The sequence below is a fragment of the Delphinapterus leucas genome, chromosome 6, assembly GCF_059928025.1.
Source record: "Delphinapterus leucas isolate spDelLeu-1000000601 "Yukka" chromosome 6, BTC_Dleu_Yukka2, whole genome shotgun sequence".
Taxonomy (NCBI): Eukaryota; Metazoa; Chordata; class Mammalia; order Artiodactyla; family Monodontidae; genus Delphinapterus; species Delphinapterus leucas.
The window spans coordinates 41,756,452-42,044,809 of record NC_143134.1 but is presented as its reverse complement, the minus strand read 5'-3'; the positions used below and the strand labels follow the sequence as shown (position 1 = coordinate 42,044,809).

General features: G+C 41.1%; 1 protein-coding gene across 2 annotated transcripts; it reads left to right on the top strand.

Moving 5' to 3' along the window:
* Positions 1-86,616: 86,616 nt before the first annotated feature.
* Positions 86,617-252,618, top strand: NTRK2 (neurotrophic receptor tyrosine kinase 2). 2 transcript variants are annotated; one of them, XM_030759451.2, is made up of 12 exons: positions 86,617-87,182; positions 116,642-116,716; positions 116,831-116,902; positions 128,859-128,927; positions 131,640-131,794; positions 148,054-148,190; positions 148,707-148,839; positions 151,280-151,585; positions 178,460-178,495; positions 181,520-181,620; positions 192,056-192,155; positions 247,239-252,618. In XM_030759451.2, exons 1-12 carry the CDS (start codon positions 86,971-86,973, stop codon positions 247,274-247,276), a joined length of 1,434 nt encoding a protein of 477 aa, XP_030615311.1. In that variant the 5' UTR covers positions 86,617-86,970; the 3' UTR covers positions 247,277-252,618. The 2 variants fall into 2 exon arrangements, with proteins under 2 accessions (XP_030615311.1, XP_022414586.2); XM_022558878.2 differs by lacking the exon at positions 247,239-252,618 and having other exon boundaries at positions 192,056-194,364.
* The last annotated feature ends 35,740 nt before the right edge of the window (positions 252,619-288,358 follow it).

Below are 288,358 nucleotides of genomic sequence, written 5' to 3'. Positions count from 1 at the left end.
TCCTCAGCCAAGGAGAAAAGGGTCATTCATTCACAAGTAGTCACAGCCCTGTTGTTAGGACAATGAACTCTCCTCATACTGGGCTAGATGGTGTTGAATCTGAGAACAATTATGCTCCCCTTGTTGAGCTGAGTGAGGATATCAGGTACAGCCTTTACTGGTGGGGAGACTGCACTGAAAGTCAGCATCCACTACTTTTGTCCTCACCCCATAGCCTGAGGTCACAGATGTCCTCTCCAGATTGAGTGACAGAGCAGAGAAAGACCCCATCAACACGCAGTTTGCAAGATGATAGCAAGAAGAAATGAGGAGAGGCATAGAATCCCAAGGAAGTGGGACGCTAGACTTGGGGGTACTTGGAAAAGGGGACTTCACAGAAGAATGTGGGGCTGGCACAAGTCAGGAAAGAAGGTGCCAGCATTGGGCATGTTCCTTTAGAAGGTCTCAGGCTACCAGACCTTCCCCTGAGGGATCCAAAATAATGGTAAATTCAATAAAGCTTCAGTGTCTGTTTTCCTACACTGAGATCCATTAGACTCCTTAGTAAAGAACCCCATACACTTGCACATGATTGGTCAAGATCAGGCGGGTGAGGCTAAGGCCAGGGACAGCAGTGGCAGCCCAGTTTTCTTTAGAGGGTTCTGGCTGGACAGGTTTAGAAACGGAACATTCTCAGGCCAGGAGGAGCAGAGCAAGACTGAATTCCCCAATTATCACCCTGTCTTGGTAAGGCATATCCTTTGAGACTGCAAAGGAGTGGCCCTGTCATTCTCTAGCTACTACCATTTCACTGAAAATGCTGCAAAACACTGAGCACAATGCCATGCATGGCCAGGAGGCCATGCTCCAAATTGGTTAAGTGCACTGACTCTGAATTAAGATGGCCTTGGTGTGGAGCCTGGTTCTGCTACTCAGTCGCTGTGAGACTGTGGGCAATTAACCCAACTACCCATGACTCAGTTTCCTCACTTACTGAGTGGTACTAATCGTGCTATTTCCTCATCGAGTTCTTGGAAGGATTGAGACAATGCATGCAAAGTACTTGGCCCAGAACTTGGCGGTATTAGATTCCTATGGCTGCTGTAACAAACACCCGCAAACTTAATGGCTTAAAACAACACAAAGTTAGTGTCTTACAATTCTGGAGGTCAGAAGTCTGAACTGGGTCTCACTGATCTAAAATCAAGGTATCAGCAGGGCTGCATTCCTTCTGGAGACAGAGGGAGAATCCATTCCCCTGCCTTTTCCAGCTTCTTAAAGCAGGCTTCATTCCTTGGTTTGTGGTCCCTCCCTCTATCCTCAGAGCTAGTAATGCAGTATCTTCAGATCTATCTATGATTCTGATGCTCCTGCCTCCATCTTTCACTCTTTTGATTACATTGGGCCCACCCACAGAATCCTGGAGAATCTCTCGATCTCAGGATCCTAATTTAATCAAATCTGCGAAGTCTCTTTTGCTATGTAAGGTAATATGGTCACAGGTTCTGGAGATCATGACTTTTGAGGGACCATTATTGTGTGGCCAGCACATTGGCTTAAGTTGAAAGCGTCATATATATTGGCCACTCCTGTTTTTCTTATACCTCAAATGAATGTAAAAATAATAAATGGAGGTAGGAGTGCTTTCTCCTTTGATCTGAACACCGCTGGGCTCTGGTGCCTTGAGGATGACAACCCACCACAGGGGCCGTGGAAATGGCAGCAAGTGCTGTGTTGTCGGGGCTTGTCTCTAGCAGAGGTGTCTCTGGTGTTCCCAAGGGTTGTGTTACTACCCACGGAGGAGGCAGAAGTAGTTTCTGGTAGAAACTGTGATACCTAGCAGGCATGCGAAAGATGGCAATGCTAGACAGAAGCACTGATTCCCAGCAGGACCAGCCACGGTGTCTGGTGGGAGGCAGCTTGATGACAGACTCCAGAAGCAATGGCCAAGTGTGGTGCCCTTGCTTTCCCATAGCTTTACAGACTTTTATTGTCTCAGAGTAAGAGAAGAAGGAAATAATTGCTATGTAGTGAATGCCCAGACTCCTTGCCAAGCACAGGATTATCCTCACTGGTCATGCCAAAAATAATGGGAAAGGCTTTGTAGAGGCTGGAACTCCTGCAGTAGCAGGTAGGGGCAAGAGCAGATTAGAAATGCAGATTCTTACTCTTAATATGTGTATTGAGCATATTTTATTTTGATGCTTTGACATCTTGGGGCTTGCTGACACTGGAAGAGACTGTCCCTCCTGGGATTATCGAATTCCCAGAGACAGCAAACAACTCACTGGAAAAGTGCCTTTCATATGCCAAGTAGCCAATTTGAAGCCCATCCCCCAAGCACCTCCTTCATCAGGTTCTCACAGGGCTGTCACCCTCAGGCAACTAGCTCCCTGCCCTAATCATTCCTAATCATACCAGACAACTTGGGATGGACTCTCCATACCAGAGCTCACTGAAATTTTTCAGATTAGCTAACCTAAATCTGCTTACCCTGCCTCTCCCTTTCCTTTCCATGGAAAGCACAATAAAGTCTCTTGCCCACCATCTCCTCTCCCTCCTGACTGATCCTGGTGCTTCTCCATGTGGCCCTGCATGGCATGGCCTGCAAGCTCTCTTTTCAATGGCAGTTGTCTCCTAATATTTTGGCCTCCTCATACCTGAATAATGAGAAAACCTACAGTTTGAAACAATATATGCCCATATTTAATTCCGGACTGGTGTGGCCAAGGAAACCCCAGTTATATAAGTCTAGCTCTTAGCCCAGTGCCAAGCACCTTAGAGGAGCTCTGGAAATGCCTGACCTCATTGCTCCTTTCTCTCCCTTTCCTTGACTGTGACCTCATTGACTTGCTCTAGATGCTCTGATCTTTCCCAGCAGCCTCATTCTTTATACCTTTTGGGTTATGCTGGCTTCATTCCTCTTCCCAGAGAGCTGTCTAAGCACTCCTCTCCCCTTGCTGTCCCACTTTGAGAGGCTGAGGATGAGGTCACAGTGTGGCTGGTGCATCAGCATTTGCATTGCTTAAGCAGTCAGAGCCTGAGCTAGCACTCTTTCCATCCACCTATGAGCAGCGATCTGTCAGTACGCTGGTCCTGGAAACAGCATGCTCCTCCTCTTGAACTCGGTCCAAACATTGCGCACATGAAACTTTAGAGGCCAGTTGCAGCTCCTTCATTTGGGGCAGCTCTGCAGGTGATCATCCAATTTTCTTATTTTGTTCATCTATTCCTACCCCACCTCCCCATTCTGCTCAGTCTAGAACTTACCTCTTGGGTTTATCACTCCTCATTAGAACCTTCTCCAGAAAAGGTGCAGTGAGTTGTCTGAGTTTCCCCTGAAAGCTGAGCCTGAGAATGGTAGTTAATTTGGGAGTGATTTCTAGAAGCCAAGGTGTGGGAGTGAGGAGTGAGATGGAGAAGGAGGAAAAGCCAACAGAGAATGTGAAATCAACTTGGTCACCACTGTGGGCAACGAGGCTCAGTCCCCTGTGGGCCTCTGGGGAACTGTGTACAATGCACCTTGGAATTGTCCTTCTGAATGTCAGGAGCCTGGGACACTTATCCACCAACTCCTGTGACCCATTGGCAGAGGGTTTCCGAGGGGGGTGTTAATTCCTCCCTACTTCTGGGGTGAGCCTGAGCCTAGGCTTAGTGGTCCTCCAGGGCTTAGGAGAAAGGCCGGAGGCAGAAAAGCAGGGAGGCCCTTGAGATGAGACTCAAGATGCAAAGCTGGCAACACGCATAGAGCTGTCCACCTTAGGTGTTCTAAAATCAAGAGGGCTTATAAAAGGTGTCCCACAGAGGGTGGAAGTTAAACCAGTCAGCATTAGCTTTAGAAAAGGAAAAAGAAAAAAAAGAAACTGTAGACAGAGACAATGAATATCTTAGCAGCAACCAGGGTGGACAGATGATGGAGACTCCTACCCATAATACTTTGGCACAGGGTAAGATCTTAGATTTTTAGACGACTTTCAGGAAGGGGGAAGGAAAACTAAAGAAGGACTAAGGGTAAGTTTCCTGCCAGCCTGGTGAAGAGGGGGCTTGAGGCTGACAATTTCGCTGACATATAAAACAAGGAGTTTTTGGACTTAGGTGCATACCCACTACACAAACATTTATTGAGTGTTTACTATGTGGCAGGCATCATGCTTGAACTGAGAATATAAAAATGATGAAGACATGCCCCTTTGCTTCAAAGGTGCACACATCCAGTCAAAGGGGCAGACGTATAAGATGAGGAAGCTTCAAATATACATGTAATATAAATGTATAATAATAGGTATCTATTGGTATTATGGAGCCTAAGAACAGGGGTGGAGGGGTGAGTGAAGAGAAGGGTTCTTGAAAGAGAGGATGTTCAAATTGAGCCTGAAAAGATGAGTAGAAGTTATCTATCTGGAGGATGGATGGGAGAGGTGGGAAGCTGTATAGGCAGTGAGAAGAGCATGAGGAGAGAGTCAGAGGGGTGTGTATTAATTTTCTATTGCTGCATAACAAATTGCCACAAATTTAGTAGCTTAAACTGACCCATATATTTATTATCTCACAGTTTCTGTGGGTCAGGACTCCAGGCACCACTTAGCTGGATTCTCTGCTTCAGGTTGTCACCCTGCTGCAAAAAACAATCATGCAACTTTCATGGTTCAATGGTGAGACTATAGGTAAACAAAACAAAACAAAACAAAAAAACCCTGTAATATATAATCTCTGCAGCCCATTTTGATAAAATACTGGTTAATTTACTCCTTTCCTGGCCTCTGCCCCCCACCAGAAACTGTGGTTCAATATCACTTTTTGTGTTTTGGAAGGAGGTAAACTTTAACTGAAATGCATGACTCTGATCTTGGAGACTGCATTCTCATTAATTTCTCCTTTTCATGAGTTTTAAAATGTTTCCATCTGAGAAGTAATCATATGAACATGATGTTGACGCTTTCCCAAGAAATGGCCAATACCAACAATAGCTCAGGAAGGCAGATTTTGACACAGCTGAATTTGACGATTTGCATGTCTTGAGAAATTGTTGGAATTTTCTGCTGAGGCATTGGAACCAAGAGGGCACAGCTTCATGGATTTACCTGAAATTTATTTATAGCCTGTCCAACATACTGATTCCAAAGGGACTCAACATCCTCATAGGTTTTTATCTTCTCAGCATCTATCATTGAACCTGTCCCCAAGCTAGCTCTGGAATCCAGGGCTCCCAATAAGATTCAATGTGATGTTGTAATCTTAGGCCCGATTATCCTAATATTGGATTTACACAGTGTTTAGGAGGAGAGTGTTGGGGTCACGACTTTTCTGGAGCTGTCTACTTTGGAATTGCCCAGAAGACTCTGTGCATTCTTCAGCCCTAGAAGTTGCTGTGCTTTCCTGTGTTGAAAGTTGCATTCTGAAAGAAGACCTTTAATCACATGCTCCAGCTCCTCTATTGTAATTGCTCTAAACAAGTTTTTTATTGGAATTTTGCTAGGAAATTATCCATTTTATCTAACTTTTCAAACTCATTGCCATCAATTTTCACAGAATATTCTCTTATGATTATTTTGGTCTTTTCTGTATCTGTGATTATGTCTCATTTCTCAACCCTAATTTTAAATAATTTTTCTCTTTTTCCCTAATCAGGTTGAGAAAGGTTTACCTTTTTTATTGGTCTTTTCAGAAAATGAGATTTTGTTTTTATTTCTCTTTTCTCTTTACTTTCGTATTTTCTATCTCTTTTTCTTTCTACATCCAGCTAATTGTATTGCTTTTTAAAAAAAATTTATTAAGATGAATGCTAAGTATCTTTAATTTTAGTCTCTGAAACTATTTAAGGCTATAATCTTTTTCTAAGAACAGCTTTTGCTGCATCCCCAAAATCTTTGTTCTAAGGTAGTCTCATTTTAATGGCTTCCTAGATAACTTTAAATGTCAGTTTTAATTCATCTTTGATACAAGGATTGGATACAAGTGTTTCTCAATTTACAATAGTTGAAATTATTATTATTATTATCAAGCTTACAGTTGTGCATGTGACCTCAACAACTCTTACCTTTTAAAATTTATGAAGATTTTCTTTATGGCCAAGTATTTGATTTATTTTGGGCATACAAATAAGCATATTTTTTCTATTCAGGGATGTGAGTTCTTATATATGTGCTAATTACTCTATATACTCACTTATTTTTTGCTTTCAAGGTGTGCCCTGAAAAGGTACATTAAAGTACCCTACTATTTGCTTTTCTGATAGTTTTTGACATATAATTAGCAACAACGTTGTATTCAGTCTGAAAAACTTCAAACAAATAAATTATATAAGCAAGGCCATGAATTTATTGTAATCCAAGATGCCTGGCAGAAGCAAATGTAAATCTCTGGGCTACCATAGCTTCAAAGCGGGTCTCAAAGAATTCACATATATAAATTCAAGGGACTTGAGTTCAAGGAAACAAAACATCATAAATAAAAGCAGGAACCAAGATTATTAGACACAACAGAAAAAGTAAGTGTATTTAATATTTATTCACAAATACTTATTGTGTCCACTAAGTGTCGGGTACTATTTTAGGTACTGGAGATATAATAATGAAAAAACCAAAATATATCTCTGCTTTTAATCATATACATTCAAGTTAAATGTCTCAACTATATAGTCTTTGAAGGTAAGAGGTGCTGTAGAGGAAGATAAAGCAGGGAGTGGGTATAAGGAAGATGACATTTAAATAAAAACTTGAAGGAAGTGAGGAGGTAAGGCATGCATATTTCTTGTAGTCAAGTGAAAACATTCTACAGAGAGATCAGTCAGAGCAAAAATTTGGATATGGGGATATACTTGGAATAGAAGGGAGTCAGGATGGCTGAGGTAGAGTCAAGTGGGAGAAGTAAAATATAAGGTCAGAGCGAATGAAAAGAAATTTAAAAAAGAGAAAGAAATATTATGGAAAAAGAGACTATTAAGATCAGTAAAGAGATATAAAATGAGCCAATTGAAACTTCTAAGACTGGAAAAAAATTCACAGTTAATATGTAAGAGGCATTGGCTGGTTTAAACATCAAATAAGACACAGCTGAAGAGAAAATAAGTGAACAGAAATAGAGCTGAAGGAATTCTATAGAATGCAGCAAAAAAAAAGACAAAGGAATGGAAAACATGAAACAGGTCTAGGCTATGTTTAAAGAGAATTCAAGAAGGAGAGAAGAGAGGGAATAAGATAGATTTAACATTCAAAAGCAAAAAGGCATACTCAGTACTTTGAGAATTGAAAGCACCAATTCTCAGTTTCAGGAAGCCCAATAAATCTGAATTCAGTTAAATAGAGAAAAATCCATATCTAGAACCAACAGAAAGGACACCAGAAACAAGTAAAAAAATCAAAGAAGACAATGAAAAGAAAAGAAAACTCAGCTACAAAAGAATGACAATTCAACTTACAGCTGACTTCCATAAACAGAAGTCATAGACTATAAAATAATATTTGTGAGTGCTGAATCTATATCTAGTGATATTCTATTCTCTATATTCTATATCTAATGAAACTGTTTTTCAAAGTTAAGGAAAGCTAGTTTCAGATAAACAAAAATTGTGTTTCTACCCACAGATGTCTGTCTGTAAAGAAAATTTGGAAATGTCTATTTTAGGGAAAATGAAAATGATCCCAGATAGAAGATCTGAGATGCAGGAAGGAAGGAAAAACATATAAACTGGTAAATATAAAAGTCAATATAAACACATATTGATTGGGTAACACTCATGATGATTTGTGGATTAAAATAATAGAACATAAACACTGGTTAAGAGTGGCATATAAGTCAATTGTAAAGGTGATTAAAGTTAAGATATTCTGGAGTTCTTGGATTCTTTGTGACAAAGGTGAACATAGTGATCAGTTTTGGATTTTTTAGGTTAAATTTTCATGTTAAAATTTTAGGGAAATCACCTCCCCTCAAAAAAGAAAGAAAAAAAATCTTTTATAATTTTCAAATTACTAGAGGGAAAAATTGAAATGAGATAAAAATGGAGTCAATATAAAAAGGGTCAAGACAGAAAACAGAGAAAAAAAGAGAAAAATGAGAATAGGCAGTACAAAACCAAATGATAGAAATAAATCCAAATACTAGTAATCCAGTTAATGTCAATGGAAAATCAATCTGATAAAAGACAAAGATTATCAGATTGAATTAAATATCTTTATGCTATTAATAAAAACATAAAATTAGGGACAAAGAATGTTGAAAATAAAAAGATGGAAAAAACATGTACCAAGTAGGTAGCAATGATAAAAGCTGGCATAATTATATTAATAAAACAATATTTAGCAGAATAAAATGAGTCACTACATAAATATAAAAGATTCAATGCACAGGAGATTTAAAATTCAAAACTTGTATACTTTTAGTAAAATAGCCACAACACATCTAAAGCGAAAGCTGGTAAAATTACAAGGAGTAAAACACAAATTCACCATCATGGTGGGTGATTTTCACTCACCAATGTTAGGAATAAAATGGATCTTTTAAAAGTGAATAAACACATAGAATGTTTGAATAGTACAATTAAACTTGATCAGATTTTATAATTAACTCCAAAACACACATTTTTAAATGCACATATGAATAATCTGTGAAAAACAATCACCTAATAGACCACAAAACACATCTTAACAAATTTCAAAAGACTGACAACATATAGAGCATGCTATCTGACCACAAAATAAATGTTTTTGTTATCTGTTTATACACAAAAAAGATGGGTAGGAAAACTCATAAGTGTGGAACTTAAAAAAAATTACTAATTAACCCATGAGTGAAAAATGAATCATAATATAAGTAAGAATGTATATGGAACAAAGCATTGGTAAAAACACTGAAGCTTATAAGATGCAACTAAACTAGGATATGGAGGTCAATTTAAAGCCATATATTTGCATTTAAGAAAAAACAGCTAAAAATTAATGAGGTAAGCATCAGCTTAAGAAATTAGGACAAGAATAATAGAATAAACCCAAAGACAGTAGAAATATAAATTGAAAACACAGACAGACAGGCAGAATCAAGAAGGCCAAAACAGGATTTTTTGTAAATACTAATAAGATTCACAAAACTTCAGCAAGAGTAACAAGAAAGAAAGGAATAAGCTGAATAAACAAAATATGAAAAAAAAGACATTACAGATGTGTCAGAGATTAAAAAAATAATGAGAAACTATTATGAGCCAATTTTATGACAAAAGAAGTTAAAAAGTTAGGTGAAGTGAACAAATTCTTAAAAATATATATGTAACTTATTGCAAAAGATTCAAGAAGGAATGGAAAATGGGCATAGTCCTATAACTATTAACTGATATTTAATAAATCTTCACTTTAAAGAAAGCAGCATGCCTAGATGATTATACAGGGAAGTTCTCCCTAACCCTCAAGGAATGGAAAATTTCAATCTTACGTGAACTTTTCCAAAGAATGTAGAAATGAGAGCACTCCTTGACTCATTTAAAGAGTCTAGCATAATTTTGATCCCACATCAGAAAAGGAATTAAAAGGAAGGAAAAGCACAGGCTATTCTCACTCCTGAATACAGAAACTGAAATTCTTTTGCAAAATACTAGCAAACTGAATTCAACGTACATAAAAACACAGTATCTCATGACCAAGTGTAGTCTATGATAGGCATGAAAGTTTGATTTAATGTTAAAAATTTATTAATGTAATTCACTACATTAATAGCAGAAAGGGCAAAACTATTTGATCATCTCTGTGGATGTAGAAAAAAACACTTGATAAAATTTAACATCCATTCATGATAGAAACCTTTAGCAAGCTAAAGAATGAAACTTTTCTACCTCATAATAGGTAACTACAAAAAGCTTTCAACAAATGTCATACTCAACGGTGAGGAAGGGAAGAAGAAAGGGTGTAAGCAATTGTTACTTTTTTCTCTAATGTGCTCTATAACCTAGCCAGAGTATTATGGCAATATAAAGAAATTAATGTATAATAAATAGAAAGGAAGGAAAAAACTGTAGGATTGCCTATACCTTGTGACCAAAAATAAGCCAAAATTAAGTGTACTCCAAAATCTATTGGAATGAGCAATGTAATCTGATTGGTTTTTCTTCTGTGTTTACTTATGGCTTTAAACCGTAGAGCAGCGTTTCTTAACCTTGACACCATGGACATTGTAAGCTGGATAATTCTTTGTTGTGCATAATTCTCTGTCTTGTGCGTTGTAGGATGTTTAGTGGCATTCCTGGCTTTTACCCACTAGATGTCTGTAATACCCCCAGCCCCAGTTGTGAGAACCATAAATGTATCCAGACATTGCCAAATGTCCCCCAACAAATTGCCCCCCAATTGGGAACCACTTCCCTAGAGAAACATCCACTATGACATCCAAGTAGACCCTGTCTCTATAGACATTTTATTCACGGGATGTCATCAGTTATCACCTGCCTATATCTCTCACACTCAATGAAACACAGCGTTGTTTAAGCCATCTATCCAAATAAAATTTTCTTGCAGCTATTTTCTGTTTATTTCTCAAGTTTATGCTCTTGAAGGCTGCCACTGAGCCCTCTACCTATGATTGTGAAAGCCGAGGCAAATGAGTTTCTGTTATGGGAAAGCTTGTGCCTACAACTTCCGGCTGTGGCTAATTTATTCTTGGCACCCTTTAGCGTGCCTGACTCATAAGAAGGATGCCACAAGAGGAGATTCATGGGTGAGCCTAATCTTTTTAACCCAGAAAGGCTGTGATTTACGACTTCTCCCTTGTCACCAGGAGAAACAGTTAACAATTAGACTCTCAGAACCCTTTGAACAAAGAAGGTGAGTGGAGGCTTCAGATCCTTCAGGTGGCAGGGAAGGTGCATGGTGTGGCAATCTGGGGCCGTTGGAAGTTAGGAAATGCACCTGCGGTGGAGAGGACTGGTGGGATGTGCGCCCTATGTTGGAGACAGGTTTAGTGCAGGTCATAAATATTGGGAATCCCATGTAAGATGATGTCATGCAGGGAGGGCCAGACCACCGTCACCCCAGTTCCCAGGGAGCTTGGTATATGATCCTCAATAGCTATATAAGAAAACAACTGCAAACACCGGTTTATTCACATCTACCACGTGCCAAACCTTTGAAGAAGTGACTGTTTCCCTATTTCAATTAGGACTCTTGTTTTAAGCAACAGAAGACTCAAATGGTTTAAACCGTAAGAGAATTTGTTGTCTCTCGTCGCTGTAAAGTTCTGAGGTGGGGTAGCTGCCTCGTCCTCAGGCTGGTAGCCAAGTGTCCCACATTGGTTGGTTCCTGGGGCCACATGCTTCCTCATGCATAGCTTTTCTTTCCTCCATTTGCAAAACAAATGTCCACTTAGGACACCAGTTTGTTCTGAATCAGTCCCTGTGATGAGGGTGATGCCTTGCTCTGACCTGCCTGGGCCCATTTCTGAACCAGTCGCTGTGATGGAGCTGGGGGTGGAGATAACCCCTCGCAGCCCTCACGTCTTCTCCACAGAGTGTGGGCTAGATGCTGGCAAGTGGACTGGGATGCCCACCACCCCACAGACTGGGTTGAAGGGACTGTTGCACATGGAGGTCTGGTCATTTAAGGTTGATTAAAAGAACTATCACACTGCAGAGCAAAGCCCTCCTCAGACTTCTGTAGCCCTCAGCAGGGGTCTGTGGTGGGGTTTGAGGCAGGGGTTGGAAGAGCCCAGCCTGGGGAGGCAGACCTCAAAAACTAATATAGTTGTAACCTCTGCCAGCTCTGGGCCTGTTTGTCCTCCCACTCTTTCCTCATCTTTCTATTGCTCTGCATCGCAAGAGGACAGATGTCCAGAGGCTGCCTTTCCCAGGCTCCGAGGTCACTTGTCTTCTAGCTGGGTTTGCCGATGGGAGGTACCAGCAGGAGATGGGAGGGTAGAAAAAAGGGAGAAGCCAACGTATCTCCCCCCACTGTGTGCCTCAGGCAGCATCCAGCAGCAGTGATGTCTCCTCTGAGTCCGTGGCTTTAAATCCCACTGTGTCGTTCTAGGCCTGCTGTGGGTCCAGAATCCTCTCAGCATCCCTGCCCCATGGGTCCTGGTACCACTTCAGCTGGTCCCTCCAGCCAAGGTGTGGCAACATCTCCCTGTGGTTCCCAATCTCTGGGTCGCACCACCATCTCCCTGTGGCTTCTCAGCTCTTCCATTCTCTTCCATCCCCTGTGTCACCAATACACTTTGCTTTAAAAACTTAAGAGAGTTTCCTCTTTTCCTGGTTGTTCCTAACCCAAGCCTTGAATTTTTTGCCAGCCTAATGTGGTCTGGGGAAGCAAGGATTACCAAATTCAGCTGAGACATCCAGGATGTTACTGACCCAACTTCTACACTTCAGTAAGCAGCTTCCTGTTCGAAATTAAAATACATCTCCTTTATTCTTTCCCTACCCCATCTTTGGCGTCAGGGGTTGAGGGGATGGTGTCCTTGGGGATGAAGTATTGAGATTGTCAGTAGCAATAGTGACAACTGATGAAACGTTTAGGTCTGATTTACAGGTAATGCTGGATTTGCATTAGTGTAGTAGGTTTAAAATAACATCCATGCATTAGATGATATTCAGATTTAATGGAAAATTAATGACTGCATTAAATCAGGTTTTATTGTTATGGAGGGTTTTAATTTGGCAGGACCATTTTCCTTTTGTGATCTAGGAAGTGCTCAGTTGAGGAAGGTGGGGCTTTCATTCTGCTTCTTGACCTATATCCATCCTGCGCTCACCCAGAAATGATTGTACCTTTTAAACAGGTTAAACTTTTTCTTTCCTTTAATTTTTTTTTTCCTCAGAAGGTGGTTTTCACTTATTAAACCCTTACAGATTCATTTAAAAGTAATAAAAATTAAACAAGTCATTGTTCTTCCTTGCTTTATGAAATGGAGTTTCCATTGTGGGTTCTTTGCTTTTTAAAGAGGAAATGCATCATTAAAGTCACTGCATTATTTATCAGAGAAGCTAATGAAATCATAACTGCAGTAACTGTAGGCATGCTGCCCAGCGCTGGTTTGAAACACTGCCTATAAAACTCCAGTTAATCACTGTGGGACCAATGCCTTTTATACTTCAGCTCGTGAAACCAAAATCATTGCAGTGTTTGTGTAAAGTCCTCAAAATTCTTAACTCTTATCAAGGTAAGAAAGTCACAGTTATGGGATGATGGTGAGATTGGGTCAGAATTTGCTAGCCAGAGGCAGGAGCAGAGTAGATTTTAATGGGACTTCACAAGATGTTGAAAAGACTGCCTGCCAGCTTGCTTGTCTCTTGTTGCAATGTTACCTGTTAATTTGTTGATCTTTCCCCCTGCCTAGGTTGGCTGTCATCACAGGGATAAAAGCACTAGCTGCAGAGAGAGAAGATACCACGGCAAACACACGGACCAGTCCACAATTTTACAAAGCGGGCAGCTGACGCTAAGGATGGAAGTGACTTGCTGAGAGCCAGGTGAAAAGCCGGGTCCTTTCTGCTTATCTCACCACCTCCCTCCTGGCGGGGTGGCCTGCCTTGGGACCAGGGGTTCAACATTCCGAGAAGGTCTGGGAGCCACAAGGCTAAAAGGAACCCAAAGAGGTGATCTTTCCTGGGCCCGCAGCGAGTTGACCTGACCTTCTCTGTCTTCCATGCCAACACCGCCCCCCCCGACCCACGCTGTCCTCCCATCCATGTCCCTGCATCTGTCCTTTCTTCTCTCCTTCACTCCTCAACTCACGCTGAGAAGCATGAGGCCTGGCAGATGGATTTTCCAGGCATGAGCACAAACCCAAGCATCTGGGAAGGCCCTTAGGCAAGCACTGGAGGTCCTCCAGCATCCCACACAGGCAGCTGGTGGCTGTGGCTGTGAAGTGGGCTGGGGTCTCAGTGCTCCCCATCTAGCATTAGGGCTGGCTTTCTAGAGGGGACAGAGACAAGGTCAGACCATTGACATTTCTTTATTCCATCTGACATGACCAGATATTTAGGCTAGAATGCACACAATTCTACATAGTCTTATAACCTCTGTTTGGTCCATTATTAGCTCTTTGCTTGACCTTTGGGGTTGCACACCCCAGAGCACCCCCGGCCTATTTCCCCACTTCATACTTTCCTGATGATGACATCCTATGGTCCTGAGGTGGACACCTGACCCTAGCCAGAACAAGGAGGGCCTTCCTAGGTCATTTGGACTTGGGACACATTTTAGGATCTGTCTCTCTCCAGGCTGTGAGTGAACTGTAGGTATAACATCTGGGAGCTCTTAGAGACCTTGTTTAGAGAGTCAACAAAAGAAAAAAAAAAAAGATCTGTGGAGGCAAATAGAGTTGAAAGATGGCCCGAGTGTGCTTGGTTCCCTTGGCTCCTGAGGCCCAGCTGCAAGCACCTGCCCTGAGTGCAGCCTGGGGGTATGACTTTCCCTAGATTCTGAACTGAGACCCAACGCATTTTCTCCTATGCTCTTGATCTAACTGAGTATCTGTCACTGCAACAACAAAGGGCCCTAAGTTTAAACTTCAGTTGATTGATTGATGGCTTCATTCATTCATGGGTGTAAATGCCCATTCAGGAATGTTTATAAGTACCTACTAAGTGGCACCTTTTATGGGCTCTCCCGTCCATATCTTGTTCACCTTACCCACCTTTCCATATTTGCCTCTTTACCGTATAGTTGTTTTTCATGTCAGATAGACAGGGAAAATGATTTTTAACAGCTATTTTAGGTTAGATGAGTTGTAAAGCAGACTTGGTGAGGGGGGTTCTGGAGTATGAGTTTCTGACAGGCCTTAAGAGGACTCAGCTGCAGCTTTGTGATCGAGTGATTAAGTAATCTGTCACCAAGCTTCGTGGTATATTTATAATTTTCCGGAAGCTACCAAAGAATGAGAAGACCTACTCCTTTTTCTCAAGATGCTTATAGTTAAGGAAGTGGGAAAGGGTCAAGATAAATGTGAGGGACTTGCAAATAAGGAGGAGAGATATACGTAAGGGGAAATGAATTGGACTGCTTGAGGAATGCTGGTCTGCTCTGGCTAAAGAAGATCAGTTTGCACTTTTACAGCACTTCTCATTCAGAGATCTCAAGGTGTATGACAAATACTTCTTACCATGGCTCACCATCCCTTGGGTACCAGAGGTTTGGAATAAGGAATAACCAGGGGCCAGAAAGGATGGGAAACATACTTAATAGATGTTCCAGGAGGAGTTAGGTAAGAGAGTATAATTACCTGTACTGGAATTGGGCTACAATACCAGAAGTGAATGAGCTATCAGACTTCTGATGCAAGGAGGTGATACGAACACTCTGTCAGCTCAAATATAAAGGAGTATGGAGGTTGGTTTCATTGTCCATTTCACCGCATATATTTCTTATACTATTATGCATGAAAGTGTTTTATTTTTGAATTTCTCAAAAATCACTATTTCCAAGCTAGATGTCTCCTGCCAAGCCTGCATCCGACCCATCTGTTCGATATCATCGGCTGACATCTTCCCACTTGCCCCAAACTCCTGACCTTTCCCTCTTGCGCTGCCCCGAGCCTGCATAAGTGATGAGTAAGGGAATCTGTCCCTGCCGGGACTTCAGAGAAGACGGACGATGAAGTATTCTTCTTTGCGTCCTTCCCCTTTCCCTCCTTCCCTCATTTCTGACTTAGACTTCTCATAACCTTTCCAGGTGCTGCCTCCTTCCACATCTTTCCCCATCTCCCTTCTCTTCCCAATTCAACCATCTCTGAAGACTTGGAGAAATTCAGGTTGATCAGAAAGGCCAGTTCCTATTGGATTGCACTCAGACCTGAGTCCTTTAAGCAAATCTAAGTGGACACAAACTTCACAATTCTCAAGTTCAGCAGTATATAATGGAGTCTTTTCTTGGTAATAAAATTTTAATTTCTGTTCTTGAGCTTCCATTTCTTCTGATACAGAAAAATGGATTCTCATTACTTGAAGGTAAACTGTCAACTTTTGTAATTTCTCAATCACTTCAGGTTAAAAAAATTAGCTACTTTGGGGATTCCCTCCCCTCCCTTTTTAAAAATAAACTTTATGGCTCCTCAGGTTGGTGTCAAGGTTTAGGAAGAGGACTGTTTACTCAAATGTCATTAGGTCACTCCCTGGCCTGTATCTGGTAAAGTTCTCTGCTGCCAGCCCCTGACCTGTACCTTGTGTTACCTGGTATTTAGAACTGGCCACTTCTGCCCAGTGGCCTGCTGAGCTGTTGCCTTGGGCTTATCACACCCTTGGTGGGTAGTTGCAAGGGAGAAGACTCCAGTTCTCACTCATACCACATTTTTAGTTTTCTTCTTTTATACCTGAACCCCTAGATTTTGAGCTTTATACTTAAGAATTAGATGCCTCTGATCTATTTTCTTTCTGACCCTCTAAACTCTCCTCCCACGCTCCCTGGGAAAAGGATAGTTATAGGTTTGTAGCCCAAGGGATGGATGATGGGAAAAGGGAAAAACCATCCTAGTTAATGTCTCAATGTATCATCTCTCCAAACAAGCCAAATTCTTTGACTGGATATATTTTGAGTGCAAGGTAAAAAATGAAGAACTTATTAGAAATCATTTGCATTAGTCAAAGCTTTTAAAAAGGCATAGTATAGGGGCTTCCCTGGTGGCGCAGTGGTTGAGAGTCCGCCTGCCGATGCAGGGGACATGGGTTTGTGCCCTGGTCTGGGAAGATCCCACATGCCGTGGAGCAGCTAGGCCCATGAGCCATGGCCGCTGAGTCTGCGCGTCCGGAGCCTGTGCTCTGCAACGGGAGAGGCCACAACAGTAAGAGGCCCGCGTACTGCAAAAAAAAAAAAAAAAAAAAAAGGCATAATATAGAACTTCTTATTTTCTTATAAGAACCAGTAGGATGTGTGTGTAGGGGTATAAGTAGGATCAGCTGAAGTTACCAGTGTGTTCCGACGAGAGAGGCTACGCTCGGAAATCAAGGTTTCCCTAGTTACAAGCAGAAAATCCCGTTTCATCAATTATCAGCCCATTATCACAGGTGAAATGCTAGACCAAGGTGACAAAATCGACAATATATAACATAACATCAGATTTGGTGATGGTGTATTTCAAGCAGAGGTCCCGAGGTCACCCACACTAAGAAGAAATATGTCATATCCACCCTCATGATATGACATTTTATTAGGTAGAAACATATGAGATTGTTTTTGCCAACCGGGAAAGGAGAAAAAATACCCCTCCGGTGCTAACACTTATAGCTATCTGCATGCTTATAACCCTCAGCCCCTTGCCAGAGACACTGGAGATGCCAACTCCTATTGCTACTCAGGTGGCCCATTTGCACTTGATTCTTGCTCCTAGAAAACTTTGACATATTTTCTTTTGAATTTCAGCATTTTTAAGATTTAACAGCTTAAAATCTTATGTTGGCTGAAACATCTCTGTCTTGCACAATTATCATTTTTTTTAGCTTTGCAACCCACATAATCAGAACAAAACTTACACTGCTTACCACCAAGATAGAGGGGGTAGACTATGTTTAAGGACAAAGGGAATGTCAATACCAGATAACTGAGTTGTGGAGGAGGGTCAGGGAGGAGGGGTCATGGTCAAATCAGAGGAAGTTAGGTGGTGCCTACTAAAGAACTCTTAAATTATCTGGGAGTGAGCTCAGACATGAAATCATTTCTGAGACCTTTTTTTTTTTTTTTCATAAACTGCATACCTAGTAGTAAATTGCTTTTGGAAGCTGTATTAGTGTGTCTGGTAACCAAAGCAGTAAAGGCCCACTGATTAACTATACTTTCATCTTAGCATCCAACTCACGTATGAATGCAGCACGTTCTAAAGTAGTTCTGCTAAATACTTGCTCTGCCAGATGTTAAAATACTAGTAATAACAAAATCCTCATTTACAGGTCACAGAAGCTAACCCTGGACGACTTAAATAAGAAAAGAAGGGTGAATTGAAGGACTGCATGAATTCACAGTCATGATGGGAATACTGACGAGCAGGTAGAGAAAACGATCAGGAGCTAAGGGAGGAGTAGGTGGCCAGAATCCCAATCAAAATCATGCCAACCGGTTCAGCCTGGTGGGGACAACACTGCCGCCACCTGCAGGCGCAACACTTTCCTTGCCTCACCAATGGCTCTGAACTTTGAACCTTGTGCCTCTCAGAGCCACCAGAATGAGTCATTACTGCTCCTGCTTCTCTGTCGCTTACTCCGAGTCAGAGTCCCAGGGGAAGCAGCCAGCTGGCCCTGGTTTCCTCAAAGTAAGGCAGGGTGAGAGTGTTTGCCTTTTCACCTTCTGTAGTGAGAGACGGGCCTTGCCTCCCAGTAAGATTCACACAGTTGGGAATTCCCGAAACATAGGAAGGTGCTTCAGATGCCTGGCAGCCAAAAAAATGATAAATGATAACAGGATGTTACATAGGAAAAGGCTCCATATCCAATTAATTTTGAGAAATGCCAGGTTTAACAGATTTCTTTACTATAGGGCCTTTAATGTGATTGCATGCATGGTGAATCTCCAAGAGAGATTATAGGACACCCTTCCTCTTTATCATCCTATGTGAGTGTTCCATGGAATACATTTCATGAATCACTACTTTAAAGCAACAGGCAACAAGACTTTTTTTTTTTGTTTTCACACTTAACTTTAGCAAACCAGTCTCTTTATCAACACATGTTGTATTGCTAAGCATGCAAATTAGAACTGCAGTTTTGGAAACTTTCAGTCTGTACTGCTGCCTCACAGTTGGTTTGTTTCACAAGGAAAGTAGCATTACTACGTTAGCAGTACCCACCAGAGCTATCCCCTCTTGAGGGGTGCGGGCTTGAGTTTAGTCTTAGAGGTTTATCACTGCCACAGGCTGTTCCTTAGCGATGCATCTCCATTTGTTCTTGGCACATTTTCTGACTTGCCTGAAGCAGTTAATGCGGTTTTAGAAAATGTCTAAGAGAGTAGCTTATGTCTGAGAGACCCTGGCCCTGCATACAGCAGAGGTGGAAGCTGCCAAGATTCGAATTCTCTGATAACTCAAAACAAATGTCCTCCTTGTTTTTATAAATACAACAGTGTAAGAACACATAATTCAACAACCAAACAATGAATGACCTTTAAGCCATGCTCAGCATAGGAAATTGCTCCTATCTGTATTCATAGATGATGTCTAAACTTTAGGTCAGAGTCATATTTTATTTGAAGATTGGTAAATTGGAGATCATAGCTTCGCATGCAAATCCAGGCCTTAGCTCCCTAGGCAGTACATGTAAATATGCGTTATGTGCTTGACCTAAATCAGCACTAAAAGTCAATTTTTTAAAAAATTCCATCATTTAAGTTTCTTTTTTCAAACCACTTTCTCCGTATCGTTCAACTTTTGTAAAATACAAAGCTAACACTATGAGTTAGAGCCACTTATTCAAAAAATATGTATTTGGGGTCTGTGATGTGAAAGACCTTATGCTAGGTGTAGGGGATAAAATAGTAAATAAGACATGTTTCATGCCTGTTAGAGCTTACACTTAAACTGTGAATTTGTTTGTTCATTTAGAAGAATTTCTTAAGTTTTACTATAATCCAGGCACTGAGCTAGGAGCTCAGGATAAAAGAGTGAACAAGAAAATAAAAGTTTCTATTCTTGGGAACATAGATGTAGTCAGGGAGACTGACATGAAGTCACACATTGCATAATTATTTATAGACTCATGCTTGCAGTCAGAGGCACAAAGGATAAGACCACAAGCGATGAGGATATGATGGAACACATTCTCTGAGGAAGGACTTATGAGCTGTGCTCTGAGCAGGAATAAACGTGATGGAGACACGTATGGGGCATGTGCAAGTCAAAATTAGTGTTTTGCAGCAGAAGAGACTTTTGCTGGTATCAGGAGAAGAGTGGCCTAAAGTGGGAGAAGTGGGCAAGGCCTTGGAGACCAGGAGATAATTTTGGTCTTCATGCTAAGTGCAATGGATGGGCACAGAGGAGGTTTCATCAGGGAAGTGACACAATCAAATATGCAGTTTCGAAAGACCACTTTGGCCCTACATGTTGAGTGGTGTGTAGGGGCAATAATGGAGGCCGAAATACCAGTTGGGATTTTATTCCACTAATCGAAGTGGGAAATAATGGTCGGTTGGACTAAAGTAGGGGTGGAAGAGATGATGGTAAGAGATGTATAGATAAAAGAGATATAAAGAAATCTGACACAGTAGGACTTCATGCTTAATTGGATGCAAGAGGTATTTAGGAGAAAGCCAAGTAGATTGCCAAAGGCAATGTGGTGGACCAAATGTTGTAAGAGACTATGGAGGCCCCTGGCTAGTCACTGGGTGTCAGCAAAGGCATATACAAAGAAGCTCATGACCTCAAGTTGTACGTGGCTTATTTGAATAGATATAAATACTGAAAAGTCAGCTCACAGTCAAGGCCGTATACACCAGGCATCAAGTGAGTGATGCATGCACTGTGGGTTGCAGGTGTTCACAGGTCACTTGTAGATAGAGCTAGCCAGAGAAAACGTCATCAGCAGATGACACCAGCTGGACTTGGGCAAAGAAAGGGAGAGGAGCAGTCCCGGTGGAGAGAACACATGGGAGAAGGTGAGGAGGAAGTAAGGATAGATGTCACGTGCATAGGGAGTACCAAATAGACCAGTTGTATCAAAATAGGAGATTTGGAGGAAAAGTGATAAGTTTTGAAGAGTAGGTGGGAGACACTGATGGGGCTTCAGAATTTCTATAAAAAATTCACAAACATTGTTTTACCTGGATCATCATGAGTAGGCTCTAAATCTGGTGCAATAGGAAAAGCTCAAGTTCTAGGTCTTCTCTGATTTTCTCTACAATGGAATCCTTTTTTCTCTCGGCTTTATTGAGATGTAATTGACATATAGCACTGCGTAAGTTTAAGGTGTAAAATGTGTCGATTTGATGCACTTACTTATTGAGAAACGACTACCACCATAGCGTTAGCCGATACTCCCATCTCTTCACATACCGTTTCTTTCTTGTGGTGAGAACATTTAAGATCTATTTTCTTAGCAACTTTCAAATACATAATACAGTATTATTAACTATAGTCACGATGCTGTACATTAGATCTCAGAACTTATTCGTTTTATAACTGTCAGTTTGTACCCTTTGACCAACGTCTCCTCATTTACCCCACCTCCCAACCCTGGCAACCACCATTCTACTTTCCGTTTCTATATGTTTTGTTTTAGATTCCACATGTAAGTGATATCATGCAGCATTTGTCTTTCTCTGACTTATTGCACTTAGCATTATGCCTTCAAGGCCCATCCATGTCACAAGTGGCAGGATTTCTTTCTTTCTCAGGGCTGAATAGTATTTCACTGATGTGTACCACATCTTCTTTATCCGTTCATCTGCTGACAGACACTTGGGTTGTTTCCGTATCTTGGTTATTATGAATAATGCTGCAGTGAACGTGGTAATGCAGATATCTCTTCAAGATCTTGTTTTCATTTCCTTTGGATACATACCAAGAAGTGGGATTGCTGGATCCTCTGGTAGTTCTATTTTTAATTTTTTGAGGAACTTTTATGCTGTTTTCCATAATGGCTGTACAAATTTACATGCACAAGGGTTCCCTTTTCTTCACATCCTCACCAACACTTGTTATTTCTTGTCTTTTTGATCCTAGCCAGCCTAACAAGTGTGAGATGATATCTCAATATGGTTTTGATTTTCATTTCCCTGATGTCCCTGATAATTAGTGATGTTGAATACATTTTCATGTACCTGTTGGCCATTTGTATATCATCTTTGGAAAAATATCTATTTAGGTTCTTTGCCCATTTTTAAATTAGATTATTTAATGTTTTGCTATTGAGTTGTGATTCCTTATATGTTTTAAAAATTAATCCCTTACCAGGTATATGATTTGCAAATATTTTCTCCCATTCTGTAGGTTGCCTTTTCATTTTGTTGATCATTTCTTTTGCTGTGCAGAAGGTTTTTAGTTTGATGTAGTCCTACTTGTTGATTTTTGCTTTTGTGGCTTGTGCTTTTGGTGTCAAATCCAAAAAAACCATTGCCAAAGTCTATGTCAAGGAGCTTTTCCCCTGTTTTCTTCTAGGAGTTTCATGGTTTCAGTTATGTTTAAGTTTTTAATCAATTTCCAGGTAATTTTTTGAGTGATGTAAGATAGGGGTCCAGTTTTATTCTTCTGATGTGAATCCAGTTTTTCCAACACCATTTATTGAGGAGACTATGATTTTCCCATTGAGTACTCTTGGCTCCCTTGTCACATATGCAAGGGCTTATTTCTGGGCTCTCAGTTCTGTTCCATGGGTCTATGTGTCTTATTATTATGCCAGTGCCATGCTCTTTTGATTACTATAGCTGTGCTGTTGAATTCAGTTTGCATATCTTTTGTTGAGGATTTTTGCATCTATATTCATCAGCGATATTAGTCAGTAGTTTCTTTAACCTTGTAGTGTCCTTATCTGGTTTTGGTATTGGGGTTATGCTGGCCTTGTAAAATGAATTTGGGAGTATTCCCCTTTTCAATTTTTTGGAAGAGTTTGAGAAGGATTGCTGTTAATTATTCTTTAAATGTTTGGTAGTATTCACCAGTAAAACAACCGTCTGGTCCTGAGCTTTTTTGTTGTTGAGAGGTTTTGGATTACTGATCCAGTTTCCTTACTTGTTATTGGTCTGTTCAGATTTTCTGTTTCTTCCTGATTCAGTCTTGGTTGGTTGTGTATTTCTAGGGCTTTATATATTTCTCCTATGTTATCCAATTTAGCATATAACTGGTTCATATTAGTTTCTTATGATCCTTTGTATTTCTGTGGTATCAGTTGTAATGCTTCCTCTTTCATTTCTGATTTTATTTATTTAAGTACTCTTTTTTCTTGGTTAGTCTAGCTAAAGTTTTGTCAATTTTGATTATCTTAAAAAAAACCAGGTCTTAGTTTTGTTTGAAATATCACACCCTCAGAGAAGTCGTCCTTGTCATCCATCCTCAAGCAGGCTTTCCTTGTTATTGTTCATCATATGTTCCTGTGTATTTCCCTCACACTGTTAAGCACAACCTGCAAATGTTCCAAATGTTCGCTTGTTTAGTATCCGCCTTGTCCACTAGAATGCAAACTCCAGGACTGGAGGGTTTTGTGTGACGCCCTTTGTATCCTTGACACTTAAAGCAGTGTCCACTTGGGGCTCAGTACACACTGGGATGAAAAGGAGGTAATGAGTATGATAAAATAGCAGGAGTAGGGAATTTAGTCCAGAAATGAGGGCAGATCCTGATACATTTACTGAGGGAAAATATGGCTCATTTTGGGTTTGCCAGGCAATTCCTGAGCTCTGCTCAAAAACAAGCACATGGAAAACAATATCCAAGTCTTTTCATAGCCTCTGAAAATTTGAAAACCCTTGTTAAGGCTCCTCTTGGAATAAAGTTATGAAAATATTTGGGATGTTCAAAGTGTAAATATTCACAGTGTTTAAAATACTTTTCTCTTTTTTTTGGGATAAATTTATTTATTTACTTATTTATTTTTGGCTGCGTTGGGTCTTCATTGTTGCACACAGGCTGTCTCTAGTTGTGGCGAGTGGGGCCTACTCTTTGTTGCAGTGCACGGGCTTCTCATTCTGGTGGCTTCTCTTGTTGCGGAACACGGGCTCTAGGCATGCAGGTTTCAGTAGTTGCAGCATGCAGGCTCAGTAGTTGTAGCTTGCAGGCTCTGGAGCACCGAGCTCAGTAGTTGCGACTCATGGGCTTAGTTACTCCACATGCATGTGGGATCTTCCCGGACCAGGGCTCAAACCCCTGTCCCCTGCATTGGCAGGCAGATTCTTAACCACTGAACCATCAGGGAAGCCCCTAAAATACTTTTCTAATTAACCATTTTATGAGATGTCTTTACTTTCATGCTCAACTTTTCCACTTATCTTTTAATGCCTTAAATAACTCTTCCATTCAACTTTCCTCTGAAAGCATTGCTAGTTAATACTGACTCTAAAATTGGGTTTTCCTAAACATTGTGAGTATGAGGAGATTACATCCTGGTCCACAGGGCTCAAGAGGGAACATGGGGTTCCTTCCACCCATGGTTGCAGCTTCCTATTCTTCCAGGATAGAAACTTCCTGGTGACTCTGTTCCTGGGCACGGCTTATCTCTTGGGCTCTGGGGTCTACTGTGCTGGAGACAGGGTGAGTTCTACTCTCAAGATTGAATGTTACCCCACCTCTAAAGTAATCCTGCTATGCATGGGAGTATTGTCTGAGCCTCAGAATATCTAGTGAGTTCTGGATACAGACTCTTGCTGGGGAGTAGACCCTAAAGACCCCAGCAGCTTGTTTATTACAGCTCACAGACAGTGAAGCCAAACTGTCTGGGTTTGAATCTCAGCTTTTCTACTTGCTCGCAGGGTGACTTAGCAAATTACTCAACCCCTCTGTGCCTTGATTTCCTCACTAAAAAAGGAGGTTGATGATTATTATACCTACTTCAGGGAGATGTGCTGTGAGGATGAAATGAGATAATATACATAAATCCCTTAGAAAAGTGTCTGGCACACAGTAAATGCTTAATTAATGTTACCAATTATAGTTGTAGGCTGAGTATACGGGCATCTTTGTTCCTACACAGCTCTTTTAACTAAGCCTGTTTCATCCATTAATACCCATGTTTTTATAAACAGCATTCAGATTATAACCTGTCCCTGTTGGTCTGCCCACTTGTCTCTCACCTGAACAGGTTGTTTACCCTACTTTCATTTGGGTTACACACCCTGCTATAGACTGACAACTTTGCTTGACTCGCTTTCTTGCCCCTGACCTTGAAAGGTCTTCCTGGGATACGACTTTTTATATCACAGCTTACCTGCCCTCCACACTCACTGCCCTTCCACACACTCCCTCATCCTCTGGGGCCACCAGGACATGAGACCTTCCCTGATTAGTGAGGAGTGATGATGTAGGACCCTGGTCCTTTGCCCTACGAGCGAGCTTTTCATCAATTCCTAAATCTTTAGTACTGAGCTGAAATAAAATGAGTGGCACTACGTGTCATGGTGGGAAATGACATGGCCTTACCCTGAAGAGGACACCTAGCCATCCAGGTGGTTATCCAGAGGAGGAAAGGGGACTAGGTTTGTTTTTCAACATGGCCCCTTATGGTCTTAGCTTCCTTCTCTCTCTCTGTATCTCCATCTGCCTCACCTTTGACAGTGTTTTGGGGGGTGGCCTTGTCTGAGGCTGACCCATTGGATTCTACACCAAATTGGAATCAGAGACTGGTGTGGATTCTTTGCCCTTGGTTGAGCATATCGCAAATGGCCTCATATTCATGGGAGCGATGTTGCCATAATCCAGAAAGTAATCAGGAATTTCCTGGTGCACTGTCAAGGAATTTGTCTGGTCTTCTCCCCGAAAGTTATTCAGTCCTTTGCTGTTGAGATGGTTTTCACTGTTTTTCAATTTTCTGTCAGCATACTCATTCTGTTCTGTGTTTCCATTTAAAACTTCACATTTTTCCAGAAGAATAATGCTCGACCCATCATTTTGGTTGTCAGTGACTGGGAAGCATTGCTGGTGATTAACACAGCTGAAGCTCCCGCAAAATTTTTCATGCGGCATTTACTGCACGTTGGGGTTTACAGAACAGTGGGCTGCTCTTTAACAAACGTGATACACTGTGCTGTGGACTCACCATGAATCAAGGATTGCTGAGGCTTCTGAGTTTTCTCCGAAATGTCACTGCTTCATCTATGCTGGTGGTAAGAATGTATGAGGATAAGGAGAGGAGTTTCATCCACCTCAGGCTGCACACAACATATTGAGATGATAAATTCCTGGTTAATTTTCTTACCCTGGCTCTGTGAAAACTCTTAGCTCGAACCTGCTGCAGTTCTCTTAAAAATTCCCTGGCAGTCCTGGAAGCCAGGAAAGATTTATTTTCAAGCTAGAATTTTGGTATCTGAATTGTTGAGTCCCTTATTGAATTATAATAACACATTGTTTAAATTAAATTTCCTTTGAAAATAAAATAAGCGTTTAAATGAAGGGGAAAATACTATGTCATAGTAGGCAAAGTTTGAGAGACTGAAAACCCTATTTAAGAAAAAATTCTAAAGGCTTTGTGAAACCCTCCTCCCACTGGTCAACCTGCTCACACCATGGCTTTCATCTGAGAGCATTTCGCTACTCTCCACCAGAGCTAAGGCTAGGAGAGATGTATTTTTATAAAGCCAAGCCAGGCCTCATATAAGGGTCCTACAGGACTGTAATGAGGCCATTTAGACATGTTAGAGTTCAGTGTTTAACTTGATAACCAGAGGGTGTCAGTTTCCCTACTTTAAAAATGCCATATTTTGGGGGAAGAAGACCTGTATAGACATTTCTCCAAAGAAGACATACGGATGACCAACAGGCACATGAAAAGATGCTCAATATCACTAATTATCAGAGAAATGCAAATCAAAACTACAATGAGGTACCACCTCACATGACTCTGAATGGCCACCATCAAAAAAAAATGTTTACAAATAATAAATGCTGGAGAGGGTGTGGAGAAAATGGAACCCTCCTACACTGTTGGTGGGAATGTAAATTGGTGCAGCCACTATGGAAAACAGCATGGAGGTTCCCCAAAAATCCAAAAATGGAGTTGCTATACGATCCTGCAATCCCACTGCTGGGCATATATCTGGAGAGAACCATAATTCGAAAAGATACATGCACCCTAATGTTCATTGCAGCAATATTTATAATATCCAAGACATGGAAACAACCTGAGGGTCCATTGACAAATGAATGGATAAAGAAGACGTCATATATGTATATGTACATATATATGTGTTATATAACATATACACTTACACACAGTGGAATACCACCCAGTCATAAGAAAGAATAAAATAATGCCATTTGCAGCAACATGGATGGACCTAGAGATTATCATACTAAGTGAAGTAAGAAAGAGAAAGGCAAATACCTTATGATATCATTTATCTGTGGAATCTAAAATATGACACAAATGAACCTATCTACAAAACAGAAACAGATTTGCAGACATAAAGAACAGACCTGTGGTTGCTGGAGGGTGGGGTGGTAGGGGACGAGTGAATTGGGAGTTTGGGATTAGCAGATGCAAACTAGTATATATATAGGATGGATAAACAATAAAATCCTACTGTATAGCACAGGGAACTATATTCAATATACTGTGATAAACCATAATGGAAAAGAATATGAAAAAGAACGTATATATGTGTAGAACTGAATCACAGTAGAAATTAACACAACATTGTAAATCAACTATACTTCAGTAAAATAAATGTTAAAAAATGCCATTTTTGGCTGCATACATTAAGCATATTACCGTCCGGGTGAGAATCTGTAGCAGTTAGCTGTAGCCCATCAAATGGTGGACAAAACAGATTGCAATTCAAGCAGCGGTGGTTATAAGTACACACTGTTAGCTAAATTCCTTCCTCCCTATTCCCTCTTTTGTTTTTCCCTCCCTGTTACTCTCCCTCCCTCCCTTCCTTTCATACTTCCATGTTAGACATATTCCTCAGGATGGGAGGGGTTGGTAACCTTGCAAGTAGATTTGGGGAGTAAAAGAAAAAAAAAACACTTTCTATTACTCTCTGAATACTCCTGACACCAAATGTGTGGGTTTTTCTACACCAAGTAACTCTCTAGTTCTCTGTGGATTCTGATTGGGTGTCCTACATTTTAACTCAATTCTGACACTAACTGCCCACAGTTAGTGCAGACCCTACAAGACTGCCCCCACTCCAGATGCCAATGGCAAGTCCCAGGCTGTCACTTGTACTTTTGACCAACCAGTTCGAAAGCGGGGGTTCCCACGACCCTCCCCTCAGGTACAATAATTTGCTAGAACTGCTCACAAAACTCAGGGGAACCTTTATTTAACTGTATCATAGTGGATGTTTCGAAGGATACAGGAGAACATCCAGATGAAACAGTACATAGGGCAATTTATGGGGAAGGGACACAGAGCTTCCATACCCTCTCAGCACCTCCATGTGTTCGCCAACCCGGAAGCTCTCTGAACCCTATAGTTTAGAGATTTTTTAATGGAGGCATCATCACATAAGCACAATTGATTATTAACTCAATCTCCAGCCCTTCTCCCCGCCCAAAAGGATGTGAAGGGTGTGGCCAAAAGTTCCAAGCTTCTGATCATGCCCGGTCTCTCTGGTGATCAGCCCCTATACAGGAGCCACCAAGAGTCACCTCACTAGTACAAAAGATGGTCCTATCACCCAGGAAATTACATGGGCTCTGTGTCAAAAACCAGGGTCAAAGACTAACTATTAGAACAAAAGATGCTCCTAGTACCCCTGTCACTCAGGAAGGTACAAGAGATTTGGGAGCTCTGTTTGTGGAACTGGGGGCAGAGACCAAGTGTATATATTTCTTATTATGTCACAGGGAGTCTGAGGGCTAAACTTTATTTTAATGATTCTCTTTGCCCCAAGTAGTCCAAGGCAGGGCAATAGACATGTGTCACAGTCACCCTTGAAGTTTGGGTCAGTCCAAGGCTTGACTGATTCATGCCCTGCAGTGGCCACTTGAGCCTGTGGCTCATGCCAAGACCAGGAGCTCTGAGACTAGGTTCAGAGAGAGAGGTGAAACTCCCCGATTGAGTCCTCCAGCTGTGTGACTCCCCATGGCTCAGCCTTGTTTCTGTTAGTGAGGCCCTGCTGCCAGGAAGCCTGCACAGCTGAACGGAAGAGTTGCCACAAAATTCGTCTTTATTATCGCTTTCCCTGTAGTGTAGATATTTGGAGTTTACTGAGTGATCACATCAGATTTTACAGTTTACATGCGTGCCAGCTGTCCTGGATGATCTTTCTAGTATAAAACATTCAACAAAATGCCTGTGTGGGAAATGCTGCCCTGGAGCTTTGGATGGCAAAGAGATGAGGTTGGAAATGAAGTATACCCACAAGAAGCTTCTAATGTAGTGCAGGGGTAAAATATACCTCTAAGACCAAGGGGAAAATGGTGTGTACTTTAAGAGAAGCAAAGAGAAAAGGGAGTAAGATATAAAAGTAGAGAGCAAGGAAAAATTGATTTCATTTGGAAGAGCCAGGGGAAACTTCCTTTAAAATGTGGTGATATAGGGAGGGTGGGAAAGAGACGCAAGAGGGAGGAGATATGGGGATATATATATATATATATATATATATAGCTGATTCACTTTGTTATAAAGCAGAAAATAACACACAATTGTAAAGCAATTATACTCCAATAAAGATGTTAACCCCCCCCAAAAAAAATGTGGTGATTAAATCTGGTCTAGCAGACTAGGTAGAATTTGAACACATATAAGTGGGCTGTACATGGGATTATAAGTTAAGGGGGGCATTCCCAGGCACACAGAGGAAAGGATGGGAGCAACTGTCTGGCTTGACTGCAGTGGTGGTGCAGAGATGAAAACTTGGTTGGAGAGGTCATTTGGGGAGAGAGGATGGGAGTGAGAGGATGGGAGCAACTGTCTGGCTTGACTGCAGTGGTGGTGCAGAGATGAAAACTTGGTTGGAGAGGTCATTTGGGGAGAGATCGTTACCTAGTAGGTGCTCACTGCCCAATGCGCATAGGAGCTAACACTATGGCACTGGCTTTTGAGAAAAGAAAGAGCTTTATTGCAAGGTCAACTGGTCAACTGGAGAGAGGAAGCAAGGCTCTCAAATCTGTCCCCCTGATCCAGGGTTTCAGGCAAACTTTAAGAGGTTAGGGGAATTTTAAACTTGGAAGATGATTGGCTAGTCTTGAATCAGTCCACAGAAGCTACTTGTGCTGCTGGAAACCGGATTCTCCTTATTGAAGGACATCTCGCCTCATAAAGGGCTCTGGTGGCAAAATTTCTGTTCTTTGAATTCCATAGACTGAAATTCTTGGTTCTGGGGTCATGCTAGAGATGTGGGTTCCCGTCTTGCACAGCTCAGTCTCTGTAAAATAACTCCAGGTTAAATTAATCAACTACCTGTTTCAGGAAAGCAAAACCAGGTTAGGCTGGTCAATGTTTTGCACACTGTTTTAAGATGCTGCTGGACTTTGGCTGTAAGTGAAGGAGTTGAAGCAACATGAGTGCCAGGATAATAACTTGGGTAAATTTCAGGCAGGCTGGAGAAGTGGATTCGGCTTGAGTTGGCTGGGTTTGTGTTCTTCAACAAACTTTTCATCTCCATCTTGTGAGGAACCTAAAATGCCCCCTCAGGTAGTGTCTTGCTGTAGCCATCTTCTTCTTATATTCAGCCAGACTCCTTTCCTTGCCCAGGACAAACACTTTGCATCTTGTTCTGTAACTGCCATGTTCACCATTGTATTTCTGTCACCTGCCAGGCACTTTGAGGAGTAAGAGGTATAAACTATTAGGTATAAAATAAACTCATGTACCAGGATATATTGAACAACATGGGGAATGTAGCCAGAATTTTATAATAACTCTAAATGGAATATAACCTTTAAAAATTGTGAATCACTATATTGTACACCTATAACTTATATGATATTGTACATCAACTTACTTCAATTAAAAAAAACTACTTTACTTTGGGGTTTTAACATTTTCTCCATATCTGTTAAACATGAAATGATCACAAATTTCAGGAAAGCCAGCGGACTTGGATAAACAAAAAGCACTAAGGCAATTTCAAAATGGTAACCATCGTTATTGCTCTTTGGGAGGGCACATGGAGGAAATTTGTTCTGGAGTTTGTCTCACTGAATTTTATTTTGTTTATTTTATTTATTTCTTATTTTGGGTGTGTGTCTGTCTGTACTTTTAGGCAACAGCTCTCCTGTAAGACAAGATAGCAGCAGACTGTTTATTGTAGATCTCAGCTTAAGGCACAGATGTTTTGGCTCAGTTAATAATAAACCAAACCTATTTTTAATTTTAGTTCACCAAGTAATAGGAAAATATAGCAATTTTTTGAATGTGCTCTTGGGGAGAGAGAGAGACTGAGAGACAGAGAGAGAGAGACTCACTAGATAATGGATGGTTCTGGTTAGGTCCTAGGCCAGCTTTAAGACATTGCCAGGAAAATGTCCTTGTTTCCCTTTCCATCATCACGCCCTGTCGGGGCTTTCACCATTTCCTCTCTCATTCCCTTGATTCCTTTCCCTGGTGTGGACCCTGCCTGAGTCTGGGATGTGTTTTTCTGTTGGAGTCAACATCTTTGCCTTGGATGTCAGGCCTCAGGGTGAGCGGTGCCCCACACCTCCTCCTGCCTGGCTAGCCTGCTGGAGCCCTGAGAACTTTGAGTGCAGCATTATTCCAACCTTCAGGTCAAGAGATTTCTACCTTCCAAAGTGAAAATCACTTGCTCTGATTCCTAGAAATGCACAGTAACAGACACCCTGTGCTAGGAATGGGCCTGTGAGCAGGTGACATGCCACCCGGACCCCAGGCCCAACAAGAGCAGCGCCTCTGCTGGCACATGTGTCTGAGTGGGTAGGAGGGGGGACAGCCCAGGGCAGGGGCTTGGGGGCAGCAGCGTGTTTCTGCCCCCAGTAGGCTAGTGGACCCTTACCTACTGCTGATGGGCCACGTAAAGCCCTTTGAACCAGGTAACCACATGCACTGCCTCAAGTCTGGCTCCTGATTATTATATATGCTTGCCTAGATGTGACTCAGAGAATGATGGTGATGATGATAAAACCCCCCAAATACTCAGTACTTAAGTGACAGGGATTGTGCTGAAAATTTATAAACATCGTCTCTCTTAATTCCTACAACAATTCTATCAGAGAGGGACTTCTGTTATTCTCATTTTATGTTAGAGAACTAAGGTGCAGAGAAGTTAAGTAACTCATCCAACATCATACAGTTAGAAAGAGTTGGGGCTAGGTTTCAAACCAGTTTGGTCTCAGTTTTGAGCCACTCTTAATCAACTCTGCTAAGTTAAGTTAAACCAAAGAAATCTAATGTCCAGGTGCTGAGGGTTGGTAGTATGGGCACGTATTTGTGTTGTGTGTGTACGTGTGCATGCCTGTGTCTTTGTGTTCATGTCTATGTATAGATCTATATGTGTATTGCTTGTATATGCAAGTGTGTCTTTGCCTGTGTGTGCATGTTTATGTGTGCTGTGTGCCTGCATACATACATGCATTTGTGTGCAGTCTGTACATGTGTTTATTTGTCAACATATGGGTTTTTGTGTGTACATATGTATGAATGTGTACGCATGAGCGCATATGTGTGTGATTTTATAGCCCAGCAAAAATGCAGCTGAGAAAGAACCTTGCTAAAAACGAAAGCTTGTTGTTTAAGTCATGTACACCCATTTTCTATAGCAAATGGCTGTAGGACATGCTAAATCATAGTCCGTCTTGATTAAATGGTTTGGGGTCCCAGAGCAGAGCCAGAGGGCGTGAGGTGTGCTGTGTAGGGGCCGTGTCCTCTCCAGCAGCCCATGACTCCCCACTTCTGATAGTTCTGAATCTGGGGTGCTTTGGCTATATTTTTTCTAGGTTGGGCTAATTTTCTTATTTGGGGACATTGAGCATTTCTTGAGTAAATTCAAGCGAGTTATTTGGATTCTTCCCTTCTATCCTTCAATCAAATGCACCCTTTTCCAGGACAGTCCTTATAAACACAGACAGGCCTTGAGAGGTGATTATAAAGCAATGTGAGGCCATCATAGGATGGGGGCCTCATAATTCCACCGTGGGTTTAAGAAATGTCAAGTGACAGAAACCTGGGAATACTCTTCTTAAGCCAGTAGAATGCAATTATAACATGACTCACATATGAACGCATGGGTTCATATGTGTCCTCACGTGCATGTGTACGGATCATGGGTTCTTCAACATTTCGGCAGAATGTTTAAAGTCAAGACACTGTGCTGGGTGCTGGGGCCTACACACCAGTTAGGAAACACTTGGTGGCAGGTTACAAAATATCAGTTGGGTACCAAGATTGGGGAGCCGTGGGAGCAGTGGGCCTGCACAAGGGTGAGTATTTTATCACTGGCGTGGTTTAGAATTGCTGGTGCATAGTGATGATGAAAAGCAGATGGACTTTCAGTTGGTTTTATTACTGTTTTTAAATTTTCTGTGGACTACACACTCCCCTACAGCCTGAGTCTGGGACAGATTGGCCCTACTGCTCCCTCTACTTGGTACACTACTGCAAAACACCGCCTAAACAATGAGGTAATTTCATCTTCTCATGAAATAAAGTCTGGTGTCAGATGGTTTCAGTGTTGCTTTGGCAATTAAATAATATCAACAAAAATTCAGGATCTTTCATTCCTCTCAACATCCTGGCAACATCATCAGGCTTGCTTCTCAGGACGCAAGAGGCCATTAGGTAGAGATAAGACAATGTCTGGCCCGAGAAGAGGTGTGCTTCCTCCCAATTTCTCTTAAAACAAGGAGGACAATTTTCCAGGGGGCCACTCCAGAGAACTTTCCCTGAGGTCCCATTGGCCAGGGTTGGGTCACACAAACATGAACTAGTTCATGGGTTGACAAACTACTACAGACCATAGGTCACATCTAGCCAGCCACCTGTTTTGGTTCAGTGTCCATAAATAAAGTGTTATTGGAATACAAGCATGCTCAATTAATTATGCATTGACTAAGGCTGCTTTCACTGTACCGTGGCTGATGCCACTCTGTAGAGAATACTTACTATTTACTGAAAATGTTTACTATCTGGCCCTTTATAGAAAGAGTTTGCTGACCTCTGAACTAGCTGAATAGATGGCTGGGGGCACCTGGCACTTTCAGCCTCTCTGATGGGCTGCTTAGAGAGGTTTAGGTGACTTGGCTAAGGCCACTCAACAAGTGTCATAGACTCTGAGGGAAGATCTATTTGTTTTGTCAATTTAATAACATGATAGCCAGGTATTTTACCAGCAAAAGTGAGTTTATTTGGGAATAGCAGAGGAACTGCAATTTGAGACGCGCAAACTATGGTGGATCAGAGGCAAATCCAGAGAACCACGAAGGAGAACTTGCTTTTATAAGGAAAAGGGGGGAGTTGGGAAGGGCTGTGATAACCAAAGGATCCATTGGAGGAAGCCTGGCCTCCAAAGTATAAAGACTTCTCATTGGTTGGGCTGCTACAGTCTCTGATTGGCTGGGCTGTCCTGAGGCAGAGAGTTTTCTTCTTCCTGTTGGATAGTAAGGTAAGGGCACCTTGTTGTCAGAGATGTAGGCGTTTGTCTCTTCCTGTTTGGAGTAATTGACAGATGCATAGTGGGGTGTGAGAGCCCCCCCTACAGGCCTGTCCTGACTGATTTTAGCTGAAGTTACTTTAATTTCACAACTTTCTTACTCCTTCCTGTGTTGTCCAGTAGCTGAACCTTGAGCAATGAGGTGGAATTGTTCTATGGAACAGCATGAGCAAACCACAGAGTTTGGAAGTCACAGGTGAAGGCAAAGAGTATGAAAATGGTGCAGCTGGAAAAAGATACTGCAGGAGATTAGGCTAGAGCCAGATTGTGGAGGGCCTTGAATGCTGAACTAAAAAAAACTTTATTCTGTTGAAATGGAAGGCTTTTTTGAGGAAGAGATGAGCTGTTCTGAGATTGTAACTCTGATGAAGATGTGACATATCAGCTAAATGTCTGATGACACGGTTTCAATAGAGGTTAGCCCATTCATCTAATACCAACATTATAAAGGGATCCCACCAATCTTGGTATAAAGCTCGGAGAGGTACAATGTCATGAAATGGGCTTCAAGGTGTGTTTTGCTTGGCTTCACTGAGTTTTTTTTTAAAGGAAGTAGACCATTAAAAATTAGAATATTACATGTAAATAATATGCCTTCTAGCTTCTCTCAAATAGATAGGAACATCTGGCAACAGATTTCACATTTCCACATGACAGAAATCGGCTGGTGTTGAGTTGGGGCTGATGTTTGCAGATTCAATAGTTATTACCACTGCTTATCATTCTCTTGACATGCAGGTCACGAATGAATTGTGGTAAAAGTTTACAAGTAACTTCTGGGAAGATGGCGGAAGAGTAGGACGCGGTGATCACCTTCCTTCCCACGGATACACCAGAAATACATCTACACGTGGAACAACTCCTACAGAACACCTACTGAACGCTGGCAGAAGACCTCAGACCTCCCAAAAGGCAAGAAACCCCCCCACGTACCTGGGTAGGGCAAAAGAAAAAAGAATAAACACAGACAAAAGGATAGGGATGGGACCTGCACCAGTGGGAGGAAGCTGTGAAGGAGGAAAGGTTTCCACACACTAGGAAGCCCCTTCGCGGGCGGAGACTGTGGGTGGCGAAGGGGGAAAGCTTCAGAGCCGCGGAGGAGAGCACAGCAACAGGGGTGTGGAGGGCAAAGCGGAGAGATTTCCGCATAGAGGATCGGTGCCGTCAGCACTCACCAGCCCGAGAGGCTTGTCTGCTCACCCGCCGGGGCAGGCGGGGCTGGGAGCTGAGGCTCGGGCTTCCGTTGGAGCGCAGGGAGAGGACTGGGGTTGGCGGCGTGAACACAGCCTGCAGGGCGTTAGTGCGCCACGGCTAGCCGGGAGGGAGTCCGGGGAAAAGTCTGCACCTGCCGAAGAGGCAAGGGACTTCTTCTTCCCTCTTTGTTTCCTGGTGCGCGAGGAGAGGGGATTAAGAGCGCTGCTTAAAGGAGCTCCAGAGACGGGAGCGAGCCGCGGCTAAAATCGCGGACCCCAGAGACAGGCATGAGATGCTAAGCCTGCTGCTGCCGCCACCAAGAAGCCTGTGTGCGAGCACAGGTCACTATCCACACCCCACTTCCGGGGAGCCTGTGCAGCCCGCCACTGCCAGGGTCCCGTGATCCAGGGACAACTGCCCCGGGAGAACGCACGGCGCGCCTCAGGCTGGTGCAACATCATGCTGGCGTCTGCCGCCGCAGGCTTGCCGCGCACTCCGAGCCCCTCCCTCCCCCCGGCCTGAGTGAGCCAGAGCCCCCGAATCAGTGGCTCCTCTAACCCCGTCCTGTCTGAGCGAAGAACAGACGCCCTCCGGCGACCTACACGCAGAGGCGGGGCCAAATCCAAAGCTGAGTCCCTGGGAGCTGTGAGAACAAAGAAGAGAAAGGGAAATCTCTCCCAGCAGCCTCAGAAGCAGCGGATTAAAGCTCCACAATCAACTTGATGTACCCTGCATCTGTGGAATACATGAATAGACACCAAATCATCCCAAATTAAGGAGGTGGACTTTGAGAGCAAGATTTATGATTTTTTCCCCTTTTCCTCTTTTAGTGAACGTGTATGTGTATGCTTCTGTGTGAGATTTTGTCTGTATAGCTTTGCTTCCACCATTTGTCCTAGGGTTCTATCCGTCCGTTTTTTTTCTCTTAATTTTTTTTATTTTAATAATTTTATTATATTTTATCTTTATTTTATTTTACTTTATATTCCTTCTTTCTGTTTTTCCTTCCTTCCCTCCTCCCTTCGTTCCTAACTCCCTCCCACCCTCCTTTCTTTCTACGTCTACTAATTCTTTCTTTCTACTTTTTCTCCCTTTTATTCTGAGCCGTGTGGATGAAAGGCTCTTGGTGCTGCAGCCAGGAGTCAGTGCTATGCCTCTGAGGTGGGAGAGCCAACTTCAGGACACTGGTCCACAAGAGACCTCCCAGCTCCACATAATATCAAACGGCGAAAATCTCCCAGAGATCTCCATCTCAACACCAGCACCCAGCTTCACTCAACGACCAGCAAGCTACAGTGCTGAACATCCTATGCCAAACAACTAGCAACACAGGAACGCAACCCCACCCATTAGCACAGAGGCTGCCGCAAATCATAATAAGTCCAAAGACACCCCAAAACACACCACCAGACGTGGACCTGCCCACCAGAAAGACAATATCCAGCCTCACCCACCACAACACAGGCACTAGTCCCCTCTACCAGGAAGCCTACACAACCCACTGAACCAACCTTAGCCACTGGGGACAGACACCAAAAACAACGGGAACTACGAACCTGCAGCCTGCAAAAAGGAGACCCCAAACACAGTAAGATAAGCAAAATGAGAAGACAGAAAAACACACAGCAGATGAAGGAGCAAGATAAAAACCCACCAGACCTAACAAATGAAGAGAAAATAGGAAGTCTACCTGAAAAAGAATTCAGAATAATGATAGTAAAGATGATCCAAAATCTTGGAAATAGAATAGACAAAGTGCAAGAAACATTTAACAAGTACCTAGAAGAACTAAAGATGAAACAAACACTGATGAACAACACAATAAATGAAATGAAAAATACTCTAGATGGGATCAATAGCAGAATAACTGAGGCAGAAGAACAGATAAGTGACCTGGAAGATAAAATAGTGGAAATAACTACTGCAGAGCAGAATAAAGAAAAAAGAATGAAAAGAACTGAGGACAGTCTCAGAGACCTCTGGGACAATATTAAACACACCAACATTCGAATTATAGGGGTTCCAGAAGAAGAAGAGAAAAAGAAAGGGACTGAGAAAATATTTGAAGAGATTATAGTTGAAAACTTCCCTAATATGGGAAAGGAAATAGTTAATCAAGTCCAGGAAGCACAGAGAGTCCCATACAGGATAAATCCAAGGAGAAATACGTCAAGACACATATTAATCAAACTGTCAAATATTAAATACAAAGAAAACATATTAAAAGCAGCAAGGGAAAAACAACAAATAACACACAAGGGAGTCCCCATAAGGTTAACAGCTGATCTTTCGGCAGAATCTCTGCAAGCCAGAAGGGACTGACAGGACATATTTAAGGTGGTGAAGGAGAAAAACCTGCAACCAAGATTACTCTACCCAGCAAGGATCTCATTCAGATTTGATGGAGAAATTACAACCTTTACAGACAAGCAAAAGCTAAGAGAGTTCAGCACCACCACACCAGTTCTACAACAACTGCTAAAGGAACTTCTCTAGGGAAGAAACACAAGAGAAGGAAAAGACCTACAATAACGAACCCAAAACAATTAAGAAAATGGGAATAGGAACATACATATCGATAATTACCTTAAATGTAAATGGACTAAATGCTTCCACCAAAAGACACAGATTGGCTGATTGGATACAAAAACAAGACCCATATATTTGCTGTCTACAAGAGACCCACTTCAGACCTAGAGACACACACAGACTGAAAGTAAAGGGATGGAAAAAGATATTTCATGCAAATGGAAACCAAAAGAAAGCTGGAGTAGCAATTCTCATATCAGACAAAATAGACTTTAAAATAAGGACTATTAGAAGAGACAAAGGAGGATACATACAATACATAATGATCAAGGGCTCGTTCCAAGAAGAAGATATAACAATTGTAAATATTTATGCACCCAACATAGGAGCACCTCAATACATGAGGCAAATACTAACAGCCATAAAAGGGGAAATCGACAGTAACACATTCATAGTAGGGGACTTTAACACCCCACTTTCACCAATGGACACATCACCCAAAATGAAAATAAATAAGAAAACACAAGCTTTAAAGGATACATTAAACAAGATGGACTTAATTGATATTTATAGGACATTCCATCCAAAAACAACAGAATACACATTTTTCTCTAGTGCTCATGGAACATTCTCCGGGATAGATCATATCTTGGGTCACAAATCAAGCCTTGGTAAATTTAAGAAAATTGAAATTGTATCAAGTATCTTTTCCAACCACAATGCTATGAGACTAGATATCAATTACAGGAAAATATCTGTAAAAAATACAAACACATGGAGGCTAAATAATATACTACTTAATAACGAAGTGATCACTGAAGAAATCAAAGGGGAAATAAAACAATACCTAGAAACAAATGACAATGGAGACACGACAACCCAAAATCTATGGGATGGAGCAAAAGCAGTTCTAAGAGGGGAGTTTATAGCAATACAATCCTACCTTAAGAAACAGGAAACATCTTGAATAAACAACCTATCCTTGCACCTAAAGCAATTAGAGAAAGAAGAACAAAAAAACCCCAAAGTTAGCAGAAGGAAAGAAATCATAAAAATTAGATCAGAAATAAATGAAAAAGAAATGAAGGAAACGATAGCAAAGATCAATCAAACTAAAAGCTGGTTCTTTGAGAAGATAAACAAAATTGATAAACCATTAGCCAGACTCATCAAGAAAAAAAGGGAGAAGACTCAAATCAATAGAATTAGAAATGAAAAAGGGGAAGTAACAACTGACACTGCAGAAATACAAATATGTAGAGATAACTACAAGCAACTCTATGCCAATAAAATGGACAACCTGGAAGAAATGGACAAATTCTTAGAAATGCACAACCTGCCAAGACAATCAGGAAGAAATAGAAAATATGAACAGACCAATCACAAGCACTGAAATTGAAACTGTGATTAAAAATATTCCAACAAACAAAAGCCCAGGACCAGATGGCTTCACAGGCGAATTGTATCAAACATTTAGAGAAGAGCTAACACCTATCCTTCTCAAACTCTTCCAAAATATAGCAGAGGGAGGAACACACCCAAACTCATTCTATGAGGCCACCATCATCCTGATACCAAAACCAGACAAGGATGTCACAAAGAAAGAAAACTATAGGCCAATATCACTGATGAACATAGATGCAAAAATCCTCAACAAAATACTAGCAAACAGAATCCAACAGCATATTAAAAGGATCATACACCGTGATCAAGTGGGGTTTATTCCAGGAATGCAAGGATTCTTCAATATACACAAATCAATCAACGTGATACACCATATTAACAAATTGAAGGAGGAAAACCATATGATCATCTCAATTGATGCAGAGAAAGCTTTCGACAAAATTCAACACCCATTTATGATAAAAACCCTGCAGAAAGTAGGCATAGAGGGAACTTTCCTCAACATAATAAAGGCCATATATGACAAACCCACAGCCAACATCGTCCTCAATGATGAAAACCTGAAAGCATTTCCACTAAGATCAGGAACAAGACCAGGTTGCCCACTCTCACCACTCTTATTCAACATAGTTTTGGAAGTTTTAGCCACAGCAATCAGAGAAGAAAAGGAAATAAAAGGAATCCAAATTGGAAAAGAAGAAGTAAAGCTGTCACTGTTTGCAGATGACATGATACTATACGTAGAGAATCCTAAAGATGCTACCAGAAAACTACTAGAGCTAATCAATGAATTTGGTAAAGTAGCAGGATACAAAATTAATGCACAGAAATCTCTGGCATTCCTATACACTAATGATGAAACATCTGAAAGTGAAATCAAGAAAACACTCCCATTTACCATCGCAACAAAAAGAATAAAATATCTAGGAATAAACCTACCTAAGGAGACAAAAGACGTGTATGCAGAAAATTATAAGACACTGATGAAAGAAATTAAAGATGATACAAATAGATGGAAAGATATACCATGTTCTTGGATTGGAAGAATCAACATTGTGAAAATGACTCTACTACCCAAAGCAATCTACAGATTCAATGCAATCCCTATCAAACTACCACTGGCAATTTTTACAGAACTAGAACAAAAAATTTCACAATTTGTATGGAAACACAAAAGACCCCGAATAGCCAAAGCAATCTTTTTTTTTTTTTTTTTTTTTTGAGGTACGCGGGCCTCTCACTGCTGTGGCCTCTCCCGTTGCAGAGCACAGGCTCCGGACGCGCAGGCTCAGCAGCCATGGCTCACGGGCCCAGCCGCTCCGCGGCATGTGGGATCTTCCCGGACCGGGGCACGAACCCATGTCCCCTGCATCGGCAGGCAGACTCTCAACCACTGCGCCACCAGGGAAGCCCCAAAGCAATCTTGAGAACGAAAAACGGAGCTGGAGGAATCAGGCTCCCTGACTTCAGACTATACTACAAAGCTACAGTAATCAAGACAGTATGGTACTGGCACAAAAACAGAAAGATAGTTCAATGGAACAGGATAGAAAGCCCAGAGATAAACCCACACACATATGGTCACCTTATCTTTGATAAAGGAGGCAGGAATGTACAGTGGAGAAAGGACAGCCTCTTCAGTAAGTGATGCTGGGAAAACTGGACAAGTACATGTAACAGTATGAGATTAGATCACTCCCTAACACCATACACAAAAATAAGCTCAAAATGGATTAAAGACCTAAATGTAAGGCCAGAAACTATCAAACTCTTAGAGGAAAACATAGGCAGAACACTCTATGACATAACTCACAGCAAGATCCTTTTTGACCCACCTCCTAGAGAAATGGAAATAGAAACAAAATTAAACAAATGGGACCTAATGAAACTTCAAAGCTTTTGCACAGCAAAGGAAACCATAAAGAAGACCAAAAGACAACCCTCAGAATGGGAGAAAATATTTGCAAATGAAGCAACTGACAAAGGATTAATCTCCAAAATTTACAAGCAGCTCATGCAGCTTAATAACAAAAAAAACAAACAACCCAATCCAAAAATGGGCAGAAGACCTAAATAGACATTTCTCCAAAGAAGATATACAGACTGCCAACAAACACATGAAAGAATGCTCAACATCACTAATCATTAGAGAAATGCAAATCAAATCTACAATGAGATATCATCTCACACCAGTCAGAATGGACATCATCAAAAAATCTAGAAACAATAAATGTTGGAGAGGGTTTGGAGAAAAGAGAACCCTCTTGCACTGTTGGTAGGAATGTAAATTGATACAGCCAATGTGGAGAACAGTATGGAGATTCCTTAAAAAACTACAAATAGAACTAACATATGACCCAGCAATCCCACTACTGGGCATATACCCTGAGAAAACCATAATTCTAAAAGAGTCATGTACCAAAATGTTCATTGCAGCTCTATTTACAATAGCCCGGAGATGGAAACAACCTAAGTGTCTATCATCGGATGAATGGTTACAGAAGATGTGGCACATATATACAATGGAATATTACTTAGCCATAAAAAGAAACGAAATTGAGCTATTTGTAATGAGGTGGATAGACCTAGAGTTTGTCATACAGAGTAAAGTAAGTCAGAAAGAGAGAGACAAATACCGTATGCTAACACATATATATGGAATTTAAGAAGAGAAAATGTCATGAAGAACGTAGGGGTAAAACAGGAATAAAGACACAGACCTACTAGAGAATGGACTTGAGGATATGGGGAGGGGGAAGGGTGAGCTGTGACAAAGCGAGAGAGAGGCATGGACATATATACACTACCAAACATAAGGTAGATAGCTAGTGGGAAGCAGCCGCATAGCACAGGGAGATCAGCTCGGTGCTTTGTGATCGCCTGGAGGGGTGGGATAGGGAGGGTGGGAGGGAGGGAGACACAAGAGGGAAGAGATATGGGAACATATGTATATATATAACTGATTCATTTTATTGTAAATCAGAAACTAACACATCATTGTAAAGCAATTATACTCCAGTAAAGATGTTAAAAAAAAAAAAGAGTTGCTATTCATCATTACTGTATCAGTTAGGGAAATGCTAGATGCTGTAACAAATGAACCCTGACATTCCAGTGCTGCAATGATATATAGAAATATATCAGTTTACCCATGTAACAATCTAATGTCGGTGTCTCTGGGAGTGGATAGCGTTCCTCCACACAATCATTCAGGGATTCAGACTCCACCCATCTCATGGCTCAGCCATCTAAGCCTTGGAATCCTATGTGTGCAACTGGTGGGTGAAGAAAAAAAAAGGTGGAGAAGGGTCAGCTTTTTCACTGCCTTAGCTCAGAAGTAACATATGATAATAAGTGCTTGTGCCAATTAGTTTTTTTACCCTTGGCCTGTGGCTAATGCATTGCTTTAGAACAACAATTTAATGAATATAAAGGGCTGGTTTGGGGAGGCTCTTTTGAATTTCTATTTGTATCTGGTCACTCTATCTGTATATTGACCACTTAAGCTTTTCCACCAGCTTCCTCTTGGTTAGATACTGGACTTTATTTTTTGTTGTTTTTGATTGTGTAACAGAATTCTTCGAAGCCTCATGACATAAAAACACCTAATTATTTTATCGATATTATGCTCATGGGTTCTATGGGTCAGGAATTTAGGCAAGTGAAGTAGGGATGACTTGGTTCTGCTTCTGTGTGACTGGGGACTCAGCTGGGAAGTCTTGAACACCTGGGGACCTACTCATATAGCTGGGAGATGGAATCATCTGATGGTTCCTTCACTCATATATGTGAAGCCTAGGCTATTTGGGACTGTCAACTGAGGTGCTACACAGAGCCTCCTTATGTGTTTTTTTTTTTTTAAGACTTTTTTGATGGGGACCAATTTTTAAAGTCTTTACTGAATTTGTTACAATACTGCTTCTGCTTTAGGTTTTGTGTTTTTGGCCACGAGGCATGTGGGATCTTAGCTCACTGATCAGGGGTCGAACCCACACCCCCTGCATTGGAAGGCGAAGTCCTAACTGCTGGACCACCAGGAAAGTCTCCTCCTTATGTGGTTTGAGCTTCCACACAGCATGGCAGCCTCAGGATATTCAGTCTTCTTACGTGGTGGGTCAAGACTCCAAGAGTGAGTATTTTTAGCAAACAAGGCAGAAGCTCCATAACTTTTTATGATTTAGCCTTGAAAGCCACATGACATCACTTCTATAGTACACTATTGGTCAAAACAGTCACAAGCCAATCTCGATGCAAGGGGAGGGGACGTAGAACCCCACCTGATGGTGTTCTTGATGGGAAGAATGTCAAAAAGCATAAGGCCGTGTTTTAAAACTGATATACACTGGCACATTAATTGACATTCCTGTGCACATAACATAAAGCAGGCCATTCAGCTAAAGGAGTAAAGTTTCAGTAAAAGCGCAAAATATCTCTAACTTGTGATTTCTGTAATTATCTCTTACCAGCCTGTGGAAGTAAAGTGAATGAGGACAATTATATTTGCCCAAAACTGTGAGATATGCTACACATCCCCATAATCCATTTAAAAGTCTAGGTTTCTTCTATTGGATTTTAGCATATTTGACTGTGAGTCAATATGGAATTCTCTCTAGACTAACATGTGGATTCTGTTTGCTCTCAAAATGTGTCTAAATCTTCAAGCCTTACTGCAGACCAACAAGTCCATCTTAAACAGGATTCATAATTCTGAGTATGCATGGGTCTAGATCAGGGTCTTCATCTCAGGTCCACAGATGAAATTCAAGGTGATCTTAGATGGGACTAATTACATATTTACTTTCACTAACCTCTAACTGAAGCACAGCATTTTTTCAATTATGAATGTAAACAACAAACCCCATTAATATTAGCAGAACCTATGACTCTGGGACTTTGCCATCAAAAAAATCAATGATACTTCCAAATATTATTACATTTGTTACAGTTATCTTGAAATACTATTTATGCTCATTATTACTTGGTAATTATCGTTGTCATTAATCGTGCTAGATTGCGTGTGACTGCAGTCTTCCTGTCTACAGACACATGTTCGACAAAGCTGGAGAGTTATCCATGCAACTCTGGCCCCAGACATGGTTCAGCCCCCACCCCACAAAATCCTGCTTTCTCACCTTGTCACCAGTCACACACATTGCTTTGCATTATTCTCTACCATCCACAGTTGTTGAATGGCTGAAACATGGTAGGAGGTGAGTTATTTTTTGTGACTTTTTGCAAAACTAGACAGTCTAAATGTGAATTCACAGCCCTCCATAGGGTGGTACACCTGTTCTTCCTGGAATCCTGGAGGTGGCTGTGAGTGAGGGTTCGGGTGAGGCTGATGGAGAAGGAGCAGTGAGTATGAGCACAGGAACTTGGGAGAGCGGTACAAGCCTTGGTGATACTTTTATGTGGAAGTTTAGGGTTGGACAGGGCCATGCTGTGGAAAGGCAGAGGCTTTACAATATTATTGTTTTGGGGGTAGGTGATACATGCACATGGCACAAAGTTTAAAAGCTACAAAAGGAATTCAGTGAAAGGTGCTCATCTTACTCCTGTCCCTCAGCCATCACTTTCCTTCCCTAGTGACAACAACTGCCATCAGATTTTTGGGTATCGCTCTCGTCTATTAAATTTCTATGCAATCAACACACATACCATGACTTCATTATGGAAGAGCCTCCAATTGTTTGAATATCATGAAAACAATGCATTACATTATAAAATTCTAATTGCATGAGAAGACATCAATTTCAAAATAAAAGGCTCTCTGATGCTTCTCCTTGAAGAAAATTCTTAGAACCATTTATTTTTTTAGTGCTTCTGATATCTAGCTTCGTACTTTGAATAAAATGCATATACCTCTATTTCTTCACTTACCAACTTTAGATAGGATCTAGTATTCTCTATTTTGAAATACTTTAACTAAATCAACCGAAACTAACAAATGTTAAGTCCTCCCTTTCCAGTTTTTAAAATAAGCTATTCTTACCTTTTTTTTTTTTTGCGGTATGCGGGCCTCTCACTGTTGTGGCCTCTCCTGCTGCGGAGCACAGGCTCCGGACGCGCAGTCTCAGCGGCCATGGCTCACGCGCCTAGCCGCTCCGCGGCATGTGGGATCTTCCCGGACTGGGGCACGAACCAGCGTCCCCTGCATGGGCAGGCGAACTCTGAACTACTGCACCACCAGGGAAGCCCTATTCTTACCTTTTAATTCTTTTTGTTATTTATACAACTTTAAGAGCTATTACTTTCATAGTGTTAATGTTAAAAACATTTGTTTTCTGCTCCACAAATGTGATTCATTGTTCTATGCATTGTCCACGTGTTCATTCTTAACATTAAAAATAATCAAAATTTATGATATTTTATTATGTAAATGTTATTTATTGCCTGATTATTGTGATTGGACACTGAAAGAACAAAATATAACCTAACCTGCTGTCACTAGAAGCAATATTAATAATAACACTAGTACATATGGAACACTACCAATCTCACTTTTTAAATTTAATAAATAAATATTATTTTAAATAAATTATTATTTTAAATAAATTTAAAAATAAATTTTAAAATTTATTTAAATTGAGATAGTGACATATAACACTGTGCAAGTTTAAGATGTATGATGTGTTGATTTGATACATTTATATATTGCAATATGATCTCCATTGTAGCTTTAGCTAACATCTCTATCACAGCACACAATTATCATTTCTTTTTTGCAGTGGGAACAATTAAGATCTAGTCTTTTAGCAGCTGTGAACTTTATAATACAGTACTGTTGTCTATAATCACTATGCTGTGCATTAGATCTCCAGGACTTATTTATCTACTAGTTGCAAGTTTGTACCTTTAAACAGCATCTCCTCAATTCCCCACCCCTACCTAGCCTCTGGTAACCACCATTCTACTCTGTTTTTACAAGTTCAGCTTTTTAGATTCCACAGAGAAGTGATATCCTACAGTATTTGTGAGATGTCAGACAGAGAAGGACAAATACTGTATGGTATCACTTCTGTGTGAAATCGACCAGTCTCACTTTAAAGATGAGGATGCAGAGGTCCAAGGGATTAAGAACCGTGCCCAAAGTTTACATAGTATTAAGTAGAGCAGGGTGGACAGGATTTGAAACTGGGCAGTAAGATTCTAGAGCCCATGATCTTAACTAATGTACTGTTCTGCCTAAGCAACAAAATCAAATGGATTATCTTGCCTTATACTCCATCAATTTCCTGTCTCCTGAAATTCCTTTGTGATAAAGAATACATGCAAATGGTTGAAGTAAAATGTAAAAGTAACCCCTCCACCTTTCCCATAACCATCACCCGCCCCAAAGGAAACGAACATGAACAGTGTGGTGGATGTATTTCCAGTCCTCTTTCCATGTAATTTAATGGACTCATGTGTTCTATACTTTACCAATTGACTTGCTTTTTGATTTGGAGATCTTCCCATATCAGCATATAAAAATCTGCTACCTTCTTTTTAAAACAGCAGTATGAAATTTCTTTAAATGGGTATATCATAATATATGCAATTACTCCACTGCTGATGGATGTTTGGATTGTTTCCAGTTTTCAATATTGTAAACAAAGCAGCGAAGAACATCTTAGTTCATGCTCTTTGGCACATGTGCATTTTCTCTAGGATAGGTTGATAGCAATGAATTTGCTAAAAGTGTAGACATATTTAAAATTGTGGTAACCCTTGCCAAATTGCTTCCCACTGCACACAAAAGACTTTAAAATGTATACTTCTACATTGAATGAGAAGCTTGTTTCTTTATAGCATCTTCAACACTTGAAATCATCGATGTTTTCTTTTTTTTTTTTTTTTTTTGCCAAACTGACTGGCAAAAATTGAAATCTGGTTGTTCATATGCATTTGTTTTATTATTAATGCAGTTCACTATCTTTTTATTGACATTTCACCATCTGTTTATTGACATTTTTAATTCTTCTGCAAATTGCCTGTTCATAGCCTTCACTCATTTAACTACTGAGATATGGGCCTTTTGTAGATTTTTTTTAGGAAATACATGTATTTTGGATAGTATCTTTCATTTAGTACGTGTACATACTTTCCTCCAATGTGTTGCTTGTCTTCCAATTTTATTTGTGGTGGCCTTTGTCATACAGAATTTAAAACTTTTAAGTAGTCAAATCTGTCAGTCTAGCATACATATTTCAATTAGCATCCTAAACCCACATGTCTAAAACTGCATTTCCCACTGTTCCCACAGTTACCTTCTCCTCTTGACCATTCACCCACTCATTTATTCAACAAATGTTGCAATGCCTAGGGGACAATTGAGTTTTATTTTGTTTTGTTTTTATCACAAGGGTGACTGGCAAAAGTCATGACCCATGGTTTTGTAATTTTTTTAAAAGCAAGAGAGAAGTTCAAAGACATTTTAAAAAATGCAATTATATGTACTCTGCTTAGAAGTGGAAAACAACAGATTGTTAAGATTGCATCTTTGCAAGTTCCTGCACTGAAATATCATTGCAAATTACTAAGTGTGTTGCCTCAGGATAGCTTTCTCAACCCTGATGTTGTCAAAGTTTATTTGGTTCTCTTTGGCTCACTAATCTCCAAACCAGACCTCTTTGCAGCCCACAGAGACCATGTTTTTTATTCTAAGCATAACAAGAGTAGGATGAGTGTGGAGAGAATGGTGCAAACTTCTGCACGAACCCTGGGCAGGTGTTCCCTCACTGTGGTGGAGATGGTTCCTTAATCCTTCTCATGCTGGAGTAGGAGTTGGGAAGCAAACTTGGGGGAAGGTATCCGTTTGAAAAATGGGGTTTCTTTCCTTTCTTCTTGGGATTTCCTCTCCATGCTTCCTCCCCCTGCTATCCCTCCCACTGGTCCTGTCAAGGAAGGGAGCAGGTTGCTTTATGTTCATTCTTGCCCTCCCCCAGCATCCTTGGCTGTCCTTTGGGAAACTCACAGCAACTTCCCATCACAGAGCCCTTGACAACATTGGAACCTGGATTGACTCACACCCGTGAATTTCCCTTCCTGAAACCTTAGGATGCCATGGGGTCCCCCAGCTGATCTCATAAATGTGGTGTCACATTGTAAATCAAGCAGCTGCAGAGTGGCCAGAACATCTGCTTGGTTCTGCTCTTCTCTTTACACTAAAAGGAAACTAGCTCTAAAGAGGTCAGTAAAGTGTGAGCATTGCCAATTATTACTCTTCCCAGGCATGGACCAGAAATATCAGTATCTTTTGTTTCCTAAAAACAATACCTTAACACACACACACACACACACACACACACAGCATAGCTCCATGGAACTCTGCCTAAAGGATTAGATAGTAGGAAAAGAAAATGAACAAGCAGTTTCCTGGAGTTTATTCAGATCTTTATTCATCTTAACAATTTAAAGATGTTGGGAGCAGTGATAGAAAGTAAATAGAAAAACAGAGTGCAAGACAAGAACTGTATCTATAACTACTAGGTTGGGCATTTCTCATTAGGCTAGACTTTGCTGTGGTAACAAGCACACCCTCCCTTCAATTTCAGCAAACTGAACACCAAAAGGTTTATTTATGGCTCACACAAGCTTGATTGGGTTCAGGCAACCCTCCCTGGGCCGTCGACCTCTATGCTTGGGGGAGAGGAACGGAGTGGCAGAGAGCCGCACACAGCTCTTAAGGGATTATTCTGCACGTGACATACGCCGCTGTTGCTCACTGCCACAAATAGCCACATGGCCACACCCCCTGCAGGGAGGTTTGGAAATGTGGAAGAGCACAGGGATATCTGGCAAGTAGTAAATGTCTCTGACACCCCAGGCTATATTTGAGGCAGACATAATAGAGATAACAATTCCCCCTTGTTATTACTTAAATCTTAGCTTTGGACTTAGCAGCTCTCCCTTCCTCTCTTCTTCCTTCTTCTTCACTTCTACTACCAATATCCATGACCATATGCTAAAATCCAATCTTAAAAGAAAGGTATAAAGTCAATATGACTTAAAAGATGTGTATGTAGAAGAATATCTATGGACTATATATTGTTCTGTATACATAAAGTTATTCTAATTCAAAATATAGATTTCTTAACTAGAAGTTCTCAACCAAGCTGATTCCCAGCCCCTAAACAGTTTTTACAGTAGACCACTTGGTCAGGAGTTCAAACCCATCCTCACCGTACCCTGGCAATCACTTGGGACACTAGTTAAATATCCAGATTCCTGGGTCCCATGCTAAGTTCACTTAAACCAGAATTTCACTGGGTACGGCTCATTTTGGAAGAACTCCACAGATGATTCCAATAAACACTGAAATTTGAGAAAGCTAACTTGTATTCCCAGGAGTATTTGCATCTTTTAAAAGGAAGGCTGAAAGAAGAAAATATTTCCTATGAAGGAATGATTTACTAAAAGTTGAAATTCAAACTCTAGAGGGGGAGTGGTCCTTGGGTGAGGGGCTTTCTAGATTTGGTCATATTAAATACGTTTGCTTATTCAGCCATGTAAACTTAGCGTGTACAGTTTTGTTTGTATTGTTTTGTTGGTTTTTAAAATCTCTTTCAGATATTTTATTGTATTCTTGTGTTGTGCCTATGGGGTCTCTCTCATGGGAGATAGTTTCCTATTATAAGCTTTTCATTTCTGGTTGTGAGCGCATCTTCAGTGGGGGCTATTTTCTTTCCTACAGGGGTCTCTGATTTCTGGAATGTGGAAGCATCCCTACAGAGTGGATTTTGTTTGTTTCTACCAGGTGTCCAATGGATTTTACCTGCTTAGGACCATTTCTCTGTAGCTGGCATCATGGCACCATGAAGGTGCCCATACAGGAAAGGGTATATACATGGGATCCCTAACTCACACATGGCACAGGCATGTAATTTTTAGTTCCATTCATCCAAAGCCATGGGTGGCGATAACACTTCCCTGCTACAATTGTAATGGTTTTTTCTAGACCCTTCTTCTCAAAGAAAATAGCCCTTGCAGGGCTCAAGGCCATATATCTTATCCCCTCAGAATTCCTGGATCTTCCCTAGTACCCGCAACTCCCTTCTTTGGGCATCCATGGCATCAACTGTAGGATCTAGCTCTGTAGCTTTTGATTTCTCCTTTTATTTCCTGGTTCCTGATTTGAAATCAGAATAGAATTTTTTAATGGTTCTATTTTATCCACTATGTGTTTGGAGCCAGACCAAGGAAAGGGAGTATACTCTATAGAGCCTCAGTCTGCCATTTTCCTGAAGTTTTACAAGACTTTTTAGGAAGCACATTCCTTTGTGGTTAGTTGTGTTCATTTGTTTTGTATCGTCATTGCTGTTTTGTTTGGTGAACTTCCTTTGCTCTTGAACAATATTTGATGGTAAAAGGTCCCATTTTAGGCAGAAAACAGACCATTAATCACATTCTCTCATGGGGCTTAGTTCATTTGCCTCATATACATGTCATCACGTTACATTGTGGTCAGTTCCAGACAGCGTTGCCTTCCATTCTATAGGCTTCTGGGTCCAGAGAGCAGATCTTTCATCTTTTAATCTCCAGTGCTGGACATGAAGTGTTTGTGTTGGTAATAAGACAGGAAAACTTGATGATGGTGATGATGGTGGTTGTGGTGATGATGGTGATGGTGATGGTGATGGTGATGTGTGCTACCACACAAGAAGAGCCTCATGCAGAATTCTGGTTCTGGTATGAATGATTAGAACATCCTTCTTGGATTTTTGGATTTTAAAGTGCTATTAATGGCTATTAATTAGTCTGTGTAAATTAACACCTTCTCCCTGCCTGGATGCTCACACAGCCTTTAGTTTCAGAGAATAACCTGCCTGAGGGAGTGGGAATACATAGAAATTTGGGAAGAGACTTGTCTCCTTGTTCTCAGTGATGGTCTCGGTCCCCAAGTACATGCTCAGAGGACTTCTGTTAGATGTTCTGCTTGCCCAACTCCCTCCCGTCTTCTTTCTTCCTCTTTCCCTTCCTCCCTTTCTCTATTCTTCTCTCTCCTTTTTACCACTATAGGTGAAAGTGCTTAACCGAGATAAACTACAGTGTTTTATCAATAAATATTTGATGAGTGAATTCTTTTAATTATCCTTAAAAGGGAAAAGTATTGTCTACCTTACTTTTTAATACAGAGGCAGCCTCTAAAGTGTAAACTAATCATTTACTAAGAGCGTCATTATCCATTTGGTACTTGTTGCTAAGCATTTTACACCTGTGGAATCATCTCAGAAACCACCTGTGAGGTGGGGGATATGAAACATATGTTGAATTCTACTCACCTGAGGCAGACAGTAATTTATCCCAGATCACACACCCCATAAATTGTAGAGCTGAGCTTGGAGTCCAGGCTGTCTGGCTAGAAAGCCTGTTCTCCTAGTCATCGCACCACACTGCAAACAATACTCACCTGCTGAAGAGCCACTTCACACTGGAGTGTCCACCAGGCCCAACCACATAGTTGGGATCCTTATATTTTTATTCAAGAGTGGTATAGAGGGATAGAAAGTGCTGGACCCCTCATCACCTTCCAGGTTGGCAAATTCAGGAAGGAGACAGGGAACCAAAGCAGTTAGGTTATCTATGGTAAGTCTGAGTCTGAAAGCTTAGGTCTGTGTCATGGATTTATGGTCTAAATATCTTGGACTCTGCTCCTGGTTTCTTGATGATGGTGTTATATTTTAAGAATGTAATGACAGCAATGTTAAAATATTAATATTAATATTAGAAAGATAAGGTAATAGTCTCAAAAGAATACTCAAAGTAAGTTTTTTCAATGATCCAAAATCAATTTTGAGGTGAAAGCAAGTCTATTTTACAGTAAAAAGAGATAGAAATAGAGATAGAGATGGAGATAGAGAGGGAGGGAGGGAGGGAAAGAGGGGAGGGGGGAGAGAGAGAGAAACAGAAAATACTGACCTTAATACAGGCTCTAGAGAAACTGGTAGTCTGTGTGTGAGACGTCTGGCACTGCAGACAGGAAGTCTGGCTAAGGCAGCACTCTCAGTAAGAGATGATGCTCACCGGTTCTACCTGCTCTGGGGACCAGGATGTAGACTGTAATAATGCGTGCGTTTGTGTGTAGGGTCCACTGGACCTGATATCTATTCATTACAGTATCTGGTAACTCTACGTTATTAAGGAAGATTAGGTAGGGGATATGCACAGGCTCCAGGAAATTGGTTTGTGAAAATGCTAGCATGCAATCTTTGTCCCTTCTTCTGGCTTATCTCCTTTCAGGTCACTGAAATTTAAATAATGATTAGAAATCCAGGAGCCATCTTGGACCATGAGGTGGACCATGATGGAGCAAAGAAAGTGAGCCTGGATCCTTGACCTCATGGAGAGCAGTACTGGCTCTGGACTGCTTTGGTTTAGACAAGAAAAATGTACTTTTAGCTAATTCAAACTATTGTCAATGTGGGTTTTATATCACTTGCAGCTAACCCTAATTGTAGTTGATCCGTCCCATACCAAATAACTCTCAACGGACTTTACACAGTGTGAGTGGAGAAGAGCAAAGCCTACTTCATGATTCGATCATCTGGGGGCTAGCAGACCAAACCAGAGAAATCCTGTCTGGACAATGGTGGAAGCACTCACCCTGCTTGGATACTTTCCCCAGTGTTCTTTGCCTGGTTGACTCCTTCCCATTGTGATAGATGCAGAGGGGAAGACTTTGCACTTTTCTAAGGTACTTCCACTTCTCACTGTCTGCCTTTTACCAGGTGCCTTTGCTGTTTCCATCAGAGAATAGTAGGTTCCTGCTTATTCCATCCCATGTAGTGTAAATTAAGAGTTTGGCGGGGCCTATCCCTTGCATAACAGCAGAATACTAGAAGAGTCTAGGTGATGCTGGCAAGCCTGATTCCATTTCTTTTTCTCTGGAGGGAGAGTGAGTGAAGGTAACGAGATGGTAGGGGCAAGATAGATGCTCTGGGACAAAGCCCACTTTGCTTTTTGAAAACACACAGGTCTCCTCTCTGGACCAGCCAGCTCTGCTAAGTGTATCTAGGATAGAAACTAAGGGGGCTTCTAAGAGTTAATGGAATTGAAGTCCATGAACACGTGGAACAGGAAAACTGCAAAATACAATGAGGTGGCAATTACACTGAAGGTTTTGCAATTACTTGTGCTGTTAGTGAGGGATCTTAACTGCTGCTTAACCCCTCTGGGCCAGGAAGTGGCTACTTCCTCCTCATGAATGAAATGGTATCTCTTGTGACTTGGCTCTGAAACAACTCCTGCTTAGAAGCTGATACTGCACTTGTACAAATGTTACTAATTTTTGAATAATGACAATACCCTCTGCCAGTCTTTCCTAACTTGGACAACTTCTTGCTGCTCTGGCCTTGCTGTATTTGCTGTATGAGGGTTTTATTGAAAGACTGTGCTTGGGAAGGTATGATTGTCTTTAATATATTTTTTTAGGGAAGCATAAACAGCATAAACAAACAGGAAATAAAAGTAATTCATATTTTTATAATTTGGGATATATGGGTAACATCACATATAATTATACCCATAGTAATAGCAGCACTGACTATATACTGGGTACTTTGGGCTCAGGACAGGCCACCCCAAAATATGCCAAAGTGGCATATTGATTACTTTGAATTAAAGTTACTTGAGAAACGGCCAGTGGAATAAAAATTATATTTAAAAAAACTCATTCTGGCACCCTCTTCTTTCCCCTGAAAGCAGGAAATAAATCTTCCAGGTGAAGGTATCCTCCTTATATCAGGAAGACAGAAAGTATCTTTTTCACCAGAGTTAGGGAATTCAAGGCTAAGAAAGCTGAAGAGACAAATCTAGTTACTTCTTCCTTAGTTTGCTACCCCAAGCACTAACCCTTTTGTTTTGTTAAATATTCATGAAAAATTGTTTCTTTGTCTAAAAATGATATATAAACAGCCTGCTTTTGTCACTTTGGGGGTTCCACTTCTATGAGACCTCTGTATGTGTGAATTAATTTTTTTTCTCCTGTTAATTTCTCTGTGTCAATTTAATGATTACATCAGCCAAAGGAACCCAGAAGGGCGGGGGAAATTTCCTCCTTCCTGACACCTTCTAAGCAATTCTTATATGTTAACTCACCTCATACAACAATCCCATAAGGCAATTGCTATCATTATCCTCATTCCAATTTTCAAATGAGGCACAGAGAGATTAATCTGTCCAAGGTCACACAGTTAGTACAGGAAGAGCTGAAATTTGAACTGGGGAGTTTTACCTCCGGAATCCAAGCTCTTAACTGTTGTGCAGACCATCTCTTGACATTGAATAAAAACACACGCTTGCTCGCTAGTGTGCGTGTGCACGCACATGATGTTGAAGAAACCTAAAAGGCAAATTATCTATCCTCAGATTCTCAACAGATTATTCTTTTTAATAGTTATTTTTTTCTTTTTTTTAACATCTTTATTGGAGTATAATTGCTTTACAATGGTGTGTTAGTTTCTGCTGTATAACAAAGTGAATCAGCTATACATATACATATGTCCCCATATCTCTTCCCTCTTGCGTCTCCCTCCTTCCCACCCTCCCTATCCCACACCTCTAGGTCGTCACAAAGCACCGAGCTGATCTCCCTGTGCTACGCAGCTGCTTCCCACTAGCTATCTATTTTACATTTGGTAGTATATATAAGTCCATGCCACTCTCTCACTTTGTCCCAGCTTACCCTTCCCCCTCCCCATGTACCCAAGTCCATTCTCTATGTTTGCGTCTTTATTCCTGTCCTGCCCCTAGGTTCTTCAGAACCTTTTTTTTTTTTTAGATTCCATATATATGTGTTAGCATATAGTATTTGTTCTTTTCTGACTTACTTCACTATGTGTGACAGACTCTAGGTTATGACAGCAACTTGTGCATGATTTTAAATAGTCACAGAGATTAAAAATGATCCTCATTCTCCAAAATTACAGTTGACACTCTCTGTGTGTCTTTGGACAAGTAATTCATCTTTCTAAGCCTTTTTTTTTCTTATTTTGAATTCAGGATAATAATTCCTTCTTTACTGAGTTGTTAGGGACATCAAGTAAGAAGAGTATATAAAATGCCTGTACCAGTTGGGACTTTTTCAGTTGTCAGTGACTGCAAACCCAACTTAAATTGGGTTTAAGCAAAAGAGCTTTTGTAACTGAAAAGCCACAGGATAAACCACAGGCTGAATTCGTAGCTAAAAGGAGTGATCAATATTGTTTGTTTTGTTGTTGCTTCCCCACTTTTCAGTTCCGTTTTGCTCTCTTCTTTTCATTCTCACTTTTATGTGCGGTCAAGATGGTTCCTACCCCAGAACTTTTCAAATTCAAACCCAACTGGAAAACAATGGCTTTGGGATTAACGGGAATTAGTTATGATTAGCTATGATTGGCTTGGGCTGAGTCACATGCCCCTGCTCCAACCAATCACCATGGCTGGAGAAATGCTTGCTCTTATTGGCCAGGCATAAGTCATGTGCTGGAGTCAGGGGTGGAGTCTCCCTGGAAGCAAAATCAGGTTGCTTACCCTTCCGGAGATAATAGTAAGTGGATGCAGAACGCCAGAAACTCCTCTCCACTATAGTGCCTGGCCCACGTGAGGAACTCAACAAATGCTAGGTTCAGGCCTGTTTGGTTTTGTCTTTTAGCTTTTTGAAGACAGTTTTATTGAGGGATAGTTGACATACAGTAAACTGCACACATTTAGCGTGTATAATATCAAAAGTTTTCACATATGTATATAGCCAAGGAACCATCACCATGATTAAGATAATAAACATATCCACCACCCGCAAGAGTTTCTCCTGCCTTTTATAATCTTTCTCACTCAACTTTCCCCACACAACACACCCCCAGCCCCTTCCAGTCCCATCCCCAGGTAATCACTGATCTGTATTCTGTTGTTATGGATTAGACACATCTTCTGTAATATTATATAAATGGAATCATACACTATGTACTCTTCTTTTTTTGGTCTGGCTTTCTCTTACTCAGAATGATTATTTTGAGATTCATCCTTGTAGTGTATTTTAATAGGTCATTTCATGTATTGCTAAGTAATGTTTTAGTTTATGGATATACCACAACTAGTGTATTCATTCACCTGTTTAGTAGATATTTGGATTACTTCTACTTTTATTGCTATCTTTCTATACATTACTGATATTTCAAATAAAGCTGCTATGGGCCTTGTGCTGGAATCCTGGGGAAGAGAAGCTCTATTTCTGTTGGGCCCGGAGGGGCCGTGAAGTCAGCCTGTGGCAGTTGGTGGCCATCTTGCTGTCGTAAAGCAGGCCTGTTCTTGTATTCGAACGCACACGATGCCATTCTGAAGCATCTTTTTCAGGGTTATATAAACTTGAATAGCATTCGAGAACTTTCTTTTAACAGGGTAATAGATGACATCATTAGAATTGCAAGAAAGTACATTCTTAACTTGATTTTTTTTTTTTTTCCAGTACGTGGGCCTCTCACTGTTGTGGCCTCTCCCGTTGCAGAGCACAGGCTCCGGACGTGCAGGCTCAGCGGCCATGGCTCATGGGCCCAGCCGCTCCGCTGCATGTGGGGTCTTCCCGGACTGGAGCCTGTGCTCCGCAACGGGAGAGGCCACAACAGTGAGAGGCTCACGTACCATAAAAAAAAAAAAAAAAGATGGGGAAGAAATGGTTCCATAGATAAAGCTAGGGGCTGGCACCACAAGAAGGAGTCAAACTAGGCAAAAACAACGGTCATTTACTCTAGGCTCGGTACCTTTATGCCTTTTCTTATAAAATATTAAGACTTTACAAAGAAAGGCCATGTTACAACCTAGAAAATAGGTACAAGATCTTTTTAGGCCCAGGAAAAATCTAATGATTAGCCTATTTGCCCTATCAAGCTACACAGTAATAAAAAGAATTAATTGAAGGCAAGTTTTTTACTTCATCAGTGTAATTATTAAGTTCTAGGGATAGAACTTATTTCCATCCCAATAAATTCCTTAACTGGCAATCATTGAAAAATACCATGAAGCTGTGTGTGTTGGCTAGTTTTATGTGTCAGCTTGGCTAGACTATAGCACCTAATTATATTCAATCAAACTCCAATGTATGTGTAAATAAACATATGTATCTGTATATACATATGCTGTATATACATATACAAATACCTATTACACATATAGGTATATACAAATATGTATATATGTGTTTGTATATATAGATATGGATGCATCTTCTACTGGTTCTGTTTCTCTTGTAGAACCGTGACTGATACACCATGCAATGTCAAATTATGGTTTGTAGTTGAAAAATGACATTGACCATGATGTTAGTGAGTTTTTAAGTCAAAGTTGAGGCAGAAACCCATTCCCCTTCAGTGTACAAGTTATGTAATTTGACTGAACCTGTAGTGTAGTAGTCTTATTAACATATTTTAACAGGAATGGTACCACTTTTTGTAGGTCCCTAAAAAACAAAGTGTCACTGTAATACTAGAAATAAATACTTGATAATATGTGAAATATAGTGCCTTTCTACTGAGGAATTTAAATGACTTCACAGGCATCATCTCATGAATTTACATGTGACGGTAATGAGGTAGGTGGCAAATATGACTATCCCCACTTTATAGACTGAAATTGGGACCCGATGAATGTGACTTGGTCCAAAGCTATGTTGAAACTCACTAACAGACTATGAATAGAAAAAGAAGTCTTGCAGACTTTGGGCCAGTGTTCAGCCAGTTCAAAGAGTCGTGTCCCTGTCGCCTGTATGGGAATCACCTGGCGTTATTAAAATGCAGATTCCTGGGCCTCGCTTTCAGTATACTGAATCAGAATTCTGGCAAGTGGATCAAAGAGTTTGCCATTTTGGTGAGCTTCTTAGACAGCCCTTAGCACATTAAAGGCTGAGAGCTAATCCTTAGGTGTAGTTTTTCACCTCATCTATACCTTCACTGTTTGGCTTCATGGGTGTATAAATTGAAAAATTTAGGAACTCAATCCTTGTTTTCCTGGTTCAAGTAGAAAAAAGAAACTAAAAGAAAAAAATTCTGGTTTACTTTATTTTTTAAAAGCAGACATTTAAATGCTTCTCATTATTTTCAAGGAAATTTAGGCTATCTATGAGTCGCTGACGCGTATGTTCTGTCAACATCCTGATCTCCATTTATTGGCATTTGTATGATGTGTTTTGCCTTTTTAGCCCTTTTTGCTCACCTGGGAGACCTCTTCTGCTGCCTCCAAGAGGTATATGGGTCCTTTAACCAAACAAATGCACAGACATTTGTAAGCCAAGGACATTTTTGCTAGGGTAGCACTGGCAGAAATTGCAGAGCGGCTCGTAAGCTGTCTCAAAGACGGGGGAATGTCTGACGGGGTGAATTCACCTTGGCACAATCATTTGATCCACCGGCCAAACAGACTCAGCTGGCAGTGGTGCAAACATTGATTGGGCTTATAGCTTTAATATCCTTATCTTTTGTCATTGTTTTCTTTTTTAAAAGTTTGACAAAAAGAGGTTTCTATACAACGGAAGTTCTTAAAGGCAAGAAAAGGGTACTTTTCTAGAAAAAGAGTATAGGCTATGTTTGGACCTATTGTACATTTTAGAATGTTACAGTAGACACTGTGTAGAATGTTACAGTATCTGGAACCTAGATTAGAATCTAGAATGTTACTGCACACTGGTATTTGTAGGATCTCTTTGTAAGCACAAAGCCCTCAAGATCTAAAAGGGTGGAGCCGTGGACATGGCTAACGGCTGGGTCTGTCCTACTAGTTACCACCCCTCGCCCTCCCACCAGCTCTCGTTTTCCTGCTCTTAACGTCACAAGGCAAGTGAGAGAAATATAACAGTTAGGAGTGAGAACCTCTCATCACTATGGGCCAAATCCCACTTCGTGGAAAATGATTCACAAATCTTTACTACGTAAAGGTCCAAAATTATAAATGTGCATTCAGTCCCTCAAATCCCATTTTATACTACCCCCCACCCAAGATTCCAAAATAGATGATAAAAATAAATGAAGATGAAACTCATATATATGCTTTCACAGACATTTCAATATGTAAACTCAAATTAAACAGTGCAAAAGCTCTGTTGCAATCATGAAAAACTGGACACAACACAAATGCCTATTTGTGTTGAAATGCTTAAAAATATAGAATATTCATATAGTGGAATTTCATGTAGATGGTAATCAAGTGAGGTATCTCTATATGTATAGACATAGATGTATCTAGCATGTATTTTTTAAGCAAACTGCAAAAGAGTAGAGTCTGATTCTATTTTGCAATATAATAACAACCAGACATATTAGCATGTGCATATGAAGGAAGCCTGGAGGTAAAAATACAGGGTGGTTAAGAGATTTGGGGCTACAGGAGATATTTGCTTTGTACATTATAAATTTCTGTCATATTCAAGTTTCTTATAAAGAACACAATTACTTTCTTGGAGCACATTTTATTTATTTTTATTTTACTTTATTTTTTAATACAGAAGGTTCTTATTAGTTAGCTATTTTATACAAATTAGGGTATATATGTCAATCTTAGAGCACATTTTAAATGTCTAAAAAGTGAAACACTAAAAAATTCCTTTGGGGAGATTTTTCTGCATGGCGCTAGCTTGGTTGAGGTTCCTATACCATTGGTCTAATGAAGTTTAGAAAAAATACCGTGGGAGTTTGCGTCTCAGGGAAGCAGATGCCAGGACAGAGTTGGGACTGCAGCCCGTCTGTGGGGTGTAACATCTGTGAAAGGAAAAGAGGGGAAGCAGGGTTGGGTGGAAGAAGCCATCAGACCCTGATGAAAACACCCTGGGAAGAACTGGATGCCCTTTAGCCAAGTCCCTCACTGGGGCTTTGTACCGAGCCCTTGTACCACTGTTCAGCATGGTCATTGTCGGGGGTTGCCCCGGAGGAGGCTGACCTGGGCAGGAAAGCTGAGATGAGCCCTGCGAGAGTTATCACTTGGAGGCTCGGGCTCCTGGAAGCCTCAGGGCCAGTCCTTTCTTGAATGGGGGTCTGAGCTCTGCATTCCTGAACTTACACAGAGCCTCCTTCACTTCGTCATGTGCAAGCTTAGGCATTTATGGTAAAGGTGGTTTGGATGAAATCTTCAACTTTCTCTGGGCTACATCTACAATTTTCCATCTACAATACTACCTTTTCCATCTAACCATCTTGCCTCTGGTTCAGCTACATTTTGAAAATTTAGTTTAAGAAGCGGCTTATTGTATGTGAAAGTCATAAAGAATAATGTTTTTTATATTAGAATATATAGATATTGTTAAAAAGCAAAATTCAGCTGAGTAAATTTTTTTTTTTTTTTTTTGCGGTACGCGGGCCTCTCACTGTTGTGGCCTCTCCCGTTGCGGAGCACAGGCTCCAGACGCGCAGGCTCAGCGGCCATAGGCTCACGGGCCCAGCTGCTCCGCAGCATGTGGGATCTTCCCGGATCGGGGCACGAACCCGTGTCTCCTGCATCGGCAAGCAGACTCTCAACCACTGTGCCACCGGGGAAGCCCAACTTTAAAGATCTTATTGTCTCTATACAATGATTCATGAATCAGGCAGCATCTGATCTAGCATATGGAATGAGCTCTGAAGGGCTGTACAAGGCAAGAAATCTCATAAGCAGGGAGAGAAGAAGCAAGGAAGTTGTACTAGGCAAAAAAATCGGATCAGTTACTGCAAGGTTACTTCCCTTTTAGGGGATGGCAGGGGTTTATCAGGCATATTTCAACAAACTAATGCTTATCAGGTGATTCCCGATTGACTGGTTTAAGATTCTGTTTCTGGGGGAACTGAAACTGTAGTTAAGTCTCCGTTTGGTGATGTGGGGCTTAGCCTAAGCAACTCCATTTTGGGCCTGCTGACGTATTTTTAACAATATATACACTTTTACTTTTGTGCACTTCTCCAAATGACTTCAGAGAAGGTATTGGGAAATATCAATCGCAAACACTTAAATGCATAAACACTTTACATTCATTCACTTTGCATCCTTACAACAGTCCTCTGAGGATGTTATTATTATTATCCTTGTTTCATAGATAAGAAAACTAAGGCACAGAGTGGCTAAGCCACCTTCCCCATGTCACTCAGTAAGAAGTAGAGTCAGAATTTGAACCCAGGGAGTCTGGTTTCAGAGTCCATATTTGTAAATACAACAATAAACTGCCTCTTCAGTGAACTAGGTTTGTTTACTGCTGGTTGGAGATATAACATGTGCACAGGAAAAGAAGTATCTGTGGTATTAGGTAAGAACTACCCACCAAGACAGGGGTCCCAGAGGCTATGCAAGGAAGCCTCAACGGCTGATGAGGGCAGGACAGATCCAGTGTAGGCGAGGCTGTCGCTGGGACCAATGCTTTAGCCTCTATTAGCCTTTGGTGTGTTGGTATGAAGAGAAACTTGAATTGGCCACCTCCAAATGGAGCAGCCTCACCTTGGACTATAAATGGATGGCATTCACCTTGGAATGTAGTGAGAAACACCTCTTTCTGTCTGCTCATGTGTCCTGAGAAGTCCCTTGGACCTACCATGAAATCTGTGAGATCCTATACAGTTTCCACCCCTCTCCCCATTTCCCTTTGCTGTTCTTCCCTGGGCAAATGAGAATTAGGCTGATAAACAAGCTTTTTCAAAGACTTGCCTTTTGTCTCTATCCCTAAGTAGTCTTGGGGCAAAAGTTCTATTTCAAAGAAAAAAATTATTGATAGTAGTAATTACTGGTATTGAAATTCAGACTCCACACAGCACTCTTTGTTGCTCCAATTATGAACAGTGTTAAAGTAGGGTCACTTATCTGGGAAATTATTAAAAAGAATTCAGTGTACATGAAAGCCTCAAAAGTCCTTAAAGGCAGATGTTAGGTAAGGGCTGGTTCCATGATGCTATCTCTTCTTCCTCACCGACCCCTTGCTCCCTGTCTTCTAGCAGATAAATACCTGTTTTGAACAGCAACCTTCTTCTTTAATAATTTCAGCAAAATGTTCAGGAAAATATGTTGCTCATTCTTGACCAGTGATTGGAATTTTCCCCTGAATCCTGATGCTATGCTAACCAGTCTTTTCCTGAGCCAATCAGCTACTTTGCCGGAGTAGAAAACATTTTCCTGACTCTACCTTTTCTAGAAGATTTAAAGAGTGAGGGTGTCTTTGCAGCAATGCTTACTTGGTTCAGAGACAAGTAGATTTGCAGTGTCTGACTATGCCCCTAGCAATAAAATATTTTTCCTTCTCGTAGTTTAGTGTATCAACTTACAACCAAGAGCATCAATTAAAAGTTAATTCTTGTGGATTTCATTGACTTAGTGAACCTGTTTGTCAACACGATCTGTTGGTTCGCTGGTCAAATCATTAGGGAGTTATAAATTCATGTTTGGAGTTTTATTTATTTATTTTTATTTTTTTATTTCTTTTTGCGGTACACGGGCCTCTCACTGCTGTGGCCCCTCCCGTTGTGGAGCACAGGCTCCGGACGCCAGCGGCCATGGCTCACGGGCCCAGCCACTGCTGCGGCATGTGGGATCTTCCCGGACCGGGGCACGAACCCCTGTCCCCTGCATCGGCAGGCGGACTCTCAACCACTGCGCCATCAGGGAAGCCCTGGAGTTTTATTTTTAATAAGAAAGAGAAGACAGGGAAGAAAGCATGTCATAAGCACAAGTCTGAAAGATTGACTCTGTTAGAAAAGTAATTTCAGCAGTAAGTCTGTATCATCTTTGTGCTTGAATAGCAGCATGTGATTTAACCCCAAACAATTAACACGTGTGGTAATAATAATAGTAATAAAAACATGGAAAGGCCGAAACAAAGATATTCATTTCCCTAAGAAAAATAATTTTATAATCACAGAATTCAAGTTCTATAGTATGAACTCCAGGGAGGAGAATGCCTTGAGGATTGGTTTGATATGCTCTCCAACAGGTATCTCAAATAGGAAGATGTACCCAAAAGAAAAATTTGGAACTCAAAACAGTGAAGACTTTCTCTTTAGTCTGGAAAAACCGAAAAACGGCCATTTATACCTTGTGCTGAACTCGGAAAAAACTCTGGGTGCTTCGAGGTTTACTTTTGAAAGAGAGTAAGAAAAAGGAGGGACAGAATAACAGAGAAAGAAAGAAGAAGAATCTGAGATTTTTTTTTTTTTGGCCAAAAAATGTTAAAAAACAACGAATGTTGCTTTAAGATAGGTGGTGATAGTAAGGTAGTTCTTTTGGTAATCTTAGGTTTGAGGTAATAAATCTTGGCTCGTCCTATGGAAGCGGCAGGATACTAACAGCAGAGGTTGCTGGCTCCTTCCACACCCTTTGACAAACATCCTTTCTCTGACAGAGCAGCTATGAATCATTTCAAATAAGGCTGACTCAGCTCGCTACGTTTAGACATCTTTGATATGATCCTGAGGGGAGAGGTGGAGGGAATAATTTAGGGAAAACTTTTTTTTTTTTTTTTTTGCGGTACGCGGGCCTCTCACTGTTGTGGCCTCTCCCGTTGCGGAGCACAGGCTCCAGACGCGCAGGCTCAGCGGCCATGGCTCACGGGCCCAGCCGCTCAGCGGCACGTGGGATCTTCCCGGACCGGGGCACGAACCTGTGTCCCCTGCATCGGCAGGCAGACTCTCAACCACTGGCCACCAGGGAAGCCCCTAGGGAAAACTTTTATACCAAAACCTGAAATATAAAAATTTAACCTGAAGTACAAAAATTTAAACTAAAAACTATGAAGTATTAGAAATAATAGTTTATAAAGGCTTTAAGAATATACTGTCTTTTTAGATTAAAAAGAAATACGTATTCATTATAGAAGACAAGGAAAAAAGGAAGAGTAGAAGGAGGGGAAAACACTATGTGTTACTTATACACAGTTATTTGTATTTTGAGATATTTTATTTTTTTCCTTGAGAATAGCTCATATGTTTGTTTGACGTAATTTTTTGGCATAATATATGTATTTGTATTCTACATTTTAAACTTTGGGTTAACAGTAAAGATTTGCTGACTGACCAACACAACATTAGAATTTTCTGTGTTATTTCAGACTTTCATAACTGTAATTTTAAAAGGCTGTATTCGATGTATCATGTAGTTATGGCATAGTCTGTTTACCCATCCTCAGATTTGGACCTTTCCATTGTTGCCAGTTTTTCACTATGATTCCAGGTGGACCCTATCTGACTATTAGACTACTCGCAGTCAAACCAGGTTAATAGGCCAGCTTGCAGCAATCTGTCCTAATACAGCTAAACCTACTACAGCTTCTGGGTATTACATGTCACGCAAGCCCTGTGGTAAGCTTGAAACACATAAAGATCAAATAGAATGAGTAAGACATGGTTGTCCTTACATTCCTGTAGGATAAAACCTATGTAAGCAAAAAATGATAACGTAGGGAATCAGAGTCACAAGTGAGACATGAAAATTGTGCGGGAAGTAACTCTTTGGGGAGTCAAGAAAGGCATCTAGGAGAAGGTGACATTTGAAGTAGGACTTGAAGGCTAAGTGGGCATTTGCTCATCAAGGAAGCGAGTTCCTCCATACTGGGGGAAGGGTTGCGGAGGATCAGAAGACGAATAGGAATTGGAGATTTAAAACTGAGTAGGTTAAAACCTGCAGTGGTTCCTAATGCAGAAACATCACTGAGTTGAATCTTTAAGGAGCAAAGTTTCATAACTGATAGAAGAGGGAGGAGAGGAGATGAAGGAGAAGAAAGGGTACTCCAAATGGTCAGGATTGGCATGAGCAAAGCTGAGGAGGAAGGACCTTGGAGGCTCTTTTTGGGAAATAAGAAAGGTACTTTGGCTGGAGGTACGTGAGGGTGTTCGAAGAGGAAGGGTGGAAACAGCTGTAGAAGGATGCTAGCATCAGATCATGGAGAATCTTGAGGCTAGGTTGAGTTTGGGAATGAGAAGCCAAGAAACGTTTTTAAATAGGTGAGTGACAGATGAGAACAGAGTCAGTAGACAGGTGAGAAGGTGACGATAGTAAGGTAGTTCTTTTGGTAATCTTAGGTTTGAGGTAATAAATACTTGAACTGGAGTAATGACAGTGACCCCAAAGAAAGAGGCAGATCTCAAGAGCTACTTCAAAGAAACAATCAATAGGAATTGGCAACTATTTAGATGTGGTGGGAGAAGAGAAAAAAGTGTCAAAAATGACTTAAAAGTTTTGAGCTTGGGTGGCTTGAGTGATACAATTGGGCAGAGTGAGTTTTGTGGAGAAGATGAGTTCAGTTTTGTTTTGTTTTTTTTGCGGTACACGGACCTCTCACTGTTGTGGCCTCTCCCGTCGCGGAGCACAGGCTCCGGAGGCGCAGGCTCAGCGGCCATGGCTCACGGGCCCAGCCGCTCCGCGGCATGTGGGATCTTCCCGGACCGGGGCACGAACCCGTGTCCCCTGCATCGGCAGGCGGACTCTCAACCACTGCGCCACCAGGGAAGCCCAGGCTGCTTGATTTAAAGAAGTGACTGGCATCTTCTTCCAAGTAGCTTGTTGATCTTCTCATTATGCTAGTGAGAGAGAAAGAGGGATGTAAGAATGACTCAGATTTCTACCTCAGACAATCAGATTCATGGTGACACCATTAGTAGAAGAGACCACTCCAGAAGCCTGTGCCAGGAGCAGGTGGGAGCAGTGTTTGCACTGTGGGTGCGTGCAAAGATTTTGTGGGGAGTTCAGAACCAGAGGGGCATTTCCATGGGGTATTTAGTGGGGATGTTGGGTAGAAATAAACCATGTTGGGCTAGAAATGGGTCTTTCATAAATATTTAGAGGGTTTGCTTCACATTCAGAGCATTGTATGATAACTAAGTCTTTTTATAACCCACCTGTACCATTGAGAGGCCAAATTTAGTCCCGTTGAGGGGTGTGGCCAAGGAAGAGTTGTGTTACTGGGTCTACTCTCCTCATGATGCAACTGAATTTCTTATTTGTAAGTTCTGGCAGTTCCCTGTACAGCAAAGAAAGATGTCTAGAAAACTGCATTTTCTGGAAGCTATGAGCATTCCGTGCTCTAACTCAGCTTTAGCTTCTTATAAGGGAGGAGTTTAGTGGGAGAGTTTTCCTCTTTTTGTGACTCTATTTGGGGAATTATTTCACCTTTAAGAAATGGGAGGGGAGAATTGAGGTCTGAATAATTTATAATGCATAACTATTACATGCAGTGAATAATTTTTTGCACACTATCAGTGTAAGTAACAAGAAAAATAACTGGCAAAACATATGGGATCACACCACCGCAGCTGTGAGAGCAATTTTCAATCGTGGAGAAATTTCAGAATCCCTCCGAATGCTGACAAGTTATAGTTTTTTGGTAGTTCCTGCAAATAGATCTTCCATATAGAACCTTCTGTGTCCCACACTCCAGCTACTTCAATCCCATGTTGCCTCCTATATGTCATCTCCTCTTTAGTCCTTCAACAGCTAACTTTCACTTTCAGGAAAAGGGCCTCTACAAAGGTTCGTGTAGCAGAGACTTGCTATGTGCTCATCGAACCCATTTCCTCTTCCTGGGCACCCACCTGAACTGCATCCCCCAGCCCACCTGCTTGTAGATGGAGTCATGTGAGTAGCACTGGAGGAAGTGATGCCTGCTGCTCCAGGGTGACACAGAAAGCATCCTGGTCCATTTAGTATATTCCCTCTGCCCTGCTCCCTGCAGTTGGGTGATGCTGGAGCAAGTGGGTATTGAAGATGGTGTAGATGAGCATGAAGGAGGCTGGATCCCCTGAGTCACTGTGGGAGGAGACTCCTCCAATCAGGAATATCTGCTTTGGACTTGGCATAGTGAGAAATAAACTTCCATTGTGTTAGACCACTTGGAATTGGGGGTTGTTTCTTAAAGCATTTAGCTTGTCCTGGCTAATACACTGAGCCACTCACTCCACTGTCTTTGTGAACATTCATTATTCATCAGCTAATCTCTAAGGCAGGTGACTCACAGTTCACTTAACATGAAGGAAAGTCCTGAATCCGTGGGATTTTGGGGAATGACAAAGACACTTTTGTTCCTGGGATGTTTGTTTTAGTTTCTTCTGAGGCCATTGGATTAGTCAGTAATTGTGAAAGCCACTGTATGAGGTCATTTAAGTGCAATCCATTTTGGAGGGAAGGAGAAGGTCCTGCGTTTTCAGTTCAGGTGCAGTGATGCACAGTGTGCTATGTTCTGTTGCAGAGTGTAGCATAAATGATATATTATTATTTATAGTTGAAGTGCTAGAATTTGTGAATTTTAAAAACTTTTTATTTTGAAATAATTACAGACTCAGAGGAAATTGAAAAGAAATGTACAAGGAGGTTCCATGAGCCTCCTTACCTCCTCTCGGCCCAGTGTTTATATCTTGTATAACTATAGAACTATAGCAAAACCAGGACACTGACATTGGCGCAATCTACAGAGCTGATCCAGGTTTCACCAGTTATACCTGTACTCAGTTGTGTGTGTGTGTGGTGTTGCATGCATTATATCACACACGTAGCTCTGTGTAACTGCCATTCATAATCAAGATGCAGAACTGTACCATTACCGCACGGATCCTTCATGCTCACTCCTATAGTTACACCCACCCTCCAATCCTTAACATTCTCCCCTCTGCCAGTCTTTAACACTTGGCAACCACTAATCTGTTCTCCATCTCTACAATTTTGTTATTTTGAGAATATTATACAAATGGAATCATATAGTATTTGACTTTTTGTCACTCAGCGAAATTCCCTTGAGGTTCTTCCAAGCTGTCGTGTGTATCCATAGTTTATTCTTTTTTATTGCTGAGCAGTACTCCACGGTGTACATACACCACAGTTTGTTCAACAATAAACCCACTGAAGGGATTTTCGGCTATTATGAATAAAGCTGCTATTATTGTTCATGTAAAAGTTTTTGTGTGAACATAGGTTTTAATTTCTCTAGGATAAATGCCCAAAAGTGCAATTGCTGGGTCATACGGTAAGTACATTTTTAGTTTTAGAGGAAGCTGCCAAACTATATTACAGAATGGTTGTACCATTTTATATTCCCACCAAAAATTAGTGAGTGAACCTTGTCAGTATTTAATGTTATCGCTATTTTTTATTTTAGCAATTCAGATAGGTGTGTAATGATATTTCCACTGTGGTTTTAATTTGCATTTTCCTAATAGTTAATGATTTTGAACTTTTTCTGAGTATTTATTTACTATCTGTATTTCCTCTTTGGTGAAATATCTGTTTATGTCTTGACTCATTTTCTGATTGGATTCTATACTTTTTTCATGCTGAGCTTCGAGAGTTCTTTGTGTAATCTAGATATAAGTCCTTTTGTTAGCTATGTGGTTTGCAAATGTATATTCCACTCTGTAATTTGTCTTTTCACCCTGTTAACAGGATCTTTGACAGAACAGATAATTTTAATTTTGATGAGGTCCAATTTATCAATTTTTTCTTATGGATTACATTTTTCATGTCAAATCTAAGAACTCTTCACATAGGCCTAGATCCCAACCATTTTCTCCTATGTTTTTTTAAAATAACAGTTTTACAATTTTATGTTTTACATTTAAGTCCATGATCCACTTTGAATAAACTTTTGTATAAGGAATGACGTTAAGGTCAAGGTACTTTTATTTTTTTTATAGATGTCTAATTGTGTGAGTGTTTTTTGAAAAGGAATGAGGTAAGTCATACCATCAATGATATTACCTTACTTCTGTTTTCACAAACTTTCTTGAATGAGAGACGGGGGACAGGATGGGGGTACAGCTATCGTATCTATTTATGCACCCATGTTTCAATAAAAATTTTGTGTCAGGCATAGAGGAGGATCTTAAACTAGCAGCCACAGGTCGATTCTGGCCTCCATACATATTTGTCCCACACAGTGTTTTTTAAAAAAATTTGAGCCAACTTTAAAAAATTGTGAAGATTTCACGTGCAAATGTAGATTTATGGATTCTCCTTAAACATCAGAAGATTCAGTATTGTAGAGCCATATTACTCCCTGACAACTGTGTCCTTGAGTTGAGTTCTTTGGTTGGGACATGGCCTTTCCAGTTTATGACAATCCCTGTGGACTCCCTGGCACTGTGAGCTCTTGTCAGTGTCACCTCCCCTAGTTATTTTTTTCTTGGCATTATTGTTTTAACTGTCCAGTGCTTGTTCCTGTAGGGAGCTCTCTTCGCTTACTTTAGCCCATTGTATGTGTGATCACTTTAGGTTTCTCTTCTTGGCCTGCGGTTCTTTCCGTTCACTCTATTTCCCCGACCTTTCTCCTTTTCTCTGTCTTTCCCAGTTTATTGATTTAAGCCCACTTTCTACTGTGATTGGCACTAAAATGTCACCTGAGAGTGGCCTATCTGGGTGTTCCTAGATCCTGTGGGATCTTGGCCCCGCAGGACCTCCCGCCAGGGTCAAGACATGTAGTACACCATCTGTGTGTGGTCAGTTTCCAAAGTGGAGATGGTGGTAGGGTATGGAGAATACCCACTAGGTCTTTGGTTTTAAACTCCCTGTCATGCCATAGTTTTTTAATGCCCTCTGAGCATTTAGTGGCCCATAACTTGAGCCACTGAGCTCAGTCATAAAAGCATAGGTAGTGGCATATCAACTATAATTATTCTAAGGCACACTTGGTGTCATTTGGGAAAAAAAGGCTTTCAACCAAGGGATGACTCATGGCATCCTGGAGAGAGAAGGCCAAGAAAGAGTAATGCCAAAGGATGGGAAATTTCAAAAGCTTCTGGGAAAACTTAGGTCAGAGAACGTCAGACCTGGACTCCAAAGCTTTCTCTCAAATCCCACAAATCACTTTTGATTTCAAAAGAAACAATGATAACTGTCTTGAGCACAAGATGGCAGTCTTAGGTCTGCTTCACTCCTTGCGGCTGTCTGGAGAAAAGTGATAGGAAACAGAGCAGAAACAAAACTGCTCGTGTTGCTGAGAAATACTGAAAAATAAATAGTAATCAAGAAGGATGATGAGGGAAGGAAAGACGCGAAAATAAATGCAAGGTTTTTTGTGCTGTGTTTTGCTTTGTTTTAAAATTTGGCTCCATTCCTTGTCTTGGGTCTCTGCTAAATACGTGTGGGCGTGGGTCCCACGTGCATGTTTTGGCCGTTCTAGAGCAAAGGTCTTAAGAAAGTCAAGGGATGTAGGGGAAGTAGAGACCATATGTGCTGGGGAGGTGGCAGGCAAAGAGCCCTGGTTCTGGGATGGAGGGGGTCTTGGGCTAGACTATGATGACCTCTTTTCAGTGTTCTTGTGAAAATAAGAAAATGAGAAATATCTTCTTTATACAAAGAGCTATGCCAAACTCTAGCAAGCAAACATCTAGCAAACTCATAGGCAAATAATAAAAAGAAGAGTAAAAGACCCTCTCTTTCTCCTGTAGCCACTGAAATCCAAAATGAAGGAGGAAACTAACTACTCTGGGGCACCCTCTTTTCTGCAAAGAAAATCATATCCCAGGATGAAAAGATGAACAAGGAAGAAAGGCTAACTTAGCAAGAAGCTCTTTGACATTCTCTAATGAGACACCCAAGATAGCCCAGGTGGTGTGGTAGCCCAGTCCTTACAGCCAGCCCAGAACTGTGTCAAAACCCCCAAAGCAAAGGAAGCTGACAGGCTGCTGCTGCTGGGATGAGGCGAGATCATTCTGTGCCTTGCCACTTCTTATGGTGGCCAGCTGCAGGGCAGTCCCTCTTAGAGGCAGAGAGGTAACTTCTCTGATGACTGTTGTTTCTTCCATCCTGCAAAGGGTGGGCTACCTCGACACTTTCAATCCCTCAGTAACTTTCAATGAAGTGATGTGATGCCTCCATTGTATGACTTTCTTCACTTACAAAATGAGATTAATAAAAGCAATACCATCACTTTTGGAGGTGATATCCATCACATAAAGAAAGTTTCAGAGTTAAAGTTTCAGACACTCAAATACAATATCTAATTACTCATCCAAGAGTCCTGTGAGATAGGAGATGTGCGAAAACATTATCCTTGTTTGTTAAATGTGGAGTTACAGGCACAGAAAGGCAAGTTGAGAATTTAAAACTGCACATGTTTTTGCTTCATAAATAATCTTGTGATCTTTCTTTGAATATTCTTTTTCAGTTATTTAGAGAACAAAGAATTCAAAGGACACTGTAGAAACAACAAAAGGCAGTGGCCGATAACATCTTTGGGGTCGTAAGATTACTGGGGATGGCTCTCAGGATGTCCCCTCTTAATCTAAAAGTACCAAGTGACAAAATGTTTCAAGTTGAAGTTAAAAAATATTGCTTTTTTTGGTTGTGTTTTATGGATCTGATAACCCTGTGTGAAGGTTATTAGAAATATCCTGGAGTACGGAAAACCCAGAAGTAGCTTTATCTACCCTGAGAAATTGAAATATCCTTTGGGGACAGAATCTTCTCTTCTGCTCAGCTCACTTGTGAGGGTAAGAAGAGCTGGTGGTAGGAGAGCATCTCCCATCTCCAGGACCCTCTCTCTTAATCCACAAGAAATCTTACCCTGTGCACAGGAGAAGTCTTCCAACAGTAGAGAAGGTATACTGAAACTTTAAAAGGGCAATAGAGGAAAGGCCAAAGCTGCAGTTTCTATAAAGGGCCTTGCAGAATCTCCAAGACTTCTGACAGAAAAGAGGTAATTATAAGGCATGAGGTCAGTCAATATGAAAGTCGTTTTACCACATAGGTGAAAAACAGACTCTCAAGAAGAGGTAGATTTTGTTCTACAGAAAAATCTGTTGTTGTTTTTTTTTCTGGGATGACTTCAGAAGTGCAATTATGATACGGACTTTGTGTCTGTAAGGGTTTCTATTCATCAGACTTAGCACTGAATAGTTCTAAGGTCATATAAAACCAAGGGCTAGGGTCTTTCAGTGGAAGGAAAGAAGAAGAACAAAAGTTTCAGGGCCTGTCCGATGCAGGTCTTGGCAGGAACCACCAAACACCCTTCAGAGATGCTGTTGCTTTGCTGAGGGTAGACCAGTCATAGGGCACACTCTGATTAGGGCAAAAGGAAGTGGTAAGAAAGCAGTCACCAAGTTTTCTTAGAGTTTAGTTTTGGGGTAAGAGGCCAGCATAGACAGTTGGTGCTAATTTTGTGAGTAGAGTAGAGGAAAGGTGTAGGCAGTGAGCACCACTCAAGCAGCATGTGGTTCCACACACAGGCCATGCTGCTTCTGGCCTCCTTGCACTTACTCACATCATCCTCCTGGTCATTTCTGCTGGAGAATTCAAGTGCATCCTTTAAGACTCAGTTCAAGGGTCATTTTTTCATTGCCTCCTTGAAACCTTAGCTGCATCTCTGATGGAGATCTCTGTTCCTCTTTTGTTTCCTATAGCTCCCAGCACATGCCTTCAGTCTTACATCATGTAAATTGAAAAGATCTACTTTGTACATCTTCCTATAGGACTAAAAGTGCTTAGAAGACAGGGATTATGTCTTATTTCTCTTTATATTTCCAGTGCTAAGCAGTGTCTGTCAATTAAGAGAATCGAAGTTCTGATGGCTAAGGAACCACCATTCCCAAATATCTCCCTCAAAGTCAGGGTATGAGAACTGATGTGGGTAGCTCTCCACTGGCTTGTAGATATTGCTGGTTGTAAGGAAGTCTCAGAGTGCCTTCAAAAGTTCCAGGTTATAGGAAATATCACTTTCACAAGCAAAAACCAAATATTATTGTTTGTATCATTACAGAAATTATCTGTTTGCTGGAGACCAGTTACTTTACAGATGGACAGCTAATTAATTAATTATGTAATAGTGGTAAGGATCTGCAAAGAGAAGTATAAGAGACATGGAGAAGATTTAGTGCCCAGTGAAAATAAGGTAGCTATACCTCCATTTCTTTCTCATAAAATCCTAGAATATCAGTGCAGAAAGGGACTATTGAGGGTATCTACTTCCTTATGATTTCGGCTATCCATTGCCGTGTAGCAAAACTACCCAAAACTTAGTGGTTTAAAACAACAACATTTTACCCTGCTTCACAGTTCTGTGGGGCAGGAATTCAGGCAGGGTCAGCTAATTCTTCTGTTCCTAGTGGCATCAACATAATTCACTCAGTGGTATTCAGTTGGTGGACAGATTGGTCTGGAGGGTCCAAGAGGGTTCATTTTATGATTTTATGAATGGGGTCTGGATGGGGTCTAGGTATGTCTGGAAGGCTGAGTGTAGCTGGGACTGTCGACAGAGATATTTTCCATCATGGTAGCCTCGGGGTAGTTGGGCTTCTTACATGGTGATTCGTGATTCCAAGAACAAGTCTTATATAGCAAGAATCAGAAGTTGCATCTCCTTTGGTTACCTAGCCTCAGAAATCACATAGTGATTCCTTTCCTACTTTATATGAGTTGAGGCAGTCACAAGCCTGCCCAGATTCAGGGGAGGGGATATGGAGTCTACTTCTCAGCAGGAGTGGTATCAAAGAATCCACAGTCCAGCTTCCAAACTGCCACACTCATTTTGCAGATAGGTAAACTTGAGGCTTAGGATAGGTAAATTATTTTCCCAAAAGCACCACGCAAACTACTAAGTGGTGTAGTTGAGAAACAAAACTCAAGCCTAATGATTTCTATAGCAAAGATGAGAATATTGTGAGACGCTGTGGATAGACTTCTTCTATGTCAGCTCACTCTTTTTTGTTTTTTTGATAAGGAGAAAAAGCTTTAGTTAAAGCTACTGGAAAGAACAGACACAAACAAGTTATTTTCCCTATAGATTTTGTTGTTTTAGAATAATGGTCAAAATTTAGAGCTATCCTCAGAAATGAAAATTAAGGCGGTAGTGCTTGCCACTCACAGTATTATGCTTATATTTATTAAGAAGTCCTGTGTAAAATGCTGACTTTTAGAGCTGACTTGAGGGAGCAATGTGGTAGAAAGATGGTTTTTCTTCAGGGACCGAAAGGGAATGTGTCAAGGTGTCACCTGAAGTTCAAGTTATCCATTTAATTCTGCTTTAAGTTAAAGATTATGTAGTCAGGAAAAATCTAGACAATATCTTACTGAAGTTCTGTTTAGGAAGTGATGGTAAATGCTGTTAATTGGTTCCCAGTGTCCATTCTCCTTTTCTTCTCCTGAGTAATAGAAGCCTCTGCTTCAAATTTCTCAGAACATTTGGTCAGATGCAGTTAAATGGCTATATTTCCCAACCTGTTTTGCAGTAAAAGAATGGCCACTTGGCTAAGTTCTTACCAGAGAAATGTAAGTGGAAGTGATGTACAACTTCCACATCATTTCCTCAGAAGGAAGTTATTTGCCCTCCATTTCTTGTCCTCTTTCCTTCTTACAGGCTGGTGAATCAGTATATGAGGACACACCCTGGGAAAATGACCGAGGAGCAAGATAGAAGGAGTCCGAGTCTGTGGATAAGCCCATGGAACAGGTACATGAATCCTTCTTGGAATGTGCATTCTTTCTGAACTGTGACATGAGAAAGAAATAAATTTCCTACTTGTTTGAGCTACTGTATTCAGGGGTCTCTTTATCAAAGCAGGTTAACTTCTACCCTACCTATTACAGAAATGGAAAACCTTAGGGATATAAGCTTCCAACACAGGTGTTTCCCATCTCTGTTAGTTGAAATTACAACTTTGGAAGAGGAGACATGGGCACAGGAATGAGGGGCCTCTCTTATTAAGACAAAGCACAGCACAAAGTTTGAGCCTCACAAAGAGCATCTCTAATTGGAAAGGAGTGTCAGACAACCCTGGTTCAGCCTGATTCTGCCCTGTTGTTCCTCTTTTCTGTTAGGATGCTTCCACTTCAGTCATGGATAATACCATTGTCCTGGTCCTGAGGAAATGTTGCTTGGTTATTATAGGGGTTCCTAGGGCTCAGTGGATGGGGAGGGAAGGTCACTCATGACAAGCCCATGGAAACCCACAAGATTGCCCTGGTTGCAGCACTAGAGATCATACTGGCTAAGTATGGGCTGTTGAGAAGACTGTTATGTATCCTAGACTTCAGAGAATACTTTTTTCTTTTCTTTTCTTTTCTTTTTCTGAGGAAAAAGAGATAAAATTCTTCGACTAGCTGACTCCATAAGAGAATATTAATTTGAGAGAGAAGGGAAGCTCTAAAATATAAAATTCTGACCACATAGGCATGAATGATCCCCATGAGGAAGAAATGAGACCTTAGGTAACTAGGCTGTGGATTTTGGTGTGAAACAAGTTGGAAGGTGAGGTATATAGCCAAGTTTTGAACACAATAGAGCTTCACAAATCTGTGAGAACAGTAGCAGAAGGACTTGAAGCCCAGAATGCATTAAGGTTGTAAAAAAATACAGAGAGCAATAAAAAAGAGCTGTTGGAACCAGGCTTAGAGTACGAAGAAGAAGAATGAAGAGACAAGCTCAGAGCTGGGGCAGATGGTGAGACAGATCATAGAAACAACACAGTATTATTCACCTCTTATTCTGTGTTCTCTGGTGAGAAAAAGGATCTGTACATTGGAAATGGTAGAGGTAATATGGTTAACAAGAATTTGACATCTTAGCTAAGTGAGACCTGAAAGAGATATAACATTTTTAATGTAACATTTTAAACAGCTGCAAAGATGATAAAGGTCATTACTGGACTTATTTATGTCATCAAGGAACAACAGATGGTAATACTTGGGGAGAGATGGTACATTGAAGAAAAGAATAGAAAATGCCTCAGTTATCCAAAAAGGACCAAAAGTGGGTTCCAGAATGTACCTAAATTGCTGTTCATTCTGTCTCTGAGACCAATCCTCCCTTGTCTACTCTACTCTTCTTCTCTTGAAGAAATGTGTCTTTCCACATCAGGGGAAGGGGAATGATTGTATAACTGGCCAGGTGCCATAGCTGGGTTTCACAAGCCTAAGCTATGAAGGAGGAATTACTATCCAAGACAACCCAGTGCCACAAGTACTGAAAGAGCAGTCAAGACAAATTCATTTGAAGAAGCTGATATTTTAATATTGGAGAAACAGGGTATAAGGATGAAAAGGGACCAAAGGAAGAAATGGAGGTATAGGTCACAAAGCCATATGAGTACTTGTTTGACATCAGGTTAGAATGAGGACAGATCTGGAGTTGGCATGAGAGATGAGTTCAAGGGGATTGAAAAAAAAGAAAAAGAAAAAAAACCCCAAACCACAAACAAAACAACAACACCCTCTTCCCCCAAACAAAGAACTAGTAGTAGACTAGTGGGCAATACTAGCTTGGTCTTTATGCAATTGAGTGTGTGGCACATAGGTGGCTCAGGCCAAGGGTCAAGGGAGACATCAGATGGAATTCAGTTTGGTGAATTCTTAGCTGGTTAAATAGACACACTCAATGTAAAGATGAATTAACTAGTTAAGGAATGAATGTCAGCCTAGATAATGTCTCTAGTTGAATGTCTGGACCTGTCATGTTGAATAATTTTTATCAGTGATTTAAATGGATGCATGAAAAGCATATATATTAAAACTGCAGGTGAAAAAATATAGGAAGAACAATGGGGTTGTTGGATGGAAGATTCAAGATTTTGTAAGACTCAAAAAAACTCAATGATCTGGGTCATTGATTCAAAGATAACAGCAATGGGGTTTTTAGGAAGGATAAATGTTGAGTTGATAACTTAAAAACAAAAGTAAATAAAATTTTCCACACCAAAAGAGTAAAAAGAAACAGATAAAAGATATATTGATATATTTTATGTAACCTAATAAATTCAAAATATTATTTCAATATAAAATCAATCAATATAAAATTTTTTGAGATATTTTTCCTTCTTTTCTTTCTTTCTTTTTTTTTTCTTTTTCTTTTTTTTAAACTAAATCTTTACTCTTAAGTGTGTATTTTACACTTACAGCACATTTCATTTTGGACTGGCCGCATTTCATGTACTCAGCCACTCAGGCTACTGGCTACCATATTGGACAGCATGGGTCTAGAAGGATACTGGTCATAAACTATGGACGTTGAAGATCACAACCATGATGTTGAAACCTTTGGAAACAGGTAATAAGAAATGGATAAAGAACCTGGAGATGTTTAAAAAGGACATGAACACTACATTTGAATACTGAAAGGGGTGTGACATGGAGAAGGGGTTTCATCGTTTTTTCTTTTGCAGCTAAGAGGTTAAAACTAAGGAGCAATGGATGAGAATTATTAGGGATGCAGATACAGACTTCCATAAAAATGGAACTTTCTAGTAATTAGAGGTGTGCAAAATGGGATTAACTTTAATTCGACCAACATATATTGAGCTCCATTCAAGGTATTCTGTTAGATGTCAAGGTTACCATGACAAATAAGAGAATTACTTCCCTCAAAGAGTTGGTGACAATTTAATGACTAACTTTAATATAATCTGTAAAGTTCTTATTACTAACGTGCTGATAAGGGAGGGTTGCTGGAAGTGTTCAGGCCGACTTAGAATTGTATCCCCTTGTAGAGAGGATTTCTGCAAATGACTGAGACATTGTACTTTGCCAGTGGATCTCAAACTTGTTTGTGAATCACAGTAAGAAATGCCTTCATAACACAATCCAGTGCACCGCATAATGAAAGAGAGCTTCATGAAATAATATTACCTTTACATGTGTGATATACCTGGATGTTTTGTATTCTAGTATAGCCTAGTCTATTTCATTAGAAATGTCCTCGTCACAACCCACTAAGTTGACTTATTAATGGGTTGCTACTTCAGTTAGAGGAACTTTTAGTTAAGTATCTGTAGAGGTCTGTTATAATTGAATGCTTGTACCTTTTTACCTTTAAGGGTTTTATGGCTCTAAACACTGTTCTTTGCATGGATTGTAATTGCCAGTTGAATTGGAGCCAGGAACTTGACTGCCCTAATAAATCTAGGCTGGGTGGCACAGAAAAGACATACCATAACTTTTTATTGAGGAATAAGTAAATTCCTTTGTAAAAAACAGAGTTCTTTGATGGTGTGATAAGATAGCTCTTGATCAAATAGGACAACACAGGGGCAGGTATGGGTATTGATATAAGACTATTGACATAGACTAGGAAAACAACTTAGAGTTTACCATGAGACCTAGTCAGACTGATGGTTCAAACTTATATTTCAGGGTCATCCAGTTATACATGACTTCAATTTCCTGGAGCTCTGTCAAATATTCTCCATATGCTCTTACCTTTAGGTGTTCGTAAAATCTCCATAAGTCTGTTGACTTAGCGTGTGTTAAGTGTATGACTAAGAGTTAAAAGTGGAAGGTTTGGACACAGGGAAGGAAGGAAGTGGGATGAAATCATGGGTGTGGCTATGGTTCAGGGTGACAGGGCAGCACGGAGCTCACCGACTATGTGGGGAGAGATGGGAAAATGTGAGACCCCCAACTCAGAGTTGGAGGGTGTGAGGTTGAAAACAGTTTGGAAACTTTCTGAACAGCAAAAGAGGGGATTGGGGTGAGAGGGAGTGTGGGGCTGATCATGAATATCAGCCTCTGGCTCCAGTGTTGAAGGTGCTACATCCCCAAACACTTCCCATTTATGGATGCTGTGGTACCTGAAATTCCTTTGGATTATGTCTTCTCCCCAGTGTCCTCTACTAACATACAGATATTCTCGGGAAAGTGAAACATCCAGTGGTGAACATTATTTAGGTTGTAAACATGCTTTAGATTCAGTTCTTTCCACCAAAGGGAGGGACTCTAGAAATAGGGTAACACTGGATCTGAGGGGAAAAGAGGCAGCAAAAAGAGGAAAAGGTGAAAAAAACAAAAGGCATGTGATGGGTAAGGAGGTTACTAATGCCAAAGAAATATTTCACAGGTTTTCTGATCTGTCCTCCTCTTTCTTCAAACAACCTCTCTGATCTTTCTAGGTTACCAATGTTACATTTGGTGTCAATAATTCTCTGCCTTTCTCCATATGCACACACCCACAAAGCACATTATCGGCTTTCTTTGTAGGGTCAGACTATATATTACCATGCGACTTGCCTTATTCACTTAATATACTATGGACAAGCCTCCAGGTCAATGCATATAGTTGTAACTCGTTTTAATTAGGTGTGTAATGTTAAAAAATGGAAGCATTGTAATTTACTGAGTTTCTCTACTATTAATGGCCATTTGGGCTCTTCTAGGTGTGAGCCACTATCTTTTGAATGATGGTTTCCACAAACATTTTTCAAAATGTGAAAACTATTACATTGTAGGTCCCTCTAAAATTAGAACATCACTGAATCTGAGTTTATTAAAAAGTTTCCAGACTTTGTAATTGCTTCCTTAAATTGGAGGTGCTAATAGCATTTCAATGGGAACAAGAAGCTGATGATCTAGGACAGTGTTTCTTCCTTGCTTTTTTTTTTTTTCAAATTTTTATTAAATATTTTTTATTCAGTTTTAAGATCACAGTTAAAGTACTTTAGCATGTTATAGCTTTACAGAGGTATAATTGAAGTATAATAAACTAAACATATTTAAACATACAATTTGATAATATTGAAACCATCACCACAATAAAGATAATGAATACATTCATCACCCTCTAAACTTCCTTGTGTCCCTATTTCATTTCTCCTTCAGGCTCTTCCCTGCCCACTCCTTGCACCTCACTAGCAATCTCTGATTTGTTTTATGTCATGATAGTTTACATTTTCTATAGATTTATAAAAATGGGATCATACTGGGTATACTCTTTGTGTCTGGTTTCTTTCACTTAGCATAATTATTCTGAGATTCATCCATATGGTTGCAGGTATCAATAGTTGATTGCTTTTCATTGTTGAGTGGCATTTCATTGTATGGATATGCCACAATTTGTTTATCCATTTACCTATTGATGAATATTCAAATTGTTTCAGTTTTTGGCTATACAAAAAAAGCTGCATGAATACTCATGTTAAGTTGCTGTGTGGACATATCTCCTCGGTAAGTTCATAGAAGTGGAATGGCTGGGTCACATGGTAGGTGTATGCTTCAATTTTTAAGAAACTGTTCTACTTTTCCAAAGTGGTTGTGTCATTTTACTCTCCTGCCAGCAGTGTATGAGAGTTCCGGTTGCTCCATATTCTCGCCAACACTTGATGTGGTGAGTCTTTTTAATTTTAGCCATTCTAAAATTACAATGAGATGTAGGTATCTCATTGTAGTTTTACTTTGCATTTCCCCAATGACTAATGATGTTGAGCATCTTCTCATGTGCTTATTTGCCACCTGTATACCTTCTTTGGTAAAGTGTAGGTTGAAGTCATTTGCACAGTTTTAAAATTGTTTATTATTATTAAGTTTTGGGAGTTCTTTATAAACTCTCCACAAGCCCTTTATTAGATATATGATTTGCAAATATGTCTCCCAGTTTGGGGCTTTTATTTTCATTCTCTTAAAAGCGTGTTTTGAAGAGCAGAAATTATTAATTTTTATAAAATCCAATTTATCCATTTTTCCTTTTATATATTGTGCTTTATTTCTAAGTATTTTATATTTTATGCTATTGTAATTAGTATTATTTAAAAATTTTAATTCCTTATTTTTTTGTTGCTAGTATATGATACAATTAATTTGTAAATGTTTAACTTGTATCCTGCAAACTTGATAATTCACTTATTAATATGAATAGCTTTTTTGTAGATTCTATTGGATTTTCTATGTAGGAGATCATGTCGTTTGTTTATAAAGGTAGTTTTATTCTTCTTTTCCAATATGGATGGTTTTTATTTATATTTCTTGACTTATTGCACGCACTAGAATCTCTAGCAGAATGTTGAATAGAAATGGTGAAAGTGGATATCCTTGTCTCCTTTTTGATATTTGGGAAAGAGCATTCTGTCTTCCACTTTAAGCATTATGTTAGCTGTAGGGTTCTTTTGTAGATTCTATTTATCAGTTGAGGATATTACCTTTTATTTCTAGTTTGCCAAGAGTTTTCAGGAATAGATGTTGGACTTGGTCAAATACTTTTTCTGTGTCTTTTAAAATGGTGATATAATTTTTAGCTTTTTAGTCTGCAAATACGGTAAATTTCATTGATTGATTTTTAAATATTAAACTAAAATTCATTTGCTTGATCATGATGTTTTTGGATGTATGGTGTTTTGCTGGATTCAATTTGATGAAATTTTGTTTAGAATTTTAGCAGTTATATTCATGAGGGATATTGCTTTGTTGTTTTCTTTTCCTGTAATGTCTTTGTCTGATTTTGGTATCAAGGCAATGCTGGGCTCACAGAATGAGTTGGAAAGTGTTCCTTCCTCTTCATTTTCCTGGTATATTTTGGTACTATTCATTTTCTGGTCTTATTTTTCCTTAATTATTTTGTGGAATTCACCAGTGAAGCCATGTGGGCCTGGAGTTTTCTTATAGGAAGATTTTAAATTATAAATTTAACTTCTGACATAGATACAGGACTGTTCAGGTAACCTATTGCTTCTATAGTGAGCTTTGTTAGCTTTTATCTCTCATTTCATTTAAATTGCCAGCTTTATCTGCATAGCGTTGTTCACAATATTTTCTTATTATTCCTTTAATATCCATAGACTCTCCAGTGTTGTCATTTCTTTCATTCCTGTTATTGATAATTTGTGTCTTCTCTCTTTCATTTCTGGTCAGTCTGGCTAGAGGTTTATCAATTTTACTCATCTTCTCAAAGAATCAGCTTTTGGTTTCATAGATTTTCTCTCTTGTTTTTCTGTTTTTTGTTTTATTGCATTGTTTTCCATTCCTCTCTCCTGTTTACTTTGTGTTTGATTTGTTCTCCTTTTTCTGGTTTCTTAAGGTGGAAATTGAGGTCATTGGTTAGAAACGTTTCTTCTTTTCGGGTATTTAGTGCTATAGAATTCCTCCTAAATACCTGAAGATGCTTTAGTGGCATCCCACAAATTCTTTTTCTAAAAAATTTGTTTAACTTCTGCCTTTTTTTCCAGCTTTATTGAGCACAAATTCTGATATGTGGTATTTTCAGTTTCCCTTCTCCCTGGGACCCTGCTCCCTTTTATCTTTTCTTCCCCTGCCCTCAGGTAGTTTCATTACCTGCATGTGCTAATCAGTACTTTGCTGAATATTTAAGAGGGACCCTCTGCAGACCTCTGGGGTGCTCCCTCACTACATCACTCTCTTCCATGCTACTCTGTCCTTGTGAACTCTGCCCTCCTTGATTTCCCTGGACTCTCAGCTATATCTCGTTAACTCAGGGAGTTGGACTCTGCCTGGGTTCCCTCACCCTGAGCCACAGCCTTCATTGTCTTGTGTCCACTGTCCTGAAAATTGTTGTTTCAGGTGTTTTGTTCAGTGTGTTGTTGGTTTGACTGGGAGGTTAAATGTTCCCTATTACTCCATCTTAGTCAGAAGCAGAAACTGGCAGTATTTCTGTTTCTGTTTTAATAACCCAGTATTGAATGTTAAAATCAATTTATTGTGTTATTACAGGCATTAGAAAATGAAATCGTATAAAATAGAAAACAAAATATCATTGTATTCTATGCATTAAGAGAAAATAAGTTTTGTTTAGTGAAACTTTTTTTTAGTTATATGTATATGTGTATGTGTGCCTTGGATTGTGATATAAAAGGCATTTCTTTCTGTAGGCCATGGTGAAAATAGTTTGAGAAACATTGTTCTAGGTATGTCATGGTCCAGTACAGGCAAGAGTCTGCAATACTTAGTCTCCATCTCTGCCTTGAAGAGTTCATATGATCTAGGGAAAATTATCTCTGTTTTATTTTGTCCACCTGAAAAATGTTCACTATCACCTACAAAGCCATGGTCTGAGAATCCGTGATATCTCTGTGAAATACCTTGTAGGTCTTAAACTGAGATAGATTCATAATTCTATGGGTTGAGAAACAGTTACTGATTGCCCAGTGTGTTTCAGGCACTGTGCATGAAAATGTTGAGGTACCAGCCTTAACCAGAGGGAAGCCTTCCCTGACCTAGTGCCAGAACATACCTGGCCAGTAGAGAAGGCAGAAAGTCAGGCTTCAAGAAATGCTGTGAGTTTTCACAGCACAGGGAAGATTGTGGAGACAGGAAGGAAGGTGTCCAGGGACAATCATTCAGGTAGACTTGCAGGGTTAGAGGTTAAGAAAGTGAGAATGTGGGGACTTCCCTAGTGGTCCAGAGGTTAAGAATCTGCCTTCTTAGCTCCCCGACACGGGCTCCATCCCTGGTCAGGGAACTAAGATCCCACATGTCCTGGGGCAACTAAGCCCACGTGCCACAACCAGAGAGCAGCCCAGCGAGCTGCAAGGAAGAGCTTGCTTCATTGCATGCAGCAATGAAGATCTGGCAGGTGCCAACTAAGACCCGATGCAGACAAATAAACAAATAAATATTTTTTAAAAAAGAAAAGAAAAGAAAAACAAAGAAAGTGAGAATGTGGATGGCCTATTTGAGGAATTTCAACCTCAGTTTATTTCATTAAACACACACGTATATTTTAATACCCACTACATCCTTGAGATGTGTTAATGAAAAAATAAAGATCCTTGCTTTCATGCAGTTTACATTCTACTGGGAGAGATACAATAAATAGTAAATATAATAAGTAAATGATCTGTTAAAAGATGGTAAGTACTATAGAAGAAACAGGGCAGGAAGGGAAGGGTGATTAGAAGTGAGGCCGCCAGTTTTAATTTTAAGTGAGAGAAATTCAGTGGGGGCATATTTAGAATCTAAATATAATAGTATTATATATCTATTATAATACAAATTCTAAAGATATCCCAACATAATTAGAATCTTCTGGTCTGCACACCACTCTAAAACTGTCCTTTGGATGTTGCACTGACAGTTTGCAGCCACTAGGGTGCAAATGGGCCATTTCTGGGAAAAATGGGATGAGAGTGGAGGTGTGAGAGAGATGTGGGTATTTCTGTATACACTCTTCCCCCAGGTGTTCCGCAGGGGCAGCTCCATTAAGGACATCAGCAAGGCAGGAGGAGGAGTGTTATTGTATGACCTGGACCAAGACATTTTTGCCCTTGGCTTCCCTACTTTGGCACATCCTCACCCAGCAGGGGCCGAGCTAGAAATGAACTTCAGTCTGGCCATTCAGCATCCAATGCGTGTCACAGCCGAGTGATGATGGAGAGAGGAAGGCCTACTGGCCTTGTCCTCCCGCCCTGCAACGAGATTTTTGGATGCTGCGCAAGGATTCCCGCTTACACTCAGCGCCCAGGGTCTGTACGAAAAGCCCCACTAAATGCTCTCAGTTCCCTTGTAATATTTAAGGCGTTGCCGAGATGTGAGCATTCACTTTGACGTTCGGGGTTCTCGATCCTTCCCACCCCAAGCATCTTCGGACAGATTGGTGACCATTCTTATCTTTTGGATGAGATCCCATCCCGTCGCCCTTTTTCGCGCGGAGGGCAGCCCGCCTTTTCCCGGGGCGGAAGCTAGGCGAGGACTGGATAGCGGAGCTCGAGTCGGGCAGGGGCGCGCACGCGTCGGGCGCCGCCGGTTGCGCATCTGGAGCCAGAGCGCGCCCCCCGCGCAGTGCCCGGCGCGGCCGCGGCAGTGGGTTGGTGCTCCCAAGCGTGCCGGGCGCTCTCTTCCCGCGCGGGGGCACCAGAGCCCTCGGAAGTGTGAGGCACTGCGGTGCATTTTCCCAGTTCCCTTTCAAATGACTGCGGAAAAACAGACTCTCCGAGCCGCAAATGGGAAGACGGATTCTCAGACAAGGCTTGCGAATGCCCCGCAGCCATCATTTAACTGCGCCCGCAGAGCAGTTACGGTTTGTCACCCGACCCTCCCGGATCGCCTCATTTGTCCCTAGTGAGATCCCGAGGCTCTGCCCGCGCCGGGCTTCTCAGTAGCTGGATGTATGACGTGCTCCGGGCAGCGCGGGCGCAGGGCACGCGTTCGCGCACACCCGCGCACACACGAAAAGGCGCAAGGTACGGCAGGGGAGCAAGGGCTCTGGGTGCCCCGCGTGGGGGTGGGCATCGCGGGGAATGAAGCTAAGATCTGGGAATGGCTTCATCCTGACAGGTTGAAGGATGAGAAAAAATGACGCGGCGCCACACATCGGACAGGCCAGGGTTGCTGCCGCGCATTTAGGGAACCCAATACGCGTCAGGCGCGCTCCCTTTCCCTCACATGTCTCTGTTTCCCGGGCGTGTGATGCCAGAAAACAGCAAGAAAAAGACCCACTTAGAGAGCTAGAGTTGCGTTTGGAGACTCCCCTTCCTCTGCCAAAGCACAAACAGGAAGACCCTCCAAAAACACCGATCCCCAAATAGATTGCCCGGAATGGGGGCGGTTATCCTTGGTTACCAATGCTGGACACGTTTTGGTGTTTACAATATTTATTTATTTTTAGGATAGCTCGTCCTCCCTTTTAGGCAGGATGGGAAAGGAGAATGCAGCCTGGAGGGAGAAGGGAGGGAGGATTCCTATAATAAGAATCAGCGCATTTTTCAGAGCTGAACCGAGACCGGTTTCCATTTCAAAAAAGGAGACGGCCTCTACTGCGTTATTAGAAGAGACCGTGGTGTGTAGGGACTGGGAGGCGTCAGAGCGGAGCAACGGTTCATCTCAGAGGTACCTGGATCTAAATGCACGCACACACAAGCACACACAGGCGCGCGCGTCTATACGGCCGGGCTGTGTGCGGGTGTGCGCGTGTGTGAACTCCCACATGCTGCTGCTGTCTGCTTCTGGCCAGTGGCACCGATGCTTCCCTCCTCTCTGCTCGCCCCCAGATTCCCCTCCTCTCCCTGTTGCTTTTGTCTGGAGGGTGTTATGGGTTTGTGTGTGTATGAGCGTGTGTGTTTTTGGATTTCAGACTAATTTTCTGGAGTTTCTGCCCCTGCTCTGCGTCAGCCCTCACGTCACTTCACCAGCAGTAGCAGAGGCGGCGGCGGCGGCGGCGGCGGCTCCCGGAATTGGGTTGGAGCAGGAGCCTCGCTCGCTCCTTCGCTCGCGCTCTCCGAGCTCCGTGCCCAGCGGCAGGAGGAGCCTGGACCCAGGCGCCGCCGGCGGGCGGTAGGTGCCAGAGCCCGGGTGAGCAGCGCGGACAGTGCCCTCCGTCGTCTCGGCCCTCACTGTCCCCCCGCTGGGGCGGCCGCGGCGGCTCCCCAGGTGGGACGCGCCGCGCCACCTGCCCGCGCCCCCTGCGCCCAGGGGCCGTGGCGGATTCTGCAGCATCATTCGGGAGCCCCGTCGCGGAACCATCGTCCCTGGCAGTCTCCGCGTCTCCCTTTAAAGGGTCCTCCCCCTGGTCCGTGTCATGGAATCCTGTCGCGGGGACCCTTGCCCTATTTCCCCTCCCTCAACCTCAGGCTCAGGGAAAGAGTGAGCACACCGGAGGCCCCGCGGCGTCAGTGCCATCGAGGAGCCAGTTTATTCCTGGGGCCGGAGCTGGGCACTCATCCATCCACAGTCCCCGGCTGGGCTCGGGGTGGGGGTGACGCGAGCGCGGAGGGAGAGTACCCCAATTCGTGGTGTATGGGGTCTTCAGCTCAGTCTTACGCGTGTTTGTTTGTCCTCAGCCCCGAGGTGCGTCCCGGATCTCAGCGCGAGTCTAGCCAGGAGCCTGGGCCCCAGAGCGTCCCGGGAGCGCCGCGGGCCGGTGCTCGGCTCGCCGGGCCATGCAGCGGCGGCCGCGGCGGAGCCCCGAGCGGCGGTAGCGCCCCCTGTGAGGAGGCCCGGGATGCCCTTGCCACTGTGAACGGTGCCGTCCGCCAGGACACGCTCAACCCCGGACACGCTCGGCTCTGCACCCCTGAGACGAGCACCAAGAGGAGACAGCGGCGAGCGGGGCAAAGGCCACCCAGCACCGGCAGGGGAGGCCGACCGGTGCCGCGCAGGGACACGTACTCAGTCTGACTCGGGCTGGCACTGGTGGCTAGGAATGTCGTCCTGGACGAGGTGGCATGGGCCCGCCATGGCGCAGCTCTGGGGCTTCTGCTGGCTGGTCGTGGGCTTCTGGAGGGCCGCTCTTGCCTGTCCCACATCCTGCAAATGCAGCGCCTCTCGGATCTGGTGCAGCGACCCTTTTCCTGGCATCGTGGCATTTCCGAGGCTGGAGTCTACCAGTGCAGACCCCGAGAACATCACCGAAATGTGAGTTGCTGGTGCTTTCCCTCCTTCCTCCTCTCCTGGCCTCTAGGGCCGGGGCTGGCCGGGCGGGTCCGTCCTGGGCATGAGTGTTGTTTCAAGTCTGGGGAGAAGTCAGAGGTGAGAGGTGCAGGGCTGGACCATCTGTCAGTTACCTGTTTCACTGCCTTGGGGCTGCTGACACGAGAAGTGTGACAATTTAAAATGTTCCAAATGTCTACTATATTATATTCCTATGCACTTTATATTTCAAAGCCCTGCTGGGTGTGCTTTAGGCTTTCCATATGCAATAACTTAGTTTTGGATATTTTTGTTTCATAAGGTGCTCTGTGTATATTGTGTTAGGAGAAGTTCCAGTCATATTTATGAGAAAGGAGGTTAAAATAATTAACTTTTGAAAAATCTGTTGAAGGAAGTTAGAGTCCCCCCACTTAGCTTCATTCTTTGAGGTTTGGGGTTCACCAATTTCCCTTTTCATTTTCTATATCAGATTTTGCTTAAGAGATTGCATCCAGAGATGGCCTTGAAAATGATCTGTAAGAGGAGAAGTTCTGAGAGTTGAAATGCACTGGCTCAAAAGAGAAAATGTGATCGTTGGAAGCCTAAAAGCCTGGTCTGATTTAATTTGGACTTGACTTCCCAGAGATATAATTTTGAGACCATTTGGATTATAAATCTTAATCGCCCATTGAATAGTTTCCCAGGACGAAGTTGGATGATAAAGCAGTGTGTAATAATCTGATGAATGCTACCTTTAGCCTGGGACCCCTAGGTCCCTGGAAATGCTTGAGCTTGTCCTGGTCGAATGGAGAAGCAGAATTATGTATTTCTGTCCTCCTATTCTGATGCCTTGTGACAAATCCATTACCAAGTAGGAATTCACCAGTCCTTTCTCCAGCGTGCCCCTGTCCCCTCTATTAGAGATTCCCTGGCCCCCCCCACCACCTCCCAGGGACTTTGCCATTTTATATGTTCCATTGACATGAGACTTTATTCATCCGTATAGAGGCTTATAAGGCCAAGTTTCTCCTGGTTTTCTTGAGGCTCTTTGACACCACGATAGGCAGCCCTGAAAGTAGGGCTTGGGCTGTGGCCTTCCGGTTGGCGAGTGCGCATGCATTTCCCCCCCCCCCCCCACGGATAACGCCCGCCCTGGTTGTGCCAACGTAGTTGATCGAGACAACCTGTTTTTTAATGTAAGTAAGAGACCTTCCCAGTCTCTGTTGTTTGTTCTGCTGGTGATGCTCCTGTTAGAAGGCTCAGGCAGAAGGCAATGACAACAGAACAGAGCAGAAACGTGCCGGCGCAGCAGTGCTGAGACGTGCCGGGAGCAGCCAACTGTCAGGCTGGCTCTGGGATGCTCGGATGGCAATCGTTTTGGCAAGGAGGGCAGAGGCAGGGCTGGAGAGGAAGGGTGGGTAGGGCCCCGACTGCGCTGGCCCTGGCTTGGGCTGGTGGAAGCGTGCCAGGCTGGTCAAAGTGTCCGTGGCCCTCTGTCAGGATCTGTGTCTTTTTCATGAGATGGGGTGTCAGTAGTCAGATGGAGGAAGCCATATGGAATTCAGAGCTCTTTAGACTATTTTGAGGCCATGGGGAGTGTCTGTGTACAGTTCGATGTTGTTTTCTTTTGTGATTGTTTATAAATTCTGTATTAGGTGATAGATACATAATGAAGGAGGAAAACTAGGGCTTATTTTTATTTCATTTTAGTACTTTTTAAGGCCATAATTGGAGGAAAAATAAAACTCTCTTTAAATTTCAAAAATATTACTTTACGCCTTAGCTGCCTGATATATATGAAATTAACAGACTTGAGTAGAGCTTTCATGTATTAGTTCTCACAATTGTTGTTGCTTTTTTATCTGATGGCAGGTTCCTATTTTCAGGCTTAATTTTTTTTTTTTTTTTACATTTACCAAAGCATTTGTCACAGTTATTCATTTAATAATGGCTAATCATAACTCCTAATTTCTACTCATTTTCTTCTTTTGATTTGAAAATCCACTGAGACTGATAGAACGGAGAGGTGTGTAGGCTAAGTGTTCATGATGGAGAATTAGGTTAGAAACATGAGTCAGGCTGATAGGGGTGAACTCTGAGAAAAAGTACTTTTGTCTGCTCATCCCCTCAGCTTTATTTGAGCCTGGGCAGTTTGTGTCCCAGTGTCTTTATCTGTAGAATGTATTGAAATCTTTGTTTGGAGAGCACTTTGTATAATTATTTTGAATCTTGCTGCTTTGATATCAAAGTGACATCAGTGGTAGGGCTTGTTTCACTCTCATCCTTATATGGCACCATCTGTGCTGTCTTTCTTACATATTAATATTTGCTTAAACAGCTTTTAAATTCTCGGCCAGTGGATACCAGCTGCAGTTGAAACCAAATTACACTTTTTTTTTTAACTTTGTTATTAGACCCAATGGTATTCCTAAAATAACCTGTTTTAAAGTTCTAGTTTAATGGAGTTTAGCTGAAATCATATGTTTCTATCTTTTAAAAATAGGACCGATGTAACTAAATAAACCGTGATTAGAACTTGCTGAAACAACAGTTTGCCCTATCATTTAAAAATAGTAAATCTTTTAATATCTATATTTTGGGGGGGGAAAGCACAACCATTGTGCCTTTTAAGGTGCAGAGAGAGCCTGTGGTAGAACATTTTACAAATATATGTATAGACTAATTAAGGGAGAGGATTTTATTTTTTGATTCTATATGCATATTTTAAGCCACGCTGACATTTCGTTTTCAGTCACTGTTTGAACCTATTTTATTAAAAATCTCCCCTTCACAGTGTCTGTCTCATACTCTTTACCCACTAACGTGACCCCTGTCTAGATCTACATCTGTCTATAGATACACATCACAGCTGCCTAACATCACACTGCCAGTATGTGCCAGCTTCTGTTATTTGGAGATGGTTACACCAAAACAGTGCTAAGTTAAATTTACGAACAATACTATTGTCACATATAAATGGGATTCAAGAGTAAAGTCTGTGGTTGGAGTTAGGTAACCAGACCTTTAAGTCTCAGAATGTGGCAAAATGCTTTGCAAAGGACAAGTTCTGTCTCACCTAGTGGTAAGAGGTATGGTTGAAATATAAAATAGGTCATGGATTTGTAAAAATTGTGGTCAGAAACACATGACATAAAGTCTGCCGTATCAGAAGTGTTAAGTATATTCACATGGTTGTGAAAGGGCATTTTTATATTGCCCATATTTTATGAAGACCAGCAATGACCTTTTATTTCTAATTTTCCTTGGTGACATCTGCTGATTTTGGATTAATATTTGGAGACCAGTCTAATATTTTTCCTCTTAGTACAACATAAATAGAATTTGTAGTTTCTGCTGCCAGAGCCTCTGTATGCAATTTATTGTTGGCTTGGTTAAGCAGCTGTAATGTTATGTCATTAACCCATTGATTTTGGCTCTCTCACCTTAGTAAGCTTTTCCATGGCAATTAATTGTACTAAAAAAAATTCTGGATCCATTATAAGGATTCAGTGAAAGGCATCGGATTTTATTACTCTGATATTACTTCTCAGCCCCTCCATTGGGGCTTCTAGAACCTTGAATTGTGCTTTACATGCATTTAAGAACCACAGACTTAAGTTTTGAGTGTGGTTGCATAAGCCACACTGGACTTATTAATAAATAAGGTGGTCTTATTTACATCATTCATTATTCAATACAACTTGCAAGCTGGAGTTGAAAGCATGTTGTCTTCCTGGTGAAGGTATTTACAGAATTCAGCTCAGCACAACCATTTGAAATCTTCTTAGTTTCATATCTTCTATCTCTACATCGAGGAGGTTTTTATTACATTGGGTAAAACAACTGAAAGATCCCCTGACCTTCTGACCTTACTTTCTTCCACCTCCCCCTTTCCATCACCTCTCATTGACTATAAAGGAAAATGTGTTTGATTTTTTTTTCTTCTCCGAAAAGTGATATTTCCTTATGGGAATTCGGAGCACTAGAGTTAAGAGAAGAGCCTGGGTTATATGCTATTAGAAGCAAGTAATGGGAAGTTGAGATGATGTGGTCATAGCTCTCCAGCACTGTGTTTAGTTCTGTTTAAGATCTTTCACTGTTCCTATCCCGTAAACCTCTGTTTGTGTTTTTTCAATATTCCCTTGTAAAGACATTTTCTAAGCCAAAAAGTTGGCTGAGCAGCTGAGAGTTGAGGTCCCTTTCTCCTCAGGAACATTCTGTATGATTTCTTTGACTATCTCTAGGTCATAGGGCTATAAAACCTAGAGTTTTTATTTAGCTGGGGAAAGGGAATTGAATTTCTTTTCTTTTTCTGTTTTAGGTTTCTTTTTCTTCTTTTCTTTCTTTCTTTCTCTCTCTCTCTCTCTCTCTCTCTCTCTCTTTCTTTCTTTCTTTCTTTCTTTTTTCTCCCTTGCTTCCTTCTTTCCTTTCCTTTTTTTTTTTTTAACCTTTGGCACCAAGCAAGTGCCTCCTGTTTTAACTCATTGCTCATCTTGCCTGTTAGGAAGAGAAACATTATCAAGCCATTACTGAATATCATACCCTGACATTATCCCTCCAACTAACTTTACCACTTCTCTAGAGACCTTCTTATAGGTTCAAAAGCTGTGGGGTAGAATGTGGCATTGAACCTGCTGCTCCTTAGAGCAATACCGAGTTTTGGTTCTTCTTAGTGTTTACAAATCAATTGGGTGATTTGGGGGAGTGGTTATTTAGACAGGGCGATGTTTTTCTCGTTTGATGTGTGTGAGAGAAAGAAAGGGATAGAAAAAACCTGAGCCTTGCGTTATTAATAGTTGATTGATCATTGTCATAATCTATTTGGTCTAAGTCTTTAAAACACAAATCTCACTACCCAGGTGGCAGAGATCTGAGCTCTGCAGTGGTCTGATAATTTTAGCTCCATATTTGATTTCTTTATTTTTATTTTTTAACATCTTTATTGGAGTATAATTGCTTTACAACAGTGTGTTAGTTTCTGCTGTATAACAAAGTGAATCAGCTATACATATATGTACATCCCCATATCTCCTCCCTCTTGCATCTCCCTCCCACTCTCCCTATCCCACCCCTCTAGGTGGTCACAAAGCACTGAGCTGACCTCCCTGTGCTATGTGGCTGCTTCCCACTAGCTACCTATTTTACATTTGGTAGTGTATATATGTCCATGCCACTCTCTCACTTCATCCCAGCTTACCCTTCCCCCTCCCTGTGTCCAGATCCCACATAATCAGGATGCCTTCTCACCACTCACTTTGCTCTCTGGGCTGTCCAAAGGACTGGGAAGTCATAAATATTCATCTCAGAGATGAAGGAGTGAATGAATGCATGTGTTTGTTCTAAAGCTGGGAAGAAAAATAACGCATAGGTACTAAGCTTACATATTTCCAAAGAACTCCGTATGTTACAGAAAGCTTGAGTCAGGAGTTACCTGATCTTGAAACAGCTCCTTAATGTCTCTGGGCCTGAGCTTGTCAGATGTAAACCTAGGGCTTTGGGTTCCATGCTCTGATTCTGAAGCTCCACAAAGCTTTCGTTCAGGAGAAAGTGCAGGTTATACATCAGCTATCAAGTAATAGTGGTGCTGTGTGCTCAGAGCCCAGCAGTGAGAGAATCTGAGGACTTTTAGTGTCATCATGTCCTATGTGCATGTTTTCAGTATCTGCTCTGAATTCTCCAAACCATCCATGTCTTTTAAAAAATTTTTATTTTTAAATACGCAGACGTGGAGAATGGACTTGAGGACACGGGGAAGGGGAAGTTGTAAGCTGGGGTGAAGTGAGAGAGTAGCATGGATATGTATATTCTACCAAATGTAAAATAGATAGCTAGTGGGAAGCAGCCACATAGCACAGGGAGATCAGCTTGGTGCTTTGTGACCACCTAGAGGGGTGGGATAGGGAGGGTGGGAGGGAGACGCAAGAGGGAGGGGATATGGGCATATATGTATACATATAGCTGATTCAGTTTGTTATAGAGCAGAAACTGACACAACATGATAAAGCAATTATACTCCAGTAAAGATGTTAAAAATTTTTATTTTTGATTATTTTTATTAGAATATAGTTGATTTACAATGTTGTGTTAGTTTCAGGTGTACAGAAAAGTGAATCTGTTATACATATACATATATCCACTTATTTTTAAGATTCTTTTCCCATATAGGTTATTTCAGAGTACATCCATGTCTTTTTAAATGTGAGCTGCTCAGAAGACTCGTGGCATGTTAGTGCTGGGCTGATGAGACCAAGGTCACAGGGTCACTTAAAATCAGGATCACGGGAAAAAAGGGGCCTTAGAAATGCTTTGCTCCAACCTCCTCTGCATGAACAAGGGGCAGTGAAGAGAGTCGCTTTTAAGGCCACGGTGCATTAAAGACATCGTGGGGCCTAGAAGCTTCCTCCTGGCATCCCGAAATGCCAAGGTCCTCACTTTAGGATACCTCCCCTCTGTTCTGTGTCCTTGGACTGGTCCTGACTCCAGCTCACCATCTGAGAAGCATCAGAGATGTGCAGACAAGCTTGGTCTGGCTACGTCCACGTGAACCCGTCTCCACTGGAGACAAAGCAGTTTAAAAGTTCATGAGCTCCTGATCCCAAAGCAATCACTTGATCTTTACATGGGAAGAAATACATTTTTTTTGTTTACTTTACTGTGAGTGTGTTGGTTTGTTTTAATTTTAAGTCTTCCTCTTCTGTAAAGTAATGCATACACAAAAGTCAGGCTACAGAGAAAAGCCTTCATGAGTTGGCTGCAGTGAGGGACGCTGACCTTGCACCTGCTGGACCATCTTGGTAGGTTGGGATAGGAGGGAGGGCAGAGCAGACAGAGCAGAATGGAGGCTGCTGCCCTGGAGTCCTTGCCACAGTCGGGGTGGTTATGTACGTGGAGGAACCCACAGCCCTGTGTACAAAGTCTGTCTTAGCTCCCATGGAAGCCCTGTGGCCAGAGAGTACTATTATTTCCAGCCTTCTCTTTTCCCCTGACTTCTCACTGCCCCAAGATTGATGGCTGAGCCAGTGAACAAGCTTAAGGAGTATGGACTCACGTTCAGAATTCATTCTGCTACCATTTTGTATGCTGTATGCAGCCTGCACTAAGGCTTTTCCAGTTATGAGCACACTTCTGAGACATGCACAATACCGCTGGTTTCATGCAGGGCTTCTCCCCAAGGGGCCTGGAAAGCACTTGACAGACATCTGCTTATTTAGGTTTAAAACCTCGCTCTGAAGTAGGTGGGAAGGTCCTGACAGCCTCGGAGGGACTGTCAGGTTGATTGGCTTGCCCAGGGCTCTCTGGTCAAGCAGAGAATAATTCAGGAGAGAATTTTACCCAGTGTCTCGCTTAGGGCTTTGTCTGCTCAGCCCCACCTGCCCAAATTTCGCCTTGAGAGTACAAGCAATTTTAGGAGGAGTAGATATTCAAATGTTCACAAGTTAAACAGCATGGCAACGGGAAGGAGGTGGACTGAGGCTTCATCCATGTCTTTTCCCTTCTACCATCATCTCCTCCTTTGTAACCTGTTATACTATTAGAAAATAAATGATTTGTATGTCCTTGGGAATATGGCATCTTCTAGTATAGGGTAAAAATTTTAATAATCACACATCATTTACAGTTCCCTTTTTTACTGCAAAGAATGACCTATTGCTATCTAGTACCCCACCCTTTCCTGTAATCTTCATATCCCAATAATTTCTTGGACAGACAGACACCCCCACACACACCAGAATTCTATTTATGTTTGTACCATGTGTCTATGAATATATACATATATGTATAAAACTCTACTAGATGTGGTCCTTTCGACTTAATTATCTTGAATTGTACAATTTTTCTAACAATTTAGGATTTACTTCCTTAAACCATCCAGACTTTAAAAAAATTGAGATAGAATAGACTTACAACACTACATTAGTTTTAGGCATGCAACATAATGATTCAATATTTGCATATTTTGCAAAATGATCACCACAGTAAATCTAGTTAACATCCATCAGCACACAGTTAGCACATTTTTTTTCGTGTGATGAGAATTTTGAAGATCTACTCTCTTAGCAAGTTTCAAATATATAATACAGTCTTGTTGATTATAGTCACCATGCTGTACATTACATCCCCACCCAGACTTTTTAAAAATTTGTTTTAATCATTCTGCATTTCTCTCGATGAGGACCTGACAGGAAGTCTTCTCTAGGTTAAATATGTGAGCTTTAGAGCAGCGAGTCCGTTAGCTGACCTGGCTACTCAGAAACCCATGTGTCTGTGCTCTTTGATCAGTCCTCAACAGAAACAAAAATTTTATTTCAGTGAAGTATTTTTGAACAGTTCTACAATAGTGTCATTTAAACCAAAAGACATTAAAATTTTGGTTTTCGACCTCTGAAATACGGTGCACTTTAAAAGGTGGGTTCTTCTAAACTCTAATCTTTGTCATAAAAGTTGTTTCTGCTTCGTGTGCCCTGGAGTTCCCTGCTGTGAGGTGGTAGAGGGGTCTGGGCCCAAATTCTCTGACTGTGGCTCGCAGTGGGGACAGCTCGCTTCCCTTCTTGAGCCTGGGCTTACTTACCATTCACTCCCGGGGCCGGGGAGTGGTGGGCCACAGAGCTTGACACGGTGGCCACTAAGTTCTCTGGCAAGGCATGGTAGAAAAACAAGCACCTCTCTCCAAACAACCCAACCAACCAACCAACCACATACCCTTTTTGGTCTGCTTTCAGCTTTACTTCACAGCCCTTCTGCTGTCACCCTGAACTCAGAGTGTCACGGGGGATTTTGCTTCTGGCGTGTTGTCCTTGCAGTCTAGGTTTGGCCTTCTCCCTCTGTGACCCTTCAGTCTCCTTCCTCTGTTTCTGGTGATGTTTCTTATCCCCCTCCCCGCTGCCCCCAACGCGCACACACAGACACAGACACATACACACACACGCTCAGGCAGGTGCTTGGCTGCAAAGCCCCTTTCGTGGATTGTGAAGAAATCTTGGGTTACAGGACCTGTGGGTCATCACCATGGCTCCACCTGAACCTGGCCTGCTAAGGTTAATGTAGTCAGAGAGGCAGCAGCGTAAAGGAACCTGGTGTAACTGAAGGGGACCTGGATGGGGAGATGGGAGTGGGGGTTCATATCCACACTCTCACAGCATCAGAACCTGGGATCCTGGGTGAGCCATTTAATCTCACCAGCCAGTCCCCTAATCCTGAAACAGAAGGTTGGGATTCAGATGGACTCTAATTTCTGAAAGGTTCTGTGGTTCTGAATCAGTCAGTCATGGGCACCAGTGTTTCCTTTTCTGTCCTGGAATTCGCCCTTGCCTCCTCCCCTGGGCCAGCCCAGAGCTTGCTCGAGTCCTCCTGGTGGCTTAAACAACAGAGTCCTCTCAGTGAGTTTCTCCAAGTCCACCTCTGTAGCTCAGGTCAGATGGCTTTGCAGGGTACCTGCTCCCTGCCAACCTGGATGGCAGTGCTCCTAAGGTTTCCCACTCATTGAAACAAACATTTTCTTGATAGTTTTCTTAACGTCTACTCTCTACCTGCACTTTTAGGTAATTGCATCAGCTAATCCATATGTTCACATGTGATCGGAACACCCGCCACTCTGGTGTGTCCTGACCTTTTCAGCCCACTCTTGGTCCATTCCTGTGGGTGGTGCTCTGGAGGGATCTCTTACTGGCTTGCCTCTTTGCCAGTCTCCATCTTCTATGACCCCCCAAAGCAGGAATGTGCACTGAAATGAAATCTCATCTTCCTGCCCCCATCAACTTTTCCTTTCCTTCTGGCTGGAATATGTTTCCCGATTGTCATTTGGGCTGCCTGCCATCTAATTCAAGCTTCATGCAAACATTAGTTCAGTTCAACTAGTGTTTATTGAGGACATTAGTGATGCTACAGACAAATAAAGTACTTTATGGAAGCAAGAAGCCCCTGAGTAGTTTATATCTAGTGGGAGAGACAGATCTAATTTTAATATAATGTGATAAGGACAGTCAGTGCACATGAGGCTAAAACCCACATTTATATGGTGATTGTTTCAGCTTCAGCCAGACGTGGGGCCAATCACAAAGGGTGCTCCCTTTCAAATGTGCATACTTTACACTGTTAATAGTGGGAGCCCTAGACATGTAGACTGGATGTGAGCAATCCCCATTTCTACTTCCTATGATGGCAGTAACCCAGGTGAGTTTGGTTATTCTTTCTCTGTCAATATTTGTGATGTTCTTGTGGCCTCATCCACTTATATTCCATTTGAACAAACTGCCTGTATCTGAAATGAACCTTTTTCTTCCAGTAGACGGGAAGGGCTGGAGCGCCTTTGGCTGAAACTAATCACTCCACCTCTATTACAGATCCCATCCCCTTAGACTTTTCTCTGTTGATGACTATCCTTCTCTCATCTGTATTTTCAGTCTCTTTCTCTTGTCAACATCAGAATTTAAGCAGGACCAGGTCCCTTACATCTTAGAAAAGTTTTCCTTTAGCTCTGTCCCCTCTCCTTCCATTTCCCTTTAGTCTCGGCCCTTTCCTCTCTTCCTTCCAATCCCGATCTTAGAAGACTGGGCTGTATTCGTTGTGTCTGTTTCCTCCCCTCCCAATCCAGTCTCAGCCCACTGCTTCATCAAACTTGCTCTGCCTTCCCCAAAGACCTTCACAGGACTAAATCCAAGGCGTATATCTTTGTCCTTCTCTTATTTGCTTCTTAGCAGAACTTGGCCTCATTTCTCACTCTCCCTGAAGCATCCTTTTTCTTTGGCCTTGGTGTCAATGAACTTTCCTTGTTTTCTTCCTATCCCTCTGGCTAGGGAGAGTCTTCTTACTTAAGGGCTTCCTTTTCTCTGCTTCTCTCCTAAAAGTTAATGCCTCTTTGGCTTCGTTCCTAGGGCTGCTTCTTTTCCTGGGATATGTCATCCTCACCTATGACTTCCATTGCCTTCTGCATACTGTTTATGTCCTAATAATCATCCCCATCAACTATCAGGGATGACCTTTGGGTCGTCTGCCTACTGAACATCGCTCCTGGATATGTCATAGTGCATCACGCTCGACATTTCCAAATTAAATCATCATGGTCACCCCAAACGATCTCCAGTGTTCCCTATGTTAATGGATGGCACCACTGCCCACTTGGTCAAAAGGTTTTGCATGTCCAGAACCTTGGCTTCTTCCTCTCTTTAACCCCTGTATTCACTCAATTATCAAGTTTTGCCAATTCACTTCTCTAAATATTTCTTAAATTTGTCCAATTCTTTTTATCTCTACTGCCCACATTCATTCTCTCGTTTATTCTTCCTTCCAACAGATATTAACTGGGATCTGCTCTGTGTCATGCTAAGTACTTGGGATCTGGTCGAAAGAAAGACTGACCTGATTTCTTCTCCTTACCAAGCTTGCAGTCTGGGAGGGGAAATGAACATCAAACAAGTACTTACATAACCAAAAAGTTAATTCATTCCACTGTCATTTTTGCCTACAATGCTGCAATGGCTTCCTACATGGCATCCTGGTCTCCAGTCTTGCCCCCTCTCTACCCATATACCACACTGCGCTAGAGTGGTCTTTCCAAAATGCTATCTTATGTCACTGCTTCTAATTGCCCCATGGCTCCCCATGTCTCTTAAAATAAAGTCCAAAGGTATTTTTTTTTTCAGGTTAAAACAAAACCAAATCAAACCAGATTGTCAGTATATCGCTATATAGCAAAGCATGTAACTATCACATAGACCCGAATAAACAGATCAACGTAACAGTTGCTTTCTACACTAGCAGATCTATAATGGAGAACAAATTATAACTGGAAGCTTGCTTGGTGATCTTGGAATTAGAGCAAGGGCACATAATTCTGCATTTAAAATGTTAAATGGCATTAAGCTAAGCTTGCCTGAGACATCTATCTCCATAATGGGAGAGCCTTCACAAAAGGGAATGCAGAACTTGAAGTACTTTGGCCCAGACCTGTGTCCCCTGGATCGACACTCCTTTCTCTCTCCTTCATTCACTGCCAGGCACCAATTCTGATTGACACATTCTTTCTTTAGAAAGGTTAGTGCCTTTAGCCAAGACTTCCTCAAGCCTGGGAGCCTTTCTGAGTCTTTAAAGTGATTTTGCACATTTTTTCTGTGAAATGCATTAACTTTATTGTATGGAATTTTATTAGTAATTAGTTTTTTTTTAAAAAGTAATATTTGAATGTGATAAAACATATGATCAGTATAAAGAAGTGTATCATGAGAAGTTAGTCTCCAACCTGCTAATCCCTCAGCCTCTCTCTCCAGTAGAAACTTTGATTTTAGTTTGTGTGTCTGCTTCTAGAAATAGTCTACTCATAACATAAGTATGTGAGTATGTGTATATATATATATATATATATATACACACAATTTTTATGCAAATGAGGGGCATGCTATAGTGTTCTACATCTTGGTGTTTTTTTTACTTAACAGCATATCTTAAAAATGTTTCTGTATCCGCATATGTACTCAAACCTTTTTTTTTTTTCACAGCCACACATTACCCATTGAATGAATAGGTTTCATTTAACTCACCTCCAGTTGAACAACCTTGTGCTCAAGTTCTTGCACACGTGCATGATTTTCCTAGAATTTGAATTGCAGGGACATTTGCAAGACATTTGTGATTTGATAGATATTGCCAAGTTGTCCGGCAAAAAGATCACACCATTTTATTCTCCCACCCAAACTGGAAGCACCTCTTTTTCTACAGCCAAGCCAATGCTGTTTGTTATCAAACCTCTTGACCTTTGTCAATCATATTCTTGGGAAATAGCATCTCATCATTGTTTTATTTCACAGTTCTGTAATTATGATCTAGGTTAAAAATCTTTTTATATACATGTGAGCCATTTGTATTTCTTTTCCTGTGAACTATGTATCCCTTAACCATTTTCTTTTTTCTTTTTTTTTTTGGCGTTACGCGGGCCCCACACTGCTGTGGCCCCTCCCATTGCGGAGCACAGGCTCCGGACGCACAGGCTCAGCGGCCATGGCTCACGGGCCCAGCCGCTCCGCGGCATGTGGGATCTTCCTGGACCGGGGCACAAACCCGTGTCCCCTGCATCGGCAGGGGGACTCTCAACCACTGCGCCACCAGGGAAGCCCCCATTTGCTTTTTCTATTGGTTTGGTGACCTTTTCAAAAAATTGATTCCTAAAATCTATTTAACAATAAGAAAAATTTATGCTTTGTTTAATGTTTTGCTTGTCTTCTGATGTTGATTATAGTTCTTTTTTTGGTAACGCAGAATTAAATGTTTTTGTAGTAAAATTTATTTTTTCCTTATGGCTTCTGTATTGTAAATGTAGCTAAAAAGAGTCTTCCCTTCTATAAGAGATTAAAATAAGTCTCCTATATTTTCTTCTGTTACCTTTACTGTTTCATGCTTCTGTATTTAAAGCTTTGCTCTATCTGGAGTTTTAAAATATAAGAAGTGAAGTAGCAAAAAAAATTGTTTTATATTTTTTCAAGAGCTAATCAGCCCATCAGGTCTCTTGACACCATTGATTATATAATTCGAACTTTCCCTCACTAATTTAAAATAACAATTTGATTAAGTATGAAGATCATCTTTGTATTTTGGCCTATTTTGACATCTGTCCTCTTCTGTTAATCAGTTTGTCTGTTTACATGCTAGCACTAAACTTTTTATCTCCTAAAGTTTTGTATACATATATATAAATTTTTCTACCTGAAGTATTAGTCTTACTCATCAATTACCTTCAGAATTTTCAAGAGTATTCTTGCATGATAATTTTTTCCATATGAATTTTAGGAACTGCTTGCCTAGCTCCCCCCGCATGATATTGATGTTCTAAATTAGGGTAACATTATATTTATATATTAAAAACTCACAATTTCTTAACAAGTCTTAAAAGCCTTGCATCCTCAAATTCAAACCCATTTCTCTAGCCTAATTTTTGCCTCTCCCTCTTTAATACGATGATGCAGCCTCCTTGAGTTTTAAATTCCCCTATGGAGCTCTAGTCTCCCAGGCTTCACACTGGCTGTTCTCTCTGCCAGGAACACCATTTTCATGGCTTCTGCCTCCGGCTAACTTCCTCTGCCTCTCCACCTCTGGGCTATGTGTCTCTTCTGTGTGTTCTTATAGCCCCCTACCCAGTGTTTCCCAATCCCACCATAGGTCACTTAGTATTGTAAATGCGCACCTGAGTACCTGTCTCTACACCCCCTTAGAATATAAACTGCATGAATTTAGGCAGGGACCATGTGGATCTTGTTTATTGCTGTTCCCCAGCACAGTGTTCTAGATCTCCATGTTATACACAGACACAAGGATATATGCATGTGTATTCCCCTCCCCTACAAATCTATCATTTAGAATTCCAAATTAGAGTATTTATAGGTTGTTCTTTGGGCTGTCAAAGTGTAAATTTCTAGACATGACTTTTATAAAGTCATCAGGTTAAGATGTTTGTTTACATAAATAACCTTTATGGAATTAAGTAGCACTATGTTGGTTCATGCACAATAAGAAATCAATTCATCGTAGAGACAGTATAGCTGGAAAGGAAGAAAGGCAAAGCTTTGATGAGGCAGGCTGATTATGTATCCAACAGGAAGGAGAGACAGGGAAGAGATGGAGGGTGAATGTAAGCAGACGAAGAGAGATGCAGAACAGGCCAGCTCAAAAACAAGGTAAATCCAGGGAAGAAGAATCATTCCAGGAACATCCGATCTCCAACAAACAAATGGGTCTAATGGGGAAGATTTGTGCCTTTTCTGTTGTGTGATAGCTAATAATGCATATCCCAGTGGATCAATTCCAGTTTTCCCTGTGACTGCATTTATGGTGCTTCACTTAAAAAGCGATTCTGGAGGGAGGAGATATGGGGATATACGTTTATGTATAGCTGATTCATTTTGTTATACAGCAGAAACTAACACATCATTGTAAAGCAATAATACTCCGATAAAGATGTTAAAAAAAAATAAAAAAATAAAGTGCAGGCGAGCAGGACAGGGTAAAAAAAAAAGCAATTCTGGTGTGAGATTTCAGATGTGATTTATCCTTCTTGTAGTATGGATGGTAGAGGCTGTTCATTTTTCTTAAAGAACTGCAGACATCAGGAGTATAAACAATGTGTCAAGTCCAATTTAATGAAGCATCTGATGCATATACTGTTGCACCTTTACAATCAAGCTGCACTGGACTGATCCTATAATGTTTCATGGGACTTCCTTTATATTTATAATAATTGACATTATCAGGCGTCTTAGAAATGTCAATAGTTGTTTGCGAAACTGATGATAAAACAACTGATAGACATATGATATTGGAAGTCTTTTAAAACTAGAGTGGGGAAGTATATAGGTGAACAGATTGTGTTGAGTAATCCAAAAAGATAATTTTCTTTTGAGATAAATAACATCCATTTATTTATGTTTACACAATGCAGTATGTTCATAATATGCATACAAATGAAAATAGTTTAGACTCCATGTGTATTTTGAAATTTAAACTTAAAAAGGAATGGGTATTATGGAACCAGCATATAATGTTTAATTCTTATGAGAAAAGTCTTATTTTTGGTTGAGTTGTTGGCTCTCATGGTAAGCCTAGGTGGCCCTCTGGGGTTTAACTTCTTTGCCATCTGATTTATTTTTTCAGGGAATTGCTCTCTCACCAAAATAAAAAAGTGTTTTCTGGAGCTTAATTGCCTGGAGCCTTGAAGGCACTACTGAGCCTTTTATTTACCCCAGCCTACCCTAGAGTCCACTCTGTCATGACTCTCCTTTCATTGTAGTTTATATCTATACATGTACAGTTCAGAGTGCCATAGACATTCTCTTGACGAAGTCATCTTTTCCCTCAGATAGCTGAAATGGAGGACAGGAATTGACTGTTTATACGTGCATGGATTGATTGCTTGATTGATCTATTCATTCATTCATCTAGTCAATTAGTTAACCAACAAATATACTGTGAATATGTCCTCCCACCAGGTGGTTTTCTGGGTCCTGGGTAATAAGACTTAGGCCAGCTTCTCTCATCTATATGGTCTGTTGTAGGGTCTCCAGTCAGATCATTGTCCTACACATTTGAACTCCATCAACAGCCCTACAGACAGCAGCCTTGGACCCCCCGACCCCAAACACACCCACACCCACACCCACACCCACACCCACACACACACATGCAAAGTTGTGCCTAGGAGCATGTATATCTATAACAGGAGGACATACCCACAGAAAAGGCCTGCGTGGGCCCTGGGAATGGGCTTAGGGTCTTTGGGTAGGAAATTCTGAGATCCTACTAGGTCAAGAAGGGAAGGAGTGATTTCCAGGTGGGGGGCATCCCATTGCCTCATGTGGAGGAACTTGGCTGGAGGAATACCAGAGTGAGGGCCTCTGACATGCCTGGGTCCATTGTCCAGAGTTAAGGGCACCAGGGACAAGGCTGTCTGGGCCTCTGCCTTGTGGATCTGACCTCTGCATCATGGTGGTTTTGAGCCATGATGATGCTCTGGAATAGAGGAAGTGCAGGGCTTCTGCATAGGAGCATGCAGGGGGGTGGCCAGGCTCCCCAGACTGCTCCTTCCATTGCAGCACCCTCACCTTCTTCAGGGGAATTCTCAAGCATGGGGGTCCATGTTTCCAAGAACAGCTGTGCAGGATTCCTTCCCTGACTTGTGTTACAGCGAGCTTTGTGATATCACAGACACAGACCAGCAAAGCATAGATCCATCCCCAGAAGTTAATGGGGCTTGTTAAACATCAGTAGCTACCTGTTTCTACCTTTCTCTCTTCCCTGTACAGATTCTATCATTGACCCTGAAAGCTCTAGATCTGAATGTACTATTTTAAGAATTATTCAGCTCATTATGGCTGAATAATTTTTTTACTGGCACCCTAGGAGGATCCTAGATTGTGGAAACTGTGCCTAAAAAGTTCCTTTTCTCATTATATACTTTTTTCCAAATTGAAAAATCACTGAATATGTCCATTGCCATGCATAGGTGGATCAACAAATTAAGTTTTCATTTTCTTTGGGAGTTCGTGTCTGGGAATCACACAGGTTATGAGGCTGGGTGGCTTGGAGGTTTAAGAGCCCTACTCTGAAGCTGGTCTGCTCCTGCTACTCTGGACTAGTTTATAAAGCCCTCCGTGTCTCCATCTGTAAAAGTGGACAATAATAGAACCTTTCTCATGGGGTTTCTGTGAGGTTAAAATGAGCCGATGCATGTAAAATAATTGTACCAGTGCAAAACGCATAGAGTTCGACTGTTCATTTTTATTTTTATTGTCTGGTTATCCTCAACTATGTTTTGAAGGAGAGTAGACTCTGTAGGTCTTGGGGAGGACAGAAAAGCAAAAGAATCTGTCTTGAGTGTGGCACTGGACAGGCGCTGGGGTTAAAGAGGATAGATGTAAGAGGGTGTTGGTTCTCCTTAGGTGCCTTTTCCCTGGTTTGCATGTTACTTTCATCTTGGCATGCTCAGCTGATTGGGATATTGACCGGAGCAGTGATGGGTCAGATTTAGCCACTGGGACTCAGGTCATGATCTTTGTTCTGCAACTGTTTTCTTCAACAGTCCTGGTCCATTTCATTTATTAGGTTGTTTACAACAGCTCCCCTGCACTCTGGAGGTTATCAATTTGTACTCCGTTTTCTCTTTTCATTGTCTTTCTCTCTTTTTAATTGCAAGGCCTTTACAAAATATATATCTTCCTTTTTTCTTTGTCTTAAAACTCTGGTAAAATGTACATAACAGAATTTACCATCTTAACCATTAAAAATGTACAGTTTGTGTCATTAAGTACGTTCACATTATTGTGCAACCAGCACAGCTATCCAAATAATCCACAACTCTTTTCATCTGCAAAACTGAAACTCTGTACCCATTAAATGACAACTCCCCACTCCCCTCCCCCTAGCTGCTAGCAACCACCATTCTACTTTCCATCTCCATGAATTTGACTCCTCTAGGTACCTCCGAAATATACGTCTTTTCTAGCAACGATATATCCCTTGAATTAAAAGTTTTTATAAGAGATTTGTTTAGGACTTTTTGATGCACTCACACTTCCTTTCTGTAAAATAGCTTCCCTTTATTGTGGCCTTACATGACCACTTATGACTGGGATCCCTTTCCACCAATATCTTTGTAGTTTAACTCCAAAGAAAATAATCTCTAACCTTCTATAAAAGCGACTAAAGGTTAACACGTGAAGGGAAACCAGTGAAGATGAACTTGGAATTGTTCCTCACATGCTATCACTCTCCTTAGTCCCACAGCCTATACATGTGGGCCGAGAAATTGTGTCAAAATCAAAACAGACCTTCGAAGAGATCCTAAAATTTTACTGCTTGAATCATTCTCTTTTCTTGACATTATGCCTGATGCTCATTTTTCCCTGTGCCATGCTTGATCTATCCTGAAGTTGGAGCAGAAATATTAGTTCCAAAAATTCTCTTGCTATGGAATGATTTGGCCCGATTGGAGGCCAAGAGCTTTCAAAAGTGTGTTCTGCTGTGATTTGTGCTGACTTGAATGCTTCTTAGAATTCTTAAGTCCTGGGCTAATCATTGGAAATTTTTCTTCGCTTTTCATCAACGAAACGTTGACTGACCTGAAATAATGGGAAAAGAAGAAAAAACTTTTTTGGAAAAAAGATAATTTTGTGTTTGATTGGAGTTGCAAGATTTCACTTTTTATAAACACTCACTTTGAAACACACAAAAATCGTGGATAATATGGTTTTCCAATTCATTTCTTGAAAACAACTGTAAGATGATGCTATCATACCAGTATATTGATCGTAATGGCCATATAATTTGTATTGGACGAGTATAGAAATGTCGCAGTTAATCAATTTATCATTAGTATTTGAATAACTGCTGATAATTATTTTACACAATAAGATTAATAAGGTAAAAATGAGAGGGAGGAGTGAGAAAAAAAAAAGAGACAAGAACTCCAACTAACTCTAACGGTTGACATAGTTGCTGTAATTGAGCACACCATTTGTCCTCAACTTCCTGGCAGTGAAAAGAGAAGCTCATTATTAAGGAGGAGAATGCCTACTAATTCCACAGGAACATAGCTTTGTTTGGCACTCTGTTCTGAAAAGAGTTTCTTTTGCAGAGAATATGAGTGATGTAATTCACAGCTTTTATGAAAAATGCAGAAAGTAGATTTCATTTTCTTCTTACTGAGAAAGTCAGTGAAAGTTGGGGGAAGTGACAAGGATGACACTTCTGCAAGGACGCTAACGTGGTCCAAGAATTTCATCTCCCGATGCTGTAATTATAAAACTCATACAATGCAGGATCTTAGTTGCCCATCCCCTCATACCCTGTGCCGAGCCAGGCTTTGCTAGAAGCTGGACTGCAGATGATATGAGGTTGTCCCCTCTGACCAGAGCTGGAATATGTTAATTTCTGTTCCTGGTTAAAGCCAGATCCATTCTCTTTGGAAGCCAGACAAGCAGATGGTGGGGCTGACATCCTTTTACAAAGACCAAGCAGCCTGGCTTGTGTGCCCATCCAGGTGGAAGCCACCCTGTCTGCGGACGAGATGAGATGTGGGGGTACCAGCAGGCTGCAGATCCAGGCTTGCCTGGGGAAGCAGCGCTATGACTGCCTCGGAATGTGGACAGATGCTTGATTGAGACGGCAGAGATCCACCCACAGAGCACAGCAGAGATGGTTTTAGCCTAGAAGCTGTTAGGAGCAGGTGTGACCAGACGGCTTCCCAGCCAGAGGAAAAGCCCTCTCAGGCTCCCGGGGTGCCCCCAGCCTTGAGAGGGATGGCCCCTTGTGGGCCTGCCAGGATAAATTAGCTGCAGAGTGTACCCCGAAGGACCCAGTGAGCTGACTCATATTTCTGGTGGTTTCATATTGACTGATGTTAGAGTACACCTGTCCAAAATAAAATTTTGGCTCAAACATCACTTAAGCCTCTTTCTTGATGGCAGCGCTGTATCAGGACCATTTCTGTCCTGGGTTCTTCATCTGATATGGTGAAACCACGCCATGGTACACGTTTAGTTAATTGTCTTTCCATTTGCTATGGCAAGTTACTATGATCTATCGAAAGATCTGAAACCTGTTGTAAAATATTAAATAAATTAGTGGGAAGGAAAACAATTTTTTGTCAGGAAAAACACATCCCTTGCTCCTCTTGGGGATTCTGTACCATTGTACCAAGTATAAAATTATACTTGGCTATGTCTGTGTCAGTTTTAGTTTGTTTCTAAACAGAGGAAGCTTCTAAAGGTTCTGGAACAGGGGACAACTTCATATGATCTGCAGTCCAGCTTCTAGCAAAGCCTGGCTCAGTAAAGGGTATGAGGGGATGGGCAACTAAGATCCTGCATTGTATGAGTTTTATAATTACAGCATCGGGAGATGAAATTCTTGGACCACTTCTTTAAGAAAAGGAGGTATTTTTATTGTGGTCTTTGTGTCATTTTATCTGAGCAAACTCATTTAGGGATCTCTGTTAGGGATCTCTGTGCGTGCAGATGACATACCAATGTAGGAGAAGGGTCGGAGCATTGAAGTCTCAGAGGAAATTACAAGCAAGAATTAGATCAGGTGTCATAAAAATCTTTCTATGAGCCAGTGAAATAGCTGAGGTCAGAATGTGACCAACTGGAAATGTGCTGCAGACCCCCAGGAGCAATGTTACTCAGCTCGCCCTGACTGTTGCCAGGAAGAAATGCTAGTCCAGTTTGGAGGACCTTCTGGCTTCTTAAGAGAATGTGGAAATTCAGATTTTTAAAGCGGGAAATCTTCCCATTTTGAAAAGTTAGCAGCTAAAAAGAAAATTTATTTATTTTAAATATATTGACACCCTGCTCACCCTCCAGTATAAGGTTTACACGTCACATTATTTGTAGGCTGGGGTCAAATCCTAAATTTTCATGGAGGCTATTATTTAGTTAAGTCAAATTAAACTTACATTTTTTCTGCTGGAGACTGATACATTTTAGGTAGAAAGCCAACTCTAAGGGTTTTTTCATAGTTAATTTTTCTGGTCACAAATTGCAGTGTTTCTTTTTGGGCACCACCTCATTGAGAGAGGTGGATGAGAAAGATGCTATATAAATACTCAGAGAGAAACTCAGTGTGTAATTTTTTCTTCATAATGTGTTGCAGAAGTTTTCTTATAATTTGAGTGCTGATGGGAACTGAGACATTCTCCAGGCCAGGTTTCCTCTTCCATGCCCGTGGGCCCTGGAGGCAGGCTGAGATTCAGTTCACCAGCTTGTTGGTGACCAAGCCAGTCCCTGAACCCCAGTCTGCTGCTTGCTGTTAAATAATCAACAGTGACTGTGGTCCTCATATGGGCTAGGGCAGTTCTCTTATTGTTCCAGCAACTCCCTGAGGCAGGTACTGTTACTACCCCATTTTAAGACGAGGAAACCGAGGTGTAGGGACTTGCCCAAGGTCACATAACTGGGAAGAGGTGAAGCTGGTGGAGTGTGTTTATCCCTCACTTTACACCGCTTATTATTTTCCAGGCACTTGAATTCTTTTTTTTTTAATTGAAGTATAGTTGATTTACAATATTTTGTTAATTTCAGATGTACAGCAAAGTGATTTGGTTATATATATATATATGTATGTATATACGTATATTCTTTTTTTCCAATTCTTTTCCATTATAGTTTCTTACAAGATATTGAGTATAGTTCCCTGCGCTATACAGCAAATTCCTGTTGTTTATCTATTTTATATATGGTAGTGTGCATCTGTTAATCCCCTACTCCCAATTTATCCCTCCCCCGATTCCCTTTTGGTAACCATAAGTTTGTCTTCTATGTCTATGAGTCTGTTTCTGTTTTGTATGTACAATACATCATTTGTATTATAAAACATCTTCTTTATCCATTCATCTGTCGATGGACACTTAGGTTGTTTCCATGTCTTGGCTGTTGTAAATAGTGCCACTATGAACACTGGGGTGCATGTATCTTTCGGAATTAGATCTTTTGTCTTTTCTGGATGTATGCCCAGAAGTGGGATTGCAGGATCATATGGGAGCTGTATTTTTAGTTTTTTAAGGAACCTCCATACTCTTTTCCATAGTGGCTGCACCAATTTACATTTTCCCCAACAGTGTAGGAGGGTTCCGTTTTGTCCACACCCTCTCCACAGGCACTTGAATTCTTAAGTTCCCAAGGAATTTAGGCTATTCTAGGAAGCTGCGGTTCTCAGAGCTTGGCATTGTGGGGAGCTGCAGTTCTCAGAGCTTGGCATTGTGTAAGGATCTGAGAAGATATTTTATTTATTTCCTGTTACCTCTGTAGGTATAACACATGAGAGCAACTTGTAAAATGTCCTCATTCCTTTTCATTGACTATTGTTTTCAGGCTGTGATTATTTGTCAAGATGCATTTTGCAGAAGTGTTAGAAAGTATTCTTCATTGTAGGTGCAGGACTCATAAGTCCATGGTCCTGGTGGGGCGGTAGAGTGGGTATGAGCTCAGAATTCAGAGGCAGGTAGATTTGGGTTCAAATCCTGTTTTGGCAGTTATGTAATCCTGGGGATATGACCTAGCAAGGTTGGGCCTCAGTTACCTCTTCCAAAAAGTGGAAGCAATCATAGTGCTCTCCTGGTAGCTTTGTTGGGTTAAGGGAGACACCCCCTGGGTACCTCAGTGCCTGGCACACAGCACTCTCTAAAAGGAAATTACTGGGGCTACTTCTATTCCCGTGGCCAAAAAGAAGATGGAAGTGCTGCAGCTAACCAGCCTGTGCTAGTAGGCTGGTGCTGGAATTCAGGTTCTGAGCCCACTTATTTGGTGTTCTTTGCATTCACGTTGTCACAGGTGGGGTGGTGGACCCTCTCTTAGGAATGGAGGGATAGATTGAGAGATTCTTCTTTTGAATCCTGCTTTGGCCCATCAGGGACTACTTTTCAAAACTCTTTCTTAGCATTTTGCTGAGCAACTGAAGCTACCTGGTTACGGACTCAGGGAACAAGGGCACATTTTAAAAAATGGATTATTCTCTTCCCCGTGATGGAAATCTTATGGCAGAGAGGATCCTGTCAGAGCCGAAATGCCTCACTCCATGGCTGTAAGCCTGAGCATGTATCACAATCTCTTGTGACATTTGAGTTCTATCTACTTTTATTAGCTTAATTATTTATTTATGTGGTGGGGGTGAGGTGAGGGTAGCCAGGGTAGTGGGAAGCAATTCCATTTTGAAGGGCGACCATTAGAAATACTCACGGCTCTTTCCATTTCTTTTTGATATATCGTCAACCTACAGGTCAGGTAATAAAGTCTAAGGTAAAGGGAAATTTTACTTTGGAGCGAGCCTGCTGTTAAGCTAATACACAGGAAGAAAAGATGCATTAGAAACCACTCTTTGTTACTTGGAAAGATTGCCCGGAGGAATTATTTGATAGGTTGTTCAAGCCAATGTGAAATCTTTTCAAATGAGATGAGTATCCTTTCTAGGAACCTGTAATTCAAAATTGTTTCCGCGAATTTTTCCTAAAATTATCTGTTCTTTTTTTTCCCCAAAAAGCCACCTACGGGCTTTTTGGTAAGCCTAAGGAAAGGAAATTCTTTACCCTCAAGAAAATGTCATAATGAAGGCCCTGGATGTTATGTTGAGAATGGAAACGCTTTGGTGACAACACAAAATAAAATGGCAAATAGTGTGGACTTTGCTTATGTTCACATTTTTTATCTGTTGACTTTCTGGGCACCCTTCAAAGCCTGACCTCATGGAAGCCTTCACTGCCCAGTGATATCTTGTAATTCCTTCCACTGCACCCTCGCAGTGCACGTACTTGACCTCTGCTTGGAAACTTCTCTCTTTCGCTCAACAAATACCGTGGCAGTGAGCACTGACCTTCAGGAGCATCAACCCCTCAAGGTCAAGAAGAGCTGGATCTGAAGATTCTTTCTAGCCTTAACATTTCTGAAACTGAGATGGCAAATGAATGCTCATATTCCGAGGGCAATTAGTTTTCATCATTTACGAAAAATAAATGAGTGTTTGGCTTGACTGCGTCGTATGCTTGTGATCTAAATTTGCTTTCTAGATAGGACACATTTTGCTTTCAGAATTGGCTGTCTTCCTCTGTTATGGTCGTTCCTTTTTTTTCCTTGTTTTCTATGTGAGAAATGAAGTTATGTTCTATTACCACAATCTTCATTTAGTGTCTATAGTGTGTATATGTCTGGTCTTTCCAGTGAGATAACAAAAACTGCAGTGGAGGATCTGTGGGTCAGATTGATTGCTTTAAGTCAGCCAGTGTTCTATGAGCATCAGCTCTGTGTTCGGAAATGGACGTGCAGTTTGATGGATAACACTCTTCCATCTGAGGAGTTAACAGTTCAGCAGGAGAGTTAGGTATATTAGTACAAAAATACAATGGTGGGTACAAAGAGTACCTCCATCCCCTCTAATTCTTAATTATAAAGTTAAGAAGGAGAATAAATGCTAAAGAAATGCTTGCCAACTGATGGAATAAAAATGTTTTGATTGGAAAAAGGCTTTTTGATGTTGCCTGTGAATCAGGCAGCATCTCAGATATTGTGGGGACCCAGAAGAGTTTTAGGTGAATTCATTGAGAAGTTCCAACTTTAAGGGCAGAAGACAGTAGTCTTGGGATGTAGTAAAAGTAAACAACAACAATGAAAAACAACCCTCATAATGTGAGGCCCAAGAAAGAGTACTATAGATGGCTTTTAGAAAGGAAGAAGGCATATTTGGGCAAAACAGGATGGTCGAAGGCCGAGAATGATTCCACACAGATTGTGGATGGAGGGGTGGGCCTGAGGGACCTGGAGGCCAAGGAAGTAAGGGAGAGAAACTCTTAAGCTTGGAAGGGCAGAAGCTCGAAAGCTTGGCTGAACTCATGTGAGCGCTGGGGCATGGGCTCTAGGGGGAGGGCTTGTGCCTTAAAGCCCCTGGGGCCTAAGCTTTCCAGATGATCGGTGGGCTTGGGTCAGAGGAGTTAGGGGCTGTCATGGAGAGAAAAGTCTGTACCAAAATGCTTGTCCTTTCCACTGCTTCAGTGGGAGTGGGACCCTTTTTGGGGATTCTATTAAGCAAAGCTTGACTTAGTAAAGACCCCTCAGAGTTGGCCAGCACTTTGACTGGAGTGACAGGGAGCAGTTTTCTGGGGGAGAGCCTACCGCATTGCCTGTCCACACATCTTTCAGCTGTCTGGCCTGGCCTGGCCTTTGCTCTCTCCTTCCTAGCCCTGGGTTGGTCTCTGCAGCTGCTGCTTTTCTGATCACTGGCAGTGATGAGATGGCAGAGCTCAAAAGACCTGGTGTTGCCAAGGTCCTTCTGGAGGCACGTGGAAGTCACCAGTAGGGGGCGGCCCAGCATGCTCCTTAGTCTTCTTGGTCCCATCCAGGGGCTCTGGGGCAGGGATCAGAAGGTTTTTAGACTGTTTGCTTTTGGGTGGTCCAAGAAACCAAGGACTTGAGCCCTGGTGTATTTGGTCACCTAGTAACTGAGAAGCCCTGGGGTCCAGCTTCCCTGTGGTCTTTTCCTTTGCGACTTTTTTTGGCTCTCCCTCTTTCTTTCCCCCCTTCCTCCCTCCCTTCCCTCCTTCCTTCCTTCTTTCTTTTTTCTTCATGCATTTAAAAAATTCGTAAAAATGTAATGATATAACAATAACTTCAGGTGCATATATTCAGAACTGACACTTTAACATTTTTGTCTTTTTTGTTACAAAGGCTTTTCTCTTTTAAGAAAAGAAATAGTTTAGTAGTTTAATAAAACAGTTTAACAGTTTAAGTTTCTTTATCCCTGATGCAGATCCGTCTCCTTTCCCAAGGTGACTTTCCTTGCAATCTTCCTTTTGTACTTTACAACTATCCTTGACTATGAACACTATGTGGTATTGTTTTCTGTCTTTTTAAAAGTTCACATCAATTGTTTTATATGATATGTACATATCAGTTTGAAATTTTGCTTATTTTTCTTTCTCACTTAGCATGAGTATTTCTTTCTGCTCAGATATAAAGATCTGGTTCAATCTACCGTAGTTATTTAACACGCCTCATTTTATTCTCTTTCTTAACTGATGGACACTCTCCATGCAGCCAGATTTTTATTCTGACTGTGTTACCATGAATGTTCTTGTATATGTTTCCTTGTGTGCAGGAGTGAGCATTTCTCTCAGGTGAAAACCTAGAAATGGAATTGCTGGACTCTGTAAAGCGTGTGATGTATAATTTTCCAAGATGCTGGCAAATTACTCTTCAAAGTGCTTGTGCCAATTTAGACTCCCTCCAACAATATAAGAGAAATACCCCACATCCTTAGCAATGCTTTAATATTGTCAGATTTTAAACATTCTGTCCAGCTAGTGGCAGAGGGATGGTAAGTCCATGTGACTTTGGTTTGCATTTCATATTCCTTGAGGGGTGAGCAGATTTTCATATGTTCCTGGGCCGTTGAGGTTTCTCCTTTGTGAATTGTTTGTTATTAACTTTACTGGCTCCCATTCTAACCCTATGATTCCTCACTTAATGGTGTCTAAGGAGCGTTTCTTAAGGGGTAGATTTCATGAGCAATTTATAGCCCATGGCTATGTTGTGGGCCTTTCTGCAGATGGTAACTTATGAAAGGGAATTCTTGGCATCTAGAGGGGCAATTGCTGACCTTTTAATCCAGCTCTTCTGTTGCTTTTTTCCATTTTGACCAGGAGAAAAATTCATTCTTTATCCAGGGCGTCCCTGCCTTCACAGTGGAAGAACATTCTTTAATGACCATTTTTAATACTTTCACATGGTTCTTTTGATGGTTTTCAACAAAATCTCCTGTCTGGTCTTAGATTCAAGAACAGGTACGCTTTGCTTAATATCTGACTTATTTTCACCTCATGAACACTGTGAAGTTACCACTGGCTAAATGTATCCCCCTTTCCTTCTTTTCAGGGGCAGTGGTCACTGGAAAGCTTAGAATTATGCTTGTGGCCCTTTCCCAGCATTTTAAACCCAATTCCTAGCTCCACTGATGTCTCTGCCCTGGCTCTTCTTTCTATTATGCCTTTCATTTTTATTTATGTTAGCTCGCTGTATTTTATTGAATACAATTAGAGAGTTTATAAATTAAAAATCTGACAAAAATGAAATACCAATAAAATAAAGGGCATAAATAACTAAATAAAAAGTTAAAAATAAATGCCTTGTGCCACAGACATTGACTAAATACCTCCTGAGTGTCAGGCCCCTGTCATAAGCATGGAGGATGCAGTGATGAGCCAGCAAAGAGAGCTGGAGAATCTCTCAGACAATTTCAGAACAGTGACAGCCACCATGCTAGCACAGCTGTAAGCAGTGAACAAGCTTCTCAGGAATTCTGGTTGTGACCCCAGAGGAAACCTTGCCAACGTTATTTGTCCTTTTTTCTGCCAGTTGCATGAAAAAAAGCATTACAATGTAGGGCCCTCTTGAATGCAGTTCTTATTGGGAGACAATTTAGAAGAGGGAGGTCACTGTGGTTTCTACTGAAAATGTTAGTGGATTGAAAATCTTGGAAAAATGTGTGATAATTTTGAAACATTTCGTAAAAACTCTTAACGTTGAAAATGGTTGTTTGAGAACCAAGATCTTTGAGCAGAAGATGCCCTTCTATCTTGGACGTTGTTTTTTTTTTATGTAACAGGGGCAATGTTTATGTGGGTCCTTTTAAAATTATTTATCTTTGGTGTAATTTTGTTCCCACAGAGCATTTACTTATTTTGCTTTATTTCTAAAATATATTTTCTAAAAATGGGTGCCCCAATACTTACCATGTATTTTGACATCTATTTTTTTTCCTTCTTTTGGATTGGGTAGAAGGAATCTGTAGATGCTGTATCTCCTCCCTCATTGGTTACTATTGTTTTCATTTTAATTCATGTTGTTAACAGTAGAGCTACATATTTGTTTTCAGTGTCTTAATTGGAATGTTATGTATCTTAAATTTTTTGAAAAAGAAAGGGGAAAATCCGGGCTTACGAGGTGGCGCAGTGGTTAGGAGTCCGCCTGCCGATGCAGGGGACGCGGGTTCGTGCCCCTGTCCGGGAGGATCCTGCATGCCGCGGAGCGGCTGGGCCCGTGAGCCATGGCCACTGGGCCTGCGCGTCCGGAGCCTGTGCTCCGCGACAGGAGAGGCCACAGCGGTGAGAGGCCTGCGTGCCGCAAAAAAAAAAAAAAAAAAAAAGAAAGGGGAAAATCCATCCTAATACAACTTCCTGGAGTGCCTTTGGAACTCCAAGTGTTGCCCATCCATCCATCCATCCATCCATCATCCTTGAAGACCTACATTGTGCAAGGTTCTTTGCTAGATGCTGTGGTGCATGTTAAGAATTATAAAGCAGGATCCAGCTGTCTTCGAAAAGAGGTCGTGATCAAGAAAAGTGAATAGACAGATACTCAGATAACTGTAGCACAGGGAAATTCCATGTAGTAGGTTTGATAGCTTTGTGTTTGTGTTACCAGGGATTTTATTGGTTGCAAGTGACAGAAGTTCAGATCAAGCTTCTGTTAGTGACAGCTAACCTCAGAGATGATTGGATCCCAAAGCTCAAGTAACATTTTCAGGGTTCTGTCTCTCTTTATATCTCTTAGCTCTCCTTCCTCCTGTGTGCTGACTTCACACTTGAACAGTCTCTTTCCTTGTGCCAGAAATATTTCTCATAGAAGCAAAGAGAGACTCTGTCATGGCATTCATGTTTTAATTTAAGGGAAGCTTCTCATTAATCTAGTTGAGGTCACAGGCACATTTCTAAGCCAGTCCTCATGATCCAGGGGATGGAACTCTCCATGCAGCCAGAGTTACCAGTTTACTGCTGTATTTGAGGGTTTGGTGAATGGGGAAGAGGAGATTTCTATAGAGAGCGCACTAGGGCAATGTGGGGTTTGTGAGATGTGGTTCCTGAAAGGAAAAATTGGTTTTATTACTGACAAAAGCAGAACGAGGGAATCCTGGGCCAGGAAAAGAGAGAGTTGGAACGAAGGGAGGGAGGGAGAGAGAGAAAGGGGGAGGGGATCTTCTTCAGTGTTTCAGGAGGTAAAAGGAGGGAGTGACTGCTTCTCTTGGAATGTGAGGAAAGATGTGTTTTGTCCTCTGTGTGGTGATGCCAGCTTCCCTGTGGCTGTCACCATAAGGGTGAAATGCTTTTGAGAGGTAGTGGATGCATTTCCAAGTTATTTTCACCTCTATACACAGGGGATACCTTGAGTGGAGGGGCAAACTGAACTTGTTAGTTGAAAGAATAATAAAAGTTTAAGAAAAAAATGAAAGCTGGTGATTCTGTCATTGACAGTGAAACCTGCTCAACCATGGTTTCTCCTCAGTCTCATTCGGCTTTGCTCCCCTTGCTGTATTTAAAATAAATGGTGGGGCTAGGTGGGCGGGGAGGGATTGCCTTGAGCAGCCTGGTGAGGTTGGATGGAAATTACCCATTTTTTTATGGACTGCCTGAATTCTGAGTTACTAGTTTGCACTCTCTGCTTTTTTTGCAGTTACATTGCAAATCAGAAAAGATTAGAAATCATCAACGAAGATGATATTGAAGCTTATGTGGGACTGAAAAACCTGTGAGTACTCAGGGCTTGCATACCTTATCTCAGAACTTTTTCTTATGCTCTGTTACCGTCAGAGGGACAGTCGTCTGTTAGCTCTAACATACATGCAATTATGTGTTTTCTTAGGACCATTGTGGATTCCGGATTGAAATTTGTAGCTCATAAAGCATTTCTGAAAAACAGCAACTTACAGCACATGTAAGTAAAGGTTGATTCTTTTGCTTCCCAGGACCCAGCTTATTCAATATTTTCCCCCTCTGTTTATTTTTCCTTCTTCTCCAGCTCTAAACCTCCTTTTAAAAAGTTAGTGTAGCTTTGACAATAGCTTAGAAGCATTAGCTTTGATTTCTGAATAGCTTTAGAGGGGTACTTAGAACAGCCTGCTTATTCCCTTTCATGAATTTCTGGGCCATTTCCATCTTGGACAGAGCAATAGGCCAACAGCAAGGAGTCTGATGTGAAAACTATGTCCTGGTACAGCGTCCTTGATTCTTTTCCTTGGAATCATGACATGTTCCCTGGAAGACATCAAACTAGTGGAATTGAAAGAAACTGACTTGGCCTTGGCCTTTTTAGGGAACTAAAAATTGCTAATGCTCTTCCTCCCCCAACAGATCCTCTTTTGAACCTTCTTTTCCCAAAAGCTATGTGTCATGATTGATGGAAGTGGAGAAAACTCAATCATGGAACATGCCAGAGGTTCAGGCAACTGTAACAATAGCAAATGCTTCCACCGAAGTCAGGGTGATACCAACTGAAGTCAAATGGAAATATGGACAGTGGGAGCTCTTAGGTTGTTTGCTGCTAAATCTTCTTAGATGATGGCACTTGGTCAATAAGGTGTGGCCTTCCTGAGACGTTTCTTCATGAAACAGAGGATCACCCTTAAGCTCTGATGGGCGCCCTCCACCCCGAGTTTTCAGTAGGAACTTCTGTGGCAGCAAGGTTGCCTGCATTCATTGGCCCTTTTGTGCTTTGCAGATGCTCTGCAACAATACCTTATGTGTTTCATAGACTACGATCTACATACAGAACTCTCACGTGGTTGATCTCACTTGATTTTTCTGACAGTTGGTAGGGAGGATCTTCTTGATTCCCATTTCATAAGTGCAAAATCAGACTCAGGTCCACAGATGGAAAGTGGCAGACTCAGGGCTCACTCCTGGCTATGTTCTTTTAGTAAGAGGACAGAAAATAAAGTGTGTTTTCCATATAATGAGAGAATCAGCCCTTCTTGTAACATTTGTCCTCTTTCTTTTTCTTGGGGAGAACTGTTCCCTGACTGATTTCCAGGCGAGTTTGTAAAAGAAATCGTTCTCTTCGAGCAGATTGCCTGGACACTCTATGGAGATTTGTTGATCTTATGAAAAACCTTAATTTCATCAAGCCAGTACAATGACTTCATATTTCATAGGTGGCATTAATGAGGAAGTCAATTTAAAAATAAAGTCAGTAGAATTAAGATATAAAAGTTTTGGCAAAAAGGTGACAAAACTCCAAGGAACTTTATTAACACATTTCATGTAGAGGCTTTTTGGCAACATCTCCGTAGTTGGTTTGCCTGCACAAATTCTGATGTCTTGCGTAGGCCTTGCTAGCATAAACAAGAGAGAAGTTGGACACAAGAAAAAGGCAAAATGCTCTAATGCAATCACTTAAGTGTAATTAATGACCTCAGTGGTTACATTCTGGTATTTTCATTACTGCTGACTGCAGACCTGAATTACTCAACGACCACGTTTTACTGGTTGTTTTACTACATCACTTCCCCTAACGTAGTGATCTATATAGTGGGCTATGGTTAATTGTTTTAGAAATAGACCTTTTTATGACTTTGCTATGCCTCTTATATTTTCCCTACTTTCCTTGTTCCAAGTTATTTATATGAAAACCAAAGCCACCTTTTGTATTTTTTTCAGGCTGATTTATGGTAGAATAATTTTAATGGTATTCTGTGTGCTGTACATACTTACATAAAGCCAAATATTAGTCCCAGTCTCCCAAAGAGGTGTCATTTGAAAATAGGAAACCAAGGAGGTGGACGTATCTTATACAGCTTCTTTAAAAGCCAACAGTTGGGAAGCCCAGTTACTGATCAAACCGCAAAAATTACTAATATTTGTAGCCATTGTCAAATGGTAAGGCAGTAGGAAGTCAGGCTAATATTCAGACAGTTAGAAAGAAGTTACAATGTCAGTAAGCTTCAGATATTCACGTGATGAAAGAGGCTCCTAATCGCCAAAATAGAAATTAAATTAAGCAGTTGGCTCTAGGGAATGGCAAGGAGGAGGAAATTAAGTCAGTTGTCTGCCTTTCCAGACCTGGGTCTCAACTTCTGCTTATGACTGAAGGTGCTGGCATGTTCTCCCTGATTTCCGCACGTAGTAAACGGCATCTTTAGTTGAACATCAGCACCATGGCTGCAAGGGAGCTGATAAAAAAATGTGTATGAGAGGCTGTTTCTCTGTACCCTTGGGATATAATGATTATCTCTCTGAGTTTCTCCAATAAAATAAAAATGTACACAAGAGCATCTATTTCACTTTGGGTTTTAGCGGAATTCAGACTGGATCCTGTCTGTCACTTTCATCATTCCTCCCCTAACCTGTGCATATTTAGCATCCCATGCTGACTGTCCAGAGCCCCTAGGACTGGTCCCTGAGTTTATTTCTTGGTGCCTTTAATTCCTGCCCGGCCCCTGAGAACCCAGAAACTGTGAGAAAAGCCAGTATTTGTGTTTTCCAGGGACTTTGCAGAGGTGCTAATTAGCTCCTTTGCAAAAGTTCTATAATCAAACAGTAAGAGGATTGTTGATTTTTTTTCCTTCCCTCCTCCTCCCATTTGGCTTTTGGACCCAATAATAAGTATGGTTCATAAAACTCATCTTGTTCTTTGGCGTGTAACCCTGCTCTGGGCTGTGCTGCTAGCAGCCTGACAGGGCAGCTGCCCTGGTGCCGGCCTTGCTAGCCGACCCGGAACCTTGACAATGAGTGTGTCCTCTTTCTTTGCCTCCTCGCTCCTCTTTCTTCTTGGGAGGAAGAATAGGGTTTTTGTTTCTGTTTTTGTTTTTTTTTCCTTCAAAAGGATGGGGATTTCTGATGGAGATGAAAACATTTGTGCCTCACAGGCTCTGGTGAAGACAGGCAGAGTGACTTGTCAGTGTATTATACTGCAGTGAAACCCATTCTTAATTCACGTTCCAAAAGAAAAGATTTATGTGGGCACATTTTACAACTTCCCGCTGGATTATTTTTTCACGTGGGTGAGCACTTTACACTCAGTGTGAGGAGAGAAGATGCCAGCGTAGAAGGAAGAGGGCACCCTCTTGTAGATGGGGGTTCGGATGAGAGGAAATCTCAATATAGAATTAAGCTGGGAGTGGCCGTGTGCCTTCTTCATTTATGAGATGCTAAAGTGGCATTTTCTTTATCCATCAGCTGACTAGTCTTAGTTCATGTATTAGCTCCCCCTGGTCTTTAACCCCTCTGTGAAAGAGACTGGCCAGACAGACCAGCAGACTTCAGCCCACGATTTGGTGAGACAGACGCAATAGACTAGCCTCAGTGAGGCCAGGATTGCTGTCTCCGCAGATTTCCCGTATTTACCTGACTCTCAGACCGGTGCTCACCTTCCTGAACGGGAATCAGATACTGAAAGGCTCATGGCTGTTGAGGGCTCAGCTGTTTTGTAAAGTTTGATGTTTGTTTTACATTCATGTGACTCATGAAACACACGTCTAGAGGACCAAGCACTGCACACGCTTTAAATAAATTTGCCCGGTAAACAAATTCACAGAGCGAGTCAGCTGCCAGGATTAAGGGTCTGAATTTCCCAGCTCAAGGTCTCATGGCACTGATCATTGGAAACCGAAACTCCCATTCCCTTGAATAAAACTACATATTTGGAACACATCAGTAAATTCATTATTATTTTTCAGTCACAAATAGGACATCTTTTCATTATCTGGTTGGTCCACATCTTAAAATGATATGTTGCTAGAATATTTCCAGATAAAATTTGACATATTTTTATCTGATATTTTGTTGTTATTCTCATCATGAATTTATCTAGTTATTTGGAAGTCATATATAAACAATCTCAGCAGAGTTTATCAATCAATAGGTGTTATCTTTCCTATTAGGATGTGTTAAATTCAGTTAATATTCAGAGTTTTGTGTGTCGTGTAATTTCAAAATATTCATGATGCTTTTTAGTTTTAAAGTATCTTTTCCCCTAGTGAGTTTATGGTTTAAATGTAACTTAGTTTAATTTAATTTCCCTATTAATTGTTCAGTAGATCAGATATCTCTAGGAGGTATATAACTTGGCTCTGAATATGAAAAAGAAAATTTTGGGTAAAAAAGAGATTCAAAATAACCATTACGAAAATTATGGGGGGGGACCTTGAAGATGGCGGAAGAGTAAGACACGGAGATCGCCTTCCTCCCCACGGATACACCAGAAATACATCTACACGTGGAACAACTCCTACAGAACACCTACTGAAGGCTGGCAGAAGACCTCACACCTCCCAAAAGGCAAGAAACTCCCCACGTACCTGGGTAGGGCAAAAGAAAAAAAGAAAAAACAGAGACAAAAGAATAAGGACGGCACCTCCACCAGTGGGAGGGAGCTGTGAAGGAGGAAAAGTTTCCACACACTAGGAAGCCTCTCCGCGGGCGGAGACTGCGGGAGGCGAAGGGGGGAAGCTTCGGGACCGCGGAGTAGTGCACAGCGACGGGTGCGGAGGGCAAAGCGGGGAGATTCCCGCACAGAGGATCGGTGCCGACCGGCACTCACCAGCCCGAGAGGCTTGTCTGCTCACCCGCCGGGGCGGGCGGGGCTGCGAGCTGAGGCTCGGGTTTCGGTTTTGGACAGAGCGCAGGGAGAGGACTGGGGTTGGCGGCTTGAACATAGCCTGAAGGGGTTAGTGCACCACGCCTAGCCGGGAGGGAGTTCGGGGAAAAGCCTGCACCTGCCGAAGAGGCAAGAGACTTTTTCTTCCCTCTTTGTTTCCTGGTGCGCGAGGAGAGGCGTTTAAGAGCGCTGCTTAAAGGAACTCCAGAGACGGGCGCAAGCCGCGGCTAAAAGCGCGAACCCCAGAGACGGGCGCGAGAAGCGTAAACCCCAGAGACGGGCGGGAGACGCTAAGGCTGCTGCTGCCGCCACCAAGGGGCCTGTGTGCGAGCACAGGTCACTCTCCACACCCCTCTTCCGCGGAGCCTGTGCAGCCCGCCACTGCCAGGTTCCCGGGAACCAGGGACAACTTCCCCGGGAGAACGCACGGCGGGCCTCAGGCTGGTGCAACGTCACGCCGGCCTCTGCCGCAACGTCACACCGCCTCTGACGCCGCAGGCCCGCCCCGCACGCAGTGCCCCTCCTTCCCCCCACCCCCGGCCTGAGTGAGCCGGAGCCCCCGAATCAGCGGCTTCTTTAACCCCGTCCTGTCTGAGCAAAAAACAGACGCCCTCCAGCGACCTACACGCAGAGGCAGGGCCAAATCCAAAGCTGAGCTCCTGTGAGCTGTGAGAACAAAGAAGAGAAAGGGAAATCTCTCCCAGCAGCCTCAGAAGCAGCGGATTAAAGCTCCGCAATCAACTTGATGTACCCTGCATCTGTGGAATACCTGAATAGACAAGGAATGATCCCAAATTGAAGAGGTGGAATTTAGGAGCGAGATCTATGATTTTTTTCCCTTTTCCTCTTTTTGTGAATGTGTACGTGTATGCTTCTGTGTGAGATCTTGTCTGTATAGTCTTGCTTCCACCATTTGTCCTAGGGCTCTATCCGTCCATGGTTTTTAAAAAAAATTTTTTTTATTAATAATTAATTTTAATTGTAATAACTTTATTATACTTTACCTTCGTTCTTTCTTTCTTTCTTTCCTTCCTTCCTTCCCTCCTTTAGACAACGAATCACCCCAAATTGAGGAGGTGGTCTCTGAGAGCAAGATTTATGATTTTTCCCCCTTTACCTCTTTTTGTGAAGGTGTATGTGTATGCTTCTGTGTAAGATTTTCTCTGTATAGCTTTGCTTCCAACATTTGTCCTAAGGTTCTATCCGTCCCTTTTTTTTTTTCTAAATATTTTTTAATTCAATAACTATATTATACTTTATTTTATTTTTACTGTATCTTCTTTCTTTCTGTCTTTTTTCCTTCTTTCCCTCCTTCCTTCCTTCCTTCCTTCCTTCCTCCCTCCCTCCCTCCTTTCCTTCTTTGCTTCTTCCTTCCTTCCTTTCCTCCTTTCCTTCTTTCTTTCCTCATACTTCTACTAATTCTCTCTACTTTTTCTCCCTTTTATTCTGAGCCGTGTGGATGAAAGGCTCTTGGTGCTGCAGCCAGGAGTCAGGGCTCTGCTTCTGAGGTAGGAGAGCCAACTTCAGGACACTGGTCAACAAGAGACCTCCCAGCTCCACATAATATTAAACGGCGGAAATCTCCCAGAGACCTCCATCTTAACACCAGCACCCAGCTTCACTCAACGACCAGCAAGATACAGTGCTGAACATCCTATGCCAAACAACTAGCAACACAGGAACACAACCCCACCCATTAGCACAGAGGCTGCCGCAAATCATAATAAGTCGAAAGACACCCCAAAACACACCACCAGACATGGACCTGCCCACCAGAAAGACAATATCCAGCCTCATCCACCACAACACAGGCACTAGTCCCCTCTACCAGGAAGCCTACACAACCCACTGAAACAACCTTAGCCACTGGAGACAGACATCAAAAACAACGGGAACTACGAACCTGCAGCCTGCAAAAAGGAGACCCCAAACACAGTAAGATAAGCAAAATGAGAAGACAGAAAAACACACAGCAGATGAAGGAGCAAGATAAAAATGCACCAGACCTAACAAATGAAGAGGAAATAGGCAGTCTACCTGAAAAAGAATTCAGAATAATGATAGTAAGGATGATCCGAAATCTTGGAAGTAGAATGGACAAAATGCAAGAAACAGTTAACAAGGACCTAGAAGAAATAAAGATGAAACAAGCAACGATGAACAACGCAATAAATGAAATTAAAAGTACTCTAGATGGGATCAATAGCAGAATAACTGAGGCAGAAAAACGGATAAGTGACCTGGAAGATAAAATAGTGGAAATAACTACTGCAGAGCAGAATAAAGAAAAAAGAATGAAAAGAACTGAGGACAGTCTCAGAGACCTCTGGGACAACATTAAATGCACCAACATTCGAATTATAGGGGTTCCAGAAGAAGAAGAGAAAAAGAAAGGGACTGAGAAAATATTTGAAGAGATTATAGTTGAAAACTTCCCTAATATGGGAAAGGAAATACTTAATCAAGTCCAGGAATCACAGAGAGTCCCATACAGGATAAATACAAGGAGAAATACGCCAAGACACATATTAATCAAACTGTCAAAAAGTAAATACAAAGAAAGCATATTAAAAGCAGCAAGGGAAAAACAACAAATAACACACAAGGGAATCCCTATAAGGTTAACAGCTGATCTCTCAGCAGAAACCCTACAAGCCAGTAGGGAGTGGCAGGACATACTGAAAGTGATGAAGGAGAAAAACCTGCAACCAAGACTACTCTGCCCAGCAAGGATCTCATTCAGATTTGATGGAGAAATTAAAACCTTTACAGACAAGCAAAAGCTGAGAGAGTTCAGCACCACCAAACCAGCTTTACAACAAATGCTAAAGGAACTTCTCTAGACAAGAAACACAAGAGAAGGAAAAGACCTACAATAACAAACCCAAAACAATTAAGAAAATGGGAATAGGAACATACATATCGATAATTACCTTAAATGTAAATGGACTAAATGCTCCCACCAAAAGACACAGACTGGCTGAATGGATACAAAAACAAGACCCCTATATATGCTGTCTACAAGAGACCCACTTCAGACCTAGAGACACATACAGACTGAAAGTAAAGGGATGGAAAAAGATATTCCATGCAAATGGAAACCAAAAGAAAGCTGGAGTAGCAATTCTCATATCAGACAAAATAGACTTTAAAATAAGGACTATTAAAAGAGACAAAGAAGGACACTACATAATGATCAAGGGATTGATCCAAGAAGAAGATATAACAATTGTAAATATTTATGCACCCAACATAGGAGCACCTCAATACATAAGGCAAATACTAACAGCCATAAAAGGGGAGATCGACAGTAACACATTCATAGTAGGGGACTTTAACACCCCACTTTCACCCATGGACAGATCATCCAAAATGAAAATAAATAAGGAAACACAAGCTTTAAATGATACATTAAACAAGATGGACTTAATTGATATTTATAGGACACTCCATCCAAAAACAACAGAATACACATTTTTCTCAAGTGCTCATGGAATATTCTCCAGGATAGATCATATCTTGGGTCACAAATCAAGCCTTGGTAAATTTAAGAAAACTGAAATTGTATCAAGTATCTTTTCTGACCACAACGCCATGAGACTAGATATCAATTACAGGAAAAGATCTGTAAAAAATACAAACACATGGAGGCTAAACAATACACTACTTAACAATGAAGTGATCACTGAAGAAATCAAAGAGGAAATTAAAAAATACCTAGAAACACAATGACCCAGAACCTATGGGATGCAGCAAAAGCAGTTCTAAGGCGGAAGTTTATAGCAATACAAGCCCACCTTAAGAAGCAGGAAACATCTCGAATAAACAACCTAACCTTGCACCTCAAGCAATTAGAGAAAGAAGAACAAAAAAACCCCAAAGCTAGCAGAAGGAAAGAAATCATAAAAATCAGATCAGAAATAAATGAAAAAGAAATGAAGGAAACGATAGCAAAGATCAATAAAACTAAAAGCTGGTTCTTTGAGAAGATAAACAAAATAGATAAACCATTAGCCAGACTCATCAAGAAAAAAAGGGAGAAGACTCAAATCAATAGAATTAGAAATGAAAAAGGAGAAGTAACAACTGACACTGCAGAAATAAAAAAAATCATGAGAGATTACTACAAGCAACTCTATGCCAATAAAATGGACAATCTGGAAGAAATGGACAAATTCTTAGAAATGCACAACCTGCCAAGACTGCATCAGGAAGAAATAGAAAATATGAACAGACCAATCATAAGCACTGAAATTGAAACTGTGATTAAAAATCTTCCAACAAACAAAAGCCCAGGACCAGATGGCTTCACAGGTGAATTCTATCAAATGTTTAGAGAAGAGCTAACACCTATCCTTCTCAAACTCTTCCAAAATATAGCAGAGGGAGGAACACTTCCAAATTCCTTCTACGAGGCCACCATCACCTTGATACCAAAACCAGACAAGGATGTCACAAAGAAAGAAAACTACAGGCCAATATCACTGATGAACATAGATGCAAAAATCCTCAACAAAATACTAGCAAACAGAATCCAACAGCACATTAAAAGAATCATACACCATGATCAAGTGGGGTTTATTCCAGGAATGCAAGGATTCTTCAATATATGCAAATCTATCAATGTGATAAACCATATTAAAAAATTGAAGGAGAAAAACCATATAATCATCTCAATAGATGCAGAGAAAGCTTTCGACAAAATTCAACACCCATTTATGATAAAAACCCTGCAGAAAGTAGGCATAGAGGGAACTTTCCTCAACATAATAAAGGCCATATATGACAAGCCCACAGCAAACATCATCCTCAGTGGTGAAAAGCTGAAAGCATTTCCACTAAGATCAGGAACAAGACAAGGTTGCCCACTCTCACCACTCTTATTCAACATAGTTTTGGAAGTTTTAGCCACAGCAATCAGAGAAGAAAAGGAAATAAAAGGAATCCAAATCGGAAAAGAAGAAGTAAAGCTGTCACTGTTTGCAGATGACATGATACTATACATAGAGAATCCTAAAGATGCTACCAGAAAACTACTAGAGCTAATCAATGAATTTGGTAAAGTAGCAGGATACAAAATTAATGCACAGAAATCTCTGGCATTCCTATATACTAATGATGAAAAATCTGAAAGTGAAATTAACAAAACACTCCCATTTACCATTGCAACAAAAAGAATAAAATATCTAGGAATAAAACTACCTAAGGAGACGAAAAACCTGTATGCAGAAAATTATAAGACACTGATGAAAGAAATTAAAGATGATACAAATAGATGGAGAGATATACCATGTTCTTGGATTGGAAGAATCAACATTGTGAAAATGACTCTACTACCCAAAGCAATCTACAGATTCAATGCAATCCCTATCAAACTACCACTGGCATTTTTCACAGAACTAGAACAAAAAATTTCACAATTTGTATGGAAACACAAAAGACCCCGAATAGCCAAAGCAATCTTGAGAACGAAAAAAGGAGCTGGAGGAATCAGACTCCCTGACTTCAGACTATACTACAAAGCTACAGTAATCAGGACAGTATAGTACTGGCACAAAAACAGAAAGATAGATCAATGGAACAGGATAGAAAGCCCAGAGATAAACCCACGCACATATGGACACCTTATCTTTGATAAAGGTGGCAGGAATGTACAGTGGAGAAAGGACAGCCTCTTCAATAAATGGTGCTGGGAAAACTGGACAGGTACATGTAAAAGTATGAGATTAGATCACTCCCTAACATCATACACAAAAATAAGCTCAAAATGGATTAAATGTAAGGCCAGAAACTATCAAACTCTTAGAGGAAAACATAGGCAGAACACTCTATGACATAAATCACAGCAAGATCCTTTCTGACCCACCTCCTAGAGTAATGGAAATAAAAACAAAAATAAACAAATGAGACCTAATGAAACTTCAAAGCTTTTGCACAGCAAAGGAAACCATAATCAAGACCAAAAGACAACCCTCAGAATGGGAGAAAATACTTGCAAATGAAGCAACTGACAAAGGATTAATCTCCAAAATTTATAAGCAGCTCATGCAGCTCAATAACAAAAAAACCAACAACCCAATCCAAAAATGGGCAGAAGACCTAAATAGACATTTCTCCAAAGAAGATATACAGAGTGCCAACAAACACATGACAGAATGCTCAACATCATTAATCATTAGAGAAATGCAAATCAAAACTACAATGAGATATCATCTCACACCAGTCAGAATGGCCATCATCAAAAAATCTAGAAACAATAAATGCTGGAGAGGGTGTGGAGAAAAGGGAACACTCTTGCACTGCTGGTGGGAATGTGAATTGGTTCAGCCACTATGGAGAACAGTATGGAGGTTTTTAAAAAACTACAAATAGAATTACCATATGACCCAGCAATCCCACTACTGGGCATATACCCTGAGGAAACCAAAATTCAAAAAGAGTCATGTACCAAAATGTTCATTGCAGCTCTATTTACAATAGCCCGGAGATGGAAACAACCTAAGCGCCCATCATCGGATGAATGGATAAAGAAGATGTGGCACATATATACAATGGAATATTATTCAGCCTTAAAAAGAAATGAGATTGAGCTATTTGTAATGAGATGGATAGACCTAGAGTCTGTCATACAGAGTAAAGTAAGTCAGAAAGAAAAAGACAAATACCGTATGCTAACACATATATACGGAATTTAAGAAAAAAGAAAATGTCATGAAGAACCTAGGGGTAAGACAGGAATAAAGATGCAGACCTACTGGAGAACGGACTTGAGGATATGGGGAGGGGGAAGGGTGAGCTTTGACAGGGCGAGAGAGAGTCATGGACATATACACACTAACAAACGTAGTAAGGTAGGTAGCTAGGGGGAAGCAGCCGCAAGGCACAGGGATATTAGCTCGGTGCTTTGTGACAGCCTGGAGGGGTGGGATAGGGAGAGTGGGAGGGAGAGAGATGCAAGAGGGAAGACATATGGGAACATATGTATATGTATAACTGATTCACTTTGTTATAAAGCAGAAACTAACACACCATTGTAAAGCAATTATACCCCAATAAAGATGTTTAAAAAAAAAAAAAAGAAAATTATGCCCCCTCAACCCCACTCTCAAGCAAGAATTATAGGAGAGGCAGGGAAAACTAAGTTTTTACTCTAGGTGAAAGAAAGAGATTACTGGATCTAAAGTACTGCATGAACCATGATCACATAAAATTATATTTTGAAAAAAACTCTATTTGAATACTTTATTCCTGAAATGTACACTTGTAATTCACATTTAATGTTTTTGATTCCTTTCAGCAATTTTACCAGAAATAAACTGACGGTATTGTCTAGGAAACATTTTCGTCACCTTGACTTGTCTGAGCTGTAAGTAATGATTTTGTATGGCATTTGGGGAAAAAATTTCCAAAGGAAAGTGTAATCACATATTTTTTAAAATAAGTGATGCTGCAGGTCTATTTTTATATCAAAACTCATGAAAAATGATTTCTTAAATTTTGGTCATTTGTTCTTTTATTCTTCCATGAAAACATGATTCAGCAGTAAAAAAAAAAAAACAAAAGGAAATCTCAGTAGTAATATATCATTTATAATGAGTTTAAATGTTGTTTTTACATAAAAGACTTGTTTTCTAAAGGAGGGAAAATGAGAAAAAGATGAGGGTTTTGTGTGAAAAAGGCGGCAACATGTCTCATAGCATCTGTTTGGTCCTTGTTCTGTCCAGGCACTAATGGAAAGCAAACCCATTCAAGGAGAAACAGCAATGGGCAAAACTCCTCAGTTTATACCCGGACGACAGTGCCTGCGCTCCCTTAGTGAACATTTGAAGAGAGGCAGTCCTCTCCCTACCCAACCATCCTTGTGAGATTTCCTTCTAGGTCTGCCACTGCATTCAGGATTTATCCTTATCCCCAAATCCCCTTTGCTGAAAAATGATAGGGAAGATATTGAAATGTATCGATTACTAATAGCCAGCATTTCCAAGTGTGCTTAATTCTTGTGTTATCACCGTGAAGCAAATATAAACTGTTGACATTCCTATGGGTCAGGTACCCAAAGAACCTTAAAGCACAGGCTCTGTGTGTCAGAGGTGGGCCCAGATGGACAAGGCCTTTGAATACCAGGCAATAGCTTTTGCTAAAGCTATGTGCTGCCTGAGTTGTAGGGTCCACCCCTATTCACAAGGAAATCGTGCAGATTAGAAGATGCCACTAGTAGTGCGATAACAAGTTAATAGGTAGTCATGAGAGTTACATGGTGGCAATTCTTTTGGGAGAGACTTAATTCAGGGAGTTGAAGCGCTGGCTTTCTAACCCAGGGATACGCATAAAAAAACTTAAGGAAGTTATGTGCAATAAAGTAGGCTACTCAGTGTAAAAATTTTGAGCATCATTGCAGAGAATTTTCTTGATGGGTTAAAAATTAGAGTTCTGATTTCAAATTCACGTGTCTCAATACCACCCCTGCAGCATATTTAATTCATTCATTCAACAAATGTTAATTGTGTACCTGTTGCAAATCAAACTAACATGGCACTAGGCTATAGGGATATAAGGAGAACGGTATCTCTGCTATCCAGGGGGAGCGGTAGAAGCCTGAACAAATTAAGTACAGCATGCTCTAACAATGGCTGCAAAAGGAGTTTGTACAGTGTGTGAGAGGAAGAAGCCAGCTGTCTGCCCGTGCCGTGTGGTCAGACGAACGTTGCTGTCTTTGTAGCTCAAGATCCCTTTGCTTCTTTATCTCTTCTGTGGATTCAGTCATACCTGCTTTTAAAAAAGATTTCTTAGTTTTTCATGGACTCAGAACACCAGGAAACCTCTTGGATTAGTTGGGGTTTAAACATTGTGGATATCCTCTGCATTATATTCCATACCTAGTAGTCTCAACTCTTATTTTGGTGTTGGAGAGATATTTGGAGGCAATCAAGCAGACACAAATTAAATGAGTCTGCCAGGACCACATTTTCTCCAAGGAAACTCCTGGAAAAGTCTCCAGGGATTCCCTGAGATTGTTAGAACCCAACCAGAAAACCACAGGAGTAAATGATGTTGCAAAGCCCAGGTCCTGTCCTCATGGAAATCTTAAGTATTGTGGTTAATGCCAGGCAGAGCCTATGTAATGATTTTAAATGGCCTCATTTAAAGGCTCATTGCCATAAATGGAAGTCATTTTAAACAGGCCACTGAGTGTTATAAATAAGCATTTAAAGATTTTTTTTTTCTTGTGGTTTTTATTTTCCTCTTGACTACTTCCTCCTTGACCAATCACAGGCCACAGGAGTCCAGGCAGCATGGCTGAATAGTGACTTTCTCTTTGCAGACCCTCCCACAATGGGCTAAGTAGCTCAGTCTGGACCTTGGTTGCACTTGCTCTCAGAAACCCTGAGCTTGGCGTGTGTGTGTGTGTGTGTGTGAAGGAGGTCTAAGAGCTCCCTTCCAGGTTCTGTCTCTCACATTCACTCCAGCTTTCTTGCATCAGTCAAACTGAACTGTGGTTGCGTCATTTGGAAAGCTGGGAGTGCACCCTCCTGGCTCTCACACTTTAGTCTTAGCCTTGTATTCACAGTCTCGTTTTCAGTTCAGATGAAATTGCTCCGCCCTCTACTGAAGTTCGAACTTATTAAGTGATAACACTTGAATTTCTAGCCTGGTTAGACATAAGTATGTTACTGTTCCCGAAAACTTAACGTTGGCTTCTTCACTTAAGATCTTCATAACTGTATAATATCTGTGATAAATTTGTTACGGTATCTTATTTTCCCCCATCTTTTGAGACATCTTTTTCTATCCTATATTATAGTTATTTCTATTCCTACCTTGTTTCCCTATGGGTCCGAAAGGTCTCACATCACTTTGCATCCTTTAGCCTCTACAGGGGTGTTTGCACATAGCAGAAGATCAGTAAGTATCAGGTAAATGAATGAATAATAAGTACCGTTATGCTTTAAAGATGGGTGTGACTTCCAAAGATAGCCGGCTAGAAGAAATTCATAATGCTGTTAGTGCTTCATAAACACTTCTGTAGCTAAAACTGAAAAAGAGAAGGCTGATTGGATTTCATTTTTGTTCCATGTAGGATCCTGGTGGGCAACCCATTTACATGCTCCTGTGACATTATGTGGATTAAGACTCTTCAGGAGACTAAACCCAGTCCAGAAACTCAGGACTTGTACTGCCTCGATGAAAACAGCAAGAATATTTCCCTGGCAAACCTGCAGATATCCCATTGTGGTAATTTACTTTTAAATCAATAAGTTCTACTTGCTATTAATTATTCTAATTGCCTTGGTGTGGTAGAGAGTCTGGGAAGGTTACCACTACCTGGATTTTATACGTATGCTGTTGATATCTCCACTGAGTTGGGCCACTTTCGTGTGCAGTGTAGAGAAATCAGCTGGGAGCAACTTTGCTGAGTGTTCTTTGCCAGTAGAATATTAATTCTGAATGGTTGACTTTAAAGCGCACAGAGAAAAAAATACACTGTTTATTCCCTTGTTTCTTTGTTCGTTTGTTCATCCATCCAACTATCCATCCAAAAAGTATTGGCTGAGAGTGTGGTACTTCACTGGCCACATATATACTTGGTTGGCACCTAGGCCATGCAGAGGAAGGATCTCAGGGGGATAAAGTGTCCTGGCAGCACAAGAACATGCAGTTCAATCCAGAACATTCCCTTACACTTGTCTTGGTGCCGGATGTCAGTGTATCTTGATGGGGCACCACAAATCTGCCCTTTGACTTGCTTTCCCCCATTTCTGGGTTTACAATCTCCAGAATTTAAAAGGGTATCATATGATAAAATTACAGCTCTGTGAATGCCAGTGTGTTTACATGAAGGGAAAATCCAAGTGTTCTGGTTAGGATTTTACTGCTAAGGGCTCTTGGGACATACCTCTGCAGTACCCACATATGCATATTATTCCTGAGTTGAAATTTTAATCAGTCAACCAGTTAATCAGTTAACAAATGTGATCTCGCCTAGTGGCTGGTGACACAGCAGAAAGCCACATAGCACCTGGTTCTTGCCCGAGAGGAATCTGTATATTAACCATAAACTTCCAGGTCTTTGTTTTCAGAGGATCCTGTTGTTTGGAGTCAATTTTTATTTAAGGAAAATATAGCTGCTGCTCTTTTTTTTTTTTACGGTACACGGGTCTCTCACTGTTGTGGCCTCTCCCGTTGCGGAGCACAGGCTCCGGACGCGCAGGCTCAGCGGCCATGGCTCATGGGCCTAGCCGGTCCGCGGCATGTGGGATCCTCCCGGACCGGGGCATGAACCCGTGTCCCCTGCATAGGCAGGCGGACTCTCAACCACTGCGCCACCAGGGAAGCCCCCCTAGCTGCTGCTCATTTTTAATGAGAGTGTAATAAAGGAATGATAAGTGTTTGTTTCTTCCCCTACAGGGTCTTAGAAGACAGCAGTTACTCTTCCCACAGATTTTTGTTGTAACGAGAGCCCTTTGGTTTCATAATGGGGGAATTAAGCTTTGTTCCCTTGTCAGCTTCCCTCGACTTTCATTATTAGCCAATATTAAAAAAAAAATTTTAATATCTATCTTTTCCTGATTGATAAGAGGATAACTGTTCTCTGTTCTGGTATAAATTTGTACCACTGAGAGAAATTGCCCAGAGGGACAAGAAATTCAACGTTGAGTCACCTGGCTGCTTGGCCAGCTCCCAGATCCCCATGGCTGTGTGGCCACATTGTTTCAGCAACCACTGAGAGGAAAAAAGAGAAAGCATCTGACTCCTGCTCTGATTTCACAAAAGGCCTCTTAATAGACGTCTGCTTTGCCCTTGCCTGAAACCAATTCTCTTTTTTTTTAATTTTAATTTTTGGCCATATTGTCTTGGCAGCATTCCTGTAATGTACCCACCTAATGTGCTGTTGATAGACCGCTGTGACTGGAGCAGGGGAGGGGTAGGAGTGAACTGGTTCTAATTTTTCCTGACCACTTTGTCAATTTTCAGTGTTTTAAAATTTGTTTCCTACGAATTTGTCAATGAATTGTGTGTATGAGAGTGAGGCTTTGAATCCACTGTCAGAGGGCATGTGTTTGATTGATTAGGATTGAATGATTACATTTATGGTAATTTCAGGGTCAGCAATGCTTTTCAGAAAGCAACGTTAGAAAAGGTGAACTGATAGACTTGCTTTTTTGTGTTCTTAAACTGTCTTGTTCTTTCTCTGCTAATTTTTATTTTCTTTCCCAGTGTTTTTTACTTATTTATAATTGCACATATACTATTGATACATTTTGTTGCAAAAATAATTTCCTACATTCACACATAAAGCTTATCTTTACTTGTTTGTGACCATTTCAGGTCAGAAGCCATCGATCTATCCTATCTTTTTAATCATTGTGTGTTATTCACGGTAGAATATATCTTGATTATGTTAAATCTTCCATATTGATGGGCATTTCCCATTTTACTACAAAAGTGTTTCAACCAGCCTCCTTATACATACATACAGATGCAAAGTTTTTTCTAGAGTACATAGCGGGAAGCAGAATTTTTGGTTAATATGGTTTGCACATTAAAAAGTGGTTGTACCAATTTATAGCCACCCCAGCAAAGTATACCTTGATATTAGCAAACTTCTTATTTTTTGTATCTCTAAAACACGATATGTCATTGCTTTTTAGTTTGCACTTTCCTGGTTGCTATTGAGTATCTTCTATGTTTATTAGACATTGTGATTATTCTTCCTTGAATGGCCTATTTATACCTTTTGTCTATTTTTCTACAAGGTTATTCCTTTTCCTTCCTTTTCTTCCACTGACAGTGTTCTTTGTTTTATTTTTTCTTAATTGTTTGAAAGTTATAAATTATGTTTCTCTGTTTGTAAATATACAGTGCCAAAATTTTTTTTTTAAGAAGATGTTGGGGGTAGGAGTTTATTAATTTTATTTTTATTTTTGCTGTGTTGGGTCTTCGTTTCTGTGTGAGGGCTATCCCTAGTTGTGGCAAGCGGGGGCCACTCTTCATCGCAGTGCACGGGCCTCTCATTGTCGCGGCCTCTCGTTGCGGAGCACAGGCTCCAGACGCGCAGGCTCCGTAGTTGTGGCTCACGGGCCTAGTTGCTCCGCGGCATGTGGGATCCTCCCAGACCAGGGCTCGAACCCGTGTCCCCTGCATTAGCAGGCAGATTCTCAACCACTGTGCCACCATGGAAGCCCAGTGCCAAAATATTTACCACACATATTTAAACATATTTTCTGTAAGTATCTAGAAAGAACCCCCAACAAGATGAGAAAAGATACTTTTACTTCCCTTTACTTTCTCCTCCCTTCTCTGATTGTTATCATCTGAGATTTTATTTTTTATTTACTTTTTAAAATTAATTAATTAAATTTATTTAATGCACATAGAGCTAATTCAAGTAATGAGATTTTATTTTTAGACTGTTACTTGATGTTTTTGAGGATTTACTCTTTCTTTGTATATCATTGATTTTTGTATTCCACTACTTCCTCTTGGAGTGGTTTTTCTTTTTGCTGGAGTATATCTTCTGATATTTCCTTCAGAGAAATTAAAAAAATAAAATTCACGTTCTTGCCCAGTGCAAAATCAGCCTGTAATTTTCCTTCTCATTGGAATTGGCTGAGTGTAAAATTCTAGACCCCAGATAACTTCCTCTTAGAATTTTGCAGATATTATACCACGTTCTCCGTGTGTTCATTGTTGCTCATGAGAAGCCCGAGGCCAGTCTGATGCTTATTTCTTGATAGGTAACCTATGCTTTTCTTTTTCTCTAGAAGCTTTTAGGATTTTCTTCTTATCCATGGTATTCTTAAATTTTACTACACCGTAACTAGGCATGTGTGCATGCTTAAAATTTTATTTTGTTTGGCGTGCAGTGAACCTTTTCAATATGAGTGTTCACATCTTCAGTTCTGGAAGAATTTTCTAATTTATTTAGATGGTTATTTACACTTCAGGCTCCTCTCTCCATACCTCTCACCCTTCCTGTAATACTTTCCATCTGCTTGTCCTTTTGTGCTGCATAATGGGAGAATTGTTTACTCACTACTTTGCCTTTCAGCTATTTCTCCAGCTACTGAATTTTCCCTTCTGCCGATTGATTTTTAATTTCTGAAATCTCTAGTGACTTTTTTTTTTTAGTGACTGAAAATACGCTTTTCCATACTGGGGTTCACCATATCTCTAGGGTACCTAGCATGACTGACTTTCTCCTGTAAACTTCCCACCCTCATTGCTTCTACTTGGGGGCAGCTGCAGCAGTTGTTGGATGCTGTGCCTGAGGTGGGAGGGCAAAGGTAGGATGTGGAAAGTTTATTCCTCTGTGCTTCTACTTGTTTTCTTAACCAGTGACCCGGTGGCTTAGTGGAGGGGAGGCCCCACTCTGCCCTGCCGTCCACCCCTAGTCTCAGGTCAGCCCAGCAGCTTCCCTGTTTTGTGTGGCACATACTCTTGTGTCTGTTGGGAACTGTGCTGTTTTTCTTTCACTTAATTTCCCCACTTTCTCTTGTTCAGGAGTTTCTCATTGTTCTTATCCACCAACAGTTATACCTTCTGATTTTCCAACGTGGTTCTGGATTTTTTAAAAAAATGAACATAATTTCTAGAGATTTGAGATGAGAGGGGGAGCCTTCAGTTTGGGTCTTAGTCATGTATTAATTTTCCTCCTGATGGTTTCCCAACTTTGGTTCTTTAAGAGAAGTTAGGCAGATTGAGCAGTAAATTATGCTACATTGTTGAATTTAAATTCTGTCTCTGAAATTCCATGTTGGAGAAGTTGGATAATATCCCCAAGTCTTCAAGTTAGATGTCTTGTTTAAAACATGGATTCATGGTCAGTTGGCTTTTCTTTTAGGTCTCACCCTCAGCAAACTTTTAAAATATACCTGTTGTGTTTAAGTCACAGATTCACGGAGTTCATTGTACTTCCACTTTTTTTTTTTTTTTCTTTATGAAGCTTGTTAGCTAACTCAAAAAGTAACTCATAAGAGTATGGTCCTGTGCATTTCATCACTGTAAACCCAACAATTTGCCAGTAACTACGGCCATTGCATTTGGTTTGCAACTGGTGATATTTTAATTTCCATAAAAAAGAGCTATTGGGATTTCATTCCTTTATGAGGTGGGCTTTCTTTAAAAAATTCCTCTTTTAGTATTTCATCATGTAAGCATTATATGATGAACAAATTCTCTACATTTTATAAGCAAAAATGTCTCCTCCATGGTGCCTGATGTATCCCCTGAACATAACAGTCATTTGATTAATGTTTGCTGAATTGATCAATTAATAAATGCATGATCCACATTATATTAATGATCAGATTGAAACAGATTTTTGATATAATGGTGCAGATATTTCAGTTAAGTAAAAATAACTGAAACATTTATATTATTCTAACCAAATTATTCCGTATTTTAGCACTTCGTAGTTCCCTTTGAAATGTCTGTCATCATTGCATTTTGAAAGAATCTCCTTTCTTCTTTTTCCTCTGCCGTTAGCGATTGAGCGAGCATGGTAGGCAGGGCTGGGAAGTTTAACTGCGCCATTCCCGATCCCATTAACGGCACAGTCAAAATGTCTCACAATATTTTTCTAACAGCCCCTCCTGCTGTGAATTACTGTAAATTTATTCATGCTGTGAAACATGTTGTGGTCTGTTTCTCCACCAGGTCCTTTATAACCTTAGAAAAACTTTGTTAATTACCAGGCAACAAAACATATTCATGTAAAATTTCCACATTAATCAGAAAAAAAGGGGTGCTATGAGCAGTGGTTCTGAAGACAGAAACTGAATTACACAAGTGTTAGTGAAGAATAGTTATTTTTCCAGATTGTGCTGATTTATCACTCCAGATAAAAGTGTTCCTGCTACTTCTTTTAGTGTTTTTCAATGACATTATTTATAACATTGTATATTCTAAATTCTTGTACTCAATTCCTGTACATTTGGTTGATCTTCAGTAGTTAGGTTTGCAGTACAAAGCTTTCAACCTTTTCCCCTGGCTGGATGGCATTATTAAAGAACAGTGTACTTTATACTTTAATTTTTTTGTACTATAATTATGATTTAAATCTCTGGAAGAGAGTTTCTTCAGGCAGTATTAATAGTGGATGATATGCTCTGTTCTAAGCAGACAACAAATATATTTAAAAGGCAGTATTCTTTTGGGTCAAATCAAAACAATCCCTCAACCCATTTTACTGGTAACTAGCTACCGTAGAACATGCTAGGCCCACAGTGAAGATAAGATGGTAATTCAGTTGAGGGTTGAGTGTAGTTACTATATAAAACACTCTTAATGGTCCCATGGATTGAAATCAGCTTTGCCTTTGGTTTCTTTATTTATAATGACAATTTCAGTTTTCCATTTTTCCAGCCTTCAAACTTTTAGTGTAGAGCCTCCTTACAACACATTGACAAAGTATTATTTATGTTGGGAAAGGTCGGTTCACAGGTGCCCAGGAGGAGAGGCCTGTTTCCTTGAGGTAAACTGATTTTAATGATTTATTTTTAAGATTTACTTTTGGTTTCCACTATAGTTGGTAGTATGCATGTCTGTTTAGCATATTTGTACATACTCCTTCTTTTGTTTTAAACTAGGGAAATAGGATAGTAATTCTATTTTGTTAGCATTCACAGAAGATTAAAATGAAATGCTGTATTAATACTCCATGTATAAATTAGATTGGTAAAAAACACTGTTTTCCTAGCATCTTAGCTGGATTGATTTTTTTTTTTTTTCTGAAAAGCAAATACAAAGTCTGGTTTACTGCTTTGCTTTCTTTTATTAGAGATCAGGTTTTACCCACTAAAACACAGCAAGCCACACAGTGGACCAGTGCTTTTCTTTGTCTTTTTAGAAAGGCAAATAAAGCAGGTTTTCTAACCTGTCAGCTGCTATTCAGATTTTTGTGTTTAGAAGTTTTGTGGTTGCTGTCACTGTCATGACACGGCTCACACAAGCCTAGAAGCACAGTTTCCCATTTGAGCTGGGAAAGTCACTTTGCTAATTTTCTGTCATTTTTGCAACCAGGTGTAAAGCAGCCACTTCTAAATAGGTCAGGCTCATTCTGGCTTCATTCCTGGTTGTGAAATATGTATGTTTAGGGGACACAAAAATGGGAAGATATTTCTTCCCAAGAAGAGAGAAAGTGAGTGGAGAGAAGACAGAGAGCTGACAAAAATCATAATTTACTTGAATATTTTTATACCCATGGAGTGATGATCCAATAAGAAATGAACAGAGCTTAGGCTTACTAAAATGAGGTGAAAAAGAACACAACTCAGGCCTACAGGTGGATATTGAAAAATAAAACCCAAACTTGACCCATCTCATTTATTGCAAAGCCAAGTTAATATTTCAAAAAATTTAGAGGTTAGTTTTCCTCAATTATTAGGAAGTGAGAATGTGCATACTTTGAATTAGTGATCGAAGGGCCTAGTCAATATGGTCAACTTTCAAGAAGTGTGCACCAGTGGATGGAACAGTGTCAGTGGCTGTTGACCTGAGTATGGTTGGAAACGACATACCAGCCAGTAGACCTCGGCAGAAAATCATCAATCATTCAGTGAAAAGGCTGACTTTCTTTAGACCAGGGCTTCCCAAACTTTAATGTGCATATGAATCACCAGCAGATCTTGTGGAAAATATTGCTTCTTTTCCAGCAGGTCTGGGTTGGGGCCTGAGAGTCCACATTCTAACAAACCCCTTGTTCCATAGATCACACTTTGAGTAGCAAGGGTTTAGACAATGGGTGTTGGACTATTCGTTGGGTTTTTGCTTGTACAACTATTATTCTTACACCTGACAGGAGCCTGAGCAATCATCTAGTCCACCAAATTTTCCCCACTCTATGTTCTGTGCAACTCTAATTCCTTGAGATGCTCTGTGTAGGAAAAAGAAAAACCCAAGGTTAAAGAAAAGAATATAGAAAATTCTGTAACTCTGGACGTTCACTGTGCACATTACTATGTTAAAAGCTCTAAGAATTCCTGCTCGAAAAGAACCATTTAACTTCCATTGATCTTATGGTCCTCAAGGTTGTTTGAGTACATACCATTTCTTTGTGATATCATGTTATGGCTTTGCTATTTTTACTTGAAGTAATTTGACAGAATATCAGATATACACATGTATAAATTCAGATGTAAAATATATTTAAAGCTAAATATCCATATTGATATTGGTAATAACATTAATAGCCAGCGTTTATTAAGGACTTAATATGCACTAGACCTCATCTGAAATATTTTCCATATTATCTTATTAGGCATCCTAAAAGCTCTAGAAAGTAGATGTCATTAGTATCCTTATTTCCAGTTGAAGAAATGAAAGCTTACCAAGCATCATGAGTAAACATCTAATGAGTAGGGGTTGGCTTTAACCCACATCTGTCTGTCTAGGGCCTTAACCAATACACTGGTCAGCTGCATCCTTTACTGGGCTCTTCCATGCCTCAGAGGTGTCTGTCTGTCCGGGCAGCTGGTCTTCTCTGATCTCCAGCGAGGTTTCCCAGTGTGTAAAGGAGGACAGCCCTGATACTTAAGTCAGGATCCCATTACCATAGTGCTAGAAGCTCTTGGAGACATTGCTGAGCTTTGCTCTGTACTTGTGCTGATTTCAAATCTTATTAAGCCAGGAAGTAGTGCCTGGCACATGGTTTATCCTGCCTTGGCTATTCATGCTTCCCAATTCATTTTTATTGTGCTAATTAAACCTCAAGTGGTGTTTCAAGTACAGATTGTTTTTTCCATTATTGAATCTTTGGCCAGCCTATTAATGCTGTAGAATTAACGTGAGTCAGATGCTTACTCATTTGTGGAAGACTTTACATTTAAAAGATCTAGACTTGGCCAATTTTGCACAGATTCCTTTGGAAACTGCTATGACAGGGTGATACAATTTCTCTATAAATAAAGGAGACTCACTCTTCTCTCACAGATAGACACGTAATTATTTTTTTAATGAACCAAATTCCTAGATTATGGATATGTATTGGTATTTATAGTCTGTGCTAAAATGGATATTACAGTCTGGGAAAGGTAGTATATTGTAGTGGTGAACATCTTGATCTTTGAGTTCAGTTCCTAGGTAGTTGGGCAACTTTGGAAGATGTATTGGACTTTTCCAAAACTCACATTCTTTATTAATTAAATGAAGATAAATACTTAACTTCAAGCTTGGTTGTAAGGATTAAATTAAATAAAACAAAAATGTAAAGTACTAGACAGGAGTTTCTGGTTCAGTGAATGCCCCATAAATGTTATTGCTAGTACTATAATTAAGCAGACATTTTTAGAGATATTAATCATGTAAATTTAGGCTTGAAGGAAAAAATAAACTACATTAGATTTTACAGGGGAGATTAAGATTATAGCATAGCATTCTCTGCTGAGACTCTCTTTATTTTAACTTCTTTTCTGCTTAGAATTTCCACACTTTTAGATACATTTATAAAAGGTGGAAGTTTACACCATCGGTTTATATTCGAGGTGCCAGGAAGGGTGTCACCAAGATCCATTGGTGGAGTCTGCTGGTGGGGGAGCTCATACCTCAAGAGCAAGCACCATGGCAAGCCCTGGCTCCATGGTTTCTCCAGATGCAGCCAGATAAATCTATAAATACAAGAGAATGGGAGAGGAGTCAACAAAGCTTTGTGTTTCTGCAGTTGCAATTGGAAAGTAGATGGATGAGTAGTGACTGACTTAAAGGCTGAGAATGCTGGTTACCAAGTTGGCAATGGGGAAAGCCAAGAGGAAAGCTTGGTGTATATTGCAGAACTACTGCAAGGCTCAGGAAGTAAGAGAACAGGTAACATCAAACGCAGGAGAGTGGTTGAAAGATTTTTGTTCCATACATCTCAGGTGTAAAAACTGGAAGTTTGTTCTCTAAAGAGGCCAAACAAAGGCCCAGAGGAATTCCAGGTAGAGCTGAGGCTGTGAGAGCCATAGAGAGGATGATGGATTTACATACAACTGAGTTTTGACACAGGTATCCTCCAATTTTTGGAAGTTTTCTTTACACCACTTCGCTTTTCTGAAAGCAATCGGAAGAGGATTTTTGCTTCTCCTAAAAAAGGTGAAAAGCAAAAATAGCGTTCAGCATTTGTTTTACATGGAGCTCTTTAGAGGCAGCGCACATCCCAAGCAGTGAGGGGGCACCACTAAGCTCCTTCCAGGGAGCTACACTCAGCATCTCATCATCACGCCGCCATAGCTTTGACTGTGTCTGTGAGAATCTGTGCTTTATTTTGATTTATTCTCTGCATCTGGTGTCTCTGCATACCTCAGGTGTCCTGAGGTAATTACTTCTTTACTTTATGTCATTTCATCAAAAAGTTTCATAGGAGCATTCTGCGTTCTGATAGCCAGGAAAACCTGTGTTTCCAGCCTCTTCCTCTTCCAAACAGTACACTGGAAGAGAATTATCTGAATAATTTGATCAATCCCATCCCCAAAAGGATTTAATGATACTCACACCAGGTGGTACCCATTACAGAGGCCAGTAATACTGCTCTAGTGATGCTGACAGTTAATAAATGTGCAATGCTTCTATTACCCCATTCTTAAAGATGAAAGAACAGGGACTTCCCTGGTGGCGGAGTGGTTAACACTTTGCGCTCCCAATGCAGGGAGCCTGGGTTCGACCCCTGGTCAGGGAACTAGATCCCACAGGCATGCCGCAACTAAGAGTTCTCATGCCACAACTAAGGATCCAGCGACCCCCAAATAAGGAGCCCACCTGCTGCAACTAAGACCCAGAGCAACCACATAAATAAATAAATAAAATAAAATCTACATTAAAAAAAAATTAAAGAACAGCCAAGGATCACCAACTGTTTGAGAAAAGCTTATAATATGAAAGAAAAACACAAAACAGAGAGAAAGAAAAAAAATTGCAGAAACAAAGTTGATATAGACAGAAGAAAAATTCACAAGAAATTATAATCAATAGTTCATAGATATTAGAGATCAGCAGAGATATTGCATCCATGAAACAAACACATGGTGTTAAAAAAATAGAAGACCATTCAGGAACAACAACAAAAAGCCTTGGAAAAACTAAAAGTATGACAGAAATAGAGCAAATAGACAAAAAGATGGAAAATAGGAGAGAAAAGATTGAAAAAGATAGGCCATCCGGAAGGTCCAGCCTCCAAATAATAGGAGAGCTAAGTGGTGAGAGAAAGCATTACAGCGTAGTTGAATTGGCATCATTTTTTTTTCCCTTTTGTAGTGGTACATATCACAGTGTTGTGTCCTATAATTAAAGCTGTCTTAAATTTGATAAAATGTGATAACTATTACACACAATGTTTCAGCTGTCTGTAGAGTTTATGTATTTATAGTAAACTTTATTGTACATTTAGACAACAAAACTTCATAGCGGGCTTCCCTGGTGGCGCAGTGGTTGAGAGTCCGCCTGCCGATGCAGGGGACACGGGTTCGTGCCCTGGTCCAGGAAAATCCCACATGCCGCGGAGCGGCTGGGCCCGTGAGCCATGGCCGCTGAGCCTGTGCGTCCGGAGGCAACGGGAGAGGCCACAACAGTGAGAGGCCCATGTACCACAAAAAAACCCACGAAAAACCAGAAAACAAAAAACTTCTTAGCAGATGGTAAGATATGAAGACAGAATAGTGTGAGTGTGGTGTGGGCATGTGGGGAGAGCTGGCTTTCTGTGTGAACATGAGCCTAGTTCTCACCTTCCAGGGTGAGAGGTCAGTAGATAATGTTAAAACAGAAAAAACAAGAAGTAGCAATATAAGCATGATATTTAGTGATAATAGAGATCAATACCCAAAGAAGTTAAAAGAGGTGAAATGAGTGCTTCTGGGAATAGGAAATAGTGCCACATGGGTACTATTTCTCACATAGTAGTTTGAATATTTTTGTTTCTTTTTTCCCCCTGGGTTTGTAGTTGTTTTTATATTTTCTCAGTTTTATTGATATATAACTGACATACAGTACTGTATAAGTTTAAGGTGTATAGCATAATGATTTGACTTACATACATCATGAAATTATCACAATAGGTTTAGTGAATATCCGTCATCTCATATTGATACAAAATTAAAGAAACGGAAAAAAGTTTTCCCTGTGTTGTACATTATATCTCTAATATTTACTTATAACTGGAAGTCTGAACCTTTTGACTACCTTCATCTAACTTCCTCTCCTTCCACCCCCCCCCCCAACCTCTGGTAGCAACAAATCTGATCTCTTTTTCTATGAGTTTGCTTGTTTGTTTGTTTGTTTTTGAAGTATAACTGACCTACAACACTCAGTTTCAGGTACACAACATAGTGATTCAGTATTCTGTACATTTCAAAATGATCACCATGCTAAGCCTAGTTATGGTATGTCACCATACAAAGATATTACATAGTTATTGACTATATTCCTCACTGTACATTTCATACCTGTGTGTATTTTGCAACTGGAAGTTTGTATCTCTTAATCTTCCTCACTCATTTCTTTCCTCCCTCCACCCCTCTCCCCTGTGGCAACTACCTGATTGATCTCTGTACCTGTAACTCTGTTTCTGTTTTGTTATGTTTGTTAATTTGTTTTGGTTTTTAGATTCCACCTATAAGTGAAATATGGTATTTGTCTTTCTCTGTCTGCTTATTTCATTTAGCATAATACTCTCTAGGTCCATCCATGTTGTTGCAAATGGCAAGATTTCATTCTTTTTTATGGCTAATATTCCACTGAATATATACACCACATCTTCTTTATCCATTCATCCACTGATGGGAACTTAGGTTGCTTCCATATCTTGGCTATTGTAAATAAGGCTGAAATGAACATGGGAGTGCAGGTATTTTTTCTGATTAGTGTTTTTGTTTTCTTTGGATAAATACCCAGGAGTGGAGTTGCTGGATAATATGTAGTTCTATTTTTAATTTTTTGAGGAATCTCCATACTGTTTTCCATAATGACTGCACCAATTTACATTCCCACCACCAGTGCATGAGGGTTCCCTTTTCTCCACATCCTTGCCAGCACTTGTCATTTGTTGTCTTTTTGATAATAGCCATTTTGAAAGGTGTGAGGTGATATCTCAGGGTGTTTTGGTTTGCACCCTGATGATTAGTGATGTTGAGCCACTTTTCATGTGCCTGCTGGCTATCTGTATGTCTTCTTTGGAAAAATGTTTATTTAGGTCCTCTGCCCATTTTTTAATTGATTTTTTAAAATGTGGAGTTGAATGAGTTCTTTGTATACTTTGCATATTAACTCCTTATCAGATATATAGTTTGCAAATATTTATCCTGTTCAGTAGGCAGCCTTTTCATTTTGTTGATAGTTTCCTTTGCTGTGCAAAAGTTTTTTAAGTTGGTTGCAGTTACATTTGTTTATTTTTGCTTTTTCCCCACTTTTCTGAGGAGACGTATCCAAAAATCCATTACTAAGACCAATGTCAAAGAGTATACTGCCTTTGCTTCCTTCTGGAATTTTTATGGTTTCAGGTCCTACATTTAAATATTTAATCCATTTTGAACTTATTTTTGTTCGTGGTATGAGAAAGTAGTCCAGCTTTGATTCTTTTGCATGTAGCTGTCCAGTTCTCTGAATACCATTTTTTGAAGTGGCTGTCTTTACTGCATTATATATTCTTGCCTCCTTTGTAGTAGATTAACTGCTCATATAAGTGTGGCTTCATTCCTGGGCTCTCTGTTCAGTTCCATTGATCTATGTTTCTGTTTTGGTGCCAGTACCATACTCTTTTGATTACTGTAACTTTGTAGTATAGTTTGAAATCAGGGGGCATGATACCTCCAGCTTTGTTCTTTCTCAAGATTATTTTGGCTATTTGGGGTCCTTTGTATTTCCATACAGATTTTAGAATTATATGTTCTAGTTCTGTGAAAAAAACATTTGTAATTTGATAGGGATTGCACTGAATCTGTAGATTACCTTGGGTAGTATGGTCATTTTAGCAATATTAATTCTTCAAATTCATGAGCACAATATATCTTTCCATCTGTTGCTGGTGCCTTCAATTTCTTTCACCGGTGTCTTATGGTTTTCCAAGTACAGGTTTTTTACCTCCTTAGTTAGATTTATTTTTAGGTATTTTATTATTTTGATGCAATTGTAAATGGAATTTTTTCTTAATTTCTTTTTCTGATAGTTCATTGTTAATGTATAGAAATGCAACAGATTTCTGTATATTAATTTTGTATCCTGCAACTTTATCAGATTCATTGATGAGCTCTAGTAGTTTTTTGGTGGTATCTTTAGGATTTTCTACATATAGTATCATGCATCTTCAAACAGTGACAGTTCTACTTCTTCTTTTTCAATTTGGGTATATTTTATTTATTTTCCTTGACTGATTGCTGTGGCTAGGACTTCCAATACTATGTTGAATAAAAGTGGCGAGAGTGGGCATCATTCTCTTGTTCCTGAACTTAGAGGTAGTTTGAGTGTTTTATATAACAAGTTTTGTAGAATTATAGACTTTTTAAACTATGCGACTATGTATTTTGATTAAAAAAATGCATATTTTGAAAAAGTCACCTAGATCATACCACTGGCTTCAAGGAGATTTAAAAAAAAATAAACCCATTTCTTATATCTTGCCATGGCATGCTTCTTACATTGGGAAGCTTAATTGTCATGGAAGTTGTCATCAGATATTAGAGCTAGAAAACTTTAGAGCTAGATCTTCTAATTGAACAGTGTAATTTTACAGAGAAGAAAACACATTGAGAGAGGAGAAATGACTCACCCAAAGTCACACAGTACATTCCAGATTTAGGGTCTAGGGTTCCTGACTCCTGACCCAGTGTTCATTCCGGTTAACTGCAGTGCCTCTTGATCATTTGTATACACTTCATTGCCCTGTTCAACTCAGAGTATTAGGGGGCTGTTTGAAACCCCGTGAAATATATAACATTGCTCTCTATTGGATGCTGGCAGGAAGGAAGGGCTCTGAAGAAGTCACACCAGCCACTGAAAGCCAGATCTTATTGGGAAGTCCTCTATCAATGGTGGGAATACCATGAGACATATACTGTATAAGTCTTGCTATAGTGTAGTTTCAGTAATAAATAATAATGGCTTTGTCAGTAAGGACTGCATTGTAAGAGAAGGATTTGTGCATAGTATGGTGAAGATGACGGGTCAGATACCACTAGGTGGGCAGATTAATTGCAGTTTAATGGCCGTTGAAGATCAGTTGCCTTTTCTGACCTCTGGGTTCCTCCTGAGGGTCATAGTTCCATGGAACACAGCTGTTGGGGTGAATATAGTCCTAAGCAGAGTTTCTGATACCAAGGGAGGGGCTTGCTTGACTGGCAGGACGTGATGTATTCTGAGACCCACCTTCATGTTAAAAATACTATGATTAAAAGCAGTATAGGGCTTCCCTGGTGGTGCAGTGGTTGGGAGTCCACCTGCTGATGCAGGGGACACGGGTTTGTGCCCCGGTCCAGGAGGATCCCATGTGCCATGGAGCGGCTGGGCCCGTGAGCCATGGCCACTGAACCTGCGCGTCCGGAGCCTGTGCTCCGCAACGGGAGAGGCCGCAGCAGTGAGAGGCCCGCGTACCGCAAAAACAAACAAACAAACAAACAAAAAAACAGTGTAAACCTCCAAATGGCGTAATAGTTTAATGAAGTGATAGCATTAATAAAGAAGAGCCAGCTTTTGAAATATCAAAGTATAAAAATGATGCTGTCCTGAAATATTAAGAAATGTTTATAAGCATCAGAATTTCATCCTATAACAAATACTTTCTCAAGGTTTTTCCAAAAAAGAACTTTTCATTGGAATAACGATCCATAAAACTTTTTTCATCATATCATAGATAGGGTGACCAATTTTACCTATAATGTTTAACTATGATTTATATAGCTTTGAAACATTCTAATGCTGTTATGGTTCAAGCTTCATGTCTTTGAAAAATGCTTTGAAACTGACTTCCACAGTTGGACTCTTTCAAAATGTAGGTCTGATTTTTAAACTTATATTTCAAAATCATAGTTTGTCTCTTTCAAAATCTAGTTCTGGTAGTAAGTTAGATTTATGAGTTATTTAATGCAAAAACTGGATTTATGCAAAAATTGTAGATGCCTCCCACACTTTTGTCCTTGACTATAAAAAATGGAAGAGAGGAAACTGAGGGAAAAGTAAGATGATCTACAGATAAAATGACTATTTATGTGCAACAACTGGATTGATAACAGTAAAACAGAACAAGAGCTAGAAGACATAGCTCTATAAACTAGTGGGGTTTTTAAAAATAAAAGGTTACTCTGCAATGATAGTTTTAAGAAATGTGCAAAATTTATTTTCAGATCTCATCACATATCTTTTAGTTCACATCAAATCTGTAAAGCTCATCAATCTGGCACCTTTTCAGATCAACATAAATCAGTCTCAGAAAGTAAATAATTATTGAGTTTAAAGCAGAAAGAGTTTTCAGCTTGTTGCTGTTATTTTGATAATGCATCTATCTGTATATGTCTTCCTTTACTTTCCTTGCTGCACAGGTTTGCCATCAGCAAATTTGGCTGCACCTAACCTCACTGTGGAGGAGGGAAAGTCTATCACATTAACTTGTAGTGTTGCAGGCGATCCAGTTCCGAATTTGTACTGGGATGTTGGTAATCTGGTTTCCAAGCATATGGTAAGGCTTGTGTTTGACTGTGCGTTCATAGAGATGAGAGTGTCTCAGAACTTGAGATTGTATTAACCTAGTGAAAATCACTTAATATTTTATAGGGCCACATAGAGAGATTTACAATGAGTTTTTGCTGTGCATTTACTTTCTACCTATTCTTACTTAACAAAGACTAATGCAGGTTGCATTTTAGTTATTTATACCCCATAGATTGGAAAGTCTGTAGGTCTCTAGTAAGCTTTTTATGTCACTGTGAGCAAGGTGAGTGACTCTCTGTGATCTTTTCCGTCGGAGGAAAGTAGGTAGGAATTCAAGGATTAAATCAACTTCACACATTAAATAATTGAAATCTAGAGAAATAGAATAGCTTCTGATTAACTCCTTTGCCTAAGCCCGATTAGGCTAGAAGCTTTTTTCTGATGTTATAGATGATTTTCTGCAGTTAGGGGAAGAAACCCCAAATCTTGTTACTTTGGGTTCAGTCCTAACCAAGATTATGTTTGTCTGTTAATTCATTTGTAGAATGAAACAAGCCACACACAGGGCTCCTTAAGGATAACTAACGTTTCATCTGATGACAGTGGAAAGCAAATCTCTTGTGTGGCAGAAAATCTTGTAGGAGAAGATCAAGATTCTGTCAACCTCACTGTACATTGTACGTAATCAGATCGGCATGTGTTTTTAATAGATGATTGTGGCTACACCTACATTTGTGGTTGGGGCACTCTGGGTGCTGCTTTAGTGCATTAAAAAAGTATATGCAGTGTTTTGTGTATCCTTAATTAAGAAATATTACCAGCCCCTTTCACTTGTCCTATTTCTTCTAATCTCTCTTGTTCACGCGTTATCTTTAAGCTTCTTTTCCGATTTTAAGCGTGTCCTCTTGTGCCTTCCCCTGTCTTGTCTTGATAGAACGTATTTTGAGCTGGTTATCCTCTTTTTGTTAATAAGTTGTAGTTTAAATTCTGATAAACCAGTTTCTAAATTTTTTGCTCTGTAAAAACAATATGAACCTTTAAAGTTGTGATACCTAAAGTACTGAGCTGGCTGTTCACAAACACCTAATTATACTGTTGATACAAAAAAAAAATTACCCCATTTATTTGACATCAAGCTTCTGTGGGGAATTGGAGGAGTCCTACTTAAATGACTGAAAATTATTATCACCTGCAAAAAAACTTTTATAACTGTTTTAAATTTCTCTCTACTGAAGACATACGATATTAAAGTTTCTTAAGCATATGTGCATTATTTTCCAGTATCATAAGCAATACAACATATAACTTAACATTCCGGATTGTTGCATTCAGTGTGGACGGTGTATGTATTCAGTAAAAAATACATAATCTTCACATGAGTGGAAATTCTGAGCTGCCATGGTATAAAGTAACGAGGTTTTACTCTGTTTGGATTAGGATTTGGATGAGAAAAACACGAGTGTGCATGTGTGTAAGTATGAATATGCATTACACACATGTAGGCACAAGGTTTGATACACTGGTTAACATTCACTTATAACACACATTCCGTATGTGATTGTTGGAGTGAATGAAATCACCAACCTTTCGTCACTGTCAATACTACCCCGATGCCCAGAAGGTCCTGGACTCATAATTTCTCATCATTTTGACCCACATGGAAGCTTGAAGTCAATGTCATCCCCAAACACATGCAACCAGTTTCCAACTTTATGTCCTTAAGTCAACACCTCACATAAAGCTAATTTGAGTGTGGTGACAGGAAAAAGTGAGGCCTAGGCATGGGCACCTGGGCTGGTAGGAGGAAGGTAAGTATTGTTCCTGCCCCATCGTGGTCCTTGTGTTTGTGACACAGACCTATAAGTAAGGGCACTCCAATTCAAATTTTTCTCAGTTTAGGTTAATATCTATATAGTCTCCATGGTCTTGAGAATTGGCCTTGTCTATCAAAGTTTAGATAACAAGTAGAAGGAATAAGTGATAAAGAATATTAGCAACTGAGACATCCTTTGCAGTGATCCCACTCAGAGTGTATTGGTTAGCAGGTTATGATTTCCCCCGCTTTGTGTGATGAATGTATACAACCAGGAAGCAGTGCATGAGGGGAAGGGCTACTGGATTAGGTATTAGGAGATCTGGATTCCTGTTCCAGATTTTCCTCACTCAGTAACCTTGACCAAGTCACTTAACCTTATTGTACTTGGGTTTCTTCATCTGAAAAATGATGCTATTAGGTCTCAAAGGTCTCTTCCAGTCCTTGATTTTATAATTATCAAAGTCAGATCACATAAAAATAAACAATTATGAGGGATTTTAAATAGCTTTACTCAGGATAAGTACTCTGTTTAAAGATGCTACTTGATAATGTTTGTTTCCCCTAAGAATAAAGTGCTTTATACTTCAGGTTAAAATAATCTCTAGTTTGTTCAGGTTTAGATAGGACCTCAGACATTTAAAGGATCAAAACTTTGATATCTCCAGTTCCAGCAAAAATGGGTGTACTGTAATGAAAAGTAGTGCTTTTAAAGAGAGTTTCCTATTGACCATCGGTGAAAAATATTATCAATTTATCAGACTTTATAATAGTCAATCAACATCGATAGCAACATTCATTGCATTGACCAGTTTTACTTGTTTTAGAAAAGTTATGCAAGATCAGGGCTTCAGGCAAGATTTGCAAAGTCAGTTTTGTCGTTATTTGTATTATTTAGTGAAGTCCTGTAAAAATAGTAGTCCTCAATGTTTTGGTGATTAATCTCCCTAGTATCAAAGGCATATATATTAGAAACCAAAGTCAACTTCAAATGAACGCTTTCCACTGTCAGAAATCTCAGGAATCTGTTTGGAGTTGGTTCTCACACTGAATAGATGCGAAAATGACTACAGTGCATGGGCTTTAAGCAGAGCAGGGAAAGGAGTCTCTCTGACGCTCTCTGTAGAAGTTAAATCAACCTTGATGATGATACAAAATATTGATGGATTCCAGAGTTGTGGGTCATGTGTTTTCTTAAACCAAACAATGGTTGAATAAAAATCCCCTATTGATGACACAGAGATCTGGAGATGGGGAGAATTCTGAGCTTTCTGATGCTATTAACTCTCTCTTTTTCAATTTAGTTGCTCCAACTATCACATTTCTCGAATCTCCAACCTCAGACCACCACTGGTGCATTCCATTCACTGTGAAAGGCAACCCCAAACCAGCGCTTCAGTGGTTCTATAATGGGGCAATTTTGAATGAATCCAAATACATCTGTACTAAAATCCATGTTACCAATCACACGGAGTACCACGGCTGCCTCCAGCTGGATAATCCCACTCACATGAATAATGGGGACTACAAGTTAGTAGCCAAGAATGAGTATGGGAAGGATGAGAAACAGATTTCTGCTCACTTCATGGGCTGGCCTGGAATCGATGATGGTGAGTACCTGATGTTTTTGCATCTGGGGAGAAGATAGGGTATATCACTCAATTACTGACAACATCATGCCAAAGCCAAGTCCAGGGGCAAGGATTCATACTCTTTCCATGGAGGTGATGGGGATGAATAACTTTGAACAATATTCTGATAAACACACATTATTTTTCTCTCGAGTGTTACATGAGATTTTGTATCCACAATGGCAAAACCCAAACAAATCTGTGAGTGGGTGAACTGTATTTGGTTGGCTCATGAACTATTTAAGATATATTTTCCAGTCCCTTATCCATTTGGGACTCAGAATCCTGCTCTCTCATCCATGGATGAGAAACTAGTGTTGTGGAATGTTTTGCTTACCTGGGCTGACTGAGTTTTGGCATCCTTTGATGGGATCCTGAACTGTTTTTCTAGGAGTGGTAAAAGTTCCAATCTGACCAATGGTTTGGGTTGGGAAAAGGATGGCTGGCATCAGGAGTCTGGTACATGGTCAGCAGAAGAATTTCAGTGGGAGCCTCAGTAAAAGCAGGGATGATGTCATGCATTTACCTGCTCCAGTTACTCTTGCTCAGTGAAGTATTCTTACTTGCTTGATTGTGTTGCCCAAATACCTGGTACTATTGTAGAGACTGAGCCCTGTGTTTGGATACTGGGACCTGTCCATGATTAGAATTCCTCACCATAATAGTCCCGAGTTAATCAAAGCCACACAAAAACAGCCTTGCAGAGGGGAAGGGAAAACAGAAACTTGGAGGCCCATGGGGTAGGGGCTGCTTGGGCAGCATGTACTAGTGTGGCTCGCAAGGCAGCCACATGGACACAGGTGATGGCTGCAAGCCACCTTCACCAAACGAGAATGCAATAATTCTCATTACACAATACATCTTCCTGTTATCCTGGTATTTATTAAACAGCATTTTAATTAATTAATTAATTAATTATTTTGATTTTAAACTCTTTATTTTTTTACATCTCTATTGGAGTATAATTGCTTTACAATGGTGTGTTAGTTTCTGCTTTATAACAAAGTGAATCAGTTATACCTATACATATGTTCCCATATCTCTTACCTCTTGCGTCTCCCTCCCTCCCACCCTCTCTATCCCACCCCTCTAGGTGGTCACAAAGCACCGAGTTGATCTCCCTGTGCTATGCGGCTGCTTCCCACTAGCTATCTACCTTACGTTTGGTAGTGTATATATGTCCATGCCACTCTCTCACTTTGTCCCAGCTTACCCTTCCCCCTCCCCATATCCTCAAGTCCATTCTCTAGTAGGTCTGTGTCTTTATTGCTGTCTTACCCCTAGGTTCTTCATGACATTTTTTTTTCTTAGATTCCATATATGTGTTAGCATACGATATTTGTCTTTCTCTTTCTGACTTACTTCACTCAGTATGACAGACTCTAGGTCCTTCCACCTCACTAGAAATAACTCAATTTCATTTGTTTTTATGGCTGAGTAATATTCCATTGTATATATGTGCCACATCTTCTTTATCCATTCATCCAATGATGGACACTTAAGTTGTTTCCATCTCCTGGCTATTGTAAATAAAGGTGCGATGAACATTTTGGTACATGACTCTTTCTGAATTATGGTTTTCTCATGGTATATGCCCAGTAGTGGGATTGCTGGGTCATATGGTAGTTCTTTTTGTAGTTTTTTAAGGCACCTCCATACTGTTCTCCATAGTGGCTGTACCAGTTCACATTCCCATCAGCAGTGCAAGAGGGTTCCCTTTTCTCCACACCCTCTCCAGCATTTATTGTTTCTAGACTTTTTGATGATGGCCATTCTGACTGGTTTGAGATGATATCTCATTGTAGTTTTGATTTTCATTTCTCTAATGATTAATGATGTTGAGCATTCTTTCATGTGTTTGTTGGCACTCTGTATATCTTCTTTGGAGAAATGTCTATTTAGGTCTTCTGCCCATTTTTGGATTGGGTTGTTTGTTTTTATGTTATTGAGCTGCATGAGCTGCTTGTAAATTTTGGAGATTAATCCTTTGTCAGTTGCTTCATTTGCAAATATTTTCTCCCATTCTGAGGGTTGTCTTTTGGTCTTCTTTATGGTTTCCTTTGCTGTGCAAAAGTTTGAAGTTTCATTAGGTCCCATTTGTTTATTTTTGTTTCTATTTCCATTTCTCTACGAGGTGGGTCAAAAAGGATCTTGCTGTGATTTATGTCATAGAGTGTTCTGCCTATGTTTTCCTCTAAGAGTTTGATAGTTTCTGGCCTTACATTTAGGTCTTTAATGCATTTTGAGCTTATTTTTGTGTATGGTATTAGGGATTGTTCTAATCTCATACTTTTACATGTACCTGTCCAGTTTTCCCAGCACCACTTATTGAAGAGGCTGTCCTTTCTCCACTGTACATTCCTGCCTCCTTTATCAAAGATAAGGTGACCATGTGTGTGTGGGTTTACCTCTGGGCTTTCTGTCCTGTTCCATTGATCAATCTTTCTGTTTTTGTGCCAGTACCATACTGTCTTGATTACTGTAGCTTTGTAGTATAGTCTGAAGTCAGGGAGCCTGATTCCTCCAGCTCTGTTTTTCGTTCTCTAGATTGCTTTGGCTATTCGGGGTCTTTTGTGTTTCCATACAAATTGTGAAATTTTTTGTTCTAGTTCTGTGAAAAATGCCAGTGGTAGTTTGATAGGGTTTGCATTGAATCTGTAGATTACTTCGGGTAGTATAGTCATTTTCACAATGTTGATTCTTCCAATCCAAGAACATGGTATATCTCTCCATCTATTTGTATCATCTTTAATTTCTTTCATCAGTGTCTTATAATTTTCTGCATACAGGTCTTTTGTCTCCTTAGGTAGGTTTATTCCTAGATATTTTATTCTTTTTGTTGCAATGATAAATTGGGAGTGTTTTCTTGATTTCACTTTCAGATTTTTCATCATTAGTGTATAGGAATGCCAGATTTTCTGTGCATTAATTTTGTATCCTGCTACTTTACCAAATTCATTGATTAGCTCTGGTAGTTTTCTGGTAGCATCTTTAGGATTCTCTATGTTTAGTATCATGTCATCTGCAAACAGTGACAGCTTTACTTCTTCTTTTCCGATTTGGATTCCTTTTATTTCCTTTTCTTCTCTGATTGCTGTGGCTAAAACTTCCAAAGCTATGTTGAATAAGAGTGGGGAGAGTGGGCAACCTGGTATTGTTGCTGATCTTAGTGGAAACGCTTTCCGTTTTTCACCATTGAGGACGATGTTGGCTGTGGGTTTGTCATATATGGCCTTTTTATGTTGAGGAAAGTTCCCTCTATGCCTACATTCTGGAGGGTTTTTATCATAAATGGGTGTTGAATTTTGTCGAAAGCTTTCTCTGCATCTATTGAGATGATTATATGGTTTTTCTACTTCAATTTGTTAATATGGTGTATCACATTGATTGATTTGCGTATATTGAAGAATACTTGCATTCCTGGAAAAAACCCCACTTGATTATGGTGTATGATCTTCTTAATGTGCTGTTGGATTCTGTTTGCTAGTATTTTGTTGAGGATTTTTGCATCTGTGTTCATCAGTGATATTGGCCTGTAGTTTTACTTCTTTGTGACATCCATGTCTGGGTTTGGTATCATGGTGATGGTGGCCTCGTAGAATGAGTTTGGGAGTGTTCCTCCCTCTGCTATATTTTGGAAGAGTTTGAGAAGGATAGGTGTTAGCTCTTCTCTAAATGTTTGATACAATTCGCCTGTGAGGCCATCTGGTCCTGGGCTTTTGTTTGTTGGAAAATTTTTAATCACAGTTTCGATTTCAGTGATTGTGATTGGTCTGTTCATATTTTCTATTTCTTCCTGATTCAGTCTTGGCAGGTTGTGCATTTCTAAGAATTTGTCCATTTCTTCCATGTTGTCCATTTTATTGGCATAGAGTTGCTTGTAGTAATCTCTCATGATTTTTTTTTCTTTTTTTTGGTATGCGGGCTTCTCACTGTTGTGGCCTCTCCCGTTGTGGAGCACAGGCTCTGGACGTGCAGGCTCAGCGGCCATGGTTTATGGGCCCAGCTGCTCCACGGCACTTGGGATCTTCCCGGACCGGGGCACAAACCCGTGTCCCCTGCATCGGCAGGCGGACTCTCAACCAATGCGCCACCAGGGAAGCCCTCTCATGATCTTTTGTATTTCTACAGTGTCAGTTGTTACTTATCCTTTTTCATTTCTAATCTATTGTTTTGAGTCTCCTCCCTTTTTTCCTCATAAGTCTGGCTAATAGTTTATCAATTTTGTTTATCTTCTCAAAGAACCAGCTTTTAGTTTTATTGATCTTTGCTATCATTTCCTTTGTTTCTTTTTCATTTATTTCTGATCTGATCTTTATGATTTCTTTCCTTCTGCTAACTTTGGGGTTTTTTTGTTCTTCTTTCTCTAATTGCTTTAGGTGCAAGCTTAGGTTGTTTATTTGAGATGTTTCCTGTTTCTTAAGGTAGGATTGTATTACTATAAACTTCTCTCTTGGAACTGCTTTTGCTGCATCCCATAGATTTTGGGTCGTCGTTTCTCCATTGTCATTTGTTTCTAGGTATTTTTTAATTTCCTCTTTGTTTCTTCAGTGATCACTTCGTTATTAAGTAGTGTATTGTTTAGCCTCCATGTGTTTGTATATTTTACAGAACTTTTCCTGTAATTGATATCTAGTCTTATAGCGTTGTGGTCAGAAAAGATACTTGATACAATTTCAATTTTTTTAAATTTACCAAGGCTTGATTTATGACCCAAGATATGATCTATCCTGGAGAATGTTCCATGAGCGCTACAGAAAAATGTGTATTCTGTTGTTTTTGGATGGAATGTCCTATAAATATCAATTAAGTCCATCTTGTTTAATGTATCCTTTAAAGCTTGTGTTTCCTTATTTATTTTCATTTTGGATGATCTGTCCATGGGTGAAAGTGGGGTGTTAAAGTCCCCTACTATGAATGTGTTACTGTCGATTTCCCCTTTTATGGCTGTTAGTATTTGCCTTATGTATTGTTGGGTGAATAAATATTTACAATTGTTATATCTTCTTCTTGGATTGATCCGTTGATCACTATGTAGTATCCTTCTTTGTCTCTTGTAATAGTCTTCATTTTAAAGTCTATTTTGTCTGATATGAGAATTGCTACTCCAGCTTTCTTTTGATTTCTGTTTGCATGGAATATCTTTTTCCATTCCCTCACTTTCAGTCTGTGTGTGTCTCTGGGTGTGAAGTGGTCTGCTGTAGACAGCATATATATGGGTCTTGTTTTTGTATCCTTTCAGCCAGTCTGTGTCTTTTGGTGGGAGCATTTAATCCATTTATATAAGGTAATTATTGATATGTATGTTCCTATTCCCGTTTTCTTAATTGTTTTGGGTTTGTTATTGTAGGTCTTTTCCTTCTCTTGTGTTTCTTGCCTAGAGAAGATCCATTAGCATTTGTTGTAAAGCTGGTTTGGTGATGCTGAACTCTCTCAGCTTTTGCTTGTCTGTAAAGGTTTTAATTTCTCCATCAAATCTGAATGAGATCCTTGCTGGGTAGAGTAATCTTCGTTGCAGGTTTTTCTCCTTCACCACCTTAAATATGTCCTGTCAGTCCCTTCTGGCTTGCAGAGATTCTGCCGAAAGATCAGCTGTTAAAACCTTATGGGGATTCCCTTGTGTGTTATTTGTTGTTTTTCCCTTGCTGCTTTTAATATGTTTTCTTTGTATTTAATTTTTGACAGTTTGATTAATATGTGTCTTGACGTATTTCTCCTTGGATTTATCCTGTATGGGACTCTCTGTGCTTCCTGGAGTTGATTAACTGTTTCCTTTCCCATATTAGGGAAGTTTTCAACTATAATCTCTTCAAATATTTTCTCAGTCCCTTTCTTTTTCTCTTCTTCTTCTGGAAACCCTATAATTCGAATGTTGGTGCGTTTAATGTTGTCCCAGAGGTCTCTGAGACTGTCCTCAGTTCTTTTCATTCTTTTTTCTTTATTCTGCTCTGCAGTAGTTATTTCCACTATTTTGTCTTCCAGGTCACTTATCCATTCTTCTGCCTCAGTTATTCTGCTATTGAACCCTTCTAGGGTATTTTTAATTTCATTTATTGTGTTGTTCATCGTTGCTTGTTTCATCTTTATTTCTTCTAGGTCCTTGTTAACTGTTTCTTGCATTTTGTCTATTCTATTTCCAAGATTTTGGATCATCTTTACTATCATTATTCTGAATTCTTTTTCAGGTAAACTGCCTATTTACTCTTCATTTGTTAGGTTCGGTGGGTTTTTACCTTGCTCCTTCATCTGCTGTGTGTTTTTCTGTCTTCTCATTTTGCTTATCTTACTGTGTTTGGGGTCTCCTTTCCGCAGGCTGCAGGATCGTAGTTTCCGTCGTTTTTGGTGTTTGTGCCCAGTGGCTAAGGTTGGTTCAGTGGGTTGTGTAGGCTTCCTGGTGGAGGGGACTAATGTCTGTGTTCTGGTGGATGAGGCTGGATCTTGTCTTTCTGGTGGTTAGGTCCACGTGTGGTGGTGTGTTTTGGGGTGTCTGTGGACTTATCATTTTAGGCAGCCTCTCTGCTAATGGGTGGGTTTGTGTTCCTGTTCTGCTAGCTGTTTGGCGTAGGGTGTCTAGCAGTGTAGCTTGCTGGTCGTTGAGTCAAGCTGGGTGTTGGTGTAGAGATGGAGATATCTGGGAGATTTTCGCCATTTGATATTGCATGGAGCTGGGAGGTCTGTTGTGGACCAGTGTCCTGAAGTTAGCTCTCCCAGCTCAGAGGCACAGCACTGACTCCTGGCTGGAGCACCAAGAGCCTTTCATCCACACAGCTCAGAATAAAAGGGAGAAAAAGTAGAAAGAAAGAAAGAAAGAAAGGGGATAAAATAAAATAAAATAAAGTAAGATAAAATAAATTTATTAAACTAAAAAATAATTTTTAAGAAAAAAATATTTTTTAAGTAAAAAAAGAAAAAAACAAAAACAACAAAAAAACGGACGGATATAACCCTAGGACAGATGGGGAAAGCAAAGCTGTACAGAGAAAATTTCACACAGGAAGCATACACACACACACACTCACAAAAAGAGGAAAGGGGGAAAAAATCATAAATCTTGCTCTCAAAGTTCATCTCCTCAATTTGGGATGATTCGTTGTCTATTCAGGTATTCCACAGATACAGGGTACATCAAGTTGATTGTGGAGGTTAAATCCGCTGCTCCTGAGGCTGCTGGGAGAGATTTCCCTTTCTCTTCTTTGTTCACACAGTTCCCGGGGCTCAGCTTTGGATATGGCCCCGCCTCTAAGTGTAGGTCGCCAGAGGGCGTCTGTTCTTCGCTCAGACAGGACGGGGTTAAAGGAGCCGCTGATTCGGGGGCTCTGGCTCGCTCAGGCCAGGGGGGAGGGAGGGGCTCGGAGTGCGGGTGGAGCCTGCGGCGCAGAGGCTGGCGTGACGTTGCACCGGCGCGACGTCGCACCAGACTGAGGCGCGTGGTGCGTTCTCCCGGGGAAGTTGTCCCTGGATCACGGGACCCTGGCAGTGGCGGGCTGAACAGCCTCCCCGGAAGGGAGGTTTGGATAGTGACCTGTGCTCGGACACAGGCTTCTTGATGTTGGCAGCAGCAGCCTTAGCGTCTCATGCCCGTCTCTGGGGTCCGCGCTGATAGCCGCGGCTCGCTCCCTTCTCTGGAGCTCCTTTAAGCAGCGCTCTTAATCCCCTCTCCTCGCGCGCCAGGAAACCAAGAGGCAAGAAAAAGTCTCTTGCCTCTTCGGCAGGTCCAGACTTTTCCCCGGACTCCCTCCTGGCTAGCCGTGGTGCACTAACCCCCTTCAAGCTGTGTTCACGCTGCCAGTCCTCTCCCTGCGCTCCGACCGAAGCCCGAGCCTCAGCTCCCAGCCCCGCCTGCCCCGGCGGGTGAGCAGACAAGCCTCTCGGGCTGGTGAGTGCCGGTCGGCCCTGATCCCCTGTGCGGGAATCTCTGTGCTTTGCCCTCTGCACCCCTGTTGCTGTGCTCTCCTCCGCGGCTCCGAAGCTTTCCACCTTCACCACCCACAGTCTCCGCCCGCGAAGGGGCTTCTAGTGTGTGGAACCCTTTCCTCCTTCACAGCTCCCTCCCACTGGTGCAGGTCCCGTCCCTATCCTTTTGTCTGTGTTTATTCTTTTTTCTTTTGCCCTACCCAGGTACGTGGGGAGTTTCTTGCCTTTTGGGAGGTCTGAGGTCTTCTGCCAGCGTTCAGTAGGTGTTCTGTAGGAGTTGTTCCACGTGTAGATGTATATCTGATGTATCTGTGGGGAGGAAGGTGATCTCCGTGTCTTACTCTTCTGCCATCTTCCAAAAAGCCCCTCAACAGCTTTTTAAATGCACAGGCTTCCTTAGTGTGCTCAAAATGTGATTTGAATTATATAAGTTTGATTTACAAACAGCCTTTCAGGAGCACATAAAACAAGCTATGTTTGGCTGACTTACCCAGACACCCTGGCAGTTGTTGTCTGTTTCATTAAATCTTCCTCTTAATTGAGAGTTTAGTTGCTTGGCTACATTTGCTGTAGTAAACAGCTAGATTGCTATGTTCTTTTTCCTGCATGTTTGGAGGGATAACAGCTTTATAGTTAAATTCAGAGACTGCTTTTGGGACAAGTGCTTTTTGTCTGCTTTTAAATAAACTTTTGATTTGTGAATAATTTTAAATATACAGAAAAGTTGCAAAGATGGTATCCAGAGTTCCCAGATATGCCTCACCTTGTTTCCCTGATGCTAACATCTTGCATTACTTACATTTGTCAAAACTAAGAAACTGACATTGGTATGTTACTCTTAACTAAACTTCAGACTTTATGTGAATTTGGCCAACAACTGACTTTTGAAACAGTTGGAGGTGAACTTGATTCCAGGGTGAAGGTCTGGTGTTTAAAAGTTTTAGAAGTGGTCTGTGTGCTTTGATATGAGCACTGTTCTGTCAGTGTAAAGCCAGTAGCTTCTATTTTAGATAGGATTTTGATGTATTTTCTTTTGAACATTTCTGTATGGTACCAATATTTGGTAGAGCTTAACTCCTCTTATCTCTGTGGCCTCATTTTTATCGATCACTTTTGTTAGTTTTAACTTAGCTAGTGATAGGAAAGAATGGTTTTCTGGCATAAGAATATTTTGGAGTCTCTCAAATATTCCCTTAAAAGGAAATATTTATTTATCTAAAACAAAAATTAAGCTGCATTTTATAAAGATGTTCTCTTCTCTCAATTTTTTTTCCATTTTCTTGTTCATTTATTCCTTTTTATCAGATCTTCAGTGTAAATACGGCTTTTAGAAAAGTCTGATTTTTTTTTTCATTTTAAGTATTTACTCAAGGACCAGCTATCAAGGAGTAATAAATGAAAGTGGAAATGAAAGAGACTTGGCCCGGGTTGATAGTGGATATAAATGGGCCTTATGGGCCATAAACCACTTGGACCAATTAGAGTGTGACCTTACTTGGCTTTGTGTGATAGAATCTTTGTGGGTATTTATGAGATTTGTAGCCGTAGCCCACAGATAATGGCTTTTCTTAGAATTGCTTTCTTTCCCTCTTAACCTTCTTTAAAACTAAAGAAAAATAGACAAATAGCATATATATATGTAATTTCCCTTCTGGTCTAAATGTACATTCCAAGTTAAGGACATCAGGTCACATTTGGATTTATAGCCCTTCAGTATTTCTGCTGTCATCTTATAGTAATTGCTCAAGAAGTTTAGCTCCCACAAATCTTTATGATAAGAAGTTTCAGCTACTTTTTTTCCTAGTTGTTTTGATGAGATCCCCTTTTTTCACACTGGGAGTTTCTGGACTTACCAGGAAGCAGGCACCCTGGGATCCCTGTGAAGCTGTTTGCATCACCGTATGAAGCCAGAAGAATTAAAATGGCAGCTCTTTCGTCCTTGGGCATGTGTGTTCCTCATTCAGCTCAGAACTGAGATTTCTGTGAAATGGTCCCTTTGTTTAGGAATTCACCCGCTATTTGGAGATAGAGAATGAAGCGTGTTGAAAGAAATTAAAACAGAAATAAAAACAAATAAACAAAAAGTCCCTGATAAAAGAAAAATGGGTGAGCATGGAGGAGGATGGCTGACTGAACCTAGTGACATTCCCGATTGCCTCTTGCACAGCATGGTGTGGAAACGCGGGATGTGGTGGCAGACACTCTGCTTTCCACTTGGAGCAAGGATGGGGCAGAGAGACCCTGAGCCAGCAACAGCCAGGCCAGGAGGGTGCCATCGATGGCGTGTGAGTTTGGGAGAAAGGCAGTAAAGATCCCCATATAACGTCTCTCCGGGGTGCTGGGACCTTGCCGAGTCCGATACCAGACACCAGCCCTAGCCAGGGTGCTGTGAGGAGGGACAGGTGTTATCAGGTTTTCGGATGTCAGCAGGGCCCGGGTACCAGGCCAGTGCTTTTTCTATCTGATCATCACTGGCAGCCTGGCTAGCAACTGAGAAAGGGAGGAAAGACTTTCCCAAACTTCAAACACTAGATCGATTGTTTCGGATCCCATGCTTAGAACTGAACTCTGCTCTGGTCAGTTCTGAGTTATGTCTAAAGCATGACATGCAGTGCAATCTAGAGAATGGTGGTGTTTATCTTTCTAACACATGGAAGAGCACAACTGGTGACAGTCAAATTAATTTCATTTTGTTTTGGTTTTCCATCGGCCCTTTACAATTTAGTCAGTAAGAGTAATCTTCTCGGGTTCCTAGAACAGTAGCATCGCGCTCTATATTGCACGTTAGAATCAACTGGTGAGTTTTAATTGTTGTTTTATCTTATTTCATTGTTTAAGACACATTCCTGGGGCCCATCTCTGGCAATTCTGATTCAGTGGCTCCGGCTTTGGCATTTTTCATTTTTGAGATTCCCAGTGACTCCAATGTACAGCCAAGTGTGAGAGTCACTGGTCTGGATGGGAGCTCTGACCCAAGTAAGATTTTTCTGCTCATTGTTGAGTAACAGACAATCCTTTGGTCACTTGAGGTTGCAGACAAAATCTCAACTGAGAAACAGGATGTCTCTTCTGAGTTAGAAACCAACTCTGGACTTGTTTTGAGGGTCAGTGTCCTCTCCCCTCCCAGTTTGGGCTGGCAGCATGGGGGCGGGGGCTGGAGCTCGCTAATGAGGCGGAGGGGTTGGGCTTGGGGTACAGAGGGCGGGGAAGTGTGCTGGCTGGTGGCTCTGTGCTCTTGGGACCCGGTGGTGTCCAATGCCGATTCACCGATCTTGTTTCCTGGAGACCTGTGTGGAGATTCCTCTCTCTGCAGCCCCCTCTCCTGCAGTTCCCACGACATAAATGCATTTCTGTTCTGGCTGCTGGAAGCACCTCCTTCCTCAGCACCCAGGAATGCAGCTTTGGGGGTCCCTCTGGCCCTCTGGACTCCTCGTGCGGACTTCCTCCATCTGGTCCACGGGGAACCCTAGTGATCCCTTGTTCTGCCTGACATTTCTGGGTGTACAGGTGGAACCCAAACGTTCCACCACAGGTGGCCTGAGCCTTCTCTGGCAGAGCCAGACACTTGTCCTCTGAGCCTTTCACCTGCAGAGGACACAGGGCACGTCCTCAAGCGCAGCCGGTGGAAGCCCCATGGTGGGGTGGTGACGTTGGCAACGCTTCTCCCCAAAGAAACTTCTTTATAAGTCCTTCCTTTTTCTCTTCTCTCTGGGACCTTTTGAAGTCTCAGCGTGAATCAGATGTTTCAAAGGACAGTGGATTCAGTTCTCAGCCATTTCCTTTGTGAATTCCGCCTGTGAGTGTCTCATGTTCACTTTGGTGTCGGTTACTAAGGCAGGAGAGTCTTGCTTAACATCCTGTTGTACTAGAAACCTAGGATTTTGAACAATTTGTCAGATCTGTCTGGAGGTTTAACAAACAGAGGGCGCTGGGCTACCCACCAACAGGCAATAAAACAAAGCCCTTTTTCCCAATAATAGAAAACACTGCAACCACCCATAAAATGATGAAAGATGAAGAAACACTTGGGCTTTCATTTCTGTCCCCTGCTTCTGTTTGTGGTGGTCTTTACCCTGGCTTCTAATTCCCAGGGATGTCCCCATCCCGCTATTAGGCAGGATCTACTCATGGAAGGCAGGAAGGAAAGCTGTTCAGCTGAAAGTGTGCAGAAATTGCAGGCAATAAAGAATTAAGCACCCCTTCGAATGTTCTCTTTTTGTGGAAGCCGTTGAACAGAAAAACTAAATGGAATAGGTAGAACCTCAAAAATTTTACTTTTAATGAGTTAACTCCTGTCTTTTGCTGTGGATCCAAATGACTCATTCATATCTGGTGTTTGAGCTTAGAATTTAAACATAGTTATCCCCCTCTCCTCATTATTCCAAAGGAAGCTTGGCACAGGGGGAAGGGTTTGGGTTTGGAACTCAGATCTGATTCACATAAGAGTTCTGTCTTTCACGGCCTGTGTGGCTTTGAGTGATTTTCTTACCACCTCTAAACCTAGCTTTGCTTCTCTGTAAAATGTAGGGTTCTAGCACCTCCTTAGAAGGTGGTTGTGAAGATGAGCATCTGAGAGTGCCCTCAGGGTACCTGACCCGGAATAGGGAGGAGCTCTGTGTGGTCCTCTCCTGAGGGAGGTGTGAGAGCATAATGACACGGTACCCATCCTCACGTCCCTTTGTGCTTATGCCCTATAGCCTTTAGGAAGAAACTTGCTGACCAGAAACGCTTTTCTCTTGGCTTTGGCTTTGTCCTCCCTCATTTAGAGGCTTGGGCTTGCCCAGAGAAGAGGACCTCCAGACTCTGCCCCCTGACTACCTGAGCTTTCTAGACTAGGCCCTTTCAGGAGAAAACTAAGTCAGCGTTGGGCTTCTAGAGAGGGTGGGTGAATGTGAGCTCTCTCAGATGTCTAAGCTGTCTCCTCCCCCTCTCCATTTGGAGTGGGGTCCAGACATGTGCCACTGGGGACAAAACACACCTCTTGCCCTTACCCCTAATATTTTCTGCAGTCGCTGCCCTCCCCCCTCAATATTTAGGTATGCTATTTTCAGGTTTGCTCTACGCTTCACTGAAAAAATTACTATCCTTTATGTCCACTGGGGCCTTTGGACTTTGGTCAAACTTGCCATGGAGTTGTAAACCAGGGTTTCTCAAACTTTGATGAGCAATTAGATCTCCTGGGAATCCTGTTAAATGCAGATTCTGATGCTATGAGCCTGGAGAAGGGCTTAGAGTCTGCATTTCTAACAAGCTCCCAGATGGTGCTCAAAATCCATGGACCACACTTTGAGTAGTAAGGGTAGTTCGCTTCTGCCCTGCAGAACCTAGCCAGGGTCAGTGGTGGGGGTGGGGGTGTGAGCACTGAAAGAACTGGTCAGGCATCCATCGAGGTTACCCCACTGACTCTCCAAGGGTATTAACCAGCAATAATGATAAAAATATGGAATAGTTGGTGCACAGAGATGCACTCTAATTGGGCTTGGCAAAAGGTAGGATGGCTTAAGGAGGTTTGGGAGAGTGAATAAGTAGAGACAGCAGTGCAGGCACAAACATAGAAAGCATGGGGTTATCTGAGGATTCTCTAAAGATTCTGCTGTATCCTATTTAGCTTACAGGTCAAAAATAAGACTTGTCTAAGATGAAATTGATCCATTATGTGGATGTCACTGGAATTCAATCCCACCTATAGAGAAGTACCTTCATGAGCACGAATGTGTGGGTGGAGACTGAGTGGAGATTAGGAGTGGTGAGGGTACCTTTTAAGCACAATTCTAGCAGAAATTCATGGCAGAGAGATTGCTTGTGAGTGCCATGAGGAAGAAACCTGGAGCCTTCGTTAGCATCTTTTGATCAGATAGCACAAGTTCTAAGAATTTTCAAGGTCAGATATTACTGTAAACGTGAACACGTTGATTGCTTAAGAGTGGATTCTCCTGTTGAAATCATTAATCAAATGGAACAAGCCTAGCCAGAGCACTAGATGATAAAACACCCGGGTTTTAAAGCTTTCCATTCTTTAGGCTGTACATAAAGAGTGCCTTTAAGGCCCACTCATTCAGGAAGAATGTCACAGCTCAAGAATGCTCATTCACATAAGCAGTGGGAGTCAGTGACTTATGCTGCCTAATTTGGGAGCAGTTGCCTCCTATGCAAAATGCACGTCAGGAGCAAACTATAAATATTGGAAGAGTTTTCCCCACAGCTTTTCATTTGTGCCGTTTTATCCAAAGACTCATGACGTCTGGATGAACTAGAGCTCTCTACAGCACTTAGAATTGCCCTCGAACTGGCCTGTTTAGGTTTGGTGTACTTAGGCCAAAGAATGTATGGTGGGGAAATTTCTCCAAATGTTACACATTAAGAAAATATAAAGCCCCCCACTACTTGTTCTTAAGGCCATTTGTCAGGACCCATGTCTTGTCCTGGGAGTGAAAGGACAGAAAGTTTTACTTGCTTCTCTGCCTTAAAAACGGAGAAGGGTATGGTTCAGCTATAGACTCATAATAATCATGATAATTAAGATTTATACTTAAATAGCTCTTTTTGTCTCAAGAGTACTAATGTTAATTAATTATGCCTCCTGAAGCTCCTGAGGAGTTGCCAAGCCAATGCTATTATCCTCTTCTGTCGGATGAAGACTCCTTTGTTACAGAAAATGGGAAGAGGCTCCCAGTGCTTCATGGCACAGTAATGGTTCATCCAGAAAGAAAACCCAGACGTCTGAACCCCCGACGTTTTCAGGCCCCGAGTTCAGCCTGCCATTTAGACAGGGAAGAGGAGAAGGATCTGGAAATCAAAAGGCAGACTGCCTTGAGTTAGAAAACACTGTTGACAAAGCGAGGGCAGTTTATTTGAAAAGAACAAATCTTTTGCTATGCCTTTATCATATGGAATTCTTTGAAATATTTTTTAAGATCACACTAAAAAGAGTCTGCAAAAAGAATTGCAAGAAAAGTCTTAAAATTTTTTTTTTAGAGCATTAGAGAGAGACTAAAAGCTTAAAGGAAAGAAACAGATGTGTCTCTTGGCCTCCACTATTATTTTTATCTTCAGAGCAGAATGGAAAGTGAACCCTCTGGTCAGGCTACCTATCTTCCCACAGTTTTTTTTTTAATCCTACAAATGTGCTTTTCCTTTTACTGTAGAGTTTTACAGTTAAAAAGTCATAAAGATTTTCTCATGAAGATTTATATAAAGTCATAAGATTTACTCACCAGCTATAAATGAGATTAGAAAATGGAAGTAAACAGGTCCTTGCATGAAGTCATTTAGCATGGAATTAAGAGGATGGCGGAGTGCTTTGGTTTGATATTGTTGAGGGGAGAAAAATGATTTTATCGTCCATGTTTAGAAGCCTAAATGCCCAAAGGGTCTGTGTCTTGGAGGTGCAGACATGACACGTTGAATACAAAGCTTTGTCAGGAGTGTGTGTGTGGTTATAATACAGTTTCCATTGCTCTTTTCACTTGGGGCGTTTCAGATTTCAGGCTGCACTCTGGACCTTAGTCCTCTTCCCATAATTCCTGACAACATGCCTTGGGTCAAGAATGAGGTACTGACAGAAATGGAAGAATTTGTTGCACCCATCTTCTCAGACCATAAAGAGATGCAGTCCTTTTTCCCTCTCCTTGAGTTTTGGTTAACCTTTTGACTTTTTTTTGGCCAATAGCAAATGGGAGAAATAACACTGTGTCAGTTCTGAGTCTAGACTTTAGGTTGGTTGGAGATAAACACCAACCTTGGGAAAGAGGTTGTGGAGGATTACGAAGATATGGAGAGAAGCCCAGCCAGCCCCAAGCTGTCCCAGTCATACCAGCCGAGGGGCATGGAGGGAAGGGAAGCCAACTAGGATCTTGCAGTCCCAGCTGGACTGCCCCAGTCAACATCACGTGGAGCCCACTAAGCACTGCCCAAATTGAAGAAGTAGGGCAAATAAATGGTTTTCTTATTGTTTTAATAAAAAAAAAAAAAGCACGAGATACTAGTGAGTGTAGCACCTGGAGATGCTCAGCAGACTCTTGGGAAGATAGTACTTGAACATCAGACAAGCAGACATTGGCACTCGTCTGGTTTTGGTTGGTGTAGCTTCTGCTCTTGGGTGAGCTGTGGAGGTAGAGATGGTCTGCTGCTTGTTCAGAATGCCAGTGGGTTAAGGGAGTTCCAGGATGTCCATATTTTATTCTGGAGATTCCCAACATAAAGCGTTAGGTCTTGAGGCCACCTCTGCTACCTCTGTCTAAGATTTCTTACTTAAACAGAGCTACTAGGATAGTCTTCAAGGAAACATAACCCTTCTCAAATCTCCACGACAAGTGCATTACTCAAGTGCATTTATCTTTCATTCATTCTCTTTTCACTGGCTTTTTCCCTTCTAGCTCATGTTTGTCTTTTCTCACTCACCTTTTAATCCTGATTATCTCCCAACAGCGGTTCCTACCTTTAGCATATAACGGTACATAATGAATGAATTTAAACTAAGTAAATTAGACTTTAAAATGGCAGGGTATCTTCAAAATTTGACCATTGCCAAAAGTCTAAAAAGGAAATGGTGATTTTTTTTCCTGTGTCTGCATTTAAAATGATGTTAATAACTACTGTGCTATTGGTGTGTAAACCTCACTGGAGGTTAGCTTGACTGAGAAGTTGCTAGAAGCAAAATAATCTGCTTGATAAGCTGGGGTCAGCTGGAGTAATGTGACCCTGGCTTTTCATAAAGTCCAGGTCTGTGCATCCGTCCACACGGCAGGCCTCCTAAACCTTCGTACAGAAAGAGGCATTTCTTTCTTTCGATGAGTAGGTCCTCGTCAGACATAGTTCAGTATGGTAGGGAAGGAAAAAAAAAACCATTATTGTTCCTCCTACGTTGTCTTTCTGTGAGTTTCATAATCTTGCACTAAATTTGGCTAATCCTGACAATGAAAGTGAAATGACAATACTTCTCATGCATCTGGGACAATGAAACTAGGAAAATATAGTGCTTCTCAGAAAGTGTAGACATGACCTAATGGTTTTGATGGTGAATTTGGTAGAAAAGGCATGCACTGATATGAATTGGAAGTCTGGAAAAGGACCTGTTTTCCAGATTCTGAGCTAACCTATTTCCTTTTGATCCCACCCCAAACCCCAGTTTTCTGTACCTGACATTTGCTAAATTGAATTGATTCGACATTTTGGATCTTCCTGGGGCTTTGTGTGAGTAATGTGTTTGGGTGTTCCCTTTCTGCGATGAACCTGAATACACCTGTATGTCAGTCATATTCACTGAAGCCCTTTCACGTGTGGTGTAGATACATCTGGCTCTGAATCCTGAGTCTTTTTACTTTCTTATGGAATCAGGTGGTGGCTACATGTGGAGTTGCTGAGAGCATGAGAATAAATCAGGGTGACTGACTGGTCCCAATTTTAGCACTACAAGTCCTATGTCCAGGGAAAGCCCTCATCCTGGACAAATTGCAAGGATTTGTTCGGAACTATCCCAGTTTTAAAACTTAAACTCCTTGGCCTCAGGCAATCTTGGTTGGTTGGTTGGTTAATCTAGTACAAATGAGGATCCACATACTTATATCCAAATACTTAAAAAATATACATCCAGTTAAGGAATTGTTAAATAGGTTCTATCCTCCTACCTTGGCAAATGTATGTTCATAATGACCTGAAAGCCTGGGTCTGAAGATCAAATTCTCAGACTCTTGGAGTTCCAAGCCAGAACATAGTGGTTTTGGTAGAGCTGGTCCCGGCCACGTCCCCTGCCCTGTGCCTCCGGCTACATGGCGAGAGGTATAATGAGAGGGGATGGGTGTGCATGTGGACACCTCAGCCCACCCGTTCTCGCTCAGTCGTCACCCCACCCTTGGGGTCTTGAGTCAGAGGGAGGGAGCTCACACTGATGGTGAGGCCGCCTGGAGCTGACCAATGTAGGGGAGAGGCTGCCTAGTCCCAGCAAGTGTGTGGGGGGCCTGTGTTGCGGGAACTCTGGGTCCCGGGGACCAGGAGTCAGGTCTAGAAGTGAAGAGTACACTCTAGTGGGCGGATGCCTTGCAAATTCAGATGGTAGGTTGAGGGCACAGTGAGAAGGGGATCTGAGTGGGTTCTTCTAAAGTAACAGATTACTGAGCAGTTCAAAGAATGACTTGCTCTCTTGGGATTATAGAACCTTTCCTTCAGCAGGGGTGGAAAATCCTCATCTTGAGGGGACACCATTAGGTCCAGGGACTTTGCAAAGAGAAAGGACTTCAGGGGATGAGTGGGTGTCCTGCAAATGATATTCCCAGGGCTGCTCCTGGGATATTCTCCTGCTTTATTCACTGAATTACCCCTCAACCTGCAGGGCAACTTTCAAGATCCTTCTCAGGAATGTCATATCAGCTACAAATAATTCTGACAATGCATATTAGCATTTTGTAACTCAAAGCTACTTTGAAGTGGTGTTTGAGATTATGAAACTCAAAATACAATTGAAAATGACTGGAATCGATAACTTAGCATGAATTCATCAGAAGTGGCTGCACAGGTTGTGCACTGCACAATTCCAGATGGTTCCATTAACATAGATGATAGTCTTAATGGTGCCCCCAGGAGTTGTACAAAGCATGGACTGCATGGCAGTATGTAGCATCCCTGAATCGAAGTGCCCAACAATCTACTTAATTTTTCCCCTGCTAAAATAGATATTCTTCCAGTTGAACTAGGTTGAAATTCTAATTTAGCATTAGGACTACTTTTATTTGGTTCTTCATTTAGACTAACCTTGATTCTTCACTGGGGAACACATGAACAGAAACTTGGCTCAAGTTTCACTTATGTTAAGTATTTTTCTGCTAAGAGTTCAGAAATGAAATGAGAACCAAGTAAACTTTATGGTTTACAAATTTTACTTTTTCACATGGTAAGGAAAGACTAAAAGCATAGAAAGTGGCTTTGGAAATTCATTGTGTAATCACTTAAATATTACATCAAAATTTAATTCCAAGCAGGCTTTCATATAGACACCCAGTTACTTCTCAGTGAAGAGTAAGTAGCAAATGTTTTTTGGCACTGTTTTTTTTTTTACATCTTTTTTGGAGTATAATTGCTTTACAATGGTGTGTTAGTTTCTGCTTTATAACAAAGTGAATCAGTTATACATATACATATGTTCCCATATCTCTTCCCTCTTGCGTCTCCCTCCCTCCCACCCTCCCTTTCCCACCCCTCCAGGCGGTCACATAGCACCGAGCTGATCTCCCTGCGCTATGCAGCTGCTTCCCACTAGCTATCTACCTTACGTTTGGTAGTGTATATATGTCCATGCCTTTCTCTCGCTTTGTCACAGCTTACCCTTCCCCCTCCCCATATCCTCAAGTCCATTCTCTAGTAGGTCTGTGTCTTTATTCCTGTCTTACCCCTAGGTTCTTCATGACATTTTTTTTCTTAAATTCCATATATATGTGTTAGCATATGGTATTTGTCTTTCTCTTCCTGACTTACTTCACTCTGTATGACACACTCCAGGTCTATCTACCTCATTACAAATAGCTCAATTTCGTTTCTTTTTATGGCTGAGTAATATTCCATTGTATATATGTGCCACATCTTCTTTATCCATTCATCCGAAGATGGACGCTTAGGTTGTTTCCATCTCTTGGCTATTGTAAATAGAGCTGCAATGAACATTTTGGTGCATGACTCTTTTTGAATTATGGGCTTCTCAGGGTATATGCCCAGTAATGGGATTGCTGGGTCATATGGTAGTTCTACTTGTAGTTTTTTAAGGAACCTCCATACTGTTCTCCACAGTGGCTGTATCAATTTACATTCCCACCAACAGTGCAAGAGGGTTCCCTTTTCTCCACACCCTCTCCAGCATTTATTGTTTCTAGATTTTTTGATGATGGCCATTCTGACTGGTGTGAGATGATATCTCATTGTAGTTTTGATTTGCACTTCTGTAATGATTAATGAAGTTGAGCATTCTTTCATGTGTTTGTTGGCAATCTGTATATCTTCTTTGGAAAAATGTCTATTTAGGTCTTCTGCCCATTTTTGGATTGGGTTGTTGGTTTTTTTGTTATTGAGCTGCATGAGCTGCTTGTAAATTTTGGAGATTAATCCTTTGTCAGTTGCTTCATTTGCAAATATTTTCTCCCATTCTGAGGGTTGTCTTTTGGTCTTCTTTATGGTTTCCTTTGCTGTGCAAAAGCTTTGAAGTTTCACTAGGTCCCATTTGTATATTTTTGTTTTTATTTCCATTTCTCTAGGAGGTGGGTCAAAAAGGATCTTGCTGTGATTTATGTCATAGAGTGTTCTGCCTATGTTTTCCTCTAAGAGTTTGATAGTTTCTGGCCTTACATCTGGTCTTTAATCCATTTTGAGCTTATTTTTGTGTATGGTGTTACGGAGTGATCTAATCTCATACTTTTACATGTACCTGTCCAGTTTTCCCAGCACCACTTATTGAAGAGGCTGTCCTTTCTCCACTGTACATTCCTGCCTCCTTTATCAAAGATAAGGTGACCATGTGTGTGTGGGTTTACCTCTGGGCTTTCTATCCTGTTCCATTGATCAATCTTTCTGTTTTTGTGCCAGTACCATACTGTCTTGATTACTGTAGCTTTGTAGTATAGTCTGAAGTCAGGGAGCCTGATTCCTCCAGCTACGTTTTTCGTTCTCAAGATTGCTTTGGCTATTCGGGGTCTTTTGTGGTTCCATACAAATTGTGAAATTTTTTGTTCTAGTTCTTTGAAAACTACCAGTGGTAGTTTGATAGGGATTGCATTGAATCTGTAGATTGCTTTGGGTAGTATAGTCATTTTCACAACGTTGATTCTTCCAATCCAAGAACATGGTATATTTCTCCATCTATTTGTATCATCTTTAATTTCTTTCATCAGTGTCTTATAATTTTCTGCATACAGGTCTTTTGTCTCCATAGGTAGGTTTATTCCTAGATATTTTATTTTTTTTGCTGTAATGGCAAATGGGAGTGTTTTCTTGATTTCACTTTCAGATGTTTCATCTGTATAGGAATGCCAGAGATTTCTGTGCATTAATTTTGTATCCTGCTACTTTACCAAATTCATTGATTAGCTCTGGTAGTTTTCTGGTAGCATCTTTAGGATTCTCTATGTATAGTATCATGTCATCTGCAAACAGTGATAGCTTTACTTCTTCTCTTCCGATTTGGATTCCTTTTATTTCCTTTCCTTCTCTGATTGCTGCGGCTAAATCTTCCAAAACTATGTTGAATAAGAGTGGTGAGAGTGGGCAACCTTGTCTTGTTCCTGATCTTAGTGGAAATGCTTTCAGTTTTTCACCATTGAGGACGATGTTGGCTGTGGGTTTGTCATATATGGCCTTTATTATGTTGAGGAAAGTTCCCTCTATGCCTACTTTCTGCAGGGTTTTTATCATAAATGGGTGTTGAATTTTGTCGAAAGCTTTCTCTGCATCTATTGAGATGATCATATGGTTTTTCTCCTTCAATTTTTTAATATGATTTATCACATTGATTGATTTGCATATATTGAAGAATCCTTGCATTCCTGGGATAAACCCCACTTGATCATGGTGTACGATCCTTTTAATGTGTTGTTGGATTCTGTTTGCTAGTATTTTGTTGAGGATTTTTGCATCTATGTTCATCAGTGGTATTGGCCTGCAGTTTTCTTTCTTTGTGACATCGTTGTCTGGGTTTGGTATCATGGTGATGGTGACCTCGTAGAATGAGTTTGGGAGTGTTCCTCCCTCTGCTATATTTTGGAAGAGTTTGAGAAGGATAGGTGTTAGCTCTTCTCTAAATGTTTGATAGAATTTGCCTGTGAAGCCATCTGGTCCTGGGCTTTTGTTTGTTGGAAGATTTTAAATCACAGTTTCGATTTCAGTGCTTGTGATTGGTCTGTTCATATTTTCTATTTCTTCCTGATTCAGTCTTGGCAGGTTGTGCATTTCTAAGAATTTGTCCATTTCTTCCAAGTTGTCCATGTTATTGGCATAGAGTTGCTTGTAGTAATCTCTCATGATCTTTTGTATTTCTACAGTGTCAGTTGTTACTTCTCCTTTTTCATTTCTAATTCTATTGATTTGAGTCTTCTCCCTTTTTTTCTTGATGAGTCTGGCTAATGGTTAATCAATTTTGTTTATCTTCTCAAAGAACCAGCTTTTAGTTTGATTGATCTTTGCTATCGTTTCCTTCATTTCTTTTTCATTTATTTCTGATCTGATCTTTATGATTTCTTTCCTTCTGCTAACTTTGGGTTTTATTTGTTCTTCTTTCTCTAATTGCTTTAGGTGCAAGGTTAGGTTGTTTATTCGAGATGTTTCCTGTTTCTTAAGGTAGGATTGTATTGCTATAAACTTCCCTCTTAGAACTACTTTTGCTGCATCCCATAGGTTTTGGGTCGTTGTGTCTCCATTGTCATTTGTTTCTAGGTATTTTTTAATTTCCTCTTTGATTTCTTCAGTGATCACTTCGTTATTAAGTAGTGTATTGTTTAGCCTCCATGTGTTTGTATATTTTACAGAACTTTTCCTGTAATTGATATCTAGTCTCATAGCGTTGTGGTTGGAAAAGATATTTGAAACAATTTCAGTTTTCTTAAATTTACCAAGGCTTGACTTGTGACCCAAGATATGATCTATCCTGGAGAATGTTCCATGAGCACTACAGAAAAATGTGTATTCTGTTGTTTTTGGATGGAATGTCCTATAAATATTAAGTCCATCTTGTTTAATGTATCATTTAAAACTTGTGTTTCCTTATTTATTTTCATTTTGGATGATCTGTCCATTGGTGAAAGTGGGGTGTAAAGTCCCCTACTATGAATGTGTTACTGTCGATTTCCCCTTTTATGGCTGTTAGTATTTGCCTTATGTAATGAGGTGCTCCTATGTTGGATGCATAAATATTTCCAATTGTTATATCTTCTTCTTAGATCGATCCCTTGGTCATTATGTAGTATCCTTCTTTGTCTCTTCTAATAGTCTTTATGTTAAAGTCTATTTTTTGTGATATGAGAATTGCTACTCCAGCTTTCTTTTGGTTTCCATTTACATGAAATACCTTTTCCCATCCCCTTACTTTCAGTCTGTATGTGTCTCTAGGTCTGAAGTGGGTCTCTTGTAGACAGCATATATATGGGTCTTGTTTTTGTATCCATTCAGCCAATCTGTGTCTTTTGGTGGGAGCATTTAGTCCATTTTCATTTAAGGTAATTATCGATATGTATGTTCCTATTCCCATTTTCTTAATTGTTTTGGGTTCATTATTGTAGGTGTTTTCCTTCTCTTGTGTTTCTTGCCTAGAGAAGTTCCTTTAGCAGTTGTTGTAGAACTGGTGTGGTGGTGCTGAACTCTCTCAGCTTTTGCTTGTCTGTAAAGGTTTTAATTTCTCCATCAAATCTGAATGAGATCCTTGCTGGGTAGAGTAATCTTGGTTGCAGGTTTTTCTCCTTCATCACTTTAAATATGTCCTGTCAGTCCCTTCTGGCTTGCAGAGTTTCTGCTGAAAGCTCAGCTCTTAACCTTATAGGGATTCCCTTGTGTGTTATTTGTTGTTTTTCCCTTGCTGCTTTTAATGTGTTTTCTTTGTATTTAATTTTTGACAGTTTGATTAATATGTGTCTTGATGTATTTCTCCCTGGATTTATCCTGTATGGGACTCTCTGTGATTCCTGGACTTGATTAAGTATTTCCTTTCCCATATTAGGGAAGTTTTCAACTATAATCTCTTCAAATATCTTCTCAGTCCCTTTTTTTTTCTCTTCTTCTTCTGGAACCCCTATAATTCGAATGTTAGTGCGTTTAATGTTGTCCCAGAGTTCTCTGAGCCTTCCTCAATTCTTTTCATTCTTTTTTCTTTATTCTGCTCTGCAGTAGTTATTTCCACTATTTTATCTTCCAGGTCACTTATCTGTTCTTCTGCCTCAGTTATTCTGCTATTGATCCCATCTAGAGTATTTTTCATTTCATTTATTGTGTTGTTCATCAGTGTTTGTTTCATCTTTAGTTCTTCTAGGTACTTGTTAAATGTTTATTGCATTTTGTCCATTCTATTTCCAAGATTTTGAATCAACTTTATCATTATTCTGAATTCTTTTTCAGGTAGACTGCCTATTTCCTCTTCATTAATGTCTGGTGGGTTTTTATCTTGCTCCTTCATCTGCTGTGTGTTTTTCTGTCTCCTCATTTTGCTTATCTTACTGTGTTTGGTGTCTCCTTTTTGCAGGCTGCAGGTTCGTAGTTCCCGTTGTTTTTGGTGTCTGTCCCCAGTGGCTAAGGTTGGTTCAGTGGGTTGTGTAGGCTTCCTGGTGGAGGGGACTAGTGCCTGTGTTCTGGTGGATGAGGCTGGATGTTGTCGTTCTGGTGGGCAGGTCCACGTCTGGTGGTGTGTTTTGGGGTGTCTGTGGACTTATTATGATTTTAGGCAGCCTCTCTGCTAATGGGTGGGGTTGTGTTCCTGTCTTGCTAGTTGTTTGGCATAGGATGTCCAGCACTGTAGCTTGCTGGTCGTTGAGTGAAGCTGGGAGCTGGTGTTGAGATGGAGATCTCTGGGAGATTTTCGCCGTTTGATATTATGTGGAGCTGGGAGGTCTCTTGTGGACCAGTGTCCTGAAGTTGGCTGTCACACCTGAGAGGCAGAGCACTGACTCCTGGCTGTAGCACCAAGAGCCTTTTATCCACAAGGCTCAGAATAAAAGGGAGAAAAAGTAGAAAGAATGAATTAATAGAAGGAGAAAGAAAGAAAGAAGCAAAGAAAGAAAGGAGGGAGGGAGGGAGGAAGGAGGGAAGGAAAGAAAGAAAGAAAGAAGATGAAGTAAAATAAAATAAAGATAAAATATAATAAATTTATTAAAATGAAAAAAATAATTATTAAGAAAAAATAGAAAAAAAATTAAAAAAAAGAAAAAAAAAACGGACGGATAGAACCCTAGGACAAATGGTGGAAGCAAAGCTGTACAGCATAAATATTGCTCTCAAAGTCCACCTCCTCAATTTGGGATGATTCGTTGTCTATTCATGTATTCCACAGACATCAAGTTCATTGTGGAGCTTTAATCCGATGCTTCTGAGTCTGCTGGGAGAGATTTCCCTTTCTCTTCTTTGTTCTCACAGCTCCCAGGGGCTCAGCTTTTGATTTGACCCCGCCTCTTCGTGTAGGTCGCCGGAGGGCGTCTGTTCTTCGCTCAGACAGGACGGTGTGAAAGGAGCCGCTGATTCGGGGGCTCTGGCTCACGCAGGCCGGGGAGAGGGAGGGGCTTGGAGTGCGGGTCGAGCCTGCGGCGGCAGAGGCCGGCATGACGTTGCACGAGCCTGAGGTGCGCCGTGAGTTATCCTGGGGAAGCTGTCCCTGGATCCTGGGACCCTGGCAGTGGCGGGCTGGACAGGCTCCCCGGAAGAGGTGTGTGGATAGTAACCTGTGTTCGCACACAGGCTTCTTGGTGGCGGCAGCAGCAGCCTTAGTGTCTCATGCCCATGTCTGGGGTCCGCGCTTTTAGCCGCAGCTCGCGCCCGTCTCTGCAGCCCCTTTAAGCAGCGCTCTTAATCCCCTCTCCTCGCGCACCAGGAAACAAAGAGGCAAGAAAAAGTCTCTTGCCTCTTCGGCAGGTCCAGACTTTTTCCCGGACTCCCTCCCGGCTAGCCGTGGCGCACTAACCCCCTGCAGGCTGTGTTCACGCAGCCAATCCCAGTCCTCTTCAGGTGCTCCGACCGAAGCCCGAGCCTCAGCTCCCAGCCCCGCCCGCCCCGGCGGGGGAGCAGACAAGCCTCTCGGCCTGGTGAGTGCCGGTCGGCCCTGATCCTCTGTGCGGGAATCTCTCCGTTTTGCCCTCTGCAGCGGTGTTGCTGTGCTCTCCTCCACGGCTCCGAAGCTTTTCCCCTCCACCACCCGCAGTCTCCGCCCGCGAAGGGGCTTCCTAGTGTGTGGAAAACTTTCCTCCTTCACAGCTCCCTCCCACTGGTGCAGGTCCCGTCCCTATCCTTTTGTCTGTGTTTATTCTTTTTTCTTTTGCCCTACCCAGGTACGTGGGGGGTTTCTTGCCTTTTGGGAGGTCTGAGGGCTTTTGCCAGCATTCAGTAGGTGTTCTGTAGGAGTTGTTCCACGTGTAGATGTGTTTCTGGTGTATCTGTGGGGAGGAAGGTGATCTCCGCGTCTTACTCTTCCGCCATCTTCCCGGAAGCCTTCACCGGCTCTTTTTGACAGTGATTTTAAAAAGTTAAAAAATTTTTCGTTTTTTGCAAATTCTCTTAGGAATATTTTTAAATGAATATTCTGACCATCTTGGAGACTAAAGGCACATCCAAAATAATTAAATGATATACTCTTGAATTTCTCTGTGATATAACATTTATTTATAATCTCAGTAGAGAAAGTACATTTGTTTTTCTATGTTGTATTAGGGTTAAAAAAAAAAAAGGGTTTATTCTGTCATAGAAATGTCCCTGAAGACCAAGTGGAGAGCAAAATTGTGCTATAGGTATTATTATCTAGGCTGGTTAATAACGTGTTTGTGAATACAAATGGACGTGCCACAACATAGTTTGAAAGTAACCCCCAAATCATCAGAGAATAACAAAAGTGGTATAGAAGTGATCTGTTTCTGGAATAGAAATACCAAAGTTACAATTAAAATGACCAAGTGTTTAATAGAAACAGTTTTAAAAAAAGGAAATGGTCATAATTCATTGATTGTTGAATATATTCTTGCTAAAGTGATTTGTAAATTCTGTTTATCCTTTTCTTTCCTTTTTTGGAAGAGTGATGGAGGTTGTGGGCTTGGACAGAGCAACAAGGTTAACATGAAGCAAACCTAGAATTTCAGATTTTATTCCCCTGTCTTATAAAATAGTCTATTCAATTAGAAAGCTTTCAATGTATATTTAGCTGATTTTAGTGAGTATAAGTTAGTAATTTTTTAACTTCAAATGCATACTTAACAAGATATCTTTGTTTTGTTTTCTTTTTAGGTGCAAACCCAAATTATCCTGATGTAATTTATGAAGGTAGCTATCCTGTGGTCTGTATTTTGTATTTTTTTCAAAATGTTTGTCTAAAATGAAATAAAACAATTAAAAGAAGAACTAACTTTAAGCTCAGTTAAATATATACTTCAAGCATGACATAGGCCAAAATAATATTTCAAAAATCATTCAGTATTGATGGCTGTTTTCCCTTGATATTTACAATGCCTGTAAATAATGTTTTCTCTCTCCTGCTTGTTCTTGGAAGTAGTAAATCCATTGCGCTGCAACAGACATTTTGTTTCCATAATTGGGAACTAATTACCTGTTTAAAAGCCATGACTACCAAGAAAAGGGAGGTGTATCAGTTTCTGGCCGTGACAGTAAAGCCAATTCAAAATTATGTTTCTTACAAAATGAGGAAGGCTGGCTCACACACAGGAGCCTCAGAGGCAGGGCATGTTTGTTTTTTTTTTTAATTAAATTTATTTATTTATGGCTGTGTTGGGTCTTCGTTTCTGTGCGAGGGCTTTCTCTAGTTGCGGCAAGCGGGGGCCACTCTTCATCGAGGTGCGCAGGCCTCTCACTATCACGGCCTCTCTTGCTGCGGAGCACAGGCTCCAGACGCGCAGGCCCAGTAGCTGCGGCTCACGGGCCTAGTTGCTCCGCGGTGTGTGGGATCTTCTCAGACCAGGGCTCGAACCCGTGTCCCCTACATTGGCAGGCGGATTCTCAACCACTGCGCCACCAGGGAAGCCCCAGGGCACGTTTTAAGGTTGGTGAAACCAGCAGCTCAACCATGTCATCAGGGATCCAAGTTTTTTTTTTATCTCTGCACTCTCCTGCCCATTGTACTGGCTTCACTGAAGGCTGGTTTCTCTTACGGTTTTAAGATGAGTCATTCACATTGATGAGAGAAACATTGATGAGAGAAAGGGAAGAGCTTTTGAAAGTGTTCCAGAAGAAAGAGAACTTTCCCAGAGACCTCCACCAAGCCCTCCTGTATCTGATTCAAGACTCAGTTGGGTCATGGTCCATTTTTGCCTCCAGTACTGAGAAGAGGGCTGGATTACCCTTGACTAGCTAGACCCACGCCTAGAGTTTCGATCAGCTTCCCCAGAGGATGTGCTTGATCCCCTTGAATAAAATGGGGTTCTTCTAGGAATGTGGAAAGGGAGAAACCCAAAGATTCACTATATTAGCTTACAAATATCTTATATTTACTTTGCTATTTTAATTGAATCCCAGGGCTGTTTTACTAGGTATGAAAATCCATCTTTAACAGTTTTCAAACCACCTTCATGACCAGGAGGCTTCCGTTTGGGGAAGTGGCAGGCTAAATTTCAAGACTTGGCTTGAAATTTAAGATTGATTAAAACTTACATTGATTAAAAAGATACATTTATATACTTATTCTATAAAATCTATTCTTTAATTTTATATACAGACCTTGACAAATGTGTATATTTATATTATAAATATAGTTTATAATTTTAATATAAAACAATTCTCTATGTTTATTGTACGTGTGTATATTTAACTTGAGCTAATTTTAACTAGGGAATTACATTATCTTTACCTGCTTTATGCATGTTAAGCCATCTTTCCTCCAAGCTGTGGTTTGGATAATTTTGTGCATGTGATTTGTGTATTTTTATTTTTATTTGTTCTGATAGGGCTTAAAGAAAGTATGTCAAATTGTGTCACAGAGAAATATGTTTGAATTGTGATTTTCAGTTTTAAAATTATGTTTTGGACTCCTTTCCAATAACTTTTAAGACTCTAAAAATGTCATCTTTCCATTGGTCTCAGGTCACACTTTGGATCTTTGGGCTACAATGTCATGATATTAAACTATAGATACTTCAGTGGTTTAATTTTGCATGAGTAGCTGGATATAATATGAAAAGGGAAAATAAGCAAATAAATGATATCTCCTACTGTTTGATTGAAATATTAATAAGTTCTAATATATTCAAAATGAAAATGGTGAGAATGTAGTTTTGCAGTTAAAAATAAAACAGCTACAGATAGAAAATATATGCTTTTTCTGTTAATTTTCTTTCACATTCAAAGGAACACTCTGCTAGTAAAATTATAATTTAAATTGGTTGCCCTTAGGCCAGCTTGATAATTCTACCAAGGGAAGATTAGCTAGGGCTGACTTAATGAGTTTGTTTGTTCAGGATGGAAATTGAAGGCACCATACCTGTTTAGAATAAAAATACAAAAATTTATAAACAACATGCTCTGCAGTAAGCTTACCAAAAACTTTTTATGACTTTTATATGTAATATGTTAATAAAAACTTTGCCTACAAAAAAATCATTTACTTATATCCTGATCCCTGTAGACTAAAATTGATTCAGAAGAGCAACTACATTTGAGAACTGAGAACATACCCTCACAATTCTAAATGTTGTATTGGTGAAGTTCCCTACACATTAATTCTGAAACTGATATATTGGCAATTCAGAACTCTTTAAAAAAGTTCAGATGTGGACCCAAGTTCCCTAATGGTGCCGGTTCCACATTCTACCTTGAGTGCTTCTGCCTCGGAAATCAGAGCTGCTGATTTCAAGCCTGGTTCATGTCTAGGCTCTGTTGCCTTCTTGCCAGTTGACTTTAGACTAGTCATTTAACATCCCTTAGCTCTCATTCTGCAGCTGTAAAACTTGTGGTTAGACTCGATTTCCAGAGACCCTTCCAGGTCTGTAAATCTGGCTCTTACATGATCGATTCTTTTTTGTATTTTCATTAAATACTTTATCAAAAAAGGAATATATTCTTATGTGCAAAGAAAAATCCTAGACCTGGCTTGGAATTTGACCAAACAAAACAATGATGTAAAGATCTGGGCTGAATATAATTTTCGCATCGCACAGTCCTAACACTGCAATGGATTTAACCCAATGTCTGGTCACGCTTCTCCCCAGCCACGCTGTCAGTGGTTTGGAATCTTGTAATTTGTCTTGCTTCATTCTGGGTTGTACTGTGGCCTCATGTTTGTTGGCAGCCTAATGACAACTTCATGCTTCCTTCTTTTCCCCCTTTCTCCAATTTAAGATTACGGGACTGCGGCAAATGACATTGGGGACACCACGAACAGAAGTAATGAAATCCCTTCCACAGATGTTGCTGACAAAACCGGTCGGGAACATCTCTCGGTGAGTGGGATACTTAAGTGTTTCGTAGAATGGTTCTGAGCATTTTGGATGCTTGAATGTTGGAGGAATGGAGCTGCTTCAGTGCGAGTCTTTCAACAAAACATTTTTATTGTTCAGCTATAAATAGAGTGTTGAAGTGTGGAGGAACTAATGGAAAGGTTTAAGAGAGTGATAAAGGTACCATATAGCCTCTGACCTATTGCTGGTGATTCCTGTTTTAAATATCTGTCCTTTAAAAGATTATTGCTAGAAGAGCAAGAAACCAGCTTTCTCATTCAGGGACATGTAGGGTTCTTTCTGTCTCCATACCTGTCTCCTTAAATATTTTAATAAAAATTTCAGTGCCCACCAAATGTAAGGAATCCAGTAGGTTCTGGAAGGGACAGGCCGTGGGGGGATTTAAACATACGAATGAAACACATATCTGTCCCTTTGGAGCTTACACTTAAATTAAGTCAGAGACCTGAGACATGAATATTAGCAACTAAATTACAAACAGAGGCTGAGCAAGGCAATGCGAGAGAGCGAAGGAGAGGGGCAGGCGCCCTGTTCCTTCCTGCTGGGAGAGCCAGAGGAGTCTTTGCGGGACAGGTGGCCTTTTCCATGGCCTGTGTGGAATGCCTGGGATTTGGACATAGCGGAAACGAAGGGCAGGGCGTTTTGGGTGTGTGAGCCTGAGCCTGCAGTCTGGAAGCATTCTTGCTTGGAAGGTAAGGCGTATGAGGGAGGGCGGTCCGAGGCAGGGCCATGAGGTCTTGAACCACAGTGCCAGGTAGTTAGCTTTATGGCGCAGGGAGGAGCATTGAAGGGGGCGTGAGTGAGCAGCAGGGCTGCATCTCCCTAGGACTGTGTGGCGGGGCTGGTCTGTCAGCTGCTCAGGTCAAAACCCAGCAGATTCCTCCATTCTTTTCTTTTCCTCCCTGTCTTGTGCGCCCAGTCTAACATCCCGTGAGTTCTGCCTCCTTGTAAACCACCAACCCATCCATATCTCCCCACCTCCCCAGCCTCAGCCACAGGCTAACCCAGGGGCTGGCAAACTATGGCCCTCGGGCCAAGTCTGGCTTATGCCTGTTTGGGGGCAGTCTACAGGCTAAGAATAGTTTTTACATTTTTAAGTGGTTTGAAAAAAAATCAAAAGAAGCGTGACATTTTGTGACAAATGAAAATTTTATGAAATTCACGTGTCAGTGTCCATAAAGTTTTATTGGAATACAGTCATGCCTATTTACATATCATCTGTGGCTACTTTTGCGCTACAGGGGCATGTGGAGTAGTTGCAGCAAAGTCTGTATGGCCTGCAATGCTGGAAATATTTACCATCTGGCCCTTTGCCGAGAAAGTTTGCCACAATTGCTTGTTCCTGGATGACTGCCACAGCCTCCTACCCTGTCCCCCCTCCCCCTCTTGTGATCTTCTGGCCTTTCTCCATATAGCAGCCTGAGTGACTTTTTTAAATAAGTTTTTTATTTTATAAGTTTCATCTGTACTATCTTGTGATCCAACATCTGAATACACTAAAAAGTGATCATCCCCAGAAGTCTAGTTGGTATCCGTCACCATACAGTTGACCTCATTTACCCATTTTGCCCACCCCCAGCTCCCTTCCTTTCTGGTAACCACTAATCTGATCTCTGTATCTATGAGTCTGTTTCTATTTTGTTTTCTTTGTTGTTTTTTTTTGATTCTACAAATGAGTGAAATCATATGGTATTTGTCTTTCTCTGTATGACTTATTTCAGTTAACATAATACCTTTAAGGTTCATCCATGTTGTCACAAATGGCAGGATTTCATTGTTTTTAATGGCTGAGTAATATTCCATTGTGTATATATACCACATCTTCTTTATCCATTTGTCTATTGATGAACACTTAGGTTGTTACCACATCTTGCCTATTGTAAATAGTGCTGCATTGAACATACAGGTGCATATATCCTTTTGAATTAGTGTTTTCGTGTTCTTGTATAAATAGCCAGAAGTGGAATAGCTGGGTCATGTGGTAGTTCTATTTTGAAGTTTTTCAGGAATCTCCATACTGTTTTACATAGTGACTGCACTAATTTACAGCCACACCAACAGTGTATGAGGATTCCCTTTTCTCAGCATCCTTGACAACATTTGTTATTTCTTGCTTTTCAATAATAGCCATACAAACAGGTGTGAGGTGATATCTCACTGCGGTTCTGATTTGCATTTCCCTAATAGTTAGTGATGTTGAACATCTTTTCATGTGCTTATTGGCCATCTGTATGTCTTTGGAAAAATGTCTATTCAGATCTCCTGTACATTTTTAATCTGGTTGTTTGTTTTTCTATTGTTGAGTTGTATGAGTTCTTTATATATTTTGGATCTTAACCCCTTATCAGATATGTAATTTGCAAACATCTTCTTCCACTCAGGAGGTTGAATTTTTATTTTGATAATGGTTTCCTTCACTGTGCAGAGCTTTTTAGTTTGATGTAGTACCATTTGTTTATTTTTGCTTTTGTTTCCCTTGCCTTTGGATTCAGATCCACAAAAACATTAAAACTAATGTCAATGAGGTTACTGCCTATGTTTTCCTCTAAGAATTTTATGGTTTCAGGTCTTACATTCAAATCTTTAATCCATTTTGAGTTAATTTTTGTGTGTGGCATGAGATAGTGGTCTAGTTTCATTCTTTTGCTTGTGGCTGTCCAGTTTTCCCTGCACCATTTATTGAAGAGACTATCCTTTTTCCATTGTATGTTCTTTGCTCCTTTGTTGTAAATTAATTGTCCATATACGTATGGGTTTATTTCTGGGTTCTCACTGCTGTTCTCTTGATCTGTGTGTCTGTTTTTGTGCCAATACTATATTGTTTTGATTACTATAGTTTTGTAGTACAGTTTGAAATCAGGGAGTGAGATACCTCCAGCTTTGTTCTTCTTTCTCATGATAGCTTTGGCTATTTGGGTTCTTTAGTGGTACTATTCAAATTTTAGGATTATTTGTCCTAGGTCTATGAGATATGCCATTGGAATTTTGATAGGGATTACACTGAATCTGTAGATTACTTTGGGTACTATGGACATTTTAACAATATTAATTCTTCCAGTTCTTGAATATGGAATATCTTTCCACTTATTTGTGTCTTTTTCAGTTTCTTTCGTCAGGGTCTTACAGTTTTCCGTGTGTTGGTCTTTCACTTTTGGTTAAATTTATTCCTAGTTATTTTATTCTTTTGGTGCAATTGTAAATGGGATTATTTTCTTAATTTCTCTTTCTGATAGATCATTATTAGTGTATAGAAATGCCGTACATTTTATCATGTCATCTGAAAATCATGACAGTTTTTACTTCCTCCTTTCTGATTTGGATGCCTTTTATTTCTTTTTCTTGCCTAATTTCTATGACTAGGACTTCCAACCCTGTGTTGAATGAAAGTGGCAAGAGTGGGCATCCTTGTCTTGATCCTGATCTTAGATGAAAAGCTTTCTGCTTTTCACTACTGAGTATGATGTTAGCTGTGGGTTTGTCATATATGGCCTTTATTATGTTGAAGTATGTTCCCTCTGTACCCACTTCATTGAGTTGTTATCATAAGTGGATGCTGAATTTTGTTAGGTGCTTTTTTCTTCATTTATTGAGATGATCATGTGATTGTTTACCCTTCATTTTGTTAATGTTATGTATCACATTGATTGATTTGCAGATATTGAACCATCCTTGAACCCCTGGAATAAATTATATTTCATTGTGGTGTATGATCCTTTTAATGCATTATTGGATATGTTTTGCTAATATTCGTTGAGGATTTTTGCATCTGTGTTCATCAGGAATATTGGCCGGTAATTCTCTCTTTTTTTGTGGTGTCCTTGTCTGGTTTTGGTATCAGGAAAATGCTAGCTTTGTAGAATGTGTTTGGAAGGCTTCCTTCCTCTTCAATTTTCTGGAAGAATTTGAGAAGGATAGGTCTTAAATATTCTTGGAATGTTTTGTAGAATTTGCCATTGAAGCCCTTTTGTCCTGGGCTTTTGTTTGTTGAGAGAATTTTGATTGCTGTTTCAATTCCCTTACTAGTAATTTGTCTATTCAGATTTTCTTTTTCTTCATAATTCATTCTTGGAAAATTGTGTTTCTAGGAGTTTATCCATTTGTTCTAGGTTGTCCAATTTTTTGGCAAATAATTGTTTATGATAATCTCTTATGATCCTTTGTTTTTCTATGGTGTCATTGTTATTTCTCCTCTTTCATTTCTGATTTTATATATGAGTCCTCTCTCTTTTTTATTAGTCTAGCTAAAGTTCTATTGATTTTGTTTATTTTTTTAAAGAACCAGCTCTTAGTTTTATTGATCTTTTCTACTTTTCAGTCTTTATTTATTTCTGCTCTGATTTTTATTATTTCCTTCCTTGTACTAATAATGGGCTTCATTTGTTATTCTTTTTCTAGTTCCTTTAGGTGTAAAGTTAGACTGCTTATTTGGGATTTTTCTAGTGTCTTGAAGTTGGCTTGTATTGCTATGAACTTCCCTCTTGTAACCACTTTTGCTGCATTCCAAAGATTTTGGTATGTTGTATTTCTGTTTTTATTCGTTGCTATGTATTTTGTTTTAATTTCTCCTTTTATTTCTTCAAAGACCCATTGGTTGTTTAGTAGCATGTTGCTTAATCTTCACGTTTTTGTAGTTTTCCCCATTTTTTTCTTGTGATTGATTTCCAGTTTCATACAATTGTCAGTGGAGAAGATGCTTGATATGATTTTAATCCTCTTGTATTTATTAAGACTTGTTTAGTGACCTAACATGTGATCTATCTTGGAGAATCTTCCATGTGCACTTGAGAAGAATGTATATCTACTGCTTTTTGGTGGAATGTTCTTTGTATGTCCAGTAAGGTCATCTGGTATGTGTCAAAGTCTGATGTTTCCTTATTAATTTTCTGTTTGGATAATCTATCCATTGGTGTAAGTGGGGTGTTAAAGTCCCCTACTATTATTGCATTACTCTCAATTTCTCCCTTTAAGTACATTAATATTTGCTCTGTGTATCTTGGTGCTCCTGTGTTGGGTGCATATACATTTGTAAATGTTATATCTTCTTGCTGGATTGACCCCTTTATCATTATGTAATGCCCTTTGTCTTTTATTACTGTGTTTGTTTTGTCTATTATTCCAGCTTTCTTTTTTTTCCATTTGCCTGGAATATCTTTTTCAATCTCTTCATTTTCAGTCTTTGTGTATTCTTTCTTCTGAAGTGAGTATCTTAGAGACAACATATAGATAGACCATGCTTTTTTATCTGTTCAGTTGCTCTTTTAGTTGGTGAATTTAGTCCTTTTACATTTAAAGTAATTATTGACCAGTATGTATTGCTGTCATTTTGGTAGTTGTTTTATGGCTGTCTTTGTAGTTCCTTTCTGTTCCTTTCTTATTCTCTTTCTCTCTTACCTTGTGTTTTGGTGGTTTTCTTTAGTGTTATGTTTAGATTCCCTTATTTTTTTCCTGGATTTACTATAAGTTTTTCCCTTGTGGTTACTATGAGGTTCACATATAACATCCTATGTAAGTAGTAGCCTATTTTAAGTTGGTAGCAACTTAAATTTGAACACATTCCAAAGCTTTATCTTTTTTACTCCCCATTCCCCCATTTTATACTTGTGATGGCACAAGTGGAGGCTTTGTTCATCTAGTTTTCAGGTCCCTTTCTGAGGGAATTATTTCATATTTAGTTGAAAGATTTGCTGTGTCCATGGTAGGAGATGAGTTTAGGATCTTCTTACACCACCCTTGAGCCTTCTTCCTTGAGTGATCACTCTTTTGTTATCATTCTCAGAGTCTTCCCAATGCATTGTAATAAAACTTTTGTTACAGAAACCAACTCCTCATGGTGGTTAACAGGGCCCTACATATCTTGACCTTGTCTGTCTCTCTGACTTCATCTCCATACTCTCTTCACTGTTTACCAACTATCTTTTTAAAATACTCTCTTGCATGTTCCAGGCTTACTCTTGTCTCACAGCCTTCACATTTGCCGTTCCCTCTAGAAGGTATGCACTTCCCAGTGGTCATCACATAGCTTTAGCTAGAGTGACCAGCAGCAGCCATTACCCTGTTTCATTTTCTTCTGAGCAGTTATTATTGTGTGTAATTACCTTGATTATTTATTTGTTTACATGTTCAATATCTTTTTCCCTTCCCTGATTCTTTAGTAAGATTCTTAGTATAGGCAACTCAGTGTTTTTCATGGCTGTATCCCTAGTCCTTAGAATAGTGCCTGGCACCTAGGAGGTGATTAGACTAATGATGAACGCTATAGAATGGGTTGCAGAAGAGAGGGATTAGAAGTGGGGTGATGATGATTTAGGTGTCTGGTGCAATGATAAAGAGATGTGATGGATATTTAAACCAGGGCCATGCAGTGGGACCAGGAGGCTCATAAATAGATACAACTTAACTGCAACTCAAAATATGCACATCCAGTATTTGGAGACACACACCACACACACACACACACACACACACACACACATTTCCACAGATGACTTTATGCATTGCATTGAAATAACAAGGAAAACTGTTGTGTTAAATCAACTGAAGAATGTTTTCTAATTCCTGCCTTATGCATTTATTTCAGTTTTTACTCTCATACCAAACCACTTAATGTTTCTTGGTTTGAGAACGTTGTTTGCATATGTAAGGAATCCAAGGAACATGTGTTAAGCCCACAGATGTGTATGTATTCCAATTACTAAAAATTATATACCAACTTCAGTTTTCTCTTTTGAACCCAAATGATAAATTTAAGCCCCCAATTGGCATATCTTGATGTTTGAACTATCTATAGTACTGTCTTTGGAAGGCAAGATGAGTGAAAATAATCTTCATTGAAAGTCTGTATGTTTCGACTTCACCTGTGGCTCTTAGAAATCTGCATGAGAGATACAAGGCAATGTTTTGTAGAATTTAAAGAAAATTTTTAAATTATGTGTGGATCAAATATTTGATACATAACAGTCCCTGATCACAGGAAAGATCATTAGATTAGCAAGAGTTTCAGAGTCAGGGAGCTGATACAAAATTCAAAGGTGTTTTCAGAGCATTTGCAAGACAGCCTTAAGCATTCACCTTTCTGGTCTAGCAGATGCTCCTCATGAACCCTGCTGGATTTTCAGAGGAGAGCAGTTCTTTGTTCTGTGCTGAGAGGTAGCCTCAGATAAAAACCAACTAACCAACCAACCAAACAAACAAACAAACTCACTCCTGCTTTTCTCCCATGTGAAGACCACCCCCACCCCAGCACACATGCACAGAGTACATGAAACTCTGTATTTATCAAATAACTTGTTTTTGAGGAAATAATTCTTCTCATTGTCACAGGAGTTTTTGTTTATTAAAGGATTCTTTACATTTAGAACTGCTTCAATAGGTTTAAATATTTGTTAGCAGATCATCAGCTGCGTTTCTGGAGAAGAACACCTTTCCATTTTCTAAGATGACTTAAATATTCTTTAATGAAGTAGATAATGCAGGGCAGGTATTATTATCCCCACGTACAAGCGAGGAAACAGAGGCTGGGAGAAGTGAAGCACCTGTGAGGTCTCACAGCTGGTAAAGGCAAGGTATCCTGGGTTCATTAGGACATAGGTCTCTTGAATGCCAGTTGAGTACTTTCCAAAGTGGGTAAGACTGTGGTTCTGCAGAGTGATCCTGGGACTCAGGGCAAGTCCTCCAAATGTCTCTCTGTCCCAGGTTCCTTATCTATAAAATAGTGTTTGAACTCATTTATTAATGAATTCTTCTTTCATCTGTAGGATTTTGGAATTTAATAATAGGGTAGAGAAACTTATAGCTAAAATATTATGATCTCTTTCCCTTGCAAATGTTAGTTAGAAATAAAGATTGAGAAAGAAACATCCGAAATCAGTAGGTAAGTTGGAGGGAAATGATCTTGGTTAGAACAAGTTGATTTATAACTAGGCTTTTAGGAATCACTACCACTCTATTTATATATAGGCCACAGAGACAGAGTTAAGTTTGTACTCAGACATCTGCAGAAGCGTTCTGTGGGACAGCCACTCACAGCTGAAGCACCAGAGGAGAGAATGATTACGCCTTTGCTCCATCCTAGCCAACTGTTTGGCATGTGCTCTTTTCTGTGCTTTGTAGCTTATTTAATGCTGTCCCCATCTGACCCCATCTGAAGGTGCTGTGGAGGGATTAGCCATATGTTTTTATTATCCTGCCTTCGCTCTCAGCCACATGCTTTGGAGAAGGCAATGTAGTGGGTAAATCACACATAAATCACAGGTTTTATACTTGGGCAGACTTTGATTCCAATCCCAAGTTTGAGAGGTATGATCTTGGGCTGCTTATTTATTTATTTATTTTATAAATCTCAGTTTTATCATCATCATCATAGCCAACATAATTAATTACTTATTACAGTAAGCACTATGTCAAGCCCATTATCTGCATTGACTAATTGAGGATTTATAACAACCTGCAAGGTAGTGTTATTATATTTTCTATTTTATACATGAGGTTTATGAGATGCTGAGAGGTTAAGTAATTTGGAAACCATGTAGTTAGTAAGTGGCAAATCTAAATTTCAAACTCAGGAACAATCCATATTCTTAATCTCCACTTGACACTGTCTCTCACTATGAGCTGGGTGTATCAGTCAGGATAAGCTATGCTGCAGTAACAAAAACCCCCAAATGTCAGTGGCTTAAAACAACAAACGTTTATTTATTGTTTCATTACACGTATTGGCTGGGAGCTCTATCAGCATCATCCTCATTCCAAGATGAGGCTGACAAGGCAGCCGCCTTTTGAAAAGTTAGCATTTATTATGGCACAGAGGAAGAGAGCACTACCCTTGCACTGTTAACACTACTATTATTGATGAATAATTTTTTTTGTGGGGGGCTCTCCTGGGCACTGCAGGATCTTTAGCAGCATCCCTGGCCTTGACCCACTAGATGCTAGTAGCACCTTTCTCCCAGTTGTGACAACTCCAAATTGCCAAATGTCCCTTGGGTGCAACATTATCCTTGGTTGAGAACCACTGCTTTAGTCTAAGATCTTGCAGTAAGCAGTGAAATCCTCCTCCTGGCAGTGATACAAGTCTCAACTCATTGGCCAGAACTAGTCACCTGAACCCATCTCACCACAAGGAAGCCAGGAAGTGAATCCTACAAAGAGAAACATAGGGGAAAGCAGAAATGTTTGGGAAACAGCACTAATGATTACCACAGATGGGGACAATAATAATATGTCATATGGACTGTTATGTGGATTAAATGAAACTTAGACATTTAAGTCAGTATGGACATCTAGGACAGTTTAGGCAAACTATATCCAAATCCAGCTATCCATCTGTTGTGGTAAATAAAGTTTTATTGGAACACAGACACGCCCATTTGTTTGCAATATTGTCTGTGGCTGTTTTCACACTACAGCAGGGGAGTTGTCTAGTTGCAACACAGACTGTAGGCCCCCAGAGCCTAAAATATTTAATATATGACCCTTTACAGGAAAAGTTTGCCAACTCCTGGTTTATAGAAACAAATTTATTTTGGAAGCGGGACTTTGGGGTAAACAGCAAAAATGGAAGATGATGCATAGTCCTGTGTCGATCTCTGTTTCTAAATTGTTAGTGTGTACTTAGCATTATGCACTTGTGCCTCTGTGATCCCCGGCTTGGGGCTGTGACAGGATTCACAAAGATCTGCATCTACTCTCTCTACTTGTATGATTCACAACTTGCAGCTACACCTTTAAGTTAAAAAAACAACTTTGTATTGATCTTTCTCATACATACAGAAAAGTTCACATGTCATAAGTCTACAGCCTCATGAGCTTTCACAGGCTGTGCTCACCCACAAGTGCCTTCCTGCTCCCTTGCAGACCTACTCACTGCTCTAGGGCACCCTGACTTCTAAGAGCAACAGTAGTCAACTTAAAAAAATTTTTTTTTATCGTGGACAGTTTTCAGACATGTACAGTGGTAGAGAAAATCATGAATGAACCCCATTGTATCTTTCAGCAGCTTCAAAAATTATTAGTATTTTGTCATTCATGTTTTATATACTCTCTCTCTCTCACTTCTCTCTCCAGATAGGTAGGTAGGTACATAGGTAGATAGATGGATGGGGAGAGATAAAATATCTATTATCTATACATTATATAATAATATAGGATGTATTAGTATATGTTAATCTGTATAATATCAGTTGGGTCCCCATTTTTATAAGCTTTAACTTACCTTTTCTCATTTGTAGAGATAGGGATAATAATAGGACCTGCATAAATCTTCCTAGGGTTGTTAAAGATTAATTGATATCCATAAAGCTCTTAGAAAAGCAGGTAGTAAGTATTCAATAAATATTAACCATCTCCATCAAAATCAGCACCACCTGGGTATAAGAAACTAATTATCAAGATCATAACTGCCCTCCCTTCCTTTCTCTAGGTCTATGCTGTGGTGGTAATTGCATCTGTAGTAGGATTTTGTCTGCTGGTAATGCTGTTTCTGCTGAAGTTGGCAAGACACTCCAAGTTTGGCATGAAAGGTAAGAAGGGTTGTGTTTATTTTACTTCTTATGTGGAATCATTTTTGGCTTCTGACTAATGCTAATTACCACTAAAGAAGGAAGCAGCTAGATTTACGATGACTAGGGGTGAAGGCTGAAAAAATAGGAACAAGGCTATGATACTACAAATCAAGACAGAGCAAAATCATGTTGATTATTCAGCACTACTCATTTTCCAATGAGGACAGTTATCCCAGAAGACACAGAACTGGTTTCTTGAGTTTCAAGTGCCTAATAATGATATAAAAAAATAGTACCCGAGTTTTACTTTTGTTTCAGAAAGGCAGGCCAGGCTGGGCGGCAGTAGGCTAGTTATGGACACATGTATTTTGTGTAGAAAGGTCCTTTCTGTTGTACATTTGACTTCTAGAATTTCCATGGTGTGCTTTTTGTGTTGCTGCTGCTTTTTCAGATTCTCATCTTTTGAAATTTAAAGTGTTGGGAAGCAAAATAAGAACAGCCGTTGGAGGTACATTGATGCTTTGTGAATGAGTGGCTTTTTATTTTAGTGGAAAAGTTCCTAGTGCTCGATTAAAAATTAGGATCTCTGTTGCCTCTCAGTAGACCATTGGTCTCTTTTAGAGGATTGAAAATTCATTTTGGGGGACGGGGGAAACGTATTTAAATGTTCTTGTGATATAAGTAGCCAAGAGTTTCAGTGATTAAAAAACATTTGCTCTGAAATTTAAGCGTATGTATTGACTCATATGTTATCGTTAAATTCTGCATGGTCTCTTATAAGTAGCCACTCGCTTGGGAAATCTGTGAGGAAGGTTTAGTGGTGTCTTTCTTAATTGTGTTGGGGAGACAGTCAGGTGGGCTTTCTTGATCTGTACGGTTCATTACAATTACCATTAATGTCACTTGCTTACTTGAAAGTGATCTTTAAGTAGCAATAAATTGTCCAATGTACACTGGGCTCTGGGGTGAATCAGATCCATTTCTGATGCTTTTTCCTCTGCCTTTGCTGGTGCCCATGACCAAGATTCCCAAACCTGAAATGAATGAGGAGGAGCCATGGTAAATTCAGCCTTAAAAAAACACCTAAACCTTCTCCTGACTCCCTATTTGGCCTGTTGATCCTTGACATTTCTTTTGAAGGAGGAAAGACCTCTCATTCTCCAATTATGAATAAGGCTTGGGAGGGGGACTGTACTACAGTGATTTTAATTAATCCTATGGTGGTGGTTTGCAAACTTGACTTTGCCTCAGAAACTCATGGAGAGCTTGTGAAAACACAGATTTCTGGGCTACCCTGAGAGTTTCTGATTTAATAGGTCTGCGGTGGGCCTGGAAATGGGCATTTCTGATGGTTTCCAAGGGATGCTGCTTTTTCCCAAGCATTCTCAGAGAATCACCTTTCAGTGGGATAAACATGGGTTCCCAGGTCTCTTTCCAAGCATGACAAGATGTGGGAGAGGCATTTCAAACCAAACCCACCCATGGCTTCAAAGACCTTTCTGGGTCCCCGTGTTCGGCTGGCGCCCAGGTCTGGCCTAGGCTTCTCCTCTCTATGTGTTAGCCGCCTCCCATGGGATTTTGTTCTCTTCATCCTGATCAGATGCTTTCTTTCCTTAGAGGCAGTTGGGGTGGATGTCCCCAAGCAGAGTGTTTACTGGACACAGCCAGATTCTAGCTCTGTCACTTTCCTGTCTTGAGGGTTGACTTGGAAACTTTCATCTTGTGGGCTCTTCAGAGAAAGGGTATGTTCAGGTCCTACTGGGATCTCAGAAAGGCTTTGGGAACCCTGGGAGCAGTATTTGGGAGTCACTCCCCACCCCCACTTTGTGTTAAGAAAACAACAGAAGAATGACCTGTAAATGTGAACTCACTCTTTGTAGTGCAGTGATGGAGGAGAATAAAATGCAGACGTCTTGTTTCAGAGAAGATTGTATTTCATATAGTGACTCTGTCACTAGGCTGACAGAGTATTTTATTTAGATAATTTGGGGTGACCACTGATGAAGCACCTATATTTTCCGGGTATAACCTAAGGGCACCGTTAATGATTGGTAAGAAAGGTTTTACTTAACCTTGTCACAGATCCAGTAAATGACTTTCTTCAGGCAGTAACTACTAGAGCATATGTTTTACTCCCTTATTTTTAGACATAAATAAAATTATTTTTTAAATTTTGTCTCAGAGACTCAGGTTCTTGTTTAGAATAGCTTTTTTCCTCTATTTTTAGCTACACATCTAACTGTGCCGTGGTTTGGACAAAATGGGCCTGAGTTGAGGTTCTTGTTTTATTGGTCAAATGCTGAGCTGTAATTTAGGGGATCTAGAAGAGAAGACGAGGCTCATGCAATGAAACTGCCTAAAAAGTGGTGTTTAACAATTAATGTAAGTTAAAAGGACCTCTTGTATAGCATAGGGGACTATATTCAGTATCTTGTAATAACCTATAATGGAAAAGAATCTGAAAAAGATATATATATATTCTGGTGTGCGTATATATATATATATATATATATATATATATATATACACACACACACACACACACACATATATACATATATAGATGTAAAACGGAATCACTTTGCTGTACACTTGAAACATCAACTATTCTTCAATCAACTATACTTCAATCAGCAAATTAATGTAACTTAATGTACTTTAAATGCTATTAGAGCTGTTGAAAAAACATACATTTTTAAAAGGGGAGAATGTGTAAAAACACTATTATACTTCCTGAAATAGCCAGAAAACATGTCACTTGTGATTTCTGAGTAATAATGGTATGAAATGTGCATATCCTTGGCCAGAACAAGTGCCTTGGTTCTGTGTGAGAGGCCAATGGCTGACGTGCAAACGAGCTATCCCAAATTAATTCTTGCCCTCCTAAGCACCTTTGGGGAGATTATACCGCCATGCATATTCCCTTGTCCTGGGGACAGATTGAGACTGAAGGACGGCAGCCAGCCCACTCATAGGTGTTTCCAGCTTTTTGCATCCCCAGCATTGCGCACTTCAGCCTCCACTGTTTCAATCCATGGTAGCAGCGTTGGGATTATAGATTACGGTTTAATACTATTGATTCAACTGATTCCCAGGGTAACACAAACCAGAAATCTCTTAAAATCACACTGCAGCTGCATGCAGGGCAACTCAAGATTTATGGATCAACCCTAGAATCCAAACATCATTGATGGCATTGCTTTCCATGGGAAGGTGATCCCTAAATTCCAAATCAGGGAGTTAAACCTAGATCTTAGAATACAGCAGTGAGCTGTGCTGTGTTCTTTGGAGATGGGTCTATGTGACTGTAAGCTTCATAGGATTTTTTTTCATCTGTTCTGTCAGTTCACTATAACCAAATCCTGATGGCGCAATCTAGAACACAGAGGCCAGACTGTGAGCTCCAGAGTTCATATTGGTCTTGTTCATCATTACTTACCCAGTGCCAAGGCCAAAGTTGGCAGTTGATAAATATTAATTGATGGAATGAATGATCACAGAGAGTTTTCAACTCCATCCACTTTAGGTTGTTAATTGGAAAACAGTTAATATTTGGAGGGCAGTTTGTATATGAATGGTTAAAGAGAGATATTGGAGCTTTTCTAAGCTTCTAAACTTAAAAGAAATTATTCCAGATAAGTAATGGTCATAGACAGGAGGTCATTTTGTCCAGGTTTTGTCTTAGGATATGTGGGTTTTCACACACTGTTTTAAACTGTTACTGTTGTTGAAGTTTGGAGGATTCATTTTGACTTTCCATTTTGCACATGAGCCTCTTCAGTTTCTGCCTCTCTCCCTCCAAATGTGTGGCCTCGTAATATGTGTCTTTGTCCAGCTTTGAGGCTGGCAGAAGTGCCAGATGGTGGCTCTCATCTTGGTGTTAACCTAGAAATTATGTTTCATTATCGTTTGATATGTTTTAAGCCTCTTGTTGCAAGTGTCCAATAGACTACCAGCCCTGTTTCAGTAAAGATGTCAAGAGGTAGAATTTATCCTATTCCATTTCTCCATGCTCATTTCTGTGCCTTAACACCATCCTTTTGGCTTTTGGTTGAATATCTAGTTATCATAATTGCAGAGTCCTGAATAAAGCTCCTCTGTTAGCGTTTGGCCATCTGTATAGGGATTATTCATATGCGTGTTTAGTATGGGTGCATGAACTATATAACACATCTATCTAAATCTATGCCTGTATCAATACCCTGTAGGTAAATGTATAATTTTATCCCTTTTCTTTGAAGAATGCCTGTGATTTATTTTAATTTTCACTGAAGTAGGGCTCAAGGACCTTTCTAGAGCAGCTCTATTGCCAAAGGAACAGGCAATCAAGCCTTTGAATGCTCTCATTTTTGTTGTAACCAAGTCTTATGTTTAGTTCTCACATTGCTTCCTGGCTCCCTTTCTTCGTTGAAAATGTAGAAGTGCTCATAAAGAGGAAATGGAAGCATCTAGGGGCACAGGGGCTGCCAAGTCTTCTGAGAGTGATCCACATTGGGAGCCCCGCCTGATGGCATTGATAATGAACAGGGTTGGAAAAAAAAAAATAAGGGAATCAAAAGGGCGGAGGGGGATTGGCAGTCATCACACTGGTAAAGAATAGCTGTGACCATCAGCTTTCTGTTACTTGCGTTTCCTGATGGAAGTCCACATACGATATTTATTCTCTAAGTACCGATGCATCCTTTGTCCTTCTGGAGTAAATATAAAAGTGACCTGAAGAGGTCCCGCAGGAGGAACTGGAATAGGAAGCCTTTTCTCTTATTCAGGTTTGATGGCCTGCAGATTTCCTCTGCAGCCTCCTGTCCTTGACATAAACCGTTCATGTGTCTTCATTCCTGCTAATTGAGCAGTAGGCATTTCCAACTCATAATTAACCAAAAAACTACACTGCCTGAGAACACAGAGCCAGGTTTTAACTCCAGATTCAATGTCCCCAGTTTAAGTTTCTCCTCTTATATAAATGATCTTCTAAATGTCTTTCAACAGCAACCAAAAATTTGGTTCTTCAAAAATAGTCATAAACATAGTGAGACCAAAGCTAAAGAGGTTGAAGGTTAAAGCCTTTTATATGAGCTGAAAATACTTCTGGAAAATTTAGGAGGTTGACTTTAGCAGATATTTGGATCAACTTTTAAAAGAGGGAAAAATGTGACTGAAAGCCAGAAACACAGTTATAGAAACTTCTGTAAGGACAGACTGTTTTCCATATGATCCTTTCCCCCGAACCATTTTTTTAAAAAGACAAATAACATTTAAGTATTATAACAGTAACATATGAATGCGTTCTCATTTTTCAAAATTTCAAGCACTTTAGAAATACATAGAGCTAAAAGGGGAAGTTCCTCTTCATCTTCCTTTCCCACTACCATTTCCACTCCTAGGGATAACCTTCTTTAACCATCCCCAGTGCATATATTATGTCGATAATAAGATATATAGCTTCATTCATTATGTAGATAATCAAATATATTCATTTTTGTTTGCATAAAGACATTATAATACCAATCTTGTTCTGCATCTTTTTAAAGGTAACTGTTTGCCTTGTAGATCTTTCTGAATCAATTCTTTTCTGAATTCTATTCCATAATATTTCTGAGTACTCTGGTGTCAGGCTACCTCGGTCTGAATCCTGGCTCCGCCCATTACAAGTATGTGACTTTGAGCAAATTTCTCATCCTCTCTTGCCCCAGTATTTCCATCTGTAATGGGGCAATAAGTGTACCCACCTCAGAAGCTTGTTATAAGATAAGCGGAGTTCATGTATGTGAAGCACTTTGGAAAGTTACTGGCATTTAGTAAATAAAAATAATACCTTACTTATAAAGACAGACATTTGGAAATGGATTGCTGAGAGAAAAGGTTTGTATATTTTAAATGTTGATTTTAAATGTTGATAGATTACCTTGCAGGAATGCTTTATCAATTTACACTCCCACCAACAGTAGATGAGGGCATCGTTTTGTTTATGCTTTCACCCATATCAGATATTATCAAACTTTTTTAGTTTTGCCAATTCACTTACAGTGTTATTCTGATTACTAATAAGGTTAAGCATTTTTGTCATGTGAAGAATAGAAAGAAATGTTTATTTTTATTTGTTGACTTACCTTATAAATTATATGTACTAATCTTTTATTGGTTATATACATTGCTCATATTTTCTTCTAATCTTTTGACTTTTTAAAATAGTGTCTTTCGGCAAACAGGAAGATTTACTTTTTTTATAGAAGGAAACCTGTCCATCTTTTCTGTCTAAGTTTTGCATTTTGCTGAGGAAGTCTTCCCATCCCTGAGGTTGTAAACATAAATTTTAATATTTTTTTCACTAGTTTTACTTTGTTTGTGTTTTTTTTACATGCTCTTTAATCTCTTTGAAATTCTTTTTTATTTTTAACTTGATGTGAAATACTCTCTCTTTCAGATATATATGTAATAAAGATATTTGCCTGACATTTTCAGAGAGACCAACAGTACTATTTTAACTTTCTGGAATCAGAAAGTCATTAATAAAAAGAAATTTTGAAGAGTTTAGTGATTAACTTTTTTTTTAAAGTAAGTAATAGGCTTTGTTTGTTCTCTTATTTTATTCTTGCAAAAGAGTATCAGAGAATATAGGGTTTGTTTGGTTTTTTTTTTTAACTGCCCTTCCCGGCTTCAGTATATTTTAGCATTCTCTTAATAGAGAACAAAATTTGTCAATAACAATCAAGTCCTTGGAAATTTCATAAAAGACATTCAGTTGAAAGAGTTTATTGAGTAATTTGACAAAGTGGAAATTAATCAAAAGAAGAGTTAACCCAAGTGTGCTTTTCTTGTCCTTTGGAGATGTTATATAAACCTTTACCCTTATATTCGTGAGGTGAAGATCTACTTTCTGAAGTCTCTTCGTGTAGGGTCACCATTTGGGTTATGCCTATGTGAGGGCAGAACGTGCATATTCTTTGCAGCATATTGAAAATGGGCCCAGAACTTTCAGGAACTGGCTCGATCAGGCAAAACAGGAAGCAGAAGCAGCAGCGTTTTTCCCATTAGCTTTCGGAGTACACTGACCTCGAACTTTTAAAATTCCCTCTCTTACGTGGGTATCCCATAAGCCCAGTGTGATTCATGGGAGAACCCAGGTTTGCCTGTAATGTAGAAAGTGCAGCTGTATTGTTTAGGGACTTGCCACGCTACTAGTTTCACGAAAAGGTAAAGGGTCCCTTAAGAAATTAGATTTTGTACTTAAAAGTCAGAACTTGCTACCCCCTCTTTGGTCCTCCATAAATCCTGTGGTGAACTCACTTTGACCTCCTTACACAGATCATCACGCACTTTAAAAAAGACTTCCCAAACTGTAAAGTCTGCTACTTTTCTTCTTCTTTTCACCCTCCATTTCTCTTTTTTTACCTTTCATTTTTTTCCCTGCCATTTTGTCTTTCCACATCTCTGTGCATCCTAATTTTACATTCTTCCCTCCCTATTTTGGATTTCTTCCTCCTCATTCCTAGCATCTGATTTTGGTGGACCAGCTTTTCAGAATTTGTGAAGAAGACAGATAATAACTTGGCTTAAATTGTAACATATGCTCTGACTTTATCCTACTTTATTTTGGGCAAGAATACTGAATGACTCGGGGAATAAATTTAGCTCTAAATCAGTGGAACTGTCACGTGGTAATTCAGAAGACAGCCTGTTTGAACACTGCACATCCTTCATGTTTGTAAGTTGTTAACTCTTAAGTCTTCAAACCTACGAGTGTATAGAAATGTAATATTGGAGACTTACGAATCAGACAAGTTTGGGTTCAAATCTCATGTCTCCCACCTGCTAGCTATAATTTTAGGCAAAATTTAAAACTCTGTAAATCGTAGATTCCTCTCTGGTAGATGCAATAATACCCATCTCTTAAGTGATTATAAGAATTAAATCAGTGCTTAGTTTCATGCCTGGCTCGTTGAACTAATTCTCTGAGGCAGCTATTGTTCAGATTTATGTTTTAGTAATATATCACTAAGGAAAAGAGTATGGGGAGAGTCCTGTCTGAATTTATACTGATTCAGAATTGCAGAAAAATGTCCCAAATGCATACAGTGTATATTTAAGGTTTATTAGTTGAATTTATAGAAAAAAATTGTAATTTTAATGTGTTATATTTTATGGGTATGTATTATGAATATAAAGTTGCTGAATCACATGCTTATTTTAAGCCTTTGAGACCTTAAAGATACTGTGTGCGAATAATTGCAAATTCTTAACTTTATTGTCCTTTGAACAATTCATCTGTTTGAATTGTTTTGGGGTTTATGAAGACTCTGTTTTATCTGTTGATTGATTTGGTATGTAGACTTTTGTAGGGAAGGGGCAGAAAGAGCAGGCAGGGGTGGGATGGGGAAGAGAGACCCTCCCTCTTCCCTCAATAGCATCAGCTTAAGTCTAGAAACATGAGCTCATGGAGCCTTCTGTTCTCATGTGCTTCCTTTTTGCAAGGGGGGATTGCAAATGCTAAAATAATTTAACAAAAATAGGCTTTAATTTTTGATATACAGTAAGTCCCCTGCATACGAATGAGTTCCATTCCAAGAGCACGTTCGTAAGTCCAACAAAGTTAACCTAGGTACCCAACAAACACAATTAGCTATATAGTACTCTACTGTAATAGGTTTATAATACTTTTCACACAAATAATACATACAAAACAAACAAACAAAAAATAAAGAAAACATTTTTAATCGTACAGTAACTGAAAAGTACAGTACAACTGCTGGCATACAGAGGCTGGAATCGAGTGAACAGGCAAGAAGGGTTACTGATTGGAGGAGGGAGAGGAGGTGGGAGATGGTAGAGCTGAAGGATCGTCAGCAATAGGAGACGGAGGGCAAGCTGCAGTTTTACTCACCTGACGTCGATGGAACGCACGTTCACATCTTTGAAAGTTCTCAACTTGAAGGTTTGTGTGTAGGGGACTTACTGTATTTACAGCTTCCCTGAATGGGTCATCCAGGACATCCACCTTACACAGAAATAATGTTAGCTCTTTGTATATAAAATAAAAAGTTAAAAACTTCCAAAAAGAAAAAGATGAAAAGAGCGTTCTGGAGAAAATAAATTCTTCCTTATGCAATTGATTGTCACTTGTGTTATTATAATCACAGACCAAGATGCTCCATTTCCAGAGAAGCCAAGGCTTTTGGCAGGCAAGCGGTGGTGGAAGATCTTTGTTTTTATCAAGACATCAACACAAATAGAATTACATTGGCTTGTTCTGTGATCACCTAGGAGCTTTAGTGGTCTGAGGACAGACAGAATGAGAGAGAGAGTGAGTGGTCCATTCTAACTCACCAAGTCTTCAGTAAGAGATTAATATCCTGAGTTGAAGGCAGAGATGTCATCTCAGCCCTAACTGTATCAGTGGAAGGAAGGAAGGGGACTCAAGTTCAGGGTGGGAGTGGAGTGGGAGGGGAGAATGTTGGGAATGAGGTGGTATTCCTACTTACAATCATGGTTGTCATCTTTAGTAGTTCGGCAAGACTTGAGTAGAGTCAGCCGAGATTTTCCCGCACTTACTTCCTGGATCATCTGTAAAAGAAAATTGTGTAAAGACCAGAATTAGCAGTATGGGACCAAAAGACATCTGAGGGTCTCCTCGAGCTTTAATATCTACCATCCTGTAACATAGCCATTCAAAACAATGACACACTCACTAAAAGAGTCTGCCATGCATTTCTGATGATGTCCTTTATTATTATGGCGTGTAATGATACAGTCTTTTTTTTCTTCACTGTGAAACCACAATCTATTATTAACATATGAAATATTGTGTCTATATGGTCAATGCTAAATAATCCTGGATATGTTTTCAAATTTATGGTCATCTTAAGAAAATATTGCCTCTCAGTTATAAACAGAAGATATTTCTTATTTAGTTACATTCCCAATAATTCTGTTTACTATTAATTTGCATGTAGCATATACCCTGGCAGGGGTACCTTTGACATCCCAGCTCCAGAAAAGAGAGGCAGCCCTGCCTAGCTGTCTTTTCCTGGAATGGTGTGGGGTTTTCAAGAAGCAGGTCAACAGCTGATCTGCTTCCCAACTCTTTTGAGTCAGACTTCACAGCATGGCTTTTTTTTTTTTTTCTTTTTTTTTTTCACAGCATGGCTTTTTAATTTTATTTGAATAAATTTTTATTTATTCATATTTAAAAGCCACACACATTCCATAGGCCGTAAATAATTTCTGTGTTATATTCCATGTAGCTATGAGTGTGGACAACTGCAAGGTCATTTCAGATGTATATTTATATGCATAATGTATCCCTCACACTATATCTTGGTTCTCCTGTGATGCTATGACAGTGGGTGAAGGAATATTAAAATGTCTAGGATAGGATGGAGAATGGGGCAGGCACTTATCTCAGACACAGACTGTAAGATATGTGACTTTATTTTTCTATATATGAATTAAATGTCTATTTTTTGCCCTTTTTGCACTATGTAGTGGAAACCTAACCTCCTACCATTCTGTGTAATCTTAAAAATTATGGGCAATCACAGAACGTTTCATGTCTGTCCCATCAGGTCCGGTTCTCTCACTCTCATCTTCATTTCCTCAGGTGGAGCGTGGGCTTAGGGATGCTGAAGTGCCACTGCACAGAAGAGGACATTCTGTGGCCACTGGTGGTCATTTCTCCATGTTGCTGGTCGCTGTGTTGTCCCACTTGTCCTCGGCTACCAGTTGGTGTAGTTCTCAGCTGTACATCCTGTGTTCCTAGCCAGGGTCCGCCACTTTCACACATCTCTCTGTAAGGGTGTCAGTGAAGCTTTAGGGACACAGGAAATGCTGGAAGACTGGCCCGGGCTCTCTCTGGAGAGAGAGACCAGAAATGGTCTCTCATTTCTGCCATTATAGGCTTGAGATTGTCTTCTTGGCCGCCTTTTCAGGTCCACCCCCACCAAAAGGGGTTCCTCTTTTCTTGAATCTCCAAACTTGACTAGAGGTTCTCTGGTTCCCCAGCCCCCATATTTCACTAGGGGGCAGGTTACGCACTTCCTCCTTCCTGTCTCTAACTTATTTATCTCCCCTCTGCCTCTTGCTGCTTCCCATGGGGACAGAGGAATATGACAAGCAGTTTTTCTTGATTTCTTCTTCCAAATAATTTTTTCATACATGTGAATCTTGTGTTTCTCCAACTTTTTATTATGAGATTTTCAATATGGAGGAAAGTTGAAAGACTATTCCATCTGTATACTCAATACCTGCATTCAACCTCTGTTTAATATTTTGCTGTCTGATTATGAGTTGCCCATATCATGTCACTTCACTCCTAAACTCTCTGGCACATTTCTCCTTAAAAGCACAACGCCAACACTGTTATCACTGTACCCGAGAAAGTTAAAACAACTCTGTAATAGCAGATAATACTTAGTCCAGCTTCAGATTTCCCCAGTTGTTCAACTTGCCTTTAATAGCTATTTGTATTTCAAACCGAGATCTACTCAAAGTTCACCACACTGTATTTGCTCATTGTCTTTCCTTGGCCTTTTTCAGTCTGGATTGCTACCTCCATTTTCTCCCCCTCTGGACATTGACTTTTTGAAGAGACCCGTCAGTTGTTCTGTAGAATGTCCTTCATTCTGGTGGTGTTCAGTAGTTTCCTTGTGGGATTCTTGAACTTGTCGTTTATTCCCATATTTCCTGTGAACTGGAACTTACTTCTAAAGGCTTGATTAGATGCCAGTGAAACGTTTTTGGGAAGAAGGCTATAGCAGAGGTGCTGAGCGCTTCACAGTATACCACAGTTAGAAACACGTGTCACCTTGATACACTGTTACTGTAAGTTTGACCACTTTTTAAAAATGGTGGCCACCAAAAATGTCAATAGTGACCTTTCTTTGTAAATACAAGTTTCCCTTTGCAGTTGGTAGGTAATTTGTAGAATGATAATTTGACATCTAGCAGATTTCTTCGTTCCCCAAAACTTGAACATAATGGGCTTAGTACCCAGTTCTGATCCTTTCCTGAAAAAATTATTTTATTTCTGAGGGTTGCAGAGGGTTGTTTTTCTAATTCAATCATTCCTTCTACATACTAGCTTCTGCTTAAGAAAAAAGGAAAAAACAAAAAAAGAGCATCCTGGTCTTGACCAAGAATTTCCACTTCTTAATTTTAGTTCTGCCTGGATCCTGGATAACCCTTTCTTGAGGCCATGGAGGTTTGGTATCCAGCTGCCTACACTAGGAGGGTCATGGGGTTATAGAAAAGATTTATGGCCACAGTATTACTGTATCCAAAATATTATTTTATTTTATAAAATATTTACTTTGTGCCTCTCAAAGTCATCGAGCTTTGTGGAAATTCTTCTATTTTTCCTTTTCACGATGATTAAACATTAAGTAGATATAATAAACCTAATTGCTTTATGATTCTTTCCTGCAACTTTGTGGTTGTTGGTAGAGTCAAAGACAGTGAGAGCTGCCAGTGAGTTTAGGAATCATCCCAAGACCTTATTACAGAGATGAGGACATTGGGGCCCAGAGAGCTTAAGTGTCTTGCCTAAGGTTACACAGCTGGTTTGTGGCAGATGTAGGGCTGGGAGCCAGGCCTCATGACTCCAGTTTTACTGTTTTATGCTGTGAGACTAAGAAACATTATAAGAATAAACAAATTTTATTTCCATGTCAAATTCACTGCTTTTTATGTACTGCCATTGGATGTCACTAGTATGTGTTGCCACTGGTATGTGTTGCTGTTGGATGATACTGTATTTCTCAAAGCTGGGGATGTATATCCTCAGTGGTAGCAAGATGGTTTGAAGGGATATTTGGGGCTAACACCTTTAATATTGATAGCTCTATATTTAGTATTTATTAGAAAAAATATACCTGGCACATCATACCCTTGGTTTCACGATATTATTGTTTAGGATAAAGCTTAAGCTTAAAAGATATGAAATAAAGAAAAATATTAAATAAATAATTCTGATTTCAATTTTAAAATGATTATTTGAGTAGGACTGTTCTAAGGCACTGGAAATTTAATACTGAACAGAACAAAGTTTCTGCCTCATGGAGCTTAAACTCTAGTTGAGGGGAGAGATGGAAAAACGGAGAAAGATATCTAGATGTAATCTATAGGTAATCTCAAATGCTATGAATAAAGTAAAACAAGGTAAGAGGAGGATAGTGAGAGTTTTGTTATTTGTAAATAGTTACAAATGGCCTTTGGTAGTTTGATAGGGATTGCATTCAATCTGTAGATTGCTTTGGGTAGTATAGTCATTTCCACAATGTTGATTCTTCCAATCCAAGAACATGGTATATCTCTCCATCTGTTTGTATCATCCTTAATTTCTTTCATCAGTGTCTTATAGTTTTCTGCATACAGGTCTTTTGTTTCCTTAGGTAGGTTTATTCCTCGGTATTTTATTCTTTTTGTTGCAATGGTAAATGGGAGTGTTTCCTTAATTTCTCTTTCAGATTTTTCATCATTAGTGTATGGGAATGCCAGAGATTTCTGTGCATTAATTTTGTATCCTGCTACTTTACCACATTCATTGATTAGCTCTAGTAGTTTTCTGGTAGCATCTTTAGGATTCTCTGTGTATAGTATCATGTCATCTGCAAACAGTGACAGTTTTACTTCTTCTTTTCCGATTTGTATTCCTTTTATTTCTTTTTCTTCTCTGATTGCTGTGGCTAACACTTCCAAAACTATATTGAATAATAGTGGTGAGAGTGGGCAGCCTTGTCTTGTTCCTGATCTTAGTGGAAATGGTTTCAGTTTTTCACCCTTGAGAATAATGTTGGCTGTATAAAATAGATAGCTAGTGGGAAGCAGCTGCATAGCACAGGGAGATCAGCTCGGTGCTTTGTGACCACCTAGAGGGGTGGGATAGGGAGGGTGGGAGGGAGACGCAAGAGGGAGGAGATATGGGGATATATGTATACGTATAGCTAATTCACTTTGTTATACAGCAGAAACTAACACACCTTTATAAAGCAATTATACTCCCATAAAGATGTTAAAAAAAAAAAAAAGACCTGTCTGATCAGATGACATTTGAGCCAAGAGTCCAAGGCAGCAAGGGAGTGAGCGCGCTGTACCTGAGGGAACAGCATTCTAGGAGAGGGAACAGCACAAGCAAGGGGTGGAGGCTGCGGGGAGCTCTGTGTGTTGAAAGAACTGCACAGGCCAGTGTGGCTGGAGCAGAGTGGGGTTGGGGTGGGGGGAGCAGTAATTGGGACCAGAGAGGGGACGGAAATGCACAGGGACTTGCAGGCCTTCAGGAGGCTTTTCCCTGAGTGAGGGCTAATGTACAGAAGGTACTTGGATGAGGCCTAAGTTGTGAAAGTGTTTGTGAAGAATTTAAACGTGGATGACACTGAGGTATTAATGTACTGAGTCTAATTACAGTCTAATTAGAGTCTATTAACAAAAGATGACTGGGGGAAAGGGTATTTCTTGGAGGTAGGAGTGAGAAGTTCATGATACAAGGGTGTGGAGAAAATTCCTTGTCAGGCTCAAGATCACGACCATGATTCCCACCTGTTCCCAATCCCCAACATTCATACACATATACCCACACATACACACATTCAACACACACTCTGAAATGATGGTTTGTAGAGTTTTTTGTCATCAGCATTACCCAGCATTATATATGCATAGGATACTGTGATTGTTAGTTTTCACAAGACCATGGCCACTTGAGAGCAGAAAGGGGTAGGACCCAGGCTTTGAGTTATCTTATAATTTTTCTTATCTTCACTCTGATTCCTTTTATGCAGCCCAGTTCACTCCAAGGTCTGGGTCATTATACTGTAGTTAATGTCATGGCTGATATAATTTGAGTAAATTCTCTCTTTTTGAGATCTCAATTGCCATTGGGAGAAAAGCACCAACTGTTCGAAAACTCAAATGATGCATTTTCACAGTGAGCAAAGACATTGTGGAGATCCTTCTGTATTTTCTTATCATGATGATTAAACGTTAAGTAGAACCCATGTTCTCTGCATGGTGTTTCTTATTTTTGGCTTGAAACCCAGGGCTAGAACTTAAGGTCGGGCTGCATTTTTTGAAGCTGTGCATTTTCAGAGAGGAGGAAGCACTCGATTTTCCTGCTTCTTATCCTCCCAACAAGTTACTGATAACACTTTGCCATCTTGTGGTGTCGATAAGTCTTCTTTCTTGAATCACCAAGGGAGGTGGGCTTGGTACAGTGTAATTATTCTATGGCCAGTTCTCCAGATCTCCTTAAATGTATTTTTCTATCTCTATGCTTCACCCTCTTCTTATTCTCTTTCTTTGGGAAGTACCTGACCATCACCTTTGGGGACATTCTTTCCTCTTCTTTTCTCCAAACCACTGTCCCTCTCCTCTGGCTGGGGTGGTCTAGAGCAGAATCCTCTGCATCCTTCCCCCATAAGATCTGTGCATTGGGTTCTTCCCAAGTCTTCATAATTGTCATGTAGATCTTCCTCCTTATCAAGTGCCTAGTGATATGTATTTATTCTACCCATCACCTAATATGCTAATGGATTAGCAAATTCAAAGAAACAAACTCAGATATTACCAGCAAAAAAGCATATTTGAAAAGACACATCTGCCATGGACAGACTTGCATAATGAGAACCTAAAATGGAAAACAATGGCCACAGTTTTGGATAATCCCATTCTTTGGTACAGATTCTTGGACAGCATTAATTTTGGTTGGACTTCTGAGTTTTCCCTCTGTTCAGCATCTTATACTACACATCATATTCTTATCAGTTACAAACCTTTTCCATTACAAAGCAATACATGGGAAAGCAGAGAGCTATAATCAGACTCTGAATTCTCAGAATTCAAATATGCCGAGAGTGGGGGACACCACGTCTTAGTAGATTCATCCTGTTGTTTTAGCACCAACTTTAGCAAATGTTTCACCTTGAAAGGATAGCTCATTGCAGATATTCTGTAACAGTAGTAAAGGTTGACAATTTTGTTTGAAGAAGACAGTCATTTTTAGGCTCTATCCTTTCGCCTCCTCCCACCCTCCCCACACCCATAGGTGTGTCTGCTGAGCTCCTGAGGTGTTCTGAGAGTCCAGAAGTAGAACACAGCCCCTGCCCTTTGGTGGAAGCCATTGTGGGTACTGGCTATTTATTTATAATTGGAACTTATTAGGTGCAAAAACTTGAAGTGCCCGTTAATCATCAGTGTTATCTGTCTGTTGGGCTCCTCAGAAATTCTCCATGAATTTTACTTTAATGTATCTGTTGACATAATTGCCTTAAGTTATAAATTGCTAAATTATAAAGCCTATTGGAAATTTTGAAAAGGGGGTGTATGGAACCATTTATGACCCTAAAAAATTAATTACATGTGTTATTTAAAAATATTGTAATATTTCATGTTTTTGTAGTCATTTATAATAAGATATTAGTTAATCCTCAGGTGACCTTGTGATCCAGTCTACCTATCCAATTGTCTGTCTCCACTGAGTCCTTATTACTTGAAGTCTTAAAGTCCCCTTACCCTTTCTACAGATAAGGAGGTGAAGGTATAAGAAATTATATTTTTACATTATAAGAACTTATTTGAATGAAGCAGTCTTGAATCTGTGTAATATAGATCTTTCTTAACCAGATGCATAGATTACACAGCTCAATTTAAATAGCATCCCAGGCTCTCTAGCTACATGAATGGTTAAATGAGTATGCATGTATGAAAGAGCCCAGGAGTTGCTGCTGCCAGTTTTTTCTTGGTAGTTGAGGAGTTGCCCACTGCCCTTTCTCCATCGTTTCTGTCTGAACAGCGTCTGTGCCCTCTATTAGTGACTGGCACAACTTTCTTCGGTAGAAAACCATAACCGTATAGGTTGAAGAGCTCATTTTTTGATGCCTCAGGGCAAACCTTCAAAATTGAATTTCATACTCCTAGGAAATATTTACTTCAAACTTAGCTTTGTACATTACCAAAGAAAAATGAATGTATTTGCAGTGAACTGTACATTATTTGGTGATCACCCAACTCCAATGAGCAGAAGGCAGAGTCAGCACAGATGTGGGTCCATGAAATTCTCTTGATTAATGTTGCACACGTTGTCTGTGCTCTGTCCAGCTGCCCTCAAACTTCTCTCACCGGTCCTGTGCACTTTCCCTGGTTTCTGTGTACAATTGCTCCTATGGGCTAGAACCTGAGACCTTCTTCAAAGGGCTAGCCTTGAACTAGTGGGCCTCCTACCCCAGCCCAGGGCACACAAACGTGCGTGCACGCGTGCACGCACACACACACACACACACACACACATATGCACAGCTGGAAGTGGCTGGGAGTTCAGTACCCTCCTCTCTCTTCCCTCAACCCCTCCTTTGCTGATGTCTGACTGGTTTAGGAGCAGAAAGCTCACTCCCTTGCCTTTAGGCTGGGCCAACTCCACTGGGTAATTTACAAGTTCTCTGTAGGATCTGTGGTGTAATTTACACTCCAGAGCTTCCAGCAGGATCCAGCTGGAGGCTGAGACTTCACCTGAAATTGCAGCCTTGCTTGGATTCCCTTCCCCCGTCTCCTGCTTCCCCCTCTCTTGGGAACCCTCCTTTAATAAATCACTTTCCATGAACACTGCTCTCTGGGCATACTTCTGAGCAACTGACCTAAGACAGCATTTTCTGTAGGAGCTCTAAGAAATTGAATATGTTATGTGATGCTTTTTATCAACATATTTAAATCTATTTAAAATCTCTTGTTTGCTAATTTGGGCTACAATCTGCAAGTGGGTGATCTTAAAATTTAATTAAAGTTTTAAGTGAGGTATAGATTATAGTTACCATTTATTGAGGGGAGCCACTGTGTGCCACTTTACTGACACATTTTCTTTGATTTTCATAGTAATCTTGCATTTTAAGGATGAGTTAATTGAAGTCCAGAGACGTTTATTAATGTGCCCAAGCCACAGAGCTAATAATTGGCAGAACCACAATTCAAACCCAAATCTTTCTGCTTTTAATGATTTAGCTTTTTCAACTGCTGCCCTGCTGACTCTGTTGCCTTGTTGGAGTATTAAAATGTCTATTTCTATATGCTATCAAAGAGGCATTCCAACATCAAAGTTCATGACTTACTAAAATCGGAGGAGACTGTCTCTTTATTAAGTGATAACAAAATGCATTACCAAACACCAAACTTAATTTCCCAGAATGAGAGTGATTGAAAATTATATCTAATAAGTGCTTGAATCAACTCACATCAATTTGTTGTATACAGAAAGTTCTCTGTCCAGTTTACGACAGAATCTGGGGTGGTTCATAGAAAAAAAAATTACAGAGAAGGTGGAAAACAGGACAGGGCACCAGGAACGCACTTCGGGGGCAGAGGATGGAGGTTTCTCTTTTGGCTCTCCTTCTGGGGTGGCCACGCTCAGTCCTGTGACTTTATTGCACCAGGATGCTGTTTAGAAAATGACTTCCCCAGGCCTCTAAGTGGAGCATAGTGTTCTGAAAGCCCTAACTCATCTCTCAGGAGTTATCAGTCTGTTCCACTGATAAGGAAAGGATCTTTAAGAAAGATCCTTAAAGAAAAAAAATGAAGAGATAATGGCAATGATGGCATGGTCATCGAGATGGACATCCATCAAGCATCTGTGTTGTGAATTATTCATTGCTGACACAAACCCTACACATGTAAAACATTTCAGCAAGAATACACAAAAGCCATATCAGAAACTTTTAAATTTTCTGTAAGGTGATGTCAGCACTTGTTACAGACTGTAGCTACTCTCTCTTTCTCAAGGGCCCTCCTCTACCCCTTTGCCTGATTATTTCTTACTTATCTTTTAAAGATGCAGCTTAGGCATGACCTCCTCCAGGAAGCTTTCTCTGATACCTCACGATGGACAAAATCCTTTTTTTGTGGATTTGTATTTGTACCATGAGCAATCATCCAGAAGAATGCTTATCCCATCATATTGAAAGAATATGCTTACTTGTTAGTCCTCCCATTAACCTAAAAGCTCTCAAGGTCACCAATTTTGTTTTATTATCCCTCTGTTCCTAGTACTTGGTATGGTGCAAGTCAGAGTTAACAGTCAGTAAATGTGTTTTGAATTGAACCTATAAGGAACGCAGAAAGCTCCACGTCTTTTTGGTATACATGATGTGTTCTTGCAAATTGTTTTAAAGCCATCCGAGTGACTTGGGCAGAGAGATATTGAAGAATTAGAAGGCAGTGGAAACACTAGGTCAGGCTTTTAGGGCAAGAGGATCCGGAAGAGAGAGGAATGTGGGTTGTGTCCAGTAGGCTGGGAGAAGTTTGGTAGGCAGATGCCATCTGAGGGCTAATTGGGGTCTTGATTTAAGAGGTGAGAATTATGATAGAGGACAATGAGGAAAAGAACATCCTTTGAAATGGTAAAGGATGAAATGAAATTTGCATTTGAGGCCAGATAGGGTAGCGGAAGGAGCATGGACTCAGGTTTGACGCTAAGTCCTGCTGGGTTCTTTTCTGGTGGCTTAACCTCTCTGAATTTCTTTTTCTTTCTTTTTAATCTGTAAAATGAACATACCAGCACCAATTTCATAGAGGAATCTTGATTTATTCTAAAGATTAATAAGATAGTGCTCAGCAGATATTAAGTGTTCCCTGAAGTTCCATAAAGTTCACCTCAGATCCTTCCCAGTGGTTTCCTGTCAACGGTTCAAAGGCGATTAGTTGGGAGGGATAGTGATGGGAGAACAGAAAGTGTGTAACAGTGGACATGCATCCATTTATTTGTTCTTCCATTAAACATCTTACTGAGGGTGTACAATGTACCAGGCACAGGGAATAAATATATGTGTACATCACTGTTTGTCTTCAAGAAGTTTGTAATCTAGAGGAAGAGTGACATCTAAGAAGGTGACATGGCAGTAGGTACTCTAAATAGCCCCACACAGGAGGGGACTGATTTATTCTGTTTAGAGAAATCAGAGAGCACTTCACAAGGTTGTCAGCTCTCAAGTGGAGTCTGAAAGAATGAGTAGGAGGTCACACGTGGATGCATTGGAGCAGGCATCTGTCAGGCATGGAGGTCTGTATGGGGGTAGTTTGGCTGGTGCTGGAGCGGAAGATACAAGAGGGCAATGGCAGGAGATGAGGATGGAAAGATGGACAAGGACCAAAATGCAAAAGGCCTCCCTGCATGCCGTGGAGTTTAGATTTAGTCCTGAGGTCACAGCGGAGCCACTGAATTTAGGGATTGATGAGGAAGTCGTTGAGAGGCAGGGTTAGAAAATCTCAATGTGAAGAGTGATCTTGTTTATGTTGATTTCTTGGCTCCTGCCACGACTTTTTACTTTTTTCCTTGATTTGCTATTAAATTTGGAAGTGATTAATGAAGCTGTTCATTTGAGTTATAACAACATTACTAATTTTAAAAAATTTCTGTTTTCATGGTCTTCATATTGTTTTGATGGACTAAAGTGGTCATGATTATTAAATAAATAATGTGGGATTTGTTCATTTCTTCAGCAAGTACTTAAGGAGAGCCTGCTCTGGGCCAGCCTGTGATAGACCCTGAGGACATAGAGAGAGGGAGATGACATTAGATTGATAAATGTATAGGGCGTGGGAAAAACACAGTTGTGAGTGGAGGAGGTGAGGAGAGTCCTGTCTTAAGGAAGTGATCTCTCTACCTGACTGCTGTGGGATGGGGGAGTCAGGGGGTCCTTATTCAGCAAATTTGAAATGTTGTTTTTCCATTGCTGACCTTAAGTTTTTTGGAATCCAGTAGATAATAGACTGTCTCTCAATCAATCACTCACTCAAAATGGCAGCATTAAAACTACATCTACCACCACTCATTGGGTGTATCTGAAGTCAGTTGTAGGGAATGATGCCCTGTGTGTATTCGTTTTTCTGGCATTTCCTCAGAAGGATTATGATATTCAGTTTCCAATCTAGAAATCAGAGAATTGGATTTGAGAATAACTGCATCTGTTTTTTCCCCTTAGCCCCCCAAAGAACATTTAGCTTTGTTTTTATTTTTCTTATTGACTTCCTATTCTGTGCTAAGTGGTTAACAGATCTGATCTCTCTTAATTCTTCAGCGCAGCTCTGTGAGATAAGGCATCATTATCTTTATCTTTTAAATGGAGACCCCGAGACCCAGGGAGGTTGTTTCACTTGCCTGAGGCCACGTTCCACCTAAGAGGTAAAGTTGAGGCTGCCTCAGGACAGTCATGCCTGGTGCTCTCTGACCTGGCCTCATTTCTGCCTCTCTTTATTTTCTGTGACCTTTTCTGTCTCAATATTTTCTTTCTGTCCCTCATTCATTTGGTAAATGTCATCTGTTGGGACTGACCACAAACAAACACAGCCGGGTGGGCAGCCCTTAGAAGGGAATATTCAGGTTTGAGTAGATGGGACTAGACAATGCCAAGTCAGGAGAGGCCAGTGGCCTCATCTCAAAGAGTAATTTTGAGTAGGATGGATGCTTTTCCCACCAAGCCCTCGAGGGACATGGGTTAACCTCACCTGTGAATCTGAAAGCCCTGGCTGGTGAGGGGGCTCTATGTCTGGCACTTTTTGTACTTTGTCTCATCAATGGCCCCATCTGTTAGATGTCACTGACCCCCTTCTACGCGTGAAGAAACCAGAGGCTTAGAGAGGTTATGTGACTTGCCCAAGGCCACGAGGTTTATTCAAGGTAAAACTAATTAAAACATGATAGCTTGACTCTGGTATCCAAAATCTTCATGCCAGAACTCTCTCAGTGCGAATTCCTTAAGACACTAGCAGGGGGAGGGCTAGTTTCTGTGGTCCTGTGGTCAAAGATAGAAGACCCAGCACCCCCCAGCCCCTTCTCGGAGAGTCAGGTTATACATTGCCTATTAAAGACCATCTCTATTGAGACTGTCCTCAGTAGAGAAACCTTTGAACTCTGTTTAACCCCGGATTTCCTAAGCATATTCAACCACAAAAATCTCTTCAAAAGTAAGTCACTAAGCTCATGAGAAATTAGTGTGTGGAATACTGAAATCCACCTTGCTGCCTCCCCAGCTGTCTTTTTGTAGAGAGACAGTGAAGAGGGAGAGGGTAGAAAGGAGAAGACCAAAGAAAGGAACGAAGGAGACAGTGGAAGAAGGAAAAGGAATAAAGTAAAAGTGTGACCAAGTATTTCCCGATAAAATTGTAAAATAAATTTCCACCTTTCTTTTATTTCTAGGCCCTCTCCCGTGCTTTTCAAATTGGCTCACTAACTTTTCCCCAAGTGAATAAGATGAGACAGAAAGATTGATTTCTTCGGGCTGTTGACAGTATTAAAAAATGCTCCATGAGGCTGAGAGGCAGCCTGTGCAGGTGAAACCTATGGCCAAGATGCAAGAGTTAGGAAGTGGCCCAGTGGGGACCAACTCTGCTTCCCTGAGCTCCCATAGCAAGGGAGTAACAGGGTGGGGACCACAACCCAGGCCCCTGACTCCCTGCCCGCTAGGCTTTCTCTCACAGCACATTTGCTTTCTCAGAGTCAGTCTTATGTCCACATATTATTTTCTCTTTCCCTGTTATGCTTAACCCATCAGCATTAACTTCGCCAGAGATATACTTACCAGCGACATAAACTGTAAGATCGTAATTGACCCTGTTTCTTTTATTCTTGCTACAGTTAAAAGACTGTATTGCCTAGGAAGGTCTTTTCCTGCATGTTCCCTTTGCTCCTGGTTCTTTGAATAGAATGTGTTTATAAGTTACAGTGAAGGATAATTCATAACCAATATTGGTATTTCCCACATGTAAGTATACAGGCACCCATAATTGTGTACTCAGGAATGTTTTCATTATTCTTTCCTAAGCCAGTGTAATAGTTCTGTGATTCACATGGACTTCCTGGGTTGGTGGAGATATTTGTGTGAAAAATGTTAGAGTTCATGCAAATATCAGTGTTAATATGTATAGAATTTATATTAGTTGCTGTTAGAGCCTTGCTGTCAAAGTGCAGTCCTTGGACCAGCGTCATCAGCATCACTTGGGAAATTGTTAAAAACATAGAATCTTGGGCTTCTTCCCAGACCTGCTGAATTCAAATCTGCATTTTAATGAGATTCCCAGGTGTTTTATATGTTCATTAAAGTTTGAGAAGCCCTGCCTTAGAGTACACACAGGGCATTAAGGTCAGTCATCGTTTTGTTTATGCCCACTTTACCTAGTTTCACATGGCTACCTTTAATAGAGTGCAGTGGCTCTGCAAGTTCCATCCCAGTAACTTCATTGTGGGCTGTCTTATACATGATTGCCCAAGAGAGCTATAAAGAATCTCTGAGGCACACAATTCATCCTCATTAGATAGGTAGGTGGGTAGACAGATAGATAGAGATATAAATATAGGTGTAAATTGCTTCTTAAAAGCTTTATAGGTAGCAGGTATTGAAAACTGTGAAGTGTCTGAGATTTTTATTCTGCTTGCAAGCCAACAAGCTGGTGTGCCACAGTTTCACAGATGACAGCAGAAGACATGAGACTCATAGGTCAGAGTCCGGGGGCTGTATTACTCTTTCCACAGGAAGCAGCATGAACAGTGTATTTACGTCAGTTTTCTCTGCCCCATGTCTCACGGTGGTGATACAGATGGGCCCTGATGGAAGCCTGCACATATTCTGATGGCGTTAGAGAAAAGGAACTCTGAATTTAGGGAATCTGAATCTCTTTAAGTGGGCAGTAAACACAGTTTCCCTTTGCTCCAGAGATTACTATCTCTGTCTCCTAAGACTGTTCACCATACAAACATCCTCAAAACGATAATCCAGAGCAAATGGCAGTGAGTGCCTCTCTTTGTAAGATGTATGGAAATGCAAGGAACCCATGGAGTACCATCTCCCAACAATAGACCGTAGAACATCTTTATTATTAGGTTTTAGGGCCAATAAATATTTTTTTGGAGGCCATGGAAGAAACATTTCCAAATCCCTGGATTGTACTGAGGGTTGGTTCTATCAGAAAGACTCTAGGAGGTAAATAACTTCCAGTCTGGGCATTCAGCTAAGCGCCTTACAGGAGGGGAGAAGTTCTATTAAGAAAACAGAGGGTTTGTGCATTATAAACAGTGGGGTCGCCTGTGGCTCTTTACGGTGTCACTTGCACCATTTAAATGCTGAACCTGTTCTTATCTTCAAGTTTGAGAGATATGACATAATTCAGAGAGCTCTGAAGAGACTCTGAGGGATGTTTACAAGATTGGCAAATAGTAGTAGGGAGAACAGCAGACATAAATTTGGGCTAATGGTAACTTTCTGATACAGCAGTTTTCTTGCCTGTAAGTGGATTGTCTTGCAAAGTAGATTTCCTTTTGCTTTGAATGTCTAAGTGGAGGCTAAACCTTCCAGAAAATTGTAGAAGAGATTTCTTCTTTGACTTCTGGAGTTTTTCACTGCTCTCAAAGAATTTAAGAGCTGGAGAAGAGAAAACTGGAGAAGTTTTACAAAGCATATGACAATGATATATTGATAAATGTTTAACAGATGAAAGGGGCAGTGTGGGATTGGGGCCACTTTGTAGTGTTTGCTGTTTTCCATGGTGTGAATATTCCCACTGTGGCTGATTTCAAGCTGTCAGCATGAAGTCAGTGGCTCACAAAATTCCTAAAAAGTTAACAAACCAGTGTGAGCTGGTTCCAACAATCCATTGCAAAACAGTCATAATTAGTAATTTTTTGACAGTGAAGGCAGTCTGACCATGCAAGTTTGCTTATAGAAGCTTCTCAAGATCTTTCACAATAATGTATGTCCTGTTTGCCCCTGGAGATTCATAGATGGACTTACCTTAAGGCAGGATGACAGCCTAAATGATTTTTTGAAGTTCATTTCAACAGTACGATTTCATTTTTTGTAAAAAGTCTTCCTTTATGTGGTGGGTATCACCAGCCTGGCTATTCGCTTCCTTTAAATAAACCAGCTGCTAGCTCAGCGTATTTCTCTTCTATGGAAAGGCCCGTAGGTGTAGTTTGATTGTCACTGATATTTCTGGAAGATCAGGAGGCTATTCGGGCGCCAACCAGTGATGATTCCTTATAACTGGGTGGTCTGTAGAATCATAATGACTCATAAATTCGGGAACCAGGCACCTGCATCTGTGGTTGGACCGGGAGCATGGTGAATCCTCTTTGCACTAATGAGGCTTTGTGCCTCTTTAAGAGACTTACCGTGGAATTCCCCTTGGGCTCAGTTTGGCTGCAGAGTTTTGTGAAGTCCCTCTCTGGAGTGCTTTACTGTTGTGTTGACAGAAACATTTTCCCAGGGAGTTTAAGTGTGAGCCCAGACACTGCAGTTCCAATGAAGCTCATGATGTGCAAGTCGCCCTCCTGAGTGAACTGCCCAGCTCATGCTGGGGGACTGGCTTTCATGGGCACCCTTGTGATGTTTCCATCTTCTGGCCTATCTGTGCCCATCGTGTGGAGCCTGACATGGTGGACTGACTGCCCTCCAGTGCGCCCTCTCCCCCAAGCCATGGAGGGACAAGTAGAAGTAGCCAGCTCTTTGCACTCAGCTCACCCCAGTGAGATGAGCTTTTCCTGGCCTCTGGCTTTCCCCAGGCCTGTCTCTTCTTCCCCCAGCATTTACCAGAAGGGAGGACCTTGACTTTAATGCAGACTTGAGTGCCTCCTTCCCTCTCCCTTGGGTGGTATTGATTGGGAGGCTTCAATTATTTATCAGATTTATAAAATGTTCATCTTGCCAAGGTCTCCGGGCACATGGAAAAGAGTAAAAATATTAATGAGTAATAATAATAAAAAGGCCCACCAAACATAGATGCACATTCTGAAGGGTCTACATCAACTCCGTTGGAAACCTGGTAACATTGATTCAGAGCTTGCATTACAACTTGATTCTTTTCTAATAATATGATGCACCCATTTCCAGGGGGGCTTGCTTTCCAGCGTAAAACAAATGCATTAACAAGCAAAGAGGTGGAACACGTAGATTTGCTGTTTAGGCTAAGGCCAAATTGAAATGACAACTCATCTGCCATGTTCGAGATGTCAATTTCTACCCATCCCCCACACTCCCATCTTCCCTTTCTTGGGGAAGGCAAAAATAGGAGTACATTTTTAAAGAGAGGGTTTTGCATTATCTGTCCCAGATTTTTGTCTAGACACACTGAGACAAATTATCTTCGGGAGTTTTCTTGCTCTGCAAGAGGGGAAGATTGTCTGAGAAGGGTGTGTGCTGTGCCAACCCATATGTCTGCTGCACATTCTTTGGCCCCTGTCTGGGGAACGGCGCAGTAGTGATGGGTTGTTTTGAGCTAGTTGCCCATGACTTACTTGCTCCTCAAATTTTCAGGAATAGGAAGGTGAGGCATTTAGTTAGATAGGAGAAGAGTGTGTAAGTTTGAGGAACTTTTCTCAGTGTGTTGGATCTGAAATTCCAGTGCCAAAGTGGACTTTTTCTTTGGAGAAGCCTCCCGCTCTATTTCTATCCACTGCTGAGAAAAGCAAACAGCAGAGGTACCAAGAAGAAATCAGGACACTTCTGATCACGACCACCAGCATTAACAACCTACACCACTAGTGGGTCAGAGAAGCATCCTTAGCAGCTAGATTTTGCAAATAGAAAATAAGTCACTATAGTTGGGACTGTACATTATTTTTTTCCCTTAAAAATCTAGTTATGGTTAATATGTTTGCCCTTAAGGACCCTTTGGGCTGTGGTACATGTCAGAGTTCCACCAGTACAGGAGTAGGGAAAATACTTGAGCCACCCCCCTTAAGACAGAAATTGTTGAACTAAGGCCCACAGGTCAATTCTGGCCCATTGCTTGTTTTTGTAAATAAAGTTTCATTGGCACACAGCCCCACCCATTCCTGTAGAAATTGTCAATGGCTGCTTTCATGCTACAGAGTCAGGGTCGAGTAGTTGTGACTAAGACTGTGTAGCCCAAAAAGCCTAAAATATTTGCTATCTGGTCCTTTACAGAAAAAGTTTGCTGACCCCTGCCTTACAAGAGCAAACAGAATAGCTAATAAAATAACAGCCCACCATTCAGCACTCTACAAATCTTGTAACAGGTCACTGCTTTGACTTCTTTTAGGCAGGTGCACAAGCAGTGAGATGGGGGCGGAAGGCAGTTCTAGCTGAAAGGAATACCAAGGCCGAACTCTCTGTTGCAACTTTACCTTAAGTGTCTGTGATCCCCACTGCGGATGCTTTTGCTTTATATACAAAATTGGAGACAGTTTAGAAAGAGAATGAGATTTGTTCATAGCTACCGTCAGGGTCAGGACTGGTGCTAGACCTCACTGATTAATAGTCTTTATTGATCAATTGATTTATAGTTAAGAGTTAACATATCAGATGATTATAGGTAGAAATATAAACTATTATACTTGGGTTTTGTTTTTTTTTTTCTATCTGTTTTGTAAAGAAAAAAATGAGAAGTTTTCTGCCTTGGATGGGTTGTGGTAATTTCAGGGTTATGGCTGACGTTGTGTGCTATGTTCTTGGGAGGTAAACAAAAAACAAAGGAATGATGTTGATACGGATTCTCTTAGGAATTCAGTATTTGAGTCCTTTTGGACAGTTTGTTATAGCGTTACGCTGATTTTATTTTTTATAAAAGACTGTTGAATTCACAGTATAAAATGGTAGATGTGTGATCTTTGTATATGCCATTGTTTTTTTTCTTCCTCTTTTCATAGCTTTTCCAAAGAAGGACAGCCCTGTTTCTTCTGTCTTCTAGTGTCCAGACCTACATGTGCAAGTTAACTGTGTAGTGCGGTCAGAAGAAAGATGATACAGTGTTTGAGAAGCAGGCATTTTTTTAAAAAAAAGGATAATCCTTGCTTTTGCGGAGTTTTTTAATACTTTTAGGATGTGGAAGAATTTTAAGAGAGTACCAGTTATAGCTCCTCAGATTAATCTAAAATTAATGATATCCCCTAAAATTAAGAGCTGGGTGCTCTTGACATATACGTTTTGTTGACACGTGACACTTGTTTGTTGAGTTCATAACATTCTCCAGCATATATTACCTCTTAGAACATAAGAATAAATTTCCCATAGTCATATAACATCTTTCCATATATACAGAGCATCTGATTCAAGAACAACCCACTAAAAGAATTAGTCTTTATGCTTCCTGTTGAAAGTGTCAATGTCCAGATTCATATACAAATTGTGTGCTTTAGTCATTCCAGTATAACTAGCACTCTTTCTCTTGTACCCTGAATTTAGCCCAACAGTTTAAAAATATTTATTTTCAATGAGATGAATGCCCTCTGGTGGCAACATTACCAAATATTTGCACTTGGCTATATTTTGGGGGCCCATGTAGGACTAGTACAAATATATCAAGTATAGTCATGGGGCAGTCTAGGGATATAATTGACATAGCTTAGAGTTATTTATTTTTTTAAGCATATGCCCCATTTAAGTGCAGTAAATAGAAGATAGAACATCAAGTTGTAGGGGTCTTTTTTATATTGACTGAAATCAAAAGATTCAACAAGGAGCTAAACTAATCCCTTATTATGATAATTCCTTTAATGCCATTTACTTTAACTTGGGAATCTCTCAGCTGGTAAAGTCATTTATAGCAGGGTCATTTGTAATGATTTTTTAATGGAGGACTTTTAGATAATACCTTGGAGGGTGTTTTAAAACTAAATAGTTGTATAAGAGAGAATTGCTTAAAGGAGGTAAGATACCCTGCTAGGAAAAAAGCCAGTGGGAGGGAGGAGTACGGTTTGACACTGAAGTTTCACCAAATGGCAACTTTATGTCTTTTGTTTCATTAACTGCTAGACAATTCATCTTCAGTTCAACAGCGAATGCTTACCGAGCCAGGGATGCAGGCCTGCCAAGACTCAAGTTTTTATAGAAAGCTTTATTTTGGAAATTTCTAATCTGAACACACTTGAAATCTAGCTCTCAGAAGACTTTGTAAAATCATTTATAAGAAAGTTGGGAAAAGGGAAAGCAAGAGTTAAGTATGAGGTGTGGCCCCTCTTTAGGGGACAGAATTGTGAAGAAAGAAGAGGTTGTTTACTTATGCTGTTGATTACCCCCCTGCCCAATAATACCTAGTTTTAATGTGACCGTAGCTCCAGCAGAAAAGCTGTAGCTTGTTCCGCTTCTCCATTTTTCCCATTTGGATTGGATGGAACCTTTGGATATGAAAAAGAAAATCATCAAGGACCATCTTGTGTTGAAAGATGATGTTCTGCATACTTAATAAGCTGAGCCACCCTTTCCCTTTTCAGATATGGCTCATGTCCATTAAGCCGTGGATGCGGCTGATAAATACTATTGTACTTTTCATATCACCAAGTGCCACATTTTCCGAGGCAGTGACGTCTCTTTGCCTCAGCATTTGTGAGGGACTGCACTCTGGAGTCTTAACAGCCTAGCCTGACGCTGTCTGTTAACTTGCAAGTACTTACAGATATGTTAATGGCTTGGTGAGAATTGACTTCTGTAGAAATTATGTTTCTTAAACCAGTGCCTTTGATCAAGCTTTGATGCTTAATCTTATGTTATCCACTGGCTTGTATCCTGCAGTGGGTGGGAATTTGGGATTTGACTTCCCTAGTGTGAAAAGGCAGATCGTATATGAGAGTCCAAGAGAGGCTTGCTGAAGCTTCTTCTGGGGGACCTGCAAGAATTTCTCAGAGAAGAAATGCATGGCTGTTGTCATCCTATGGACACCCTCTCACTGCCCTCTACACCCCAGTATCAGAGACCAACAAAGTGTAATGTAACAAGCACTCCTGATGACATTTCCACTCGTAGGTAGATATTTAGGAAATGCTGAGCAGCCTGTGAAGGGACATTTTGTCTCAACAGGGATTGACTTTCTTTTCTTGACAAGAATAGTCTTTACCTTAATGTATTTTGTTGAAATGGTTTTGGACACTAAACAGTGTTACCCAACTTGATCAATCCCATTATTTACACAATTTGGCTCTGAATAATTCTCAGCTATTTCTATGAGTCAGATTCACCCCCAGAGGTTGAGTGTTTACTGTCATCTCTTCTTACTTACCTTTATTCATTTACAAACATGTGTCCGTATTAAGCATTGGATCAGATGGTCCCATCTCCAAGGAGCATACACTTTACTGGGAAAGTAGAGAGTCAGTGGATACTTTAAATATATCAATAATTTGAAAGGTGCTTTGAGAGAAGGTAAGTGCAGGTTGCTGTGGGAGCCCTGAAGAGGAATATCCAAACTGGCCTAGAAATTAGTCCTAGAGATGAACACAGGAGGGGCCTTTGGAGCTGGCAGTGTGAGCGTTGGGAGAGGGGCAGAGAGAAGGAGTATGGGAGGATGCTGGGTAGGAGTTTCCTGTCTTAAGACATGAACGTATCAGAAAGCTTGTGGCATTCATACATTTGCAAGGACTTTGGTTTGGCTGAGCGGAGTGGGTGTAGAGAATTGGGCGGAGAGACTGGAGGAAAGTTGGGGAGACTACCTTGGAGGCCTTTGGGTACCCCATGGATAGGATTTGTCCCAGAGGATTTTGCGTGAGGGAAGCATCTTAATGATGTACATGTGGTAGGAAGATCTTGGGGGCAGTGAGAAGAGTGGGTGGGAGGGCTGGGGACCGGGACTGGAGGTGGGGCTCTCAGCAGGGTTTACCGAGTTCAAGTGATTCAAACTAATATTAGCGGGTTTTCAGGGTAAGATTTTAAAAATGAGTTCCAAAAATGCTGTGGCAAAGGCAGCATGGTTGAAGGAAGCAGCGTGGCCTGATGGAAAGGCATGGGCAGAGTATGGCAGATCTGGGTTCAAATTCCCGTGCGGCCGTTGCTAGCTGTGTGGCTTTGGGTGGTCTTCTCATCTCTCTTAGCTGGCGTCTTCCTCTTCCGGACAATCGGGGTGGTGCTTCTTCTTCAGAGTGTGTTGTGAGATGAAACGAGTTTGTATCTGTTTGATACAAACAAATGTGCAGAGTTTGATAGCTGCTCTTGAAGGTGTGTGAGTGTGTGTGTTGGGGCATGCGTGGGAAGAGAGAAGGAGAGGGCCTTCACCCAGATATGTATTTTCTGGGTGCTGATTCAACACTGTTTGTTCCCAAACAGTGTCACACACTCAACCAATCCTCCTTTAGTGGTTGCCACGTGCAGGGCTCCAGGCCAGGACTCTGTTCCTCTCAGTGACATCTCCTGAGGGGTGGGGGCAGAGAGTGTTTGATAATTAATGTTCGTCAACTAATTGTTTGTCAGCAAGTGTCCAATGTCCAGTGTGAATCAAAATACTAGAACAGCACTCATCTGAGTTATTACCGTTTTAATTCAGATCAGTTAGGAAAAATAACCCTTTGGGGGTTTTATTCATATCTTATTATTTTTTCCTTCTCACATTTTAGTTACCTTGGGGACTGAACACTTATAAAATGTTTTAGGTGAACCCAGTAAGAATCCATTTTCTCTAGGAGGTTGGATAAATGGAGAGAGGAACCAGAGAGTCATAAATCCTATTTAATGCGAGTTCATGCATTTCATGAGAGAAGGCCCCTTCTTTATCCTCTCATTGTATTCCTCCTGAGATCTATAAACAAGATGGTGTCAGCAGCGATTTAAAAATGCAAATAGCGCCACAGAAGTTTTAGAAAGGAGTATCCCCACTTCTTTTCCCCCATTTAAACAACAGGAATGGTAAACCCCAACCAAAACCATGCTTCACAGGTCAAAACCATTTATTTCCTGGAATAGCTTGGCTGCCCTAGTCCAGCTGTCTTTATCATCCACACTGGTTAAAAAACAGGAACTGTTCTGAATCTAAAGAGTGTATTCACTGACTCATTGAATGTTTGTGAAGGGCCTGCTATGTGTATACATGGAGAACGGAGTGTGATTATGAGGCTAAATAAGCAGTAGCCCTTGCAGTCAAGTGGCTTCTGTATGACTCAAGGCCAAGCTAACTAATTTTTAAGAAGAGGGACAGAGGTATTGCCTTGGACCTTCAGAGAGAAAGATTACTTCTTGCTCATGCTAACAAAATGCTTTCATAGAAAAATTGGCTTCTAACTGCGCCTCCAAAATACTGGCCTAAAGGACCTTTGAGTTTGAGAAATCCCGAATTGCACAGTGTTAATGGCATATGCTTTTTAATTGGGTACTGTGCCTTATTTTTTCCTGTGAGATTTTTGTTTGTTCTTTAGTAACTTAAATTACGTGAGAAAGATGTCCTTGGAAGACGTCCATTGTTGGACTAACTGTTCTTAGAACATCAATTTGGAGAGCCAGGGAAAGCTCATCATTGCAGACAAAGGATGAACTGAAGTTACTTTCATTCCCAGCCAAGTCGGTGACTTACACCACAAGCACCACGCTCTTGGAGCCTCTCCCCTGGCAGCGTGCACCAGAATTTAGTGCAACGTTGGTCTGAAAGGAACTGAGAAATCTCTTAGAAACATGACCTGAGAATTCCAAAAGTCATGCATGCTTCTGTACAAAACCAGAGAAGCCAGAGCATGTTGTGTCCCAGTGTGAACCCTTGGTCTTTACATTGTTCGCTGCCAACCCCAGTCCTCTAAGGGTCTCACATTCCCATAGTGCCCTGGGAGTGATCAAGATGGTGAAATTTATGTCTTCCTTAAAATAATCACCACCACAAAGAGTTATCAATTTTTGAGCATGTGCTTTGTTCCAGACACGACTCCATACTTTACATGTGTTAGCTCATTTGATACCATCAACAACCTCATGAGTTAGATGCGGAAGGTACAGCTCAGGAAACTGAGATACAGGAGACGAAGTAACTTGCCTGATGAGTGGTGATACTGGGATCCAGATCTGGGCAGATATCAGTTACAAATTGTCCGTGATGTTCAGTATTAGTATTAATTCTTTTAGTTATTCTTTTCTGTTTTTCTCCCCCCTTTTGGTTTTTTGATCCACCTGTCTCTACTTCTGGTTCCTTTTTCTGTTTTTCTCCAAAATAGGATGTGTTGTTTTCTTTATCTTTATACGCTAACCTTTTAATCTTTTTAGCCGAATAATATCTAACCAGAAAAATGTAAACTTTATGAAAAGAAAGGGGCTACCTTAAAACTAAAAAAAAGGGACAATGGGAGAGAAGGTTATTTTTAAGAAAGATTTTATGTTGCATATGTTTGAATTACAGACTTCCAGGTCCCAGAGATCATCACACATCTGTGATTGCAAATGCCTTGTCTGCTCTAAGGAGCTGTGGATTTGCTGGGGGTGGGGGTAGGGATTCTCTAACAAGGAATCATAGGCTTCTTGAAAAACATGTTTAAAATCCACTCTCAATTTTAATCCCTTTTTTTGAAACGTCATTGTTCCTGAACTGAGGGAGAAGCAATTCTATTTCCACACTAGTCAGATTTCCGGAAGCTCGAAATGATGCTACCGAAAACAACACATATTCAAATGACCAGGTGCAAAATGATCTCATATATAATGACAGAGACAACTGAAAAGGGCCAACTCAGGAGTCTCAGGACCCCAGGGACATGGTTCCTAGACTGAGCTAGGCACTGGCTCCTTACCCATCTGTGAAATTAGGGTGATGTGAACAGATCTCTCAGGTATTTGGGGGTGCTGGGGCATGGTGAAATGCGGCTGCCTAAACAGCAATGACTGTATGGATGGGACTTAATGAACTCTGTATGTTCTTTCCTCACCTTATCCTTTCAAATGTGAAAAGTTAGGCAAAACACTGGGTTTTCAATTCCAATGTCCACCCCTTCTTAGCCGTGTGACTTTTGGGGAATTTCTTAACCTCTCAAAAACCTCTCTTTTCTTCATTGCAAAACATGGTGATGATTATTACCCTACTTTACAGAGTTGCTGTCAAGACTGAATAGGAGAATTTCTATAAAAGCCTTTTCTGGTGGGTGGGATAGTGTGCAGAGAGGTGGTTGGTCTAGCTCACTAGCCAGTTTCTTGGGTTTGAACTTGGGCTCCAGCACTGACTAACTTTGTGAGTTTGGCCATGTTACTCAACCTTTCTGTGCCTCAATTTTCTCACCTCTAAAAGGCAATAATGATAATACTACATATAGGGCTGTTATGAAGATTGAATGAATTGATACATGTGAAGCACTCAGAAGAAAGTGTAGCATATGGTTGACGTCACTTATTAGCTATATGACTGTACATAGTAAGTGTAAAAATAACATTCAGTAAGTTTATTATTAATTTTAATGATTAGAATCACAATTGTAATATTTTATTATAATATATATAATTTCCTAATATAATATTACCTTTGGGAATTAAAATATTTTATAGAGACCAGGAGTAGTATACTTGATAAGAAAATGAAAGTGAAATTTTTAAAGAAATGGGAAAATGGGAGGAAAATAAAAATGAACAAGAATGTACATTTGGCTGATACTGATCAGATTTATTGAGTCCATCTGCCATTTTTCGGGCATTTGGTTGAGTGTCTTCTGTTCTATATGCTGGGCTATAGAGAGGAGAAATTCACCCTGGAGAAGTATTTGCTGAATGAATTTGCTGAAGAGCCAGTCAGAGAGAGCAATGTGATACACTCTGTCATCCGTGTCTGTTCTGGGGGCTTGGATGGGGGCTCTTCTGCCCCAGCCTCAGAGACCCAGGGCTGGTTTTATGTAGAAGAGGGCACTTGAGCTTGGCTGTTGAAGGTAAGAGTCCCCCAGGCAGGGAATTAGCAAAGGGAAATCTGTGCAGAGGTTTGAACTTGAGGGATGAGGGTAGGGTGGGGTGCTGTGGGGGAATGGTGTCATGTGTGACTGAGACAGATGCATGAGGACAGAAAAGTGTCAAGTACTATCCAGGTAGACTGACCAAAGGCAGCTGACAGAGCGGGAGAGGGTGCTTGGGTGGCCTGGGATGGACTTGTACCTATAGGGAGCCTGGAGATGACTTAGGTAGGAGAGGGGCTTCATCAGCCTTGGGAGCTACCATGAGTTGAGGGTAGGGCTCAGGTCCTTCCAGAACAGGTGTCTGTTTCTCAGCAGGGAGAAACAGACCAGAGAACACAGACCAGAGACCTGGATTGGGAAGGCATAGCTGTAGGAGAGCTGCCAGAGAATGAGGAACAGGGAGCCTTGGGGACCATAAAACTGTGGAGGGGGAGGGGAAGAGATGGTCAGATGGAGGCTAGAGAGGCCTGAAAATCGTGTTAGAGGAATCAAGGGAGTGGAGGCATTTAGAAGTAGGCTGTGCTCACCAACACCAAAGGCCTCAGCTTGGTCAACTGGAAGAGGCTGGAGAAAAGGCCATTGAGAAATTGTTGCTAAGGCCTTTGTGGTGGCTGTGAGGGGATGGCCAGGAGCGGCAGGGCCCAGAGGCCCAGCTCCAAGCGAGTTGAAGAACGTTTCGGTTCTGACATGGCCGGAGCTGAGGTGTCTGCCTCTCCTTTGCGACGAGAAGGGGAGAGAAGAAGCAGAGAGGCTCTCGGGGACCTGCCCGAGAGAAGCTGCTGCCTGTCCTCAGGTGTGGCCTGAAGAAGTGACCACTAGGGGAACGAGCTTCAACCGAGCAGATTGTGAAATTGCTGAGCTCTTGGGGAATAGCCCGAGGCCCCGGTGAGGTGAACTGAATTAACTGTATCCGTGCCAGATCTTGAGAGCCCAGAGCTGACACTCAGGGTTCGGTCTAGGGATACCAAAGAAAGACAAGTTTGCATCATAGAACCTCTGGGTGTTTGACCTGGAAATGCAGGTCCGAGGCCGCTAGTTCAGCTTCCTTGGGGAAACTGAGGCCCTCAGTGACCCTTGAACTTGCCAAGGTCAGCTTGGAGTTACTGGCAGTCTTAAATCCAGGAGGGCTTTCTTGCACCTGCAGACACTCCACTACACACCCCTCCAAAGCTTCTGTCTTCTCTCTTCACCCCCTGCTTTGTGCCCTTTCTTGCCCTCTGACTACAGAGATTATCAGTCAAGCTCATCTTAACCCTAAACTTTCTGACCCCTTTTCTATCTTCCTACCCATAACAGCTCTTGCTACTCTCTTCGCAGGGTCTTGATAGGTGGTTGGTTAACAAAATAGCTTGTATATTAGGGATACATAATAAATAGCTTGTGTACTAGGGTGGCAGTGGATGTAGTGGATGTGACATTCTATTTCTTCCAGGTAATACAGCTGCATTGCATTTTAAATATGGGTTTCTCCCCAGTGCATAGACATACTCTCAGTCTGTAATCTAAATGGTCTATATGCCGATCTCAATATTCTATCAGAGAAAACTTTTAGCTAGAAAAATGAAGTCAGGCAAACTTTTACTTAAAAATTATTCTCTTCTTTGCTGTTACCTTCTTAATAAATTTCTAAGGGAGGCTTAACCATCAGTCCCACAAAAGGAGCAAAAAATAATACATCTTTCCAAGGCAGTTGATTGTGGATCAGTTTTTCCTTGGCTATTTTAAGTAGTGGTGAAAGAAAATTGAACTTTCTTCTCGAACATGTTGACAAGAGAAATTTTACTGTTTCCCACCAAGATGTAAGGATGAAGATTCCTGGCTTGGGTGAGAGACAGGGGACTTGAATAGAAGAACAGAAAAGGAATCCATTAATGATTTAGAAGACTGTTTCACTTCCCTACCTTGTAACAGAGAAACAGGGCTTGATCAATATTCTCAAGGTCACTCAAGGATGGTATTTGCTATGTCAGCTAGTCTTTTTTAGAGTTTTGTAAACCATCCCATGCATCCATCCTGAAAGGTTGGGGTGGATATGGTGCAGGGAGATGGGGTTTTGAGTGTGGAGCCAATGCGGGTGTTGGAGGCAGTGTGGGTATGTGTGGTGGATATATGAAGGGGAATCTACAGTACAGTTTCAGGGGGTTGAGAGACTAATTTAGTTCAAGATAGAAACTAGGGAATTGAGAGAGAAACCCCTCTTAATGATTGCCGATCTGCACCGATGAGGCAATTACTATTACTAAAATGAACCCTGGCTGTAATGTGGTTTTATTAATCGATGTGTCTCCTCTTCAGTTATTTCTGTGTCATATTTTCATTGGCTCTTTCCTTTCAAATGTAACATTGCCCCCTAGGGATTTGCCTAGTAGAGTCATGTATTCTGTTTATTTACTTTAGTATTCATTGGCTTAGTTGAGCTTTTTAGAACAGAGGCTCTGTGACTGACTACTGTTAGAGAAATGTGAGCACCTTACCTCTTCTGCTGAATGGAGCAAGTGTGATGCTCTCTTGGTACTTACGAAGGGGACGTTGATGGTTGCACAACCCAACATCAAAATGGTGACCGGGAGATGAAAGGGGGCCTGGCCTATGACCCCTCTCCCTCCAGGAGATGTGTTCCCTTTGATCATCTAATTATTTGAGGACTCTGACCAGAATATCTAGATTAATACTTAGAGTTAACTGCTTTTGCCCTAATATTTACTTATAGTTGCTTATGTCTCCATCAGCCAAAAACCAAACAAACAAAAAGAGCCAAATAACTGACCATTCTCTCTACAACATTCCAAAGCAGTCCTTGGTTCCATGCAGACTCAAAGGTGCGCAGAACCAACAGTGATAACAGTTATTTTTAAACGTTTCTCTCCAGAGTTTTTCTGACTGTGGACACCTCAGGAGTAGACACCCTGAAAACTTCTGGAGAACACATGTGGTTTCCAGTCAAAAAACTATGCAAATACTTTCAAATGTTTTCTTGACTGTGGTATTTCCTCTCTATTCATTACCCAAAGAATGATGTTTTGTCATTTATTTAGAAAAAAAGCAAGTGGAGAAATTCCTCTTTCTGATTGGATTTTACAGTCTTATGAGGCAACACCCCGGAGATTAGAATCTCATATTTTAGGGAAAAAGGTTTTTTATAGTTATCTCTGGGTTTGAAAGATGTTGTCTAAAAAAGCAACTCAAGCTTGAAAAATGTCTGGACTCTTTCAACATATGTAGCCACTGGGAACATGGTAAAACAACAAGAAATGGTTTAGTTTCAGATGGGACGTTATTTCTTTTAAGCCTGTCCATGAGCAGACAGGCATTTGAGGGGAAGTCTCTTTACCCTAAGATTCCGCATCCTGGGAAGAGAAAGTTTTGTTTTGTTTTGTTTTGTTTTTTTGCGGTACGCGGGCCTCTCACTGTTGTGGCCTCTCCCGCTGCAGAGCACAGGCTCCGGATGCGCAGGCTCAGCGGCCATGGCTCACGGCCCCAGCCGCTCTGCAGCATGTGGGATCTTCCTGCACCGGGGCACGAACCCGTGTCCCCTGCATAGGCAGGCGGACTCTCAACCACTGCGCCACCAGGGAAGCCCGAGAAAGTTATTTTTAATCCCAGTTGCCATCATGGAATATGAAAGAGAAAACCTGATTGTTCTTTCATCAAATGCTGCTGAATTATCCTCCTAGTTTTAATCAACCACAGCAGCAATTCCACTGTGGAATATTATGAGCAGAGTTAATTATAACTGTTTAATGAGGCAGATCCCAATTTTCAGTAGATCATGACCCTTCATACATTAAAGGAGAGAGATAGTTCACATTTTTATTCAACTGACATTTGGTTAATATACTTCAAACAAGTTTTGGATATACCAAGCTGATTATGAAATGGACTTTGTCCTGTTCATAAAATGCTGTTAGTAAAATAAAAAAATGCTTATGTTGTTCTTGTCATTTACCAGCTCCCTGATGTCAGTTTCCGTTTATCAAGAGAATCCTCCATAAGAAATATCATTGTATTTCTGTAAACGTCACTAAGTTAGCAAAAAAGGACTGGCCTTTACCATCAGTCACATTCAGATTAAAATCTCTTCTTGGCTACCTGCTATCGTTCTGGAACAATAATAACAATACTACCCTTTGCTGAGCCATCATCAGTTTGAGCCTTATGAAATTATCACTTTCCTAGGCTAAGACAGTGGTTAAACAGAGGCCTTTTCATCTGATTCAGACTAATGCATGTGCTAAGGCATCCATCTAGGAGCTTATAGATATCATCTCATCTGGTTCTTTCAACACAGTCTTAAGGAAGATGTAATTATCACCATTTACAAATGAGAACACCTAGCCTTGCCCAAGGTTAAGAAAGTTGCTCAACGTCACACATTAGAAAGGTGGAGATTTAAACTCTGAGCTACCTTTTGACCTCAGTGTTTCATAGCCTCCCTGTAGAATAGACGTTATATAAGTCCCCTAAGCCTCGATTTCCTCTTCTGTAAACAGGGAGAGCAGAGCTGTCATGAGGATTTGAGATGACACGTGGGAAATGGTTCCTACGGTGTCCATTATGTAGCGATGCTTAATAAAGTGCATCTGTCATCACCGTCAGCACCACCATCAGGGTCTAACATGCCACTCACTCAAGGGTGTGTACAGAACACACACAATGAGACGGTAAAGGAAGGCAACTGTGTGTGTGTGTGTGTGTGTGTGTGTGTGAGATTACTGAGGTCTCTTCTCTATTTTCAGTAACTCCTTGCACACATTGTAGTGGTTTGAGCCTAACACTGGCACATGCATTTCACCCACTTCGCTATTTTCAAAACAAAAGAGAAATTTGGGTTGAAAATGCCCTATCGAGAACAGAGGTGTCTGTGACAAATTGGCTTAATTGAAAACAACTAAAAAAAAAAAAAGTCTCCTCGTTTAGGGCCGGGTGGTGGGGGGGAATCAAATTAGCCATGGAGAATCTAAGTGGAGGGTTTTATTGATTGCTGTAGGCATGACCTAAATTGCAGAGCGTGAGTCATAATGAAAGTACTACTATTTCTGCGCTACTAATTGAGAGGCAGCATTTTTCATATGGTGAAGTTGGGGATGGTGAGTGCGGCCAGGAATCTTCTCCCAGCTGTGTCCCACTGGCGCCGCACTGCTTCAGGGCCATTTGCCTGCCCTGAGGCATTCGTTTCTCCAGTCACAAACACAGATGATAATTTTATGAAACGAGATTTTGAATTTTTCCAGAAGACACTTGGGGTACAGCGTATAGGTAAGCTTATATTACACAGGTTGAGATATTTTAACGTGAAAGAATTTCCATGCTCTTCTATTTCAGACGGAGGGAGGACAGCTAACCCTCCTACTGTGTGGATTACAGAAACAACTACAGAACACTTGTGGGCCAAATCTGTTTCTGTGAATAAAGTTTTACTGGAGTATGGCCACGTCCGTGTGTCATTGTCAATGGCTACTTTTGCACTAAAAGAGCGGAGTGGAGTGGTTGCCTCAGAGGGAGACCACGTAGACAGTGCAGCTGGGAATCTTTGCTACCTGGCCCTTTTCAGAAAATCCATGCCAGTCCCTGATGTGGAACACAGAGGGGGTGGTTTCAGATAACCTGTTCGACTCCACACAAGCTCAAGCTGCCTTCTTTTCATGTCCAGAGATGCAAGTTTGGCAAGGAGGGAGGCTTGGTGGTCTCAGGTGTTGATGTTTGCATCTGCCTGGGGCTACATCCAGGAATATTTTAACCCTACCTTCAGCATTTGACAGTATTACCAGGGGACATTGTATCTGTGAAAACACCCAACTACAAGAAAGAAGATTTGGGAGAAATTGACTAGTAATGAGAATGAGGCATCACCTCAAAATGGGGGCTTCCGTGTCCATTGCCATTTGTACATTTATTTATGGGACAAGGGCAAAGGCTCTTGAGGACTCTTTACTTTCCTGTTTGGGAGAGAGAGTTAACAGGTTAAAAAGGCAATTCAGATGGGCTAACAAAACGGCACAGTGAAAACGAAAACCAAACCGAAACAGTACAACGCAGTATGCGTTGAGGTTGGATATAGCTGTGTTTTATTGTTTGTTAGAGATTGGGAAAATTATTTATCTTCTGTTTTCCTGGACCCCCCTCCCCTGCCCCAAATTTCTTTGTCTCCTTGATCATGTAGCTGAGGGCAGCATTCTTCTCTCGGGGTCTTATGTGACCCTTTCAGAGGCATGGGGGAGGTTTCGCTCCCCCACTCCCTGGCTCTCTGGGGCCCCAGGGTGGCTGTCCCTAGGGCATTTCTGTCCTGTCTCCCCACTCAGCCCCGCATTATTGTAACATGGGTCATTGAGGAGAGTTCCAGGTGTCACACAGATGCCACAGTGTCACTTGAAAGCTGATTACTTCTCTCTGGTTATAGGTAGGGCTCTTTAGTTTAGAGTCATTCTTTCCCTCCATCTTTCCCTCTTTCCCTCTCCCTACCCCTGAGAATAACGAAAAAAGCCCAAAGCTTCCTTGAATTGTGTCATTTAGAATTGCAAGCAAAAACAAGCAACCACTTAGACAGAAGTTTATTTGTTTCACACAGCCAGAATTCCTGGATCCAAAGCTTGTATGGTGGCTTAATGGTGTCTTCAGGGACCCTGGCTCTTTCTGCCTTTCGTTTCTCCTATCCTTAGCAGGTAGACCTTTTCCTCGTGTTCATGACCTTGTGGTCTCAAGATGGCTGTGTTGCCTCCAGGTTTCAAATCTACACCCCAAGTAGAAAGAAGGAAGAAGGCAGTGAGATTTGGCCTTTTAATTCCAGAAGAGAGGACCCCCGCCCCTGGACTTCTAGCTGTACCTCAATGACCAGGATCGTGGCCCATGCCCACCCTTAGCTTCAAGGGAGACTGGGAAATCAATTATATTGGCTTTTCTCCCTCAAAAAGTAGAGGGAGACAAGGGAAAAGGGGTTTGTGGATGGATTTTGCATAGCCAACCCACGATATCTGCCAAAGGTCAGATAGAAGCACTCGGAGAAAGAGCAGTAAAGCTGTTTCAAAAGACGGTATGGCTCTATGATGTCATAGGATTACAATTTGTGTAGTTTTTCTGATAGTTCAAAAACTCTGGCTGACTCAGATCATGAATTTAGTGAGAAATTGGCTTGGTGGAGTATTTGGGCATCTTCTGTGAACAAAGGAATCACCAAATCAATTAATAGTTTAATAGTGGAAATAAGATGGGGTGGTAGGAATCAAATTCCACTGTCTTAGGGAACAAACCTTTAAAGCCCTTTAGAAGAAATCTCATGAAAACAGTTGATGAATTATGTAATTTTAAGCTCTTCGTTACTTTTGGGTAAGGCTGAATTACCCCCTACTTGCCAAAACATGCTGGAAATGCTTTATTGGCTTAATTTCGATTCCTATATGTATACGAAAGTAATAAAGCTGCATTTCTTTAAACATATTTCATAATTTAGAGCTTTCATAAATTCATGCTGGCTTTTCTTTCTAGTATGCCATAAATTAGATTCTACTGCATATCGATCATATCGTGGTAAGAATATTGAAACAGTATGAACGTTCATTTAAGGAGGAAGCTTAAGGTAGCAAAGAGTAGAGGAAATAAGGTAAAAACACTATCAGGCAGGTGGTTGCATTAATCAGAGATCGGCAGACTATGGCCCATGGGCTAAATGCAACCTGCCCTCTGTTTTTATAAATAAAGTTTTTATTGGAACAAAGACAACTCATTCCCTCACATATTGTGTGGCTGCCTTTATGCTACAGTGGTAGAATGACATGCTAGCTGTGACAGAGACTATATATCCCACAGGGTTGAAAATATTTACTATGTGGCTCTTCCCAGAAAACATTTGATAACCCCTGTATAACCAGTCATGGGTGATTCTGTGATAGCTGAACACAGTGACTGGGTTCCACTTCCCCTCCACGTGGAAATCAATTTAATGTTTCAGTAAAAATAAAATAAAGTAAATAGGTAATTTAGCAGAAATGCATTCAGAACTCCCAGACCAGATCCACTGGGACATTTATTTTCAAATAAAAATCAACTGGTTCCATTTCTGTCTTTGGCTTCCACCAAAAGAGAGAGGCTCTCACCATGTTGACATTTTGTTCCAGCTCTGAGTCTGTAGCCAGCACCACAGCGCCCTGAGTTTGCCCTTTGCCAGCTCTGTGTCCTTGAGATGAAAGGGGTAGACTGTCTGGGGTGCATGGGCTGCAGGGTCTCTGAGTTTCCTTTCTTCACTAAGTTCTCTGATTCTGTGACAACATAGATCATTTCTTATCTAAAACACGAGGATTCTTTTTATTCACAATATCAACCCTGAATTGTCTTCTCCGTTTGGTGCATGTATTGACCAGAATGTCCAACAAATTAGGTCTGTATTAGTAAACATTTGCAACTCTTTTTGAACATACAACATTAGCTGTTTCAAAGGGACAAAAGCTAAGAGCTACAGTGCAGAAATAGCTAATACTTATTGAACGTGTATTAGGTGCCAGACCCTGTTTTAAGCACTTGCTATGTATGTATTAGCTTATTTAATCTGCAGGAGCCCCAAATTAAATACTATCATTAGCTCCATTTCACAGATGAGGACACTGAGACAGCCTTCCCAAGGTCGCACCATCATTGTGTGTTCTAACTTCAGACCCTTACTCTCAACCACTCTTTCTCCTACCTTCCCATGGGTCAGATTTTGCATAGCAGCTATTCTCCACCTTCACTGCAATCAAGGGGGAAAACAAGTATGAGAGATGCAGGCTGGAGTTCCTAGAAATTACGGACACTTTTGAAAATTAGAACAAGACTTTTTTCACTTACCAGAAACTTACTCTGCACCATCAAGATCATCCTCAAGGGTCCTCTTCTCAGCCTCTTCCTCTCCTAAGTCAGATTAAAAAAAAAAATTTAGGACAATAGTTCAGGCAATACAGGTTGGAAACTGGGTCATTTTTGTGAAATCATCTTTCTTTGCCAAAACGATTTTTGAATTCTTTCTCGGAATTAAAAAACAAACAAGCAAACAAACCATGTGGAACAGTCTGTGGCAGATGGTTATTTTGGCTCTAGGTGAGTTTTTGTCATTGTACTCTGGGACAGAGAACTCTTGCTTTGTACAATCATCTGTTATTTCAGCAAACTGCCAGCTAGGAAGTATTAGAGCTGTGATGGTTTAGGATGGGAATTTTTCTTTTTCCTAGAGATTAGCACAGAAACTCTCTCCATGTGAAATCTGTAGGATTTTAGATGCTGTGCTACTGTGAGTATAAACCAGAAATCTAAACAGTTCAGTTGAGGGTGGGAGAGGTGAGATGGAATTAGTTAAAGCACAAGTTAGCCCTCTTCTCCAGGTTTAGCTTCCCCTGGAAAATACAGCAATAAGCAGCTAAACCTCAGTGCTTTGTGACCACCTAGAGGGGTGGGATAGGGAGGGTGGGAGGGAGATGCCAGAGGGAGGGGATATGGGGACATATGTATACATATAGCCGATTCACTTTGTTATACAGCGGAAACTAACACAACACTGTAAAGCAATTATACTCCAATAAAGATGTTTAAAAAAAAAAGAAAAAACAAAACAAAAAAATAAACAGCTAAACTGTGGTGTTCATTACGAGCACAAGTCCCTAATTAATTTATTTTATGTTAATTAAGTTTATAATTATATAGTAAAACATTTACTTTCTCCCTCAAGAAATTGACTGAATCTTCTGAAGGGGCTTTGTGACTGTAATTTAGGTGCAATTAGCCAGTTAAATTTAGTTAGGGTTTGGTTCATTTAGCTACTGCTGGAAGGTGTTAGATGGGAGGAAACGAGCGACGTCTCAAGAGGCAAACCTGGATCTAGAGGATGTGTGTCTGGAGGCTCTCTCCTGGCCTTGGAGCGGCTGGTGCAGGTGTCTAGGACAAGGGCAAGCTGAAAATCTATCAAGGTGAGGTTTCATATTTGTTATCTATGTGTATTCCTCAGTTGTGGAACTGTAGACTCCTAGAACTGTGGATGAAGGCAAAATCCTTTTGCAAATTTGTTTTGTGGCTCTGGAAGTGAACTGAAGCCATGGAATGGTTCTCAGATGTCTTCCACCGTGGGTGTGAAATCCCTGAATCCCTGGCACTGGCCAGTCTTCAGACTCAGTGATATCACCAACCAGTGGCCACCATTTTGGCATCAAAAAGCATCTTACCTCCTGAGAGTGGTGGGAGAGGACCCTTGGCCAGCCCATTGGCTCTGGTAGCTATGGTTCGGCACAGCCCTCCTCCAGCAATCCCAGGGCTTCTAACTGAGAGGACCACCCTTTTGCAGGAGTGTGAAGATGGAAGTTTTGGGCAAAGTTCCCTTCTGGGAGTTTTTACTTTATAGCTCATAACAAAGAATTTATCTGGACCTGTGACTGAAAATGCGGTTGAAAGCAGTTGTTTGCAGTGGCTGTTGAATTGACTGTATGCAGGGTTAGCGTGTCCTGCTCATGACTGTGACTGGAAATCTGGAAAGCACTGAGGCAGGATTATTCTAGTGAGTAGCACAAGGGCATCCCAGCAACACCCCAGTGGTGGGTGGAGCAGGGGTTCATCTACTTTAAAGTCCCCTTGGTTCCTGAGGCATTTGTTTCTTGGTGGATGACAGAGGTCCTTACTTTGGATAGGAAGCTGGAGAATTTTTTGTCCTAAAGTGCTAGGCTGAATTACACAAGATAATTTAAAAAAACATTTTGGTATCCTGTTATCACAGTGGAAGGTGGCTTATTACTGTGTGACTAGTGAATGAAACATATACTTACAATAAGGATTTACTGTATAGCACGGGGAACCATATTTAATACCTTATAATAACCTATAATGGAAAAGAATTTTAAAAGAATATATATATGTATACACACACATATGTATAACTGAATCACTTTGCTGTACACCTGAAACTAATACAATATTGTAAATCAACTGTAATTCATTAAAAATCGTATACTTAAACGAAATATGATCACTTAGCCCCCTTCTGCCTTTGTTTTCATCTGTAAAATGAAAGTGCTAACCTTCCTTTTCATTTCACAGTAAGCAAATGATAGCCCCCTTCCCAAAAGAAGTGTGTTAAATGTGACTCATATATACTTGAAAAGGTGTAGGGAAACCAGATTTTTATAAATTGCCATATTTATTTTGCTTACGTTATTTAGTAATATTTTCAGAAATGGTGTATCTTCATTTCTGATTGGTACTTAGCTTTAATGTTCTTTGCCCCCAGTGTTTTATCAGAGTAAAACAAAACAAAACAAAACAACCACAGCAGCACAATGGCAAGATAACTTCCAATAAAGTAGAATCTATATTAGGATTTTTAAAGAGGAAACCATATCATATTGAAATTTAGAACATAAGTTCCACTCGAGAAACAAATATAGTGATGTCAACATATGCAGCAGTTCTTCCCAGTCCACAGGAGAAAATGAGAGAAGGACCCAGAGATGCAGAGACAGTAAGACATGAGAGAAGGAGAGAGAAAAAGAGAGAGAGAATATATATCCCCAAAAAGTCATTTTGACAGCCCAGAAAAACAAATCAGGAAGATGGAAAATTGGGAGATGAAAGTGAAAGACACTTGGTTACACAGCCTGGAACCAGGCAAGCATTTGTGAAGGTATCTTCCAATCTTGAGAGCTTTAAGGATATAGTCATTAATTGGTTCCAAGTCATAGTGAGCATTTACTACAAAGTCCTAAATGGGCTCAATGAATGTGGACCAAGGTCAGGAGAGAGATTATTCCAACTGTGTTTTGTTAATCAGTGGGACAGTTTGGAATTTCTAAGGCTTGGCACTTTGTCTAAATGTCATAATTCTAGCAACTGTCTTGAGCTGAGGAAACTGTAAATGGCATGGAGAGTATTAGGTACTCATATCAACTCTAGTCATCACAATATATTAGATTTATTTCACCTCTGTTCTAGAATGGGCAGTTGAGGCAATTAATATTCTAATTCCAGTGGTAGCTTGTGAGTAAAGTTCTAGGGTCTTGAATAGTTAAACGATGGATGGTAAAGGGCCATAATTATGAAGAATGAAAGAAAAAACTTATACTCCAATCATTCCTGCTATGCCCATGTAATTATACTCTGTCCTTTCGTCTATGTGACATTTTAAAATTGTTACAGCTTTCACATAAGGCGATGTGTTTGTCCCTCACATGTCTTTCTTTGAATGCCTCTTGTGCTTACGTAGACGGTGATTTCTGTTTTGAACTAAGAATATGTGTAGAGTTACAAGGTAAATAGCCTTTTCCTTTTAATCACTTTGACTCAGCAAAGAACTTCCTTAAGGTATGGAAAACATTCCTTAAAATAATGTCAGATGTTTGGCTATACTAAATTTTCATTAAAAGAAAAAAAACCAAGAATACATTGTTTTTCCAGTGTCTTGGTTCTAGTTGCTTCTTGGCATGGTTGCTATAATTCTTAACCAAGCTATTATATTTGGTATGCCATGTATGCCATGCATACTTTATTTAAAAAGGAAAATAAACTGTGAAATCTGGTGTGTGTAAAAATGCACTCTCTTGAAAATTCAGAGCTTTCTCCATGTGTGAGTTGTACCTGAACCAAAGAAATATGAAGGGACTTTCTGTGTTACCACATGAAAGAATCAAGGCATCGAGAGGATCTCTCCATCTCTCAGATAGGGGTGTTGCCATGCCAACTCTGAGGCTGGCATATGTCCAGCTGCCGTAAGGCATTGCTGCAGGGTTAGTCAGGGTAGTGAGGTGGGATGGACTTTTTCCAAAATGAACTCTTTGAGCAAATAAAAATGTCACAACAGTGGAGACTTCCAGAACTTCGGGGTTAATTTAAGTCATGTCAGGGGTTCTGCTGGCTGCCTAAGTCTGAATGCATATAAGGCTGTGACTCTGGGATTGACTTTGCACTTTTCAAGTTTCCTATCGAGAATAGAGTGTGACCTTCATTTTATTGAGGCTTTTTGAAATGGGTCACCTACTACTCATAAGGAGCATGCAGACCATTGGCTGTGGCACCAGAATCCTGTGGGTTCTACCTGATGAGGAAACACTTTTGGAGCATAGATCCTGTTCTTGGTGGCGGGAATGGGCTGGTACTCTTTTAGACTGATGAGCAGTTCTGGGATATTGCCTTATAAACCTTGCTAGGGTAAGAGATGACCACTGGAATTTGAGTTGGATTCACTTCTGAAGGGTCTGATCTGGGACTTTTAACCTTTACCTACAAGAGAAGTGTCAGGTAATGTCCCACACAGGCTCACCAAGGGCAGGTGAACCACCTTCCAGACCCAAAATTCCCCATCACATCTCAGAGGCTGTGGAGCAGAGGCACGTTTTATTTCTCATTCTAGTGAGATATCATCTGAGATGATGGAAGTCCTTCTGCTAATGGTGTCCTGGAGAAAAGGTACCAGAGAAAAAGGGCACGTTTGGGTGGAGGACCTCCTTCCCGCCCCGTGATCATCTCCTGTTTCTGAATTTGGGCACATCCACTTCTCTGGATAAAAGGCGGAGGCCAGAGAAGGATCTTTGAAGCCAGGCAGCTTGCTGTGTGTGCCTGCAGCAGCCATGGAGGCAGAGCTGTGGTCTGGGGGCAGGAACCAGGGCAGCTGGAGGTAATGTCATTGCCTGCAGGGCTGGGCAGTGAGGAGGGAGTGATGCAGCAGCAACACATGAGAGAGGGAACCGTTGCAGCATGGGGGAGCGGCCGCACAAACTAGACTCCTTGAAGAGCCACAGGTAAGTCCTCAGGACGTGGCCTCTGGCAGTTTCACCTTGTCTGCACCAGATCATTGGATGGCACCCCACCTCCCAAGATGTCCCTTGCCAGACAGCACAAAGGCCTTTGTTTCTGAGCCCGTTCTCAGGCAAATTTGGATAATTCATGTTTATTGCTGTCAGTTCGTGGGGATTATCAACTCCACTTCTCTTTGTTTTGCCTCCTGGAATACTTGGTGCTTAGCTGAGGTTTCATTATCTTGTGCACTTTGCTAATTTAAATGGAGATGAGATTTATGAGGTACCTCTATTCAGGTGAAGGTAATTTGTTAGACCTTCCTCTGCTTTACTGGAACCGTTAGTGGGTCTGACTTTTCAGCTTTGCAATAATAAGCAGAGACACTGGGCACTCCAAAGACACCCCAATAGTTGCTTCCTTAGCAAGCATCCTAAATATTAATAATCTTCAAACTCTGTTTCTGAAGTGTGGCTTGGAGTGCCTAATGAAAAAGCGGTGCTCCAGGACAAATTTTATTTTTACCTACTCTCTTCTTTGAAGGATCAGCTTAAACTTGGACATGGCTTTGTGGTACTGCTCTGAGCCTTATTATCTCCATGTTCACTTTCCAATAACTGGGGTTACCCTCTTTACATGCTCCCAAGTGTATCAATAGCAATGCTTTTCCTTTAAGTCCTCCTCCTCCTGCTCTTCCTTCTTCCATCTCCTACTTTCATCTTCATTATTGTCACTATCTTCATCACCACCCTCATCATCATTACCACTGTCACCACCACCATCACCACCATCACCACCACCACCATCATCATTTACATCACCCCCCCCCATCACCACCACCACCATCACCACCATCACCACCACCATCACCACCACCATCACCACCATCACCACCTCCATTATCATCATCACCACCACCACCATCACCACCATCACCACCACCACCATCACCACCACCATCACCACCATCATCACCTCCATTATCATCATCACCACCACACCACCATCACCACCACCACCATCACCACCATCACCACCACCATCACCACCATCACCACCTCCATTATCATCATCACCACCACCACCATCACCACCATCACCACCATCACCACCCACCACCACCATCATCACCTCCATTATCATCATCACCACCATCACCACCATCACCACCACCACCATCACCACCACCACCTCCATCATCATTACCACCATCACCACCACCACCTCCATCACCATTACCACCATCTTTGTCACCACCTCCATCATCATTACCACCATCACCACCATCCGACAGGCTCTGGCTGACCCATGTCCACTTCTTTTCTGTTGCTTCTGTTATGCATTATTTACTTTTCTAGAAATTTATTTCCAGATCCATTTTGGTCTGTGGGCAGTGGTTTCACCCACAACTGAGCAGAGCTGAGCAACTTCCTTTGTGTGTGTTTGAGGTTCTTGCTGGTTTCTATAGTTATAGGTTAATTGAGCAATAGGTTTTGTGTCATTTGTTTCCTGTTTGGACACTAGACTGTAGTACTCTGGCTTCAGGTACTAAGAAGAATCACTGTCTGGAGTATTTTGGCAAAAACAAATCTAGACACAAATTTATATTTGTGACAGCAGCAAGCACATGGTCTTCTATAATGAAATTGATAATGCCATGCTTATGCACTGAGTGTTTGAGTCATTGGTGAGTGTCTGGTCTGAGAATCATGAAGCAGTGTCTTTAAGAAGATATCATTTCACCTTACAAAGAGCTACCCTATAGATTTTGCAATTTATGTTTATTGTCATAAGCCAGAAAGCAAGACACACCGTACAGGAGAACAATAGATTGATTCGTGTTTCTCACTGTGGTTGTAGTGAAAGCCTTCTGAGTATTTTAATGCCTGAAACCACAGGCTCTATCTTTTTTTTCCCTATTCTGCCTACAGCACTTTTAGGTGATTCCCCAGATAACGGCAATGGCCTGGGTCTTTGGATAAACTCCCCATCCTAGGTGAAGTCACTGACATGGTAGTGCTTGTGGCCTTGGACACTTTTCACCAGGCCACTTTTCATAAGGCCCTGCTGATCAGATCACATCCTCCTTAGAATCATTGAATTTTAATTGTGCAGTGGCTTTTGCTTTCCTTACATATTCGAGCTTTGCCAAGAGCTTTGTGTTTCCTGCTTTAATTTTCAGCTCATAACTAAACTTCATTTTGCAAAGTCAAACCAGAGCTTTAAAAGCTATGCTGACTATCCTCAGCCATTTGCTTTAGTTTTTTGCCTCCAGCTAACAAATGGACAACAGCTTCCTTTTTTCCATTCCCACACCCCATAATTTTGATCATCATGAGAATTAGAATGAACTAAGTCTAGCCCTTTTTCCCCAGGAGCTTAAAATGCTTCATGAGGAACTCACTGGGTGTTCTTGTGTCTAACTCTGCAAGCTTCAGTACACTTCTGACCAAATGTGTGATTTTGTACAGGAAGTTTGAAGTGATTTGATTAACCCAGTTACCAGTGAGAAGCAGTGGACCCTACATTGTATTGTCTCCTCTCCTCTCTTCCATTTTGGTTCTGTTATCAAGTCCATCAAAGTTCTCCAATAAAACTCAGAGTTTAGATATTACTATGCTAAAACTTAAAATGCATTCTGTCCTTGGTAGCATGCGAGGCAGCGTAGGGCATAGCAGATGTGGAGACGTGCTCTCTCTGCCCTCCTGTGCTTAATGTCTGGGATGCAGGAAAGTAAACAGAAAAGAAATATGAGTTTAGCAAAAGTACAAAAGAAGAACATGTGAATGAATGGAAGAGAATGCCAGAGAAGTTAAGAGGGGGTGAACTAAATTCTCGTAGGAGACGGCTTTTACAATGGACCCTCAAGAATGGTGAAGGCTTGCTTGGTGGAAGGAGATCTTAGGAGACGTGATGGTGTGTAGACAAAAGGAACATCCTTAGGAAGCAAAAGGGGTGTTTGAAGAATGGTCAAGCAACTTTTGGAATGAGTGCAGAGAAGAAAGTACCAGGACCTAAACTTAACCTATTGGGAAATTTCCACCACAGGTGTAGGTGATACCATTTTAAAAGATGGACTGACCATCCAGAGGTTTAGATATCAGCTCTCACTCTGTTCCTGGGTGACCTTGGACATATCACAACAGCCATTCGGGCTGAGTCACCTATAAAATAAAATTGAAAAAGCATGACAGCAAGGGCTAGTTGATGCAACAACCAACAGATATTAAATGTTCCACAGATGTCAAGTTAGGACAATCGGGGTTTAAGCCCAGGTGCTGAAATAAAACGGAATTGCACCTGGCTCAAGTCTAACATTGTGAAGGAAACCTTTTGCCCCCACCATTTCCTAGGTACCTAATACTATGAGAACACAGGAGTATATTCTCTGATTTTTACCTGGTAAACATTTTCCAGAAGGCTCTGGGGACATTTGCTTTGCTTTGCTTTCCAATGAAGGTGAGCTGCTATCCTGGCACCCTAGCCGCCATCCTGTCTCCAAAGTGGCACCGTGCCCTGCAGACACCAAGCTGGCCGTTCTCTACTTCTCCAAAGACAAATGTGATAAGATTTGCTTTTTTAGATTGCAGCTGCATCTTTCTTCCGCTCCCTTCGCATCCTTTCGACTCAGCAGTTTTCCTTTTTGCTCCAGATAAATTGCTGTTAATTTAAATGTACTGCAGATCCTTGCCATTTTATGGCTGATTGCTTCTGAGTAATAGGAGGAAAATGTGTGCACGTTTGAATGTAAAGAAATCTAAATGAGTCGGAAGCCAATGGCAAAGAAAGCACAGTGCTTCACTGACCTTCAGCCCTCCCAGTCCTTCCCTTTGGAGAGGTCAATGAGCAGATCCGGAATCAGCAAATAGCAGAGACACATCCGGGTTTTTCTTCTCTGCTTTCAACTTTACATCACATTTCTCATTCAGCACCTGCTTTATACTTGTTCTTATTTAGCTCAACTAAGTGTAAGCAGTGGTGGCAGAGTTTCTCTAGAGTTGTTTTTGATAAAGGAGCTGTTGTCACGATAACTACCGTACACCATCGGAATTCTGCAAACGCTTCATAATGTCACATTGTCAAAATATCTATATTTCAGGCTCAGAAGCTAGACAGCTCATTTGGCTGCTAAACCCACAAGATGTTCAGCCATTTGTTGTGGTCTAAAAACTTTCCCCCTCACTAGGAGAAAATAATTATCTATTGTTTTATATCATTTTGTGGCCCCTTTTGTGAGTTTCTTATAACATGAGAGGGCATAAGTCATAAGATCCCGGTAGGTAAATTGGGGCCCTAATTGAATTTTACTGTCAACCCCTTGGAAACATGAAGCATTGGATGCATTTCCTTATAAATAGTCAAGTCTTTAAATCAAACTAATTTTTCATGAGATGGTGGCGTATCTTAAGTGTATCAACAGTATGTGAAAATCAAGGGTATGGAGAGGAGGCTGACGTGCCTTCCTTGAGGTGAGGGGTGGTATAAGTGATGCTTTGAACAGAGACACTGCATGTTGCTTATCATTGTAACAAGTTGGCTTTTCCTCAAGAAAGTCATCGAGTGTGTTTTTAGGGTGGCTTCACTTGCTTTTCTTGCATGGGTGTGTGGAGCTGAGATGTGTGTCTCTGAGAAGGGTACAAAGGCAAAGCAGAAGAAGGTTAAAGAGCGACACGACATCAGCCTAGATGGGGAGGATGTTGTTGCAGCCTGAGTGGATGGCAGTCCGAGAGAGCTTGCATTTAGCCAAGCAAATTGTGTCTCCCAACTGGAATAATTAAAGAGCCTGTAGTGGAGGTTGGGGAAGTTCATGACAGAAGAAAGTGGCAAATAGAAGCAAAGGAAGAGCGGCCTGGCTCCGATTAAACACTCTGACATCAGTACACTTTTCAAGTTCCTGTACCATAACCCCAGTGGAAATAAGATTTTCATTAGCAGTTTAATCTGTTCTGTTATTTTCATCAAATAAACCCTTCAGAATTGCATGTGCAGAGAAACTGGTATATTGAATCAACAAATCATTTCGTTTGGGGGTGATGTCTTCTATTTGTATCACCAAGTGTTTCCTGTTTTGGCGAACTTGGCATCCTCAAATTACTCCACTTGTTTCAGTGGGAAGGAATTTGAGATCCACCCTCTTAAAACCTGAAAGGGTAGCTCAGGTGTTTGGTTAGTTCATTTGGTATGCTCGAGCTATGTGCCCCACTGTGTACTTCCTAAATTCTCAGTGCTTTGTGGGAGATTAAATCCATAAACGATGTTTGGCCTCTGTCCCCAGTTATTTTCCTGAGACTTGGAGGGGCGGGAGAGAGAAATGCCATGGAAATTAAGCTCCGTGGACTCTTTTAGTGTTGTAGTAAATGATGATACAGATTAGTGATGGTAATGACAGCTCTGGAGGCAGATGACACCAGCACTTGGCAGACCAAACACCAGGTTGAGGAAGATCGAGAGTCTGGAGGGTAGGGTTTAGAAGCATCTTCCAAAGCCGAACTTTAAAACGTCTTGGAAATATCTTGGGGGTCTCTACTATGATGTCATCTATTTTGTCACTTAGGAATCTGATGAAGATTCATGCACATTACCCACAGAATTCTATGTGATAGACCCTTCCCTGTTCCTGCTGGGTTTTCATAGGCAAGCTCACAGAGAGTTTGTCCCTCCACATAAGGTCATGGCAGGGTAGCTATAGCATCAGAGCACCTGGGTCAGAACCTGAGCTCCATCACACACTAGCTGTCTAACCTTGAGCAAGCTGCTTCACTCTCTGGGCCTCAGTTTTCTCACCAGTAAAGAGAGTGCAATAATAGAACCTATCTCCTAGGGTTATAGTGACATTAAAAGGACTGATGTGGCAAAGAGCTTAGAAGACAGCCCCACAGAAAGTAGATTAGCTTTTACCTGTTGTGTAAGTTATTCCCTCATCTTTCTCCATCTGTGGCCAATGAAGTATTTGAAGTCAAGGAATCCATTTTCTTTATTTTTGCACCATGCATTACAGTGTCTACTATTTGGTCAGTTCTCAGTAAATGTTTGTAGAATGAATTGATGTTAAGTATTATATATGTTTTATATATTATATGTACTAGACACTACATGTCTTATATTGTGTAAGTAATGTATATACATACAATATACTTCATGTTGTATACCATATGCTATGTAATAGATTATATATATGTGCCATAGGTATGGTATGGTACTTAAATATAGGCGGTTAATTATTTAATAGTAGGATTTCTGAAAAAGAATCTAAATCTTCATGTGGGCTCAATATTGTACTGGTTAAAGCCAGCCAGTTCTCTGATATGGCTGAGTAATTAATCAGTTATTTTAGAAATAACTTGGTTTTATAGGCGGGAAAAGAAAATGAGAATTTGGGTAGATATTTGTTTTTGAATTTTATTTTTTTCCCTATATATAAAAATTATTCAGGAGTCATCTTATGTTGTGCACAGATTTCTCCTCCTTAAATTAAGATGTTAACATCTGATACAGTTGTGGGTGGAACCGTGTGCAGAAATCCTTTGCATTTCTTTCCTGTGTTTATGTGCCACGTAAAATCAGTCTAAAGTTTAAAACTAAGTTGCTCGGTAATGAGACTCCCATTTTCTCCTGATTTCTGTTTTGTAATTATATTGTATTTATGTTTTCAAGCATATTCCATGTTGTGTCTTAATTTTGATTTTTATTTATTATGTTCTTTTAATAGTGACTGTACTTGCATGTTAATTTCCATTGATTTTTCTTTTGAGCATGACTTATGTTTTATTTTGTGTTTCTTTTAGGTTTTGTTTTGTTTCATAAGATCCCACTGGATGGGTAGCTGAAATAAAGGAAAAGACAGAGAAGGGGGCTGTGGTGCTTGTTGGTTGATGCTGCCTTGTAAGCTGGACTCTTGGGGCTGGCATTGGCTTCTCCCGGGAAGTGCCACTGATCTGGGGTTTTCTGGTAGATGTGGGTGGTGTTTGCAGGAGATACTGCACGAAGCCTGCAGGTGCTGTGAGCTGTGAATGGGGGACACCAATGCAGAGACAGCTCACAGGCAGCTAAGAAAGTCAAGATAACATCTTAAATTAATGCTTCTCTTTTGTTCTCACAATCGTTCAAATACAAAATGGAAATGAAATGCCATTGGATTGTGCTTCTCTTTGGAAAGGTGTGCTGTTTGACCATACTGGAAATGTATTGATTTTCAATGTTTCTGTTTATTAAAGGTGAACTGTAAAGTTTAAAAAAATCTAAATTTAGGGACAGGTGTCAGTACACACTAAACAGTCTAATCTCCATTTAACATGAATTTTAGCATTGTTTTCTGCTGTTGTTTAATCAGTACTGAATTCAGAAAGTTTCACTTTCCCACCTAGAATGCAGTGACTAAAAGAGTTAAGGGCATATCCACCATCGCTGTGGGGACTCGGGGGTATCCCTGAGAGGTTCTTTCCTTTACTGGTCATGAAGGTCCAGAGCCACGCAGTCAACAGTAACGATTTCCTTAAAGTTTATCACCAGGCAAAAAAAAAAAAAAAAAAGAAAAGAAAAAGCTATTTGGTCAGGGGCTGTGGATTTCAGTTAGTCATAGTCAGTTCCAGAAAAAGAGTGAAATATATGCATATGGTGCATATGTCCTTTTATTTGACCTCTGTGATCCACCTGCTTTTTAGAAGTTTGCCGAGTAAGAAGGCCGCAGCATCTCATGCTGTTCCCATGACAGAAGTGCAGCTTTTCTACTCTGAAAAGGCCTGTGAGCAGAATGGCTGGCCTGCTGTGAGCAGGAGACTATATTCTAAGAAGCCTAGTCCCCCTACAACGTACTACACTCTGCTGGGTTTTCCTGGGCTGGACGGTTCTTCCTGACCCCAGCAGCACAGAGGTGGCAGGTCGCTAATGAATATGTGCTTTATAATGTCCAGCTTCAATGCTGCAAGGGCAGCCTTAGAGCTACAGAATCCTGTATCTCTGCCTTAGTCTTATGTGGACAACTGTCTCACGCACTTGGCCTTCACGGTGGCCTTTGTACGCTTTGCTTAGTGTGCAGCAGGCAGGATCCCTGTCCTGAAGTGAGGTTTGGCTGCCCCTGCCCCGCTTCACACCTTTCTTGTTAGGGGAACTTCAGAGCCAGGCCTGGAGCATTTTGTTTGAAAACACAATTGGCTCTGACTGTGAGCTTCTGCATATAGATGCCACAGCTGAAATGGAAACTTACTGACGTTTTCAAAAAGCCTTTTTTGGAGGGGAGATGGTTACTAAAGTTTTGCAGTTCAGCTTTAAGGTTTTATAGTTTTTTTAACTAGTCCAACATGTTTGGAAACATTGTTTTGAATCCTGTGTAACCAAGGCATTAATCTCAATAAACCAGGATCCATTTAGGCACCGCTTGATATAAAAAGGTTATGCGTGATGAATATTTTATACTCTGTCTTTTACATTAGCCACTAAGTATGTTATTGCTTGATGCAGACATTTCACGGAGTCCTATGGATTACAGCATTTGACTTGGCTATTCTATACCCACTCCTGAAAGAAGGGCGGTTTCTCCAAAGCATAAACAGGCTGCTGTTCTCAGAAGTTGTCTTTCCAAAAAGATATTTGAGTGTGAGGGCAGCTGACCCTGCGTATGGGGAGGTCTCAATATTCTCTGAATTCCCATTTTCTTGCTCACTGTTGAATGACTGTTCCTGTCACTACTTAGATTTTGATCTTTCCCCAAAGTGTTGATTTACAAAAAGGCCAGCTAATTGTAGAAATCCTGCCCCCTGAAAGAAAAATGAAGTTCAAACGGAGAGCCAAGCAGAGGCTGTCAGGATGGCAAGGGTTCTTAAATATCGGCCATTTGGTACAATTTTTTTTAAAGCTTTTATGTTATTCCGTGGAGCTATAAAAAGGCAGTGAACAGTTTAAGGACTATTTTAGAAGTATCCCAGACCCTAAAAAAAAAAAAAAAAAAAGAATATTCGCCCTCAGCAGCTAAAAGAATTGCAGTGTAGATTTTTGTTTTAAAATGGAGAAAAGTGGACAGATAAGGCAATTGAATCTATCAACAAGCAGTTGAGACATCTCCTAGGGAACGATGAAACCATCAGGCTATTGGAAAGTGGTTTCGTATGGTCTTGTGTTCTTTTCATGTTTTTTTAATCCCTGAAGACCTCAATCAGCAGCCCAGCTTCTCATTTCTATACTCCAGACCACCTCTGTCATCCTTTGCTTTTGATGTCCCCTATAAGGAATCTTTTTCAAGCTTCCTAAAGGCACGTGTTGTGCATTTTTTCAGCAGGCGGCAGTTTCGCTGAAATCAAGTCTGTCACCCTCCAACAAGGCTGTGGCATTTCAGTTTGAGGCAGGTACCCTAAATGAACAACGTGAGCCGGATAAGTGAACACCCTCCGCTCCAGTGGGGCAGCTGTCACCTAGACCCAGCCAACTCGTGCCTCCCAGGGATAGGCCCAAATTTCCAAACCTTCTGATTCTTTAAGAGAAACTTGAAACCTGGACATTTTATCTGAAATGTCCCTATTTTTAAAAAGTTGGCTCAGTTATTTTTAAAACATTATGTAGGCCAACAAAACATGTCTGTGGGCTGCCAGTTTGTTACTTTGGTCTTAAAGCAAGATCATTGTTCTCTTAACGTATCCCGCTATCTTGCCTTTGCTAACACACTTCCTGGCACCGCCGTCGAGCGCTTTAGTACCCTTGAGTTTAGCAACCCGGGGATCTGCAGCATGTCACTTAATTTGGGGCTGTCTTATAGCTTCGCTAGCTGGGACCTTGGCTCTCTCACCCTGCCTGGAACTCTCTTGTAGCAATGCTTTCCCCCAGTCCCCCAGTGGGCCCCACTTCCACGTGGCCAGAAGCACCTAGAGAGTCCTACTTCCTGTTTTGTCTGACACGACTTTCTTTTCACCGGTGTTCATGTCGCTTGGTCCTCTCAGGGGCAGCCAGGTTCAGATGGGAAAGCACATGGCCCCATTTCATGGATGTCCTTAACATACCGATAGGGCCATTGGTAAAAGAAAAACAGGTGTGTCATCTTCAGGAGGCGTGGTTCAGGTCCTGTATCTTGAATCGGGTCCCACTGAGACCCTCCGAGGCAACTGAGAAAGATGAAGAAACTCCCACTGTCATCATGTGATACATCAGTCTGAGGCCAAAGGAGGTCCATCTCTCAACAGGTGAAGTGAATCCCCACATACTTTAGAGACAGTCGGATTCAAGGATTTTCCCTCCTGGTCTCCAGCAGGGACTGGTTTCATTTTGACCCACGGAGTCTTCTTTCCAAGAGTAAGGAGCAGAGATGAGACGTGAACAATCCCAGCTCCAAGCCCGCAATGCAGAACCCAGAGCTTTGCTTTTAGCTCCAAGTCCTTCAGGTAATCCTGAATCATACCCAGAGTGGTTGAGGCTTGCAGCTCCCCCTCAGACAGAGCAGAGGCCATCAGGATTCAGCAGCTGTAGGAGTAAACAGCTCAAGGAGTACAGGCAGGAATTCAGGTCACTGCCAGGAGTGAGGGCCAGCATGATGGAGGCGCTCCTGCTTTTCCTCTCCTCTTTATTTTTTTCTTGATTGTCTTAAAAACCTTGGCTCTTTTCTCTCTCTCTAACATTCCAAATTGACTCCATGACAAACTGAGAGTTTATTTTTATTTGCTTTATTGGTTGCTTTGCACACACCAATTTTTTTTTTTTTCCATTGCAAAATGGAATCAAAGCAGTAACCGGGACCGATACTAACTCTTCTCTCTCTCCCCCCGAGAGTGGATGATTTCTGCTTTCACCTGCTCTATTGTTTTCTGTCTAGAACTCCTCCCTTTGTTTTCATCTAATTTCCTCCCACTACAATAGAAGCTCATTTCATCTTCTTTTGTCCAGACTCTAGGTAACAGACAGATTCTATAAAATCCAGGGTCTTCACAGGGTTGCTGCATGCAGCCACGTGTGCTGTGCCATTCCTGTGTGGTCAAGGTCGGCGGACCCCTTGGGGTTCTGCCACTCAGCAGACTGGACTCCCAGGAAACTAGGACAGAGGTAGCCATTCTATTAAGTGTGTTCTGTTGTGTTCACACACCTACAGCACCTGCAAACCATGTCAGGTTTGTTCAAGGGCACCTGGGAAGGTTAAGGACCCTGCTGGACAGGGCAAGGATGTAATTTTCTGCAGGGTGCTGCCAGGCTGAGTTAAGTTAACAGAGTTCCCAATCCAGAAAGTGACATGAAAACGGTTGTTACAGAAGGCAGTTTTCATCTCAAGTTAGCCCATTTCCTTGTTTTGGTCTTCAGGAACAAAGGGACCTTCCAGCCATCTGATTTTGACAGAGAAATCACCCTGAGTTTAATTTAGGCTAATGTGGCTTGGAGCCTTGGGCTGGTCATTAGTGAGCACCCAAGATGGGTTGACATTGGCTATGTCAGGAGTCTTAGTTTTCACAGAAAAATAAGTGTGTGAAAGGCAAAGAAAAGAACAGAGATTTTCACCACCTTTATTTTAAGACAGTCTGTTTATGAATGGAGCTTCTATAAACAAATATAAAATAGCAAAAGATTCTATTCACAGTGTATACATATGTCAAATCATCACACTGTACACTTTCAATATCTTACAGTTTTCTTTGTTGATTATACCTCAGTGAAGCTGAAAAGACAAAAAGGAAAAAAATAGCAAGAGACTCCAGAGAACGACAAATCCTCATTTCGTGTTCAGATCCATTTGCTGTAATCCATATAGGCAGCTTGTGAATCATTCTCATGCCCTGTTTTTTTCCCCATAATGTTCCAGGTCTTAAAGTCATTTTTTTCATGTTTCCTGTAAATAATGGATAATCATTTTTATTTTATTTTTAAGTGCTGTTTTAACAATGTGGGTAGACCATAAATGTACTTGCTGAATTCATTCATTTTTTTTTAACAAACCAATAAAATTTTATAATTTATCTCCATGTGTCTTGCATTCTCTGTAGGGACTTGTATGTTTCCCCCCTTCTTCAAGTACATACCATCACCCCATGTATCCTTGGTGGTGTCCAAGACTAAAGGTGTTAGAAGAAAGTGTGAGAAATGTCACTGGGAGTTTGGGGGGAGTCCCAAATCCACTGTAGATTCTGAAATAAATCTCTTCTAAAAATACGACTTTTAAGATTTTCATCAATGTGAGTAATACATTTATGGTTTACTGATTCCTGCATCAGATCTATTTTCATTGGCTAAAAGGCAATCCTGAAAAACAGCAGAAAAGTTTAAGGGAATTAAAAAAATAAAACTTATATCCAGTGAGAAATTCTTCGGTATTTTCAAAACTTGGAATGACTCGGCTTCCTGAAGGAGGTATACTTGGTGCTCTGCCCCTCCATTCTAAGTAACTTTGTGGTCAAATGGACATGATGACCTGTGCTTCATGGGAGGGGGAGAGAGAGGAAGACAAGTGGGCATGGAGATAAGGTACCATCTTGAACCTTGACTGTTAACCTGGTGCCCGTACTTCACACTCCTTTGGTCTCCATTTCCTGCCTGGCCACACTGTCTCTTCTTCGTTTTCCCCTTTTCGGATAGGAGCTAAAAGCAAGGTTCCCAGCTCTGATTCATTTGAGACTGCTTTCACCTTCTCGTAACCTTGCAAAGGTTTTTGCTCCAAATCGAAGACTTAGGGATTAGAAAAACGTGACCTGATGTTCTACTGAGCCAAGTATGCTGACTCTCTTCAAAGAGCCTGGTTAGTGCTGGTGACTTGTGCTTTCTCTAAAGGCCCTTTTAAATTTGCTGAGCTGAGAACAGGTTTTTTTGGCCATTGGAAAGTTGTATGGTAATTTGAGGTGGTAGGCATTGGATCCCAGCTTTGCTCACAAACTGAATGACCTTGGGAAAGCTATTTCATGACTCCATTCCTCAGATGAGGAGGATAGCAGTAGTGCCTCCGCACTGGGCTCCTATGAGAGTTGAATGAGGTGGTGCACGTGGGGGGGGGGCACTTGGTATCACTAATAAAAATACTTGGAAGGACGTGGGTTTGCACTGCGCTTGGGTGTGCCTCCGTAAATGCCCTGGAATCACAGACTCATTTGCCTGTATTGGTCATACGGCGATTGCGTGGGTACAAATAACGGAGTCTAAGTGAAGGGGAACTTCCCTCCCTGGGTCATTCTGGATGTGATCCAAGCAGTGAAGACCACTTTGGAACTTTCTCAGGAGATATCCTAATTCTGTTCCTAGATTCCCTCCAGGTGATTCTTGCACATTGATCATAACCAGATTTGGTTTTGATAAAATAGGAGGACATGGTCTGTTCGGGCCTATATTATGATTATTCAGTGAGTTCGAATGATGCTCTGTAGTTTGAGGATTCTGGAAGAAAAGCATTGAAGGTCATATCCCAAATATGGTCTTCCTCTTTTGTTCTCATTTCATTAATTCAGAATTTTTAATCGTTTGGATGGGGGTCTCCATTAATTGACTTTTGAATTATCCATTTGAAAATCTTTGCCTAAGAATAAAAATAACAAACAAATTGGCTGAGAGATTGTTTGAAAGGAAAGACTTGCTTCAAGTTCCCTTAGAAACGAGTATTTACAAGCAGTGGGTTACAAATAACTTTTCTGCTTCCTGAGGTAGTTTTTCGTGATAGCTCTAGCAGGTAACACGTGATTGGTCACGTTTGAAATAATAAAATTTCATTTATTTAGGAAACATTTGGTAATTTGGGCTTTTTTCTTGTTAAATCATTTTAAGTAAGTGGCACTGAAGTTTTTACCAGCACTTAATTTAAGATACTTTTACTGTTGTTACCACCTTTTCTAGCACATTTTAAAGCAATATTTACCATAGGATCTAAAAGGTAGCCATAGTTAATAGGTGTTGATTTCCAACTGTGTGCCAAGCCCTGTTTTAAGTGCTTCACGGTTCTCCCAACAGCCCTGTGAGGCAGAAGCTAATATTGCTCCTATTTGAAAGGTTAGGAAACTGAGGAACCGAATGACTGAGGGGCTTGCCCCAGGTTACCTAGCTAACAAGTGGTAACACCAGGATTTGAATTCAGGTAGGCTGGCTCTGAGAGCCGGTGCTTGAAACAGCTAGCGGGCATGGGCTGGACCCTTGAGCAGGGCCAGGACTGGGGTGAGGCCAGCGAGGTGGCTACGGCACCCTCAGGACCATGCAAATGCCCAGTGGTCACTCCTACCAGCACTAGCAGTTGAGCAGAGATTATTGTTGTCAAGATGCAGGATTGGGGCTTCCCTGGTGGCACAGTGGTTAAGAATCCGCCTGCCAATGCAGGGGACACGGGTTCGAGCCCTGGTCTGGGAAGATCCCACAAGCCGTGGAGCAACTAAGCCCATGCGCCACAACTGCTGAGCCTGCGCTCTAGAGCCCACGAACCACAACTACTGAGGCCGCCCACCACAACTACTGAAGCCTGCGCGCCTAGAGCCCGTGCTCCGCAACAAGAGAAGCCACTGCAATGAGAAGCCCGCGCACTGCCACGAAGAGTAGCCCTCGCTCGCTGCGACTAGAGAAAGCCCACACGCAGCAAGGAAGACCCAACACAGCCAAAAAAAAATAAATTAATACATAAATTTATATTAAAAAAAAAGATGCAGGATTGTAAGGCTAATTGAAGTCACTGGAGAGGCTCTTCTATCCCAGTAAACACCTCCCCATTACCCCCAGTAATTCGTGCCTCTCACAAAGCCCTTGCCAATCTTGACTTGCCAGTACGTGGCACCATAGTGAACTTGGCACGTGCTTTCTAAATTTTACCTTATGAAACAGAGAAGTTGCATCCAGTATGTATTTGTTGCTAATTAGCTAATGAAAACCCAGAGCATGTTTGCTTTGTCCATTGTACCTGAAGAAGGATTTGTTGGTTTTCATGGTTGTAAAGCGAATTTTCTCTTCTCTCTTGAGCTGGAGTACTTCTCATTCAAATGGAGCAATCACTGCTCTTCAGTGAGGGTATGTGATGGCAGGGAAACCACCTTGGGGAGGGTGTGGGTCTGGGACGTGGTGGGAAGCTTCCTGTCCCCTAATGTCTCGTCTGCAGCCAGTGACTGAAAGAGACTGCCAAGGGCACATGCTAATTTTCCAGTCATTTGGTCAAGTCACATCTCACATACCGCAAGACCCCGGCGCCTGTGTTTACTGAATTAAAATTTCTGCTCAGCCATAAACTAATGAACAGACAGTTCTCTCTCTCTCTTCTTTTAAAAATTTTATTGTGTTCTCAAGGAGGAAAGGCAAAGCCTCTTTTGTGTTGATTTGCCACCCTTCCATCACTTTCTACTAATTCTCATCATACAGTAATTAGTCATGCTGAATCGCTAAATGAAACTGTAGATTAGATTGCTTTAAGAATGGGCATTCAGCTTCAGATAAGTTCATGCAATTTCACTAAAGACCCTTGAGCCGGGTGGGAAGTATAGAGGCGCCAGCACTGTTTGGCCTTTTGGGGGAGTTCTAGGTTTTAAACATGAACTAAGACAGTCTATTAGGGTGCTTCAGGCTTTTCAGAGATTACTCCCTGGACCAAGTTTTCTCTCTGCATTTACCCAGGCACCTGGATTTGGGGGAGGCCAGCTACCTCTCCATGGCCCTCCTGCTCTAAATACTGTTGAGTTGAATGCCGATGGGCTCCTCTGTCCCTTCAACCCTAGAAGTGGGAAAAGCTTCCCACTATGGTCAGTCTCCATGCCTCACTGCCTCTTGTGTGTCCCTTTAACCTGCCCGTATGTCTCTACATCATCCCGTGAATTCTTTTTCCTTGACACGACTCCAACTGAGACATAAGTATACTAAATTCTTTAATACATTATCTTGTTTTATCTTAGATCAAGTCTATTCAAAATTCAATAAGTATTAATTGTTAATTATAGGTCAGACATGAGCCAGGCATTGGAGGGATTACCACAGTTATCAAAACAGACACCATCTTTGACCTCCTGGGCTATGGTTATACAGTTACAGTGTCTGTAACGTTGACACTGTTATCATGCATACTTTACACACGAGGAAAAAAAGGCTTGGAAAGTTAAGTAACTTGTGCAAGGTCACACAAATAAGATCTCTCTGCCTAGGAAATCCATGCTTTTGGCCCTGACTCTCTAAGGACAGTGCTTTTTTTGTCTCTTGTGGGAGCCTCGGCTGCCTGCTCCGAGATAGTCATCAGACCTCTGCTCTTCACCTTGGTGGCTCTAATTCTTTTTGACCCAGTGTAAACTGGTGAAAGCTATCCGAGGCCTTGGTACCTATTTTCTCTTTTCCTTTTATTATTTTTCCCCTCTACTTTTCCTCTGGTTCCCTTTCCACCCAACACAAACACACACAAATATGCTTTATCCTTTCTTTAATTTTCACAATTAAACTTTAAATTTACAATTGGTTGGGTGGAATATGTTCATTGAAGTGGGATGGTGTGTGTGTCTGAAAGAGAGAGAGAGAGAGAGCAAGAGAGAGACACCATCAAGGAAAGACTCAATTCACACACACACACATATACACACACATACACATATATACACACACACTTGTGGAATAGGAATATTGCATATGTTAAGCCTTGTTTGAATAAATGGGAAGTTAATCCCAGTACATATACCATTTTTACCATTATCCCCCTCCCCATTAATGCTCACTTGGCGTTAATGCTCCTTTAAAGAAAGACTATCCATATTGTATTTTTTGCTTTTTGTTTTTACTCCCTTATAAATAGCAAAAAGTTTTGCTGAGAAAAAGTTATTACAAATCCCAAAAGGTTGGTGTTCCATTCTGAGCTCCAAGATAGAAGGATTGAGTGGATTTCAAACTTGGCAAAATTTCTGACTTGGCAAATGCTTCCATCCTTATTTATGACAGCTTGGAGACTTCCATTTTCCAGGGCTTATAAACGATGCTGCTGATTTTGTCTCCCTTTTCTGTTTTGCTGTGAATTATGAAGTAACCAGCCTGAAGGCTTCCTTTTAACATTAACCCTCTTAGCATCATAAGTGTGTGTGTGTGTGTGTGTGTGTGTGTGTGTATGTCTCACTGTGTTCTTTCTTTTCTTGGTTGTAAGGCACATTTTGCATTTTCACACAGGCAGTGAACTTCCCTTTTTCTGCCTTTCCACAAAACGACAGTCGGAAAGGTTGAGGTCTGGGGTGTGGAGAACGATAGCCTTGTGGTCTTTATTGTGATCACGGAGGACTTCTTGGCCAGCAATTTTCTAAAGGACTGTACATCTCGCCCCCAAATGGCAATTTAACAGCTGGGACTCTAGAGCAAGACAGGTAATCTGGAAAGTCTCAGGAAGTTTTTCCCAGAGGTGTGAACTCATCTTTTGGGGATCTCCCTGCCCATTTTCTCAGTAGAAAAGTGTCAAAACGGAGGAACTGCTGAGAAGCTGTCTCCTCCTCCTTTTTCTTTTTCTCTTGACTCCATACCCAGTTCCTTGAAGCCCACTCATCTTAAGCTCATTTTGTAAGTACTTCCTTCTTTGGATTCCTGTTACCTCACAGAACTCGGGAGCCTCTTATTATTAGGTAGAGCTGACAGATTTTTCGGAATACAGGCAGGAGGAATTTTCAAATGCAGAATGTGTCCTTAGAGAAGCGGGCGCCAAGAGGGGATTAAAGCTGCAAGGATTTTTAATCAGGAGAAACTCTTGCATGAGAAAATGGAGAAGGAACTGGAGAAGACTGCGGAGCATCAGAGTGCAGTGCAAGCATGGCCACGGGGGATGGGGGGAGAGAAGAAAGGCTGGGTCAAGCATCCCAGACTGCCATTCAATCTGAGGAAGTGCGGGCAGAGCTATTAGGGGTAGATCTGGGTGATTTGGGGCTTCTGGGAGTCTGTGAGCCAGAGTGGGCCATCAGAGGTGTCCCTGGTCTCCTGGGATGCGTCTGCCTTAGAATTTCTGACCACACTCAGTCACTGGTGCTGGAGCAGCCCATGGGGGCACGGACTCTGTGCAAACGAGGGGGTGGATTTCAGAGCACAGATGGATTTCAGGGTGTGGCTTGATCAATCACGCTCCCTGAAGTTGAGGGTCCACAGAGTGCTCTCATACAATAGGACCAGTATTATCTGACCTCCACTTAAGCAATGTACTGGATAATTTCTGCTCCCCCCCCCCTCTGTAAATCATACTGCCCATCTGACAGTGCCCTGAACACTCCTGCTTGGACCACTGGGTTCCAGCATTCAAGGGAACCGTTACTTCCTTAAATGACCTCCTACCAGTTACACTGGTTTAAAGGGCTTCAGCTATAATCAGTTGTTTTTTTTGTTTTTTTTTTAAAGAAGTACACAGACTGGGCAAGTCAACGTTTTGAAATTTTTGAAAAGTTTAAAATGCAGCCATCCTTTTATTTATGGCAACATGAAGCAACATCTGAAACTAAGACCTGCTTTTGTTTTTCTCGTCTATCTCCCCAAACCACCAGTGATTCGATTTCATTTCAATTTGTGTTCCCTGTCAAACAAATGTTCTGTTGTGGCAGCTCTCCTCATCGATTCAGCTTCTTTCGGAAGAGTGTTTATGGAAGTGTACATCAGTACCTTGCCAGGCATGAGGAAAGAGCTGGAGAGGAAAAGACAGAGGCGTCCTCTTACACAATTCTTCACCCCTGCTCTCCGGCAGCCTGGAGTTGAATCATTTTCAAGAAAAATCCTTATTCGGATTCAGCAGACTTTACTGAGTGCTTTCTATGGGGCTACACCATAGGTTGCCAACTCCACTGACTCCGGAGACCAGAAGGGTCATGGGAATGAGTAGGTGGGCCAGCGGGGATTGGCCCCGTGCATGGGCACAGCTGCCCTCCGCCCCAGCCAATGTTGCTGTGCAGCAGTGCAGGCTCAGGGTAGCCAGATCTTCTGATTTTTCAAGGCAAGGGGAGATCTGGGGTTTTGTGTGAAATCTCCCAGTTTTTAAATGTTGGCAAGGCCCTTCACATTTTTTACAGTCTCCGCGAGCCAAACAAAACACGTCTTTTTGCCAGATTTTGCCTCTTGTGACCCTTGTACTGGATGTTCAGCGTGCTGCCTTTAGGGTACGTTCCTCCATAATTGCCTAGAGCAGACACTGGTCTTTTGGTCGAGCTTCCTGGAGGCTGACTCTGCCCTGAGGATGCCCTTGGGAGTGACGGGTGAAGGGGGTGTCCCAGGGATGCCTGGGGGAGGAGTGGGGAAGGCAGGACAGGGCAGGGGCCTCACAGGAGAATGGTTTCAGACAAAGCCCGGTGGAGGGGGAAACCCTGAGCGTAAGTTGCCCCCAGAGATTTGGTACTTGGGTTTTCGTATTCGTGTACCCACAGATCATTGGCTGAGGGTCCCAACAGGCAAAAGTGGGCTCCAGTAGCTCAAGGGCAGTCCTCCAGCAAAGAGATGCAGGCGCTGGCTGCTGCCTGGGCTGGGCGCACAAGAGCAGGGGCCCCAGGGGCCCCAGCACATCCCACCACCAAGAGCTGTGACCTTGCCAAGCCCATAGGTAATAAGAATCACAGGTCAAGTCAGAATTTGAACCTCGATCTTCTGACACCGGTCCAGTCCCCTGCTTATTGACACTTTTTCCAGAAAGAGATCAGGGTGCAGAGTTTGGATTATCTTAGATCCTGACTACTTGGTGTGTTGACTCCAGACTCCTAGCTGGTCTCATCCTCTTGGGTTGCCTGGAGGGAGGACAGCGTGGCTCTTTGGAGAAGGCGGGGGGCAGGTCGATAGAAACTATGAAGGTGCTGTAAACCAGCAACTTCCTAGTCAGAATTGAGAGGGCTCCTGCGAGCCGGAAGCTTGGAGCTCCCAGCTCCAAGTTTTCCTCACTGAGTCTGGTGGTTCATATCTGAGATGCGGACAGTGTTTGGGGTGCTCTGTACCCCAGTGCTGAGCTCTGGGCTTACAAGACACATCTTGCCTGATTCAAACCTAGAGTGTCCTATTTCCTTTGGAGAGCTGAAAATTCTTCATGTGTTTAATTTAAAGATATACCCTCTAAACTCCAACCAGTTCGCCTTGCAGGGAATCCATTGGAGGCAGGCAAAAAGGTAGAAGCTACAGCACCATCTACTAACCAGACACCTCTGGAGTGTGAGGGACCCAGAGGCAAAAAAATCAGATTTTTTTTTTTTTTTTTTTTTTTTTCAGTACACGGGCCTCTCACTGTAGTGGGCTCTCCCATTGCGGAGCACAGGCTCCGGACGCGCAGGCTCAGTGGCCATGGCTCACGGGCCCAGCCGCGCCGCGGCATGTGGGATCTTCCCGGACCGGGGCACGAACCCGTGTCCCCTGCATCGGCAGGCAGACTCTCAACAACTGCGCCACCAGGGAAGCCCCAGATTTTTTTTTTTTAACTGAATTCACCATGTTGGCCCCTGCAGCCCTTGCCCTGTGTCCTCTGCTGTGGTTAACGGCTCACTCCTCCCTCCAAACCTCCGGGTGAGCCAGGACGGCTTCCTCGCGCTCACCTCTTGAAGGCCGTCCTGAAATCAAGTCAGGTCTTGCTCCCCAATCTTTCACACCTGCCCTGTGTTTCCCACTCCCATCCCCCCTGCCTTCCCTCAGGCCCTTCATATTTGAGAGGAGCAAACGGGTGTTCTTGTCCCCTTGCTTCTATCCCCAAGTCCGAAATTTTCCTCCCAAGATACAGACTTGCGTTGCTTGGGCCTGTACTCATATACCTCTGGCAACTGACACAGCTAAGCAGATCATGTCCAAGCTCCTCAAAAGGGCATTTTCCGTCCAGCCTGTCTTTGTAGCCACGTCATCCCCATCTATCACCTCTATTCCTCTTTCCCAAGGCACTCACGCCACCTGGTTTGACCCTCCTCCTCTCACCACCTGTACATTCAGCTGTCAGAGTCCTGCCACTTACTGACTGGGTGACCTTGAACTTGGCACGCCCTTCTCAGTCTCAGATTTCCCCTCAAGAAAATGATGGGGGCAGAGGTTGAGCTTGTGGGGTAACTTGGATAATTACATGGGAAACTTATGGCAGGTCAGTAAGACAGCATGTGACATGTTGTAGGTGCTCAGTAGATAATAGCATTGTCACGATGATTATCCTTACTTTTGTCCTTTTTCAAGACCCAGCTCAATCCTCGCCTTTCTCCCAGAAGCTTCCCCAGAATGGCTCACACAGAATTCACACCTTCTTTCCTATCCTCCCGTAGTAGCATTGCTCCATATTTGATCCTCTGGTGAGGAGAGCCTGGGTCCTCTCTTGCTGCTTTATATTGAATTTCTCCAAAGCCATGGACCACATGAGATTCTTGACAGAGGTACTCACTGTACTTGCAAAGAAGCAAAGGAAGTATATGTAATTCTCAGTTGAGTTCACTTTCGTTGAGATTCGAGCTGGTTTTTGGATACAGCTGTGTAAGGCCTCAGGCTGAAAGGCTTGTTCAGAAATAGGGAGATTCTGAAGTAAAGAAGATCAGTAAATTTTTAGGATCTGGAATGCAGCCTAATCCTCACCGTGAACAGTACAGACACAGTTTTCTGGGGAGCTTCTCCATTCCGTGGACCAGGAATATTTTAATGTATTAGTTTCCTAGGGCTGCTGTAACAAATTACCACACGCTCGGTGGCTTCCAACAACAGTATTCTGTCATCATTGTGGAGGCCAGAAGTCTGAAGTTGAGGTGTTGGCAGGGTTGGTTCGTCCTAGCAGATCTGACAGAAAGTTGGTCCCATGCCTCTTTGCCAGCTTCTGGTGGCTGCTGATACTTCCGGGAGCTCCTTGGCTTGTAGACGCATCACTCCAGTCTCTGCCTCTGTCTTTACATCGCCGTCTTCTCCCTGCGTCTCTGTCTTCTCTTCCTCTTAAAGGATAATGGTCACTGGATTTCGAGCCCACCCTCAATCCAGGATGATGGCATCTTGAGCTCCTTAATTACATCTGCAAAGACTTTTTTCCACATAAGATCACCTTCCTGGGTTCTAGGGATTAGAATTGAAAATATCTTTTTGGAGGCCACTATTGAACCCACTCCCCTTGAGAACAGAGTTTAGCTCAGAGGTTGGTAGCATAATGGATTGCACACAGTGGGGCTGCCAAGCAGATCTAAGCTCAAATCCCTGTTCTGCCCATGCTGCGGACCCAAGTCTCAGCTTCCTTTTCTACAAAATAGGGACAATAATTTCTAACACACAGGTTGAGGTTTAGTTAAGTATGTATATACCTGGCACATAACAGATTCACAATGTATTTCTTGTCTATAGTGATTCCCACTACTCATTCATTCATTTAATAAAAATTTAAATCTCTGCCTATCAAGGGGAAAGAGACATATCACATGGCCCCTAGGACTTAGAAATGGTTCAGTGTTTGTTGAATGAATAAGTGAATGCTCAGATCTGAAGCCTATCAGTGATGCTTGCTCTGTTCCAAGCACTGGAAGAGGTTCTGGCAAGTCTCTTAGGCCTGCTTTCTGCCTGCAGGATGAACGTTGATGCCAACTCTCTAAGGGAAGCTTGTTTTTGGATGATTTAAGTCCTTAAAGAATATTATTTGCATTGTCATTTTGCTTCAGTGGCCTGCACATGAGGCCATGAGAATGGGTTCCATGGGGAATTCATGTCATGAGGCAACATGGAGTGTCCCAACTAAACAAAATCTTACAGTGCAAAGTGGAAAACTCAAATGCCTTTAGGGGCCAGGCAGGTAACAGTGTGGGTGGGGAATCACCCGGAGAGTACATGTCTTATATAAAGAGGGCAGCTGCTGCTCTTATCCATTCAAACATAGTTGTGTACCTTCTACATCTACTACATGCCCTGCACTGTTCTTGGTGCTCAGGCCACAGGACTGGACAAGGCGAAGCCCTGTCCTCATGGAGTTTATGCTCTCTGAACCCATCTCCTCTCACCAGCCACACAGGAATCCAGGCCTGTTGCTGCCAAATAATCTGCTTTTTAAAGAGAAGAAGCCAGAATGTTATGTCAAATCTCCTGATTTTTAAATGTTGGCAAACACTGTACATTTTTAAAAGAACACTGTGCAGGCCAGAAAGAACTTCTCTCTGCACTCAATTTGGCCTCAGGCTGCCAATTTGTGACCCTTGGAGTGGAATCTCCTGACCTTTAAGTTAAGAAGCATTTTTCTAGTGTCTGATTTTAAGCTAACTCTCATTTTTCCTGACCTCAATGGAAGTTGCTAATGCTTTATTGCTTGTTGTCTGTGTCCTCCTGGATTGAATGATTCTTTGGTGCTTCATCCCTGTATTTCCAGGTGAGCTAACCTCCGTCTAGCAGCTTTTCCTTTCTAATGACATCTCCAAATCTTTCCTTTTTTGAGTTCTCTCAAGCTTGTAGAAAGCTCTGAGTACTGTCATCTGCCCTGAGCATTTCTTCTCTGGAGGGTCAGAATCTACCCCAAACTCTTCACTAAAATGCTTATGGATTAGTCTGCTTCTAAGCCTCTCTTTCTGACTCTGCCATCCCAATTTTCACAGCCTCTGAGTTGCACTGACTCCCAACCTTAGGTGTGATATTAATTTTTCTCAGAGGGACATGGGTTTAATAGATTTTTTAAATTAACATTTTGTAAAATTGGAGCTGTCATGCTTTATGGCAGACTGATACAAATGTCTGTAATTACATTTTTGGCACTACATCTTGGGAATAGTCTAGAAATGTTTGTTTTAACCCCTTCCTAAAGTGTTCTGATTTATGGGCAGGCCTCTCTATGTACACCTCTAACAGGCCCAGTTGTCATGACAACCCAGAACATCATTTGTCAAAAAGCTATAACTTCAGTCTATGTTGAAGCTAAAAATTTATCTTTTAGGATTTATTCTCATGACAGGGAAATTTTGCATTTCCATAGATCTGCTTCTTCTCCCTAATTCTGCTTGTCGTTAGAGACATTCAGGCTGCAGAAGATTTTCTAGAGAATAAGACAAATTTCTCACCTTCCATCCTCCCCTCCAAACAGATGAATTCTCTTATCCATTCCAAAGAGGACTCAAATGGACTCATTAGTAACCCCAACAATAAAAGGAGAATTATCCCTCTTGTATCTCTCACTCAATATGTTTTTGTTTCTTTAAAAAAATGAAATTTTTTTATTGTTGACTTTTGTTTTTGCCTAGTAAAGTTCAAAGAAAGGGGAGGAAGAAAATGTCAGTCTCTTCTACTAGCTGCAGTAGGGTGAGCTGTTGTTACATTTACTTGTATCACCTGTGATTCAGGGAGTGTGGACTCATTGCCCATTATAGGGTCCCGGCAAATACATAAATCAGTGCAGTGGCTCCTGGCCACATTGCATGCCCTGTCTACAGGGTGTCACTTCTTCATTTCTGCTGACAGAATATAGATCATTCTGCAGTGTTGTCCATTTCATTTTTTTAAAAAAGAGAAGCCAGGAATCAGTATTTTTGCATGAAATTTCCTGATTTTAAAACGTTGGCAGATCATGTATAGATTTTTCTGAACAATGTAATAGTCAAACAAAGCACATCTGAGGGCAAGTTTACTCCACGGGCTCCTGGATGCCATTTCTACCGTACACCATGCTCCTCAATAGTTTAGGATGTCTTTGCTTCTTCCAAATTGAACAATTAAAATAATTTTGCTCTCTTATTCTTCTTGGGATCTGATTTGTTAAATCATCTTCTTGTTGGCCTCACTGGATTGGGTAGCTGTCAGGCTCCAGATCAAGTGTGAGAGGAGGCTGTGATGGGGGTGCGTCTCAAAGACCCACACTCGCTCCTCTCTGATGTTCCAAGGTGGATGGTGGGGTCCGTCCGACGCCTTCTGGGGCTCTTCACGGATTTATGACTCTCTCTTTTTGCCTCTGATGGATGAGGCAGTTTAATCCTCTTCACTAAGCTCCATGTTTTTCTTTTGTACTGGGAACTCCTGGATGGCCATTGCCTTTCCACAAGAGATAGCAAGGATTTTTTTCCCCCTCACTGAATTTGAAGGTGTATTGTTTCTCGTCTATCAGTGCGTGAGAACACTAGTCATTCTTGGGAATATGCCATCAAAAACATCTCGGGGCAGAGCTGCTCTGGGCTACTCCAGAATAGGAGTGGTTTAGATCCCTCCACCACCCCAGCTGTAGACACTCCTCACCAAGCCTGCTTGCAGTTGGATTTAAGGCGTTATGAGATTCATGTAAGTTACACTGACTATGGAAACACTCAGTGGCTCTGGCAGTAGGAGCGGGTTAGGAGATGTTTGTTCATTCAGACCCCACGGTTGTCTGTTTTTCCCACCTTTACCAGCCCCCTCCTGGGGTCACACTCTCTTGGATCAAGCCTTCCTGAGAGAGAGCCCCTGCCAGTTCTGGTGAGCTTCGCGTCTGTGTAGTGTCCTACACCTGGAAGGCTCTCCACCACCTCATCTCACCTAAACCAGGCAGGGTTTATGAGTTTTCATGAATGTTTCCACTTTGGCAGTGTTGGTTAGAAAGGTGATGGAGACGATCCGTAAATAAGTAGCTCTTAGAAGCTGGAACAAGCGACGCTCCTTATTACTCCCTTTTCTCCCTCTCATGCTTTACTGAGTGGCCTGAGGGTGTGTGTGTGTGTTGGGGTGTTGTGTTGTTTTGTTTTCATCTTTCTTTGAACTGTTCTTAGCCTATGAGAGAGAAAGATCATGTGATAAATAAGGTAGGTTATTGCACAAATGTGCTTTACCCCATTTCAGGTAGGAGCAGTTTAATCTCTAAAGCTTTTCTCAACATCACATAAAATGTTTTGAAATTTCTATACAATGAATGAACTAATTCTGGTGTCCATATTCTATGTTATGTCCTTTCCCAAGTGATTTTTAAAATTATACTGGTACTGTGTTTTTATTTATTTTTTGGAAATTTTATTTTATTTATTTATTTATTGGCTGTGTTGGGTCTTCGTTGCTGCACGTGGGCTTTCTCTAGTTGCAGTGAGTGGGGGCTACTCTTCATTGTGGTGCACAGGCTTCCCATTGCGGTGGTTTCTCTTGTGGCAGAGCATGGGCTCTAGGCACGCGGGCTTCAGTAGTTGTGGCACACGGGCTCACTGGTTGTGGCGCACGGGCTTAGTTGCTTTGGGGCATGGGGGATCTTCCCGGACCAGGCCTCGAACCCATGTCCCCTGCATTGGCAGGAGGATTCTTAACCACTGTGCTGCCAGGGAAGCCCATGGTACTGTGTTTTTTAAAAATTTATAAATTACAAAGAAAGAAGTTACAGTAGAACCCTGCCATCCAGAAATATTTTACTTTTTTCCTCAATACTTTTCTCTATATATAATTGTTACAGTATTGAAATAATGCTGTACAGCTGACCTTTGAACAATGTGGGAATCAGGGGCACTGACCCTCTGTGCCAATGAAAATTACCCTCCATATAGTCAGCCTTCCATATTCATGATTCCACATCCCCAGATTCAGCCAACCACGAATGTGTAGTACTGTAGTATTTACTATTGTAAAAACTTTGAGTATAAGTGGACTCACACAGCTCAACTGCATGTTGTTCAAAGGTCAAGCATATGTAAATATTTTTTTATTTCCTATTATATATACTGAATAGTGTGTTATAAAGATTTCTTCTTGAAATTAACATTTCTCATAAATAACACTTTTCATGGCTTCATAATATTTCATCCTGTGGGTAAACCATAATGTATTAATCATTTCCTAGTATTGGGCATTTAATAATTTCCAATTTCTTTATTAAAAATAACACTTTCATGGGCTTCGTTGTGCCTAAACCATGTCTTTGGGGTTTTTTCCCCTTTCAGATTGATTTCCAGACATAATGTTTCTAAATCATGACGTTTTAATATTTTTAAGATCCTCATAATATTTACTTTCTGGAAATATTGGCTAATTTGTAGTCACACGAAAGGTGTACAGGATGCTCACCTCTTACAGTATTGTTAGCAATGAGTTTTTTTTTTAATCTTTTCTTTTTCTTAACATCTTTATTGGAGTATAATTGCTTTACAATGGTACGTTAGTTTCTGCTTTATAACAAAGTGAATCGGCTATACATATACATATATCCCCATATCTCCTCCCTCTTGCGTCTCCCTCCCACCCTCCCTATCCCACCCCTCTAGGGGGACACAAAGCACCGAGCGGATCTCCCTGTGCTATGCGCCTGCTTCCCACTAGCTATCTATTTTACATTTGGTAGTGTATATATGTCCACACCACTCTCTCACTTCGTCCCAGCTTACCCTTCCCCCTCCCCGTGTCCTCAAGTCCATTCTTTACCTCTGTGTCTTTATTCCTGTTCTGCCCCTAGGTTCCTCAGAATCTATTTTTTTTAGATTCCATATATATGAGTTACATACGGTATTCATTTTTCTCTTTGTGACTTACATCACTCTGTATGACAGTCTCTATGTCGATCCACCTCACTACAAATAACTCAATTATTTCTTTTTATGGCTGAGTAATATTCCATTGTATATATGTACCACATCTTCTTTATCCATTCATCTGTCGATAGACACTTAGGTTGCTTCCATGGCCTGGTTATTGTAAATAGTGTTGCAATGAACGTTGTGGTACATGACTCTTTTTGAATTATGGTTTCTCAGGATATATGCCCAGTAGTGAGATTGCTGGGTCGTATGGTAGTTGTATTTTTAGTTTTTTAAGGAACCACCATACTGTCCTCCATAGTGGTTGTATCAATTTACATTCCCACCAACAGTGCAGGAGGGTTCCCTTTTCTCCACACCCTCTCCAGCATTTATTGTTTCTTGATTTTTTGACAACGGCCATTCTGACTGGTGTGAGGTGATACCTCATTGTAGCTTTGATTTGCATTTCTCTAATAATTAGTGATGTTGAGCATCTTTTCATGTGCCGCTTGGCCATCTGTATGTCTTCATTGGTGAAATGTCTATTTAGGTCTTCCACCCATTTTTTAATTGAATTGTTTGTTCTTTTGATATTGAGCTCCATGAGCTGTTTGTATATTTTGGAGATTAATCCTTTGTCAGTTGCTTCATTTGCAAATATTTTCTCCCGTTCTGAGGGTTGTCTTTTCATCTTGTTCATGGTTTCATTTGCTGTGCAAAATCTTTTAAGTTTCATTAGGTCCCATTTGTTTATTTTAGGTTTTATTTCCATTTCTCTAGGAGGTGGGTCAAAAAAGATCTTGCTGTGATTTATGTCATAGAGTGTTCTGCCTATGTTTTCCTCTAAGAATTTTATAGTGTCTGGCCTCACATTTAGGTTTTTAATCCATTTTGAGTTTATTTTTGTGTATGGTGTTAGGGAGTGTTCTAATTTCATTCTTTTATGTGTAGCTGTCCAGTTTTCCCAGCACCACTTAATGAAGAGGCAGTATTTTCTCCATTGTATATTCTTGCTTCCTTTATCAAAGATAAGGTAACCATATGTGCGTGGGTTTATCTCTGGGCTTTCTATCCTGTTCCATTGATCTATATTTCTGTTTTTATGCCAGTACCATGCTGTCTTGATTACTATAGCTTTGTAGTATAGTCTGAAGTCAGGGAGCCTAATTCCTCCAGCTCGTTTTCTTTCTCAAGATTGCTTTGACTATTCGCGGTCTTTTGTGTTTCCATACAAATTGTGAATTTTTTTGTTCTAGTTCTGTGAAAAATGCCATTGGTAGTTTGATAGGGATTGCACTGAATCTGTAGATTGCTTTGGGTAGTATAGTCATTTCCACAATGTTGATTCTTCCAATCCAAGAACATGGTATATCTCTCCATCTGTTTGTATCATCTTTAATTTCTTTCATCCGTGTCTTATCGTTTTGTGCATACAGGTTTTTTGTCTCTTTAGGTAGGTTTATTCCTAGGTATTTTATTCTTTTTGTTGCAGTGGTAAATGGGAATGTTTCCTTAATTTCTCTTTCAGATTTTTCATCATTAATGTATAGGAATGCAAGAGATTTCTGTGCATTAATTTTGTATCCTGCTACCTTACCAAATTCATTGACTAGCTCTAGTAGTTTTCTAGTAGCATCTTTAGGATTCTCTATGTAGAGTATTATGTCATCTGCAAACATTGAGTTTTACTTCTTCTTTTCCGATTTGGATTCCTTTTATTTCTTTTTCTTCTCTGATTGCCGTGGCTAAAACTTCCAAAACTATGTTGAATAAGAGTGGTGAGAGTGGGCAACTTTGTCTTGTTCCTGATCTTAGTGGAAATGGTTTCAATTTTTCACCATTGAGGATGATGTTGGCTGTGGGTTTGTAATATATGGCCTTTATTATGTTGAGGAAAGTTCCCTCTATGCCTACTTTCTGCGGGGTTTTTATCATAAATAGGTGTTGAATTTTGTCGAAAGCTTTCTCTGCATCTATTGAGATGATCATATGGTTTTTCTCCTTCAATTTGTTAATATGGTATATCACGTTGATTGCTTTGCGTATATTGAAGAATCCTTCCATTCCTGGAATAAAGCCCACTTGATCATGGTGTATGATCCTTTTAATGTGCTGTTGGATTCTGTTTGCTAGTATTTTGTTGAGGATTTTTGTGTCTGTGTTTATCAGTGATATTGGCATGTAGTTTCCTTTTTTTGTGACATCTTTGTCTGGTTTTTGTATCAGGTTGATGGTGGCCTCATAGAATGCTTTTGGGAGTGTTCCTCCTTCTGCTATATTTTGGAAGAGTTTGAGAAGGATAGGTGTTAGCTCTTCTCTAGATGTTTGATAGAATTCGCCTGTGAAGCCATGTGGTCCTGGGCTTTTCTTTGTTGGAAGATTTTTAATCACAGTTTCAATTTCAGTGCTTGCGATTGGGCTGTTTATATTTTCTATTTCTTCCTGGCTCAGTTTCGGAAGGTTGTGCTTTTCTAAGAATTTGTCTGTTTCTTCCAGATTGTCCATTTTATTGGCATATAGTTGCTTGTAGTAATCTCTCATGATCCTTTGTATTTCTGCAGTGTCAGTTGTTACTTCTCCCTTTTCATTTCTAATTCTGTTGATTTGAGTCCTCTCCCTTTTTTTTCTTGATGAGTCTGGCTAATGGTTTATCAATTTTGTTTATCTTCTCAAAGAACCAGCTGTTAGTTTTATTGATCTTTGCTATTGTTTCCTTCATTTCTTTTTCATTTATTTCTGATCTGATCTTTATGATTTCTTTCCTTCTGGTAACTTGGGGTCTTTTTGTCCTTCTTTCTCTAATTGCTTTAGGTGTAAGGTTAGGTTGTTTATTTGAGATGTTTCTTGTTTCTTGAGGTAGGATTGTGTTGCTATAAGCTTCCCTCTTAGAACTGCTTTTGGTGCATCCCATAGGTTTTGGGTCGTCGTGTTTTCATTGCCATTTGTTTCTAGACATTTTTTGATTTCCTCTTTGATTTCTTCATTGATCTGTTGGTTATTTAGTAGTGTATTGTTTAGTCTCCATGTCTTTGTGCTTTTTACAGTTTTTTCCTGTAATTCATTTCTAATCTCATAGCATTGTGGTTGGAAAAGATGCTTGATATGATTTTAATTTTCTTAAATTTACTGAGGCTTTATTTGTGACCCAAGAAGTCATGTATCCTGGAGAATGTTCCATGTGCACTTGAGAAAAGAGTGTATTCTGCCACTTTCACATGGAATGTCCTATAAATATCAATTAAATCTATCTGGTCTGTTGTGTCATTTAAAGCTTGTGTTTCCTTATTAGTTTTCTGTCTGGATGATCTAGCCACTGGTGTAACTGGAGTGTTAAAGTCCCCCACTATTATTGTATTACTGTTGATTTCCCCTTTTATGGCTGTTAGCATTTGCCTTATGTATTGAGGTGGTCCTATGTTGGGTGCATAAATATTTACAATTGTTATATCTTCTTCTTGGATTGATCCCTTGACCATTATGTAGTGTCCTTTTTTGTCTCTTGTAATAGTCTTTAAAGTCTATTTTGTCTGTTATGAGAATTGCTACTCCAGCTTTCTTTTGATTTCCATTTGCATGGAATATCTTTTTGCATCCCCTCACTTTCAGTCTGTATGTGTCCCTAGGTCTGAAGCGGGTCTCTTGTAGACAGCATATATACGGGTCTTGTTTTTGTATCCATTCAGCCAGTCTGTGTCCTTTGGTTGGAGCATTTAATCCATTTACATTTAAGGTAGTTATCAATATATATGTTTCTATTACCATTTTCTTAATTGTTTTGGGTTTGTTATTGTCGGTCTTTTCCTTCTCTTGTGTTTCCTGCCTAGAGAAGTCCCTTTAGCATTTGTTTTTGTTTTTTTTGGGGGGGTTCGTGGGCCTCTCACTGTTGTGGCCTCTCCCGTTGCGGAGCACAGGCTCCGGACGCACAGGCTCAGCGGCCATGGCTCACGGGCCCAGCTGCCCTGTGGCATGTGGTATCCTCCCGGACTGGGGCACGAACCCATGTCCCCTGCATCGACAGGCGGACTCTCAACCACTTCGCCACCAGGGAAGCTCTAGCATTTGTTTTAAAGCTGTTTTGGTGGTACTGAATTCTCTTAGATTTTGCTTGTCTGAAAAGCTTTTGATTTCTCCATCGAATCTGAATGAGATCCTTGCTGGAGAGTAATCTTGGTTGTAGGTTTTTCCCTTTCATCACTTTAAATATGTCCTGCCACTGTCTTCTGCCTTGCAGAGTTTCTGCTGAACTCTGAACTGTTAACCTTATGGGGATTCCCTTGTATGGTTTTTGTTGCTTTTCCCTTGCTGCTTTTAATATTTTTTTTGTATTTAACTTTTGATAGTTTGATTAATATGTGTTGGCATGTTTCTCCTTGGGTTTATCCTGTATGGGACTCTCTGTGCTGCCTGGACTTTTTTGACTATTTCCTTTCCCATATTAGGGAAGTTTTCAACTATAATCTCTTCAAATATTTTCTCAGTACCTTTCTTTCTCTCTTCTTCTGGAACCCCTATAATTCAAATGTTGGTGCGTTTAATGTTTTCCCAGAGGTCTCTGAGACTGTCCTCAATTCTTTTCATTCTTTTTTCTTTATTATGCTATGTAGTAGTTATTTCCACTATCTTATCTTCCAGGTCACTTATCCGTTCTTCTGCCTCAATTATTCTGCTATTGATTCCTTCTAGAGAATTTTTAATTTCATTTATTGTGTTGTTTATCATAGTTTGTTTGATGTTTAGTTCTTCTAGGTCCTTGTTAAACGTTTCTTGTATTTTCTCCATTCTATTTCTAAGATTTTGGATCATCTTTACTATCATTACTCTGAATTCTTTTTCAGGTATACTGCCTATTTCCTCGTCATTTGTTTGGTTTGGTGGGTTTTTACCTTGCTTCTTCATCTGCTGTGTATTTCTCTGTCTTCTCATTTTGCTTAACTTACTGTGTTTGGGATCTCCTTTGCGCAGGCTGCAGGTTCGTAGTTCCTGTTGTTTTTGGTGTCTGCCCTCAGCAGGTAAGGTTGGTTCAGTGGGTTGTGTAGACTTCCTGGTGGAGGGGACTGGTGCCTGTGTTCTGGTGGATGAGGCTGGATCTTGTCTTTCTGGTGGGCAGGACCGCATCTGGTGGTGTGTTTTGGGGTGTCTGTGAAGTTATTATGATTTTAGGCAGCCTCTCTGCTAATGGGTGGGGTTGTGTTCCTGCCTTGCTAGTTGTTTGGCATAGAACATCCAGCACTGTAACTTGCTGGTCTTTGAGTGGAGCTGTGTCTTAGCGTTGAGATGGAGATCTCTGGGAGAGCTTTTGCCATTTGATATTACGTGGGTCCAGGAGGTCTCTGGTGGACCAATGTCCTGAACTCAGCTCTCCCACCTGAGAGGCTCAGACCTGACAACTGGCCGGAGCACCAAGATCCTGTCAGCCACATGGCTGCACAGGCACAGCGATTTAGGTCATCAAGGCCTTGCTTCTTGACCCCAGAAATGAGGACACTGTCTGATCAGGATGCTCACTGCTCTACTAGTGCTGGAGGGTCTCCTGAAGAGGCGGGGGGTGGCTATGGCTCACCACAAGACAAGGACACTGGCAGCAGTAGTTCTGGGAAGTACTTCTTCTGCATTGAGTTTTGGCAGTTTTGTTCCCCTTATCTTTGCTTTAATGTTTGTATGCTGTTTTGTATACATGTCTACCTGTGGCTGAGTGTGTGTGTGTGTGTGTGTGTGTGTGTGTGTGCTCACTGCCAGTAAGAAAGAACAATGTGTCTAGTCTCCCAGAGCCAAGAAAGGTAAACTACCAAGTGCTAGGTGATTTGTGTTCTGTGTATGCCGACACCTGTAATCCTCATAATACTCCTATTAGATAGGATGCTAGTGGTTGATACTACTCATAGTAGATGCTACTACTATCCCCATTTTTCAGAGGTGGAAACTGAGGCCCAAGGCGGCTGCATTGAGTTACCTGAGGTCATAGAGCTATTAAGTGTCACAGCCAGAATTCAATCAGGCTCTCCTGTCTCCCGTCTCCATGCAAACATTTCCTGGAGAGCTTTCAACAACTGTAAGGGGAAAAAGGAGGCTTCGGGGCTTAGGCCAGTTGACAGAATGTGTGGTAAGCACAGGCACTCACAGGATGGAAGTAAACTTAGATTCTCACAGGTCTCTGTGAATGGGAGAGTAGGTGTAGGTTCCAGGCTTAAAGGAAGATAAATCTGTAAGAAAGAAAAATATTTGAGTTCAAACAGGAAGGTCTTTTATAGTCTCAGAAAACAAAATTTGTAAATTATTCTTCATGGTAAGATCCAAATCAACTCCAAAATATTCGGAAGTTACATTTGTGGTTGTGTCCAGAAAACATAATTGTTTTAAAAATAGAAAGAGGAGTAAGCATTTTCCTTTCATGCTGATCTTGAGAACATGAATTCAATGAACCTGATCCTCCTGTATTCTCTTGTCACCTCTGCTGCTCTCCCTTTAACTTGAAACACAGTGGGTTTCCTGGATTCTTAGTTATAGGCTTGAGATGCTATATCAACAATCACGATGCTGGGCATTTTAAAAGGGACACAGAGATATGAGGCATAGCTTCAAGAGGTTTATAATCTCACAGGGAATTTTAAGTTTGCAAAACACATAGAGCAAGGTAGAATAAGATAGATACCATTCAAGAGGTTTAAAGAATGATGGGGATACAGTGAACAGACAGACACAATTTCTTGCTTCATGGAGATCAAGAGAAGGATTCACAGGGAAGCTGGCATTTCTGTCGGTTCTGGAAAGATGGGTAAGATGTGTAAGAGATGGAGGTGAGGGGGACCTGGGGGCACATGTCAGGATGGGTGAGATGTGGAAGCAGCAAAAGGCCCAGCTGTGTCATGTGATGAGACACTGTTCTTCAATGTGTTAAAAATATCACATTGTTGTCCACGGCTCCGGCTTCATGGAAGGATGCAGGCGAATTGGCCCCAATCCTTGCTTTTCTTGTTGGGACCATAAAGTGATATGAGTGACTGTTCCAGCCCCCAATAGAGTGCATGCAGACCCCTCACCTCTCTTGGGTCCTGTGAAGGAGAGGCTGGGTGGAGGAGGATTCCTGCAACTAAGGAGCCCACCACCCGCCCGAGCTGCAACCGAATCAGCTTGTTAAAGTGCCTATGCATCGTGGGATGTTGGTTTGGGGCAAGGAGGAATGTGCATGTTTAAAACGTTCCCCGAGGGGTTCTGATACACACTGAAGCTTGAGACCCCTTGTTAGGATCCCTGGAGGGCTTCTAAAAATACTTCTGACCCCCACCAGATTAAGTAAACACAACTATCTGGGGATGTGGTCCAGGTACTGGCTGGTTCTAATATGAAGCTTATGCGTTTAGTGCTTTACATGAAGAAATGAAAGAGAGAAATTATCACTTCTGTAGATATTAAAGTGAATGTCCAATCCATTTCTTACCCTTGGATTTGGGGGATATATATACTTGTGGTTTTAATAGTGACTTCCATTGATAAACCAAATCCGGTAACCCACTGGGGTTTTAGTGCAATAATTCTCACCTGAGGAACTTTTAAAACTCCATCTGCCCTGGCTACCTCCCAGACCAGTTAAATAAGGATTTCTGGGGTACAGAACCTTGGTGTCAATGTCTTTAAAACTCCCCAGGTGATCCCAGGGTGCAGGGAGTGTTGAGAACCGCACACAGGTGAAGATGGGCACAGAGGTGTCTCCACTGCTTAGTTCATTTGAGTTTCCCTTCCACTCAGGCAGCTTGGCTACAGTCTGCAGGGCCACTTCTGCCTGTATTATACTGTCATCTCCCTCAAATTCTAGCTTAGCTGTGAGAATTTGACATTTTCTTACAGAACCTTACAAAATATGGAGGCAGAACCCATCAAGAACCTATCAATAAGGTTGCCAGATTTAGTAAGGAAACACAAGATGCCCAGTTAAATTTGAATTTCAGGTAAATGACAGATGACTTGTTAATTATAATTATGTCCCATGCAATATTTGGGAAATGCTTACACAAGATATTATTTCCTGATTGTCCGAAATGCAAATTTAGCTGGGCATCCTGTATTTATCCAACCTATAGAGGAAATGAAATCAAGTCAAAATAAAATTTTAAATGGCAGGTTTCTGACTTTCCAGTTGATAACAGAACTCCAGGCTAGCAGGCCCTATGGTGCCCTAGTGCTTGCCTCCAGGATGATTAGACTTAAGCCCCAAAGGGTTAGCGCTTCTTCACTGAGTGCTAACTTCTGAGCCTCTGTTCACTGAGCATCTTTTCACAGGGTGGGAATGACTTTATATCCCACCTCATGAAGTTAACTCCTAATCACATTTTCCCTTGATTATCAAGGTCAGCCCTTAGCCTGGAGCTTCTAGGAACCCTCAGGTGGCCTATTCATTTTCCGTTTCTTATTTGAGGGAAGTGTTTCATGTGGAGCCAAGATAACACTTGACCTAACCATTCCTGACTCAGGTTAGTGGGTCTGTCCACCTGCCAAGCCATCTGGGACTCCAAAAGCCCACCAATTACAGGTAATAAGAAGGATAACTGTAACATTACGTACAAACCATTACTCACGCTCAGCACCAGCTTCACGGGTGTCAGTCTGTGCCTTCACACAAGGCCCCCTGTAGAAGCACTGCATTCTTGGTTTAATACTCTGCTGCCAACATTTTTGAAATTCTTAATAACTTATGAGCAAGGGGTCCCCGTTTCATTTACTATTGGTCACTGCAAATTATGTCACGGGTCCAGCTCATACTACAAAACATAGGCAAAATAGACTAAAGTTAGTGGCCTTCTTGCCCAGGCACTAATTTATATTCCTTGTAGCAGATGTGGACTTAGTCTTCTCTCTTGGGTGAGCACTATTCCTTTGGCAGGGGAAACCTATAACAACTACTTACGCATTTCTTCCCACTGCTCCAGGCATGCCTGTGTTAAGAAAGACTTGCACAATTCAATCCCAGACATTTTATCTGGGAGCTTGAATTAACCTACATATCTTTTCAAGAGTAGATATCTTTTAGGATGGCATTTAGTAGCTGTCACCATTCATCAATCAGCGATTATTGAGTACCTTGCCCTGTGCAAGGCACCTTTCCTCGCTTGCCCCATCATCATTATCAATCATCACAGCACACGTATTCAGTGTTCATCTGTGCATGACCTGGCACTGCCAGATGGAGTGTGCTAAGCTATTTTCTGTCAGTGAAACTATCCTGGCTTTGAAAGACAGCCATTGTTGCCTTTGGAACAGTGAATTTCTCCACATCAAAAAAGAGTGTGTCTGTCAGGTGCCAGAACCATGGGATAACTTTTCTGGCGTTTGCCACTGTGAGATTCAGATAGAGATAACAATTGACCTACAAAAATCCAAAGATGATGCATTAGGATGGCTACACATCAAAGCTGTCCTCCCCCCACATCCGTTGTGATCATCCTGTTGTAAAATCCTACAAAATCATTCCTCTTTCCATCAGTGCTGAAGATAACCGTGTGGGAATGGCACATAAGGTTGACCTGGGGAAGCCAGCTGGTGGGAAGCGATTCAGAAATCATGTATGTGAAAGTACTTTGAAAAATATAATGTGCGAAAGTAATGTAAGTCATTGTTCTTCCTATTCATGGCTTATAGAACCTGTTTGGGGCAGTTTCGGAATCTCCCCTGCAATGCTAGCAAATCCTAATCTAATATACAACTCAAAACAATTGACAAGATGAAACAGCTCCAGAAGCATAAGAGGCCCTTGTGGTTGAAGTGTAAGACAAGATTTAATGTCTCATGCCGTGTGCCGAGGCAGAACGCTGGATCCCATCACATCTTGGGGCCATCCTTGAGCAGAAACCTCAGAGAAACAGAGCTCCTTACCAACTGAGCAAACACCATAGTTCTGTTCTTTGCCAAAACGTTTTGAGTTAGCCTTATGGTGGAAGTAAATTTATTAAAATGTGCCGACAGCTTTTGAGCATTTTATTAATAAAACAGCTACTTTACAGATATGTAAGGCCAAACATGTTGATATGAGGCAGAAAAGCATCTCTAGGTATACAGAAATGTACAAGTCAAGGGCAGCCCTTGCTATGGTCTGTCCTGCCCATTTTTCCCACAGTTGGTTAGAAAACGATGGCTCTGTTGATATTTTTATCCAAGGGAAGGAGCCCTTCAGGGAACTGAAATATCTTGGATCAAGGAACATGCTCTTGGATTGAATTAATTTGAGCAGAACGATTATCAGGAACCCACCAGGGACTTGGAAGCATGTGAATTACTGTGGGAAGCAGTGTGACGGGCAAGACAAGTCAGTGCCTTCAAGGGACCTGTGTTCTTTTTTTTTTTTCTGAGAAAGTCATTTTTTTATTTTTTAAATTTTTATTGAAATATAGTTGATTTACAATGTTGTATTAGTTTCCGGTGTACAGCAAACCGATTCAGTTATACGCATATATATAAAAATATGTATATTCTTTTTCAGATTCTTTTCCATTATAAATTATTACAAGGTATCGAGACTAGTTCCCTGCGTTATACAGTAGGCCCTTGTTGGTTATCTATTTTATGTATAGTAGTGTGTATATGTTAATCCCAACAAACTCCTAATTTATCCCTCCCCTCACTTCCCGGGATTTGCATTATAATTGAGAGAAGAAATTGATCACACTGTTGTATTCTACTCGAATGTAATGTGATTCTTTTCTGGCATAATGTAATATTATCTCAGGTTGTACAGGACCAGGCTTTTTTACCCTTGGAACCAGGTGCTTTGGATTCGGGGATTTATTAAATTTTAGAAACACAGTATGGTTCCTCCAGTGAATATCACTACCACCTCCAGTGCGACCTGGGGGAGCTCTTTGTAGTCACAATCTGTGATATTTCTTCAGTGAAACTGAGGACTAGTCACACCCACAGGAATAAGTCAAGTCTACAAATAGCCTCATAGCAGTTCAGGTCCGGTTTTAGCACCAAATGAGTTTAACTTTGGGTTTTGGGAACATTTCAGGTTTCAGAAGTGCAGATAATAAATTGGGATCTGCGGTAGAGTGTCCTATAGAATAATGTAATCTCAAATAATTTTGGAATATACAATGACAGAAGTTCCATGAGGGCAGTGTTATTTCCCAAATACCCTGAATAATGTCTGGCACTGAGTAGGCATTCAGTCAATATTTGTTAAGAACATAAAAGCAATAATAAGAAATGTTAACTGTTATTTCATTGAATGTCTATTCCATGGCAGACATAGAGAGCTTCACACCAATGCTGCTAGGTACTCCTACTATTATCCTTACTTTAGAGATGAGGAAACTGTTTCTAGGAGAAGTCAAGTGACCCGCCGAAGGCAACCTGGTGGCAGGTGATACAGCTGTGATCCCAACTAGGGGGTATGGCCGTGGCAGCTGTGAGCACACATTGGTGTCAGGCTGTCTGGGGTCCAAGTCCTCATTCTATCACTCACTGTCTGTGTGAACTCAAAGGAAAGGTTTGAAGTCTCTGTGCCTACATTTCCTCAATCGTAAAATGGGAATAACAATAATATCTACCTCATAGGGTCATTTAGAGATGTATGTAAAGTGCTCAGAAACTGCCTGGAACTAATAGATTCTCAATGAATGTTAGTGAAATCTGAGACATTGGAGGGAGATTTTGTCACCTGGCATTTTGTCCAATGGAATAAAGAGGGCTTTTAGCTATAAATAGATAAAACTTCAGATAGCTTTTCATACAAGCTAATAGTAAAAGAATAACCCTAATGCTACTATAATAAGCTAAGAATCCAGTGACTAAGTCACAAAAGAAAATCTGGTGATCCCCATTTGGTTTAGGTGTTGACAAAATTAAATAACTTGTAAAAATTACTAGACTGAGAAGGAATACCCTCTTTGTGTGATAAAGGGGCTACATCTGATACGATCACCATCAGACTTAATGGTGAAATTTCAGTAGCTTTTCCCACTAAAATCTGAAGCAACACAAGAATCTGTACATCATCTCTATGATTTTATCATGTTTGGGAAGTGCTAGCTAATGGATTGAGACAGCAAATATAAGAGATTTATTTAAGGAAAAGGGAAAGATATGATATTTATAGATATTGTGAGTGCTTAGAAAATGGTGGAGAACCAATTTATAAACCTAGTACTGAATCTAAAGTTTCTATAATCTGGCAGGATACCAGACAGATTATTTAGTAGCTCATCCATAAGTTAGCAATAGTGTGAGACAATAGAATGGTAAAAAAAAAATGTCCCTCAGAGTAGGAAAACAACAACAGCAATCACGACAGCACATCCAGAACAAAACAGGGACAGAGATGGGGAGGAAGCTGTGTGTATAAAGTTGATACTCTCCATAGAATTTGTAATAGAAAAGAAAAAGGAAAAGAAAAGAAAAACTCTAAATGTTCCATAATATGAGAATGATTAATTAAATGATGGTGAAATTCCAAAGATAGTAAGATAAATTATGTGCTCCCAATGTAAAGTCAAAAGTTTAGAATATTAAACTGTATTCTATATGGATCCTGATTTCAAACTTTTTTTTTTTTTTTTTTTTTTTTTTTTTTGCGGTACACGGGCCTCTCACTGTTCTGGCCTCTCCTGTTGCGGAGCACAGGCTCCGGACGCACAGGCTCAGCGGCCATGGCTCGCGGGCCCAGCCACTCCGTGGCATGTGGGATCTTCCGGGACCGGGGCACGAACTCACGTCTCCTGCATCGGCAGGCAGACTCTCAACCACTGCGCCACCAGGGAAGCCCTCAAACTTATTTTTTACACGGAAAAAATGAGATAAAAGCATCAGAATGTTAATCATTATGAGATGTGGGATTATAGGTGATTTCTAGTCTCTTTTTTATACTTTCTGCACTTTTCAATGTTTCAACAAAAGGCAAGCACATGTTTTATAATGCACAAAGTTATTCAAAAGCTTTTAAGGAAAAAATTAACCCCACAGGAGTGAGTTCACCTACCTAGTGTTACTTTTCTTCCCATAACATATACTATTTTGTGAACTTTTATTGCTGATATATAATTTAAAGGAAAATAAATAATGGCTTACTTACTGAAAATAGCCAGATCTTATGTTTAAAATATAGAACAATACTATTTACCTTGTGCTTCATTGTAAAAATAATTGAAATTCTGCACAGAAGCTTTAATGATTTTTTTTTCATAATGTCTTCCTACAAGACTTGGATTCAATTTCTGGAACAAAGAAAACACCAAGAGGTACAAGATGGCCCTGGAAGGTGAAACATCTATTTCATTAACTCTTAGAAAAAATAAATTACCTCACTTCCTTTATTACTGTAGTAATTAACCCACATTTTTACTGATTCTGACAAGTGCTATGTATTATTTATTACTCTCCATTTGTGGTTTGGTGGTCAACCTAATGGGTATTTTTTATTTTTGTGTGTGAAACATTGAGGTAGTTCTCATCTTCTCTTCTGACAACTTCTCACCAGAAGGGTCAAAATATACTTTTTAAAAAACCTGAAACAATATAGACCACAGGTGAGCACAAATTTTAATTTAACTTCCTTTGGCCTCTATTTTATCTTATCCGCTTTAGTAAATATGTAATATGGACGGATTACATGAGACCCCCAGTTCTTTGCACAGAGGTTAGTACGTAATAGTTGTTCACTATAGGTTTGTGGGTTGGATGGAAATGAGAATAAAATCTGGGACTTCAAACTACTGTCCCCACAATCTCCTTTCACTGGGACACGTCCCTCCCCCAGCAGGGTCTCGGCAGACTTTGGCCCTCATCTGAAGGGCCAAAAAGAAAGATCCAGAGCAGAGGTGGTCTCCTTCATCTGGACAACACCAAACATTTTTGGAGTGCTTGCGCCATGCCTGGCTCTGTGCTGAACTTGGCCAAGCGTGAGCTTTTCTGATGAGGAGCTGATTTCAGAGCCCAGAGCCAGCACAGAACAGGCTGCTCCCTCTCCAGGCCAGGCCCCAGCGTGCCTGTGGCTTTTCTCAGTTTTGCTGCCCGGGAGTCCTGCCGCCACCTTCCCCCTAATCCCTACAAACCAGCAGTGTGTGAGGAGGCTGCCAGCACGTCAAGCGGGTCTGCAAAATGCAGACAAATTGCTACCCTTTATTAGAGGTCCGGACGAAGGATTCGGGGAAGCTCTGAACTACATACAGGGTGTTGGGTTTCTCGGTTCCTTTTTCTCAAGCTCAACTTTCATAAATTCCGTGTTTTGAGTACTGTGTTTTGCCACCAACGTCCCTCCTTCTCTCCCTCCCTTCTCCCCTCCCTTCCTGAAGACTTTAGAAATAAAACCAGATCTCTTTATGGATTATTCTCACTGATTAGGAAAAAATACACAGCCTGTTTGGTCCTTTGTGAGAAACGTGCCGTCTGTCCTGCTCTCCTGGGGACATTTTCTTGACCTTGTCATTACCAGCCTCTCCGTAATTTCAAGAACCCCCCTCCCCGATCCCGTTTCCAGCTCACTCTCTGCCACGGGCCAACAGTCCTTCAATCTCCCCAGACCACAAACACTGATGCCCACTCTGTCTCTGTCTCCATCTCTCTCTTCCCTGATCTCCCTCCTATACTACCTGGCCTCCCAAATCTTCTTGCTCTTCAGAGCCCGCCCTGGGCACACTCTTTCCCCACGACCTTGTACCTGTGGTTTCCTCTTTCTGGAATGCTCTCCTTATCTCCTTCAGATCTTTGCTCAGATATCACCCCTGGGAGGCCTTCCCTAACTTCCCTAACCATTTATCAAATTGCGGTACTTATTCCTGCTTGGTGGTCACCGTCCCTCTTCCCTCCCTTACTTGTCTCTGGGGCACTAATCACTAGCAGACATGCTACACATTCAGATATGTTGCATCTTATAGACAAAACATTAAAGCAACAGGCAGAATTATTAATCCTTTTCCCCCAAATTTGATGACCCAGCCAATGTGGGTGACTTTGGAATCCCACCTCTCCTCCTGTTTCCATTTCCATCCACCCTTGCATGCCACTGCAGCTCTTAAGCACAGTAAGGGACTAAGTAATCTTAGTCCGGGTGTTGACATACTTGGGGATGGAGTTCTGTTCCATGTGAAGAGGTCCTGGACTTCTTTGATTAACAGCAGTGACCTCGTAGCCCATCACCCGCCTGATTCAAGTCTTGCCCTCTTGTAAATCATTTTTCCCATGACTGCCAGGGTTATCTTCATAAACATATGTTTACGTTATCTGAGGGTAAGCACTATTTTTCAGGCACTGTGTGTGAATGCCATCCTCATCCTGGATGAATTAATAAAATCAGCTCTGAGCTCAAAGGAAGACACTTGGCCAAAGTTGTCGATTTGCGTCTGGACTTTCCCTCCAGTCCAGGACTGCTGGTATCTGACTGAGGTCCCGGGGCTGGGACTCCAATTTGTCCTCTCCTTGTCATTCCACTCAGTGCTGCTTCGCTTGTCACACTGTGTGTCAGGAAGTGACCTGCATGCCCTTGGGAACCTGCCCTCTCCCTGGGCCCCTGATTTCAGCGAAGGATTGGGGTTTTCCTCTGTATGAGAATTGGAACCTCACTTGGTCCACAGTCTGGCAGCACTGATGAGAATCCTTCATTCTTTTTTTTTTTTTTGCGGTACGCGGGCCTCTCACTGTTGCGGCCTCTCCCGTTGCAGAGCACAGGCTCCGGACGCGCAGGCTCAGTGGCCATGGCTCACGGGCCCAGCCGCTCCGCGGCATGTGGGATCTTCCCGGACTGGGGCACGAACCCGTGTCCCCTGCATCGGCAGGCGGACTCTCAACCACTGCGCCACCAGGGAAGCCCGAATCCTCCATTCTTTAGGTTAAATTTGGGGAGAGCTAGACTTTGTTGAACATCTGGGAAAACAGCTGGACAGACAAGTTCTATACACACTACTAGAGCCAACTTAAAGGCCTTAGGAGACCTTAGACTGTGAACACCCAGTTTTCCAGAAGTTTATGAAAGACCATAAGTGTTTGTGTGTGGAGAAGTATGAGAGAGGGTACATACTTAGATGACCCCACAAATTATCACTGTGACCCAGCCTTTCTGACTAATTATTTTTCTTAATGTTTATTTATTTATTTATTTATGGCTGCATTGGGTCTTCGTTGCTGTGCGCAGGCTTTCTCTAGTTGCGGCGAGAGGGGGCTACTCTTCCTTTTGTTGCACCGTCTTCTCATCACGGTAGCTTCTCTTGTTGCACAGCACGGGCTTTAGGCACACAGGCTTCCGTAGTTGTGGCTTGAGGGCTCTAGAGCGCAGGCTCAGTAGTTGTGGCACATGGGCTTAGTTGCTCCACGGCATGTGGGATCTTCCTGGACCAGGGCTCGAACCCGTGTCCCCTGCATTGGCAGGCGGATTTGTAACCACTGTGCCACCAGGGAAGTCCCTGACTAATTCTTGACTATACATTTCCTCTGCTCCTTTTCCCATCTGTATGATCCAAAGATTACTGAATTCCTCTGCATCTTAGGAATGGGGATAATAATACCTACTTGATGGTGTAATGGTGAGGATCCAATAATAAGATGCCTACTACCTAGGAAGAACTCAGTAAATGCTAGTCCTTCCCATAATAATGCACACTTTTAGTTGATGGGTTGATTCCCTGGGTCTACAATAGCTGAGCAGTTCTTATACCTGAAGATGTTCAGAAAGGCTTGTAAAGCAGATAAACCTTGATTCCTGTAGCCCTCACCCCCCTCTCAGAGCCTCCTTTCCCAGTACAGGATTCTACCAGCCCCCAGGAAGTCTCCAAAGCTCCAGGATTTTCTTATTTATATTGAAGTATAGTTGATTTAAATATTGTGCTAGTTTCAGGTGTACAGCAAAGTGATTCAGTTATACATATATATATATATATATATTCAGATTATTTTCCATTATAGGTTATTACAAGATATTGAATATTGTTCCCTGCGTTATACAGTAAATCCTTGTTGCTTCTCTATTTTATGTATAGTAGTTTGTTAATCCCATGCTCCTAATTTATCCCTCTCCCCTTTCCCCTTTGGTAAACATAAGTTTGTTTTCTGTGTCTGCAAGTCTGTTTCTGTTTTGTATATAGATTCATTTGTATTATTTTTTAGATTTCACATATAAGTGATATCATATAATATTTGTCTTTCTCTGTCTGACTTACTTCACTTAGTACGATAATCTCTAGGTCTATCCATGTTGCTGCAAATGGTATTATTTCATTCTTTTTAATGGCTGAGTAATATTCCATTGTATATATACATCTTCTTAAGCCAGTCACCTGTTGATGGGCATTTGGGATGTTTCCTTGTCTTGGCTATTGTACATAGTTGTTTTTCACTTTCCTTCATGTAAGGTGGCTGCCCACTGTCCTTCATTCCTCAGGGCCCTACTGACAGGTTGGCCAGCACCTCAGTCAAACAGTGCTTGGTCTTCATGGCTATGCTGGTTTGATGTGTTCTCATTGCCAGGGATGGTTGCACTTTCCACAGTGGTTTTTGAAGGCTGAGAGCTAGAGCTCAAAGGCGTGGACCTCTACTGAGGACCACATGCAGCCTGGCCCTGCCCTGAGTTGAACAACTCCAGGGGCACCAGCGAGGGAGTGTGCAATGCATCAGCCCCTGTGTGTGCCTGTTGTGAGGCAGGGGGAGCTGTACGCCATGCACTGTGTATCAATAAACCTTGAAAGACTAGAGGCTTCTCAAAGCTGTATAATCTAGTTGAGGACTTGGTTAGATACGTGCAAAAGATTGTTATAACGCATGGTTTTAATCAAGATCTGCAAAGGGTATCATGTGAGCAGAGAAGAGACACGTTTAGCCCAGTCTGAAGTGGTCAGGAAGGCATCCTGAAGGAGGTGAACCTCGAGTAGTAAAGGATGCATAGGAAAAAACTAGGGAAAGGACTGGAGTTAGCAAAGACATAGAGCAAAGACACAGACAAGACACAGCACAATTTAAGCATAGAGCTACCAATCGCAACCTCAGTTGCTGGGCCTTAAGATGAGAGAAAGGGACTGGAAGAAAGAAGTCTGGAAAGGAACTTGAAGCCAAGACCCAGATTAGGACTTTGGGTTGTAAGGCAGTGACATGGAGCCCTCAATTATGTTGACGAAAAGAAGAGGATCTGCACATTTTAGCAAGTTCTGTCCAGCTGTAGCATGGAGGATGGACCTAAGGAGGGCAAAAGAAAGGCAGGAGGCTGCAGTAGGCCAAGGTAGCAGCTGTCATGAAAGCTGGAGAGGCCTGGACCAGAGCAGCAGACACTGCCTTTTCAGCTAGCATTAGTCTGGCCATAGATGGTCCACTATTTGGAAGAAAAGCAATAGGCTCTATGTTTATATGTGTAGCCTGTCATAGAATGTCAGAGAACTTTCATAAAGGAGATAAAATGAAGAAGCAGACAATGGACCCCCTGATATTCTCTTACTACATTTCCTGATGGTTCTGGGTAACATGTACATGTCCTAGGTCTTTGGTCTTTGCCTGTTTGCTAGAAACACCTGACATTTCTGAAGGGGAACTAAGACAAACAGTTACTGTTAGAAGCTATAAAGTGTTACAGAATGCTGAGGGATGTGCTGTTATTTGTTTCTGCCCATGACAGAAAGGGGAACCTTCCTGAAAAAGGTTTTTACAGTTTCCTGGGTTGAAAAAACCCAAGGAAGACTTCCATATAATTTTCAACCTAGCTGCTAGACTTTCTTCTTGCTAACTTCCATATTTGAGAATGCTTAATTGTGTAGAACCAAGCTTCCAAGCTCAAGGATTCAATGTTAATGGCAATTTAATCAGCTGACTTAACAGTTAAGCCTACCGTGGACACTTACTCTTGGAAAGTACATTGTCTCATATTTTAATAATTTTTAAAATGATCTGAGAAATGGACCCTCACAGACAGACCTCTCATCTTCCTCTCCATCTGATCAATAGAATGCAGTTTTTCCAAGCAAAAGCTGTATCTATAAATCATTTTAAAAGAAAAGAGTATAAATTTAATTTTAAGCCAAACAGTTTTTTCTTTTATAGGCAGCTCACTCTTCGTGCTTCTTTATTTTCCTCACCAGCATGTTTCACTTTAGTGCTTTAGAAAAGGAGTATTTTATTGCACAAGTCTTCACCAACATGGAGGCCTACAAGCAGTGATAAAGAGTGGGTTTAGATCATATATATTAAAAATGATAAATCATTTTCCAGCCTTCCATGACATTTTATTTTCTCTGCATCTTTACCTCTTTCTGACTCATGTACCTGGGCTGATTAATGCCCCATCTTCCCTGTTACACTTTAATCCAGGGCCTGTGTTTCATTCACCTGCCAATAGTGATCGCCAGTAAATTCATCATGCAGGCTGCTGCCAGCATAAAAATGCCCATCAAAAAGCAGGCAATTCTGAGTCTCCATTTATCTGGTACCCTCAAGACTCACATGGTTCCACAGTTGGAGCTGCAGTTGCTCATTTCTTCATAAGCATGGGCTGGGAAAATGAGAGAAGGCTAATTAATGCATTCAAGGGATCCCACTGAATCAGCAAGCCCCTTAAAGGCACAACAGACACAAATAGGCAGCTGCAGCTCGCTGGAATTCAAAACAGCAACAAAAGAGCTAGTTAAATATTTGAATAGCTGAAGTATATGTCTATTCATTCCCATGGAAATTGCTAAAATAGGCTGTCCCCCCATCTCCTGAGGAGTCAAAGTCATTGAAATCCCAAAGCTTTTCATCCTGTCAAACATGCCTTTGAAGAGCAGGACATTTACATCTCCATAACAGGCCAGCTCAACATTAGTGGTAATAAAACTTGGGGGCATGGAAGGACTCTAGAATATGGTACCCATTTACTCCAGCCTCTGGGGACACAGGAGTGACTTACTGACAATTAGACTACTCTTTTGCCCCATCCCTGTATTAGTTTGGCATCTTACAGTTGCAAATGTCTCGAACAATAAATATACCATCCAGAAGTAAATACCAAGCTCTGGATATGGCTTGATCCAAGACCCAAACACTGTGGCTCTCTTCTGTTGGATTGGCTTGACTTGGAGACAAACTTTTCTCTCATGGTTGCAGCAAAGGCGAGTTCCATTCGGTCCTGGTGCTAATCCTCCCAGATGTCCATCCAGCAGGAAAGAAAACATAACTTACGTCAACCTTTGTACACACATCCCAGGCTTGGATTTGATCAGACTAACTTTAGTCACATGCCGATTCTTAAGCCACGCTGTGGGCAGGGAATGGAATTACGCTGAATTTTTATGCCTAAACCATTGGTTCCATCTTGAATCACATTGGCTGTCTGGGGGTAGGTGGATAACCAAATGAAAATCATGATCAGTGAGCAGGAGGAAGTGGTTACAGGGTGGCAATCCAAACAGTGATGACAACAACAAATAAATGAAATAAATAAACAAACTAGAATATTCTGCTCAGGATACCGTAACACAATATCACTGATTGGGTGGCTTAACAACAACTTTCTCACAATTCTGGAGCCTAGAAGTCTAAGATCAGGTGCAGCCGGTAAGGTTCCTGGTGACGGCCCTCTTCCTGGCTTGCAGACAGCCACCTTCTCACTGTGTCCTCACATGGTCTTTTCTCTGTGGCTCGTGGAGAAAGAAAGAGAGGACACCAGTCCTATGAGATTAAACCCCCACCCTTATGGCCTCATTTAACCTTAATTACCTCCT

Bases quoted from the DNA above. Each gene is read 5' to 3' on its own strand.
- NTRK2 (XM_022558878.2), top strand. From the start codon at position 86,971: ATGTCGTCCTGGACGAGGTGGCATGGGCCCGCCATGGCGCAGCTCTGG. The intron at 131,795-148,053 runs GTAATTTACTTT...CTTGCTGCACAG, and splicing joins CCTGCAGATATCCCATTGTG to GTTTGCCATCAGCAAATTTG. The intron at 181,621-192,055 runs GTGAGTGGGATA...TCCTTTCTCTAG, and splicing joins CCGGTCGGGAACATCTCTCG to GTCTATGCTGTGGTGGTAAT.